The 271,109-nt window shown below is 40.8% G+C and overlaps 1 protein-coding gene across 3 annotated transcripts; it reads left to right on the top strand.

Annotated features, from left to right (window-relative positions):
- The first annotated feature begins 135,590 nt into the window (after nt 1-135,590).
- On the top strand, nt 135,591-266,778 carry frmd6 (FERM domain containing 6). Of its 3 annotated transcripts, XM_060829182.1 has the most exons (15): nt 167,196-167,256; nt 169,918-170,000; nt 193,910-194,173; nt 196,836-196,926; nt 217,718-217,797; nt 218,880-218,956; nt 221,155-221,341; nt 224,624-224,779; nt 235,368-235,433; nt 239,325-239,393; nt 243,917-244,091; nt 246,360-246,695; nt 251,854-251,985; nt 258,632-258,723; nt 262,527-266,778. In XM_060829182.1, exons 3-15 carry the CDS (start codon nt 194,075-194,077, stop codon nt 262,812-262,814), a joined length of 1,848 nt encoding a protein of 615 aa, XP_060685165.1. In that variant the 5' UTR covers nt 167,196-167,256; nt 169,918-170,000; nt 193,910-194,074; the 3' UTR covers nt 262,815-266,778. The 3 variants fall into 3 exon arrangements, with proteins under 3 accessions (XP_060685163.1, XP_060685164.1, XP_060685165.1); XM_060829180.1 differs by lacking the exons at nt 167,196-167,256; nt 169,918-170,000 and adding an exon at nt 135,591-136,122; XM_060829181.1 differs by lacking the exons at nt 167,196-167,256; nt 169,918-170,000 and adding an exon at nt 135,591-136,184.
- Nucleotides 266,779-271,109: the final 4,331 nt, after the last annotated feature.

Below are 271,109 nucleotides of genomic sequence, written 5' to 3'. Positions count from 1 at the left end.
GAGACCTGGCTTCGAAAATGACATGACAGCAAATAAAGAAATCAGAGGACTGATGGCAGTGTAATTGAGAAGTGTAATACAGCACTGGAAAGAAGGGTGTTCCAGGGGGAACAATAAAAGGAATCTGTTTGATTAGAGCTAAGAAACAGTGGTAAAGCATTGCGCTCAGTAGACCTCTAACTAATGGGAATGATATACCAGAACAAACTTGCAAGGAAATTATAGAGTTGCAAAAACTATTGAGTAGAGGTAATTGAGAAGGAAATATTGCTGGATTTGATGTTATATTTATGAGGTTTATAAGATTTTTTGGATCTGTGCATGTAAATTTAAGGCAAATTAATAGGGTCAGGTAGCATATTTTGAAGTCTGTCTGACAAGAAGTCTAGGTGCTTGATTTTTGAAGATCCATTTCAGTCTTAATGGTGGGTCATCAACCTAAAGTATTAACTCTGTTTTTCTCCAGAGATGCTGCATGACCTGCTGAGTTCTTTTCCCAGCACCTTGTGTTCTTGTTTCAGATTTCCAGCAGCTGTAGTAATTTTGTTTTATACAGGAAAGGTATGAATTGTTTTATTGAGAAGAAGGTGCAAGATGTTTACACTTGGAGCCAATGATAGCAGACTCTGACTTTACAATGCAAGGACTGTGCCTCCAAAGTGCCAGAAAGATTCTGAGAACATCAAGTTGTAAACAGTTGTGCTTTGAACAGTCCAGTTACTCCTAAGATTAAAAGGAGTTTCTGGTGAAGAATTGCTAATTATTGTTTCCAACTAGATACAAGATGAATGTGCTTCATCTTGTCATAGGGATGAGAATGGAGGAACCCATTTTTGAAATCAGTATATAGGCTTCCTTACAAATAAATAAATATAGTGGATAGACAGCAGAGGTTCCATAATGCGCAGCTGGAGAAAAGGTTGCTTGATTTTGCGAGCTACCAGAGCTGGAAGCAGGAAGGAAATGGTCCCTAGGCCAAGAGATAATTTTATGATCCCAGCTGATATTAACATTGGACTAATCAGATTCCATATTGAAGCTCCGATTTACAGACACTAATTTTGCATTTGTTTTTACTGTGGAGTTAAATTACTGAACACAGTTGCCCAGATCTGTGCTTTTCCATGGTCCAACTGAATGCATAGCAAATGTAGGAAAATAGACCAAAGACTTCCTAGGTTCTGCAAGGCTAGGTGCTACCATTTTCTTTCTGCTACATCAGCCTCTAACTCTGCCATTGCACACAGTCCTGAGCAACATTCATGAACTACAAACTTCAGAGTTGCATGCAGCAACTCTACTCAGCACCTCTTCTTCGCCTCATCCTCTACAACTACTAAACCTTCCTGTCCTCTGGCTAAAACATTATGCCAGAACATTCCAGAACAGTTGGCAGATTCCAAATAAGTGCAAAGTGAGTGAGCTCTAAAAAAAGGACGCTTTTTAAAGTGCCATAAGATGCATCCATACGTGAGCTGGCTGTGAGTCCGTGTGCACAAAGTGACCTGGCAGGAGCAGGCATGTCTAATGTATCACTGAGTTCCAAAAGGAAGTTGAGAAGGGCTGAGGTCGATTCTGAGTTGCTCCAAAATCAGCCAAAGCAATGTGGAGAGGCAAATGGTTTTCCGATTTCGTAAATGAAAAGTGAGGAGGACACTCTCTAGGGAGCATTCCGGAACATGTTGGTGAAGGGCGATTATGATGAGTGATGTCTGCCAGGCATTTCTGGGAATGATCACATCTGGTTTCTGAGAAGATGAGGACAGAATTGCAAGCTGCATGTAAAATGAGGTGAGTCGGGGTATTAATGTGATGCCAACGCAGAGAAAAAAAATAGTTGCTGCTTATCAGTGACATTCTGATCTCACCATTGAGATTTTCGAGGGAAAATTGAAAATTCTTTTCTTGATGTGGAGAATCACATTTTTAAAATTCTCATTGAATTTTCACACCTTTCTCACTGTTGCCCACATCACATAAGACATAGGAAAATTCAGCCCCCATTTTCTAGCAGGACTCCTTACTAGACAGTTTAACACTTCAGCCTTCATTTTCTGGCATGCCCACATACAGGCTGACTACCTCCTTTTTAGATTTGTTTGACTCTCTGAGTCCCTGTTGCTAGGCAACAGCACAGAGCTTTTCTCTACCTGTTTTTCTGCATTAACCCCCATCTCTTGCATTCAAGGGTTTTTGAGCCTCATTGAAAATGTATAAAGAACTAAGAAAATTTACAGCCCAGGAACAGGCCGTTCGGCCCTCCAAGCCTGAGCCGATCCAAATCTACTGTCTAAACCTGTTGTACATTTCCTAAGCATCTTTAACCCTCTCCTCCCCACCTACTCATGCATCTGTCCTGATGCATCTCGAATCAATCTACCGTGCCTGCCTCTACTACCTCTGCTGGCAACATGTTCCAGGCACCTAGCACTTGCCGCGTGTATGCCCCTTAAACTTTTCACCTCTCACCTTGAAAGCATGACCCTGTATGAAAACATACAGTTCACCAAACATCTCAGCAACTGAAATGAAACTAAAGTCAACAACACACAAAATGCAAAACATAAGTTAAGTTATACATTGCTCCTAACAATATATCCTGCCACCTTCTACAGGTTTCAGGCAATCTGTTCTGGTATAGCCAGGGGAAATGTCAAAACCTTCACTGCGGATGATGGTGATTTTATGAAACTCTCCAAAAACTGAGCAAACTACCAGGAGACCATCATTTGAAGCTACTGTTCAGTAAAAATGGGACATGGGTTTCCATTGGTATCTGGGAACAACTGTGAACTGATTGCAAAAGGCACTGTACTTCCATGGAGAGTGTGATTGGTGATTATACAAGAAGACTGTTCCAATCTCAAAGCTTACAGGTGGGCATGGGTTCATAACATTGGTTATGGGTAATGAGGTAGGTCAAATGAAGCAAGTGTCAGTTCAGGGTTTAGATGACAGTGATCACAGTATCAAAGGCTTAATTTCGCTGTGGAAAAGAATGAGGAACAATCCAAAGCAAAGTAAAATGAATTGAAGGAACATCAATTTCGATGAGGTGAGAACAAAGAACATGGACTAGTAACAAGGATTGTCGAGCAAAGCTTAGTTGAACAAAGGGCTGCCTTCAAAAAGGAAATTGTTTGGTACAGTCAAGGTACATTCACACAGCAAGAATAATAGGATGAGCAAATTTGCAGCACTGTGGATGATGAAAGATCCAGAGGGTGAGATTAAAAGTAAAATGGGTGTATATGATGCAAATGTGAACAAACTCATAAGCAGGAAGGTCAAGGAGGAGGAAAAATGGAATGAGAAGCAAAAGCTGGTACTGGAGTAGACTGGCAACTGACATAGAAAAGTGTCCAAAAGACTTCTATAGACTTATGAATAGTGAAAAAAAACAGGTATAGGGAGGAATAAAACTGATTAGAGACCAAAAACGGTACTTATGCATAGTGTCAAAGAGTGAGATAGAGGTGGGAAGTCACAAGGTCAGGGAGTGGTGGAGAAATGGGGGGGTTGAATGATTTGAGCAGCTGAAGATGCAGTAAACTGGAGGGTTGGAATATAGGAGACATGGTGAGCTGTAGGGTTGGTTAGTGGGAGAGATGGTGAACATGGATGTTTTGGGAGTGGGAGAGATGGTGAACTGGATGTTTTGGGAGTGGGAGAGATGGTGAACTGGAAGTTTGGGGAGTTGGAGAGATGGTGAACTGGATATTTGGGGAGTGGAAGAGATGGTGAACTGGATGTTTGGGGAGTGGGACAGGCAGTGAGCTAATGCGTCAGGGAATTGGTAAGATGTGAGTTTATGAAGTGGGAGAGACAAGGAACTGAAAGTTTTGTGAATAGGAGGGGGAGGCAGTTGGAGAAACAGGGAGTCAGAAGGTTGACGAATAGATAAGATAGTGAGTCAGAGATTTGGACTAGAGGAGAGCTGAATGGTTGAGGAGTGAAAGAGGTGCTGAGCTGAAGAGCCGATTAGCTGGAGATAAGCCAGAAAGTCATTTTTTATATATACACAAATTATTGACGGTTGTGTTGTGGTTAATGAAAGTGGTTAAAAAAGAAGCATATAACATTCTCGGTCTTGAAAAGTGTACAGAAAAGATTTATGAGAATTATTCCAGGAATGAGGGACTTTTAGATAGGAGAGCTGGGGCTGTTTATTCCTTAGAAAAGAGGGTTAATACAGGTGTTTAAAATCAGGAGGGTACTCGCCAGTGTAACAAGTATGACGTGATTATGAAGAGATATGATATGAAAGTGACCAGGGTTTGAAACTGAATATCCAAGGTTATTCAACATTTAGGAAGTATAAATAAAAAGGAAAAGGAAGTGAAAAAAAGTGAAGTGAAGCATTGTTAATAAAGGATGAACTCAGTGCAATAGTGAGAAAGGCAATTGCCTCAAAGTCTAGATATAGGATCAGTCTGAATGAAGAAACAAAAGGCGGTGGAAAACATTAGTGAGTGCAACCTATAGACCTCCAAACAGTAGTGGTAATATAGGGATGGCATTAAATAGGAATTAGAGATTCATGCAGCCAGAATCCTTTTCTTCATTCACATAATGCAGGCATCAATAGCTAGATCAGCATTTATTGTGTATCCTTATTTTCCCAGAGGGCAGTTAAGAGTCAACCACACTGCTGTGTGTCTGGAGTCACATGTAGGCCATAAGAATGGCAAACCTATTGGACTATAACCTGGTGTTGTATGGTTTTCAACTTTGTCCACACCGGTCCAACACTAGCACCTCCACAACATGGCGATCATTTCAAGATCATCAGTAGACTCAACTCTTGATTGTTAATGAACTCAAACTCCGCCATCTACCAGGGTGGAATTTGAACCCAGGTCCCCAGAACATCATGTAGATCTCTGGATTAATACACTAGTGATAATAGGGTGAGGCCATCATCTCCCCTGTGAATTGGTGGGAATAAACTGACATGGATTCAGAACTGATTAGCAGATCAATTGGAATAAACTGATCTTTTACTGGGTGGAAGCTAATGATGAGGGGTGCATCAGAGGGATCAGAACTTTGGCCTTAACAAAATACATCAACAGTTTGGATGAGGGCATTAAAGCAATATTTCCAAGTTTGCATGCAACAGAACTAAGTGGAATTATGAACGTTGAGGAGAAATTAAAGAGGCTACAAGGTGATTTTGACAAGTTGAGTGAGTGGGAAAACGTCTAGCAGATGCAGTGTAATATGGATAAGTATGAAGCAATCCACTTAAGGAGGAAATGCAGAATGCTAGAACTATTATTTAAACTGGGATAGATTCAGAAATGTTAATGCACAAAATAACCTGCGTGTCCTTACACACCAGTTACTGAAAGCAAACATGTACATGCAGCAAGCAGTGAGGATGGGAAATGCTATGTTAGCCTTCTTTGCAAGGGGATTTGAGCACAGGCATGAAGCTGTCCTACTTAGTGAGACCACACCTGGAGTGTTAAATTCAGTCTCAGTTTCCATACCTAAGAAAACACTTACTTGCAGTTGAGGGATTGCAGCAAAGGTTCACTAGACTTATTGGCAGGTCTGTTGTATGTGGAGAGTTCAGGTCGACTAGGCCTGAAATTTAAAAATATTAAATTGGATTTCATTGAAATGCATAAAATTTTGACTGAATGCAGGGTTAATGTTTCCCTTGCTGGGGGTTTCCAGAACAAGAAAATCTGGTCTCCAGATGGAGGCTAGACCATTTAGAATTGAAATGAGAAGAAATTTCTTCTCTCAGAGAGTAGTGAACCTGTAAAATTCTCTTCCATAGAATGCTGTAGAGGCCACGTCTGACCAGCAGAGGACTGTGACAACATGGGTTGGCTTTTGGGGTGAAGATTTGCATTCGTGCCATCATCACTACCAGAGGGAGGACCTCAGCAAGACACCCTCCAAGCTTAGTTGAAGAGGAGCAACCAGCAGAGGACTGTGACAAAGTGAATTGGCTGTCAGAGTGAAGCTTTGTGTCAGTGCAGTCACCATTACCAGAAGAAGGACTTCAGCAAGATGTCTTCTGAGCACTGAAGAACAGCTTGTTGTCAAGGAGTGCTTAAGGTCATACACTGTAGTGGACTCTGACAAGGAGTAGGGAGATATGCAAAATTTGTTGGTAGCAGAGTAAGAAGTAAGGCTATGGCTTGAGAAGCTTTGCAGAACACCAGCTCAGCAAAAAGTAAGCTCAGGTAAAGTCATTTTAACTTCCCTTTTTAGTTTAGAGTAGTTGCATGTTCCTCCTGCAGGATGTGGGTGCTCAGGGAGACTTCTATCATCCCTGATGTGGGAGGTGCACTCAGCTGCAGCTCCTGGGAGATTGTGTTTGAGAGTTGGATGTACTCAGGATCATTTGAGTTGCTGAGCACTTCATAAACAGATTCTGGATCAGTGGTGCTGAAAGAGCACAGCAGTTCAGGCAGCATCCAACGAGCAGCGAAATCGATGTTTCGGGCAAAAGCCCTTCATCAGGAATGATGAAGGGCTTTTGCCCGAAACGTCGATTTCACTGCTCGTTGGATGCTGCCTGAACTGCTGTGCTCTTCCAGCACCACTGATCCAGAATCTGGTTTCCAGCATCTGCAGTCATTGTTTTTATCTACTTCATAAATAGAGTTTTAGTGTGGTGATCACACTTAAGGTGTAGGCAGAGAGTTATTGGGTGACCACCAGAAAAGGCATGAATCCCCTGTGGCCATTCCCCTCAAAAACAAGTATACCATTTTGGAAACTTTTGGAGGTGATGACTGTTCAGGGGAAAGTAGCAGTAGCCGGGTTGGTGGCACTACGACTGGCTCTGGGCCACAGTGGGAATGGGTAAAGGTAAACAGGACCTTAATGACAGGAGACTCAATAGTTAGGGGACAGATAGGAGATTCTATGGCCACAAATGGGAATCCAGGACGGTGTATTGCCTCCCAGGTGCCAGCGTCCAGGATATCTCCAGGTGGCTGCAGAATGTTCTTAAGGGGGAGAGGGAACAATGACATGCAGTCATTGTGCACATTGACACAAATTACATAGAGAGAAATAGGGATGAGGCCTGCCAGTGTGATTATAGAGAGCTAGGAAAAACATTAAAAACCAGGACCGTTGTCAATGATTAATCTCTGGATTGCTTCCAGTATCATGTGCTAGTGAGGGTAAGGACAGGAGCAAATGGCAGATCAATGTGTGGTTAAAGCATTGATTTAGGGGGCAAGAATTTATATTTCTAGATCATGGGGATCTTTTCTGGGGCAGAGCTGACCTGTTCAAGAGGGACGTGTTGCACCTGAACTAGAGAGGGACCAATAACTTGGTGGTCAGATTGGCTAGTTCTGCAAGGGAGAGTTTAAACTAGATTGGCATGGGGGAGGGGGTGCGGGGGGGGATTTGGGATTGTCACCAGCAGGGAGACATGTGCGAGGCTCAGGAGAGATCAGTAATCAAAAATAGTAAGTTGAAGAGACAGGTCAGGCTGGAACAGAACAGGGAGCAGGGAATGCCTGTTGGATTAAAATGCATTTATTTCAATGCAAGAGGGCTGACAGGTAAGGTTGATGAACTCAGGGTGTGGATAGGTAAGTGCGATTGGGATATTATAATCATTATAGAAACATGGCTAAGGGAGGAATAGGACTGGCAGTTTAATGTGCCGGGGTACAGGTGCTTTGGGTGGGACAGAGGTGGTGGAAGGAGGGGAGGGGCAAGTTGCATTTTTGATTTAAGGTGAGTATCACAGCAATAGTCAGAGACGAAGTAACTGAAGGATCATCCAGTGAGGCTTTGTTGGTGAAGCTAAGTAGTAAGAAGGGGATAGTGATGTTATTGGGGTTGTACTATAGGCCCCCAAATCATCAATGGAAATAGAGGAACAACTATGGGGAGACTTGCAGGAACAATAGGATTGTCATAGGGGATTTTAATTTTCCTAACATAGACTGGCATTGCCAGAGTGTTAGGGCTTAGATGGAGTGGAATTTAAGTACATTCAGGAATGTTTCCTCAAGCACATATAGAGGGCCCTACTTGACTTACTCTTGGGAATTGGGGCAGGAATTAGAGGTGACGTTGGGGGAGCACTTTGGGATCAGTGATCATAGTTTTATTAATTTTAAAATAGTTATGGAGAGGGACAAAACTGGTCAACAAGTTCAAGTTCTAAATTGGGGCAAGGTGAATTTTGATGGAATTAGACAGGAGCTTGCAGGGCTGGATTGGAATAGTTGGTTTGTAGGGAAAGGGACCTTTGGCAAGTGGGAGGCCTTTAACAGTGAGATAACTAGAGTTCAAGGTCTATACGTTCCTGTGATGGTGAAGGCCAAGATTGGCAGGAATAGGGAACCCTGGAAGACAAAAGATATTGAGGCTTTGACCAGAAAGAAGGCAAGGGCGAGGCTCAGGTACAGGCAGCTGGGATCATGGGAACCCCTGCAGATATACAGGGATACAGGAATTTACTGAAGAAAGAAATCAGGAGGACGTAAAGAGGGCACGAGAAATCCAAAGATTTAAAGGAAAAAGAATAACTAGTGAAAGAATAGGACCCCTCCAGGAACAAAATGGACATGTATATGTAGAACCGCAGGCGATGGGTGAGTGTTTACCATTAGAGAAAGACATGAAGAATTGGGAACTTAGGGAGTTAATGGTGATATCTTGGGGATAGTCAATGTCACAATAAAGGAAGTGTTGGATGTATTAGAATGTACGAAGGTTGATAAATCTCCTGGACCTGACCAGATGTATATACAAATACCACAAGAGGCTAGAGAGGAAATTACAGGGACCCTGGCTGATATTTTTCCATCATTATTAGCCACTGGTGAGGTACCGGAAGACTGGAAGGTAGCAAATGTTGTGCCCTTATTCAAGAAGGGCTGCAAAGAAAAACATGGGAACTATAGACCAGTAAGCCTAACATCTGTGGTGAGTAATTTATTTGAGGAGATTCTAAGGGATACGATACACATGCATTTGGAAAGACCGGGTTTGATTATGAGTAGTTAGCATAGCTTGGTGAGTTGGAGATCTTGCCTCACAAATTTGTTAAAGTTCTTTGATGAAGTGACCAGGAAGGTTGATGAGGGCAGGGCAGTAGACGTAGTCCATTTCGATTTCTTTGATAATGTTCCACATGGTAGGCTGCTCTGGAAGGTTAAATCACATGGAATCCAGGACAAACTGGCAAATTGGATACAATATTGGCTTGATGGTAGAATGTGGAGGGTAATCGTGGAAGGATGCTTGTTAGATCGAAGGCTGTGACTAGTGGAGTGCCTCAGGGGTTGGTGCTGGGCCCTTTACTGTTTGTTATCTATATCAATAATTTGGATGAGAATGTACAAGGCATGATTAGTAAGTTTGCAGATGACACTAAAATAGGTGTTATTGTGCACAGTCAGGTACGTTTTCAGAAATTGCAGCAGGACCTTTGATCAGCTGGGTAAGTGTCAAGAAATGGCTAATGGAGTTTCATATAGATAAATGTGATGTTTTGCAATTTGGAAAGTCAAGTCAAGGTAGGAGTTTCATGGTGAATGGTAGGGCCTTAAGGAGTGTTGTGGAACAGAGGGATCTTGGAGTATAGGTGCACAGGGTCTCTGAAAGTGGAGTTACAGGTAGACAGGACAGTAAAGAAGGTTTTTGGCACACTGGCCTTCATCAGTCAGGGCACTGAATATAAAAGTTGGGAAGTTATGTTATACAGGACATTGATGAGGCTGCATTTGAAGTATTGTGTTCAGTTTTGGTAACCTTGTTATAGAAAGTATGTTATTGTGATGTAGAGGTGCTGGTATTGGGCTGGGGTGGACAAAGTTAAAATCACACATGACCAGGTTATAGTCCAACAAGTTTTGTTTGGAAGTACCAGCTTTTGGAGCACTGCTTCATCAGGTAGCTGTGGAGTAGGATCATTAGACACAGAATTTATTGCAAAAAATCAGCGTCATGTAACTGATACAATATATTGAACACGCCTCACTGCTGTTAAGTCTTTCATCTCTTAGAATGGTTGTAGGTTTCGGTTCATTTAATATGTAAATCCCAGAATTACTTTCAAGTCACATTCTCAAGATGACCTAAGGTTTTATTTTAAAAAACTTGATGTCACCTGTATATGGAATGAGCTGCCAGTGGAAGTGGTTGAGGCAGGTATATTAACAACATTTAAAAGGCATTTGGACAAATACATGGAGATGAAGGATTGGAAGGATATAGGCCAAGTGCAGGGAAACGGGGTTAGTGTGGATTGACATTTTGGTTGGCATGGACAAGTCTGGGCCAAAAGACCTGTCTCAGTGTTGTAGGACTCTGACTCTAAATCCCTGAATATATTTAAGAAATAAAAAATAGATTTCTAGATGCTAAAAGGGCCAAGGCTTATAGGGAGGCATCAGGAGGGTAGTGTTCAACAAAGGATCAACCATGATCATATTGGATAACAGAGCAATAGGAGGACTAAATGGCCTACTCCTGTTCCTTTGTTTATGTTTTTATGTTTCTAAATGCGGGGAAGTAGTTCTTATTGATAGAAGTTTTGAGAACTAAAAGATGCTGATTTAAGGTGATCTGCAAAAAAGCTAGAGCCAACTTGAGGAACCATGTTACTACACAGCCAGTGGTTAGGATCTGGAATGTGCTGTCTGAGAATGTGGTCGTGCCAGGGTCAATTCTGGTTTTCAACGGGAAATGAATTGCAAAACTCCATGGAATAAAGAGAGTAGTGAGACTAGCTGAATTATTCCAACAGCTAGTAGAAATATTCAAAATCATGAGGGGTCTGGACAGAGTAGATAGGGATACATTGCCCAATTGATTGTAGGGCCAAGAAGCAGGGGATTCCATTTTAAGATCTTCAGCAAAAGAACCAAGAATGACATGAGAAAGAAATTTTTTACTTACATTGTACGAGATAACACCTGGAACACAGTGCAATGCTGACAGATTTGAAATTAAACTGGATAGTTACCTAAGAAGAGGAAAAAAAACAGAACAACAGTGAAAAGACAGAAAAGTAGGATTGTTCAGTACCTGATTCAGAGACCCAGCACAGGCAGGGCTGAGCAGCCATCTACTGTGCTGTGACCTTTCTGTAATTCTATGATGGAAAGAACACTAATTTTAAATGGATGTCCAGGGTTGCTAGGCAGCAATAAATATTCAGAAGATAGGACTCAGCAATGTTAAGCCTTTTTGGAATTGCTGAACTTTTCCCAATTGGTTTTCTCTGGCTGGTACTCAAGTTATGTGTATTTCTCTCCATTGATGAAAAGTTTATGTTTCAGCCTACTTTTTACCAATGAATTTTGGAATTGTTGCCTTTAACTGGTGATATACCTTTATTTACATACTTATAGGTCTGTACATTGCCTTCACAAATTGACAATGAATTTACTTGTCAAGCTGACACTCCACAGTGTAGAGCATCCATCCCAAAAACTGAATTGGTAAGCTTGTAACCATTTTACGCTTTAAATTTCTACTCCACGTCATTCAAATACATTATTTCCTGAAAGTGCATTTGCTGGTTCATAAAGCAGTTTAAAGGGTCAAGATAAAAGCAGGTTTGAAAAAGAAGCATTAATAAATTAAAAACCAAAAGAAAAGCAGAGCCTCCTTCAACATGACAACGAATAACATTATGCATGAAATACAAGATGATAAAGTTTCTAATCCATATGAATATTTGTTTAGTAGTACAGAACCTGAATATTGCCCCAAAAAGACACATTTTGTCAAAGCTTTTCATCTTACACTCATAAGGACAATTCTCAAGAATGCTAATGTAAAGGAAAAACAACATTTATATTGTGTGAGAGAAGACTGTGATTGGTTGGCAAATTGACTTTAATTGATAAAGGTGTTGCTGTGGAGAATGCACCAGTTAGATGTTAACTGATAATTAACTGTCAAGCTCTTCTTAAATTTTAAACCAGGCAGGCTGACTGATTAGTTGAGGCATTGCCTTGAGAAATGAAACAGAATATCTGCCATCTACTTTGTGCCTGTTCTCACTCAGCAATATGCATACATCGTCTTTCTGACTGCAAAGACTGCATTACTCTGTATTAATACATATAAAATCCAGTACATGCAAGGGTGCTACACAGTCTGTCCAAGTGAAAATCTTAAATTGGTTGTCAGCATAATTCTTCACACACTCTGAATTATTTAGCAAATGTAGTCCATTTGCATCTCCTATTGAATCTAACTTCTCATTTAAGTTGTTAGTCGGGTTGAACTGAATGTCTTTTTTTTACAATAATAATTTGATGAAGATCAAAATAGGAAATTATTCTGGATAAATCAACAGTCTTCTCTCTCACACTATAAATGTAACAGTTGCTATGGGTACCATAACAAATGGTATATTGCCTGACTGCTATTTTTGTATTTCAACATGAAGTACCACTAACAAATAAGCTAAAAATAAAAGACCATCTATTATACAGGCAGTAAATGAGTCACAATTTTGAATAAATTTCAGAGAACTGGCATTAGATTCGATAGCTTGGCATACAGATAGTAAATGAGCATCGATATCTGGCTTTGAAAACTCTAAAAATCTTGATTAATACTAATTTCTGAGATTTAAGATCAAGAGGATTAAGTCTGATAGCTTTGGAAGTGCAATGCAGGATTAATCCTGTCCATAGATTCCAGTGCAGGCTTCATGCTAACATTATCTGCCTGTTAATTCACTTTATTACAGCATGCAGAAAATGACATTGTTATAAGTCACTGCAGCCTCAGCAGTGGATCCCGAGTTGTGGGTTAAAGTCAGTCTGCACTACTTAAAGGGAGGAGCAATGTGACTGGAGGAGCTGGTAAAAGTCATTGAGGAGCTAATTTTAACACACAAAAAAAATGAAGTAGCAATACATGATGATAGAATGTAGTTTCAAGATTTATCACACCACACTGAAGTCCTTAGTCAAGGAGGTGAGATGTGTTCACCTGCAAGTGACCCGGAACAAATGTTTACCATCAATTTCTATCAATCAAAATTCATACTTAGCGCTTTACCTCAACCTCAAACTCTTTGCACTGCTGCAAATCTCATGCTCACATCTCACCTTGCAGTCACAGCCAGCTATCCAATTACATCATACTATCTAACACACTTTCTTCTCTTTTGTTGCAGGGCAATTGGAGGTAAGTGCTAACTGGAGAGGGATGGGCATGACTTATCCTGAGAGGAGACAATATTCCCTCGTACTGGATCAACCATAGCTCAGGCCTTGGCCATCTTTGAATTAGAATTAGGTTTGTTATCACATACACTCCTGTGAATACATTGAAAAATTCACAAAGTCACCACTGTATAGTGCCATCTTAGGTACAGGTACCTAGGTACAAAATCTTGGGAACAAATTTTTAAAAATTAAAAAAAAACAAAAGGTTCAGTATTACAGGGTTGAATAGGGCTGAAGTTGTAGTAAAATCAGGTAGACGCTCATGTGAGTGAACACTAAAAGACTTAATTAAACCTGACTATATAGAAGGGATAGTAAGAGAAGACGTCGTTTGAAACCTTACAGATTAAGCTCCAAATCCAGGTGATCTGCTGTCACTATGATGCAGCTTAGTCACTATTGTGTTATAATGAGAGCCATGCAGATTCTGATTCCGTAACTAATCAGATGAGTCTGACATCTGTACAATAAGTTCACCAGTCTAGAATGATCTTGTGAAGAGAAAGGTCTTACATACTAGAGAGCTGTATTTGAGAACCTAGTATGTGCAGAAATAAATAAAGAACTATTACAGCTCATAAGGAATTAAGGAGCATTACTTAGAGATAAGAATTAAGCAGCCTTTGAGCGAGTGTATTTGTACACACACACACACACACACACACACACACAGATAAAGTGTTGTCTCTATATGCAGAAATGTCATTAAACACAGATAAACCGTGGTGGTAGCTAAGGCACAAAAAAGCTCCAGAGCCAGGACCTGAAGTTAAAACAATCCGAAAGCAGGACAAGACCTCAGAAAACTTTGAACTTATGGCTCAGAGAAACATGGGAAGACTCCAATGGTAGGCAAAGATCATGGAAGGTTTTGATTACAGTGCTACAGAATAAGGATGACTTTAAAACCCAGGAAAAAGAACCACAGAAGGCTTTGATGACTAGCTATAAAACACCAATACTCTGGAGCAGAAAAACACAAGATTGGAACATTTTGACATCAAGCAGTAAAAACATAAATACTCACCCAGCTCAGTGAGTCTTGATAATTCTCAGGGATGGTCGCTTCTGTAGAGCCCTTGCCTTTATCTCAACAACTTGATAATACAGAAGGTCCAAAATGAGGCAGAAATGGGAGCTCTGGAAGCAGCAGTTTCATGACTATAGAATGGCTTCTGGCTTACATCCAAATCAGTTCTTATACACTATAGGTCCAATAGCCGATGATATTTTGGTAAGACAAAGTATGGATTAAAGTACTATGGAGTATAATGCATTGATTAAAGTATACATTGAATAGTGATAGAATGAGCAAGATTTATTCAGCAATCTTTGCATTTCAGAAAATCAATAATAACTTTATGAACAGATTTATATCAGTATATATGCAGGTACATGACTTTGCAAGTTGAATTAATTAAAGACTCTACAGTCATGGTAGTTAGGAAGTTACCAGACTTTCCTTAATCCAAGTAAGGCTTGACATTGAACAGGAAATACAATTCACAACATCGGCAGAAATAAGGCCCTAACTACAGTTAGCGTTTTGAGGAAACATCAGAATCCCATCTGACATGGGTCAAATGGATAGGCCCCCACATAATTCCCAAAAGCCCATCAAAATGCCAAAACAGTGGGAATCAATGTCATTGACCAAACTAAGCTGTGCAAGACATGGGTCCAAACAGAAATAATAGCACATTGAATATCCAGCTAAATGCTATAGTTGTGGTCAACTGAGACACTTCAGAAAATATTCTAAGTTATCAGCATCTGCATTTCTTCAGCAATAAAGGAAATGTTCCGTCAAAGGAAAACATGCAACAAGAAAATGTTCAAGGGTCGTGTTATACCAAATATTGTAAACTATAAAATATGTCAAGTATCTTGGAGGGTTTCTTTCCCTGAGGCCTAGTTCAGTTTTCTTGCACTGTCATCTCAAACTTGCCTTATTAATTGGCCACATCACTTATCTGATGCCAGCTTGTTTCTCCCACTTAAAACGTAGAGGGCTGAAGGGCCTGTACTGCAACGTAATGTTCTGTGTTGCACTGACCTGTTAAATTAATCTGATGCCCATCTAACCTACACCATTCCATTATTATCCATATGTATGTCCAAAGCCCATTTAAATGCCCTTAACATCTGAGAGTCTACTACTGTTGCAGGCAGGCCGTTTCATGCTGCTACTATTCTGAGTAAAGAAACTACCCCTGATATTTGTCCTAAATCTATCGCCCCTCAATTTAAAGCTATGTCTCCTCACATTAGCCTTCACCATCCGAGAGAAAAAGGCTTTCACTGTCCACACTATCTAACCCTCTGATTATCTTATAGCTCTCGATTAAGTCACCTCTCAACCTTCTTCTCTCCAATGAAAACAGCCTCAGTTCCCTCAGCTTTTCCTCTCAGACCTTCCTTCCATACCAGGCAACACACTAGTAAATCTCCTCTGAATCCTTTTCAAAACTTGCACATCCTTCCTATAATGTGGTGACCAAAACTGCATGCAATACTCCAGGTGCAGCCTTACCAGTGTCTTGTACTGCTGAAGCATGACCTCGTGGCTCCGAAACCCAATCCCCCTACCAATAAACGCCAATAATGCCATATGCCTTCTTAATAACCCTATCAACCTGGGTGGCAATTTTCAGGAGTTTATGCACCTGGACACCGAGATCTCTCCATTCATCTACACTGCCAAGAATGTTACCATTAGCCCAGTACTCTGCATTCCTGTTACTTCTTCTGAAGTGAACTACCTCACACTTTTCCGCATTAAGTTTCATTTGCCATTTCTCAGCCCAGCTCTGCATCTTATCTAAGACCCTCTGTAACCCACAGCATCCTTTGACACTATTCACAACTCTGCCTACCTTTAGTGCCATCCACAAATTTACTAGCCCATCCTTCTTTCCCTACATTCAGATCATTTATAAAAATGACAAGCAGCTGCAGCCCCAAACAGATCCTTGCAGCACACTGATGGTAACTGAGCTCCAGGATGAACATTTCCCATCAACTATCACTCTGTCTTCTTTCAGCTAGGCAATCTCTGAGCCAAACCGCTAAAACACCTTCAATCCCGAAACTCCGTATTCTGTGCAATAGCCTACCATGTGAAACCTTATCAAACACCTTACTGAAGTCCATACACACCACATCAGCCACATTACCCTCATCCACCTGTTTGGTCACCTTCCCAAAGAACTCAATAAAGTTTGTGAGGCATGACCTACCCTTCACAAAACCATGTTGACTATCCCTAATCAAATTATTCCTTTCCAGATGATTATAAATCCTCTTGTAACCGTAATCCATTAGCTGATAAGATTTAATTTCCTTTGCTTGTGCACTTTTGTTGAGCCATTTATTTCAAATAAATAAATAATTGAAAGTTTGTGAAATGATAAATAGATAAATAATTCATTAGTGGTTCATAAGAAATGGTAATCACTATCCCAGGAGTTGGTTATGAAGATTCATGACTTCCCATGGAAATGATCCAGAGTTACCTACTGCTTGCCTGAGGTCAAAGTTTTTGCTGCTGTTGGGATATCCTGGGATCCCAGGTGCCATCTTTGAACCCTAACCATTCACACAGTCAACCAGTGGCAGTTTGGAGTTGCCCCTCACCATCGTATGTAGAGGAGCAGCATCCACAAATGTTACCTGTCAGGGCACATACATGGCATGGCTGATAATTCCTTGCACATACAATTGTGCATATCTATTTCTATCACTGTTTATTTGCCAAGCCACACAGCAGCTGTCCTTAGCCTCAACACTACTTACAATCGTCTGTCACTGCTACTCTTTCATTAGAGATCATTGACTGATTGTACATATATGGCTATTCCACCATAGTGGGTGAAAGTTTGAAACTCTGTCTATATTGACATGCCAAAAAAAAAGACAAATAGTGGAATTGACCAACATCTGGACACAGATAAGACTCCTTAATGTGACAACTTACTTTTTCCTGTTTTCTCTTCTAAGTGTGCTTTGAAGCTGTACTGTCAGGACCATTTAATTGCCATTTCCTTTTACATCAGATCAGCTTTCTCTTGTACTTGTTTATTTTAAGAGTTAGGGAGGGGGAGAGTGCTCATTATGCTTCAGTACAGAACTGTAACCTTTACTATGGTTATATTTGTAACAACAGCTTTTTCATTTTTAAGTAAGACACCCTAGAAATTTGTCTTGGAAAATATTTGTATTCTAATGAAAGGAAATTACTTCTGTTTTCTCGGTGGTCAGTGCCCTATCTGCTGATCTGTATGGTTGTCTATACTCACTGAAACTGGTGCTGCTGAAGAGTGAAAGATGGCTCCTTTGTGTGCATTTGCTGCTGTGCAAAGCTGTTATCTGATTGGTCTCTAATTTGTTGTCACCAAGACGTTGGAGTTTTTATAAACAGCCACCACTGTTAACAAGAAGTGAATTTCTCTCCAAGCTTTTCTTGCCTTGGTGTGACCATGCCTATGATGACTCCTGTAACATAAGTTACAGTAACCATGGTATTGAAGAATCCAACAAATATTTATCACAGATCGCTATTATGTAAAATAATTAAATCTTTCAAATGCATAAGTGTCTGGGTTAACACTAAGCTAATAAGTTACAGCTGCCTTCAGTAGAGTGTCGTAATTCAAGTGATTCAAAATAAAATGGAACATGGGACCATTGTATCCTCAGACCACATGTTATGATGCAGTCATGATATTATGAGCATGTCTCTTAAAGGTATACTAACATATTGACTGTGGGTAATAACACAACAGCATACAGATACCACCATTAATCTCGACGTGCTTTCAGTTGAGTATTGTATGGCTTCACCATGAAAGTTCAGAAAATGGAAATACTATTCAATGTGTCAATGGTCAGCTCGATCATGAGGCAGTATGGCTTCAGTTGTCTTTGTGCTATCCTTGCATTGGTGGATTGTGCGCAGGACTTATCAGCCATGTCATTAACAAATGCTCTTGTTGTCCAGTAGCCATTCGCTTGTCATTCTAACTCAAATGTAGCTGGCACTGCAGAATGAGGTCAACACGATCACTGCCAAGACATTGGAAACTGACTGCATGATTTGCTGTGTATGATCATGCAACAGCTAAGGAAGTGAACTCTCTTTCAGTTTTAGATTAGATTTAGATTTCCTACAGTGTGGAAACAGGCCCTTTGGCCCAACATGTCCACACTGATCATCTGAAGATTAACCCACCCAGACCCTTTTCCCTCTGACTAATGCACTTAACACTATGGTAATTTAGTAAGGTCAATTCACCTAACCTGCACATCTTTGGACTGTGGGAGGAAACTGGAGTGCCCAGAGGAAACCCACGCTGACACAGGGAGAATGTGCAAACTCTACACAATCACTGTGTCTGAGCGATATGCACTCTCTACAAAGTCGTGTTGTGTGTATGCCCATGCACAATTAATGATACCCATTTCCCAGAGAAGTCTGAAATCTTCGGTAATCAGTGTGCTTGCTCTGTCTGTTGCCTTCTGGTAGAAAGAGTGCAATGTAATGAGCTGTAATTGTTGAAATGCCTCAGTGACCTCCCTAAAGCAACAGTGAATGGCACACTGGGTGATGCTACAGAAATCTTCAGCTCCAGCCTGGAAGGATACAGATTTCTCACAGCTTATTGCTTTAGTCCCCTTCCCTACTACTGGCAATGATATTCCTGCCCTGCTGTGCTGTGGTGATAGATGCAACAGCCAGCAAATTACAGTAACAAATCACTGTAGCGCAAACATCCCTTAGACTACTGCTCACTGAAGTTCCTCACTGAATGTCTCGGGTAGATGAGGACTCCTATTGAAAGTCCTTGTTCATCTTCTACCACTTCTTCAACAGCTGGCCCTGCTCTTTCCCAACCCTGCAGATTTTCCCAATCATGCATCCTTCCATGTGGAATGCACCTATGTTTGGGACCAATCTGGCTTGTTCAGAAAATAGTAGTCAGCTCCGAATCTTTCAGTACTGTTACACCACTCCCTGTAAGCATTAGTCATTTTTAAAGATTTTTGGAAAGCACCAAACACTTATACAATTATAAGAACAGTCAGCGAAATCAATCAGCAACTAACCTGAGAGTGCTTGATGATCCCTTTAAACAGAGCTGGCAGAGACAGTGTCTTTCCAGCTGCTGACAATTAACACATCAGAGGGAGAAATGAGATTGTTAGACAGAGTTCAGGTCCTTTAATATCAACATTGGTGCCAAATCAGTTTTAACACTGACTCCAAAATCTGCCGACGCTATCTATTTCTCACAGTTGATTCCAGTCCTTCCTGCAACTCCCTCGCCAATACAATCTTTGTACATTGCATTGTATGTTTGCTATTTCAGATCTGTAAGGCTACTAAGTGTCCAAAATAAAATCAATTCATCTGAATTTTGTCCCAAATTTATTTCATGTTGTCTTACTTCAGAATTTGAGGGTATTTGATTTATTATTTTGTGTTTTTGTCAGGATTTGTAATTTTAAGCTTGTATTTGTAACATAAGTCTATTGGGATTTATTGTAGTAGATGCAAACTACTCTGTTTAGAATGACAAATGTGACTTTACTTTGTAGTAGTGTGCACTTACTGAATTTTTAAAAATTGGATCAAATTCTAACTGTTTCAGTGGTTTCTAGTGCTATTTGATTATTGAAAACAGTAACTCATTATATCATTCAAAACAGAAGGTATTTCACTTTTTTTGCATTCATTAATTCATAGGGATATACAGCATGGCAACAGATCCTTCGGTCCAACTGGTTCTTACCAATCCTACATTAATCTAGTCACATTTGCCCGATATCCCTCTGAACCCTTCCTATTCATATGCCTATCCAGATGCCTTTTAAATGTTGTAAATGTACCCTGCTCCATCACTTCCTCTGGCATCTCATTCCATACATGCAGCACCCTTTGTGTGAAAATGTTGCCCCACACCAGGGAAAATACGTTGTTTATTTACCCTATCCATGACCTTCATGATTTGAATCCCATTTTCTTCATAATTTCACAAAAGGGAGCAATTTTTGGGAATTACAGTTGATATTTAATGCTCAGGAATGAAAATATTAAAGTTACTTGTATTATATACTTTTTGTAGTTCAGTAGCCTGTCCATAATAAAACAGCGAAGAATAACATTTTATCAACATGCTGGGGGTTACCATTGATGAGAATCTGAACTGGATTAACCACACAAATCAAAAACAGAACTTGCTGGTAAAACTCAGCAAGATTAGCAGCATCTGTGGAGAGGAAACAGAATTAATGTTTCAAATCCAGTAATTCTTCTTTGGGATCTTCTATTCTGAAGAATGGTCTCTGGACTCGAAACGTTAACTCTGTTTTCTCTCCACAGATGCTGCCAAGCCTGCTGAGTTTCTTCAGTAATTTCTGCTTTTGTTTCAGATTTCCAGCATCCACAGTTCTCTGCTCTGTTTTAGCCATAGAATAACTGTGGCTACAAGTGCAAGTCAGAGGCTAGAAATTCCGCTGCACGTAACTCACTTTTTGATTTCCCAAAGCATGTCCGTTATATACAAGGCAATATCAGGAGTGTGATGGAACACTCCCCAAATACCTGGCTCTAAAAACATTCAAGAAGCTTGACGTCATCCAGGACAAAGCAGCCTGTCTCATTTGCAGTATGTCAACATTTATTTATTCCCTGCACCACTAACGGTCAGTAGCGACAGTGTGCCCCATCTACATGAAGCAGCATGGAAGTTCACCAGTGCTCCCTAAATAGCACCTTCCAAATCAAAGCCCACCACCATCTCAGAATGACAAGAGCAACAGATACCTGGGAACACCATGACTTGCAAGATCCCTTCCGAGCCATTCATCATTCTGACTTGGAAATATATTGCTGTTCAGTATCCTGGGCCAATATCCTGGAACTCCTTCCCGAAAGATTTTGTGAACCACACTGAAATTGCAGTGGTTCAAGGAGGTAGCTTACCAACACTTTCTTAATAGCAGCTGGGGATGGGCAAAAAACGTTGGCAGTGACATTGCGTCCTATAAATTAACATCAAAAATATTACCATGAAGCATAACATCTGCTGCAAGGTGCGGCATATTTATTAACATAAATTTTATGTTGTTAATTTGGTTATGTGGATCTGCTTTAGTAGGAATTATGAATTTAAATTATGATCTCAGAGTAAGATCAACCTAGGCAAATGAACAAAAGAATGCCCCACCCAGTTGTCCCCATGTACTAGTGAAAACGATCTTGCAGGTACGTGTGCCAAAATTGGGACAACTGCCTCACAGACTACACAAGTCTTATTGTACCTCACAGTCGATATCCCAAATTCCTCCATCACCATTCCTGGTTCTGGACGACAGACCGATCAAAGATGGCAACACAGTGGATTACAATTGAGTGGCTGCAGGTCTCCTCAACATTGACTCTGGACTCCATGAGGTATCATAGTATCAGCAAGGACACTTCCTTCTATTACCACATATGACCCTCCCTCTGCTAATTCATCTATAGTAAAGACCAATCGAAAGAAATCTTCAGGATAACAAGAGCACAGAATGTACTATGGACGGGGATTTGAATGTTTATCATCATAAGTAACCCATTTGCCCTGCTATTGACTAAGGGGACTTGACTTAAAGAATTTTGTAGGCGAAAGTGAGGACTGCAGATGTTGGAGATCAGAGTCAAGATGAGGACATGGTCAAGCAGGATTTTCCCTCTTGATGGTGTTCTCACTGCCTGCTGCAGACTCAAACTAGTCAAGAAATCCTTCAGAGTCAAGATGAGAGTGGTGCTGGAATAGCACATCAGGTCAGGCAGCATCTGAGGAGCAGGAAAACCGATGTTTTGGACAGGAACCTGAAAAATTCCTGATGAAAGGCTCATGCCTGAAACGTCAATCTGTTTTCTCTCCACAAATGCTGCTGGACCTGCTGAGCTTCACCATCAATTTTTGTTTGTGCTACAAATATTCAATCCTCAGTGTTGGAGGACCCCAGCACACCAGTGTGAAAGGCAAGGCTGGAGTATTTGCATCCATTTTCGATAAGAAGTGCCAAGTGGATGATCCATTCCAGCCTCCTCCCAAGGTCCCTAGCATCACAGATACCAGTCTTCAGCAATTCAATTCACATAATGTCAAGAAACAGCTGAAGGCACTGGATATGGAAAGACAATTAGCCCTGACAGCCTCCGGTCTGCAGGTATTTTTAATTAACTTGTTCAAATATACTATAACAAACATCTGAAGCAGATGTAACTTAAACCCAAGCCTTCTAACTCAGATTTAGGGATATCACCACTGTACCACAAGAGTTCCAACCACTTGGACAACATTCTAGCTGTAATACTGAAGGCTTGTGCTTCACAGTTAGTTGCAGCCTGAATTGGGCTGTAGTGATAGAGCTACCACAGGATGGAATATTTCACAGATGTGTGCTGTCCACTGAAAAAAAACTATATTCCAGTCAACTACTGTCCCACCATCTCCTCCCAACTGTCAAGAAAGTGACACATGGTGTTATCAGCAGCACATTAAGTGGTACTTACTCGGGAATAATCTGCTCAATAATGCTCAGTTTTGTTTCTGTCAGTTACTTTCAGAAGAGCATTTGACTGAGTGTGGCAATAAAGGAACACTTTATTGGCAGCATTGTGGGCGGCACAGTGGTACAGTGGTTAGCACTGCTGCCTCACAGCGCCTGAGACCCGGGTTCAATTCCCGACTCAGGCGACTGACTGTGTAGAGTTTGCATGTTCTCCCCGTGTCTGCGTGGGTTTCCTCCGGGTGCTCCGGTTTCCTCCCACAGTCCAAAGATGTGTGGGTCAGGTGAATTGGCCATGCTAAATTCCCATAGTGTTAGGTGAAGGGGTAATGTAGGGGTATGGGTGGGTTGCGCTTCGGCGGGTTGGTGTGGACTTGTTGGGCCAAAGGGCCTGTATCCACACTGTAAGTAATCTAAACTAGCAAAGTTGAACTCAATGGAAAATTCATCATATCTGATACAAGATGGTTATAGTTAAAGAGTCAGGGAGTCATACAGCACAGAAGGAAACACTTTGATCCAATTCATCCCCGCTGACTGGACATCCTAATCTGATCTAGTCCCATTTGACCCATATCCCTCTAAGTATTCATATATCAATCTCGATGCCTTTTAAATTTTGTACCTGCATTCATCACTTTCTCTGGCAACTCGTTCCATACACACTCTACTCTCTGCGTGATAAAGTTACCCCTCAGGTCCTTTTAAAATATTTCCCTCTTGCCTTAAACCTATGCCCTCTAGTTTTGGACTCCCTAACCACTTCCCCCACCTCATTCCCCTCCCCAACCACCCACCTAATGAGAAAGACTATTCACCCTATCCATGCCCCTCATGATTTTAAGATTATACGATCACCCATCAGCCTCCAATAGTCCAGGGAAAAAAGCCACTCATTCAACCTGTCCGTATAACTCAAACCCTCCAGTCCAGTATTTTCTACACCCTCAAGTTTAATAACATGTTTCTGAAAGAACGGCAACTAGAATTGTTCACAATAAAGTGGCCTCACCAATGTCCTATACTGCTGCAACATGATCTCCCAACTCCTTTACTCAATGCTCTGACCAATGCAGGCAAGTGTGTCAAACATCTCTTTCACCATCCTGTCTATCTGTAATTCCACTTTTAAGGAACTAAACACCTGCACCCTTTTGTCCCTGGGAACACTCCCCATGGTCCAACATTCGCTGTCTATGTCCTGCTCTGATAATCTATTGTGGCCTGGAAATTTTCACCAAAGGTACAAGTATTTTCCAAGTTTGAGGTGCTGAATACACATCTTGTCCCATATGACCTTGTGTAGCACTAAGGGTGGCTACGCTCTGCAACTTCAATGTTGTAGTTGCTACTAGACAGACATGTGCTCACACAGTATATGATGAATAGTATATTTTCAAATGGGACAGTATATTTTATGATGAATTGTCTTCATGAGGACTTTTTTGGCCTTTTCCTCCCACTATGTTTAAGTGCAGTCATGGAGTCTGTACATGATGTGGAGGGAATCGGCCCTACATTGGAGCCTGCTGGCCTTGACCTTTCAGTCAGGTGGTCCAGTGTGCATTTGTGTCTATAGGGTCCTGCAGGTGCACCATCATCAGTTTGAACCCCCCCAGGGCTGAGGGTAGGCAGGGTGGACTGAGAAAGGCTGAGCCCCCTCTGGAATGTCAGGAAAGGAGACTTCTGGAACACATGTATGTGGTTTCTTCTCCATCTGGGTGCCTAATGGCATTGTGAAGCACCACTGACTCCAGGCATGGATTGCAGATCTCGTGCAGACCCTGAGACTGGGGAATCTGGTTCTCTATGACAGCCACTGACCTGTCCATGGTGGCAGCCAGATGGTTGCATGCCTGAGGCAACAGCATGGAGGCAGTCCTTAAACTTTGCGCCAATTTGTCCAGTAACTCCAACAAATCTGCCTGTTGGTCACATGTTAGCTTTTACAACTCCATGATGGTTTTAATTGCTAACACCACAGAACTCTCTCCTACCTGGGACTGAGCAGGGTCTCCAGCCTCCAGTAGTCCTTCAAGTCCACTGACCTGGGGCAACTTTCCTCAACCAGCTGTGGAGATGTGGCAGTGATGTGCTCATCAGCATGTGCTCTGGACTCTAACCTAACTCACATTCCCATTGAGGTGTCAGTATCGGAGATGGTATCGGGGGGGGGGCGGGGGCACGTGAGGCAGAGAACAGCCTTGCTGGCCCATCCTCCGGTGGGACTGTGGCCCTTTTCTCAGAAGGGGAGGAGAAGACTTGTCGGGTTGGCTTCTTGGCTGACAAGACTGTGCAGATGCTACTTATATCTACAGGATACAAAAGACAGAATGCAATACAAATAAGGCAGTGATGATGCTGTCACATTTTAAAGGTTATTTTGTCCTGGTTTATTTTTGAAGGAAAACTGTAAGACAGAGGTGCTGAAGTGGCTATGGTGAACGGCCTAAGTCAGCAATCAGTGGAGACCTTTAGGTTTTTTTTAAGCAAAATACAATTTGTTTGAACACTTCAGTTAAAATACAAACAAAAGAAATAGGAATATAGAATATCTTAACTATTGGAAAACTTAACTGCATAATAGATACAGTATTTTTACTAATTAACTGTTCCAATATAGTAACATCTTATACACATGCCTCTTGGCAAAAAGGTAAATTGAGACATAGATTCATACAAGCAATTCTCCAATCCAGGGGGAAACAACATTAAGAGAGATTTCAGAGAATGTAACAGCTAGGAATTATTTCAATGAAATTCCAACAATTCTGGAATCTAAACAGCTTCTGACTACTACAGCTAAAAAAATTAGAAAGCTTGATCTGTGAGAACTGGCCACTCCCCTTCCATTGCTATAACTATTTTGAAAAAAACCTGAAAGGTCTCCTCTGATTGTTGACTTAGGCTGACTCCAGTAGTCACTTCGGCACCTCTGCTATTACAAACTCTTTTAAAAAAATACCCAGAAGAAAATAACCTTTTTAAAGTGGCAGTATTATTCCAGGGCATAGAAGGTTGGGCATGCTAACAATACATTTATATTGGCAGTAATGGGAGAATACTGCAACAATAGACAATACTTCTTATTTCGTTGCTGGGACATGGATGTTTTAGCATTACCCTGTATCTCTACTGGTCAGGACCAGAATCCTTTTCACATTGGGATGAAGAGCCAAATGTCAGGCATCCCACCTCCATCCTGGCTCTCTCTGCCCTATTGCAGGTATTTTCTCCTGAAATGGGACAATGGGAGGAATTGTGTGAAAGTGAAAGTAATTGGCATGGCAAGTAATGGTGGTGCAGGTGGTAGAAATGTGGTGAGGTGTCCCAAGTGACTGAGTGGGCATTGCTGAGTGCCTGCAGGTCAATGACATGGTGTTTTCAGATGGGTAAGAGCTACAGAGGGAAGATGTTGCATGCATGTACACCATGAGCCTCAGGAATAGAGAGAAGATGATGGCATTTACTCTGTCAGAGTGAAGAAGGTCATTGAACTTCTTCCTGCAATGCTGAATCTTTCTCTGGGTTGTGGACACTTTACTGATCCCACTGGCAACATTGCACTAGACTGGCAGAGTCTGAGGATCTCCTCTACCAATCCTGGTTGGGAAGATGGTCCTCTCTTCACCAACCTCTCAACAAAGATCTCCAGGCCTCTGTCTGCAAAGCTGACTTTTTCTTATCAGACATGCTTGGAACAAGCAACATGAACTGTACAGGGCAGCTCTGAACTTCCAGCACTTAACTGAGTGAACAATGGCCTTTTAAATACAGTGCCAGTGCCAGGGATGCCAGGATATCCCGGCAGCGGTGGGCACTTCATCTGTGGTGAGTGGAAGAAAACACGATGGGTACCATAGGGCCACATTGCTTGGGTAATGAAGTGAGTTTGGAGAAAATACATGGGGAAAGCCACTTGGTCTAATGGAGAGAAACACTACATGAAACTGATCAAAATTGACAATCAGAGATTATCATTACACAGAATGCACCAGTTTGTTTCCAGTCAGTTCCGAAGTTCTAAGCAGCTCATGGAATTCATCATTGTCATCGCAATAGGCCTCGAGAGATTCAATACAGTGATAAAGGACAGTCTGAAAGCTATGTGAACACATTCTTTTTGACTACAAAGAACAGGTCTGTGTGTGTCTCTAAATAAATGTAGTTTTGAGCATGCGTCCATGAATCATACTGACATGTGATTGTAGCTTCTTTTTAACTGGAAGTACTCCAGAGCTTAATGAACCAGTATTTATACCCTTGAGAAACTATATTTTCTTAGTCATTCATGGAATACAGGTATTGGTGGGCCAGAATTAATTCCTAATTCTTAATTGCTCACGAGAAGGGATGGTGAGCTGCCTTCTTGAACCAGTACAGTCCTTTGGTATACATACACCCACAATGCAGTTGGGGAGGAAGTTCTAGGACTTTGATCCAGTGACACCAAAGGAACAATGTTTTAGTTTCGATTCAAGAAAGTGTGCAGCTTGGTGGGAAACTAGCAGGCAGTGCTGTTCCCATTGCATAAGCTGTCCCGTTGATTGAAAGGTCATGATGGGGGATCCTTGGTGAGTTGCTGCAGTGTATCTTGTAGATAGTACATGTTTCTGTGACTAGATGTTGGTGGCGAGGTGTGTGAATGTTGATGGTGGTGGTTGGGGGGTGACAATCAAGCTAGTTGCTTTACCATGGATGGTGTTGAGCCTCTTGAATATTGTTGGAGCCACAACATTCCAGGTAAATGGAGAGCACATCATCACACCCTTTATTTGTACATTGTAGATGGCAAACAGGCCATGGGGAGACAGAAGGCGAGACACTCTGCACAGAATTCCAAAGCTTCTGTAGCCATCATACTTATGACATCCAGTTCAGTTTCCAGTCAATGGTACTCCCCAGGATATTGATAGTGGGAGGATTCAGTAGTGGTAATGGGATTACTCCTGTATTTTTATTGTATTTAGATATTGTCAGAGATGGTCATTGTCTGACACTTGTATGGCACGAAGGTTACTCAATTGTAGTCAGTCCAAGCTGGATATTTTCCAGGTCTTGCTGCATAAAGATATGCACAGCTTCAGTGTCTGAGAACGGTCACAAATGATGTTGAAAATTGTGCAATTATCACTGAACCTCCCCTGCTCTGTCCTCAGGCTGAGTTCAGTCACTCAAATTGTGCTGCTTGCTGCTCCTGTAATCACACTAATTCTCTCCCACATTTGCTCATTATTGAACATATCAGAAGTAAATGGAGGAGGGAACCAGACTCTGATTAGAAGTACATTTCCTTTCAACATCTTCCAGTTCACTCACTTGTACTTTGAACAAAGGCTCAGGGGCCACACAGGGCAGCTTTGCAGTTAGCCTTTTGGACAAGCCTGACCTGAACCATCAATATGGATTGTCTATTTATTTTCAGTCATTGTGGATTAACTAAATTAGGAAAAAAGTTTTAGTCTGCACAGAGATCCATTAATCCCTTAGCAGCCAGTTCAAAGAAAAGAGACATTCTTGGTATACAACCCTAAACAATCAATTTGTTGGTATTTTGCATGTAATGATCATATTGGTCATGCAGAGTGCTTTCACTTTATTTTCCATAAAGAATGGAAAACATTAATGTAGCATAAGAGATCAGATTATCTGTGAACACAACATGGGTTCTATTTTTTGACCTCAAGATCAAACTATTATTCAACATGTTGTCGGGTAATAATTGTAGACTTTGGATTGTAATGGATTTACAATCTGATTGTGGGAGTGCCCAGTGACAGAGTGTGAGCTGTTAATGCATAATTGTGAAATTTGTAATTGAGCCCAAATCTGTGGAACATTATAAACAGAAGCAAGTATCCAGCTGTGTGGAGATGACCACGTTGGTAACTGCTTTCACCTTTATGCAGAAAATTATCACCACATTGAAGTTAATAGTAAGCTCGCTGAAAAATATAACAGAAACATAGCGGAAGTTGTAGAATGAAAATAGATAGCTTCTGAGGTGTAAGAAGTGAATTCACAAAAGAAAGCTGGCTGGTAATTAAATCTAATTATGTGAAGCCTTGCTGGCTGGTCTTTGTTTGATGAAGTTGTTTACATCTGCGATTTGCTTTTTTCACTAAAGGAAGTATTTCAGACAACTTTGATGGATAACTTTTATGTGCCATTGTATCAGCTTGTACTTCAACAAAAATGTGTAATCAGGCCAGTCTCCTTTGTCCTTCTGTTTTCCTACTTATTTTGCTGCTGTATGCATTGAGGGCTGGTCAGACTTTACTGGAAAGAATGTCTTCTTTTAGAAGTTTCTTTTATATACTGAAAAGAAACATAATGGTACAGTATATTTTAGTTTTTGAATGAAATTTAAGTGAGCATTAATATATTTATCTGCTGTCCAACTGTTTGAGATGGCTTGCTTTAATAAACAATTCAAAGTTAAGTTTGAAATATATATAGGAACAATATGGCAGTTACCTACCTAATCACGATAGTCGTTTGTACTATCTCCATCATATACACTACCGAAGTAAATTGTTTGTTTATGCCACAGGGCATTATATTTACATTTCTGGATTAGTGGTGCTGGAAGAGCACAGCAGTTCAGGCAGCTGCTGTGCTCTTCCAGCACCACTTATCCAGAATCTGGTTTCCAGTATCTGCAGTCATTGTTTTTACCATTATATTTACAGTCAAAATCAAGTACATGGGAGAATACATTTGACTGAAAGTTGATGAATTTATCCTGCTGAATTAATTCATTGACTATGTAAGGCATTGGTGTTTTATGGATGATAACGTGAGTGTTATGTATTTGAATGAAACCTTTCTCACAGGTGCATTTGCCTGCACCCCTTCCCCCTTAAGCAATACACCTAGTTCCTCTGCATTCAGTGACATCTCACTTTTGATGTTCCCAATCTCTATCCCAGGGCTCTTTACCATTACTCCTCGCTGCTCACTGTCCTCCATTTTGTTTCTTGAATGTTCGAATGAATTCTTCCTAAGTCTTCAACTTTCAACTCCATTAACTCTTTCTTCAGTTTTGATCCTATCTTGTTTTTTTTTGGAGAAATGTTTATTTATTGTAAATTCCCAACCCGCTTTCTCATCTGAAAAATCCTGACTGCCTTCCCAAATAGAAAATAGCATGACTTCTAAAGTTTTGTTAAGCATCCTGTGTGGCGAATCATTATTGCAACCCTACTTATATATGTGAAATCTATTTCGATGAACTACACAATGAATGGTTAATTTCCTTCTTGGGTTATTTAGTCACAAAATTCATTAGTTAGAATTGCTGAAGACTGTAGGATAGCTGCTGCTAATAAATCTGACTGACTTAATTTAAATGTTAATGCACATCATTACAAACCATTGAACCCAACTTATGTATCTGGTGTCTCATTACTGCATAAGTCTTGTTTCATGTCTAATTACCTAGGAACTATGGAAACATTTTAATTTAGAAAACTTTGTTACAATAGCTTTCAAGTTTCTTTTTGTGTCTGCCAGGCAGACTCATTTGGTACTCCCCTCCGAGTTAGATGATTACGGGTTTGAGGTCCATTCCAGGACTTGAGCACAAAATCTAAGCTGGCAAATTAACACAATACTGAGGAAGTACTGCACTGTTGTAACTATCATCATTCATTTGAGACCGCACAGCCAAATAATGGGGAGCATTTTTTCCTGCTTTTGTAAATATAAGGTGAACATGTTAAGTGCTGACTAACACACTATTTCCACTAGTGAGATAATCCACAGGATGATTCTCCTATTCCCACTGGTGAGATAACCCATTGGAGAATAATCCTATCAGCTCATTGAGGGCTCAGTGGAGAGTGAAGGTGTACATCTCAATAATCAGAAGCTGATAATTCCGAAAGTTCCGTTGTCAAGGTCTACTCCTTGTGGTATGCAAGTAATCATTTTCCTTCTTCTTCTAGTGGGGTAGGGATCTTGAAGACCGGGGCATCAACGGGGCAACAGGCAGGGACAGGGAGTGGTTTTCAGAGACCACTCCATTGCCCACATCCATGCCTCCAATTTCCCCAATACTGTGTCAATTGCAGATAAACTCCAACTCCCTAACTTGGAAGGCAGACTGTGTGTTTTGCCAATCAAACTAGCCCCCTTTCTCATAATCAGGGAGGTGGCTGATTAAAGGCATTTTATGGCCATTCATTGAGCACTTAATTGCTGGCGAGTCAATATAGTCACTCATGTCCCAAGCACTTAGTTGCAGAAATGTTGAAAAGGGATGAATTTCTCTCCGGGCAAATTCACCCAATTATTTCCCTTCCTTACTGGCTCTCTCACAAGGGAGAGGAAAATTCCACCAACAGGCCTGATGCTCCTTGAACATTTTTCTATTCAGATATGGTTCTCTCCTCAATATCTTCTGGAAAAATAGTACGTGCTTACTCACTCCCAAGTCCTCCAGCCACATGTGCTCTGTAATTAGTATGTTGTGCTGCTATTGGCATTGGGAAACAGGGGAGGCAGGCCATACCTAATGATGTGGGAGTGGAATGTTAGCTTCACAATAGCAAGATGAAAGGAGGGAGTTACAATTATAATTGAATGCAGATCAAGCAAATAGTGGAAGCCTATTTCTAACGCATTAGTCTACCAGTTTCACTCACTAAAACACCATTTAGTCAGATTGTGGTAACTTAACAATTATATCCATAATGAATGAGAAACCTGCATCTTCAGATTCACGTTTGGTTAAATGTGCTGTGCAGCAAGTAAGTTTGTTTTCCTGGTGGATTTGTACATAGTAGCTGCTTTTCTTTCATGAGAAATTTTGTTGGAACTTAAAAAAGGAGGCACTTATACATTGTGACTGGATGGTAGAAATACTAGGAGACAATACAAGGATATAACTGCTTGTGAGAAAGATGTTTGGTTGTTCCAGATGAAAGAATAAAAAACAAGTTGAGGATCGCTGTCTGGATCTCTTTTCTGGAGCTCTGCAGTATGCTGCACAGAGGCAGCACGGTGGCTCAGTGGTTAGCACTACCGCCTCATAGCACCAGGGACCTGGGTTCGATTCACACCTCGGGTGACTGTCTATGTGGAGTTTTCACATTCTCTCCATGTCTGCGTGGGTTTCCTCCAGGTGCTCTGGTTTCCTCCCACAGCCCAAAGCTGTGCAGGTTAGAAGAATTGACCATGCTAAATTGCCCAGAGTGTGCAACGATGTGTGGATTAGATGCATTAGTCAAGGGTAAATGTAGAGTAATGGGGAATGGGTTTGGGTGGGATACTCTTCAGAGGGTGGATGTGGACTGATTGGGCCGAGGTGCCTGTTTCCACATTGTAGGAATTCTATAAATGAATAATCTCTGGATCATTGTTATCTGCTACAGCCTACACTCATGCACAACAAAGGAATGAGGGACTGTCCGATGTGGAAATGGAGGAGTCTGCCCTCCTCAGCCAAGGAAATACCTAATGATTTTGAGTGAGTGGATGATCAACTTAAAGGTGCAGGTGCCAGGGTGATGGAGTGGTGTGCCAAACAGGCCTGTGACACTCTTATAGAAAAGACATTCCTCTACAAGCGAGCTCCCTGTGAGATCTCTTGGTCTTCTCAATAAGTAAAATAATGGAAGTATCAGCAGAATAAGAAGACCAACCTACATTCCTGTAACTCCTGGCACTTACAAGGTGGAGTGTGATTTGGAAGGAAATCGCATCAACCTCATTCTGCAAATTCTGGTAGTGCCTTGCTATGAATTTTATTGTGTTCATCTGCAGAATATGGGATGCTATTTGCACAGACCCAATTTAGACATCAGTTTCTGATGAAAATAGAAGGGGGTAAGCACCATATCTTGTTTTGTCAGTGACAAACTCCCTAGCTTACAGAAAAACCTCCTTATCAAAAGACTTGGAGATTCCACTATTTCCAAAGCCTCACAATAAATAATGTCTCCACTAGCTCACATTGGCAAATAAAACAATTAGCCTGAAACTTGGAAACTTTGGAATAGCTCCCCTCATTGATATATTAATGACAGTTTATCAGAGGACTTAGTCAGATTGTATTAGTTGTTAGTTCTGTAGTCTATGGCTTTGTGTGTGGGAAATCATGTCTCACAAACTTGATCAAGTTTTTTTGAAGAAGTAACAAAGAGGATTGATGAGGACAGAGTGATAGATGTGATGTATATGGACTTCAGTAAGGCGTTCGACAAGGTTCCCCAGGGGAGACTGATTAGCAAGGTTAGATCTCAAGGAATACAGGGAGAACTAGCCATTTGGATACAGAACTGGCTCAAAGGTATAAGACAGAGGGTGGTGGTGGAAGGTTGTTTTTCAGACTGGAGGCCTGTGACTAGTGGAATGCCACAAGGATCGGTGCTGGCTCCTCTACTTTTTGTCATTGACATAAATGATTTGGATACGAGCATAAGAGGTACAGTTAGTAAGTTTGCAGATGACACCAAAATTGGAGGTGTAGTGGACAGCAAAGAGGATTACCTCAGATTACAACAGGATCTGGACCAGATGGGCCAATTGGCTGAGAAATGGCAGATGGAGTTTAATTCAGATAAATGTGAAGTGCTGCATTTTGGGAAAGCAAATCTTAGCAGGACTTGTACACTTAATGGTAGGGTTCTAGGGAGTATTGCTGAACAAAGACCTTGGAGTGCAGGTTCATAGCTCCTTGAAAGTGGAGTCGCAGGTAGATAGGATAGTGAAGAAGGCGTTTGGTATGTTTTCCTTTATTGGTCAGAGTATTGAGTACAGGAGTTGGGAGGTCATGTTATGGCTGTACAGGACATTGGTTAGCCCACTGTTGAAATATTGCATGCAATTCTGGTCTCCTTCCTATAGGAAAGATGTTGTGAAACTTGAAAGGGTTCAGAAAAGATTCACAAGGATGTTGCCAGGGTTGGAGGATTTGAGCTATTGGGAGAGGCTGAACAAGTTGGGGCTGTTTTCCCTGGAGCGTCTGAGGCTGAGGGGTGACCTTATAGAGGTTTACAAAATTATGAAGGGCATAGATAGGGTAGATATGCAAAGTCTTTTCCCTGGGGTTGGGGAGTCCAGAACTAGATGGCGTAGGTTTAAGGTGAGAGGGGAAAGATATAAAAGAGACTTGAGGGGCAACTTTTTCACACAGAAGGTGGTACAAGTATGGAAGGAGCTGCCAGAGGAAGTAGTGGAGGCTGGTACAATTGCAACATTTAAGAGGCATTTGGAGGGTATATGAATAGGAAGGATTTGGAGGGATATGGGCCTGGTGCTGGCAGGTGGGACTAGATTGGGTTGGGATATCTAGTCGGCATGGATGGGTTGGACTGAAGGGTCTGTTTCCATGCTGTACATTTCTATGACTCTACAGACATCTAGTATAGACCTAGGCACTACCTGTTAGGAGATATTAGTGTCTTTACCCTGGTGTTAATTTAGGTAAGTGGTCTTAAGTTAATGTAACTTTTTATCTTATTATTCTGTAATACACTTGCATAAGAAGAAGTAGTTTATCTTCTATTAAAGGCTTATGGTGGTTAAACCTTCACCAACTGAGCCAGAAGGTCCTGATTCAAGTCCCACCTGCTCTGGAGCTGTGTCATAGCATGTCTGAACATGTTGATTCCAAGAACAATTGGTGGTATTAAACCTACCCAAAGAAGCTCCCAGCATGAGGGCTCTTGCCTGAAATGTTGATTTTCCTGCTCCTTGGATGCTGCCTGACCTGGTGTGCTTTTCCAGCACTGCTCTAATTTAAACTCTGGTTTCCAGCATCTGCAATCCTCACTTTTGCCTATACTGGCATCTCAGTAAACACATATCCCCCATGACTGATAGCCAACACAATAACCATTAACACTCATGAATGAAGTGATCTAACCATGTATTTACATGTGACATATAATAGTGATGGCTGAATGACTTGCTTCTGCTTCTGTGCATGCTCAAGACTGCATCAGGATTTGAACACACAATCTTTTGACTTTGAGGCAATTGGCGCAGATTAATCCTTCTTTACTTTGTTGTGCAGCTGTTGAAGGTTGAGCTCCCCATATATGTACACAAACAAGGATTTCTTCTGCTCTCTTAATGCATGTGCATCACTTTCCACAGTTATTATTAAAAAAAGTTAATTACTCAACATACTTAAAATTTTCGCCAATATTGACATTTGAAGAAAACATTCAGATTGAAACTCCAAGAGGTTGGCCCTCCTGATCCATGGAACAAACACAGTTTGTTGTCCTCGACACTTTGTTTACATATAATGGTGCCTTGCAATTGATAATCCCTGGATTTTTCCCTTTGTTGACAGCTGCTGTCAGTGTCTTTGGGAAATGGGTGAGTTACCCATACTACCAGTAACCCAGTAGTACCCAGCAGTTAACAATATGTTTGTTCCCTGTAACATTTTGCTATAACATCACCAAAGCATAAAGAAACCTATTATTTGCAACTCAAAACAATACAAACATTAGTAATATGAGTGAAATCATCTAAGTCATAAAATCATTTTTATAAAGAGACTGTAGATTCATTCATTGCATCATCTACCACAGAATGTTTGGACAGATGTTCAGAGATCACAATGAAACTGGTAAAACTGCCTTTTTAGTAAGTATAATTAAGGCTTAACAAATAATTAAGGTAGATCAGAGTCATCTAATTTGGATCTTAGGCTTGGTATTATGATGGGTTTTTTTCTTGTTTTTTCACCTGTGGTCTTATTAAAAGCTTGAGATTTTTATATGTTTAGAAAATATATAGGTTTCTACCAGACCACAAACATTTTTTTGACCTGGTTCAGTAGTAGTGTCAAAAATATTAGTTAATAAAAAATATGAAAAAGGAGGCACAACGAGTGAGCTTTCCAAATTAAATTTATGTTTGGATGGGATTGATAGGTTTGGAGAATTCAAAATCATCAGTGCCATTGTCTTGCAACATTAAGACATATATAAAATATTATTTCAGAGACAAATTTTCCTGCTGTCCACCACTCCATATCTCCAGCCCACTGTACCCTTACTCTGTCAAATGCTGCTATGATATCAATGACGGTCACTATCAGTTCTTTTCTGTTCATGTTTGGAGCAAAGCAGTTACAAGGTTTGGGGTTGGAAACCCTTGGCAGAACACAGTGATAAACATTGATAAATGGGCTGTTCCTGAGTAAGTGCCGTTTGGTAGCACTGTCCATCTTCCATTATTTTGCTGATTACTGACAATGGACTGTTGGGCCACTAATTGACAAGATTGAATTTGCTTTTTGTGGATAGGACATATCTGGGTAATTATCTGCATTGTTCAGCAGATACTGGAGCAGCTTGGCCAGGGCATGGCGAATTCTGGAGAATAACTGCTTAGTCTACAGCTGGTGCCTTTTGCCTTTGCTGCAGCCAGTGCTTTGAACTATTCCTTGATATCACATTGAGTGAACTGAACTGTTTAAAGATCTTCCACTTGGCATATAAGCTTGAAGATGGATATGAATGCATCAGCCTTGCACTGATGTACTGGGTTCCCCTATCATTGAGAATGGGGATGGTTTTGGAACCTTCAGCTCAATGAGTTTCACTGTTCACTAACTGCATGATTGGGTAAGGCAAGATTGCAAAACGTTGATCTGCTTCATTGGTTGCAGGATTGCTGAACTCTGTCAATAGCATGCTACTTCTACTATCCAGCATGCATGTTTTGATTTGATTTGATTTATTGTAGTCACGTGTACTCAAGTACAGTTAAAAGCTTAGTTTTGTGAACAGTACAGACAGATCATAGCAAACATGGATATAAAGATCATATGGAGTTCAGAAAGAGCTGGGAGTATAAGGTTATAGCTTCATAGGAGGTGCACAAAGCAAGATCACCATTAGCAAGATTAGCACTATTTGAAGTTAAAGCAGTCCATTCATCAGTCTAATAATGGCAGGGAAGAAACTGCTCTTGAACTTGTTGGTACTTGTGTTCAACCTTCTGTATCTTCTGCCTGATGGAAGAGGTTGGTAGAGAGCATTACCAGGGTGGGAGGGCTCTTTGATTTTGGCAGCCTTTCTGCAGCAACGTGAAGTGTAAATGGAGTCCATGGATGGAAAGTCGGCTTCCACGATGGACTGGGCGGTGCACACCACTTTCTGTAGTTTCTTATGATCCTGGGTAGAACGATTTCCATATGGTATTTTAGTTTCACCAGGCATGTCTGATGCTGATCCTGGCATGTTAGTACTTTGTAATGAGCCAGACTTTATAAAAGATTTTAAAGTAAGGGAACACTTAGGAGGCAGTGATCATAATGTGGTAGTGTCCAGTCTGCAGTTTGAAAGAGAGAAGGCAAAATTGGATGTAATGGTGTCACAGCTAAATAAAGGTAATTACGGGGGCATGAGAAAGGAACTGATGAAAATCGCCTGGAAGTGGAGCCTAGTGGGGAAGACAGTAAAGCAACAATGGCAGGAGTTTCTGGGTGTGATTGAAGACGCAGTACAGAGGTTCAATCCAAAGAAAAGACAGATTATCCGGGGCCGGGGGGGGGGAAGGTGAGATTAAATAGCATGGCTGACAAAGGAAATCAGGAAATGTATCAAAGAAAAAGAGACAGCCTTTAAAGTGGCCAAGAGCACTGGGAAATCAGAAGATTGGGAAGACTACAAAAACAAACAGAGGATAACAAAGAGAGAAATAAGGAAGGAGAGGATCAAATATGAAGGTAAGCTAGCCAATAATATTAGAAATGATAGTAAAAGTTTCTTTCAATACATAAGAAACAAATGAGAGGCAAAAGTAGAAATTTGGCTGCTCCAAATTGATGCAGGAAGGCTAGTGATAGGAGATACGGAAATAGCTGAAGAACTTAATAAGTACTTTGTGTCAATGTTCACAGTAGAAGACATGAGTAATATCCCAACAATCAAGGAGAGTCGGGGGCAGAATTGAGTATGGTAGCCATTACAAGAGAGAAAACGCTAGAAAAGCTAAAAATTCTAAAAATTGATAAATCTCCTTGCCCCGATGGGCTAAATCCTTGAGTTCTGAGGGAGGTGGCTGAGGAAATAGCAGAGGCATTGATTGTGATTTTGAGTCAGGGAAAGTCCCAGATGATTGGAAAATCACTGATGTAACCTCCTTGTTCAAGAAAGGATCAAGACAAAAGATGGAAAATTATAGGCCAATTTGCCTAACCTCGGTTGTAGGTAAAATTCCAGAATCCATCATTAAGGATGAGATTTCTAAATTCTTGAAAGTGCAGGGTCAGATTAGTTCAAGTCAGCATGGAGTTAGTAAGGGGAGGTTGTGCTTGACAAACCTGTTAGAATTCTTTGAAGAGGTAACAAGGAGGTTAGACCAGGGAAACCCAGTGGATGTTAGGTACCTTGACTTCCAAAAGGCCTTTTATAAGGAGCCTCACGGGAGGCTGCTGAGTAAGGTCAGGGATCATGGTGTTCAAAGTGGCATGGATTGAGGATTGGCTGTCTGACAGAAGGCAGAGAGTTGGGGTAAAAATTTCCTTTTTGGAATGGCAGCTGGTGACAAGTGGTATCCCGCAGGGGCCGCAGCTGTTCACTTTAGAACAAGAAGAACAAAGAAAAAGAAAATTTACTGCTCAGGAACAAGCCCTCCGGTCCTCCAAGCCTGAGCTGATCCAAATGTACTGTCTAAACCTGTCTGTCAATTCCTAAGCATCTGTATCTCTCTGCTCCCCACCAACTCATGCATCTGTTCGGACTCATCTTAAGTGAATCTACCATGCCTGCCTCTAAAGCCTCTGCTGGCAACGCGTTCCGAACGCCCACCAACCTCTGTGTGAATGTATCCCCCTTAAACTTTCCACCTCTCACCTTCAATAACCTCTGGTTATTGAATCCCTCACCCTGGGAAAAAGCTTGTCTCTATCCACCCTGTCTATGCCCTGCATGATTTTGTAAACCTTAATCAGGTCCCCCCTCAACCTCCTTTTTTCTAGTGAGAATAAACCTAACCTACTCAACCTCTCTTCATAGCTATCACCTTCCATACCAGGCAACATCCTCGTAAACTTTCTCTGCACCCTCTCCAAAGTGTCCACATCCTTTTGGGAATGTGGTGACCACAATTGTACACAGTATTCCAAATGCAGCTGAACCAACGTCCTGTACAATTTTAACATGACTTGCCAGCTCTTGTACTCAACACCCCGTCCAATGAAAGCAAGCATACTATATGCCTTCTTGACCACTCTATCCACCTGTGCAGCAACCTTCAAGGTACAATGGACCTGCACTCCCAGATCTCTCTGCCCATCAACTTTTCCCAAGGCTCTTCCGTTCATTGTATAATTCGCTCTTGAATTAATCTTGCCTAAACGCATCACCTCACATTTGTCTGGATTGAAAGCCATCTGCCACTTTTCCACCCAACTCTCCAGTCTATCTTTATCCTACTGTATTCTCTGACAGTCCCTTATGCCTTTTGCTACTCCACCCATCTTCATGTCATCTGCAAACTTGCTGATCATTCCAACAGTACCCTCTTCCATATTATTTATGCATATTACAAACAACAGTGGCCCCAATACTGACCCCTGTGGAACACCACTAGTCACCTTTCTCCATTTCGAGAAACTCCCTTCAACTACTACTCTCTGTCTCCTGTTGCTCAACCAGTCCTTTATCCACCTAGCTCGAACACCCTGCACACCATGTGACTTTACTTTCTCCATTAGTCTACCATGGGGAACCTCATCAAACGCCTTACTAAAGTCCATGTATATGATATCAACAGCCCTTCCTTCATCTATCAACTTGGTCACTTCCTCGAAGAACTCTATTAAGTTGGTAAGGCACAATCTCCCCCGCACAAAACCATATTGCCTATCACTGATAAGTCCATTCTTTTCTAAATACAAATACATCCTATTCCTCAGTACCCTCTCCAGCAACTTTCCCACCAACAACATCAGGCTCACTGGTCTGTAGTTACCCGAAATATCCCCACTACCTTTCTTATACAGGAGGACAACATGAGCAACCTTCCAGTCCTCCGGCACCTCACCTGCATTTAAGGATGCCACAAAGATATTTGTCAGGGCCCAGCTATGTCCTCTCTCACCTCCCTTAGCAACCTGGGATAGATCCCAACCATTCCTGGGGATTTGTCCACCTTAATAACCTTTAGCCTACCCAACACATCTTCTCTACTTATGCCAACGTAATCCAGACTAATCAAAATTCTATCTCTAATCTCAAAATTCATGTTCCTCTCCTCAGTGAACACTGATGCAAAGTAATCATTCAGAATCTCACCGATTCTCTCAGGTTCAACACACAGCCTTCCTTCATTATCCTTTAGTAGACCAATCCTTTCTCTCGTTACCCGTTTGCTTCTTATATAAGAATAAAATGCTTTGGGATTTTCCTTAATTCTACTTGCTGAAGCTATTTCATGGCTCCTTTTAGCCCGCTTGATTCCTTGTTTAAGACTTGTCCTACTCTTCTGATATTCCTCCAGGACCTGTTCTGTTCTTCGCTGCCTAGACCTTATGGAGCTTCCCTTTTCCTCTTGGCTAGTCGTACAATTTCTCCTGTCATCCACGGTTCATGAATCTTGCTCTTCCTATCCTTTGCCTTCAACGGGACATGCCTATCCTGCACAACTGTTAACCTATCTTTGAAAGCCTCCCACATCTCAAATGTGGATTTTCCTTCAAATAGCTGTGTCCAATCCATATTTCAGAGCTCCTGCCTAATTTTGATATAATTGGCCTTGGCCCAGTTTAGTACTCTTCCCTTAGGACCACTCTCATCTTTATCCACTAGTATTCTAAAACTTACAGAATTGTGGTCACTGTTCCCAAAGAAATCCCCCACTGCAACTTTTACCACCTGTCCTGGCTCGTTCCCCAGTACCAGGTCCAATATGGCTCCTTCCCTCAATGGACTATTGACATACTGCTCTAGAAAACTCTCCTGGACGCTTCTTACAAGTTCTACCCCATCCAGACCTCTGATGCTAAGTGTATCCCAGTCAATGTTGGGAAAATTAAAATCTCCCATTACCATTACCCTATTGCCTCTACATCTTTCCATAATCTGTTTACCTATTTGTTCTTCTACCTCACGCTCACTTTTGGGAGGCCTGTAATACATCCCCAACAAAGTAACTGCACCCTTCTTATTTCTCAGCTCCACCCATAATGCCTGACTACCCTTGACCTCCAAGGTGTCCTCCTTTAGCACAGCCATGATATCATCCCTGACCAGCAATGCAACTACACCTCCCCCCCATTTTACTTCCCTCCCTGTCCTGTCTGAAGGCGTCTATATACTAGAACATTTAGTTGCCAATTATCATGCCCTTCCTTCAACCAAATCTCTGTGATTGCAATAATTTCATACTCCAAGGCACCAATCCAAGCCCTAAATTCACCTACCTTACACACTATACTCCTTGCATTTAGATGGATGCATTTCAGGCCACCAGTTCTTTTGTGCTTATCCGCTCTCTGCCTACTCTTCCCTTTATTAATGCTATCTTCAAGATTCTTACGGGCTCCAGTCTCCACCTTGCCGCCTACTTGTTTTCTCTTCTGGTTCCCAGTCCCCTGCCATATTAGTTTAAAACCTCCCCAACAGCACCGCCCCCCCCCCCCCCCCCCCACCGCAGTGGCAAAAACTCCCCCAAGGGCATTGGTTCCGGTCTGGTTCAGAATTAGACTGACTCCCACAGCTATCTGGACTACACCTCCTCCCACCCTGCCCCCTGTAAAAACTCCATCCCATATTCCCAATTCCTTCGTCTCCGCCGCATCTGCTCCCAGGAGGACCAGTTCCAACACCGCACAGCCCAGATGGCCTCCTTCTTCAAGGACCGCAGATTCCCCCCAAACGTGATCGACGATGCCCTCCACCGCAGCTCCTCCACTTCCCGCTCTTCCGCCCTTGAGCCCCACCCCTCCAACCGCCACCAAGACAGAACCCCACTGGTTCTCACCTACCACCCCACCAACCTCCGTATACAGCGTATCATCCGCCGTCATTTCCGCCACCTCCAAACGGACCCCACCACCAGGGATATATTTCCCTCCCCTCCCCTATCAGCGTTCCGCAAAGACCACTCCCTTTGTGACTCCCTTGTCAGGTCCACACCCCCCACCAACCTAACCTCCACTCCCGGCACCTTCCCCTGCAACCGCAGGAAATGTAAAACTTGCGCCCACACCTCCTCCCTCACATCCCTCCAAGGCCCCAAGGGATCCTTCCATATCCGCCACAAGTTCACCTGTACCTCCACACACATCATCTATTGCATCCGCTGCACCCGATGTGGCCTCCTCTACACTGGGGAGACGGGCGGCTTACTTGCGGAACGCTTCAGAGAACACCTCAGGGACGCCTGGACCAACCAACCCAACCACCCCGTAGCTCAACACTTTAATTCTCCCTCCCACTCCACCGAGGACATGCAGCTCCTTGGACTCCTCCACCGACAAAACATAACAACACGATGGTTGGAAGAAGAATGCCTCATCTTCCGCCTGGGAACCCTCCAACCACAAGGGATGAACTCAGATTTCTCCAGTTTCCTCATTTCCCCTCCCCCCACCTTGTCTCAGTCGGTTCCCTCAACTCAGCACCGCCCTCCTAACCTGCAATCTTCTTCCTAACCTCTCCGCCCCCACCCCACTCCGGCCTATCACCCTCACCTTGACCTCCTTCCACCTATCACATCTCCATCGCCCCTCCCCCAAGTCCCTCCTCCCTACCTTTTATCTTAGCCTGCCTGGCACCCTCTCCTCATTCCTGATGAAGGGCTTATGCCCGAAACGTCGAATTTCCTATTCCTTGGATGCTGCCTAACCTGCTGTGCTTTAACCAGCAACACATTTTCATCCATTTTGTAATAGTTCCACCTTCCCCAGAACCAGTCCCAATGTCCAACAAATCTGAACCCCTCCCTCCAACACCATCTCTCAAGTCATGTGTTCATCCTGCCTATTTTTTCATTTCAGTAATCCCGAGATCACTACTTTGAGGTCCTTCTCTTTAACTTCTCTCCTAGCTCCCTGAATTCTTCTTTCAGGACCTCATCTCATTTTCTACTTATATCGTTGGCGCCCATATGCAGCAAGACAACTGGCTGTTCACCCTCCCCTTTCAGAATGCTCTGCAGCCGATCGGTGACATCCCTGACCCGAGCATCTGGGAGGCAACATACTAACCGGGAGTCCCATTGTTGGCCACAGAACCACCTACTTACTCCCCCCACAATAGAGTCCCCTAGGACTATGGCCCTACAAGTCTTTTTCCCGCCCTTCTGAACAGCAGTGCCCGCCACGGTGCTATGATCTTGACAACCAAAATGGTATACCTGTTTGGAGGGAGATGACTGCAGGAGACACCTGCACTGCCTTCCTACTCTTTTTCAGTCTTTTGGTTACCCATTCACTGTCTCCATCAGCAATTCTAACCTGCAGTGTGACCAGTTCGTTAAACGTACTATCCACACCTCCTCAGCATTGCGGATGCTCCACAGTGAGTCCAACCGCAGCTCCAGAGACATCATGTGGTCAAACAAGAGCTGCAGCTGGGCACACTTCTTGCAAGTGTAAGAGTCAGGTACATCAGACTTTATATATTCATGATCTGGATGAAGGGACTGGGGGCATTCTGGTGAAGTTTGTTGATGATACAAAGTTAGGTGGACAGGCGGGTAGTTCTGAGGAGTTGGGGAGGCTGCAGAAAGATTTAAACAGTTTAGGAGAGTGGTCCAGGAAATGGCTGATGAAATTCAATGTAAGCAAATGCGAGGTCTTGCACTTTGGAAAAAACAATACAGGCATGGACTATTTCGTAATAGGTGAGAAAATTCATAAAGCCAAAGTACAAAGGGATCTGGAAGTGCTAATCTAGGATTCTGTAAAGGTTGCCTTGTAGGTTGAGTCTGTGATTTAGAAACCAAATGTAATGTTGTCATTTATCTCAAGAGGGTTGGAATATGAAAGCAGTTATGTGCTTCTGAGACTTTATAAAGCTCTAGTTGGGTCCATTTTAGAATATTGTGTCCATTTGTGGGGCTCACACCTCAGGAAGGATATATTGGCACTGGAGCGTGTCCAACAGAGATTCACACGGATGATTACTGGAATAGTAGGCCTAACATACAATGAACAGCTGAGGATCCTAGGATTGTATTCATTGGAGTTTAGAAGGTTGAGGGGAGAGCTAATAGAAACTTACAAGATAATGCATGCCTTAGAAAGGGTGGACACTGGGAAGTTGTTTCCGTTAGGCGGGGAGACTAGGACCCGTGGGCACAGCCTTAGAATTAGAGGGGGTCAATTTAGAACAGAAATGAGGAGACATGTCTTCAGCCAGAGGGTGATGGGCCTGTGAAATTCATTGCCACGGAATGCAGTGGAGGCCGGGACATTAAATGTCTTCAAGGCAGAGACTGATAAATTCTTGATCTCGCAAGGAATTAAGGGATACGGGGAGAGTGCAGGTAAGTAGAGTTAAAATGCCCATCAGCCATGCTTAAATGGCAGAGTGGACTCAATGGGCCCAATGGCCTTATTTCCAATCCTATGTCTTATGGTCTTATGTTCTTCTGCGCTCATTATGCCAGGGTGATTCTGCTCGCTTGACCATAGAGGTAGAGTAGAGGATAGGCTGGGCCATGAAGTTACAGATTTGGTTGAAAACAACTCTGCTTATACTAGTGATTCGCAGCACCTCATGGATGCCCACCTTTGAGTTGTTGTTTTAGTTTGAATATTCAGAAATTTTAGAGTCGGGAGGGTTCCGCATCAGTTCTGTAAATTGCATTTCTTCCAGCAGATCCTTTGCAGCAATGTCCATTCCACCTGTTCCATGAAACTAGCTTTTCGCCATTCCGTGGTGTAAAGAATAAACAATTTACTTTAACCTCCCAGTAACATCAGAAAAGTGTCATTGACTCTGATTTGCAGTTCGCAGCGGTTTTAGAGGGTTGGCGTTGCTCGGCATTTCTGTGCATTTTACACAAATGACTGAAAAAACAGTGCGTAACAGAAGTAAATTCTCCCGGATACTGTCAATACCACAGCTGATCCTGAATAGGCTAATCTTGAATATATTTCTAGATTACATACACAAGACACACACTTTACATATTATATTTCGGATTGACAAACATTTGCCAACCAGAATGCAATGAGTATATTACTGAAAGATAAAAAAAGAGAAGGGTTATGCAAATAATTTCAAATACCCTGTGATTTCAATTAATTTCAATTGATTTGTTGCTCTGTCCCAATCTGATGTATTCTGGAGGGCAGGCAACCTAATTAGGATTGGTCATTGTATGACCCCAAAGTCTTTTGATTGTTTTTCCAGCAGCATCTGGCAGCTTTGCTAATTGGGTACTTTACATATGATTAACTCCCCCTCTGAATGGCAATTCAAGGTTCATGTTCTCTTTCCCATTCCACAGATTTCATGTGTTTTCTATCAGAGCCTTACAGGTTCTGAACAAGTAGCTTACAAATGACCTTCTAGTTTCTTTTAATTAGTTTACTGTACATATTGTAGACTGTAAACAAGTCTGAAATGATTTGAAGGAGTGAAAGAAAGGTTTCTCACTTGTACAGTCATGTGACTCCTTTGGTCCTATTCACACTTGGACAAAATATTCATATATGAACTTGTTTGGACAACAGCCTCTAGCTCACTTTTCCTGTTTAGAGAATACTAGTTGCAACATGATTATATTTAATGTTTTTTTTGTAGTGTTAGGAAAGTAAACTAGCCAGTAAAATAACACCCATTCCACAAAACTGTGCTCTAGATAAGCAATAGAGATGTACAGCATGGAAACAGACCCTTTGGTCCAACATGTCCAGATATCCTAATCTAATCTAGTCCCATTTTCCAGCACTTGACCCATATCCCTCTAAACCCTTCCTATTCACATACCCATCCAGATGCGTTTTAAATGCTGCAATTGTACCAGCCTCCACCACTTCCCTCAGCAGCTAATTCCATACACGTACCACCCTCTTAGTGAAAAGGTTGCCCCTTAGGTCTCTTTTATATCTTTCCCCTCTCACCATAAATCTATGCCCTCTAGTTCTGGACTCCCCCACCCCAGGTAAGAGACTTCGTCTATTTATCTTATCCACGCTCCTCATGATTTTATAAACGTTTATAAGGTCACCCCTCAGGGAAATCAGTCACAACCGATTCGATCTCTCCCTATAGCGCAAATCCTCCAACATTGGCAACATCTTTGTAAATCTTTTCTGAACCCTTTCAGGGTTCATAACATCTTTCCGATGTGAAGGAGACCAGAAATGCAAGCAATATCCCAGCGTCCCACTGCAAGTATGTCTATCCCAAAGCACTGTTAATAGGAAAATGGGTTAAGTTCACCAACATATTCTGGCTCAAAAAGGGCAACAAATATATCCTTGTTTGTCCCCTTGCCTTACCAGTCGTGTCACCTGTGACCTGGCGAACTCTCTTAACTTTGAGTCAGGTAGTTCTGGGATCAGGTCCCACTCCAGGACATGAGCACAGACATCTCGCTGACATACCAGTACAGGAGTGAGAGAGTGCTGCACTGTTGTCATCTCAGACCAATGTTACACTAATGCCCTGCCAGCCCTCTCAGGTGAAAGTAAAGGAATCCAGAACATTAGCAAAGAAGAGCAGGGGAGTTATTATTAATGTCCTGGCCTGTACTTCTCATTCAGTCAACATCACCAAACAAAAGGATTATCTGACCATTATTACAAAGTTACTTGTGAGAGCTTGTAGAGTGCAAACTGGCTGATGCATTTCATCCCATGGTAATGGGGACTATACTTCAAATGGACTCATTAGGGATTGAGGTGCTAACTGGTGGTAAAAAGTGCTATGTAAGTGCAAATCATTCTTTCTTTTTCAGTCACTAATTTCACACAGCCTGTCTTTGTCTTGGTCACTCTCTGCAAATAATGGCAAAAGAGTGGAGCTTTGTACTTCCCTTTCTTCCTGAGTCTGTACCACTGATGGAGAGAAAGACTTCTGCTAAGGGAGGCAGTGCAGTGCTGCTTCCCAAACTGTGGATTGTAACCTCAATTGCGGTCAGAGGAACTGTGCTTGGAGTGGTTAGCTACCCCTCCTTTGACACTGTGCCCAATAACCTAGCCCAGATAAGGTCTGGCCCTACTGTTGCCTTGTTTAATTTTCGGTGTTAGAATGATTTTCTTCTGACATTTAGAAATGTCAGGAGCCACATTGGCTAAGGCTTCAGCTATCAGAGCTGCCACAGCTTCCTGCTAGTTACCATCAGTTGGCTGACCCATATGACTAGGGGAGGGGCTGAATTTATTGTATGTGAGTGTGTTGCAAGGACTGGGACTGATTACAGTGTGGGAGAATTAGGAAGTACAGGAACTCCAGTGAATCTTCAAACATTGTGGAATATGGACAGCTTGGCTGAAAGCTCATTTGCCAGTTGAGCTCTATGTGAAGTAGCACTTCACTTTCCCTGGATTAGGAGGAGCGTGGATCCACATAAGTTAGTTAACTTGTGAAATAAATCCATTTAATTTTAAAGCTGTGCAGCAGAATCCACAGTGAAGCTGCAACCTCTGGGACTATAAATATTATGTTATACCATGATATTCTCAGCAGAAAATTAAATATTTATTGGATCATCTTCACATTCGAGTCATTGAGGTTTAGACAGCCTTTAGGAAATCTTGGTTGTTACAGTTCAATAAGTATCAATTGTATCCATTGCTTCACTGTCAAGGTCATGAGCTGGAGAGGCTCAGATCAAGGAATGAACTGGTGAATATATGAAGTAATCGCATTTTTACAAAGTAATTTAAAAAACAAAGTTTAATATTTGTATATTGATCTAATAATCCATGGATTTTAATAATTGTGTCCTGAATGTTGTTATGATGCTTTATTGCTTTGTTGGTGTCTGGGGATACATTAATTTAGAAGTGTTAAAATGGAGTCACGATAGAAAGTTGTTTATGAAGCACGTCAGTAAGGGACTGTCATTGGGGGAATTCGATCCTCACAAAAGAATTAAAAGGACGACAATTTGGCCATCGTTTTGTCTCACATTAACTTCAAACTTTTGCCAATAGTAGCCTTCAGAGTGAAACTATTCAGTCAAACTAATGCATTACTTAACTGTGTAGCACATATTTAAAGTGGTTGCTCAATTCCATAGCTATAGCAAGTATACCAAATTTTCCCTCTACAGATTCTCTACACAATGCAGAGATACTGTATTGGCCTGCCCAGCAATTAAAATGACAATGTCCAGTAAAAAGGGTCAGTTATTTGATGAGGCCTGCCCATTGGCTGACTTCCACTGCTAATGTTGCTCTGGCACCAAATCCAGGCTTATCTGTATGTGTGTGAATGTCTAGATCTGTAGCATATTAAAAATCAGGAGCGAGTTTTCTTCACTATTTTGTAATTCAAGGTTAAGCTGATGGGTTGGGCTAAGATGAAGTAATCAAATATTTTGATACTTTAGTGTCTTTGCCATTACATGTTGCTGAACAAGAACTATAATCAACTGAACACGTTAGAACTAGAATTTTCAAACAGTTACTTAAAAGCCTGTTCATCGCCAGTACATAGAAGACTTTTGTGCAATTTAAATGTGAGTAATTAAGTACAGAAACAGAAATGATGAAGGTTTATACTTTTACACCAATTATAACGCATTCATACTAGCTGCAAACCAACAGCTGCCTCGGACGCCTGTAAAATGATTTAAATAACATAGCAAACAAGTTATTTTATAACTTGCGTATTTCAAAGGGTTACAGAGCTATTTCTGCTTTTAATGTGAACAAAGACTTATTAGATCAAGCAATGCTTTGTTGACATCAATTACAAAAGTAGAGCCACCACCTTCTTAGAAACCTGCAGGAATTCCCCGGATTTGTAACACGGACAACTGCAAGCATGTGCGAGAATATTTTCTTGAAGAGGTGCAGATTTATTCTGTTAATAACCACCTACCTATGTTTGCAATACATTTTTATTGGGTATGTGTGAAAGGCACATGGTTGAATAGAAGAGGGGGAGCATCAGAAATTGCACAACCCCAACACTGACATCAGATTGACATGTCCAATGAGCGTTGCACAGAATCAAAAATAATCAAAGAAGTTGAAATCAGATACGCGGCTAATAAGTAGTCATGTGAGAAAAATGGCTGTTTATATATGCCTTCATGTTTCAGAGGCTGTACTGCATTAGTGAGGCTAATTTGCAAAGTTTAGACAATTTAATCCCAAATAAATTAGGAATAGTATTAACTCAGGCAAACTGTACACTTGATGTGTCATTTAAAAGATAACTATTTTCTACATTAAAGTTCTCAGCATCAGCATTCAGGACCTATGTTCTGTTCACCCTCTGACTATGTTTCCTAATGAAATCAAACCATTATATACAATGGTTATACACACTTTACTCTTGAATAACCTAATATTCAATTTAATGTTTAAAAGAGGGAGAAAGTTGTGGAAATCTGAAACAATACAAGAAAATGGTGGGAAACTCCAGGTCAATCTTGCCTAGAAAAGATTAACACTTTGGATGGAAATTCATAATAATTTAAAAACATAGTTTTATTTGTAATGCTAATGAGTTAGAGAAATTTAGGTAAGCGACATAACAAAGAATCAAACTGTTCTTTAAAAAATTGAATAAAGTAGCTTTGGGTAATATAGAAACATGGACAAGCTCTCTAATACATTCTGCAAATGGAAAACTAATTACTTAAGAACATAAGAACAGAAGTAGGCCATTTGGCCCACTGAGTCTGTTCCTCTATTCAATGCAATCATGGTTGCTCTGATGTTCCTTAACTCCATTTTCCTGCCTTATCTCCATAGCCCTTGATTCCCTTACAGATTAAAAATCTATCTGTCTCAAGCCTGTATATTATTAATGACCCAGCCTTCACAGCTCTCTGCAGCAGAGCATTATATTGATTCACCACTCTCTGAGAGAAGAACTTAGGACATTACAGCGCAGTACAGGCCCTTTGGCCCTTGAGGTTGTGCCGACCTGTGGAACCAATCTGAAGCCAATCTATCCTAAACTATTCCCATTCTCATCTATATGTTTATCCAATGACCTTTTAAAGGCCCTTACAGTTGACGAGTCTACTACTGCTGAAGGCTGGGCATTCCATGCCGTTACTAATCTCTGAGCAATGAAACTACCTCTGACATCTGTCCTATATTTATCACCCCTCAATTTAAAGCTATGTTGTCTCATGCTAGCCATCACCATCTGAGGGAAAAAGGCTCCCACTGTCCACCCTATCTAAATGTCTGATTATCTTATATGCCTGAATTAAGTCACCTCTCAACTTTCTTCGCTATAAGACCTTCCCTCAATACCAGGCAACATCCGAGTAAATATCCTTTGAACTCTTTCCAAATCTTCCACATCCTTCCTATAATGTGGTGACCAGAACTGCATGCAAAACCCCAAGTGCGGCCGCACAAGAGTTTTCACAGCTGCAGCATGACCTCGTAATTCCGAAACTCAATCCCTCTACCAATAAAAGCTAACAAACCTTCTTGACAATCTTATCAACCTGGGTCGCAACTTTAAGGGATCTATCTACGTAGACACTGAGATCTCTCTGCTCATCTCCACTACCAAGAATCTTACCATTAGCCCAGAACTCTTTATTCCTGTTGTTCCTTCCAAAGTCAACCACCTCACACTTCTCTCTATTAAGCTCCATTTGTCACCTCTCAGCCAATCTCTGCAACTTATCTATGTCCCTTTGAAATCTGCAACATCCTTCAGCACTATCCACAACTCCACTGACCTTAAAGATTTACTAACCCATCTTCCTACACCTTCATCTGGGTGATTTATAAAAACATATACTCGTGGTACACCACTAGTAACTGAACTCCAGGATGAACTTTTCCCATCAATCACCACAGTCTGTATTCTTTTCAGCTAGCCAATTCCTGATCCAAATGCTAAATAACCCTCAATCCCATATCTCTGTACTTTGTACAATAGCCTACTGTGTGGAACCTTATCAAATACCTTACTAAAATTCATATATACCACATCAACTGCTTTACCCTCATCCACCTGTTTGGTCACCATCTCAAAGAATTCAATAAGGTTTGTGAGGCACGACCTACCCTTCACAAAACCGTGTTGACTATCTCTACTCAACCTATTCCTCTCTAGATGATTGTAAATCCTATCTCTTATAACTTTTTCCAACACTTTAACCCCAACTGAAGTAAGGCTCACTGGTCTATAATTACTCCTTTTCTTGAATAAGGGGACAACATTTGCTATCCTCCAATCTTATGGCACTATTCCTGTACACAATAACAACAGAAAGATTAAAGCCAAAGTCTCTACAATCTCCTGCCTGGCTTCCCAGAGAATCCTGGGATAAATCCCATCCACCCCAGTGGACTTATTTATTTTCACACTTTCCAGAATTGCTAACACCTTCTCCTTCTGAACCTCAATCCCTTCTAGTCTAGTAGCCTGTAGCTCAGTATTCTCAACAACATTGTCTTTTTCCACTGTGAATACTGAGGACAAATATCCATTTAGTGTTTCCCCTATCTCCTCGGCCTCCACGTACAACTTTCCACTACTGTCCTTGATTGGCCCTAATCTTTCGCTAGTCATTCTTTTATTCCTGGTATACCTATAGAAATCTTTGGTGTTTCCTTGATCCTATCTGTCAACAACTTCTCATGTCCCCTCCTGGCTGTTCTTATTTCGCTCCTTAGGTCTTTCCTGGCCAACTGGTAACTCTCAAGCGCCCTAACTGAGCCTTCATGTCTCATGCTAACATAGGTCTTCTTTTTCCTCTTAACAACTTCTGTAGTAAACCACTGCTCCCTTGCTTGACTATTTCCTCACTGCCTGACAGGTACATAATGATCATAGACACAGCTGGTCCTTGAATAAGCTCCACATTTCAATTGTGCCCATCACCTGCACTTTCCTTCCCCATCCTAAACATCCTAAATCTTGCCTAATCACAACATAATTTCCTTTCCCCCAGCAATAACTCTTGCCCTGCATTATATACTTATCCCTTTCCATCGCTAAAGTAAACATAACCGTATTGTGGTCACTATCACCAAAGTGCTCACCTACCTCCAAATCTAATACCTGGCCAGGTTCATTACCCAGTATCAAATTCAGTGTGGCCTCACTCCTTGTTGGCTTGTCTAAATACTGTGTCAAGAATCTATCCTGCACACATTGGACAAACACTGACTCATCTAAAGGACTCGAACTCTCATATTTCCAGTCAATATTTGGAATGTTAAAGCCCCCATAACAACTAACCTGTTACACTCGCTCCTATCCAAAATTATTTTTGCAATCCTTTCCTCTACATCTCTGGTACTATTTGGAGGGCTATAGAAAACTCCCAAAAGGGTGACCTCTCCTTTCCTGTTTTTAACCTCAGCCATATTAACTCTGTAGATGAGTCCTCAAACATCCTTTCTGCCACGAAATTCCTCCTCAACTCTGACTTAAATGAGTGAGTGCATAATCTGAGGTTATGATCTTTGGTTCGAGAGTCTCCCACGTGGGGAAACAATCTTTCAGCATTTACCCAGTCAAGCCCCCAAAGAATCTTATATTTTCAGTAGGATTGCCTCTCATTTTCAAAACTCAGTTGAGTATAGGCCCAAACTACTCAATATCTCCACATAAGAAAATTCCCCCATACCCACAATCAACCTGGTGAACATTCTCTGGGCTGCCTCCAATGTCAATACATCTTTTTTTCCTTAGATATGGGGACCAAACCTGTTTACAGTATTCTAGGTGTGGTTTTACTCATGCCTTGTATAATTTTACCAAGATTTCGCTGTTTTTATCCTCAATTTCCTTAAAAACAAATTTCACTTGTCTTCACTATTATTTGATGAACTTATATGTTAGCTTTTTGAGATTCATGCATGAGGACCCCAAGTTCTGCTGTGCTGCTGCTTACTTCAGTCTTTCTCTCTTTAAATAATATTCAGCTCCTCTGTTCTTCCTGCCAAAGTGCATAACCTGTATTATACTCGTCTGCCAAATTATTATCAACTTGCTTAACCCATCTATACCTCTTGTTGACTTTGTGTCATCCTCACCACTACCCGTCACACATATTTTTGTATCATTTTACAAACTTTCTATCATACATTCAATTTCTTCATGCAAGTCATTTACATTGTAAATAATTGTGGCCCTAGCAATTATTCCTGTGGTATGCCACTATTACAGGTTGCCAGCCTGAACATGCCCTCCCCACCCTCCCCATCCCAAATCTGTCTTGTGTGTGTCAACAAATCCTCTATCCATACTAATATAATACCTCTAACACCAAGGGCTCTTATCTTACTAAGCAACCTTATGTCCATTACCTTATCAAACACATTTTGAAAGTCCAATTATATTCCATCCACTGCTTCCATTTTATTTATCTTGCTTGTTACTTCCTCAAAGAGTTCTAGTAAATTTCAAGGACATGATTTCCCTTTATGAAGCCATACAGACTCTGCTTGATTATATTATGTATTTCTAAATCTTATGCTATTATATCCTTTATAATAGACTCTAACATTTTCCCAATGACACATTTAAAACTAACTGGCCTAAAGTTAGCTGTTTTTTTGGTCACCCTCCCTTTTTGAATAAGAATATTATACTGGCAGTTATCTAATTGTCTGGGGTATTTTCAGAATCTAAGGAATCTTATACATATATTCATCTTATGCACTGGTCCACATTCTCACCTTTAACCACTTCCTGTGAAAATTTTCTTGTCAATCTTTTTGTTGGAGTTAACACTAAGTACTTAATATGTTCCATAACTTCTTTGAAACTCAAAAGTGTTGACCAACAAATTCTTCCTCGTTATTGCATTATTATACATTGAAATAAAGATCGGTGCATCATCCACTACTCTGTGCTAATGCGTCTGTGCAGATGTTTGGATCTCTCTCAAATCTCCCTTATATATTTTGCAGCCAGCTGAAACCAAAGACCTGTGTCAGCCAATCAATCCATGTTAATGGTTGAAAGATTGATAACCAGAGGGGATAATGTTACAGTGATTGCCAGAAGAAACAGAGGGAACATGAGGAGAAAGCTTCCTGTGTGATCAATGATTGGGTTATGAAAGTTAATAAAGATTCAGTACAAGCCTACAAAAAGGAATTGGATAAAACATGAATGACAAAAGTGTTGCAGGGAGAAGAGAAATAATGAAGAGTCACATTAATTGGATTGCTGTTATAAAATGTGAGTGCAGATTCAAACTGCAGAACTGTTTCCTTCTGCAGTGGATATTTTATTATTCAATTATTCAACTTTTTTTTTAGCCATGATTCTTTTTCTCTGTATTATTGGCCTTGACACTCCCCATAGAATTTTCAGCATAAACAGCCAGGGGGCATGTTTTCCTCTGTTGACTGTTTTCAGTAACATGCAGATGATAATATAAAGCAGGAAACACAAGTTAGTAAACACATTTTAAAAATATTCCCAGATGCTCTGTTGCTCCTTTGACGAATGGAGCATGTTTAAATAAATATTTAACAAGCTCAAAATATATGTGGGAGGAAATTTTAAATCACAGATTCGATAGTTTAGGGCAAATGGCAAGGTAAAAACTTTAAATCCTCACCCAATTCCCCACCAACACACTTCCAGCCTCAGCTGGCCAGGTTGGTCAGCAAAACCGTTTTAAGATGTTTGACAGGATTTAATAGTTTATATCTGTGAAGGCCAAGTTTTCCAGGGCTCAGGAAACCAGCGCACTGTTGGGTCGTAAAGCTGCTAAGAAACGTAAAAGTTGTTCTGTATTTAATGTCAGCCCAATGTCCAGGAAATAATTTCTTCCGGGTTTCTTGTCCGGAAATCTTGCTCCACCCCACTCTCTTCAAGGCCGTGAATAAACATTAGGACCATTGTCTCTAGAGAGATGATTAATGCAATTGTTACCACAAGAACAAAAGCCAATGTGTCCATTTTAGGAGCATTACACTAACAGAGAATCCTTGAACTTGAGCTGTGTCAGGTTTAGTTTGCAGTGATTGCCTGTATTTAATGTTGTTTCAGGTGAATACTGATCGTGCCAAATATACAAAATTCAAGCTTGGAACTCAGACACCTTTTGCTGTGGATTTTGGAAATAAGTCCTGGATTATGCCAGAACTTTTTTAACATCTGGCCCAATGTCCAAAATATTCAACTTGTTTGCTATGATTTCATGTCAATTGCATTTCATTCCACTAAAATTACTGTTCCAGCCTAAGTAACGTCAATACCCAAGTTACAGTAGGGTGATGTTTATCATTCTTGTATAAAAATTATAGCTTGAAGTGCTCTTCTAAAAGAAGTTACAAAGTAAATACTTTTGAATTGAAAAGCAGAAAAATCACATCTTAAAAGAGCATTTGTTTTACTTATTTTGACAGTCTGATACCTTTTCGGGAATACATAAACAAATGGAAAAGCACTTCTTTAAGCTGAAAGTTTAAGTGAAAAACAAGTTAAGGCATCTACACATAAAAATAACATTTGATAGATTCAGAGCCATATAGCCCATCATGTCTGCACTGACATAACTATCACTAAAAGTGGCTAATCCTGATTTTCTGCACTTGTCCCAAATCCTTGATATTTTAAATATTCACTCAAATATTGTTTAAAGCTTGTGCATTCCAGATTCTCAGCACCCGCTTAAGGAAAACCTTTTTTTTCCCAAATTCCCTCTGAATCTCCTGTCCCTTACCCGAAAACTATGCCTTGCCATGATTGATCCTCAACGAAGGGGAACATCTGCTCTCAATTTCCCCTGCCTATATCCCTCAAAATCTTAAACACCTCAATCATGTTCCTCATGAGTCTTCTCTGATCTATAGAAAACAATCTAAGCCTATCTAGCCTCTTGGTATAGCTCAATTTCTCCATCCCAGACAACATCCTCTTGAATCTCTTGTGCATCCCCTCTAGTGCTAACACATCTTTTCTGTCGTGAGGTGACCAGAATTGTGCACAATATTCCAACTGTGGCCTGGCCAATGTTCTGTACAACTCCAACATTACCTCCTTGCTCTTATACTCTCGGCCATGACTGATGAAAGCAAGTGTCCCATATGCTTTCTTAACTCTCCTATTCATGTGCTCTGCAGGCATCTGTAGATAATTATCCTAAGATGCCTCTGTTCCTCAAAGCTACAGTGTTCTGCCATTCATTAAATACTCCCTCATCTTGTTTCTCCTTCCAAAGAGCACCGCCTTGCACCTTTCAGGGTTAAATACCATCTGCCACTGGTTTGCCCATCTGACCTACACATCTATATTTTCCTATAACCTACAACCATCTTCTTTGCTAGTAACCACTCTACCAATCTGCAAATTTTCTTAACATTCCCCCCGCCCACCCCAACTTTTCATCTATGTCATTTGCATATATAACAAACAATAAGGGTCCCAAAGATTTTGTTGTACACCGCTGGACACCAGCCTCCAGTAACTCAAACAACCTTCTACCACTACCCTTTGTGTCCTCTTACTAAGCCAGTTTCTGATCCATCTTGCCATGTTTCCCTCAATTCCATATGCTTTAACCTTCTCAATCAGTTTCCCATGTGGGACCTTGTCAAAAGCTTTGTTAAAATCTGTATAAACTACATCAACTCAACTTTCATCATCCACATATTTGATCACGTTTTCAAAAAATTCTACAAATTTGTTATACGTGACTTCCCTCTGACAAAGCTATGCTGACTATCTCTAATCAATCCATGCCTATTCATGTGGGTCTCTCCTTCAGAATTTTCTCCAACAGTTTTCCTACCATTGACATGAGACTCACTAGTCTATAATTTCTTGGTTCAGTTCCATAAACTTTCTTAAAAAGGTGGAATCAGTTTTGCTGGCTTCCAGTCCTCTAGCACTTACCCCATGGCCAGAGAGGAATTAAAAATTTGTTTTAGAGCCCATTCAAGTTCCTGCCCTGCCCCCCACAGCAGCCTGGGATGCAATTCATCCAGGCCGTGGGATTTGTCTGTTTCTGAGCCTGACATAGCCCCCAGTATATTACCATATCAAACTGTGCAAATTCTCCTCAGTTCCTTTTTCTGATTTCTATACCTATATTCTCCTTCTCATTTTGAAGTTGGAAGAGAAATATGCATTCAGCTTACTTTTGCACACAGGTTGTCCCTTAGGTCCCTAATTGTTCTGTCAGGGAACTGACAGAACAATGTTCATCAAAGGTGAAATCAACAAATTCAACTTCAAAATGATTTATTTTTCATGGATGTCATCTCCATCACATCCTGATGAAGGGCTTATGCTCGAAACGTCGAATTCTCTATTCCTGAGATGCTGCCTGGCCTGCTGTGCTTTGACTAGCAACACATTTTCAGCTGTGATCTCCAGCATCTGCAGACCTCATTTTTTACATCTCCATCACATAGCCTGCCTTGGCTCCAAGAGTGAACAGTGATTACAAAACCAGTCAGCAGAAGGTACTTGAGAGCTGTTTGCTCATCATAGATTTCTGTACTTTTCTAAGAGGAATAGCTCATCTTGACTTAGGACTGGTCCTTTGTGAAGTACAATGAATAGGCATAGCAGAATCCTATATTGTTGAGCAAATTCAACACCCACATTAAATGCTCTGTTGGTATAAGAATACTTCAAATGTATTGCAAGCTTCAGATTGATAGTGAAATTTGTTCTAGCAGTTAGACTGGCCCAAATTGTTTCCACAGCAAAGGTGAAATCATAAAAGTGAAATTCTAATCAATTTTTCCAATACAAAATAAGTGGGCGGCACGGTGGCACAGTGGTTAGCACTGCTGCCTCACAGCGCCTGTAGACCCGGGTTCAATTCCCGACTCAGGCGACTGACTGTGTGGAGTTTGCACGTTCTCCCCGTGTCTGCGTGGGTTTCCTCCAGGTGCTCCGGTTTCCTCCCACAGTCCAAAGATGTGCGGGTCAGGTGAATTGGCCATGCTAAATTGCCCGTAGTGTTAGGTAAGGGGTAAATGTAGGGGTATGGGTGGGTTGCGCTTCGGCGGGTCGGTGTGGACTTGTTGGGCCGAAGGGCCTGTTTCCACACTGTAAGTCTAATCTAATCTAATCTAAAAAAGTATGTTCCAACACTTGCAGAATTTACATTTCATAAAGGAAATTTGACATAATGGGCAGGTATTTCCACACAGGCTTCAGGACTCACTTCGCTGAGTGTCAGAAACCTGTGTCACAACCACCCCACCAGTGTGATTTTCTTTCACTTGACCAATTAAATGCCAGAGGACTGATATTCTCTTCAACTAAGGATGATGGACTGACATTTATTGCTGGATGGCCAAGTGAAGTGCACCAGCTCTGAATAAGTAAAATAATTGTATTTCATGTCAGTGGGGAAGAGAATGCTACAAGATAGAGGGCTCATCTCTTCAACTTTAACATGACACCTGGGCCACAACTGTGGAAGGGGAGTACTGCCAAAGTTTGATCTGTAACTGCTGGACTATTCTCCAATGCTTCCAAGGTACCAAAGACTGACTTAAAACTCCAGTCATCGTCTGATAACCTTCAGGCCTTAATAGGTTTTTAGCAAGATGTTTATTTAGCCATTCCCCCTTGGAAAAGGCTGAGAGTGATGGGCGGCTGAAAATTGGCACATGTTGGACGTAAGAGTTCTGAGATTTACAAGCATGCTCTGCTTGTGCCTCAGAACACATGCCCAACATTAGATTTGATTGGATGATACTAAGTAATTGGGACTGTGCCGGGAATTAATCCGGAACCTAATTTGAGACTGCCTTTTGGGCGTGCACTGAGATGCATCTGTGCTAAAAGTTACGTACATTCATATATAGTGCCCTGTTTTAAGCAGACAAAAGGAATTTGTACATATATTGCAGCCTTTTGATTCGGGAAGAATGGGCTAAGTACTGTCAATCACTGCTGCATTCCCATGGCAACACCCTGACCTATCAGAGTCCACATGCCTGGTTTGAAAACTAAAATTCACAATGAATTGTTCTTGCTGCATCCTATGTCAGTGACGGTTCAACCGATCTGCACACTTTTCTCATACACTGCTCACAATTGGTGTCCCTCATTCCAAATCTGTTTCTTGTGTTCTAGACCTGATGAGTGCAAGCTGAAAAACTTTGACTCATGTCTTTTTTCAGTAATAGCCAAGCTTTGTACCACCAAGCAGTTAATCATTATTTACTGATTCATCAAAGGCATTTGTTAATTCAAATTGATTAAAAAATGATTTTAACAATTATGTTTTAATGAAAAATATTATTATTATTATTATTCTAACTGTCAAACATTCATACTGAACTAATTTCAAAATTTGACAAATATACACTGAAATTATTTGTTGAATTACGCTCCATCTTTATAGATCAACTGCAAGGTTCTATAACTTAAACAAAACATGTTTTGGTGACGTTGGTGTTGGACTGGGGTGTACAAAGTTAAAAATCACGCAACACCAAGTTATAGTCCAACAGGTTTATTTGGGGAGCACCAGCTTTCAGAGTGCTGCTCCTTTATCAGGTGACTATAACCTGGTCTTTGTGATTTTTAACTTAAACCAAAACAGTGATTGCTGGAGTAACTCAGCGTGATTGGTAGCATCAGGGGAGAGAAAACAGAGGTAACATTTTGAGTCTGGTGGACTTGATAATGGACTTAAAACATCAATTCTATGTATCCGCCCCCCCCCCCCCCCACCCCCAGATGCTGCCAGACTTGCTAAGTTTCTCCAGTAAACTCTGTGTTTGTTTCAAATTTCCAGCATCCGTTGTATTTCACTTTCATTCTATAACTTAATGTTTTCTGCCTTCAACTATTAGTCCATTTTAATGCAATTTCTCATACAAAAACATTGAGTCTATAAACACATTGACTGCATCCTTATTTTGCTAGGCCACATTATTTTCTGGACAGTGATGATACTTATATGACATTGATTATAAATCATATCACAAAGCTGAACCCAGCGTTGAGTCACCAGTACAGCAGGAGTTTCTTCATGTTAGTGGAGTTATCTTCACTGAACTCTCATACCATAGCAGCATCATGCAGAATTCAAGGGATAACTTGTCAACCATGATTGTGCCCTGTGCTCTAAAGCAAATTGCACCACTGGGACCGATCCAACGATGCAAAGAAAATACATCCATTCAGGTCAACTGGGTGAATCCATAGCTACATAGAGAGTTGAGAGATGTTTTTATCGGCACTGCACTATAATGAGTCCTTGGCTATTATTGGACATAGGTGCTTTAGTAACTGAAACAAAAATCATGCTCCAGATTTTGTAACTGATTTTTGAAAATCAAACTACTTTCCAAAACAATGATACACAATACCAAAGATTAGATTAGATTACTTACAGTGTGGAAACAGGCCCTTCGGCCCAACAAGTCCACACCGACCCGCCATCCACATACCCCTTACCTAACACTATGGGCAATTTAGCATGGCCAATTCACCTGAATCGCACGATTTTGGAATGTGGGAGGAAACTGGAGCACCCGGAGGAAACCCACGCAGACACGGGGAGAACGTGCAAACTCCACACAGACAGTCGCCTGAGTCGGGAATTGAACCCGGGGTCTGTGGCACTGTGAGGCAGCAGTGCTAACCACTGTGCCACCGTGCCACCAAAGGAATCTATAAAACTGTATTGTAGCCCATGAACATAAATATTCGAGTAAAAAATGAGGTCGGCAGATGCTGGAGATCACAGCTGCAAATGTGTTGCTGGTCAAAGCACAGCAGGCCAGGCAGCATCTCAGGAATAGAGAATTCGACGTTTCGAGCATAAGCCCTTCATCAGGAATAAGAGAGAGAGAGCCAAGCAGGCTAAGATAAAAGGTAGGGAGGAGGGCGGCCTATCACCCTCATCTTGACCTCCTTCCACCTATCCCACCTCCATCGCCCCTCCCCCTAGTCCCTCCTCCCTACCTTTTATCTTAGCCTGCTTGGCTCTCTCTCTCTTATTCCTGATGAAGGGCTTATGCTCGAAACGTCGAATTCTCTATTCCTGAGATGCTGCCTGGCCTGCTGTGCTTTGACCAGCAACACATTTGCAGCTGTGTCTCCAGCATCTGCAGACCTCATTTTTTACTCGAAGATTTTAACCTACTGCGAATCCTCTTACAAGGATGCCTTCCTTGAAGAAGCTCTCTTCCTCCCTCTACAAGGATTTCAGTGAGTCAGCACCGCCCTCCTAACTTGCAATCCTCTTCCTGACCTCTCCGCCCCCACCCCACTCCGGCCTATCACCCTCACCTTGACCTCCTTCCACCTATCCCACCTCCATCGCCCCTCCCCCTAGTCCCTCCTCCCTACCTTTTATCTTAGCCTGCTTGGCTCTCTCTCTCTTATTCCTGATGAAGGGCTTATGCTCGAAACGTCGAATTCTCTATTCCTGAGATGCTGCCTGGCCTGCTGTGCTTTGACCAGCAACACATTTGCAGCCATGAACATAAATATGGCCATTTAAATACAAAAGGAATTAAATCCAGACTAGCTAACCAATATATCAAATAAAATTAAAGAAAATATTGAATAATTGCTGATACCAAAAGCATGAGGCATGTCATGCTTTAGCCAAGCTTTAATCTGTTTTAACAGAAGGAAATCTACTTCCTGATGCATGTACATCAAAAAAAATAAAAAAAACAAAATAAGACAGTAAATTCTGCCAATTCCTTTCATTAATTTCAATTTCCTTGCTTTTTGGATGGAGATCTCTGGAGTTGCACATACCCCTGATGATGCCATACAAATATTGAATATTTTAAAAGAAATGTAGGAAGAAATCTTTGTTTCTTCATCTTTATCTCTCCCAATGGCTATATCTCTTGTTAAATAAGTTGGCATTATAGTGATGCTCTGCATAAATATTCTTGACAGCTGGTGCTTGTGCACTTGTTTAAATAATGTACATTAACCACTCAAATGGCAAATTTAATCTGGCATTATGTCCTATTTATGACCATTCTATCATGAAAAATGACACAGCTTTGGTCTATAAGGTAACTTGGATTTTAAATGTTTATCTTTTAAATAAGATTAAAGGCAAAGGTGAATGGACCATTAAATGCCAGCTCTGAGGCAGGCTGAATTAGCAAATAAAAATAAATTCACTGATCTCAGAAGCTTTACTCGGACTCGAATGGATGGAGCTAATTGTTTGATATTTCATACACAGGTTTTCAGTCACCTGACAGTGGTCAAACTATAATATTTCTAAAGTCCTGAAATAAAGGTGTTCCATTTATGTTTGCTATTTAATAAGGTTGAAAATTATGCTCCATGAAAGAGATAGTATTATAATCACAGAGTCATAGGAGATGCACAGCATGGAAACAGACCCTTCTGTCCAACTCGTCCATGCTGATCAGATATCCCAACCCAATCTAGTCCCATTTTCCAGCACTTGGCCCTTATCCCTCTAAATCCTTCCTATTTATATACCCATCCAGATGCCTTTTAAATGCTGTAATTGTACCAGCATCCACCAGTTTCTCTGGTAGCTCATTCCATACAGGCACTATCCTCCCGTATGAAAAAGTTGCCCCTTAGGTCTCTTTTATATCTTTCTCCTCTCACCCTAAACGTATGCTCTCTAGTTCTGGACTCCCCACCCCAGGGAAAATATGTTATCTATTTATCCTATCCATCCCTCTTTATGATGTCACCCTTCAGCATTCAACACTCCAGGAAAAACAGCTCCAGCCTATTCAGCCTCTCCAACCTTCGATACACTTCGAGCTTGAACTCTCCTATGTCCTACGCCCCAACCCCACACACCGGGACTTGTTGTCACATAGTCTGCTATTACACAACCTATTGTTACCCACTAATAGGCTCCATTAACAGGTATTCATTCTTCTAGCCAGATTGTTATCTATTCCTTTGTCTGTCCAACTGTTCTTCTCTCTCTTTTGACTTTATCCTCACCTATTGTTTACTCTTTATCTCCTCTCCCATCCTATCTTCTGTATAAAAACCAACATTTTCCTAGTTACCATTAGTTCTGAAGAAGGGTCACTGGACCCAAAACATTTAATTCTAATGACCCTTCAGCAATGCTGCCAGACCTGCTGAGGTTTTCCAGCAATTTATGTTTTTGTTTCAGATTTACAGCATCTGCAGTTCTTTAATTTTTTTATTAAGATATTGTTATTGGGGGAATCAGCAATAGTAAAGCCGTTGGTCATCAAGGATCAGTGATTAGATTATACCATGTTAGATGTGATCATTGGCTCACCGCTGTGTGATGTAAACGTTACAAGTTGTTTACCGCTCCAAGCCCTAGTGTTGTCTGGGTCATGCTGTTTAGTTACATGGACTTCTTCTGTGGGTCACAAATGGTTTTGAATATTATGCATCATCAGCAAACATCCCCACTTCTGACACTCTCCATGTTCTCCTTAGCTAAGATTTAGCTATACCCAAAGGGAACAAAGAGCAAAGGATAATTGTTGAAGGATTGAAGAACCATTCTCCTGACTACAAACAGTGCTGCACAGACAGTAACCTTTTCCATGAAGCTACCTTCACCTGCCTGTTGTTGCCTTGCTTCCCCAAGAGCTGGGTTAGGCCTAAACTTGGAAGATGGGTTAAATATGAAGCACACGGTCTCAATATACATTCAGATAGTCACCTCACACTCACTGTGAGCATGTTGGTTCATCACCCCTTACCCTTCTCAGACTAAATCAGAGGCATGCAATCTGTTAATGGGTTCAAGAATTTTCACATCACAACTGACCTAAACCTACATATTTTGAATGATAAAATGCCCCATGCTATTCTGGAGATAGAAGAATTTATGTGTCAACAGGATGTGATGAACACAAACAGGTTTGTCGTGATTGAAGACAAGATCTTTGTTATGAACAAACAGAGATACCAGATATTAACCCAAGCATACTGATTAACACATTTTGTTTGGATGGATCTGGTGACTTGAAGGATTCATGACCAAAGTTATGAACATTTGATATTTGAAAAATCTTTCATGAAGAAACTATAATCTATACTCGAATTTAGATAAGGTTGTTTTAAATCAAGGTGTTTCAACACTAACATTCTACTATTGCATGTCGCAGTTTGAGACCCATAATAAGTAATATTTCCTTCCATGACTTTCAGTTATAGATTGTATACATTTACATTTAATTGCATCATCCAGGTGGCTAGGTGAGCTCTTCATTTATGAGTCAGTTATGTATCTCACTTGAGTTGCGTCAACAACATCTGTCAAAGTTTTCTCTGCATTTTTATTTTTGATAGATTATTGAGGGTATTCAAAGACTTATCTATTTTCCTTTTTCACCTCTTTATAAACATAGATCTAATACAGCTGTATTTTTTTCCCGTTTCCCTCTTCCTTTAAAGGCTACTCATCACATCTTCTCCTTTAGCTTGAGGGTGGGATTGCCTGGGCTACATAACTTTCCACGACTATTAATAATACTGCCTTATGATCAACCGGCAGGAAGAAAATCAAACAGATTGAGTCAGATTATGTTAGCTTGCCAAGTCTAAATAATTTGCCCCCACATGCCACTAGCTAAGAACAAATTAAACTCACCCAACTGTGTACTATGCTGTGCTGGCATTCAGTTGTAAAGTTAAGACACAGTTTCTGTCCCTCAATGCCTCTGACTATTTCATCTGTTGGAAATATATGTAATATCATTCAGTAAAGTGGATCCTTTTAGAAAACTCAGTACTTGATATTGTACCATGGTGAAGTGTTAGAATGCATCTAACCACTGTGGTGGCATCTGTTAGTCTTGCAAAACCATGGATCTGCACCTGGAGAGTCTTGCTTCAGTCTTTGTTGGTAGAGCAGCATCTGTTGTGGCTGTAGAGGCAGACCTGGGAGTGGTCGTCTCGGCTGCAGCGACTGCTCTTGAAGGCACTGTCCTCCGGTGTCATCTTGGTGCGTTTTTTTTCGGCAGGTGCACTTTTCTTCAGGAGCAAGCCTCAGCTTCTCTTTTTCTCTTTTTAGACCTCTGTATAATTGCAGCCTCCAGTGGGAGCGATCGCTTGCAGTGTCCTCCCATCTCTCTATGTTCATGATCAGTGACTTCATGTCTCTCTTGCAGACATCTTTGAAACAAACATGGGGCCACCCTTGAGCTCTCTTGCCAGAGGCTAGTTCTACATACAGCAGATGTGTCCGGAACCTCCTGACTGACATGCAGTGAATGTGGCTCAGCCAGTGGAGATGGTGTTGTTGGAGCAGAGGGAAGAGGTATCAGGGCGCGGGGCCAGGACCTTATTGTTGGTGACTCAGTCAGTCCACTTGATGTCCAGGATGCATCTCAGGCTGCGAATTTGGGACATTGTGAGGCCACTCTTGTCTGGAGTAGAGGTTTCAGGTCTCGCTGCCATAAAGCAGTGTGCTGAGGATGCAGGCCCTGTAGACTGCAACCTTGGTAAGAGTCGTCAGTTTTCTGTTCCCCGGACTCTCTTTGTTAGCCTGATGAACATTGATGTTGCACATCTGACCCATCTGTTGACCTTGGAGTCTAGGGAGAGACTGTCCATGATGGTGAAGCCAAGGTATGTAAACCTGTGGACCACCTCCAGCTCGTAGTTGTCCCTGTAATGGCAGGGGGGTGCTCAACACCTTGACCCAAAATGTTGGTCTTCTTCAGGCTGATAGTCAAACTGAAGTCCTGGCAGGCCCTTGAGAAGCTGTCTATGAGCCATTCCAGTTGGTCTTCTGAGTGTGTTGTCATCTGCAAACAACATGTCCCTGATGAGTACTTCACAAACCTCGGTTTTTGCCCTCAGCTGGGACAGACTGAACAACTTCCCACCCAGTCTGGTGTAGAGGCAGACACCATAAGTTTTGTTCCAAAGGCATGCTTCACAATGACTGCGATGAAGTCGCCAAACATGGTGAAGGGAAGCACACAACTCTGCTTCACATCGCAGTGAATGTTGACGGCCTCCGAACAAGAGCTAATTGCTTTACTAAGCTCTTTGGCACTCAGCAATGTATTGAGTATTCCATGACCAAAAGGCATTTCACTGCATCTGGCGCACTGTCCGAGATGCTGTTTTCTCTGGCGTAGAGTTTGGAGTAATGCTCCACTCACCTCTCCATCTGCTTGCCTTTGTCTTTGATGGTCTCGCCTGTTATGGTTTTCAGTGGGGCTGTCTTGCTTGGGGTTAGATCGATAGTTTTCTTGAACCCCTTGTACACTCCATGGTTGTTGCCTGTGTCAAATGATGACTGAATGCTTTTGCATAGATGTAGCCAGTTATCATTTGCACAGCGTCTGGCTGTTTTCTGGGCCTTGCCTCTTGTAGTCCTTAGTGCTTGCAGTGTTGCCTGGATGGGGTGGCCTTTGTGCTCTAGTAGTGCAACACCCTTTGCCTCAATGACAGTGGTGAGTTTACTTGAGCTCGCTTCAAACCAATCTTGAGTCTTGCCTTTTTTCTTCCCAAAGGCCTTGAGTGAGGTGCTGTGGATAGTGTCCCTGAGAGAGTCCCACCTTTGCTGAGCATCGCCTTCTGGTGCGTCTGCAAGGAGCACATCTTTCAGTGACTCGATGAACTTCGTTGCTTTGTCTGGGTGTTGGGTCTCACTGCTATCGATGTGTTGCTTGGTGTAGTGCATCTTCTTTGGCTGAAGTCTGACCTTACAGCAAACTAGAGAGTGTCGCAGTCGACACTCTGAAAGGAGCGAGTCATGAGCATGTTTCTCAGGTGGCAGCGCCTGGTATTTACCAGGTCTATCTGGCGCCAGTGTTTGAAGTGAGGATGCCACCAAGATACTTTGTGCTGAGCTTTGGTCTGGAAGTAGGTGTTGGTGTTGGTAACACACAATTCATGGAGCATGCAAAGCTCGAGCAGTTGTTGCCCATTGTCATTCAATCTGCCAATCCCATACCACCCTAGGCAGCTTGGCCAGGAGTTGTGGTCAGCACCCACTTTGGCACTGAAGTTGCCAAGGAGCAGCAACTGTTCCTAACTTGGGATCCCTTGTGTTATCATTGAGGGCTTGTCATCGAACTCATCCTTTGCATCTTGTGTAGAGTAGAGATTTTGGGGCAGAGATGCTGACGAGGTTGACAGGTCCGTCAGATGTGTGGAGTCGGTGAGAAAATCTGCTCCGTCCCTTTCTCGTTTGGCTCTACTATCTTTAACAGTGAGTTCTTCACAGCAAAGCCAACACCATGCTCTCTGGTCTCTGGTCTTGTCTGAGCCCTTCCCCTGTCAGAAGAAGGTATAGTCTCTCTCATGTAGGGTTCGCGATTCTGCGAGATGTGTCTGTTGGAGCATTGTGATGTCCACTTGGAGTCTCAGCTGTTCATTGTTAATCACTGCTGTCTTGAGTGTGTCACTGATCTCCTGCAGGTCATCTGATATATCAGTGGTCATGGTCCACATATTCCAGCATCCTAGTTTGAGCGCTGGCTTCTTGCTTTTTCTTCTTGTTGTGCTTGGTGCAGTTTGGGCCACTTGTATCCCTAAGCTCCACACACACAGTGGAGCGTGTGGACTGTGGCGGGACAGCACCTAATTGGCTGGGAGCTCTCCAGCTTGTGGTGGGCAGCAGCTGTGCAGTGAGGCATGATGGCCTCTCTTCCCCCCCATCGAAAGCAACCCCTGGCACCTTGCTGTTGAGCTCAGGCTTATAACCGGTAGACTGTTGCTTTCCGTGTTGTGGCATTGTGGTGAGGCAATGTTGGAGTGTCCTCTCCAGGGTGCTGGCCTGGGCAAGGTTGTATGGAAGACCTGCAGTTGCCCATGTAGCAGGTCTCCCCTCTCCAAGGGATGTTGTCCAAGGGAAAGGCAAGGACCAATGCAGCTTGGCACCAGTGTCGTCGCAGGAGCTGCCAGAATGAGGTGGAAGACAACGTCGGACTGCCTTAGGGACTCCAGCTGCGGATTTGTCCTCAGGGTTTACACCCAAATCCTTTCCCATGAGTGGGCATGGCTACAAGGCAGCAGAGGTATGAAAACAGAGTTTTCCCTCTCTAGGGCCGATGTATAAGGGTGAGGGTTTATGTGGAATGGGGGTAGATAAAGAATGGGGAAGAATGAGGACATATGTGCACCTAACCACAAACGTAAGATCCAACCCATGTGTCCAATAATTCGAAAGCATTACAATTGAACAAAATAAAAGAACCAATAAAATGAGATCAAACCTTTTGAAACAATATTTAGTGCAGTTTTAATGTTCCTCCCCTCAATGTGATTAGAAATCGGAATTATTTGAAAGGTGTTTAAATACTCCAAGAGCTTTCAGTAAATAACGCCATTAACATAATAAAATAATCCTGGAGATTAAAAAAGAGTGCATCAAATCCTGAGCCACATAGGAAATATTGGGACAGATCGCTAAAACAGAATATTAGGACAGATCTTTGTGATACAGGTAGATTGTAAAGAACATCTCACAAGGAGGGGAGAGATGGAGAAATACAAGCATTTAGCGGAAAAAAATGAGCCAAGAGCTCAGGCAGTTGGAGGCACAAATACCAATTAAGATGTTCAAAAGAAAAGGATTCCAGGAGTACAGATATCTCAGAGGGTTATAGGGCTGGAGCCAGTTACAAAGATAAAGTGAGATATGAGGAGCAGGAGAATCGATGATTTGGGCAAAAGCCCTTCATCGGGAAGGCTTGCAAGCCGAGGGAATGGAGAGGGGGTTGGGGCTGGGGGAAGGTAGCTGAGAGTGCAATGGGTAAATGAAGGTGGGCCAATGGTGGTAGGTTGGAGAGGAGGGTTGAGCAGATAGGTGGGAAGGAAGGTGGACAGGTCATGAGGGCAGTGCCGAGTTGGAAGTTTGGATCTAGGGTAAGATGGGGGGGAGGAGAAATGAGGAAACTGGTGAAATCCACATTAATCCTATGTGGGTGGAGGGTCCTAATGTGGAAGATGAGGTGTTCTTCCTCCAGGTGTCGGGTGATTAGGGTTTGGCGATGGAGGAGGCCCAGGTCCTGCATGTCCTTGGCAGAGTGGGGGAGAGGTTAAAGTGTTCGGTGGGGGTGGGGTTGGTTGGTGCAGTGTCCCTGAGATATTCTCTGAAGTGCTATGTAAGATGAGGCTATGAAGTGATTTGAAAACAATAGCAACTTTTAAATCAGCAGATTTCTGGACTGGAAGTCTGTGTAGGTCAGAAAACACTTGGCGTGTTAGGTGGTGCACAGTAGAATTTAAAATAAGCAAAACCGTTTTGAGGCTGGGAGATGAAAGGCTAAGCCAGTCAACCTTGTTCTATAGATAACAATGATCATGGACAAGGTTTTGCGCAGCAGCTAAGTTGAGGCAGAGACAAAAATGTTATAGAATACAAGTAGGCATTCTTGGTGACGGAGTGATAGTCCGTCATCTCATGATCAAATAGGTTGCCAAGTTTGTGAACAATCTGGATTGACCTCAGGGGAAAAATGTCTTACAAGTGTACCTTCTTCATGTTATGCATTTTCAAATACCATATTGAAATCCTAAACATTTGAAGTGGAAACTTACAAAATAAAATGTGAATCCTGACAGAACCGTCAACCCATTTTACCCAACAGGTACAATTTCTTGTGTCAAATTCTACACCTTATTTTTTATAGGACATAACTATAAGTTCTGTGTAAAAGCAATTTATTGCTTTGAAATGTAATGAGAATATAAAAAACACCAAGCACTTTCTTTCTTAAAGTGCCTGACTATGTCTGTAAAGTGAAGTTTCAGGTTAAAATCCAAAGAAATCCTAACACTGTATTGAGCACATATATGGGATCCTCCAGATTCCATTGATCCACAGTGAAGTGAGAGTCAGGATTTTTGTAAAAAGAACACACTAAAAAATGATAGTTTTGTCAAAATAATGGAAGTTACAAAATGTAATAGTTAACAATTAATTTGCTCCCATGAATGGATTCCAATTATTTATGATTAGAATAAAACCTCTGCCCTATGTGGGTCTATAATTACAATTACAATAGCTTTATTATTACATGCACTCCAATGAGCTCAGTGAAAAGTTTGCAATGTTGCTGCTTATGGTGCCATCTTACATATAAGATACATTGATAGAGATACTTAAGTATTTGGAACAAAATTGAAAGAACAGTAAATGGAAGTCCAGCATAAGAATAAAAAGGAAAACAAGTACACAATTTACAATCCTTTCACCCAGTCCATGCCAGCACCTAGCCTTCAGACCACACTGGCCCAAGTTTCCAGACCATGCCAGGCTTCAGTCCACAAGGGATTCACCTTCCTATGATGGCCTCCAATCCAGGATTCGATTCTGAGTTTCTCCTCCCTGTGCTGTCCTCCAGTCTGGGACTCACCTCTGAGTGTCTCCTCCCTGCGCTGTCCTACAGTCTAGGACTCACCTCTGGGCCTCTCCTCCCTGCGCTGTCCTCCAGTCTGGGACTCACCTCTGGGCCTCTCCTCCCTGCGCTGTCCTCCAGTTCTGGGACTCACCTCTGGGCCTCTCCTCCCTGCGCCGGCATCCAGTCTGGGATTTACTCCGGGCCTCGCCTCCCTGCAGTGTCCTCCAGTCAGGGACTCGCCTCTGAGCCTTTCCTCCCTGTGCTGGCCTTCAATCTGGGACTCATCTCTGAACCTTACTTTCCCATGCTGGCCTCCAATCTGGGACTCACCTCTGAGCCTTATTTTCCCAACCTGGCCTCCAATCTGGGACTCAACTCTGGGCCTCTCCTCCCTACGCCGACTTCCAGTCTGGGACTCACCTCTGGGCCTTGTCTCCAGCACTGGACTCGGTTCTGGAACACACCTCCCTGTGACTGCCTCCATTTCCCACTGAGTAAGTTTGTAAAGTTAAAAGTTTCAAAAAAAGCACTCAAGAATAGAGAAAAGAAAAAGAGAATAATAACAGGCAGAACAGAGGAATTCTGGCTGGCGTGTCCTATAACTGACTAGCCATGAGCAGAAATTACAAATGAAATCAAGTGACTTTTTTTTTACAAAATATCAGACTACATAATAGGTTTATGTATTGAATATTACCTGCCTGTCCATTTGTCTTTCTGTTCCTGTGTGTTCAAGAAATCTATTTTTTCATATTTTGTAAACTTTTATCTGGGCTTTCATAGATATTTTCTAATCAATTTTAATACACGCCTCTGGAACAGGTGGGACTAGAACCTAGATTTCCTAGCTCAGAGATAAGGACACTAACACTGTGCCACAAAAGCTCCCTTTATTTTCCTTTTATCCTTGCAGCCAGTCTCCAACATTAAACAGTCTCAATTCATGTACAACACCTGGCTTAATGACTTGCACTATTCAAAGCTTAGACTCACGTTCTAATGCAGTAGAATGGTTTTCCATTGCTCATAACAGCTGTTTTATCTGATCTTTTCACAGACTCTCACAATTTACAGTTGAATTTTGAGTTTTGTTTCGCGCTACAGAATTGTGAGCAGTTCTGTGCTAGAGAACTGATGCAATTTTAGAAAAAATAATTAACATCCCTTCAAGCAAGATAACATGCAATCTCAGTGCTGGTTCTGAAAATACGGCGTTGCAGCCCAGTGGGACACTCCATTCCCCTCCCTTCAGATGTTTCCTGTCTGGCAATGTTTTCGGGATGATCTGATTGCTGGTTTATGACTGTGTAAATGACACAGAGAGAAGAATCCTATTTTTTAAAAAAATTCCTCTTTGAAACAACGTAATGCTAATGCATGAATCTGTGAAAATAACTAAATCATTCCAAACAAACATCTGCTCAGCCAGAGACATTTTGTCAATCTTATTATATGTAATTATGTGAATAAAAGCTAACCTTCCTTAGAAACTTAAGCAATGGTTGATTGCTCTAGTTTTAGAGGTTTATTAAAATACAGTTTTGTTACGACAATGCATTTTTTAGCATTGTTTTGTTTTTAGAATATGTCCTTAATTTAAGATAAAATGAAGATGGTCATGTGATTTGCTCTGAATCCTACCTTGTAATAACCCTGTGTGGTATGACTGCTAGAGATTAAAGGGACTCAGATTGTTGTACTGGGATGATGGTGCAAGTGCATTGGGGAGACAATGTCTCCAGCCTGTGTGCCAATAATAGATAAACCATGAGACTCTAAAGTCCCAGCAAAATGTTGAGAATGCCAGCTGTGCTTTAAATTGGAAATTGACCTCCAACATAAATGAGAACTGGGATCAAAGTTATTAATTAGCATTTTAATTTGAATACAAGATTCATGAAATTCAATTTGTTATGTTGATGCACTTTGAGAGGGGAGCGGTCTATGATAACCATAAAAACTTTGACAGCACGGTGGCTCAGCGGTTAGTACTGCTACCTCACAGCACTAGGGTCCCAGGTTTGATTCCAGCCTTGGTCAACTGTCTGTGTGGAGTTTGCACATTCTCCCCGTGTCTGCATGGGTTTCCTCCAGTGTGGTTTCTTCCCACAATTCAAAGATATGCAGGTTAGGTGAATTGGCCAGGCTAATTTGCCCCATAGTGTTAGGTGCATTATTCAGAGGGAAATGGGTCTGGGTTGGGTTACTCTTCGGAGGGTCAGTGTGGATTTGTTGGGCTGAAGGGCCTGTTTCCGCATTGAGACCTTTAGTTATGATGATAGACTGGGGTTGTTTTCCTGGGAGGAGAGGAGACTGAGAGGGAACACGATTGAGATAATATTAAATAACATTATAAGGGGCATAGACAGAAAGAAACCTTTTCCCTTGGCAGAGGGATTGATGCTCAGGATCCATAGATCCGAACATGTTAAAGAAGCCATTCTCTACGAACAATCCCAGTGTATATGCAGGATCTGCTCAGATGAGGAGGAACACAAAGGACACCTAAAGATGCTGAAAGATGCCCTCATAAGAATGGGATATGACGCTCAACTCATCGATCACCAGTTCTGACATGTTGCAGTGAAAAACTGCAATGACCTCCTCAGAAGACAGACACAGGACACGACCGATAGAGTACCTTTCATCGTTCAGTACTTCTCTGGAGTGGAGAAACTATGCTATATTCTCCGTAGCCTTCAGAATATCATTGATGACGATGAACATCTTGCCAAGATCATCCCTACGCCTCCACTTCTCGCCTTCAAACAACTGCCAAATCTTAAACGTTCACAGCAAACTACTCAGCCTTCAAGACAACATCAACTACAACACCGCAAGTGGGAACACCATCCACCAAGTATGCCAGAGATACTCATGCGAATGTAAGTTTGCTCACTGAGCTGGAAGGTTCATTTTCAGATGTTTCATCACCATACTAGGTGACATCATCAGTGAGCCTCTGGTGAAGCACTGGTGGTATGGCCTGCTTTTTATTTATGTGTTTAGGTTTCCTTGGGTTGGTGATGTCATTTCCTGTGGTGGTGTCATTTCCTGTTCTTTTTCTCAGAGGGTGGTAAATGGGATCCAAGTCAACCTGAGCTACAAATCTTCTCAAAACTCACTAATACTCATGTGACTTGGCCAATGTTGTCTACCTCATACACTGCAAGCAAGGATGCCCTGAGGCGTGGTATATTGGTGAAACTATGCAGACGCTATGACAATGGATGAATGAACACCATGTAACAATTGTCAGACAGGAATGCTCCTTCCCAGTTGGGAACACCTCAGCAATCAGGGACATTCAGCCTCCGATCTTCAGGTGACCGACCTTCAAAAAAGCCTTTGAGATACACAGCAACGCAGAATCGCTGAGCAGGAACTGACAGTCAAGTTCCATAACCATGAAGTTGGCCTCAACCGTTACCTTGGGTTCATATCGTGCTATATGTAACCCCAACATACTGTTCTGTAAAATCTTCCTTACTGTCCTGTTTTGACACCATCACCTTGATAATCTGTTATGATCTTTCTACCTTAGCTGGTTTGTACAGTTTTGGATTACTTGTTACTTTGGTTAGACTCTCGGCATGTGACTCTTACACCTATCATGTTATTCCAGCCATTTGGTGTATCTCTAGCACCATCTTTATAGTTAAACCTTTGTAATTATCTCTCTGTGTCAATTAATCAGATTATAAATCATCCCTTCACTTGCTACTCCGCTGTTGACACTTTACTCAGACCCTCTGACACTTTTGATTAATTGCGGAGACTTATTACTCAACCTGTCAACACTCCACTCGCACCATCCGTATGATCATTTGATCTCTCTGCTATAAATTCTCTGCCAATGTGCCTCTCTGCACTTTATCTGACAAAGGGGCAGTGCTATGAAAGCTTGTGATTTCAAATAAACCTGTTAGACTATAACCTGCTGTTGTGTGACTTCTGAACTTGTCCAGCTCCGTCCAACACCGGCACCTCCCTATCAATGTTTATAGATTTAAGGTAAAGGGCAAAAGGTTTAGAGGGGATGTGACGAAAACAAGTTTCACCCAGAGGGTGTTGGAATCTGGAACTCACTGCTGTAAGGTTGGTAACGGTAGAAACCCTAACATTTCAGTAGTATTTAGATTTACACTTGTGATGCCATGACATAAAGGCTACGGAGCAAGTGCTGAAAAATGTGATTTGAATAGTTTTTGACTGGCACAGAATTGATGGGCCAAAGGGCCATTTTCAGTGCTGTAGGCCTCTGAGATCCTATTTCTATGACTAAAGCTTTGGCTACTGAAAATATTTGGGCCTGGATTTGGCGAGGAATATGGTCGGGGGAGGCATAGGGGAACCTGAATTTGAGAGAGAATCTGTGTACATTCGTTTTTAAATAAGGATATTCTCATGGTAGGTGGCAGGGTGGCTCAGTGGTTAGCACTGCTGCCTCACAGCATTGGGGAACTGAGTTCGATTTCAGCCTTGGGCAACTGTCTTTACGGTGTGTGTACGCTTTCCCCGTGTCTGTATGGATTTCCTTCCACAATGCAAAGATGTGCCCTTTACGTGACTGGCAATGCTAAATTGCCAATGGTGTCCAGTGATGTGCAGGCGCAGTGGATTTAGGGGAGGGGAGGGGTGGGCCTGGGTGGGATACTCTTTGGAGGGGTGGTGTGGAATCTGAGCCAAGTGGCCTGCTTCCACACTGGAGGAGTTCTATGAGGTGGGTGAATGCTTCTTCTATTCGGCTTCCTCTGTATCTGTGTTGACAGCAGACGAGACTGGGATGATACCATCAAAAAGAAATCCTGTCAGTTGCATTTTTTTTGACCGAAACAAGAAACCATAGTTGCATGATGCATGTTTGGAAATCATTGGCACAATTGCAACATTTAAGCGGCATTTGGATGGGTATATGAATAGGAAGGGTTTGGAGGGATATGGGCCGGGTGCTGGCAGGTGGGACTAGATTGAGTTTGGATATCTGGTCGGCATGGACGGGTTGGACTGAAGCGTCTGTTTCCATGCTGTACATCTCTATGACTCTATGACTCTATGTGCGGCACAGAATGTTAATTTCTTGACTATAATGTATTGGACCATGATCAATTTGAGCAGCAAGATTTTTTTTTGAAATCTCTATATCCCATTTGCCCCACTTTGCCCTGCCCCTCCACCACGCACAATCTTGGGGGGTGTCATAAATAGAGTAGGTAGTTCTTACCTTAATGCGGTTGACCTTTCTCCAGTGGCATGTGGTCAGAGCCGGAAGAAAGTGTCAGCCGAAAGTCACACTCTGTCTCACCAACTGGAGGTCAAGAAATTTCAGTCCACTTGTGTGTTTTGTACCATTCACTGGTGGTTTGTGGTTAGGATAATGGCTATGGTAGGGGATTGCTGCCTTTCCCCCTTTCTGCTCTTTGAAAGTCAAAGTGAACCAAACAAAACATTAGAATTGACAGCCCCTAGTGGGTAGAGTAATAAAGGCACAAATCACAAGGCAAACTTAAAAGTTTAAATTAAATTGTATTTCAAATCATCTTGGTGTCCACTGGTCATGGCAGGCCTGAGCACACTCACTCATCAAGGATACCCTGTGTGGACATAGGTTCAAAAGTAGGACTAGGTAGAAATAATAACTGCAGATGCTGGAAACCAGAGTCTAGTTTAGAGTGGTGCTGGAAAAGCACAGCAGTTCAGGCAGCATCCGAGGAGCAGTAAAATCGACGTTTCGGGCAAAAGCCCTTCATCAGGAATACAGGCAGAGACCCTGAAGGGTGGAGAGATAAGTGAGAGGAGGGTGGGGGAGAAAGTAGCATAGAGTACAATAGGTGAGTGGGGGAGGGGATGAAGATGATAGGTTAGGGGGGAGGGGGGAGTGGATAGGTGGAAAAGAAAATAGGCAGGTAGGACAAGTCATGGGGACAGTGCTGAGCTGGAAGTTTGGAACTGGGGTGAGGTGGGGGAAGGGGAAATGAGGAAACTGTTGAAGTCCACATTGATGCCCTGGGGTTGAAGTGTTCCGAGGCGGAAGATGAGGCGTTCTTCCTCCAGGTGTCTGGTGGTGAGGGAGCAGCGATGAAGGGGGCCCAGGACCTCCATGTCCTCGGCAGAGTGGGAGGGGGAGTTGAAATGTTGGGCCACAGGGCGGTGTGGTTGATTGGTGTGGGTGTCCCGGTGATGTTCCCTAAAGTGCTCTGCTAGGAGGCGTCCAGTCTCCCCAATATAGAGGAGACTGCATCGGGAGCAACGGATACAATAAATGATATTGGTGGACGTGCAGGTAAAACTTTGATGGATGTGGAAGACTCCTTTAGGGCCTTGAATGGAGGTGAGGGAGGAGGTGTGGGAGCAGGTTTTGCAATTCCTGTGGTGGCAGGGGAAGGTGCCAGGATAGGAGGGTGGGTTGTAGAGGGGCGTGGACCTGACCAGGTAGTCACAGAGGGAACGGTCTTTGTGGAAGGTGGAAAGGGGTGGGGAAGGAAATATCTCTGGTGGTGGGGTCCGTTTGGAGGTGGCAGAAATGTCACTGGATGATTTGGTTTATGCGAACGTTGGTAGGGTGGAAGGTGAGCACTAGGGGCGTTTTGTCCTTGTTACGGTTGGAGGGGTGGGGTCTCAGGGCGGAGGTGCGGGATGCGTTGGAGGGCATCTTTAACCACGTGGGAAGGAAAATTGCGGTCTCTAAAGAAGGAGGCCATCTAGTGTGTTCTGTGGTGGAACTCGTCCTCCTGGGAGCAGATACGCCGGAGGTGGAGGAATTGGGAATACGGGATGGCATTTTGCAGGAGGTTGGGTGGGAAGAGGTGTAATCCAGGTAGCTGTGGGAGTCGGTGGGTTTGTAAAAACTGTCAGTGTCAAGTCGGTTGTCGTTAATGGAGATGGAGAGATCCAGGAAGGGGAGGGAGGTGTCCGAGATGGTCCAGGTAAATTTAAGGTCAGGGTGGAATGTGTTGGTGAAGTTGGTGAATTGCTCAACCTCCTCGTGGGAACACGAGGTGATGCCAATGCAGTCATCAATGTAGCGGAGGAAGAGGTGGGGAGTGGTGCCAGTGTAATTACGGAAGATGGACAGTTTTACGTAGCCAACAAAGAGACAGGCATAGCTGGGGCCCATTTGGGTGCCCATGGCTACCCCTTTGGTCTGGGAGGATTTGAAGGAGAAATTGTTAAGGGTGAGGACCAGTTTGGCCAGCGAATGAGAGTGTTGGTGGAAGGATAAAGTTGGGGACGTCGGGAGAGGAAGAAACGGAGGGCTTGGAGGCCCTGGTCATGGCGGATGGAGGTGTAGAGGGATTGGATATCCATAGTGAAGATGAAGCGTTGGGGGCCGGGGAAACGGAAATCTTGGAGGAGGTGGAGGGCATGGGTGGTGTCTCGAATGTATGTGGGGAGTTCCTGGACTGGAGACATAGGACAGTGTCAAGGTAGGTAAAAATGAGTTCAGTGGGGCAGGAGCATGCTGAGACAATGGGTCGGCCAGGGTGGTCAGGCTTGTGGATCTTGGGAAGGAGGTACAACCGGGCGGTGTGGGGTTCCCAGACTATGAGGTTGGAAGTTGTGGTTGGGAGATCTCCTGAGGTGATAAGGTTCCGTATGGTGTGGGAGGTGATGGCTTGGTGATGGGGTTTGGGGTCATAGTTGAGGCGGCGGGAGGAAGAGGTGTCCTCGAGTTGGCGTTTGGCTTCAGCGGTGTAGAGGTCAGTGCACCAGACTACCACTGCGCCCCCTTTATCTGCTGGCTTGAAGGTGAGGTCGGGATTGGAGGGCTGCGCGTTGTGAGGGTGAGAGGTTGGAGTGGGGGAGGAGGGTAGACAGGTTGAGGCGGTTAATGTCCCGGCGGTAGTTGGAAATGAAGAGTTCAAGGGCGGGTAATAGGCCAGCATGGGGTGTCCAGGTGGATGCAGTGTGCTGGAGGCGGGCAAAGGAGTCCTCGGAAGGTGGGTGGGAGTCCTGATTGTGAAAGTAAGCACGGAGGCGGAGGCGGAGGAAGAAGTGTTCAACGTCACGGCGTGCATTAAATTCATTGATACGTGGGTGGAGGGGGATGAAGGTGAGTTCTTTGCTGAGGACTGATCGTTCGTCCTCACTTCCAGTCATACACATTGGGCAGACACAGTAGGGTCTGCCTGCTGAAAGGCAGGTCATGTTTAACTAGTTTACTGGAATTCTTTGAGGATATTTTGAGCGCAGTGGACAATGGGGAACCAGTAGATGTGGTGTATTTGGATTTCCAGAAGGCAGTTGACAAAGTGCTACAGAAAAGGTTGCTGCATAAGATAAGGTGCACAGCATTCAGAGCAATGTATTAGTATGGATAGAAGATTGGTTACTCACAGAAAACAAAGAGTAGGGATAAAGGGTGTTATTCTTTCTGATTGGTGATCAACGGTTTGCCTCAGGGATCAGTGTTGGGACCACAACTGTTTAGGGGCGGCACAGTGGCTCAGTGGTTAGCACTGCTGCCTCATAGCACCAGAGACCTGGGTTCAATTCCCGCCTCAGGCAACTGCCTGTGTGGAGTTTGCATATTCTCCCCTTGTCTGCGTGGGTTTCCTCCCACGGTCTAAAGGTGTGCAGGTTTAGGTGAATTGGCCATGCTAAATTGCCTGCAGTGTTATGTGCATTAGTCAGGGGTAAATGTAGGGGAATGGGTCTGAGTGGGTTGCTCTTCGGATGGTCGATGTGGACTTGTTAGGCCGAAGGACCTGTTTCCACACTGTAGGGAATCGAATGTAATCTACAAATATTGCAGCATGCTGCTCTGCAAAGGGACCTGGGTGTCCTTGTGCATCAATCACAAGAAGTTGGTTTGTAGGTGCAGCAGGTAATTAAGAAGGGAAATGAAATATTGTCCTGAATAGCTCGAGGAATTGAGTTTAAAAACAGGTAGGTTATGCTGCAGCTGTATAGGGTGCTGGAGAGGCCATACCTGGAGCACTATGCACAGTTTTGGTATCCTTACTTGAGAAAGGGTGTCCTGGCACTGAAGAGGGTGCAGAAGAGGTTCATGAGGTTGATTCCAAAATTGAGAGGGTTGGCTTATGAGGAAAGATTGAGTTGACTGGCACTATGCTCACTGGAATTTAGAAGAATAAGCTGAGGATCTTACTGAAAAAAAACATAGAATTATGAATGGAATAGATTAGATAGAAGCAGGGAGGATATATTCACTGGCAGGTGAAACTAGAATTAGTGAGCATAGTCACAAGATAAGGGGGAGCAGATTCAGGACTGAATTGAGGAGGAATTTCTTTTCCCAAAAGGTTGTGAATCTATGGAATTCCCTGTCCAATGAAGCAGTTGAGGCTACCTCGTTAAAGATCGATAAGACAAAGGTCGATGGAATGTTGAACTATAAATGAATTAAAGGTTATGGTGAGTGGACAGGTAAGTGGGGCTGAGTCCATGAAAAGATCAGCCATGATCTTATTGAATGGTGGAGCAGGCTTGAAGGGCCAGATGACCTACTCCTGCTCCTAGTTCTTTTGTTCTTATGATTCTATTCATAGCCTTCTGCCTGGACCTATTACTGACCACTTGGGCCAGGCTAAGAAACAGAGCAACGGGAGGTTGTCTCATCTTCCTGTCTGTCCCCACACCAGGTATCGAAAGATCAAGAGCACCTGGCTGAAGTGCAACCAAATGTTAACGAAAGATCTATTAGAATATAAAACAAGGAGTTGTACCAGCTGCAGTTTAAATATACATGGGGGTTAATCTGCTTAATTCATGATTGCACTGGACGACAGCAAGTAATGTCTTGGTTCCCGGGTCTCCGTTGGTAATGAATGAGACTCCTACATTGACAGCTTTCCACAGTGGGCCTCTGCCAGTGCTGGATGATAAAATGGAAGGCCAGCTTGTATCCAGCTGGTGGACAAAGGAAAGGAAGGGAGGCGTGTGCAGCAGGAAACGCCTCTGCACCAAGCAAAAGGACATGGAAGGAATTTCCTCAAGAAATTCTGAACTGTGGCTCCTTGAAGGAGGTTTCAGGGCATGGGGTCAATGTGAAATTCCATCTAAACTGCAATCAGCTCACTTGACTTCCAGCTTTATCTTCTGTCCTGGGAAACTGTCCTGAGAGTTGTGACTCCCTAATAATAGTCATTACCCTAAACAGTGAGAGGGTTAGTCTTCTAAGTAATGTGACCATACCCTCACAACTCCTGTACAGACTTAGGAAGATTGGATTGATCTACAAACAAGAGCTACATGTTATAATCTCCACAGCACACCATTAGACGGGGACTCAATGTAAAAGGTATCACTGCAGAGCCTGAAGACAATAAGCCACCCAACCTGGTGTGAAGGCACTCCAATGCCTGACTTCCCTCCTTAAGTGGAAGACTCAGAAGCTGAGCAGTGATCCTTTGTCCGAGGAAACCTCTGTGAGTATCTGCTGTGTCCAATTCCAGGAAGGCATCAAAGTGACCAACTGATAGCACACCATTTCATTGACTTGTTGATTTATGACCAACACTCAGCTGTGACTGGATAGTTCAGTCCAGTACCCGTGGTGAGTGGGGATATTGACCTCCAGCTCTTTCCAGATCACTGTTCAGCTCTTGTCAGTAGGGCTAAGATAGTCTCCCAAGCAGAAGAAATGGGGCAAAAGGCCTGAGCACCTCTGGCAGAGTCCACCTGCCACTGACCAACCAGCAATCTGGAACATTTTCCCCAGTTGATCTTTGTAGAGGAAGCTGTAGTGTTTATTTCTCGACATTTGGGTTTCTTCTGCAGTTCAGCTGGCTCTGTGAACATGGGAAACGTGTGCTCAATGTAAGTGAAAGGGTAACCTCTGTGCCCAGCCATGTGCAGAGCCAAGCCCCTAAACATCCTCCAAAAGAGGCTCAGGCCAGACAAGTGGCAGTCTTGACATAGTTGTCTCCCAAAGACCTGGCAACATTGATTAGACACTTTCTGCAGTGGTGTATAGAAATGAGCTCCAGACCACAAACTGAATTCCGAGCCCCAAATAAATATTTGTGATTCATCCTGTCAAACATTTTCTCCTGCTCATAGGAAGGCAGGTAGCTGACAGACCTGACCTCTGGAATAGATGTGTCATGACCTGGACCTAATGGATGTTATCATAAATGGTTCAGCCTGGCAACATGTAGGAATAGTCAGAGTGGACTATGTGGTCAATACTGTGCCAAGGCAGGAATATATGGTCCTGGCAAAGACTTTATAATCAATGAGAGGATGGCAACCGAACACTAGTCTTTAAAAAAGGTAGAAATGCCCCTCTTTGGCTGCAGAGAGAAGGGACAATTCCTCGTTGGCCAAATATTTCTCCAGGACCTACATGTAATCATTCCCTGGGATGTCTAAAAGCACAATGTGGAACCTGAAAGTCAGTCCATCCAGCCTTGTGGGATATGGCCCTGGAGTGCTGATCATGGGTGCCAGTCAGTTTAATTAATCGCAATGTCTAGCTTTCTGGTGCCCCTGGGCCAACCTAAGGAAAGTCCCCCCAGATCTGGAGAGTACAAAGCGATGTAATAGGGTCACGTTTGAGTCATGATAATTTTGGAATCTGAGTTAAGAGAACTGTCATCAGTCAGCAGCATTTGCAGCTGCTGACAGGCTATTGCCTCTTTTTTCCAGCAAATAGAAGAAAAGGGAGCCACGGTTCAGAAACCAGATTCACAGTTTCATGTACATATGTCAGGTTCTGGCAAATTGCATCATGGCCTCCTTCTCTTTGTACACTTGCTGCAGACCCAGGATCAAGACTCCAGGTCAAGCACCTCCTTGTCTTTCTTCAATTTATTGAGCTTGGGTTTCCCCTTCACATACTGGTATGGAAAATGAGGCTATGTGCCATGCTCACATCCCACAACAATCTCTAGGAGGGGAAGCCTTCTTGCTTCCTTCTCTGGTCAGCTCAGAGCCCTGGAACTATTCATTCACCCACTATATGTTAAAATGCCAGCACACGGCCCACATTTGAGCATTGGACAGAGTGAGAAGATAGCCAGCCTACCAGACTTTGAGGTACACCACTCCACCATCCATGAGGATTTAACTCCTGGACTGGTGCTTGTTTCTTGTCAGAAGTGAGCATAAGAGGTATAGTTAGTAAGTTTGCAGATGACACCAAAATTGGAGGTAGAGTGGACAGTAGTGGTTACCTGAGATTACAACGGGATCTTGATCAGATGGGCCAATGGGCTGAGGAGTGGCAGATGGAATTTAATTTCGATAAATGTGAGGTACTGCATTTTGGGAAAGCAAATCTTAGCAGGACTTATACACTTAATGTTAAGGTCCTAGGGAGTGTTGCTGAACAAAGAGACCTTGGAGTGCAGGTTCATAGCTCCTTGAAAGTGGAGTTGCAGGTAGATAGGATAGTGAAGAAGGTGTTTGGTATGCTTTCCTTTATTGGTCAGAGTATTGAGTACAGGAGTTGGAAGGTCATGTTGCGGCTGTACAGGACATTGGTTAGGCCACTTTGGAATATTGCATGCAGTTCTGGTCTCCACTGGGAAGATGTTGTGAAACTTGAAAGGGTTCAGAAAAGATTTACAAGGATGTTGTCAGGGTTGGAGCTTTTGAGCTATAGGAAGAGGTTGAATAGGCTTGGGCTGTCTTCCCTGAGTGTGGGAGGCTGAGGGGTGACCTTATAAGAGGTTTATAAAATCATGAGGCATTTAAAAAGGCATCTGGATGGGTATCTGAATAGGAAGGGTTTGAAGGGATATGGGCCAGGTGCTGGCAGGTGGGACTATATTGGGTTGGGATATCTGTCCGTATGGACGAGTTGGACCGAAGGGTCTGTTTCCATGCTGTACATCTCTATGACTCTCTGACTCTAAGTACACCACAAACTTGACAGATCCTTTACTCAACAGGGTATAAGCAAGATGGCAGCCGATTAGGGCTCCTGACCAAAGCTTGTCTGCTCTGACTGCTCTTTTTTCTTTCTTCTCTCACATTTTCCTTTCCTTCCTTTAGTTCTTTAGGTTTTTTTGTCCTTTCTCTACTTACCTTCTGGAGGGAGCTCAGTCATGGGGACAGGGGCGGTGACTGTAGCTGCTGGGAGACTTTCACTGTCAACCAAGAGGCGGCTGGTGTGCCGAGGCGGAACTCTGCCACTTGGCAGCATCATGGCTTCATGATGTCCAGAGCGGTACCAAAGTGGACTCTGCAGCAAGGCGGCTAACGCAGCAGTAGAGTGTGGCAGCAGCTGGAACCCAGCATGTGCCCAGGTGGCGGAGGAGGTGAGGCAGTGGCTGGTAGTGAAGGATGTCCGTGGCAGTTAGAGCCAAAGTCTTGCAAGTGGTGGTAAAGCCCTGTGAACCCAATGATGTCAGCAGCAGCAGTCCTTGATGAAGGTGGCTGGCGAGCACGGTTTTAGACCAGTGCAGGGAGCACGAGGGAGAGCGAGCTCTCTTGGGGAAAGCCCAGCTTAGAGCATCTGCTGGCTGTGGCTTAAGAAAGGTCTGTAATATTTGACTTCTATAATTTTTTTTCTTTATTTTTCTACTTCTGTAAGTAAGATTTTGTACCTCTGTACTTTGTACCTATATTGGCGTCTTGTGTGGCAACATTGTATACTTTCCACTGCCCTCTTGTATCCTGTACTTGACAATAAAACCTAAATCTAAGTCTCCATCTACTTCTCTCCCTATAAGAAGTGAGATGTTCCTAAACTTACATTGTGCTCCTCTGCTGCTGATGATGTTGAGGCTTAACACTTGAGAGTTCCATTCAAAAGCAGGGAAGAAGCTGTTCCTAAACCTGATTGTACGTGGTTCCCAAACATTTGTATCTTCTGCTTGACTGAAGAGGGTGGAAGAGAGTAAAACCAGGGTGTTGCCTACTTTTCTGAGGCAGTGGGAAGTGTGGATGGAGTCAGTGGAAGGAAGACTTGATTGCCTGATGGATGGGCTGTGTTCACGACATTCTGCAGTTTCTTGTAGTCTAGGGAAGAGCAGTTGCCATGCCAAGCTGTGATGTTTCCAGATGGGATGCTTTCTACGATACATCTATAAAAATTGGTCAGAGGTTTTGTGGACATGCTGAATTTCCTTAGCCTCCTGAGGAAGTAGAAACATTGTTGTGCTTTCTTGACTGTCATGTGGGTGGACCAGGACAGATTGTTGATGATTGTCACTCCCAGCAACTTGACGCTCTTGACCATCTCCACCTCAGCACCATTGATGCAGAGAGGGGTATGCCCTCCACTCTGCTTCCTGAAGTCAATGACCATCTTCTTCATCTTGCTAACATTGATGAAGAGGTTGTTGTTTTTACACTGTGCTGCTCAGCATTCAATCTCTTTCCTGTATTCTGTCTTGTTGTTTGAGATCCAATCTATCTTGGTGGTGTTATCAACAAACTTGTCAATGGAGTTGAGATGGAATTGGCTACAGTCATGTGTTTACAATGAATACAGTCGGGGACTGAATAAGCAGCCTTCCGGTGGTAGGGATTATTGTGGAAGAGGTGTTGTCGCCTATTCTTACTGACTGCGGTCAGCAAGTTAAGAATCTAATTACAGAGGAAGGAGCACACACCTAGGTCTTGGAGTTTTGAGGTGAGTTGGTTTGGAATTATGGTGTTGAAAACAGAGCTCTAGTCAATAAGTAGGAGCCTGATGTAGGTAGCCTTGTTGTCCAGGTGTTCCAGGGATGAGTGTAGGGTCAGGGACATGGCATCTGCCAAGGACCTGTTGTGCCATTAAGTGAATTGCAAAAGATCAAGGCAGCCTGGGAGCCTGGAGTTGATGTGAGCCATGACTAACCTCTTGAAGCAGTTCATAACTATGGAGATTAGAGTCATCAGGGAAGAGAGATTGAGGTATGCTGCATGATTTTCCTTTGGCACCAGATGATGGTGGTCTTTTTGAAGTGGGTGGGACCTGATTGAGGAGCAAGGGCCTTTGGTGATTTCAGTCCTGGCTGTAATCATTAGTCCCCTGGTAGCGCTATTGAACAATGCACAAGTGCTGACCTCGGGTTTGCTGGCAGCTGGTAGTGGTATGATTTCCGCCCCTGGGCTGTGGCATCTGACTGGCAGTTTATTTGGTGATCCTTCCCAAAGGTGGGTGATGCCAGGCTCTTGCTGGCGGGTGAGAACCTTATCTACTTTTGACAGAAAAGCATTTAAAATATGAACAAGATGAACCACTGATTTTATACAATGCCAAAGATATCTCAAAAATGAACAGATTGTATAAAGCTAATGTTGTCACACTTCAAATTACTTTTGGCTACTGTATAGATGTTGTTAAAATCTGGAGGGAGGCTTGAGAAGTGATAATTTAGTTAAGTCTAAGTTAAAACAGACAAACTTTATTTATTAACCTATTATTTATGCATTGGTTATACCAATGTTGTTAGTCTGATGTCTGGCTGGTTAAACTGTTTCTATACCTGGCGCAAATGGACAGCCCATACTCAGAATGGCACTAAGATCCCAGGCACAAAGCTGAATCTGATGGCTGTTCTCACTGTCTGTCTGAGGATCTTTCACACCCAGACTTTCACTGTTTTCATTCCACTACCACTTTGTTAGCACAAAATTAAAATAAGCCTGGCTACTCCTGATGTGGAAAGCATATGCCTGAACCGTCAGAGCTCAGAACCACGGAATATCAACTTATCTTGAGTTATTTTACAATTGATGTATTATTTACCTTCTCCCGACATGCAAGGTAAAAATTTTTAGGCAGAACACGTATGACTGGCAAAATAATTTCATTGGATCTCCAACTCTCCCCACCCCCTCCATAATTACCTTCACACCAGGGCATCTGCTTTCCTACTCAACAGGCAGCTAACTTGTCAATCAGACTGTCTGTCAATCAAAATGCCTATCAATCAAACGGTCTGTTGAGCAGGGATGGTTCTTAAAAAAACATATAAAGACATCCTGTAGTTAAATTCATTCAGAAGTCTGGGAAATTCATCCTTCCGGTTTTCCCGTCTCAACCATCCCCTTCCTATTCCCTGCAGGGATATCAGTAAATATTGGCAGGTCAGTGTGTACACAAAGATAGGCCAAAACCATAGGAAAATTTGAGTCATTTACTTAAATCTAGTTGCTTATTTTCCAAGGTAATACCACATCCATATTTATAATAAAACACCAAATGCTCCATGACAATAAACTGTCGTTTTAAGATGTGAAAGTTCTTTAAATTATATGGCAGTGGCACATGATGGGTTACACTGTATTTACATAAATACCAGAGGATTATCCAAACTAATGTACCAAGCTTGAAAGTCTAGCCATTACAACTTGCGCAAGAACACAAGCTGCAAACATAAGATCCCATATCAGAGGGAGACGGGAATAGGGATAGCACGGTTTTGTGGTCAGGTACAATCCAAGGAATGCTGTTCCTGATAACCTTTCCTAGATTCTGTTTCCTGACTGGAGCAAGGAAGTGGATTGAACAGAGGGAGGCTTGATGGGGTGCTTGAATGACATCACTGTGAAGGGATGGCGATATTACAATTCAGAAGCCTGGGGGCAACATTTTTACTTCTGCCCAGATTCAAACCCACTGGTTTTCATGAGTTTAAGTTCCTCCTCCACTGTCCTTATCAACTATCAATCAAACTGCTTGTCAAAGGAAGTCAATATTTACACACATTCAGCCACTCTAATCTCAATTCCTGTTAAATATTACTTCCAAGACAAATGTTTCCATAAAGAGAAAGTACTGATGTGATCCCAAGAATTTAGTAATGATCAAATTAGTGATAAATCCTAACTTTTGCTAAAATTTGTATTGTACATAAAAATGGTTAGCCGTTACAAATACATCCCGATTTGTGTGTTACATATCCTAATACCTGTTCTTTACAATTTAAATCACCTGTATTTTTTTTCTTCAGTGCCTATAGTTGATTCTGTGACTTGTTATGTCCACCAGTACTCCCAAGCAAAGTAATTTCCCTTACTGATGGAATTTGACACCGGAGAGACACGTTTCTCATTGATATTTGGAATGTGCCTGTCCAGTAGGCAAGATAAGAAAAGTCACAAAATCTTAATCCTAATACCCCAGCAATCAATATTTTAAAACAAGCAGAGATTTGCTTAGCTGAAAGATTCCAACCATGTTCAAAATTGTTGTTCAGGAATCACAAGATGCCCAGTTAAAATAGACCCCTTCACTTTGTAGAGATGTAACCTGGGGCCCAAGCAGTGAGATCGTAGTGACATTCCCTCCATGCAGGCAGCAAGTCTAAAATATTCCTCGCCATATGGAAGATGTTGGCCTCCCTTTCCCTGCATCCCAGTTTCAAAACATCTCCTTCTAGTTTTCTGGAATCCAGTGGGTGGCCCATAGCTGCTCTTATTTAAGCTGCCAGCAGATGCCCTGTAATCACTTCAAGGCCAGACCTCAGGCAACCAGGCAGATAAAAGCAAATGTAAAGAGATCATTTCATTACTGATGCTGCCTGTCAACCAGGAACTTTTTTTTGTTGTTAAAGATTCTGGAAAATTCCTTCAGTTTGGAGAAGCTAAGAACATTCAACGTGTCAGAATTTGGTAAAAAAAAGTCTCGATTCCCCTACTGGAAATAAACTGAGGAATACTGAAAGATTGCATTTTGGATGGAGTTCCTATACTCAGTTTTTCCAAGTTTTCCTCCCAATCCCTTGAGTTTTTCCTAATGTTAGGAGCAGGTCAGGGTAACTTTTGACTCTTTGTTGATCTTATAGCTTTGTTACTGATTTAAAAGAATATAGAAGTTATTTTCAAGCAAATCGATCATTTGCACACAAAATTGTTGCTGAAAATCGTGTAATCAGAATAACAATTGTGACAATAGACCTCTGGACATTTAATTTTATGATAGGTCTTATAAAATTGCTTGTAGTCAAGTTTTCATGACAATTACTTAACACGTGGATCAAACCCTTGAAATTTGAGCTTGGTGTGAATTGTAGATGAACAGATTTTTGTTTAGCAATATTACATTCTCAATTAAATAAAACCCATCTGAATATTTTTATTGCCTTGGTCATAATAGTTGAGTAACAATCCTTCTATTCTTTGGCCAATTTTTTTTTCAACTATGGCCATTGAAAACATATGAGTAAGGTACTTGATGTTGTTCTCATTTTCTAATTCTCCTCTGGGTATTCCAGGCTGCAGAATTCAACATTTAATGAGAATTTTTTATATATATATGAAGAAGTGAGTTTCTACCACAAGAATTTCAATTTGTAACTGCATATTTACAGTAGCAAAGATTAAAACTAGGCTTGTTTACAGTGTGTTGAAATACCAGCCATATTTGAAAGACTTAGCTTCTAATGAGTGCAGAGACTTCAATCAATGTTATCTCCGTGTGGTTTCGGCATGCTCTTGTTCAGTTTATATTAGTTGGCTTTTGTTGACAAAGTCCTTTGCAATTCCACGACATGAGAGAAGCAACTAACAGTCAACCTGGCAGTATATAGTATGCAAGTATTCACACTGCTACTGTAAATAAAATCAAGCATTTCAGTAAAATGATTATTTTAACCTCCTTTGTTTCTGCTTGGTTTTGACAGATTGCATTCATCATCGTTGCTGGAGCTCCTGTTGAAATGCTGTGGCCAGTTTTGCTATATTTTTCCTCTGTGAGTGTTTCCAGAGAACAGCATGTACACTAGTCGGGGTCTCAGCTTTGAAAACAGTGTTTTCATTAACAACAGGCATCATGCAGCAGCTCATCAGCCTCAGTTAAACTAATACAGGTGTTGATGATTTGCAATCCTGTTCAATCAAGTGATCCATCAGTTACTTCAAGCACTAACTACCCCACTTGAGTTTAGCTACTTTATTGTTTCTCTATTGATGTCAGTGATAATATGCTGATCAGGAAAAGAGCTATTGTGCAAGAGGTGAGTGGAATGATATACATACTTTTGTATTTAATTGTCCTCATTTGAATGATTTCTCACCAGTATATGTTCTCTCTTCACATAGGTGTAGTGACTCATCACACTTTAAAATAAACTGTGAATAGGCACCTAAATTCTCAATTTCACAACTGGTACTTTTTCTGTCATAGCTGGTAAGATACTGGAGAAGCTTTCTCATAACAACATAGCTCATCCTATAGGTATCCCTATTTTTTAATATGAAATCACAATTATAACTTAGCCAACTACAGCACATTGTAACTGCAAGGTCCCCAGAACAGCAAATCCCATCACTGAGAAGCTAACCTTGTGCTTGAAAGCATTGTTGGATGAAGAAATATAGAAATACAACAGAATTCTCTGCTATTGTTAAGTAATGTTATGGGACTTTGTTTTTACATCCACCTAACCTGTCAGATCGTTTGTCATCTGATCTAAGGCATCTCCAACACAGCACCATTTCCTCAGTACTACACCATGGGGTGTCTGTCTGGATCACTCACTGAGACCCAACCCCCACCAACTGTCATCAGAAGGCAACCGCCTGGAAATGTAGCATGAACCAGGTGCAAGGGCACTCCCTTCATTTGGATGGGAAGGTTCAGTGTTCAGCGGGGATTTGAACTCTGGCCTTATTTAAATCAGATGTTGACCAGGGATGTGGCCTGGGTAACTCTGGGAAATTGTTGGGAAAAGAAGTTTGGAATTTCTGTCTGCTGAATCTTTGGCAACAAGGCAAAAAGGAGGGGAAGTCTTGAACAGGGATCTCTTTATAAACAGATACCCACTTCCTCAAAGTGCATAAAACCCCGTTACCATTCTCTTGAAAAGATGGATAAATCTTGCATAAGGCATTATTGTTCCAGCTTAAGTAGCTTTCCTTAAAGGGATCCCTAGGGACAGCCTGGCTGCCATTTTGGTGGAAATTCCACGTGGTTTGGGGAGGCTGACATATTCTGTTTCCAAGCTACAGAGACCCATCTATGGCCTGTTCTTACTTCTTCCCAACATGCCTGACCTGTTGGCTGGTTCTTGTCAAACCATATGAGCTCCAAAGCAGCATCCAAATGTTAGCTTGCCTGTGGAATTTCAATGACTCCTGTAGCTGATATAGTTGAATCTCCAAAAGGTGACTTTAAGAAGGGCACTACTAACTTTTGGCCTGTTTGGTATTAGTGACACACTTATATTGATAGTCAAATTAATTTCATTTCCATTAAGAGATCTGAACTAAAATCTGAGAGTTGTCAGGGTTAGCAGACATTAGTCATTTTTAAAATTCATATTATAGAATGTTTGAAAATTAATCTCAAACAAGAAATAGAATGGATAACTTTTTGGAAAAGGGAATGACATTTTTATATTATTAGAACTTTTGGAATTTAACTAACATGAAGTCAACTTGTGTTTAATCTATAGATCAACAGTACAAACAGTTAATACAAAATGGGGATTTAACACTTACTTGTGCATTCTTGCCATTAAAAGATCTTTTTAAAATTTAATTTTTTTTTGCCACTCTTAGAATCTGGATTGCCGACTGAAGGACTCACATAGAGGATGCCTGTTGTAGTGTTCCTAAATTCACCAAGTTACACTGCAACAGGAGAACTGATCATGACTGACAGCTTCGTGAGCAGGTCAAGGTAAATGCCACTGCACTTATCTATTGAATGACTTCCCTTGGGTAGACAGAATTGTGCTTTACTTAGAGTTACTGGATTGCACTGTGCCTTGTCTTGGTTTGAACTCTTTACTGATTCATATATCTCCTAATCCTTCGGTGACAGTGTTGTTCAATCAACCGAGGCAGTTAGTGCCAGCAGGAGAAAGAAACACACAGATTGACTGGGACTGTTTCAGCAGTAGCAGATTGGTGACCTCCAAGGTAATATTATTCTTCGACTACACACTTAAATGCAGTCATTTACTGAAATGAATGAAGAATTATATTATTGATATGTAACACATGGCGAAACATTGCCTGCATTTTATCATTTCAGTGTTATTTAGCAAACAATAACTCAGAATTACAGAAGTGTAGAACCAAGATTAAGACAGTATTTTTCTGTCTTTTGCTATGATGGTGTTAAGTATAATACCTAGTTTAAAAAGTGAAAGCTAAAAATGGAAATGCTTGACTCTGAAAATGTATATTTTGTAGAAGTCAGTTTTCAATGGATGGATGATCCAGCTCAAGGGAAATGAGAATATTTTTTTCTGGGAATTTTTTTTAACTCTGTCACCTCTTCACACTATGTTAGCCTGGTTATAAGATCACAACTGCTTCTCTGCTCAGTCACAAGATCCCCAATGGTCTCCTCATGTTCATAGAAGGACTCCACTTATTTCTGGTGGATGTCCTTGCTAGTTGAAAACAGCAAGTTTAAGTAGAAACCTGTTGGTGCAGAGCAGGATATCAGCATGTCAGGCAAGTCCCATTGGTGATTTTAATCGAATATTCCAGTAGTATTGAAGTGATGTGGATAGGGCCTCAGTCCCATATTGCATGTGGGAGTTAGGATGGAGGGCCTTAGACTTCTGGCTGGTGGGATCTATCAGGGGTCCAGACTAAAAGCAGCTGAGAGAGAGTCTGAGGAAAACAGAGTCCAGAATGGGCAGTTTCAAAGGCCTGCCTCCATTCCCAAAAAGCTTTGGCATCATGCATTAAACCGAATATCTCGCATCTATTGACTCTCTCAACAAAATACCTGTACTCTCTCAACCTCTTGAATTATCAGCTTGTGGACTAGAAACCTTCCCTTGACGGAGGTATCAATGACCAGGGGTCATAGATTTAAGGTAACAGGCAGAGGGTCTAGAGGATATATAAAGAAAGCCTTTTTCACCCAGAGGCTGGTAGGAATCTGAAACTCACTGCCTGTAAGGGCATAGAGCAGAAACCTTCATAACATATTAATATGTATGTAGAAGTGCACTTGTGATGCTAAGGCAGACAAGGTAATGGATCAAGAGTTGGAAAATGGGATTAGAATAGTTAGTTTTTAGTGAGCACAGACATGATGGTCTAATGGGCCTTTTTCATAGAATCCCTGCAGTGAAGAAATAGGCCCTTCAGCCCAAGAAGCCCACACTGATCTTCCAAAGAGTAACCCACCAGACCAATTCCTCTTACCCTATTATCCCACACTAATGCACCTAACCTACACATTATTAAACACTACGGGCAACGTAGCATGGCCAATTCGCCGAACTTGCACATCTTTGGATTGTGGGAGGAGACGGCAGCACCGGAGGAGACCCACACAGATACGGGGAGAATGTGCAAACTCCACACAGACAGTCACCCAGGCCCCTGGCGCTGTGAGGCAGCAGTGCTAACCACTGAGTCACTGTGCCACCCTTTTTCTGTACTGTAGCCCTATAAGACTTTACAATAAGATGGTATCTCCAGCAGAACTACTATAATATTTCATTTGTCTGATATCATTTTCTACCTGAAATTCAGCTTAGCCCATAGAAATTATTGTTCAGATTTTGCAACATAACTGGGAAAATAGTCAACATTTCTCATGCCATGTGCATAGTAAAATTAGTTGTTTTCTTTAATTCATTCATGGGATGTGGGTATTTCTGGCATGGCCAGCATTTATTGCCCATAGTTGTCCTTAACAAGATGGTAGTGAGCTACTTTCTACAATCAATGTAGTCCATTTGGTGTAGGTAAATCCACAATATTGTTTAGGGAAGCGATCCAAGATTTTGACCCAGTGACAGTGAAAGAACAGTGATCTATTTCCAAGTCAGAATGGTGACTGGCTTGGAAGGGAAGGTGCAGGTGGTGATGTTCCTATGTTCTGTTGTCCTCGCCCTTCTAGATGACAGTGGTTGTGGGTTTGGAAGGTGTTGTCCAAAAAACTTTGTTGAATTTCTGCAGTACATCTTGTCTCTAGTACATGCTGCTGCTACTGAGCATCAGTGGTAGACTGTTTGAATGCTTGTGGATGTGGTGACTTAGATGGTGTAAAGCTTCTTGAATGTTGTTGGAACTGCACTCATGTAGCCAAATGGTGAATATTGTATCACACTCCTGACTTCTGCTTTTAGAAGGTGGGCATTGTTTATGGAGGCAGGAGGTGAAATTACTCACTGCAAGATTCCTACCTCTGACCTCCCCTTGTAGCGGCAGTATTTATATGTTTACTTTATCTCTTTAGTAATTGGTTCTCATCTATTAGAGTGAAGCGTTCAGCTTTTCCTAAAGAGAAAATGTTATCAGTCATTTATTTCTGAAATGAAGTCAAAACTTCCCACATAGGCTCCTCTTCATTCCTTTCTGTGATGCCTGTGCTGTGGAATTCCTGTGTTCACAAGATTGTTCTGCTTTAAATCCAGGGTTGGCAGTATCACTGTACTTGGAGAAAGTGAGCTCTGCCATTGCATCATAAAGTGGCCATACAGGAGAACATCCCAGAACCCACTCAGGCTGTCAGGATTTACCTGTGGTCTCTCCTATCATGGCAGCATATCCCACCATTGCAAGGTGGGATAGTGGGAAGTGGCATTTTATTGGGCACTGAACTGGACTGAGTGGAGACCTAGTATTTGGCATTGGGATTCACACCAATGGTAATATACCAACTAGTTGGTGGGTCCCCCTCCTGATCCCTTTCCTGCCATATTTACAGCTGTCTCACCACCCAAATCATTGGCAAAAGACTGGGAAGTGGCATATTATTGGCAAGGTGGGAAGTGGCATTTTATTGGGCACTGAACTGGACCGAGTGGAGACCTAGTATTTGGCCCAGCATTGGGATTCACACCAATGGTAATATACCAACTAGTTGGTGGGTCCCCCTCCTGATCCCTTTCCTGCCATATTTACAGCTGTCTCACCCCCCAAATCATTGGCAAAAGACTGGGAAAATTCAGACCTCTCTGAAATTGTACACTGGTGTACAAGGAGAATCTTAGTGACAAATGACATGACATTCTTTGTGACTGTGACCATGGTACATTCCCCCTCTTTAAGTTTACTGATACCTTTAATGCCATTGATCAGATTTCGCTTCCATTAGCCAGTTCTGTAGAACTGCCCTGACCTAAGACCTCACTTAGCTCTTATAGTGACAGTATTTCTAGCAAAGCTTCTTTTCATATCTAAGCCGTCCTTTCTGGAGTCCCACACAAGGATCTACCTATCTATGTACTTATCCTTTGCTTTCTTCTTTTTTGTATTTACATATTACCTCTTGGTAGCATCTTGCATGGACTTGGGGATCAGTACTTATGCCAGTTCCGTTTGGGCAAGTTGTTAAAAAAGTGGGGAGGAAGGTTGTAAAAAGGAGCATAATTTATGTGAATTGAATGACCAACTCAGTACAATCAAGTTAATGATTATTCACACAGTAATTTGTTTACGGTTCAAGATTGCTCATTCACTGCTGGGTGGCCAGCATGTGGCTAATGGATGCAAAAATGACAAATGTTGCATTAGAGTACAACATCAAGGGTTGCGAACTGTTGTACTGAAAGCTGCTGTTCAACTTACATAAACAACTCTATTTTCATTGATGACTGTGTTTACGTAAGAGACACTGACAGAATTCCAAGGCAGATCCCAGCTGCTGGGTAATTCTAAAATGGCCAGTTATATTTTGAGCAGAAATGCTAATGTTCTATCCTTCTATTCATGTATGAGAAATAAACCTTGAATTTGGATTTAAGATCACAAACACAGGTGATGAACAAATGCTATGTTATAGCTGCTGTTTTCCAGTATCGCACATCAATATTGTCTGAGAATTCATTGTTACTGTGGTTACCAAGCAGATAAGAAGCCTTTCTCCCACAGGCCCAACACAATAGATTCTGTTGTTTTAGGAGTCTAGTTTTCCCATTTTGATGAAATAGTTGGTATCCTTAGCTAGGCTTTATTAAATACCTAAAAATAGAACCACACAACATCGCCTTCAGTGTGGTCTGCTGAGTCAGCTTTTTAATTTCTTCATGCAAAACCTACCAGTTAGATGAAAACTTATCTTTCCCTTTGAAAGAAATCATTTTTTTCATTCATCTGTGTGACGAACTTACAAACCTAACACATGAAAATATGGAAATGTGATCTGCTAGAAATATTCAGTTGGTACTTCGTCTCAAATGGAAGTTAGATGCAGATGTGAAATGCTACTCAACCTAATATGATTTATTCAACCAGATAAAATTGTGTCTTCCCTTTACAGTAGATAGCTGTTTCTTGAACTAAACAGTTTAGGAAAAGTGCCAACAGCATAGTCACACTTGCCACTAATGCCTATAGAATTCCCTTCCAGACTCTATTGTTTTCTGGGATTTTGACCACTTCACACAGCCTGTCAAATGGTGAAATATTTTTGGTCTAGCATACATTGGCTCATGGAAAATCCTTGGACTTAAGTACTGTGTCCTAGTATAAACTCCTCAAGTCTTCCTGAGTTTAACAAGTACCAGACTTCAATTCATAACATATCTCTCTGAGTTACACAAAGTTTTTGAGTTTGCATGAAGTTATAAAATACAGCAATTCCATGACTGAGTGGTAACAGTCTGTTTTAGAAAATTAATCAGTTCTGTGCACATGATGTTTTGTTTCGCTGCTTCATGCTGTTTTTGTTTATATGCAATTGCTGAATGATTAAGTAGGATGAAGAATAATGATTCCATTGTTATAGAAGGAACAATGCAGCATGGACTTAATTTAAATCATTGTACTTCATTTTATAGTCTGTGAAAATAATTTAAAATCTGTATCCCTTGTATATGATTCTCAAGAAACTACATCCTTGCACAGCTGTTATTATTTTTAGAGTTTTCTATATATTGTTTATGAAGTCATTATATTGTATATATTCATGTACAGGTTAAATTATATGAAGAAATTTTTAAGCTGAAATTACAGGGTTGACTAATACACAAAGTATTGTTTTCAAGGGGATGAAATTCATGCTTGATATGAGTCAAAAAATGGACAAACAAGAGCCAGATCTCAGTATAAAATAATAAACAGCAGAAGGAAAAAGAATTTATGGCCATTATTGAATATTTATTTACAAAATAACTGCCTCTATTCTGCCTGCTACGGTAGAATGGTACACGAGTCATAGAGATGTACAGCGTGGAAACAGACCCTTCAGTCCAATCCGTTCATGCCAACCAGATATCCCAACCCAATCTAGTCCCACCTGCCAGCACCCAGCCCATATCTCTCCAAACCCTTCCTATTCATATACCCATCCAAATACCTCTTAAATGTTGCAATTGTACCAGCCTCCACCACCTCCTCTGGCAGCTCATTCCATCCATGTAGCACCCTCTGCGTGAATAAGTTGCCCCTTAGGTCTCTTTTATATCTTTCCCCTCTCACCCTAATCCTATGCCCTCTAGTTCTGGACTCCCCGGCCCCAGGGATAAGACTTTGCCTATTTATCCTATCCATGCCCCTCATAATTTTGTAAACCTCAATAAGGTCTCCCCTCAGCCTCCGACGCTCCAGGGAAAACAGCCCCAGCCTGTTCAGCCTCTCTCTGTAGCTCAGATCCTCCAACCCTGGCAACATCCTTGTGAATCTTTTCTGAACCCTTTCAAGTTACACAACATCTTTCTGATAGGAAGGAGACCAGAATTGCACGCAATATTCCAACAGTGGCCTAACTAATGTCCTGTACAGCTGCGTAATGATCTCCATACTACTATACTCAATGCTTTGACCAATAAAGGAAAGCAAACACCTTCTTCACTATCCGATCTATCTGTGACTCCACTTTCAAGGACTATGAACCTGCACTCCAAGGTCTCTTTGTTCAGCAACACTCCCCAGGACCTTACCATTAAGTGTAAGGATTGCATGTTTTCATTACATATTGCTCATGGGGGACTAATTCATAGGTCTGTTATTGAAAATCTTTGAGGAATGAACACACTTTATTAACATTTTCAGGTTTAACCACAATGGGGCACTACATATTTGTACAATGTTTTCTCTCCGAAGTAAAGCGCAGATTAGTGGAACATTTACTCAATAAGCTCTAGAAATGAAGAGAGATTATTGATGAACAAACCAATCTTGAGTTGAGTGATTTAAACCATTGGCAGTGAGATCATTCCCCAGTAATACAAAAATTACAATTAATGCATTAGAAATGCATTCAGGAAGAGACTTATTTATCTTTGTGTTGTTATAATTGTCAACTATCTCTCTACATAGACATATATACAAATTGATATCTGTTGATTAGATTAGCTTCCCCACAGAGTGGAAACAGGCCCTTTGGTCCAACTAGTCCACACCGACCCTCCGAAGGGCAATCCACCCAGACCCACTCCCCTTGACTAATGCATCTAACTCTATGGGCAATTTAGCATGACCAATTCACCTAACCTGCACATCTTTGGACTGTGGGAGGAAACCGGAACACTTGGAGGAAACCCACACAGACACAGAGAATGTGCAAACGCCATACAGAGAGTTGCCCGAGGCTGTGTTATGAAACAATTATCAAATTTATTTATTGAATCTCTGTGGACAATGTAATTTCTTACTTAACACTGCATAATTCTGAAATCACTAGTAAATGCGAATCGTGTAATTATTGCACTGAGTATGACAGATCTATAGATCATTGGTTTGGGACATATCTCAGTTGCTGGGATTAATGGTAAATCAAATGCCTTCAGTATCTTAAGATTTATTCACTATATTAGAAATCTATTTATCTTTGAGTGATACTCTGTGCCATGACATAGAGAAGCTATTGCTTTAACTCCTCCTCTTGACAATAAAGAATGGAAATTGACCAGAAGTACATTATGGTTTCCAATCAATACATAACATTGTGACAATACAAGGATAGCAAGTCAAACCAGAACAGCCGCACGATCATTGGCTAGATTCACAACACAATGAAATGAAAACAATCAATAACCCTCAAAATTGTTCAATTGTTCCTCACACTTCTTTATGAATAACAGATCTTGAACACTAAATTTATAACTTAAACAAAATTAACATTTTATTAATAATGTAACTTGAGTGGAACAAAGATAAACAACATGGCAGTCAAATTACTATCTACAGTTTATAGTCCAACCTTCTCTGATCACAGTCCCAGTACTCATAGACAGACAGATGCAGTTAAGGGATAAATTAAAATGAAAATAAATGAATTGGAAATTATAAGTTCAAAGCATAGTTTCAAATGATGGCCTTCAGAAATCCTTAGGCAACAAGTCATTCATAAGCCAGTAGAACTGTAAAATTCTGAAATCACCAGTTAATGCAAATAGTTCCAGAAGAATTCTAGAAATATTTACTTATTCTTACAGACTGGGATTCTTTTCTCAGAATATTTAACAATTCAATGTCTGGAGACAAACTGGACAGCGAGCAAAACAAAACAGCCCAGTTTTCGGACCTTTTTTAAAAAAAAATCACATCTCTGTCCGCCAAATCCTGTTGAAACAGTTTTCTTTTTTGTGTTTGCTTTTCAATCAGCATTTTCTGTGTTTGCCAAAAGTAGAAATTGCTGGAAAAGCTCAGCAGGTGTGGCGGCATATATGGAGAGAAGTCAGAGTTAACAATCTGAAACATTAACTCTGACTTTTCTCCACAGATGCTGGCAGACCTGTTGAACTTTTCCAACAATTTCTATTTTTATCTCTGATGTACAGCATCCACAGTTCTTTTGGATTTTATTCTCTGTGGTTGGCTGGTTAGTACCGGTCCTCCCTTGATTAACCAGTTCAATATCCAGCCAGCTGCCAGCCCTGACCATGGGAACATCTTAGTACCAATCCGTGCACAATGTTCTTAGATCAGTACTTAGGTTGCATTAATTTCCAGGCCAGTTCCCAAATAGAAAACGTCTTAGTTCTCTTCCCTTTTAAAACAAGCTGCTGTTCAAAATTTAATTCTTAACTTGAACTCACAGTTCCAAACCAGAAGAAAGTGAGAAAAATAAAAGAAAATAAATAGGAGAAAAATAAAGATGGTTTCAACAACACAAGCAATGAATTCAAACTCCTAGATCAACATTGACTGTGTCAACTATCAGCATCTGATGGGAGCTTTGTTTACAATCATATGAATGATGACTCCCTTGCCTCACACTTCAGCTTGAAAATTGGCAACTCTCATCTGATGATGGCGAATGTGATGAATGCCAGTACAGTTTGGTATCTATGTTGAGTCTTTTCTGTACTGGCATTCTTATATTTTACTGCCGAGCTGCCAGACCAGAGTTCAAGCTCTTGACTCACTCACGACTAAGTTTATAAAGTTGTGGGTAAGTAGTGCAGTGGAAAAGGGTGTGCCACTGGAAACACCCACAGAAAGACTCATGCTTTTCAGCAGAAAGGCCAGAAAAGGTGCAACTCAAGAAACACCGAAGTTCATGTCTCAACAGGTGCTGTAGTTTTTAATATTGCTCAGGAGATTGAGTAACAGCATGGAACTTGGATCATGAGCTCAGCAGTTATTAGTCACCAAATGACTAACTGCAGTGGAAATATTTACAACAGAGTTGGGATTGAGAATACAATTGAATTGGTCCTTTAAAACTATTGAAATGTATCGAGCCTTTGCTGATGTAGGAAGTATGAGGTTTGGGGTGGAGTGTGGTAAAGGTGTAAATAATCACAATATCCCCTGACTGGGGGAGGGAGTAAATCTTTTTCTGTTAGAAGTATATACATTGGATGAAGGAATGATTGATTTCCATTCTCCACCCCACCTCCCTCACACATTTCAGTAGTTCACTGATTCATATTATCTGCTTTTATATTTGAAGAACTGTCATTTGAGAATCTTACTGAATTGTTTCCAGCATCCATTGGATTGTAATCAAAGAGGGTTGACGGGGAGATTAAATTAGATGAATATTCCTCCTTCCCCAGACATTAGAGGAAGCATCCGCTAGGAGTGGGATCCCAACCTGGATATTACTTTTTCTCCAGTCTAAGATGGTATAGTAGAAAAGGTGTAATAGCAGACATATATCAAATATCTGAAACTTTTATGGAGTTTTTTCAGCTCTCCACTGAATGAAGCTGATGTCCACACTTCGAAGGTCACACAACTAACAACACTCCCACCCACTTTGTGTCTCCTCCCCACAGCTTCCAAACAATCACAAACTGAAGTAGATGCCATCCATTAGATTTTGTTGTTTTTCTCAGAGGTAAAAACCTAAATCTGCCACAAGTGTCTAAGATGCCCATCCAATGAATTCAAGCAAGCTGACCTCTCTGCCCCTGGATCTGATATAGGGTCAAAACCTGAGATCACCAGCAGTCACCCGACATCTGTACTGGGATGTTGCGTCTTGGCTTAAGATGCAAAGTTCGAAAATTCCAAGGATATTTGGATCCAATGTGGAGTGTATTGTCCACTCAGCGCTGCTTCTAGTAGATTTATTTTAATTTGCCAGCAGCCAGGTAGCTCTGTGGGTTGCTAACCCATGTGGTGTTATTTATAGATTTCCAGGACAGATGTTATGCAGATCACTGAGTTAATAATCCCAGGTTCTGGCTGCCCAGGAGAATGAAGTAAGTTTGAATGCTGCATTGTGCAAATATGTTTCATTCCCAAAAATTTTTTAAAAGTTTTTATGAACTCTATTGTCTCCAATTTAATAGGTTAATGGACAAAAGCTCCAGCTACTGAAGCACAAGATCACACTGACCCCAGGTTCAAAGCTTGATCTATGCTAAATTCATTGATACAGTTGAGGGAGTAATTAAAGTACGAGAGTTAATCACGGTGACCTTGGTTGTGTGGGTGATGAAAGATCAGCCAGATTTTCTTCTTAGTATTCAGTATCTGACTCTTGCTGTAAAATGGGCATGTATGGATGTAACATGAAGGCAAAATTATGCTGGACTTCAAGGTTCACAATGGTTAAACACCCCACTGATGTTAGATAAATAATTAAAACCAACCATTTGGATGAAATCTTTACAAGTTCTTGTGGAACTGCACCTGGGCAAACAGCATAAAGAAAGGAAAATAAAAGCTGAGTAACATTTGAGGGAAAAAAGACTAGAAACACAAAATAAATTCTTTCTGTTCTACAAATGCTGCTCCCTATTTATTGGAAGTGACTGGAACGAGGTAGGGCAAAAACAGAGAGAAATGAGATCCTTACATCTCCACTTAACCCTTTGATATTACTGAATGACTGCAGTCAAGTGACTTCAATCTTTATTTCTATTTGTACTCTTCATTATTTTTGGATTACAATTAAGACTTCCAACTGTTTGGTGTTGTATGAAGAACTAACACACAATTTAATTAGAATTTTATCAAGAAATGAAAAGAGGACATTCAGAGATAATTTTATGTTAACTGGAACTTTGTGTATTGACACTATTAGTTTGAACAGTAGCAACTGTACAGGATCCACCCTGACAGTGTACTGTACATTTAAATGTCTACCACTGCTGCTTCCCTTTCAAAATGTAGTTCATTGTAAGTTCACAAACCTGAATCAGCATTTTTCCCAAAAGGTTGGGCTTCCTTTTATTTATGAACTATAATATTAAATAGTGTGAACTAAATGTATAATAGGCAGATTCTAGCTGCGTTTCAAACCAATGGAATCAAACGTTGTGGAAACATACATTAAATGAAATGTAAATGTATGTTTGTGATTGAAACTTGTAATAATGGTAATAACTCCATTATTTTTTTAAAAGTTCGACCTTATCCTGAAGACGTTGTATCTTTGCTGATATACATTTTCATGAAGCCAATTGTCCTCTGGGGCATTCAAGTAGTCTTGGGTTTTGACAGATATTCAACTATCAGGGTCATTATAGTTAGGGCTGATCCAGCTTTAAGCCTATTCCACATGGTTACAGCAGAGGGAATTGGAATTATGACCAATTTTCCCATGATTAACTAAAAACTCACTGAGATAAACTGTAACATTGTTATTGCCACATTGGCCATAATCATCTATGTGAAAGGATCAGATTTAGCCTTTTCTGACTTATAAAGTTTGTTTTGTGTTCACTCGGGGGATTTGGGTGTCGCTAGCCAGACCAGCATTTATTGCTCATTCCTAGTTGCACTTGAGAAGGTGGTGGTGAGCTGCCTTCTTGAATTGCTGCAGTCCATTTGCTGTAAGCAGACCCACAATGCCATTAGGGAGGGAGTTACAGGATTTTGATGCTGTGACACTGTCGAAACGGTGATATATTTTCAAGTCATGATGGTGAATGGCTTGCAAAAAAACTTGGTGGTGTTTCCATGTATCTGCTGCCCTTATCCTTCGAGATGGTAGTGGTCATGGATTTGGAAGGTGTGTCTTATCAGCCTTGGTGAATTTTTGCACTGCATCTTGTAGATGGTACATTCTTCTACACCTGAGCATTGGTGGTGAGAGAACTGATGTTTATGGATGTGGTGCCAATCATGTGGTTTGGATACTCTATGGACAAACTCATATACACAATTGGGAGAACAAAAATAAGAATTAAATGAAACATAATACGCGTGAGAAGACTAGTTGTCATTTTTCAAAAGTGTAATTTACAAAGAGATATTTTAACCTCTCTTCATGAGACAGCAGCCAACTATAAGCTTGTGAAACTGAATTTTTCTATTCAAATGAAATTTTGATTTCTTGGCAAATATTGATTTTCCTAAGTAGCTTTTTCACCAGTGTTGGCTTCTGAGACTGAGAGGTAGAGAAAAGAGCTTTCAGTCTCCTCAATATTTTCAATCCAAATTGTGTCTCTCTTCTGTTGCTGAAAGCAAGCAATTGTAGTGTTGTTTGTTTTAATATTTTGAATCTACCTCCATTGTCTTTTACAAACTGAACACTAAGCAGATAACTCTTTAATTCCAATATATCAAGTTATCTTGCAAGTGTGAGTAAAACAAGAAATGGGAGGTGCTTGATGCCTCAGAGAGTTACAGAGCATCTTGATTAAGCAGAATTCTGACGCAGCCGATTTCACATATTCCTTGTGAGTTGTCAGGTGAACTGATGGTTAGTGATTAACTATGCAAACATGAATCCCTCAGCCCTTAAGTCTAAGTTAACTATGATTACCTCACCAGAGCTGCTTGTAATCTCCCTTCTCAGCTCGAGCTGTCTTAGTTGAAATTACTTTTCTCTTTCATTCCTCTTTCTTGGAATTCCCTTTATTTTCTCCATTACCATCTCTCTTTCAATTTCACTTTCCTGTCACTCTTTTTCTTTTTCCTAGAATTCTCTTTCCACTTTTTATTTTGCTGAAAGTCCAGTTCTAACCTTAGATGTTCCAGTTTTCTAATTTCTGTTTTCCTTGTTTTTGGACAAAACTCAACCTCTGAATGCTTATCTATTCCTGATAATTCCTTAAAGGATAAGACTTTTAGTTTTTTGTGAATCAGTTTATAGCTTTGAATATACAAAATAGAAGAGAGAGGCCAAGTGAACACAAACCCCTTAGAGAATTATGTCGGGCAAATAATAATGATGCACCAGGAAATGGCAGAGCAGTTGAATTAGTACTTTGCATCAATCTTCACGGCAGATGACACTGAAAACACTCCTGAAATATTAAATAATCACGGGGATAAAGGTGGGGAATAAGGGAGTAAATAGCTATCATCAGAGAAAAAGTACGAGGGCAACTAATGGGACTTGAGGCTGATTTCTCCCATGGACCAGAATGTTTGCATCCTAGGATATTAAAGGGAGTAGCTGCAGAGATAAAGGATACACTGGGAATAATCTTCTTTGGAGTATTGACTAATGGACTAATGATTCTGGAAAAGACCAAGACGAAAAACCGCCAATTTAATACCCTCGTGGAAAAAGGGAGAGAGCCAAAAAAAACCAGACAACTATAGACTAGCTAGCTTAACACATCCATCTTTGGGAAAATATTATAGTCTTTTATAAAGGATGTAATATTAGAGCTTTCAGAAACACTTAATTTGATCAAGCAGAGTCAGCATGACTTCATGAAAAGGAAATCATGCCTGACAAATGTATTAGTTTTTTGAGGAAGCAACAAACAGGGTAAATAAAGGGGAAACAGTGGATGTAACATATTATATCCAAAAGATATTTGTGAAAATACCACACTTGAGACTACATAATAAGTGCCCATGGTGTTGGAGGTAGTACATTAGCATTTAGAGGATTAGCTAATTAAGAGAAGATAGAAAATTGGAATAAAGGGTGCATGCAACAGAGTATAGTGCTAGGACTACCGTTGTTTGCAATATACATTAATGATTTGGATGAGGCGAGTTGCATACACTATCACCAGGCTTATGGAAGACACAAAAAAAGTGGGAAGGCAAGAAGTATGGATAACACACAAGGAGTCTACAGAGTGTTATAGACCGATTTAATGATTGGGGAAACTTATCCCCTAGTATATAATACAGGAAATTCTAAGATTGCGCACTTTAGCAGGATGATTAGAAGAGTGGACTATTATTAATCAAATGGGAAAAGATTGAAGAAAGCTACAGCTCAGAGAGATTTTGGGGGTCCTCATGTATGAATCACAAAAAGCTATCAGCTATGCTCAGAGGGTAAAAGGAAAGGTACATGGAATGTTGGCTCAAAGGTAGAAGACAGGGTGGTGGTGGAGGGTTCTTTTTCAGACTGGAGTCCTGTGACCAGTGGAGTGCCACAAGGATCGGTGCTAGGCCCTCTACTTTTTGTCATTTACATAAATGATTTGGATGCGAGCATAAGAAGTACAGCTAGTAAGTTTGCAGATGACACCAAAATTGGAGGTGTAGTGGACAGTGAAGAGGGTTACCTCAGATTACAACATGATCTGGACCAGATGGGCCAATTGGCTGAGAAGTGGCAGTTGGAGTTTAATTCAGATAAATGCGAGGTGCTGCATTTTGGGAAAGCAAATCTTAGCAGGACTTATACACTTAATGGTAAGCTCCTAGGGAGTGTTGCAGAACAAAGAGACCTTGGAGTGCAGGTTCATAGCTCCTTGAAAGTGGAGTCGCAGGTAGATAGGATAGTGAAGGCGGCGTTTGGTATGCTTTCCTTTATTGGTCAGAGTATTGAGTACAGGAGCTGGGAGGTCATGTTGCGGCTGTACAGGACATTGGTTAGGCCACTGTTAGAATATTGCGTGCAATTCTGGTCTCCTTCCTATTGGAAAGGGTCCAGAAAAGATTTACAATGATGTTGACAGGATCTGAGCTGCAGGGAGAGGCTGAACAGGCTGGGGCTGTTTTCCCTGGAGCGTTGAAGACTGAGGGGAGATCTTCTCGAGGTTTACAAAATTATGAGGGGCATGGATAGGACAAATCGACAAAGTCTTTTCCCTGGGGTCAGGGAGTCCAGAACTAGAGGGCATAGGTTTAGGGTGAGAGGGAAAATATATAAAAGAGACCTAAGGGGCAACTTTTTCACGCAGACGGTAGTACGTGTATGGAATGAGCTGCCAGGGGATGTGGTGGAGGCTGGTACAATTGCAACATTTAAGAGGCTTTTGGATGGGTGTATGAATAGTAAGGATTTGGAGGGATTTGGGATGGGTGTTGAGAGGTGGGACTAGATTGAGTTGGGATATCTGATCGGCATGGATGGGTTGGACTGAAGGGTCTGTTTCTATGCTGTACATATTTACGACTCTATGACTAAATACAGAGAATGCTGGAGAAACTCAACAAGTCAGCAGCATCTATGAAACTCCAAAGTAACAAAATTAATGTTTTGAATCTGGTATGGTTCTTCTTCAGAAATGGTATGTTGGCCTTTATTCCAAAGGAAACAGTAGAAATATAGGGAAGTTTTACTAAAACTAGATAAGGCACTACTTAGACCACAGCTAAACACTATGAACAGGTTTGTCTCTTTATTTAGGTAAATGTTTTAAATTAGATTACTTACAGTGTGGAAGCAGGCCCTTCGGCCCAACAAGTCCATGCTGACCCACCGAAGCGCAACCCACCCAGACCCATTCCCCTACATTTACCCCTACCACTAACACTACGGGCAATTTAGCATGGCCAATTCACCTAGCCTGCACATTTTGGACTGTGGGAGGAAACCGGAGCACCTGGAGGAAATCCACACAGTTGCCTGAGACGCGAGTTGAACCAGTGTCTCTGGTGCTGTGAGGCAGCAGTGCTAACCACTGTGCCACCGTGTTTCTCGTATTCTGGCATTGAAGGTAGTTCAAAGAAGATGCACTCAGATAATTCCAGAGATAGAGGGATTTTCTTACGAGGAGAGGTAGAGTAGGTTGAAGTTTAGGAAAATGAGAAGTGACCTTATTAAAACGTAAGATTATTAGGGGACTTGACAGGGTAGATATGAATAAGTTGTTTACTTTACTGGTTGAGTCTAAGAGAAAGGGAATCATGTCAGAGTAATGTGTTGGTCATTTAAGACTGAGTTGAGAAGGATCTTTTCTCTCATAATGTAGTGAATCCATGAAATTCTTTACCACAGAAAGCTGTCAAAGTTGTGTTGTTAAGTATATTCAAGGCTGAAATAGATTTTTAATCAGTAATGGGATCAAGGGTTATGTGAATAGGGCATGCAGATTATCAGACTAGACTTATTTAAGATATCTGGTTGGCCGCGATGAATTGGAGCGAAGGGTCTGTTTCCGTGCTGTCCATCTCTATGACTCCATCTGCCATGATCTCGTTGAATGGTAGAGCAGACTCAATAGACTTAATGGCCTATTTCTGCTTCTACTTCTGGCTTCATAGTCCTGATCAATGAAAGCATTAATATTGAATGTGGAGATTTTAGCACTTCTAAACGTTGAAGACTCAAGAAAAGCTTTTCACAGGATTTTCAACAGAATGCAATTCTGTCTGTGAGAATGTTCCTCAAATTTGTTATGACCAGGTGAAGTAGGTTAATCAACTCTCTTTTTAACTCCTCTAAGACATTTACAACAAATATTTTTATTTATTGGTTTTATCCCATTATCGCATTTTAATTAAACGTAGCTTAGAACATAAAAAGTGAAGAAAAGCTAATTCCAAGGCTTTCCTGAGTGAAAGGAAGTGGAATTTCATTAACTATTAAGTCTACAAAAAAGTAAGACATTTAACATCAAATACAAAGACAAACATAACTTCAAAAGGTGGGAGAGGTGTGTTGAGAACGGCCAGGAAGGTAAAGGCAGTTGCAGTTAAAGCTTTTAGGGCCCTTGAATTGCAAGAGTGAAACCTCAGTGAAGTTCCAGTTATTAGCCTTTTTCCTGCTTCCTCAGGAGTATTCAAACTTGCAGGACATCCGATTTCTCAGTGAATCTGTTTTTTTAAAAAAATGTTTCACTTTCTGAGTTCACTGAAAGAGTGAGGGACAGAAGAGCATTTGGTATCCTTGCAGCGATCAGTCCATGTTGCTGCCTCCCTCCTGTCGCTCAAGGCAAGCTACTGAAATATGGTTTGTTTGTTTATTCCACGTTTAGCTCAAATGTTCTTTTCAAGCTGAATGCAGCACAGGTAGCCCTTCATTTCTAATGTGAAATTATCATGCAAGTGTCAGTAAAATGAGGCGTACAAACTTCTTGATACCTCACTGAGATCCAGTGCCATTGATTAAAATGGTAATCCTCATGCAGCTAGTTTTGTATATTCCATATGGGTTGCCTGTCTTAGGTCAGCATTGTCACTTTAAAGCTATTTTTAGTTCATGGAAGTCTGAGATATTAAAGTCAAATGATGAAACTTGAAAACTGATCATCTATTTTCACAATGATCATAACAAACTAAAAACTACCTGTTCGTCCATACAATGGCAGAATTAGACACATAAAAGTGTCTATTACGATTTTAGTAAAGGAAGGCATCAGGCATCTCTGGTGATTACTTTAAATGAAAGGTAGCCTCTCCAAAACGAATGTATCTCCTCCTGCATTGGAAGTAAGACTTCATTACAAAATTATTGTCTGTGAGTCTTTTATTTGTGCAATCTTGTACCTACTAATAAAAACATGCTCCCAAAATTCATGAAGCTATCTGAAGCAATGATATTTATAGGGGGAAACCCCCAAAGAACTGCAGATGCAGGAAATCTAAAACAAAACCAGACATTGTTGGAGAAACTCAGCTAATCTGGCAGAATCTATTCTTTGTCTCTAGCAATTTACTTTTATAGAAACCTTGCCATTATTAAAGTATGTCACAAAATATCATGATTTGGAGATGCTGGTGTTGGACTGGGGTGCATAAAGTTACTAATCACACAACACCAGGGTAAAGTCCAACAGGTTTGATTGGACGCACTAGCTTTCGGAGCGCTGCTCCTTCGGGTGGTTGTGGAGGACACAATTGTAAGACACAGAATTTATAGCAAAAGTTTACAGTGTTATGTAATTGAAATTATACATTGGAAAATACCTTGATTGTTTGTTAAGTCTCTTATTTGTTAGAACGGTCATGATAGTTTAATTTCTTTCATATGTAACCCACAAAACATTTTTTAAAAGTTACATTCTCAGGTTAAACTGTAACAGCGCAGATAAGATGTTGAAGATGTTAGCCCCCTGCTCAACTCATCCACCGCCAGTTCCGACGTGCCACAGCAAGGAACCATAATGACCTCCTCAGGAGACAGACACGTGCTCCAACCGACAGGGCACCTTTCATTGTCCAGTACTTCCCAGGAATTGAAAAACTACGCCATGTTCTTCACAACCTGCAACACATTATCAATGAGGATGAGCACCTCGCCAAGACTTTCCCCACACCTCCACTGCTCACCTTTAAACAACCATCAAACCTCAAACAGATCATTGTTCATACAATCTGCTCGGCTTTCAGGACAACTCCATACAACCTTGTCATGGTAGGCGCTACAAGATGTGTCAGAGTGTGGACATAGATACCACCATTGCGCGTGGGGACACCTCCCATCTTGTACATGGCAGGTACTCATGCGACTCAGCCAACGTTGTCTATCTTATACATTGCAGGCAAGGATGTCCGGAGACATGGTACATTGGGGTACATTGAGGCTATGACAACGGATGAATGGGCACCGCACAGCAATCAACAGATAGGAGTGTTCCCTCTCAGTTGGGGAACACTTCAGTGGTCCAGAACATTCGACCTTGGACCTTCGGATGACCATCCTCCAAGGTGGACTTCAGGACAGGCAGCAGCGAAAAGTAGCCGAGCAGAGGCTGACAGCTAAGTTCGGTATCCATAGGGAGGGCCTCAACCGGGACCTTGGGTTCATGTCACATTACAGGTGACCACCATTGCACTATACATATACATAGACACTCCTACGTGTGATTTACATATGAAAGAAGTTAAACTATCATAGTCATTCTAACAGATGAGAGACTTAACAAACAATCAAGGTATTTTTCAATGTATAATTTGAGTTACATCACACTGTAAACTTTTGCTATTAATTCTGTGTCCTACAATTGTGCACTCCACAACCACCTGAAGGAGCGGCGCTCTGAAAGCTAGTGTTTCCAATTAAACCTGTTGGACTATAACCTGGTGTTATGTGATTTGTAACAGAAAATAATGTATGGCTCCTGAAGATGTTTCAAGCTATTCTGTGGTACTTTATCAATGGTCCAGAGTATAGAAGGGTTGGACTGCTGGTTTGTAGCTAGAGTTCCACTTTTTGACTTCATTAACTTCAAGAATAACAGAAAATATAGAAATATCTCATTCCTTGAATCTTCTGCATATGTGTAACAACAGACATATTGTGCAAATCTATGTCCTTATCTTGGCTGGAGTTAAGACTCAACTGAAAAATATGTTGCTGGAAAAGCGCAGCAGGTCAGGCAGCATCCAAGGAGCAGGAGAATCGACGTTTCGGGCATAAGCCCTTCTTCAGGGCTTATGCCGAAACGTCAATTCTCCTGCTCCTTAGATGCTGCCTGACCTGCTGCACCTTTCCAGCAACACATTTTTCAGCTCTGATCTCCAGCATCTGCAGTCCTCACTTTCTCCCTGTAGTTAAGACTCATACATATAGTGCCAGTTCTCAATTTATCCTGTCTCTGACTGATACCAGCAGATCTTAGGTATGTCTATGGAGTTGGGGATATTCCCTCTACAACAGGTTCAGGAATCATGTACAGTTGTGGAGCACTGATATAATAAGCATCACACAAGAAAATGAAGAAAACCATAAAAATCTTCAGGCCAAGGTTCTAGTGCTTGGACTAATCTGATGGAATTCTACAGTTTAGCACCAAGTGACTCCTCAGATCTACATGATGATTTGCTATGTGCTGCACAAATATAGCCTTTATATTGGTCAAAGCAATTCACAGTCACTACATAAGGAAGAAACAATGATGAAAAAGATGATGGGGAAAGTTTAGGTTGTGCAGTGGCCAGCTGCCAAAATTATAAAGCAAACAGTAACTGAGAGACTCTTCTTTGGAGAGCCTTCCTCTGCCCATCATTTGACGTAATTCTTCACTAAACATCTGTATGTTTTTGACTATTAGTTCCTCATTTGTCTTTGTCCTATATATCTTTGATTATGATGAGCAACTGCAAAACCAAGCTAAAAAACGTGTTTTATTGTGCACATTGTAAAACTTCTCCATCTTTGTCATGGCAAAATGAAAATATTTTACTGCAATTCCTTTGTAGAGGACCACTGCAGTACATTCATGCCTCTGTACTAATGAACACATATAATGCGCTGACAGTTGCAGGAGCCTTAGAGATGGGAAGTTACTGATCATCCACAGAGAGCACTAGAGCTGACTACAGATGACAACAGAGGGTGATTTTTAGCTAGAGAAGCCTTGCTAAGTTTTAACATTGGTCTTTGGCCTAATTCCATTTCAATTATTTTATCACTGTGTTCTCACGGCTGTGCAAACTTTACTTGCATCTCCATCATTGCCATTTATTATACTTCTCCAGAGTCTTCCTGGTTTCTAACTCTCCAAATTTATTTTGAATGCTTATGTACTCGTATGCTTGCCACCCAAATCTGTTTCCAATTGTTTGGAGTGGTGAGCTTTATTTCCATAGTTTACTCAATAATTTTTCAGAAATTTATGGTTGTTTCTCCAATAGTGCTTTAATTTCAGCCAAATTATTTGTTTCCATTCCAACAGTTTCATTAATGTGTTCTCTAGATTCAAACCTGAAATTTCACTACTTGCCAACATGGATGTAATTAAACCCTTCTCCACTGCTTAATTTAAGCTCTGCATAAGGGAACAGATGCTATTTTGGATTAGATGAAGCCTATCTGCTTGCAATATCATTTCCTTGGTCCAGGACACCACTCGACTATTAATAATATAAACCATTTCCTCTGGACTAACTCTGCAACCAATCATCCAGAAAATTGCTGAAGAAGAAGATGCCTATACATTTCCACTCTGGAGGTCTCCTTTGCAAGTCCTTCTCCTCCTCTATGTTCCCTGCACTACAGCTCATTCTCTTGTCTGGAAAATACCCTGCTTCTAGCCTGTGCCGTGGCTGAACCACTTCTATTTACTCATTGTGATATAAGAAAACAATTATGATCCACTTAGAGCTTCCCACAAACTATAATGAGCAAAAGTGGACCCTCACTGAGAGGGGAAATACATTCAACTGTTCATAATTTACCAGTTCATGTGTACTACTTTGATACAAATATGCACCATATCATTGTTGGAGTCAAATTATAGATTCTTGGGGCTGTGGGCATCAAGATGATTCAGATTCCCTTGGCACACCCTGTGTGCTCCACACAATCTTTTGAGATACATTTAAGTTTACCACAATAGTGAAAGCTGAGATAATGCTCTCTGAAGTCAGGATTAATTAGATTTGATTGCTCCAATTGGATCAGTGAAGCATACTCTGAACTTCTTGGGATGTAACAGATAAACATCATGTTGTAGAGGCATCAGTTCCCTAATTGGGGATATTTCACAGGGGCCCCTGGGTATAGATCCCCTGACTATTACTATCATGGTTGACTCAACGCAGTTGACATTATGACTGAAGAGAACATCTGTCTTCAATTATAATTGGTTTTAAATTGCAAAGACAAAGAATACGTATCAAACATCTGCCTTCTCCAACTACATTATGTTTAGCTGAAAGTCTACCTGGAACCAGGTGTACCCAACTCTTTGATAAAATCTACTGATATTCTAGTTCATCCTTCTTTCAGATTTCCTGGCTTCAGAATGTTGTTGAATCTGAACAAAACATCAGTAAAATTAGCTGACAATCACAACGGGCAGCACAGTGGTTAGCACTGCTGTCTCACAGTGCCAGAGACCCTGGTTCAATTCCCGCCTCAGGCAACTGTCTGTGTGGAGTTTGCACATTCTTCCCGTGTCTGCGTGGGTTTCCTCCGGGTGCTCCGGTTTCCTCGCACAGTCCAAAAATGTGCAGGTCAGGTGAATTGGCCATGCTAAATTGCCCATAGTGTTAAGTAAATGTAGAGGAATGGGTCTGGGTGGGTTGCTCTTCAGAGGATCAGTGTGGACTTGTTGGGCTGAAGGGCCTGTTTCCACACTGTAAGTAATCTAATCTAATCATAATCTGGTCTGAGTTTGAGTTTGACAATGTCATGAGTACCCAGCACTCTGAATATTTTAAAAACCAGATGTTCTGTGGACAAATGAAAGATGTAAATCTGTTTCTCAACAGGAAACCTCTGTGTGATACACGTTTTCTGTAAAGCATTTGAACAGGACTAGACTTATGAAAATGTTTCCTGTGCTCAGAATGCAGAATCATGTTATGTGGTGTTTGAACAGATTGATAAGAATTTATCTTCATTGCAAAAGCTTTAATTAGTCAGCGTGTAGACTGATTTATGTTATTAGCCTGAAGTGTTCATATGTTTTTCAATATTCTGATGCTCCTCTTCCCTGACTGTCAAATCTTTTTACATTCATTGAGATGGTATGGGATGAAATATTTAGGTTGTGCACTTTCTGTTGCCCTTGCAGATATGAAGCAAAATGCACTTAGGGCAAGTTGGTTTTACATTCACCAACAGGCTGCATTTCAGACTTGAGAAAATATAATTTTAGACATATTACTGATAAAAACAACATTTCATTTCAGATCTGAGAGAGTCTGGTGAGTCATCTAACTCAACTTAAGTGATCTTGAAGGGGAAACAGGCAAACAGTGTGAAACAGTGCTACAATGCTGACAGGCAGTCACATGAAATGATGCCTATTTCCTTTTCCCTAGTGAGATTTCAATTTAACGTAAGCGGATGGTTCAGCATATCTTAAATTCCTTTTGGAGCCTAATGGCTGACTGCCATCCTTCCAGCAGCCATAGTTGACGCAGAGAACTATCATCACCAGCTAAGGCTTTGAATGTGTCCCAAGCAAATAATTTCTGTCAGCAAACTTTCAAGTCAACAAAGGCTTTTTGCCTAACACAAACTAAATTGCCTTTCAGTGGCTTAAATCTTGTAAGTTTTAACCTTAGGAAAAAAACTTTTAAAATAATACATTTGGATTAACCTAATCTTTGACTTTAAAATTTTGAAATCGAATTTTCAAATTCAAAGTCCACTGGATTACTATCTGACATTAGTGAAGTCCAGCAGAATCCTCGATTCATCCCCTCTGAATTTGAAGACATACATGAGCGAAAGATCACTTGGAAACTTCAAGCTAACTTCTTAATTAACCAACAGGAAACGACCAGGAATTTTAAAACGGACTCTTTGGTAGATAAAAAAACTCACGTTGCCATGGTAAACGTGGAAAAGACTCTTGGCCAAATTAAAAGCCAAGTGCTTTGCATTTTTTAATCGGATGGTCCTCTGTTTAACAGTGGCAGAGCTGGGCTGAGAGGTGGCAAATGGAGTTTAATGCGGACAAGTGTGAGGTGATTCACTTTGGTCGGAGTAACTGGAATGCAAAGTACTGAGCTAATGGTAAGATTCTTTGGTAGTGTAGATGAGCAGAGAGATCTTGGTGTCCATGTACACAGAACCTTGAAAGTTGCCACCCAGGTTGACAGGGTTGTTAAGAAGACATCCAAGTTTTAGCTTTTATTAATAGAGGGATCGAGTTCCGGAACCAGGAGGTTGTGCTGCAGCTGTATAAAACTCTGGTGCGGCCACACTTGGAGAATTGTGTACGGTTCTGGTCACTGTATTATAAGAAGGATGTGGAAGCTTTGGAAAGGGTGCAGAGGAGATTTACTAGCATATTGCCTGGTATGGAGGGAAGGTCTTATGAGGAAAGGCTGAGGGACTTGAGGCTGTTTTCGTTCCAGAGAAGAAGGTTGAGAGGTGACTTAATAGAGACATATATGGTAATCAGAGGGTTAGATAGGGTGGACAGGTATGGTGACGGTGAGCATGAGGGGGCATAGCTTTAAATTGAGGGGTGATAGATATAGGACAGACGTCAGAGGTAGTTTCTTTATTCAGAGTAGTAAGGGCATGGAATGCTTTGCCTGCATCGGTAGTAGATTCACCAACTTTAAGTGCATTTAAGTCGTCATTGGACAAGCATATGGACGTACATGGAATAGTGTAGGTTAGATGGGTTTCAGATTGGTATGACAGGTCAGCGCAACATCGAGGGCCGAAGGGCCTGTACTGCGCTGTAATGTTCTATGTTCTCCTGCCCAATACTTACAACAAAACCATGACACAGTTCTCAGGAGGGCTTTATTTGCTTATTATTAGTGAAAACATAAATATCAAAATGAACAAGTATTGACTGGGCCCTCTCCACAGCTTCTATCAATAGCTTTCATCTTTTCTGTAGAGAAGCTCACTCCCCTAATCAATACAAATACAATCCTCCCAATTCTTCAGTGTACACACCCATACTCGTTTTCCATGTCTTTGAGTAAAGCCACACAAGTGAATAAAATTAATTTCTAACAGTGATTCATCAAAAACAACTGTGGGCATGTCGATGTTTACTTTTTATTATCGTGGTGCTTCCCTAACTTTTTAATTCTGTTGCTGATTTTCTGGTATAAATATCTATTGTAGTTCCTTAATTATCATTGAGAAGCAGTAAGCTATGCTGCATAACGTGATACAGCAAATTAAAGAGCCCTTTATCTCCTTGTGTGTGGATTTCGGATGGTCTTGCTGCAATTGTAAAACCCAAACTGATGTGAGGATTGCCTGTTCCAACCTGCTGTCTGGGTCTTGGCCAGTTATGAGTTGGTTCTGGAGAAACAGTGTCGAAGTGCTGTGATCCCAACTGAGAATCTTACCTTCAACAGCTACATCTCTCTTGACCCTACTTCACTCCATGTCATGTTGGCCTCTGAACTGCAGGTTCGCACACTTGATGAATTTAGTAACAAGCTCATTCACAGCTAATCCTTCATTTGGGTAAGGTTAGCAATATATAGCCTAAGTCTTGGATGACATCTACTTGAGCTGCGCTGATGCATAATGTGCTGCATATAACATTGGAATTACTACTCCATCCCAGGACATCAGTCAGGTCTGTACTGCATTCTTAGAATGTCATTCATGCGACTACTGAAGCTCCACATGTTATTTGATGGAAGCTTCCCAGTAATTCCACTATATATCCTGCCAAATAAATGTGGTCAGAATGCATCCCCCCCCTAAAAAGATTAAGTTAAAAATCAGATAACACCTGGTTATAGTTCAACAGGTTTATTTGGGAGCACTAGCTTTCGAGGCACTGCTCCTTCATCAGGTGGTTGTGGAGCAGGACCATGAGAGAGAGAATTTATAGCAAAAGGTTGGCAGTGTCACTCCAAATCAAGAGATTAAATAACAGAGATCTATCTGTCTGATTTTAATGTCTGGGGGTAGAACTAACCTCAATCTCCTACAAGGTTTTACCCTTCTTGTACCTCTTCCTATTCGTGTCCACTTTGTGAGTTATCTTTGCCAGTATCCTCCTGTCACTCTAAACTTTATGGAGTAGATTTTTGAGCTGCTGGAAAAATATAACAGCATAAAAAACAAGAGCAGGTGGAGACCATTCAGCCATTCAAACTCACTCTGCCATTTAATTAGATCACGGCTGATTGTCCACTTCAACGACATTTCTACAACTATTCCTGTATCCCTCGATGTTTTTAATATGTAGAAATCTAATAATCTCAGTCATAAACAAAGTAAACAACTTCAGGCCAAAAAAGAGTAAGGTAAGTGCAGTGACACCGTATAAACTACATTGTTCTTCTACCAGAGACCATGAATTGGCTGGTTCTGAAAGCCTGATGGGAGCTTGAAAATAGAAAGAAAATCACACAGGGCTGAATTTTACAAGCTATTGGCTAAGTGTCAATTTTGATGAGTTTTATTGAGGGTTTCTTTCCGTGAGGTCTAGTGACTTCTCTTGTGGTTTCTTTCCAGGTTCCCCACTTGCTGTTAGCAAAGGTACTTGAAACTGGTGGGATATCTTGCAACCTATTGAGCCGATGCCATATTTGAAGCCTAGCTGTGTACCCAGTCAAGTGCTGGCAGTGTGGAGTTGTCCTCCACTGTGCACACTGTAACCACAAAACAGCACCTTTCAGAGCAAACATACTTACATTTGGTACTACTTAAGAAACAAGCCACCCATCTTATGCATTCTCAACCTCATCCCATCTCACAATCATCTCACAACTTTTTTTCCCAATGCCCAGTGTAGCCCAGCACCTTCTAAGTGTTTGATGTGGGACCATTACATATGGGGAAGCCTTTGAATGGTTCAAAGGTTTCATTTTTATTCAGCAACAGCTGAAATGAACAAAAAGCAAATAAAACACATTTATCTCTGGGAACAGAAACAGATTGCTTGCCTTTTGAGTGCCAACTAATTTACAGTCAGTGAGTGATTACTGCATCCAGCTCTCATCTACTGTCAAAGAAGCCTTGACTCTTTTTACTTGATGCTGCCATGGTCTGTCATGCAGAAGATATATTACATAAGAGCAGAAGTAGGCATTCAGTCTATCAAGTCTTTTCTGCCATTCAATCAGACCATGGCTAATCAGATGACTCCACTTTCCTTCCTCTTCCCTATAATCCTTGGTTCCCTAACTGATTTTAAATATTGTTTCTAAGATCTGGAGGAGGGGAAAAGCACAAAAAGACAAGGATGGAATCAACATCAAATTAGGCACAAAATAAGTAAGTGCTAAGAGAGTAAAGGGGTGGCCTTGAGATGCAGCTGCTTGAATCAGTGAGTTGGGTGCCTATCTTCATCCACAATCAGTCCTGATAGCAGAGTTCCAATGATAGGTGTTACAAAGTGCAGCAGTGATGTGCAGAAGTGTGCTGTAAGTGGATTGGGGGTGTGCCATGAAGGTGCGATGAAGCTGGTATGTGACAGATTCCAAGGTCCATGGATAGGGTTAGGAGGTTCATGCAGTTTCTGCCCATGCAGCGTGTTTGCCATGTTGCCACCCTGCGTCCAAAGTGGTGGGCTATAGTAGCAAGCGATGAGCTGAAGCTCCTAGGTAATGGATCTGACTTTCATGTCAGGAACTGTTGCCATTTAGTTTCTATCCAACAGTTGAGAGAACGGGAAATTAATGAGGTATGACTAGGTCACAATGCAATATTAATTCGTGCAAATAGACCACTTGCTGCTCACTAGTGAAAATCTCATCTCACCATTCAAAACTTATTGGAAAATGGGACCTCTTTGTCTTAACATCAAGAAGTTTCTAGCTGTTTATCTTATGGTATTTTCACAATCTTCTCATCAATGCCCACATTGTTCAATGTCTGGGAAATCTCCATCCCCAGCAACTACAGTCAGTTCTGCTATAACACGGCAGTTCTCGTGCAATTCCATGTTATAAGAAAACCATGTAATAGCACATAATTTCCTGATGAAGGGTTTATGCCTGAAACATTGATTCTCCTGTTCCTTGGATGCTGCCTGACCTGCTGTGCTTTTCCAGCACCACACACTCGACTTGTAATAGCACAGCACCATTTAAACTAAAGGGGCTGGAATCACATTATAACCAACACGTGTTAAAAATTCGAGCTTTAGAAAGTGTCCCCAATTTGTCAATTGTGTTATAGCGGATTTGTGTTAATGAAATACGTGTTATAGCAGAATGACCTGTACCAAGAACTCAGAATGACAATATCAACATGGCAATGGAAAAGCAACTGCCCAGAAAAATCAATTACCTAGTTTCAAGTTGCCTTATTTTATCTAATCAAAGTGCCATGATTATCTGGTGCATTTGGTATCTATTTGGATGCAGTCAGTAAACATTTTGATAGAACATATTTTGTAGGGGTTATAACAGTGCCTGAAACGTTGCATACAGAGAGCTTTATAGCCGGAATATAATTAATACTGTGATGTGTTGTTTTTATATTTTTGTGACAACTAACCATAAGCAGATATTTCTCATAAATTCTGATGCCACAACTGACCAAATGATGGGTGTGTAGTGCTCTGTTAGTTATTTTCTTCAGAAAAATGATGTAAAGGCACCTCCCTTAAAAATATGGTTAAAAACGATGCTAAAATAAATTAAAAGTGCAGTAGTAAAAATGTTGTTAAAGAACCACTTGTTTAAAAAAATCCAGCAAGAAAATCAATAAAACTGAACAAACTTTTATGAATAGTTAACATTGTCACTTGGGAATAATAGGATCATCACAGTGTGGTGAAACCTGCAAATAAATCCGTGAGCTGAAAAATGTGTTGCTGGAAAAGCGCAGCAGGTCAGGCAGCATCTAAGGAGAAGGAGAATCTATGTTTCGGGCATAAGCCCTTCTTCAGGAATGAGGAAAGTGTGCCAAGCAGGCTAAAATAAAAGGTGGGGAGGGGCGTTAGGAATGCAATAGGTGGAAGGAGGTTAAGGTGAGGGTGATTGGCTGGAGAGGGGGTGGGGGCAGAGAGGTCAGGAAGAAGATTGAAGGCCAAAATCCTTTTCTTTAAATAAATCCTTGATCCTGTTTTCAATAGTACAACATATGATGGCTTCTGCAAACACATATTAATATGGGACAGCACATGTTCCACAGAATGTTAACTGAATTCTTTAAACTGTAACTTTGTTTTCATAATAAACATCCTTTTACTTTTGCTACAAGTCACTTTCAAATATTAGCTGTCCTTTCTCTTAAGCTTTTTCAAGTGAATTGTTTAATTTTTTCAAGTATTTATGTGACATTTTTTCAGGTTCTCTAAGAATCTGTGAATAAACCAACATTGCAATTTTGTGTAGAGTGTTTATTAAATGTTAGAATTACATAAAAAGAAAATTGTTGTTGTAGTTATTACATTGAAAGTTCATCTTTAAAGCTATAAGTATCTTTCAATGATAGGAAGATGACTGCTCTTAACTGAATTATAAGGTCCAATTGTGTTCAAAACAAATGCTGTCCATAAATAAGAATATTTATACTCATTGGCATTTCTAAACCCTAATTTTTTTACCCCAGTCTTTATGTTCTAAAACTTCTGGTCAGAAGCCGTTTGGCATCCATTTTGTGTACAATTCTCCTTCAATGATATCATGCACATAAGGATGGCTGGAGCAGCTCCACACATTCCTATTATAACCGTGATATTTACTAATAAATTGAAATTCCTTAAAAGAATCCTATTGAAGTAAGTGTGATTTAAAGAAAATAACTTAGTCTGAAATTAAACCTGGAATCCATATTTTTTCAAATATTAATGATGAAGCTTTATTGTGATTTACTGTTATTGGCTTTGCTGTGATTTGTTAATATTGCAGGTTTAATGTCACTCTGGACAGCCAATTATGTCTGGGTTCTGGGGTAAAGACTAAAGTTTATACTGAAGTAGAAGTGATATATAGCAGGCAGTTTTCTTGACTTTTCTTTGTGGACATGACCAGACAAAAGTACAGCAAACCTCATGGAATCCACCCCAGGAAGGAAATAAATACTATTTCAACTGGGTTGGCTCATTCAGTTGGCTGAATGGCTGGCTTGCCATGCAGAGTGACTCCAAAAGCATATCCAAATTCCTGTCCCAAATAAGGAAACTTTGAAGACCCCACCTTCTGAATCTCACCTGTTGCCTAAAGCCTGGTCACCCTTTGGTTAAACTCATCTCCAGTCATCTCCCTGTCCAATAAAAGAGCAGCCTCTGGGACTATAGTAACTTTCACTTTCTAAAATTGTTCTGAAAACATTGAAAGGGCAATTTCAGTTGAGGACAATGATTTGGTTAATGACATGACAATGGTTAGGAACAGCATCATAGGGAACAAAATAATGGCAATAAAGTAGAATACTGAAATGTCATTGTTCTCCCCAATGTCTTGTTGATATTGTTTCTACTTTCCTCCAAACAGAACCTTTGATTATTCTTTGGGAGTCACTGGTAAGGGCCAGAATTTCTTACCTATTCACAATTGCTTTTGAGACTGTGGTGGTTTGCTACCTTCTTACTCTCTGCAGTCCATGCAGTGTTAGTAAAGAAGTTCTTCTATAATGCGATGGTTTTTTCTTGTGCAGCCCTGCATTATAGAAAATTCTGGCTGTAGAAACAGTGCTGCAATCATGTTTTAAAAGTTTGTGCTTTAGAAACAATGTCCCCAGTTCATCAATCGTGTTACAGCAAATTTGTGTCAATGAAATGCGCACTATAGCAGAATGATCTGTACACTCAGAGTGCTGTTAGGGAGGGAGCAGCAGCAAAAAGATGGCAATCTTGGAATCTTGGCTGACAGAATGAGGAATCTTGTCCACCAGCTGGACAGCTGGTAAGAGACCCACACTCTCCTCACATTGAAGTCCTAATGATTCTAACATTTAGCCCTCCCTGTGCACGAATGTTCCCATGCATCTGTTGCTCTTGTCCTTAGGTAATTAAAGTCATGAGTTTCAAAGATGCTATCAATGAAGCATTGGTGAATTGCTGCAGTACATCTTATAAATGGTATACACTGCTTTCACAGTATGGTGGTGGTGGAGGAAGTGAAAATTGAGGTGCTAGATTGAGTACTAATGAAAAGGGCTGTTTTGTTCTGGATGCTGATAAGTTTCTTAAATGTTGTTGGACCTGTACTCATGCAGGCTGCTGAACAGCATTCCATTACACTCCTGACTTGTGCCTGTAGATGCTGGACAGACATTGGCGATGGGAGGTGAGTTATCCACTGCAGAATTCCCAGTCTTGGGCTTGCTCTTAAAATTATAGTGTTTATATGGCAGATCCAGTTCAGTCAATGATAATCCCCAGGTGTATGATAGTGGCAATTTCAGTCATGGTAAATGTCATTGAATGTGTTGAGGAGATGCACACATTCTCTCATTGGAGATGATAATTGCCTGGCACTTGTTTGGTATGCATATCACTTGCCACATATCAGTACAGTCCTAAATTTTGTTCAGAACTTGCTGCATATGGATTCAGACTGCTTCAGTATCTCAGGAGTTGGGAATAGTGCTGAGCATTGTACAATCATCAATTAGCACACTTTTGATGATAGAGGGAAGGTATTTGATGAAGATGGTTGTGTCTAGGACATTACCCTGAGGAAATCCTGCAGAGGTCTCCCAAGGATGAGATAACTGACCTCTAACAACCACAACCATCTTCCTTTGTGCTAGGTATGACACCAACCCGCAAAGAGTTACCAGTTTTGTCTCCTTTCTCAAATTCAGCTGTTTCTTCCATGTTTGGCCAAGGTTGTAAAGGGATCAAAAGCTGATTGAAGCTGACAGAACCCAAAAAGAGCCACAGTGAGCAGTTTCTATGAGTAGATGTCATAAAATAGCACTGTTGATGACACTTTTGATCACTGTTCTTTTGATCAAGGGGAGACTGACATGGCAATAATTAGCTGAATGGATCTCTCCCACATTTTGTGGACATGCCACACTTGGGGGAGATGCAAATGCCGTAGCTGTACTGAAAGAGCTTGGTGAAGGATACAGTTATTTTTGGGGCACATTTTCAATGCTATTGGTAAGCTTTTTGTATGACAGCTTTAGCAGAGTCTGGTGCTTCATTGACATTACATGAAGTGAATTGAATTGGCTGAAGACGGATATCTGTGCTTCTGCAGACCTCAGAAGAAGGTGAATCCATCATTTCCTTTAAAGATGATTGCAATGCTTCATCCTTGTCTTTTGTTGGGCTTCCTCGTGATTAAGGGTGGAAATATTTTTGAAGATTTCTCATGCTAATTGTTTAATTGTCAAACTGAAAACCACATAGTTATGCATTTTCTTGATTCTAGATTCATATTCATGAAGCACAACTTATTTGGAATAAGAAGCGAAAGATCTGCGGATGCTGTAAATCAGAAACAAAAACAGAAGTTGCTAGAAAAGTTCAGCAAGTCTGGCAGCATCTGTGAAGAGAAATCAGTGTTAACCAAAAGGGTTAAATCAAAGGGTCCAGTGACCCTTCCTCAGTTCTTGTTTTGGTTCCTTGGAATGAGGAGGCACCACTTTGTATGAAGTGCTGATATACTTCACCATGAGCTTTGGTTTTAGATTTTGTTTTATATGCCCTTACCTGTTTTACTGGAAATTTCACTTTAAATTATAGTTATTCTTTCTCTTTATTAAAATTGTCTGTTGCTGTGATGCCTCTTGGCCACAAGTAATGCTATTTACTTCAGTCCTTTACTCTTTACAATATTCATTCCTACAAATCTCAGAAAAAGAAGTTAAGGATCTCATTGGTGACCCCCAATCCAACTCCATCTTCACTGTCTTTCTATCTTTACTGAAAATCAAAGGGGCTCCAGGGTAAAGTGCTTAAGCCAGATGTACTTTCTTCATTTACCCTATCACCTGGCTTCAACTCTGCTGAAAATTCTGTGAATTGTTTTGGAGCAGTCTACCACTGAGCAATGTGACAAGACAATCAATGTAAATGGATTACAATGACAATTTCTCTTTGCTATCTAAAATGAGGTAGTAAACAGATGAATCATTTTTAAATGAGTCTACTTTTGCCTGAGCTATACCTCCTTGACTTTTGAACAGCCCTTGGATTGGTCTGATTCCAAATCAGGTGGGAGTCTTGTTAAAATGTTTAAATTGGAGGCTTTGCATAGGACATTGCACAATGGTCTTTAAGGGATTTAAATACAGAATTGCCAGAAACATTGCACTAAGTTTTCTGACTCAACAAAAATTTCTCCACATTCTGCCAACTGCCATTCCCTCCACGCACACTTCTCGGAGGAAGAAACCAACCAATATGAGTTGCCCAGCCACTCCATCATGGCATTTTCTCTGTGGTACACATCAGATTCATAGAATGCCTGCAGCACTGAATAGTATAATTAAAACTTGTGCTCACTCCAGATCTCTGCAAGAGCTACCCAGCTAGTTCTATTCCACTGCTTTTGTCTGTAGCCTTTCATTTTCTTTCTCCTTAGATAATTATCCAATTTTCCTTTGAACTCCATGATTGAATTTGCCTTCACAACATTCTTAGTGTCCATATTTGAACCAGTCCCTGTGTATAAAGATTTTTCTTTGTATTACTCCAGCTCTTTAGTGAGTCAATTTAATTTTTTTTTGTTTCTAGACCCTTCCCTCTTTAGGATCAGTAGCACCCCCACCCATCCTAACTACTTTGTCAGATTCCTCAGGATTTTGAAAACCTCAAAAGCTGTTTGAAAAACGCTTTTCAATCTGCTCAATCACTCCAGCTTTGCCAATCTACCCACATAGCTGAAGTTTCTCAAGTCTGGAAACATTCTCATAAAACTTTTCTTCACCATCTTGAATGCCTTCACATTCTTCCTAAAGTGCGTTGCTCAGAATTAGACACAGCTCCATTTGAACCTGAACCAGTATCTCATAAAATTCAAAATAATTTCCTTTCTTTCACATATTATGCCTCTGTCTAGGTGTTTAATTCACTGTTTTCTCAATGTGTCCTACCATTGTCAATAACTTGTTCATAAACTTCTCCCCACTTCTACTCCAAACACCCCACATTTTCTTGAGAACAATACCCTTTATTTTTTATGGCATTCTCTTGTCTTTTTAACCAAAATGAATCACTTGACACTTTTTGCTCTAAATGTTATCTGCTGAGTGTCTGCATTAGCCTATATTATCTTGGATTCTACGATTTGTCTCGCAGTTCACTGTGTCATAAGCAACTTTTGAAATTGTGCCCTGCTTACTCAAGTTATTGTTATTAATGAAGAAAAATCGGGATCCTAATAATGACCCATGGGAAACCCCACTATATAGCTTCCTTCAATCAAAATACAACTATTCATCATTGTTTTCTGTTTCCAGTCATTCACTGAACTTCATGTTGCCACAGTCCCCTTTATGCTGTTATGGGAAATATCACCAGCCTTCGAGTCAGAATGGGGGTTCATCAACAGAGCTTATTGTACAAGGAAATACCGGAGCTCCAGGGAGGGAAAGATACTAACAGCAGTGGTCAGCTGTGAGTCTTCTCTCAAGATATGTCAAGATACTTTTGTACATTTTGTAATATAATAGGTCAATGATGAGGTTACAGTCTTTGTAACATTGTTTTTTTTGTTGTAAACATTGCAGAATCATTGATAGTTTTGATGCAGTTATTGTCAGTTCCAGTGCAGCCTTTGTTAATTTCAGCACAATTGTTGTCAGTTTCAGTGCAGACATTGTCAGTTTCAATGTCTGCATGGAAGTCCATTGCTGTAGTAGTGGGTGCTAATTGCTCTTCCTAAGAAGAACAACTACTGCAGCCCTGGCTACTAGCACTTTGTATTGAGTCCATATCAAATTGTTGGCTGGACCCAGATACTTTGGCAGGCAGTATACGCTATTCATGTGTATTCTCTCCCCCACCCGCCTTAAGATAATCAACTAGGTTGTGAGTGCATTGTACTGGCGTTCTGATGGCCTGAGGCAATATCTGTGTTTGCTCTGCTGTCTCTCTCTATATTGTGGTCTGGTGGCCATTTTTTGTGTCAAGTGGCAACTTAGGCTCAGCAGCCATCTTGTGTGTCTTTATGCCTAGTGTCACCCTACCCTGTGCGATGTCCCACTTCAATGCCATGGTTATTGGATTTGCTGACAAGGCTGTTAATTAAATGCCTTTGGAATTCCAAGGACACAAGATCAAGTGCATTATTCTCATAACTCTCTCTGTTACTTCATTAAAAGCCTCAGTCAATTAAATAAACACTATCTATCCTCAATAAGTAATACCAGCTTTCTTTATTTAAACTGCATTTAAGTGGCTGTCAATTTTGTCCTGGATTTGCAAATTTATCTACTTTAGGTAGAGTCAGATTTTTTTAATACCTGGCCTTTATCAATTTTAGCACATTAAATGTTTCACCTCCTGTTTCATTGCAAAGTTATCAGTAAAATTTTGTTCATTAAAGACAGTTGCAAAATATTCATTTAGTACCTCTCTAATGCAGTCTGTATTCATGCATATATACCCTTTTGATTTCAAATTCTTTTGACCTTCTGTTACCACACTTTTACTCTTTCTATGTCCATAGAAGACTTTTGAATTCCTTTTTAATGATGGCTGCTACTCTCAAACATTCTTCTTATTGTTCTTATTTCTTTGTTTTACTTTCCTGCTTTAACGTCTACTTGATGTCTGTCATGGACACTTTTTCTGCTTCATCTTACCCTCCACCTCTTTGATCTTCAGCACAGAGATTACCACTCAAGAGAATTTAGATGGTCAGATTTTCTGTACTGTACGACAGTGGCACAGTGGTTAGCACTGCTGCCTCACAGCACCAGAGACCCAGGTTCAATTCCTGCCTCAGGTGACTGTCTGTGTGGAGTTTGCACATTCTCCCTGTGTCTGCGTGGGTTTCCTCCGGGTGCTCCGGTTTCCTCCCACAGTCCAAAAATGTGCAGGTTACGTGAATTGGCCAAGTTAAATTGCCCGTAGTGTTAGTTGAAGGGGTAAATGTAGGGGAATGGGTCTGGGTGGGTTGTGCTTCAACGGGTCGGTGTGGACTTGTTGGGCTGAAGGGCCTGTTTCCACACTAAGTAATCTAATCTAATCAAAGAAAGAGATGGCCACTCTGTCTGGAGATGTTAGAGAAAAAAACTATCTTTGTCTGAAGCACTTAGGAGTTAAGACCTCAAGTGCCAAAACCACAATTACACCTCAGAGACAATAACAGCTTAAGAGATACCCATAGCATAAAGAAGGACTTTAATGGACAGCGGTGGCTTTTAAGAACAGTTATGGTGCATTGAACAGACCATTTTCACTGCCTTTTCAAGAACAGATGAGAATTATTCATCTGTGATGAGAATACTCGCAACTACTCTGAGTATGTCCAAAATACTGGCCTGTAATCAGGAACAGGCAGAAATTGTCTCTTTGAAGAGAGTCTGCAACATTAAGACCCCTTTTGATGCCATCACAGGCAGAAACAGATGAGGTAGCTATCTGTCAGGTTTCCATGGAAAACACTTAGATTTGTGTTGGAAACCATTTTCTCTGTCTCCTGGACAGTGATCTGGATGTTCTAGCAGCTACTTTCACTACACTGAGTGATGGGATGCCTTACTAGTCCCATACACTTTCTACTGCAGAGTGAGGGAGGTTAATAAATGCTGCATTAGTCTGAGAAACAGTAGTGACATTATTGACCCAATCATCTCCTGTTGTTGAGGGTTCCCTCAGTTTGTTCACCAATCTGCACAGGAGCAACACCCATGCACCATGCAGTGTTCGAGACAGTGATGTCCTGAAGAATTGTGTCTTTGCATCTGTTCCTTCAACAATTTGAAATCAATTAAGATAATCTTCCGCAGATCAAATCCCAAGGTCCTATAATGGGAAATTCAGCTTTCATGTCAGATGCTCCAAATGTGCACTGGTAGTGACAGCCTTGCAGTTGCTATGTGCCACATGTTGAACAATTGTCTCTTTTAGTAATTATGCATGACGAAGCTTCTCCTTTGAAAAGAAGAGCAGCAGAGTTCTCTCGGTGTCCTTGCCAACACTTGTCCCTAGAAAAGATAATCTGTCCAGGTATTTCATTACTATTTATGGGTGTTTGTCGGATATAAATTAACTGTAATATTTTCTATATGTGGGCAGCACAGTGGCTTAGCGGTTAGCACTGCTGCCTTGCACCACCAGGGACCTCAGTTTGATTCTAGCCTCTGGCGACTGTCTGTGTGGAGTTTGCATGTTCTCCCTGTGTCTGCGGGGGTTTCCTCTGGGTGCTCTGGATCCCTCCCACTATCCAAAGATGTAGGTTAGGTGAACTGGCCATACTCAATTGCTCAGGGATGTGCAGGCTAAGTGGATTGGTCATGGGAAATGCAGGGTTACAGGAATAGGGTCTGGGTGGGATGCTCTTCAGGAGGTCAGTGTGGACTGGATGGACCAAATGCCTGCTTCCACACTGTAGGGTTTCTATGATTCTATAAATGTGTTTAGACTTCAAAAGTACTTAATTGGCTGTCAGGTACTTTGGGTCATCTGTGTGCACGGGTATTATCCTTTCAATAATACCAAGGATGGTAGTTAATCTGAACTACAGGAAGGCCTCCAGTTTATTGTGGCTCACTCTTTTTTTTTATCTTTTCAGGTTCATTTACATTAATTAAAGAACCTACTCCAAGAAAAGAAAATATCTTGTGTTTTTTCTCAGTGACATCCAGATATGCTCTCGCCACCGTTTAAAATTCTGTTTTTTAGTCTTTCTCCTTCTCCACATTTAAGATTCTGCTCAGAATCCATCTTTTGTTGCCCACTCCTACTCACATCTCTTCATTTGATTTTCTTCTGATTGCATTTCTGTAAGATGCTTTAGGCAGTTCATTCTCCATGAAATGCAAGTTGCTGTTGGTTTGCCTTCATGCCTAGCAATTGAGACCATGTTGAAATGCTGGGAGTTTGAAGAAGATGTAAATGTTTCACAGCCAAAGAGCCACCCTGCATCCCGGCTTGTCCCTGGGTAAACTGACAGTTATGTCAGCTTGCATTAGGGGAATAATTTTTCTGAATGGGCATGATGGGTAGAATCTTCCAAGCCAAACCAGAGCTTTTATAAGGGTAGCTGGGTGAACCTAATTAGCTGGGAGATAAAATTTCAATTTCCCAATGATGGGTTAAAGTTTTGGTATTAGTTTCTCGTCAACTTTCAGACAGATTGGCTTTCCAGACCTCAATGGTTGGGAACGTTTTTTGCATTCCTGAGCATGGCTATGAATATTCATTGACATCCAGCCCAATGAAATTATACCCATAGGTACAACCTTGTCAGCCAAACATGAGAAACAAAAGTGTTTCACAAACCCAATGCTATATAAAGCATTCACCTGGCATGAATACATATGAAAATATGAACATAAAAGCAGGAGTAGGCCAGTCGAGGCTTCACTGCCATTCAATACAATCAGGGCTGATCACCCGCTTCATTGTCTTTCTCCCACACTATCTCCATATCCCTTTTTTTCCATTGGTATTTAGAAATTTGTCAATCTTTTCTTTAAACATATCCAATGTACAAACTTCCACATTTGTCCAATTTCTAAGCTTCTCAACATTCTAAGTAAATAAATTCTCCTCATCTCAGTCTTGAATGGCTTCCCCCTTATTCTAAAGTTGTGCCCCCAGTTCTACATCGCCTAACCAGGTGAAACATCTTATCATTCACATATCAAGCACTGATATATACTGTATCGTGAACAGCTGGGGTCCAAATACTGATTCTTGCAGTCCCTGCCAAAGTAAGAATAACCCATTTTTTAGATTAGATTAGATTAGATTACATTAGATTAGACCCATTTATTCCTACTCATAATTTTCTATCTGTTAGCTTAACCATTACCTAATCAAAACTTATTTCAACAATGCTACCGATCCTGTACAGACTTCTTTCTCTAAGTCTGGTTTCTAGGCTCCTTCATAACCAAGCCATTTTTTTGTTGTGTAGTTTAAGGGGAAAATCCATTCCATGTTAACAGCTCACAATTTATTTTGTTCATTTGGGGGACTTCTGTGCGTCGCTGGCTGGCCAGTATTGATAGCCCATCCTTATTTGCCCTTGATAAGGTAGTGGTGAGCTGCCTTCTTGAATCGCTGCAATCCACCTGTTGTGGTTTGACCCACAATGCCGGTGGGGAGGGAATTCCAAGATTTTGACCCAATGACTGTGAAGGAACAGCGGTATATTTCCAAGTCAGGGTGGTGAATGGCTTAGAGGGGAACTTGCAGGTCTTTTATATCAAGTCTTGCTTGTTACAGTCAAGCACTTGCAGTGAAGGCTGACTGGGCCCATTAGCTTGCCCAAATGAACCAGCCATATGGTTTGACACCAGCAAATCTGACTGGGCCAAACAAGAAACTGAAAAGGAGTCTGAAATGAAAAGGGGCAATGTTGAAAGCATTCACAGAAAGATGAGCTCAGCGAAAAGGAATGGAAGGAAATGGAACTTAAAAGGTATGGATCCTGAGGAATGCATGGAACAACCTGGAATGTAGAGGGAATAATCACAATGATGGGTCAATTGGGAGAAAAAAGAGTGGGAGCTGCATATTCAGGCTGGAGAACCTGTGTGATATTTGTGTGCTGGGGAGTGAATAATGAGTAGGTGAACTGAACAAAGGGATAGTGTAAGTTTAAAGGTTATCAGAGGGACCTGGTTGTGAGTGGGATTGGGGAACAGCAAGAATTTGAAGGGAAACAGGAAAAGAATGGATATCCACAGGGGAGACTGAAGAAGGACAGAGGAGATGTCAGTGGGAAGAAGATAGTCCATAATTATGAAGTGATGGTATATTTCAGCAGAAGAGGGTAATGGTGAATGATTCAAAGGAAAAATTTACAACCAGTATCTTTCTCTAAATTGGTTTTCAAAATAAGGCCTCTCAAGGAATGCAGAGTGAATATGTGAAGGTCCCAAATCTGTTTGCACACATTCATGCTGAAGAACTAGAAAAAGAACCTGAAAAATACCAATGCATGGTCACTTAGTTAAGGGTTTTGCACTGCAAGGGAGCACTCACAGCAAAATAAGCGTATATAATCTCTTAATACTCCATATTCCAATATCGTAGCCATGTCTTATAGTTCATTAACCGTTGAGAAAGGCACGAAAGGATGGCCAGCAATGCTAATAGTGCTAGCTGGAGTTTGTTATCTATGCAGCCATGCAGGAGCATTCACAGGCATGTTTATCTAAAAAGTAAGGACATGGAGATAAAATGTTATGTAGGTTATAGATTTCAAGGTTGAAGGGCTGTATTGCATCAAGAGTTAGATTGGGCTAACTGCCACTTGCATAAAATGTAACTTAAAGATCAAGGCTACAAATATACACATGACTGAACCAGGAAGGGAAAGCTCATCAATGATCTTGGAAGATGCACTTCAGCACGTTCAGATAGCTGTAGGGTAAGCTTTCGTCCAAGTCATGGGCAGCCTGATATGGGTCTCAAGGGTAGATTGACTGTGTCAGGATCTCAAATGGAAAATAAACATCTCCTTCCTGATATTATTCACAGATCAGTACTTCCATGTTTCACCACCATAAGCCAGCAGCTATATTAGCCTTACTATGGTTAAAAAGAATAAGGATGAAGAGAGAGGGATGAAGGATAAACACAGAACCAGGGATAAGAGACTCAAGAGATTGCAGCTGTAACCAGATCTTCAGTGTCGAAAAGCAGAGTACTGATAGAGGGTGTGCCTAAGGTATTGCAGATGATCAAACAGTAGTGTCAGACATATTTTCACGTGACTAGAGAAGCTTTCACCTATATCCTGTCAATGGATATGTAGTTGCAAAGCTTGGGAGGCAGCACCTTGCCTGTGGTGCTGAAGATTACAGAACATTGACCTTACTACCCACTGACTCCTTTCAAACCACGACTGAAGACATGTGTAGCATCTCTTAATCAGCAGCCCAAAGTGTATTCTTGAGTTCACAAATTCTCTTTACAAGTCAGCAATGTAGTTTGGCCAGATCATCATAGGTTAAGGCATCCTTGGTGCCTGAACCATCAGATTTACAGTCAGCGTTGGGTTCCTTCAGGTTCAAAGGGCCATTGACTGCAAAATGTAGTGCTCAGAATTTTTCAGCAGCATCCAGTTAGAATCATAAACAGGAAGGGATTTCAGTCCCTTAATGTCCAGATCATTTGTAACCAAGAGCAGCAATTCCTGCAGATGTGCACCTGCAGTCCAGGGAGCTGTCATGAATCTTACATTCTGCGCAACTCCCAGGTTTCTCAAATGTTTGCTCCCCATATCATCTCCCCAGCTGGTCTGTGAGTGATAAGGGATGCTCTCGAAGACATGGTTAATTATCCTACTGTACAACCTTCAGACTAACGCCAAACTGTGCTACAATGCTGCCCATGCATCCACTAGGCTATCATTAGACAGACAATTGATATTCTGAAGATTGCCTGGACTGTTCAGGCAGAGAACTACAGTACTCTCTGGACAGGGTTACTGATTGTACAGAGTGCAGAAAATATTTCAGCTCAATGATAATCTGAGAACTTAGAAGAGAAAGAGAGATGGATCAGTCACCTGTCCGCTCAGACATGGAGGTCTGACGGAGATGCTGAGGGAGTGAAAACTGATGATGACGATGCTGAGAATGGCAATGGAGTAGATGGACTGTGCCTGGATTTGAGGGTGAATAGCTTTGCACTTTCATATACGGACCCTGAGAACAATGAGTAAAAAATGAGGTCTGCAGATGCTGGAGATCACAGCTGAAAATGTGTTGCTGGTCAAAGCACAGCAGGCCAGGCAGCATCTCAGGAATAGAGAATTCGACGTTTCGAGCATAAGCCCTTCATCAGGAATGAGAGAGAGTAGCCAAGCAGGCTAAGATAAAAGGTAGGGAGGAGGGACTTGGGGGAGGGGCGATGGAGGTGGGATAGATGAAAGGAGGTCAAGGTGAGGGTGATAGGCCGGAGTGGGGTGGGGGCGGAGAGGTCAGGAAGAAGATTGCAGGTTAGGAGGGCGGTGCTGAGTTGAGGGAACTGACTGAGACAAGGTGGGGGGAGGGGAAATGAGGAAACTGGAGAAATCTGAATTCATACCTTGTGGTTGGAGGGTTCCCAGGCGGAAGATGAGGCGCTCCTCCTCCAGCCGTCGTGTTGTTATGTTCTGCCGGTGGAGGAGTCCAAGGACCTGCATGTCCTCGGTGGAGTGGGAGGGAGAGTTAAAGTGTTGAGCCACGGGGTGGTTGGGTTGGTTGGTCCGGGCGTCCCTCAGGTGTTCTCTGAAGCGTTCCGCAAGTAAGCGGCCTGTCTCACCAATATAGAGGAGGCCACATCGGGTGCAGCGGATGCAGTAGATGATGTGTGTGGAGGTACAGGTGAACTTGTGGCGGATATGGAAGGATCCCTTGGGGCCTTGGAGGGAAGTGAGTGTGGAGGTGTGGGCGCAAGTTTTACATTTCCTGCGGTTGCAGGGGAAGCTGCTGGGGATGGAGGTTGGGTTGGTGGGGTGTGTGGATCTGACGAGGGAGTCACGAAGGGAGTGGTCCTTGCGGAACGCTGATAGGGGAGGGGAGGGAAATATATCCTTGGTGGTGGGGTCCGTTTGGAGGTGGCGGAAAGAACAATGAGCCAATTATAGTGGAGAGGTGGTCCTGCCCTCAAGGGAATGTATGGTTTATAACTTTAAGACTTTAACTTACTTTGTTTAGCATGAATTGAAAAATAATTTCTTCCCTTTACACCAATAACTCCTGTTCAGTTTTGTGGCCAGAGGGTCGGTACAGCATTATGCAGGATTGCAAGGAAACTAATCATCTCTGTCTGAGATTTTCACTTGTAAGGGGTATTCATCAATGCTGAGAAATGAAGTGCTAAACTATGCTGACTGATTCTCGAAACCCTGCCGTCTAGCTTAAAGTCTCACTACCTGAGGCTATGTTTCTCCAAGAGGATAACAGTGAATGAAAGCCTCAGTGCTCATCACACTGCTGCACATGATGTGCATGTGAGTATATGGTGATCAGCACCCTCAAAATGGTTTACAAGGAAAATATAACCGTCCGATGCCTTAACAGGAGTTTTGTACAAGGTGCTGTATTTACTTCAAATGAAATGTTGTCCAGAAGGTTGATATCCAAAGTGTCTTTAATGTTCTTTATTCTTTTTTCTCCCACCTTTGTGTCTTGGTGTCACCTTGGCAGCGGCATCTGAGCTTGAAGAAGCCTGCTGACTGCTTTACTACCTTATTTCAGAGAGCTTTAACAGGCATCCTCTGGTAATCCGGGATCTACAGGGATCCAGCTTGCTGGTGACCTCCTGCACAGGTACAGGCGCAACCTCTCCAGCCAAACCAGTTGGAGTGTTCCCATCCTCTGTTTGAGTAGATGCAAATCAACAAAGCATCACGTGATGTGTGTGCCTGTTCATCCTGAAGGCATGTTTTATTGTATCCTTTTCCCATGTACACTGGTGAAAAGCTATCAGATGTGCCCAGTCTCCCAGTTGTGATGTAAGCTGGTGATGTGTGAGCTGCTGAATGTTGTAGCTCCTTTTATGTTTTATGTGTGATTCCTGGCAGAATCAGTATTACTGTGTTGCAAGAGGTGCTACATTGGTAGCTGCAATGAATTTACAGACACTGGTTACACAGAGAATGTGATGGAGATGCCTGGCATCCAATATTATCTATGACATTCCTATGTTGATACCATTACAATCTAACTCATACGATATGAAGCATTGACTATACAATGGTACCTACCCTGGCAGGGTGCAGCAGGTCATTGATCCATTTATTGCCCTGGAGCTAAGTTCTCTTGAGTTCCACACAGGCACTGACATCTGCAACTCTGTCCATTTGTCTTCATGAGTCAGGATGGGCTTCTGTTGTCATTCACAGAATAAAGTTTTTCCCTTTCTTTTCTGGTCAGCGTTGCAGTACCCCAAGGTACATGGTGAAAGCCTAGTGGTGGTTTTTGCTGAGTTCTCTAGGGCTTGGTGAAGTGATGAGCTGAGGCTGATTACTCATCCTGTGTTGCAGTGAACGAATTGCTGTCTAGATGTCATGTCAATGTGGCACCTGCCTGCTGTAGTCCAGAAGGTCCTAGCACTGGTGGATAGGGGGCTACAGAAATTCCTGCCTGTAAAATTTGGCACCTTATCCAAGAATGCATAAGAATGCATTGAACTGACAAGTATGCAATTGTCTGAGTAAACCTGCCTCCCTCCTGAGCATGGTACCTCCCATTTTTAGATCCACTTCCACACAAGGTTCTGTCTTAAATGAGAGCTTCAGATTAAAGTTGCAGAGTTAAATTAGGCTCTGGAGCAGTATGAGTGTGCATGAAACCTGGGGCTGTTTGGTGAGGAATCAGTTAGAAGCCTCCATTATGATGTGCTGAAAATGTGTTGCTGGAAAAGCGCAGCAGGTCAGGCAGCATCCAAGGTCCCTACCTTTTATCTTAGCCTGCTTGGCACACTCTCCTCATTCCTGAAGAAGAGCTCATGTCCGAAACATCGATTCTCCTGCTCCTTGGATGCTGCCTGACCTGCTGCGCTTTTCCAGCAACACATTTTCAGCTCTGATCTCCAGCATCTGCAGTCCTCACTTTCCCCATCATGCTGTGAAATGGTAACAAGGAAGCATTTTGTGGCCTGCACACTTTGCCTGTCTATTTGATTTAGGGTAACGCTGGCTCTCTTTAACTTTGCGGATCTTCTAATCCCATTGTCACCCACTTCTTGCCAATAGTCTGGCCAACTCGTTTGTGCCTGAAATAATAAAGACACACCTTTTGTTGTTTTAGCTTCCACTAGTACCTCCACAACTCTATTTGCAAACTGAAGTTGCATCATCCTTTTCACGGCTCCTTTAAACAGGACCTTCCACTTTTAAACGATGCTGTCAACTTCCAGACGTGCAATATGTGTGATCCCCTCCTCAGGGTCTTATTGCTTTTTAAACCGCTTATTGAAAATGTCCCTGAAGCGTGTATGAAACTCAAGAAAGGAGGATGGGAGGGGTGGGGGTGTGGTTTTGAATTGAACTACAGATTCAGAACCTTCACTGACTGACGATTGAAGATTATTTAGATATCTGCAGGGGAATATTTCATTATCTAGAAACGACGAGGGCCAAGCAGGCAAATGCAAAGAAATAGGTGTTGCAAAAACAACTTTTGGGGAGGAAAGTCCAAGTTAAAGGTCACGGAATTGTTGTAAAACACACTGGATTCCGCTCTCCATTCATTACACTGCTAAGGCAAGCTATTTTAAGTTCTTTGTACGTGTTTATATGAACACCGAAGTTACTGCTCTGCCAGTGAAACTGTGCAGTAAATCGACAAAAAAAATCTAAAAGCAAACCAAGGCTGCTTAATGAAATATACCTGGGCGGGAGACAGAGCGGGTCATAATTTATTGCCACATTAGAAAAGTAGTAAAGTAGGTTTCCCCACTTTTGTTGCCAAGTTGTAACCTTGGCGTTCGCCACAAAAATAGGAAAATGATTTATCCCCCCCACCCCATAAATAGTGCTCAGTGGCAGCTCCAACACGCCTTTCAGATCGTCTGATCATCCTTTTGAGGAGTGTTCATATTACAGCCTGAGGGTGTAACATATACAAGTCTGTCTTTGTAACATGTTAGCAGATGGAGCTATTAAAGTTCAGCATAATGATTCGACGGAAATAGCCTTCATCTGATTTCTAAAGCTCGGGTGGAAACAAAACTTATTTAAGCCAAATCATTTTTCTAAAAAAAAGGAATGTTTCTAATTCGGTACAACCAAGAACAAAAGGCAATAAATCAGGAACCCTGCCCCCACCCGAGTTGGTTGTGAAAAATATTCCGAGCTAGTCTGTGAGAGTATGTTAGTGTGAGATTGGTTTCAGAAGGCTGACAGTAAAGGTGCAGAGATGGCCGGCCCGAAATGAAATCATTTCTCATGTACTGTACACATGAAAGCTCTGGCACACGAAGCCAGACAGGAGATGGCATGTTAGGGAGTGGAACATACCAACAGTACAACCAACAGAGGGGAACACATCAGCAGGAGCTTGGAAAATGCACCAATGAGTTCACCCGGCACAAATGTATGCGGGACTCCGAGCAGGGGAAAGGAGGAGAAACCACACGATATGACTAGTCTTAGTGTCTTTCCTAAAAGTGTTTAAAAACACACGTGAGCAGCAGCTTCCCCCCGGTTCTGTCCAACATATGTCTAATCACACCCGTAGACCGCATGTGTTCTGTTCCTACTGGACTATTAAAGATGTGGCTGTGAAGTTTGCAGCAGCTCCTGTAACTGTTCCTTGACTGAATACCGAAAGTGCTTGAGGAGGTGAGCCCCAATAAGCAGTTCTTTTCCTGGCATCCGGCGGCGAGTACTTTTACTGAAGGGGAGTGAGTGCTTGTTTTACTTTGACTCTTCGCTTTCTGTTTTACTGTGGGCTTCATGGAGCTAGTTTAATGTTACAGGGTGGTTAAAAAAAATCTTTGGGATATTGCTTGTACAATTGTAAACAGGCGGGACGGGGGTGGGAAGGAGAGAAAGTTATTTAGTGGAGATGCTGCTCTTTTAAAAGTATTAGTGTTGCCTGCGAAACTTTGCTGTTAGTGCATTCATTATCGGAATATTTATTGAATATATGTTACTCTTGATTGAGGAGGAGTTCTATATATTATTTCACAAACCGTACAACCTTAAAGAATCTGAGGGGCAAATGTTCCCTTTAGCTCTTAAACCTTGTCCTTCTTGTGGGTTCTGCTCTACCTCATCAATTCCAACCAGCCCCTAGAGGGTACAGTTGTATCATCCGACAGTATTTTTAGATTCACAGTCACCAAATGCATTTACTATGATCTTTATTTTCTATAACATTACTTTGCACTTTGATCCCGATCTATCTTCAAACGACATTTAAGAGTCTGTTAGGCTAGCTTCCTTCAATGCCGCAGGATACAATTTATGCGATTAGTCACTTCTGCTAAGGGACTACATGTGGCTTAATTTTTAAAGAATGCTAGTCATTTCCTTTCTGAGATTTCTGGGAATTAATTTTTTTTCCTTTTCTACAGATGAAAACAGCAATTGCTGCTTGGGACATTTTCAGGGCTGCAAGCTGTCTGTAAACCTTTGTATTTTAAATATCGTGTGTTCATCGCAGGGCTTTTAAATAACAACTGTTTGAAGTATTCATCTGTTCGTTTCAGCTAGTTATTGGAACGAGGAACCAGGTTTTTTTTCCCTCTGGGATTTGGGAAGGGGAGAAAATGCAACGAAGCTGAGTGTCAGACTACAATCATCCAACCTACCTTTAATTGTATTGAAATTCAGTGTTTAAATTGCTATGTTTGATTCTATTGGAGCCCGTGAGAAGTAAAATCCTATAAGATTCATTGTCAAATCTTCAAGTATCCAATAGAACCATACACAGTTTTGAATAGACAGTCCCACTGAACCTTTGATAAGGCTGGTGCATGTGTAGATATGTTGTAATTACTAATTAATTTAATGTGACTTTTTAATGACTTGATTCCTGCAACAAGAGAAAAGCTTGAAAAGAGAAAACAAGAGCGGCCTTTGCTTGCTGCAGAGCTTTTGACTTGCCTATTTAGACACTACAGGATGCCAACCTTTTTTTCCTAGTGTTCATGGATGTGTACAGAAGGGCACAGGAAATCTCTTTTCTCTCTATCTGCTGCATTGTAACAGTCAATTAAGCTGACTTTAATTCTACCTAGTAGTGCCTCTAGGGTGGTACTGCTGTTTTTAGAAAATAGTATGATAGTGCCACATATAGACTAAAGAGGAAGGTTAAGCTTTCCCTGAGAGTGACATTCTTTTTCAATCGAAATGCCTTGTAATGGGAGTTTATTTTGATCATGTGTCACAGATCTGAAGAAGTTGTACTGACTATCTTTTGAGATACGTTATTTTAAAGAATGGAGACTGTCAGTTACTGATGGACACAGTGTAACAAAGTCTTATTGCTGGTATTTCTTATAGTATATGATAAAGATAAAGTTCAATGAATTAAAAACACATTGATCAAGAATGTGAGTGGATTGAAAGTAGGGGCCTCAACTGATGGCTGCTTCACATGTGGTACTGCCTTGCTATGGTCATATGCATCAGGATTGTGTTGATAACTTAGTTTGATTTTGTTCATGTTTTTAAACACTATTAGGATGTTCTTTCTTTCATGATCATGTATCTAGAAGCCACAACTCTGATATTGTGTGCGGCTATTATTTTAGTGCGAGTGATTCTCATGTGAAATATTTAAATATAGATATAGTTGAACACTTTTAGCTTGCTTGGCTTGTTGTAACATGACTTCTGTAGAACAAACCATGAATGCCTGGAGCACTGCAGTTGCTTTTAGTTCTATCATGTTTAATTGTTTTCAAACCTTTTTAAATATTTTCTAAAAATCTCTAAATGAAAGCAGTATTTATGTCTGTAGTATTTCTCTTCACAGTGAAGTGACACATCACTGGGGGAGTTGGGGAATTGTAAGAAATTTAGAAGCAGTGTGTTGAATGTTTCAAAATAAACAGTTACTAGGGACCTTGATTTTTTTTATTATTGATTTTAGAAATGTTAAAAGCCATTGTGTTCTGAGTCGACTGCACCAGTTTTCCTGCTTATATGCTGCTGATTCCTTTACCAAATAATAATCACTTGGCAGTTCTTTAGAATTATTTTAATGTATTTCTAGATTTATGTGTGAATATTTCCTGTATAATCAGATTATGAACCAGATAAATTGTTTTAATGTTGGCTGAAGCTCTTAACATTGGAATCCACTTAATTTTTAATCAATCAACAGTAGATGTTGTTTGGACCAAATGGATGCATTACTTTCTCATACAGGTAGTACAACATAATTATATACATTATTTACTGGAAAATTACGTAAATGTGTCAGGAAGCTGTTTATAAAGTTTTGGAAAATTCCTGTTTGATTGTTTAGAGGGCACAGGTCATCTTTATTAGTTCAAATCTTATGCCCTGCTCCTTACACAACTTGTAATTATAGCCGTGACTTGGACAGGTGATGAAGGAACGGCGCTCCGAAAGCTAGTGTGCTTCCAATTAAACCTGTTGGACTATAACCTGGTGTTGTGTGATTTTTAACTTTGTAATTATAGAGCACCTCTTTTGAAGTAAATTATTGTAAGATGCTTGATGGGAGTGCATTTGAATTAAAATTTAACATTAATATCCCATGATTTCAAGATAGATGACCAAAAGCTTCAGTAATGAGATATGTTTTAAGGAGAGTTGTAAAGTGTGGTGCTTGAAAAGCACAGCAGGTCAGGCAGCAACTGAGGAACAGGAGAGTCGACATTTCAGGAATAAGCCCTTTATCATTCTTGATGCTGCCTGACCTGCTGTGCTTTTCCAGCACCACACTTTTTGACTCTGATGTCCAGCATCTGCAGTCCTCACCTCCCCCTATGTTCTAGAGAGAATCTGCCAGGAAGAAAGATCAACTAAAAAGTGCCAAGAGGGAATTCCACAGATTAAGATCTAGACAACTGAGGACTCTCAATGACGAATTGAATAAAATTAGGAATGTGCAAGAGGATAGAAATTGGAGGAGTGTGGATTTCTTGGTGAGTTGTGTTTCTGGAAGTAATTATAGAGATTGGGAAGAGTTATGGATAGGTCTGACATCTAGGACCAAATAAATTTAAGATTGATTTATTTCTGAAGAAGGAACCACTGTATGACAGTGATCAAAGGGGTGATAATTCAAAACAAATATTACTTGGGCAAATTTGTTTATGTAGAGGTGTTGTTGTGGTCCTAGCATTACATATACATTTTTCAAATGTGTGTCTTACAAGGTGAAGTTGTCAGTAGTCAATTCTAGGAAAGAGGGATTATAGTTAAGAAGTTGGGGTTATTCTCCTTGGAATAAAGGTGATCCTGTAGTGTTAAATCAAGACTATGACAAGCTAGATAAGGTAGACAAAGAAAAACTATCTTAGCCCCTAATGGTACAAGGATGAAGGGACTTGGGTTTCAGGTTTTGGCAGTGAGCTCACATGAACTCGATAGGATGAATGACATACCTCAGTGCAGTCATGACTCTATGAAAGACTACTTCTGGCTTTTCTATTGTTCATTTTTTTTAAACTATGGGAACACAAAATCCCATAAGAATTGGCTTTTTGAAACTTTAGCAAAAGAAAAATGCAGATGCTGGAATCCAGAGTAGGTCAGCAGGAGGCTAGAAGAGCACAGCAAGCCAGGCATAATTGAAAGGTGGAAAAGTCCAACATTTTGGGTGTAACCTTTCTCCAGGAATGGGGGTGCAGGTAAGGGGAGTTGCAGATAAAGGTGGGGTGTGTGATAGGCAAAGTAAGCCCCTGAGAAGGTGAGGATGTTATAGGCAGGGGCCCATCCTGTTTAAAAGGTTGACATTGCTAGTGGGTGCAAAAGATTTGCTTAAAATTTATGGATTTTAGAGGTAGTAGTTCTGTTTGCATATTAGGATAATCTTTTATGGTTTTGATAGTTTTTGCATAGCCAGTTGTTAGCAGACGGAGTCTCTGTAGCATTCCTCAAGTACTGCAGTCACACAGTATATGCTTTCTATACAGGTAGTACACGGACTTGGATTTCTCTGCTAATCCTTCTGCCTTCACTATTTTATGTTTGGTTATTTTTAATGCTTTGGGATGTTTTATTCAATTAGTGGTGCTATGCAAGCCATTTGTATTGATTATTAATGAGTGTTTAGAACACAACAAAAAATAGAAACTGAGTAGATTAGTAGATGAAAGTGTGTATGCACATATAGAAAGCAAATAAAAGAGACCAGAATAGACATATTCATGAAAGAAGGAATTGAGTGAATAAAGACAATGACAAATCTTCAATGGTGATACAGTCAACACGTATGGAGAGTGTGACGAAGTGGTGCAAGTGAAAAGACCAGCAAACAGATTAACTAAAACCTGGAGAATCAGAGAAGCAGCTATAAGAAGGGTAGGAAGAACAGTATTTATTTTTCTTGAGTTCTTTCATACTAACTCACATGCATAAAGTGTATAATTTATTAACTTAGTGCAGCAGTATGTTAGAAATGAATGAGAACAAGCATATCCTAATGAGAGTAATCTCTTGCTAAAATCTATGGTTCTTTGTTGAGACTGAACTAATCTCATCAGCATCTTGCTGTGCTGGTAAATCTGCTACTTAATGGATCTTTTTGTTAACATTGATTTTAATAGCCAAATCACAAAATGAAAGCATATAATCAAGTCAATTCACAACTTTCTCGAAGACTATCAACATTTGGTTGAGGAAGATAAAGACAAAGTTTTGACAATCATAGTAAATATAGTGCTTGTTCCTTTTTATGTATGAGAAAACTAACTTGACAACATCCAACAGTAGCTTAATGTTGAAGTGATAAATTATTTCAGATTCAAAATGTCCAGTCAACTGCTTGTTTAGACTTATATACTCAAACACTCAATCTATCAGGTACTATTTAAATTGTTAAAATCAGTAGGTGTTAGGCCATTTGAAAAGTAGTAAAAAGTGAATATTATGAATGTGAAATTTAAATCACCAAGTCTAGAATAACTAAGGCAGACAGGTTTATTACCTAGAAAGCACTAAGGGAACCAATATATTTTGTCTGTCTGACAGCTTTTGTATCATATTTATTCAAAATGGCTTTTAATTTTTGGGCTAAACTCCTTTTAAAATTCATTTTTAATACATTTTGTGCATTTCAAACTAGTATGATATGATTTGAATCCATGTACTTTGGATTTTTCATTGAGATCTATAAATTGATTTGATGATATCTCCAATACAGTCTACTGAAGTCCTCAAAGATTGTGATGGATTGCTTAATATTACACAACTTGACCTTACAAAACCAGAAATCATTTTTTTCAATTACCACAAAAGACAGTGAAACAGCAAGTAGATTACTAGAAAGGTACTTGTCTTGGGTAAGAGCGAGACTGTTTCATTGCACTTTTGTTGTTCTACCTGAATTGAGCTTCTGACCCCAAGTGCTTTACATCACAAAGATTGTCATCTTGTGCCTCTAAGATTGTCCTATCTGCTCATTTTGGTACCTGTGCTTCAATGCATCTGCTACTCATACACTCACTACTGCCTTCGCCATCTCTGGATTACTTCAATGTTTTCCAAGCCAGTTTGTCCTTCCACATCCTCCATAAACTTCACATTCATCAAAATGATGCTTCTTGTATCCCACTTTGCACCGTGTCCTACCTGGTCTTGCTGATTTTTTTTTCCCAACTCTGACTTGTACTTTAAGGTTGGCAACCTGCAGTTTGTGGCGTGCCACAAAGACCAGTGCTGTTTTCACCATTATTTATAATGTATGTCAATGATTTGGATGAAGGAATTGACTGCATTATCAGGAGGTTTACAGATGACAGGAAAATAGGTGGGAAGAAAGTGAGGACTGCAGATGCTGGAGATCAGAGCTGAAAATGTGTTGCTGGAAAAGCGCAGCAGGTCAGACAGCATCCAAGGGGCAGGAGAATCGACGTTTCGGGCATAAGCCCTTCTTCAGGAATGAGGAGGGTGTGCCAAGCAGGCTAAGATAAAAGGTAGGGAGGAGGGACTTGGGGGAGGGGCATTGGAAATGCACTAGGAGGAAGGAGGTTAAGGTGAGGGTGATAGGCCGGAGTGGGGGTGGGGGCGGAGAGGTCAGGAAGAAGATTGCAGGTTAGGAAGGTGGTGCTGAGTTCAAGGGTTGGGACTGAGACAAGGTGGGGGGAGGGGAAATGAGGAAACTGGAGAAATCTGAGTTCATCCCTTGTGGTTGGAGGATTCCTAGGCAGAAGATGAGTCGCTCTTCCTCCAGCCGTCATGTTGCTATGGTCTGGCGATGGAGGAGTCCAAGGACCTGCATATCCTTGGTGGAGTGGGAGGGAGAGTTAAAGTGTTGAGCCACGGGGTGGTTGGGTTGGTTGGTCCGGGAGTCCCAGAGGTGTTCTCTGAAACGTTCCGCAAGTAGGCGGCCTGTCTCCCCAATATAGAGGAGGCCGCATGGGGTGCAGTGGATGCAGTGAATGATGTGTGTGGAGGTGCAGGTGAAGTTGTGGTGGATATGGAAGGATCCCTTGGGGCCTTGGAGGGAAGGTGTGGGCGCAAGTTTTGCATTTCTTGCGGTTGCAGGGGAAGGTGCCGGGAGTGAAGGTTGGGTTGGTGGGGGGTGTGGACCTGACGAGGGATTCACGGAAGGAGTGGTCTTTTCGGAACGCTGATAGGGGAGGGGAAGGAAATATATCCCTGGTGGTGGGGTCCGTTTGGAGATGGCGGAAATGTCGACAGATGATATGATGTATATGGAGGTTGGGGGAGTGGTAGGTGAGGACCAGTGGGGTTCTGTCCTGGTGGCAATTGGAGGGTCGGGGCTCAAGGGTGGAGGAGCAGCAAGTGGAGGAGATGTGGTGGAGAGCATCGTCGATCACGTCTGGGGGGAAGTTGCGGTCTTTGAAAAAGGAGGCCATCTGTCTTGTTTGGTGTTGGAACTGGTCCTTCTGGGAGCAGATGCGGTGGAGACGAAGGAATTGGGAATATGGGATGGCGTTTTTAGAGAGGGCAGGGTGGGAGGAGATGTAGTCTAGGTAGCTGTGGGAGTCGGTCGGTTTATAGTAAATGTCCGTGTTGATTTGGTCGCCCGAGCTAGAAATGGAGAGGTAGGAAAGGGAGGGAGGAGTCTGAGACGGTTCAGGTAAATTTGAGGTCGGGGTGGAAGGTGTTGGTAAAGTGGATGAACTGTTCAACCTCCTCGTGGGAGCACAAGGCAGTGCCGATACAGTCATCGATGTAGCGGAGGAAAAGGTGGGGGGTGGTGCCAGTGTAGCTGCGGAAGATGGACTGTTCCACATATCCTACGAAGAGGCAGGCATAGCTGGTGCCCGTGCGGGTGCCCATGGCTACTCCTTTGGTTTGCAGGAAGTGGGAGGATTGGAAAGAGAAGTTGTCAGGTCCCTTGTCAGGGCCACACCCCCCCACCAACCCAACCTCCACTCCCAGCACCTTCCCCTGCAACCGCAAGAAATGCAAAACTTGCGCCCACACCTCCCCCCTTACTTCCCTCCAAGGCCCCAAGGGATCCTTCCATATCCACCACAAATTCGCCTGCACCTCCACACATATCATTTACTGCATCCACTGCACCCGATGTAGCCTCCTCTATATTGGGAGATAGGCCGCCTACTTGCGGAACGTTTCAGAGAACACCTCTGGGATACCCGGACCAACCAACCTAACCACCCAGTGGCTCAACGCTTCAATTCCCCCTCCCACTCCACCAAGGACATGCAGGTCCTTGGACTCCTCCATCGCCAGACCATAGCAACATGATGGCTGGAGGAAGAGCGACTCATCTTCCGCCTAGGAACCCTCCAACCACAAGGGATGAACTCAAATTTTTCCAGTTTCCTCATTTCCCCTCCCCCCACCTTGTCTCAGTCCCAACCCTCAAACTCAGCACCGCCTTCCTAACCTGCAATCTTCTTCCTGACCTCTCTGCCCCAACCCCACTCCGGCCTATCACCCTCACCTTAACCTCCTTCCACCGATCGCATTTCCAATGTGCTCCCCCAAGTCCCTCCTCCCTACCTTTTATCTTACCCTGCATGGCACACTCTCCTCATTCCTGAAGAAGGGCTCATGCCCGAAACGTCGATTCTCCTGCTCCTTGGATGCTGCCTGACCTGTTGCGCTTTTCCAACAACACCTTTTCAAATAGGTGGGAAGGCAAGTCATGAGGATGCTACAAAGTGTCTGTAGAGGGATTTAGTTAGGTTACGGAGTGTGCACAAACTTTGCAGATAGAATATGATGCGGCAAAATGTGACACTGTGCACTTCGGTAGGATGAACAGAAGAACTGAATATTAATCAAATGGGAAAAGACTGCAGAAAGCAGTAACGCCGTGGGATTTGTATGTCCTTGCAGCATCTAAGTTCACCAGGGAAGGCAAGTGGATGTTGACCTTTATATCAAAGGGAATGGAATATAATAATCATGAGGTCTTGTTTAAAACTATACAAGGCACCAGCCAGGTCATGCCTGGAATATGGTGAACAGTTTTGGCTCATTTACCTGAACAAAGATATTGGAGACAGTTCAGAGAAGTTTCACTAGGCTGGTTTGGAGGGTCTGACTTGAGGAGAAGTTGAGTAGGTTGGCTTGTGCTCATTGGAGTTTTGAAAAATGAATGGAGATCTTATTGAACCAAGAAGGTGGAGTTGAGGATTATCAGATTAGCTATGATCTCATTAAATGGCAGAACAAACTCGATGGGCTCAATGACCTACTTCTACTCCAAAATCTTATGGTATCTAAGGAGTGAAATTCTTCTATTTTTGCATTGGCCTCTGGGTAAAGCTTTAGCGGCTCCTCCTTTCAGGCCTGAATTAAAATGAAGTGGGACTCCATGACCTACCCATGGAAGGAGGAATGCTGCTGGCTTTGGAGCAGCTGTCCTCAGTTCTTACTAAAGGCTGACCACTCGGTGTCTGGGATATATCAGGACAGATAACTAACTCTTGTGCATTTCCATCACTTAATCTGAATTTTGAAAATGTATTTGAAAAGGTGCCACATCAAGGATTTCTACTCAAAATAAGAGCTATTGATGTCGGAAGTAACCTATTTACATGAATAGAGGATTGGTGGCCAACAAGCAAAAGAATGCGGATAAATGGATCATGTTCAGGTTGGCCAACCAACCAATGAAGTGCCACTGGGATCAGTGCTGGAGCTGCAACTATTTACCAGTCATATCAATGACTTGCATGAAGGGACGAATCATATGGTAGTTAAATTTCATGATGACACCAGCGTAGGCAGGAAAGTAGGTTGTCAAGAGCAGATAAAGGTCTGTAAAGTGTTTGAGAGCTGTTAAGTGAGTGGACAAAAATCTAGCAGATCCACTTTGGAAGGAAGAATAAAAAATAAGCTATTTAACTGGAGATTGATCACAACTTTACAGTACAGTGGGATCTGGGTCTCCTTGTACATGAATCACACAAGGTTAGTATGCAGGCAAAGCAAGTGATTTGGAAGAGGAATGGATTGTTGAATTTATAGAAATGGGAATCGAGTACAAAAGTAGGAAAACATTGCTTTGGTGTGGAAGGCTTTAGTGAGCCTGCATCAGGAAAACTGTACAGTTTTTTCTCCTTATTTCAAAGTTAGACTTGAACTAAAAGCATTTCAGGAAAGATTCCTGAAACAGATTACTGGATTGCTGTGTGAGGAAAGGTTGGGCCCATATCCATTGGCATTTAGAAGAATGAGAGGTGATCTTTTTGAAGCATGTAAGATCTTGTGAGGACTTGATGGGTGGATGCTGAGAAGATATTTCCCCCTTGTCTGGAACTGGAGGCAGATTCATGATCAAGGATGTCTACGGTTGTGGGGGTAGTCAGGAAAGTGATGTTGAAGCCACAATTCAATCAACCATGCTGTTATCAAAAAGTAGAACAGGTTCAAAGGCCAAATGGCATATTCCTGAAATTTTTGTATTCATAAAATTAATGCCAGGTTAGTCAGATTGAAATGACTTGAGTGACTGGTGTATTTCAAATTTTATTAAAGTGAGCCTTTTTGGAAGCATTATGTACTGTTCTTACTCTCTCTGCCATTGGTGATATGATCAAAATCTACATCAATTAGTGTTATGATGCAAGTGGTGGGCATCTTAATATTGACTGGCTTGATGCTCTCTTGCCACAACTGCTGACCCTTTCGGTGTGTGTCAACCCTCGCAAACTACTGTTCCCTACTTCTTCTTTACTTGTAAATGTTGGTTTCATGAGCGCATTATAGGATAGCCTGCTATCTTGCAGAGTTCACAGATTTAATTCAGGTCTTCAACATATTAACAGGAAAAAACAGGGTAGATAGAGAGAAGTTACTTCCACTGGTTGAAGATTGTAGAACCAAGGGACATGGTCGAAAAATTAGGGCCAGGCCATTCAGGAGAGATGTCAGAAAGCAAAGCGTAGTAGACGTCTGAAACTCTTCCTCAAACAGTGATAGTTTTAAATTCAGTTGTTAAATTTAAATCTGAAATAGACAAATGTTTTATTAATCAAGGGATGTGGACCCAAGGTGTATGGAGTTAGGCCACAGATCAGCCATGATATTATAGAATGGTAAAGCAGGCTTGAGGGACTGAATGGCCTACTCTTGTTCCTATTTTACTCTGATGTTCTCACACCGCGAAGATATTTAGCAGCTACCAAAACAACTTGAGGCTTCTCCTTTCGAAGTTGCTGCAGGCCTGTAAAACTTGCAGCAACCTAACAATTCATAAACTGAATGGCAAACTCCCAGTAATTGATGTTCCTAACCTTGTGGACACACTGGGAATGTTGGAATTAATCTGAGCCCTGGAAATTAAACCAGGGTTGGTTCATATCTTGTTGGGCAGGATTGACTTGTACCCTGCCATAATTCCACTCTGGTTTTGACCCAAGTGGCAAATTCAGATTGTGGATTGATTAATGTCAGTACAATAATAAGAATACAGTTTTTAGTTGAGTTCTAAATTCAATGATAACCCAAAATTTAAAGCTTAAAAGATTCTATGGATGAGTCCTGGGTTAAACTGCAATCCTGTGGTAATTCTGAGATATGTATTACTTTGGCATGTTTCAATAAAACACCATTTTTTTTCCCCCGGTTTTCAATGCTGCTGACAGAATTTCCGGTCCATTTTTTAGGTCAGTAGGCTGCAGATGGAAAGTTCTTGCCCTAGGCCTGCTGCACGGTGGCTCAGTGGTTAGCAGTGCTACCTTCCAGTGCCAGGGACCGGTTTGATTCCATCCTTGGTTAACTGTCTGTGTGGAGTTTGTGCACACCTCCTCCTGGTGCTCCAGTTTCCTGCCATAGTCCAAAGATGTGCAGGTTAGGTGGATTGGCCATGCCAAATTGGCTGTAGTATCCAGGAGTGAGAGTCGAGTGTGCGGTGCTGGTAAAGCACAGCAGGTCAGGAAACATCCAAGGAGCAAGAGAATCAACGTTTCGGGCAAGAACCTTTCATCAGGAAATGATGGATTAAAATCCACCTTTTTCCTGATGAAGGGCTTTGAATGAAACGTTGATTCTCCTGCTTCTTGGATGCTGCCTGACCTGCTGTGCTTTTCCAGCAGCACGCTCTTGACTCTGATCTCCAGCATCTACAGTGCTCACTTTCTCCCAGTATCCAGAAGTGTGCAGACTGAGTAGATTAGCTTGAGGCTCTTTTGGAAATTGGCAGATACGATATTGTGGGGATAACTGAGATGTGGCTTCAAGTGGACAGGGTCTGGGAAATGAATACTCAAGGCTGCACGTGCTATCGTAAGGACAGACTGACGGGCAGAGGAAGTGGGGTGGCCATGTTGGTAAGGGATGATATTCAGTCCCTTGCACGGGGGGACCTAGAATCAGGGGATGTAGAGTCAGTGTGGGTAGAGCTGAGAATTACTAAGGGTAAAAAGACCCTCTTAGGAGTTATCTACAGGCCCCCAAACAGTAGTCTGGATGTCGGATAGAAGTTAAATAAGGAGCTGAAATTTGCCTGTCGCAAAGATGTTACTACAGTTGTTATGGGGGATTTTAACATGCAGGTAGACTGGGAGAATCAGGATAGTATTGGACCTCAAGAAAGAGACTTTGTAGAGTGCCTCAGAGATGGATTCTTAGAACAGCTGGTGCTGGAGCCAACCAGGGAGAAGGTAATTCTGGATCTGGTGTTGTGCAATGAAACAGAATTGGTCAGGGACCTCGAAGTGAAGGAGCCATTGGGAAGTAGTGACCATCATACAATAAGCTTCAATCTGCAATTTGAGAGTGAGAGGGTACAATCGGAAGTGACAATATTTCTGTTGAATAAAGGGAACTATGGAGCTATGAGGGAGGACCTGGCCAAAGTTCAGTGGTGCAGTACCTTAGCAGGGATGACAGTGGAGGAACAATGGTGGATATTTCTGTGTATAATACAGAAGTTGCAGGATCAGTTCATTCCAAAAAGGAAGAAAGATCCTAGGAGGAGGCATGGGCGGCCGTGGCTGATGAGGGAAGTTAAGAAACATATAAAGTTAAAAGAGAAAAAGTATAACATAGCAAAGATAAGTGGGAAAACGGAGGACTGGGAAGTTTTAAAGAACAACAGAGGATTACTAAGAAGGAAATACGCAGAGAAAAAGTGAGGTACGAAGGTAAACTGGCCAATAATATAAAGGAGGATAGTAAAAGTTTTTTTAGGTATGTGAAAGGCAAAAAAATGGTTAAGACTAAAATTGAGCCCTTGAAGAGACAAACAGGGGAGTATATTACGGGGAACAAAGAAATGGCAGAAGAATTGAATTGGTACTTCAGACCTGTGTTCACTGGGGAAGACACAAGCAATCTCCCTGAGGTAACAGTGGCTGAAGGACCTGAACTTAAGGGAATTTATATTTGCCAGGAATTGGTGTTGGAGAGACTGTTAGGTCTGAAGGTTGATAAGTCACTGGGGCCTGATGGTTTACATCCCAAGGTACTGAAGGAGGTGGCTCGAGAAATCGTGGATGCGTTGGTGATTATTTTCCAGAGTTCTATAGATTCGGGATCAGTTCCTGTGGATTGGAGGGTGGCTAATATTGTACTACTTCTTAAGAAAGGTGGGAGTGAGAAAACAGGAGATTATAGACCAGTTAGTCTGACCTCAGTGGTGGGAAAGATGCTGGAGTCTATTACAAAGGATGAAATTACGACACATCTGGATAATAGTAACAGGATAGGACAGAGTCAGCATGGATTTATGAAGGCGAAATCATGCTTGACTAATCTTCCGGAATTTTTTGAGGATGTAACTCTGAAGATGGACAAGGGAGATCCAGTAGATGTAGTGTACCTGGACTTTCAGAAAGCTTTTGATAAAGTCCCACATAGGAGGTTAGTGAGCAAACTTAGGGTGCATGGTATTGGGGGCAAAGTACTAACTTGGACTGAAAGTTGATTGGCTGACAGGAAACAAAGAGTAGTGATAAACGGCTCCATTTTAGAATGGCAGGCAGTGACCAGTGGGGTACCGCAGGGATCAATACTAGGATCGCAGCTTTTTACAATATATATTAATGATATAGAAGATGACATTAGCAAATTTGCTGATGATACTAAGCTGGGTGGCAGGGTGAAATGTGATGAGGATGTTAGGAGATTACAAGATGACCTGGACAAGTTAGGTGAGTGGGCAGTTGCATGGCAGATGTAGTTTAATGTGGATAAATGTATGGTTATCCACTTTGGTGGCAAGAACAGGATAGCAGATTACTATCTAAATGGAATCAATTTAGGTAAAGGGGCAGTACAAAGAGATCTGGGTGTTCTTGTACACTAGTCAATGAAGGTAAAAATGCAGGTACAGCAGGTAGTGAAGAAGGCTAATAGCATGCTGGCCTTCATAACAAGAGGGATTGAGTATAGAAGCAAAGAGGTTCTTCTGCAGGTGTACAGGGCCCTGGTGAGACCACACCTGGAGTACTGTGTGCAGTTCTGGTCTCCAAATTTGAGGAAAGACATTCTGGCTATTGAGGGAGTGCAGCATAGGTTCACGAGGTCAATTCCTGGAATGGCTGGATTACCTTACACTGAAAGACTGGAGCGACTGGGCTTGTATACCTTTGGGTTTAGAAGACTGAAAGGGGATCTGATTGAGACATATAAGGTTATGAAAGGATTGGACACTCTGGCAGCAGGAAACATGTTTCCGCTGATGGGTGAGTGCCAAACCAGAGGACGCAGCTTAAAAATACGGGGTAGACCATTTAGGACAGAGATGAGGAGAAACTTCTTCACCCAGAGAGTGGTGGCTGTGTGGAATGTTCTGTCACAAAGGGCAGTGGAGGCCCAGTCTCTGGATTCATTTAAGAAAGAGTTGGATAGAGCTCTCAAGGACAGTGGAATCAAGGGTTATGGAGATAAGGCATGAACAGGATACTGATTAAGGATGATCAGCTTTGATCATATTGAATGGTGGTGCAGGCTTGAAGGGCAGAATGGCCTACTCCTGCACCTATTGTCCATGTCTATAATCTGTAATTAACAGGGTTACAGGGGTCAGCCGAGATGGGTTGAATAGCCTGGAGAGATTCTATGAACATCATGTGATCCAGCCAGAATCTGGACTGGGTGGACCCAGAGTGTGGCAGCAGAACAGATCAGTTTTGTGGAATCCAATGAACTACTCGTGCCTCACTTGAGCCCACTCTCCCTAAAATAACACAGTATTTAACTATTTAACTGCACTTTGATAGGATTATTATACAGTAGAGCCAAAAAATGTGGTGCTGGAAAAGCACAGCCAGGCAGGCAACATCCAAGGAGCAGGAGAGTCGACGTTTGGAGCATAAGTCCTTCATCAGGAATGAGGTGGTGGTCCAAAGGAGCTGAGAGATAAGTGGGAGGGGGGTGGAGAGTGGGTGGCGGTGGCGGGACTGGGGGCAAGGTTGCTGGTGATACGATATGTAGATGGAGGTGGAGGTTGATGGTGATAAGTGGGAAAGCAGGTGGACAGGGTGGACAGTTCAAGAGGGCAGTGTTGAGTTGGCTCTGGGATAGGTAGGGAGAGGGGAAATGAAGAAACTGGTGAAATCTACAAGATGAGGTGTACTTCCTCCAGGTGTTGGGTGGCTAGAGTTCGGCGGTGGAGGAGGCCTGGACTTGCATGACCTTGGCAAGGTGGGAGGGGGAGTTAGTGTTTGGCAACAGGGCAGTGGAGGAAGACTGCCTCATTTTCTGCCTTGGGACCCTTCAATCACATGGGATCAATGGTAGACTTCACGGTTTCTTCATTTCTCCTGCCCCCATCTTATCCCAGAGCCAACCTCCCAACTTAGCACCAGCCTCTTGTACTGTCCTACTTTCCACCTTCCTTCCCACCTATTCCCCTCCACCCACTTTTCCGACCTATCTCCATCACCCTATTACCTCCATCTAACTATTGCATCCCCAGCTCTATCTTCCCCTCAGTCCCACCCCCTTCCCATTTATCTCTCAGCCCCCTTGGGCCACCCCTTCATTCCTGATGGAGAGTTTATGCTTGAAACTTCGACTCTCCTGCTCCTCTCATGCTCGCTGATCAGCTGTGCTTTTCCAGCACCATATTTTTCGCTTCTGATCTAATCCAAGATGGAGGACAGGAAACATTTCTGGCTGTAACAGGCTGTTCGTTTTTTGAGATATTTTAGGTATTGGAGGTGATCTCCTTGAATTCTAGGAGTAGCAATTACTGTTTTGGAAGTTTGGAGAAACAAGTAGTGAAAACAACAGCACTTCTAAAGGGAGAGGAATAGACAAAGGCAGCACATGGTAGGTCAGTGCAGGAGAAAGAGGGAAAGGAACCCCCACTGATAACCGAAACAACAATGAACCTGCACAGTTACTGTCTTTGCTGTTTGAATTCATGTATCGCTGGACATCTGAGTGCATTTGGGAAAATTAACAAACAGTGAAATTCACAACTAATCTTGGAGGAACCTGTTTGGGAGAGGTCACAGCACAGAAACAGATGAATATTTTTAGGTGGGGCCTTACAGAAAGTCTGCATTAATGAGTAGAGTGGGTTCTTTCTTGATTGTGTTTTATTGAGATATGTCTCTTGATTAAACTTAAAAATATAAACCATTAGTATTAAGTTAGCCTGGAGCAGTGTTTTATTGAGGAATAAGACTGTGCTATTTTCTGGATCTGCAGACTGGAAGAAGCAAAATGTAGAGTGATATGCTTTTCTTGTCAGATGTGGGAGGTTAGGGAGAGTTTACGGGTTACTGAGGATTATATCTGTAATAAATGCTGTTGGTTGCGAATCCTATAGGATTGAATGGATCTGTTGGAGAGACCGTTAGAGGCAATGAGAAATTTACAAGACCAAGGGGATGTGATGGATGGCGGTTATCGGAAGGGAGAAAAGTTTCAGATACAGTCACATAAATGGGTTAACTCCAGGAAAAGTAAGAGAGGTAGACAGGTAGTGCAGGAATCTTCTGTGGCGATCCACATTTCAAACAAGTAGCTGTTTTGGGAAATATAGGGGGTGATGAATTCTCAGGGGAACATGGCAAGAACAGCCAAGGGTCTGGTATGGAGATTGGCTCTAATGCAATGAGGGTTATGTTGAGTTCCAAGCGATCTATTGTGTTAGGGGACTCTCTCAGCCAAGGCACAGACAGACGTTTCTGTGGCCAGCAGCAAAGAATCAGAATGGTGTGTTGTTTCCCTGGTGCCAGGATCAAGGATGTCTCCGAGAAGGTGCAGAATGTTCTCACAGGGGAGAGGGCCCAGCCGGTGGTCATTGTACACATTGGAACCAATGACAAAGGAAAGGAAAAGGATGCGATTCTGAAAGGAAAATATGGAGTTCAGCATAAATTTTAAAAAGGAGATCCTCGAGAGTAGTAATATCTGGATTGCTCCCGGTGCTCTGAGCTAGTGAGGGTAGGAATAGGAGGATGGAACAGATGAACGCATGGCTGAGGAGCTGGTGTATGGGAAAAGGATTCACATTTTTGGATCATTGGAATCTCTTCTAGAGTAAAAGTGACCTGTACAAGAAGGATGGATTGCACCTGAATTGGAAGGGGACTAATATACTGGCAGGGAGATTTATGAGAGCTGCTTGGGAGGATTTAAACTATTAAGGTGAGGGGGGTGGGACCCAGGGAGATAGTGGGGAAAGAGATCAATCTGAGACTGGTACAGTTGAGAAAAGAAGCAAATCAAACAGGCAGGGACAAAGCAGAGAACAAGGTAGGGCTGATAAATTAAACTGCATTTCCTTCAATGCAAGAGACCTAACAGGGAAGGCAGATGAGCTCAGTGCATGGTTAGGAACATGGGACTGGGATATCATAGCAATTTACAGAAACATGGCTCAGGGATGGACAAGACTGGTAGCTTAATGTTCCAGGATACAAATGCGACAGGAAGGACAGAAAGGGAGGCAAAAGAGGAGGGGGAGTGGCGTTTTTGATGAGGGATAGCATGACAGCTCTGCTGAGGGAGGATATTCCTGGAAATACATCCAGGGAAGTTATTTGGGTGGAACTGAGAAATAAGAAAGGGACGATCACCTTACTGAGATTGTATTATAGATCCCCTAATAGTCAGAGGGAAATTGAGAAACAGATTTGTAAGAAGATCTCAGTTATCTGTAAGAATAATAGGATGATTATGGTATGGGGTATTAACTTTCCAAACCTAGACTGGGACTGCCATAGTGTTAAGGGTTTCGATAGAGAAGAATTTAAGTGTGTACAAAAAAAAATTCTGATTTAAATATGTGGTTGTACCTATGAGAGAAGGTGCAGGACTTAACCTACTCTTGGGAAATAAGGCAGGGCAAGTGATTGAGGTGTCAGTGGGTGAGCACTTTGGGGCCAGCGATCATAATTCTATTAGTTTTAAAATAGTGATGGAAAAGGATAGACCAGATCTAAAAGTTGAAGTTCTAAATTGGAGGAAGGCTAATTGTAATGGTATTAGGCAAGAACTTTCAAAAGCTGAATGGGGGCAGATGTTCGCAGGTAAAGGGATGGCTGGAAAATGGGACGGCTTCAGAAATGAGACAGCAAGAGTCTAGAGACAGTATATTCCTGTCAGGGTGAAAGGAAAGGCTGGTAGGTATAGGGAGTGCTGGAAAGAAATTGAGAGTTTGGTTAAGAAAAAGAAGGAAGCATATGTAATGTATAGACAGGATAGATCAAGTGAATCCTTAGATGAGTATAAAGGCAGTAGGAGTATACTTAAGAGGGAAATCAGGAGGGCAAAAAGGGGACATGAGATAACTTTGGCAAATAGAATTAAGGAGAATCCAAAGTGTTTTTACAATTACATTAAGGACAAAAGGGTAACAAGGGAGAGAATAGGGCCCCCTCAGATCAGCAAGGCAGCCTTTATGTGGAACCACAGGAAATGGGGGAGATACTAAATGAGTATTTTGCATCAGTGTTTACTGTGGAAAAGGACATGGAAGATATAGACTGTGGGGAAATAGATGGTAACATCTTGAAAAATGTCGATATTACAGAGGAGGAAGTGCTGGATGTCTTGAAACGCATAAAAGTGGATAAATCCCCAGGACCTGATCAGGTGTACCCTAGAGCTCTGTGGGAAGCTAGGGAAGTGATTGCTGGGCTTCTTGCTGAGATATTTGTATCATCGATAATCACAGGTGAGGTGCCGGAAGACTGGAGGTTGGCTAAATGGTGTCACTGTTTAGGAAGGGTGATAAGGACAAGTCCAGTGAGCCTGACGTCAGTGGTGGACAAGTTATTGGAGGGAATCCTGAGGGACAGGATGTATATGTATTTGGAAAGGCAAGGACTGATCAGGGATAGTCAGCTTGGCTTTGTGCATGCAAAATCATGTCTCACAAATTTGATTGAGTTTTTTGAGGAAGTAACAAAGAGGATTGATGAGGGCAGAGCAGTAGATGTGATTTATATGGACTTCAGTCAGGTGTTCTACAAGGTTCCTCATGGGAGACTGATTAGCAAGATTAGATCTCATGGAATACAGGGAGAACTACTGAACTGGCTCAAAGGTAGAAGACAGAGGATGGTGGTGGAGAGATGTTATTCAGATTGGAGGCCTGTGACCAGTGGAGTGCCACTAAGAACCACTATTTTTCATAATTTATATAAATGATTTGGATGTAAGCATAAGAGGTGTAGTTAGTAAGTTTGCAGATGACACCAAAATTGGAGATGTAGTGGACAGCGAAGAAGGTTACCTCCGATTACAATGGGATCTTGTTTTGATAGGCCAATAGGCTGAGAAGTGGCAGATGGAGTTTAATTTACATAAATGCAAGTTGCTGCATTTTGGGAAAGTAAATCTTAACAGGGCTAATACAATTATTGGTAAAGTCCTGGGGAGTGTTGTTGAACAGAGACCTTGGAGTGCAGGTTCATAGTTCCTTGAAAGTGGAGTCGCAGGTAGATAGGATAGTGAAGAAGGCATTTGGTATGCTTTCCTTTCTTAGTCAGTCAGAGTATTGAATACAAGAGTTGGGAGGTCATGTTGCGGCTGTATATGACATTGGTTTGGCCATTTTTAGAATATTGCATGCAGTTCTGGTCTCCTTCCTATCGGAAGGATGTTGTGAAACTTGAAAGGGTTCAGAAAAGATTTACAAGGATGTTGCCAGGGTTGGAGGATCTGAGCTGTAGGGAGAGGTTGAATAGCTTGGGGCTGTTTTCCCTGGACCCTCTGAGGCTGAAGGGTGATCTTTATAGAGGTTTATAAAATCATGAGGGGCATGGATAGGATGAATAGACAAAGTCTTTTCCCTGGGGTGGTGGAGTCCAGAACTAGAGGTTTAGGGTGGGAGGAGCAAGATATAAAAGAGACCTAAGGGACAACTTTATCATGCAGAGGGTGGTATGTGTATGGAATGAGCTGCCAGAGGATGTGGTGGAGGCTGGTACAATTGCAACATTTAAAATGCATCTGGATGGGTTCCTGAATAGGAAGAGTTTGGAGGGATATGGGCCGGGTGCTGGCAGGTGCGACTAGATTGGGTTGGGATATCTGGCCGGCATGGATGGACTGAAGGGTCTGTTTCTGTGCAGTACATCTGACTCTCTGACTGTATTTGCAGTCCTCATTTTCTCCTTATTATACAGTAGAGGCTATTACTTGATTTACTGGACAGGTATAATGGAAAAAAAAGGCATTTCTAAAACAAATGACAGGAAAATGAAGATAAAAATAAAATACTATTGCTGTGGAAATCTGAAGGGAACAAAGACTAAGAAGTACATAACTGGTCTGGCAGCATCTGTGGTGGTGTTACATATCACATCAGCAATGCAGTATATCTTTAAGGGACATACTGATGATATCACCATATCATGACATGTGACCTAATTAATATAAAGCTCTGTTTCCATCTTGAAATGTGCTGCAGTACATCCAAGTTGCTTATTTTGAGCCCCGATCTGCCAGTACCTGTGTGCATGTGGTGTACCTGTGTAGATACCAGGCTCTGTAATAAATATTCATTGAACTTTTCAGTACTCAAGATCCGTATCTGGGAGGTAACACAAGTGTCATAGCATGATTGTGGCGAATCATCAGTAATCCATGACACGTCACATCATGTAGAGTGAGAAACAGTTAATGGTTCAATTCCAATATGATTCTTCTTCTTAACCCAGATTCTGTAGAAGTTCAATTTGTTTTGACATGTGGACTCTTCTCTGTTCAGGTATTCTGGCATTTAATGACCTAAGGACCTAAAACCCTAAAATAATGTGGCATTACTTTTAGTTATCACTGATGACATATATCACCTAGTACATATCAGATATATTTTTTAAAGGCCTCAACATGTAGGCCTGCTTTTTATGCTGGCAATGATTGTGTAAAATTCACCGTCATTAATTCATTGAAACTAACAGCAACTTCAGGAGTTGACTCGGAATAGTGCAGAATAGGAAGATAATCCAGTTGTTACTGTCAATGCTTCACCAATGGGTGTGCTGTTGAGGCACCCACCAAATGCAAACAAAGAATTGATGAAAACCTCTACAATGTGGCCGTCAGTCTCTGTAAAAGCCCTCGCGACCTCGTAACGTATTGACTGAAGTGTGTGTGAGTTTTTGAACAGCATGCCAATTTCATATTTACTCCTAAGCAGATTCAATGGACTTGCAATGCAAATTTTATGTTTGTGGCAAGTCAAATTTCTCCAATGTAATAAACTTCATGTTTACATTTTGTTTGATATTTTAGTTTCTTTATTGTCCAAATGATCGCTTATTTTGCTGTCTGAAAAATATTGTTAAATACATGGTATGTTGTCAGAGTATTTCACTGTGGCTGCCAGCTGTGTGCAGATGCCGTTGACTTGGCACCAGGGTTGACCTGCCATTGAGAAACTTGAAAGGCTCATCAGTGAGATTGCAAGATTGGCAGCATATCCTGTTACTTCATCACTGAGAGCAATATTTAGCCTTTTCAATAGTTCATAGAGGCCTACCTCATTCCCTTGTTCCAGACTTGATGTTGATTGGTACCCTTCAAACTATATAACCAATTAAGCAACCCTCTCTGGTAGAAAGAGTCCTATGAGTCTTTTGTACACTATAGCTAATTACCTGAATTACCACCAGGCACACTGTTATACAAAACATTAGCAGGGTTTACTGCTTACTAGGGAATGCAATTATTAGATGAGAAATGTTTAAAAAGTAAATCAAAAGAATATGACTCAAATACTGTCCAGCAAAGAGAATGAAGAATAAATTGAAAGTCAGGGGGGAGAATGGGGTCCAAGGATACATGGGAAGGTGAGATCAAATGTGATTTTTGTTTTAATAAAATCTTTTTTAAAGTAGAAGATAATTAGGAAAAGGAGGAAATAATTTAGGAAAGCAAAGCAAATAATATGAAAAGAAAAAATAGTTTTCTGTTTTATAGGAGGATATTCAGAGAGATGAGATACTTAAGTAAAGAATTAGAAGAGAAACTGAGACTACATTGGTCCATTTTCATTGAGGTGTGTTAATGAAATTGTAGAAACATCAAAAGAATTAAAAGATAAGATCACAGGTAATGTAATTGTTTGTATGCAAGCATCCTGAGGAAATGAAGAAAGCTATAATGGAGTTTTTGACTATAATTCTGGCAGTTTTTTTCAGAAAGTTTGGAGAGTAACAAATATAATTGGTCGCTTCAAAAACCAAAGTCACTAAATAAACTGGAAAATTGGAGATATAGTGGACAGCAAAGAAGGTTACCTCAGATTACAACAGGATCTTGATCAGATGGGCCAATGGGCTGAGGTGCTGCATTTTGGGAAAGCAAATCTTAGCAGGACTTATACACTTAATGGTAAGGTCCTAGGGACTGTTGCTGGACAAAGAGACCTTGGAGTGCAGGTTCATAGCTCCTTGAAAGTGGAATCGCAGGTAGATAGGATAGTGATGAAGGCGTTTGGTATGCTTTCCTTTATTGGTCAAAGTATTGAGAACAGGAGTTGTGAGGTCATGTTGCGGCTGTACAGGACATTGGTTAGGCCGCTGTTGGAATATTGCGTGCAATTCTGGTCTCCTTCCTATTGGAAAGATGTTTGGAACTTGAAAGGGTTCAGAAAAGATTCACAGGGATATTGCCAGGGTTGGAGTATCTGAGCTATAGGGTGAGGCTGAACAGGCTGAGGCTGTTTTCCCTGGAGCGTCAGAGGCTGAGGGGTGACCTTATAGAAGTTTACAAAATTATGAGAGGCATGGATAGGATAAATAGACAAAGTCTTTTTCCTGGGTTTGGGGAGCCCAGAACTAGAGGGCGTGGGTTTAGGGTGAGAGGGACCCTAAGGGGCAACTTTTTCATGCAGAGGGTGGTATGGAATGAGCTGCCAGAGGCTGTGGTGGAGGCTGGTAGAATTGCAGCATTTAAGAGGCATTTGGATGGGTATATGAATAGGAGGGGTTTGGAGGGATGTGGGCTGGGTGCTGACAGGTGGGACTAGATTGGGTTGGGATGGCTGGTCGGCGTGGACAGGTTGGACCGAAGGGTCTGTTTCCATGCTGTACATCTCTACGACTCTATACACACATACATATACAGTCACAAATGCAGTTCATTCCTATACAGAAGCTTGTGATTTAGGAGCAGGAGTGGACCGTATGGTTCCTGATATGTGCGCTACAATCCATTAAGATCATGGCAAGTCTGATTGCTCCACATTTCTGATGTTGTTATTGAATGGGTTCCAGACTACACAGGTGAAATATCTTTAAGACACCACAGCCTGTGACGTCCCTGTATAAACGTACCTGCCTTACCTTCAGCTATGCTCTCTGTACAATGGAGTCATTCAATCTTATGCATAAAATGTACAGTAACATCAGAAAGCACAGCCCTCTGTTTGTAAAATCTTTGATTATCATCATGTAAATTGTATTAGCAAGCTTCGAGACAACTGTCTTTGTGGTATATATTATGTATATATATACTCGCATCTTTTACTGGCAGTAGTGTTTGACCCAAGCAACTACATAATTTGTGTACCTCCAACAACCACGCACTCTCTTACTATTCAAGGGTATATCTACCTCTGCCTTAGATATTTTAAAGCCTCTGCTACCAGTGCCTTTTGATGAAGAAAGTTCCAAAGACTGACCACGGAAAATTCTCTTTTCAGGGAATGCTTCCTCACCTAAAAATAAGAGTCTTTATGTTTTCAAAATCAGTAAGGACAGAAGATGGCAACTGAAATAAATGGATTGGAATCATGGTCATTGGGATGGATATAAGACAAAAATCAAAGCGCAGTGGTCAAAGGAAGTTTTCTACAATTGCAAAATATTGTTTGTGGTCTAACAGAGAAGTCATGTTGTGAATGATGCTCTTTTACTAATTAAAATATTTTAAATCCTGCTTCTGTAAGTGCTTTATGTCTGGATTATTTGACTTTCTATTGTTTATTTTTGTTTCAGTTTTACCTTTTTTTTCCTCTTATATGTGACTAAATTCACAATTGATAAGAACGTCAATTTGTTGCCTTGCTCAACTTGGGAGACTGATCTGTGAGAGGGCCTGTTAGATTGGTAGTACAATTCTTCTAATTTGTTCCATGCTCCACAGCAGCATTGTAGCATCAGAATCCTTGACCCCCAAATTTCAGCTCATGGCCCAATTTGGAGTCTCAACTACCTGCCGCACCTTTTCCCACCCCATCCCCGCTCAACTTTGGGCAGCCCTGGTTTGATGAATATGTAGATGGGCCTCTGAGGTAAACTCTGATGTTCCTTTGGCCTCACTAGTCATGTTGTATATTTGGTTAAAGATTGGAATAGAGCATACTGTTTGTTCTCAGCCCTTTAATAAATATTGTTTAAAAGTAACGTGGGAATCTAGTCAGAGCTTTTGTAAAGAGCCCATGCTAAAACAGCGAAAGTCTCTATCTCTGAGTTGTGTTCTAACCACATGCCCTCTTTCTGCTGGGTATCAACACAGTACCAGTTACTGCTATATTGAAAGAAAATTTTAATGAAATGAAAGAACAGAATAGTTTTGATAAATAAATACACAAGTCACTAGTGATGGTACTGAAAATAGATTTAACTGTCTAAAGGAAAATTTGATTTTGGCTCTCTATCTTGAACACATGCACTGGAATTATAAGAATGAATATTGGACTTGTACAGGACCTTTTTGAGTTATACGAAGGTCAAAAATACTGTGTATGACATGGTTAGTTCATTACAAGATGATAATGGAAAAAGAAAATGGAAGGAATAGAAAGTACATTTGTTTTGATGACACCAATTATGTTCTGAGGCTTGGGAAATTATGGCTTTTTTTCCATGGGACCTGAGAAAGCTTAAGGGGTGACCCAATAAGACATTTTTAAGATAATGAAAATCTATGATAAAGTGAATGATGAGAACACTTCCTCTGTTTACAAGACAATAATGAGAAGGCATAACTTTGAAATAATTATACGAATTAACTGAATGCTCTGCCACAAACTATCGTTTCAATAATTTATTTCAAAAGGGAATTGGGTATTTGCTTAAAGAAGAATCAAATGAGCCTGGAAACTCCAAATGAAAAACCATATGGTGCAGGATATAATAATGAAGCAAACCCTATTTGCTGGTTTGTGTTTGAGGTATTGACCTTAAGATGACATTAGTCTGATGTATCTCATTATCAATGTCATTTACTGGGGACACTTCTGAGGCCAATAGTAGTGAAACTATTACTTATTTTCCTGATTTTTTAAAAGTAAAATTGTAATTTGATAAGGGAAGATTTTTATATGTGCCTGTATAAGGGGAAGCAGAATTCAGCTCACAAGTAAAAGAAATGAGGAATGGAAAAATAAATTGTAATTCGTCTCTGATTGGGCAATACTGCTCTGATTAGTCTAGGAATCTTAAACTGGCAGAGAAATTTGTGTTTATAACTTGATGCAACTTACCATTCTTGAGAATCTCTAAGCTACAATTAATATTTGCCATGTTATACTTGAGAACTGTTTGTGATGCTACCAACTGAATGCAAAGAGAATAAATGATGGTATTTCTCAACTCCATTATACATTGCATGAATGTGCACACCATTCAGCCGCAAAGGGGAAAGAAAATCTCCCATTCAAGGTCAAAGTTCATATCATTGTTGTTGAGCCATATCTGTAGGAAGATCTACAGTCTCTTTGCTGAGTTGAAATTCTTTATTTTAAATCACTAGTAATAGAAATGTCATTTCTGCCTAACATGGGCATATTAGTGAGATTATTGCAGTAGTACACAGATTGCTTTTGCAAATTTACAATCAATGGGATTAGTACAACCAAAGTCATACTTCATGATTGACCATTTCCAGCTTTCTGGCAGCTATATCATATCTCTGCTATAGCATGGACAAAGCTAAGTTCTCAGGCAGGTAATAAAAAGAGACCCTAAATTATTTCAGATGCAGCACAGGTCAAACTCAAATGATTCTGTGCCTTGGCACCTGCCAGCAATTTAATGTGCAATGCTGTTTTCAGCTTTAACTGAGCAAGGCCACTTTAACAATCTCTGTTAAAGTTTTCAGCTCATTTATTATCATTCTCTGAGGTTAAAACATGCTGAAAAAAATTATGTACTGAGCTGTTATAAATGTAGCAATCAGCTCGACATCACTAGGTTTCATTTAATTTGTACACAGCTGTTCAAAAATGCTTTCTTGTCTACTTTTCCTTTCTTTCATGCAGTAATAATAGCTTCCACATGACCGAACGTCTCATCTGCAAAGTCCAAATATGTCAGTTTGAAGCTTAGGGTGGGAAGAATTTGGTGCTTAGTTTGGTAACAGTCTATTTAAACAGTGTAGTAGTGGGAGGGGAGGTGGGGCAGGCTTATTTGAGATTAGTTTGAAGGACAGATTGAGATGAAAGGGTGGTTCCCATGTGACTTGCTTTTTTTTGTCATCGCTGTTCTTGTCACCAGGCACATGCTGTTAATTGATCAAAGAGTCCTTTGTGAATTCTGTTCTGAGATCTTTGACATGATCAGTGTGTATGAAATAACATGAACAGTTAGATTGTAAATGGGGTCCTCTGCTTTTGAGGAGTTGCTCTGTATTACCCAGCTAACTCGCATGGCTGGTATGTTTGAGTGCTGCCAATACTTGAATCTCCGACTGTAAACACATTTCCTCTGGCCACAAAGCAGTGAATTTCATGGAACAACACAAAATGTGGCATTGTTTTCTCCTAATAGCAGGTTCTGTGAAGGTTAAACTACTATGTGGATGCACCTTTTCAAGATTTACAGCAAAGGTGTCTGAAATTGTTTTTACTTTAAATTGTTTCTTCAAGTACTATATGCCTCGAATGATCTTTACTAGGGAAAATTATTGAGATGTTAATTATTAATTGTCTCACACTGAAAAGGATTCACTTCACACTTTGACAATAGCATCGAGTTCCATTTATTTTCTATTTTTAAGCTGTGGCTTTGTTCCTCCAAATCTATTTTTTTTTGCAGTAATTTCATTAAGTCATTGGGTTTACCAATGTCCGTTTGCATTAGCTCAGTCTTAATTAGGTGTTTTCTTTAGTTACTTCTTACAGGAATGCTTACCATAATTAAATGTTCTGATTAGATAAACACTCTACTCAAAATAATTTTTCCATAATTAGACTTTTTTTTAGCTGCAAGACTTACCTTTATTAAGTAATTACTTTTATAGGAATCAATGGGTAGATTTTGATTTTATATTGTGAGATCATGTAAAATGGGTAAGAGCAAATTGTCAGCTTTCCCCTTACGATTTTTATTTCCTTTTGACTCCAAAAGTCTACTCCAAAATGCCTTTCTGAAGTGAAATAAAATATTGCGAATATCAATAAGAATGCATTGACATCAATAATCCATATTTGCCGTGTTGAGGTAGGAACTTGTGGGATTATTGAAGGTCTGTAATTCGAGACCAGATCTATTTCTGTTCTTTTAAATCAAAGTAGGAAATACTGAAAGTATTTAGTGGTTCAGACAGGATCCATGGAGAGAAGCAGTGTTAATGTTTCAAGTCATTGACCTTTCATCAAGAATGTTCTTGTCACTCATCATCTATGCGTGTCTAAATATGCCATCTTTCTTGTAACTGCAACCAGGCCAATGCAAAAGTTTCTTTTGGACACAAGCAGCAAGATTGAAGTGGGAATTCTGATGTTTGTGTGGCTAAAGATTTCCATAAATTTCACCCAGGCTTGGGACCTGGAGAGACACTTAATTTTGCTGCACTGGTAATAAAACACAGGAGATACCAGTTATAAGCGATTAAACCCAATTCGGTTGGTGTACAGAATGGGTACAATACGCAGTCTTCATTAGTGACAGGGACCATTATGTCCCACTGGCCAGTCACCTCAATCTCCTCATAAGGTGCTGACCTACCACTGTCCATCTGTTTCAATGGCTGCTTTACTGAAGAGTCTCTTCTCAACAAATGGATGGAATCCATTGCACTGGGCAATAAACAGAAAAGAAAAGGCTGCTGACACTTTGGGGAGCTGGGATGCCATGATCATGTGCAGGGTATTGACAGATGGCATGCTGGTTGATAACATGAAAATGACAGCCATGACTGACCTGGAACTTGATAAAGTGAAGATTGACATAGCTTCTATGCAAGAAATCAGACGCACCGAGGGCACGTCATTAGAGAATACTGTTACATGTTTATCTGACAGGAGGAGTTCTGAAATAATTTTAAGCAAGGTATAAGGAACTTCTGTTCTCGATGTTTGAATGACTGAGAATAGAATGTGATCTCTCCATCCAACTCTCAACTCCAGTTGAGTTAACCTCATGAGTAATTATGCTCCAATGCTGTGCTCTGCTACAAACCCAAAAGACCAATTCTGTGAGGAATTTAATACTGCCATCAGCCAAATCCCTGATTCGGTACATCTTTACTGATTAGGGGTTGTAATAAAGGTGTCCCTCCTGTTCTGGGTATCAAGGCCTGGAAAAGTAAATGAGAATGATCGGAGATAATTTGAGCTTTGGTGCTGACAGAATTTTGGGTAGCTAACATTTTCTGTCAGAACAAACAGTCCAATCGGTATGTTTATTTTTCCCCAGTCTCTATTAGGATGCTGATTGTATCAGGGATCAGGAGATTATCAGCCTGTTCAGACACACTACAACAGGAGGGATTTGAAGTGTCCTGGAGATATATAAGATCAAGGCATTGATACAAGGTGAATCTGATCATGGTCTCACAGTGCTCTCTGAACAAGGTTTGCACCATTGATATCACTCCCTAGTGTACACTGGGGTTAGGATGCAATCCTTGAAATGTTATCACTCAAAACACAAATGCCGTCTATGTTTCAACAATTCAAGAATTTAGATTGATAAATTCTTGATGTCACAAGGAATTAAGGGCTACGGGGAGAATGCTGGTAAGTCGAGTTGAAATGACCCTCAGCCATGATTGAATGGTGGAGTGGACTCGATGGGCCGCATGGCCTTACTTCCACTCCTATGTCTTATGGTCTTAACATCAACCCATTGCCTCCCCAGGTAAAAACCAATAGTTCCTCATTTTGATTGAATAGGTGCACTCCAGCATTCCCACAAAGAGTACTGAAGCTACATAGAAGATACAGGAGTGTACTCTCAAATATGGGAAACACGAGTGGAACAATGATTGATTTGTGGCTAATATCACTATGAGGGAAACTGTCATTTGAGGCCAAGTGATTTGCTCTCCTTAATCAAAATAGAATGGAACTGAATGCTTGAAGTGAAGTCCAGTGAGAGTTCATGCAAAATCTACTGTTTACAATGGTACCAAACTATCTGGATGTTGTTTGATGTGGAGAATGCATGAAAAGATCACAATTAAATTTGGTCCATCAACAGTTCTATAAAGAATAAAGATAGTGAAAGTCGTCATTGATTACAACAATCTATTGGAGAGATGGCTGGAATGTTACCTTGAGTTGTACTCGAGGGAAACCAGAAGATAAAGCTGTGGACAGCATAGAAAGTCTGCTTGTCATGCCAAGCCGGCTGTTAAACTGCAGTGGGGCAGTTTAACAAAATTATTGAATCACTTGCCATGGGCAAAGCTCCAGCAGGTGATGATGTACCATCTAAACTCCAGGCATAAGAAACTTGCACTCCAGTAGCATTTGCACTAATGCCCATCTCCATGGGAGGGAAGGGATCAGTGAGCCAGGATGCGGGTAATGCAAAGATTGTGAACCCATCCAAGAACTAGGACAACTGCAGTGATTGCAGTAACTATCTTCCTGCTGAGCACTGTGGGAACGATAGTGCTCTGTGTCAGTGTTTGTCAAATTGCAGATCTGTTGGGAATCCATGTGGCTTGAGAACTGGAAGATCCACAATATTCATGATCTTCTCTGGCCATCAACTGTAAGAGAAAGACTATGAACAAAGGAGATAACTGTTGCCTTCATTGATCTCACCAAGGCATTGAAAAGTGTGAACAGAGATGGTCTATTTGAACTGCTTGAGAAAATTGAGCAGCCTCAGCAGGCAGTCAATGTCATCCCCCCCCCCCCCCCCCCCCCCCTTTCCATGATATCATGAGCATAAGATCAGCTGTGAAAGAGCAAATTGGAACCCTTTGAGAACTGCAGTGAGGTCAGGGTTGTGTCCTGGCACTTAGACTCTTTGCTGCTGCCAAAAGCCTCCAGGCCATCTGCAGGGGTGTCCACTTTCTTGCCAAAACTGTTCAGGCTTGCTGCCCAGAGTGCTGCTGCACACTGACAATGCCCCACTAACATTCTGTACTGAGGGAACACTTTTTCAGTAGGAAATGGACACACTCTCTCAGATAAAGAGTCCAGAACTAGAGGGTGTAGGTTTAGGGTGAGAGGGAAAAGATATAAAAGAGACGCAAGGGGCATCTTTTCCACGCAGAGGGTGGTACGTGTATGGAATGAGCTGCCAGAGAAAGTAGTGGAGGCTAGTACAGTTGCAAAATTTAAAAGGCATCTGGGTGGATATATGAATAAGAAGGGTTTGGAGGGATATGGGCAAGGTGCTGGCAGGTCGGCTAGATTGGGTCGGGATATCTGGTAGGCATGGATGGGTTGGACCTAAGGGTCTGTTTCCGTGATGTACATCTCTATGACTCTAATTGTGGGGAGTTTGATTATTAACAATTGTCAGGAGACAAATGTCATAGTCCAATGTCATATCACCATCTATATGTATTGACAATATGATCCTGAAGGTGGTTATTATTTTCTTCTATCTAGGTTCCGTACTCAACAGTAATCTGTCACTTTGATTCTGAATTTAACAAATGCACTGCAAAAAGTGATGGCGTGCCTAAGCTGTATGGGAGAATGTTGAACAAGGGCAACTTGACTGAGAACACTAAGCTGCAAGTCCATGAAGTGTGCTGATGGTGCAAGCTTCTAGAGGGGTGAGATTGAGACGGTATTTCACAAAATCCCCACAGTGCAGAAAGAGGCCATTCAGCCCATCAATCTGCACAAATCCTTTGAAAAGAATCCCACCCAGACCCAGCCATCCCTGTAACCTGGCATTTCCCATTATTAATCCACTGAGCCTGTATATACCTCAGCACTATGGACAATTTAGCATGTCCAATTCACCTAACCTGCATGTCTTTAGTCTGTAGGAAGAGACCAGAGTGCACGGAGGAAACCCACACAGACATGGGGAGAATGTGCAAAATTCACCTAAATTTGGAATCCGACCCGGGTTCCTGGTGCTGTGAGGCAGTATTGCTGACCACTGAGCCACCGTGTCACCCTTGCCTGTTAGGAAGGAGTGAAGACTGAATAGTTTACACTTTATCTGTTTCAGAAATAGACTTGGAATCACTTGGCAGAAAAAAAATACGAGTTGCAAGGATATGGGGGTGCTAATTCCATCAGCATACTCATTGATAAGTTAACAATAGGGCCTGAAGCCACTCCAGAATATTCATTGGATGGTTGACAGCAATATAGTCAAAGATGGTTAACTGACACTGGGTGATATATTTCCAAATCCAAATGATCTGTGGCTTGGAGAACAACTTACAGGTGCTGGCATTTCCATGTATCTGCTCGCCTTCTAGCTGGAAGTGGACATGGATTTGGAAGGAGCCTTGGTGAATTTCTGTAGTGCGTCTTGTAGATGGTACAGACTGCTGCTACTGAGTGTTGGTGGAGGGAGTGGATGTGATACCAAAGAAGCAGGCTGCTTTGTCCTGGATGGTGTCAAGCTTTGAGTGTTGTTGGAGCTGGACTAATCCAGGCAAGTGGGTACTATTCCATCACACCTGACTTGTGGAAAGGCTTTGGGGTGTCAGGAAGTGTGTTTCCTAACCATAGGATTCGTAGCCTCAAACATATGAAGCATAGTATTTATGCGGCTAGTCCAGTTGATTTTCTAGTCAATGGTAACACCCCAGGTGTTGTTTTAATGGGGAGTTTAGCGATGGTAATGCCATTGAATGTCAAGGGGCAATGGTTCTATTCTCTCTTGTTGGAGATGGTCATAGTCTGACACTTTCATGGCATGAAAGTAACTTGCTGCTTGTCACCGCAAATCTGGATATTGTCCAGATGTAGTTACATAACATTATAATGCAAAGCATCCTCTTGCAAGGTAGAAGACAGCTCCCTTCTTCCACTGACTCCAAGTTGTGGATCCAGTTGCAAAGTGTCATTTGCTATACACACGAATTGACCAAAGAACCTGTGCAAATGAGTTGAAAAGCTTAAGGAATCGCTTCAGATTTGCATAAACTCAAAAGTAATAGCCATTTAGGTAAATTGTTTGCAGACAAACTAGGTTTTTTTACCATGGAAATAATTGAAATTCTGGTAGTGAAAGATTTAATGTGAATACTTCTTTTGTTTTATCTTTACATATACTTACATGCATTAAGCATGTTTCTTGCATGTTCAGAACTGTATGTCATTCCATCAGAATGGGAGCCTATGTTACTGGAAGGGGAGGAAGGGTGCTCCGGTTTCCTCCCACAGTCCAAAGATATGCAGGTCAGGTGAATTGGCCCATAGTATTAGGTGTATTATTCAGAGGGAAATGGATCTGGGTGGGTTACTCTTTGGAGGGCTGGTGTGGACTTGTTGGGCCGAAGGACCTATTTCCACACTGTAGGGAACCTAATCTTAAAAAAATGATGCTGCACCAATAGAGTTTGAGACCAAGCTGTTGGTCCTTTGCCCAGTGAATGGAAAGCAGGTTGAATGAAGAACTGAGTGAGGAGCTCTGTCACTAATAACTTTGTTTCACTATGAAGGCTCTGGCTGAGCCACTTCTCCTGCTGCATGATAATTTGTTGTCTTTTTCTTTTTGCTTGCCCATCTTTTTTGAGGTTTGAATGAAGAATGTTTAAATTAAAAGTGCACTTCAACAGGGAAAAGTAATTGTTTGAAAAGAAACCTACACTGTAGGCTTGTTAGTTAAAACAGATATTGGAAACCTGTTAAGATCCCACTCAAAATATATATAAAAGAGCTTGTGATCTGTACTGAATTTCTAAATATTTATGAGACGGCCTACACAAATGTTTAAGTGACTACTTCTGTTAATTGTTCACTTGAAGAGAATAGAATTATTTTATGTACACTCCACTTTGCTATTCAATTAAAGAATGACTATAAGGAATTATTCCTATATTCATTTGTATAGTTTATATGCAAAATCACATAACTTCATGTGTGGTGTTAGAACGTGTACAGCTGCTGACTTGCATGTTGATTTGGTTTTGATGCACATGTGCTACTCAAACGGCTATAACCATATCAATTGATTTAATAATATAAATCAGAATATGGTGAATAAAGTTTCTGAGAGTCATATCACTATTATACAGCTACAGTTAACTTTGTTGTATGAGTTCTTCAGATGTGATGCAAAGAGTTCAAACATTTTAAAATTACTTTGCAATTGCTTTACTCCTGGACCAAAATAAACAGTAGAAGAGTTTGGGCACATTGTTCAGTGACTTTGTATACGATTTAATAATTGATTTATAACTCCAAAACTGAAGGAGTTTTAAAATTTCTCAAAGACAAATATTAATGTTTATATTATTGCATAACAGGAATCACATCCCATACAGTTGGGTATCTCTCAACAATGGAGTGTAAAATAGGTGCCTGACCAAACCAGCCTTCTTTTCATCAGGTGGGTTACTTGACTTTAAAATGACTGCTTTGTAATCAAGAATGTCATTAAACCAATCCAGAATACCTTATTGCTTCCACTTATGCCATTCCAGTAAATTGGACATTGTACCATCATCCAGTTCATTCAGGGGTCAGGAGACATGATCAATGGGAAATCTCACAGATGACACTAACCTGTTGGTTCTGTCTGCTTTTAAAGAGACAGACTGTTTGGTCACATTCTCCCAATACTAATAAAAGTGACCAGCATAATTAAGTACTGCTGAAATGATAAAGTATCTGCTTGTACTGTTCCAGTATTCCTAATACAATAAAGAATTAGCGGCTCCACCTTGTATATGTGTGTAATATAATTGCAACTGGAGGGCTGAAGGGCCAGTTTCTGTGCTGTATTGTTCTATGTTCTTTTGTTTAATAATATTTGTGCTCTTCGTTTAAGATCGAAGTACCTTTCGAGTACTCTGTAAATTCTATCTTTTTGTTATTTACCATTATACAACTGTAATATTCTTTACCTTGAGGTAAATATTGCCAGCAGATTGTGTGTGTGTGTGTGTGTGTGTGTGTGTGTGGAATTAAGTCGTAGATTATGTTTAGTTCAGGAACCTTCGATAACTTACCATACCGTAGTGGGGTTGATACAGTTAGCATGGCTCATGTACACTCATGAATTGTTCCATATCCAAATTCATCCTTGGCCAGTACACAGATACTTGTGCTAACTGTCTTGTATATTCAATACCTATGTGTCCCTTCTGTAACATGGACATGATGTATTGGTATAATGCTTTTGGACTTCCTCTTCCCTTGAAAATGACTTGTTGCTATAGATAAAATTTGGTTCTTCATTGTCAAAATGAATTAATTCTCTCAAGTGGTATTTGAATACTGTTAGGCCACCCCTGGATAATGACCTTTTGCAACTCCTTATGGTTGTTCATCTTTCTCTGTTGCTACATGCAACAGTTTTCACTGGCTTTGGCCAAAGTGTAACAACCCAACCTTGAGAATGTCTTTAACTTTATAGCTTAGAGCATTGACATGTAGATCAAGAGGAGTGCTATGGTCATTGTATGGGCTGAGTAATCTGCTCAACATGTCAGATGTAATTGTCCTGGAACCTGGCTGTACCTCACTTCTCCACAGTCATATCCTTACAATTATTCACTTACTTGATTGTGTCATGTGTAACCTGTTCTGCCACAGTGGTTATGGTTTAATTTCATGAAATGTGATGGTATACCAAAATCTTTGCATACTGGTAATCCTGCCACAACAAGAATTATAAGATTGAGTCTTTCAGGATGCCACAATGAGTATTGCACTCTGATTCTGCCAATGCATGCAATTAGTGATCTATGATACGTGTGGTCAGTCTTTCATAGATTGTAGCGTGGAGCATCACTTATAGAGTCTTGCAGACTGTGTGCAGAGGTAATATATTTTAGTATGTTGTTCTACTTTTTATAGCCAATGATATAGGTCACAATCACCTTATAACATCAACATGGTGTGTCAGGTTAATAACTGTGGTCACCTTCTGAAATTCACCTTTTACCTTGTTGACTCTGAACCTCAATGGATATGCTTACACCTTTTTGTTAAGTTCCCTTGCAGCCAGTGTTAAAGTGATGTATTATCTTATTAGTCGCATGTTATAGTCTGTTTATTTGCTTTGGAACTGGACTTCCTGCACGTGGGTACCCAACATTCTTGGTGCCACAGGCTTTATTGATATCAAAAGGTTGAACTGCTTTTCAACCATTTATTTGTTCCCATGTCTTTTCTTAAAACATGTGTGAATACATTTTGCTTTAACTGTTAGGATTTGGAAAAATGTCTTTTTGTGTGGGAAAGGGTCAGAAGAATCCCAAAACATGTCATGGGTTGGAGTTTCTACTCTTGAGCCTGTTACCTCCTACTGAGTGTCTGCATGTGTCCATATCAGGCAAAAATGCTTCTGTGATGCTGTTCATGGTAGAATAAACAGATTCTGAGTGAGTGCACTTGTGAAAGCAGTGATTTGCATCAGCTGTCAGAGGGCTCTAATATCTGGAGAATACAAAATCAATGTCTCCAGTATGGAATAAGAAGAAAATAAACCATGGGGTTGCACGGTGGCGTAGTGGTTAGCACTGCTGCCTCACAGCACCAGAGTCCCAGGTTCGATTCCAGCCTCAGGCGACTGTCTGACTGTGTGGAGTTTGCACATCCTCCCCGTGTCTGCATGGGTTTCCTCCGGGTGTCCGGTTTCCTCCCACAGTCCAAAGATGTGCATGTCAGGTGAATTGGCCATGTTAAATTGCCCATAGTGTTACGTGCATTAGTCAGAGGGAAATAGGTTTGGGTGGGTTACTCTTCAGAGGGTTGGTGTGACTGGTTGAGCTGAAGGGCCTGTTTCCACACTGTCGGGAATCTAATCTAATTTTGATGATGAAAATGGGTATAATAAAAATTTGTTATCCATGTGTTTTGAGAAGCGTGGGATTTTTAAATGTAGTGTCCCTTTAAGAGTAAGTTGGGCTGGAGAGCATTTTGAAAGGAAACCAATTGCATTCCTGACTGTGGCATAATTTGGTTCCAAAACGTCCCCATGTCCATTTGTGTTACCAATGGGATGAACAGCTAAAAAACAAAGGATAAATACAAAATGAATTGTAGTGGTGAGAGGTTACAACATATAGAATTTGTATACAGAGGAAACAAGAAAATTTCTCTCTAAATGACACCCAGGTTTCTCTTTGCTAGTTTTTGACCAGAACCTAGTGTTGTGGCAGGGCTCTGAAAATAGGGGAGACTGTGTTATTGTGTGCTTTGTACTTGGAGCAGACAGAATACTGAGGCAGAAAGGGTGTGAGATTATGGATTGGATAAGACTTGTTACAGCTGCCAGAGTCTACCAAAGTTTTCAAAGGGGTTAGAGAAGGATGTCTGGTAGTGATTCTGTGTCATCTGGGCTGTCACAACCCGAGAAGAGGAAGATTTGTAGATGTTTGCTTTTGCCAGTGCTCACTGTGTTTGGGACCCTTGAATGAAATATGGGTGCTGGGCAATGTGGTTTACGTGTTGAAACATTTGGTTACGTGGTGGGAGAGCCTACAAAATTGAGGTAAAAATATTGTATTTGTGTATTTGTAAATAACAGAATAGCGCTTTTCATTGTGAATGATGTTTCATAAAGTGAATGACTGATTAACAATGTGAAATTACAAACATGGTTGGAAAGTTGTGTCAACAGCTTCCTGAAGTACATTAGTTGAAAAGAAAGATCACTTGCCCAACACTTATTTATCAGCAGTGTTTTCTGTTTTTGTATTTGTAAAATCTATCACTGTAATGATATGTTTTTAAAAAAAAACTTCTCTGTTAACAATTGGCATTTATTAGAAATGTCAAATCTTCATTCAAACCTTTTTTTTTACAAAGCAAATTTTCAATGTAGTGGCTGGATATCTTGGTGTGCCTTAATAAAGTTGAGTTAAATACAGGCTTAATCTCTGTTCCATAAAATGTGAGACTTTAAAAAATGCATTGTGGAATTTTACTGTAGTTATATGCATGCACACAGAAATATGTTTATGGATATGGAAGTGCTGCAATGACCACCATTCAATAGTAAAATTTCAAATAACAGCCTATCAATATCCGGGTAGGCCTTGAAATTGATGGCAGGATGGTCTAAGAGGATTCAGCATCCTATATGCTGGCATAACATTGTTTATGGCACTGGAAACTGTATTCACAGCATGACTCGTCAAACTTATTTGGACTGTAATCCCTTCTATTATTTAACATCACTCCTCCAAAGTTTATTTCAATAAACCTACATTAGTTTAAGGCAGTGCATCTCCTGGTAATGAGGTTTAATTTAATGAATGAAGTGATGGCCCATTTTGCTATAATGAAGAAAATCTCAAACAGATACCTCCCATGCCCACTGCTCCTGAAATTTCAGGAAAAACTGTTTGAAATGGTTTAAAAGCCCTGTGTTTTTAGAAGAACGTTTTGATGCATAAAAGAAAGCAACCATAGAAGTTAACTATCAGTTTGCAAATCAGCAAGTTAATGATTTTGAATTTCAACAAGAACACTAGTGTACTTTTCTGTAATAGTTACATAAGCAGGGCTTATCCATTATTACTCTATTAATATACAGAATTAACTTGTAATGTTGATAAGGATTTTTGAATTCCGTTTCTAAGTAGTAATTTAAAAGATTATTACTAAAAGAACAGTGAAACTTTAAAAAAAACGTACATAGTTCTAAACAAGACTAGCTGCAGACTGCTAGATTGGTTGCATGAAACCAAGCTATTTGGTTGTTAAATTGTAAAATGGGAAGCTTATGTATCCACTCCTTTTTTTTTCTCCTGTTGAAAAACGGTTTTATAATTGCATGAAAAACCACAACTAAATATATGTTCAAATATAAACATTGCTGCCATGTTTATCTTCAGTGACGTCCATTCTCATCAGTTTTGTTTTGTGAAGTTTAGTAAACATGACAAATAAGCGACTAGAAGTTGGAGTTTTTCATCTTTTACTCCATCAGAATGAGGACTCAAATGCTAAACAAAAATGTTAAATTTCCAGTCATCTTTCAATAACGTTGTGAAACGTACATGATCTCAAATGTGCAAAATTGTTTTTGTTTTGGGTGTGCCTTTTGCTGTCTAATCTCCAAGCTCTAGAATTCCTTTCCTTTATTCTCATGACTTTTCACCCCTATTCCTTTTCAGCTTCAATCACTGAAAAATTGAAGACCTAATTTTGACCTTTTTTTAGTCACCCATCTGAATACTCCCTTCTTTGGCTGTATCAGTTTTTTTTTGTCTGAGTACCCTCCTGTGAAACACCCTTCAGGTTGCCTGTATTAAGTGTAAACTTTTCTATCCTTATAAGTAGTAACCATGGGCAGATTCTTGTGCATATTGATTGAAGTATGGTCTTAGATGTTAAAGCCAGCAGAATGCCCCTATCCTGTCACCACCCAAATGAAAAGCCTGCAGAACCTTGTACCTATCATGCACTAAAGTGGTCACTCAGTGGGCTTTCTGCTGGAAATGCTTCCCAATGCTGCCATCTCTTGCCTAACCTGAAGCTGTTGGCATGGTAAGCTGAAATTTCAGGAGCAGTGGGCATGGGAGGTATCTGTTTGAGAGAGATCACGTTGGGGAAGGGGGTCAGAAACCCCTGAACACCATCCCTGCCCCAGTCAACCCAGATTGGGGTTCCTATTCCCTTATCCTGGTGGGTGAGTCCATCATGCCAGTTGGTCATATTGCCCCTTGGGAACAGGTTTAATCATAGTTATCTGAAGAGGCCCTTGACTCATCACTGATCACACAAACGTTTCAATTGGTGCCAGGGTGGGATAGCCTTTCTTGTGCCAACACCACATTAAAGAACTCCCTAATGCCCGTCTCCCTGACTGTCGTCCTCCCACTGCCATGTTCCCCACCTTTGTTTGGGAGGGAAATATTCTACCCTCTTGTTATAGATTGGAAAAATTTGGTTGGCCTCCCTAAACATGCTGGAAGAGCATGACTGTTAATTTTTAAAAGGTGCTGCATCAGGTACTGGAGATCTGCAGTTCTCCAATAACTGGTAAAAGGCTTAATTTTGTTTTAAAAAGGGTGTTGCTTTCTTTCCATATATACAGCTAATAAAACTGTCATAAAATGTCCAAAGTTCTTCACAAGATCATTTTGAAACAAACCAAGACCACTGAGCCGCATTAGAACTGATGGTCGGGTAACCAAAATCTCGGTCAGGACAGGAGGTTGAAAGGAATATCTTAAAGTCAGGCACTTGAAATTTAAAAGAGCACAAAGAGCTTCTTAAAAAGAGGCATCCAGAAATGCAAATGTCAGTATTTCGACCATAATATCAGTACTGAGAAGCTGTAGATCTCTTTTCTAGAGGGCAAAATGGAGGGCAGCAGTAAGAGGGGTGGAAATAGATCTGATTGGTTGACAGATGTTACAGCGAGCTTGCATGTGAGTTACAGTGGATGTTTGAGAATGGTGGAAATGCATTAAGTACACAAACCGTGACAGCAGATAAGCTTCTGCAGAGCTAGAAAATAGTTGGTGAGATGTGGGGTGGGAGCTTTATGGCTAAGTAACTGAAGGCCTGGTCACTGCTGGTGCAGCTATTAAAATGGGGAAGTTCAAGACCTAATTTAAATCAATAACAAATTTCTCAAAAGGTTGTAGACCCGGAGGAGATTATAGAACTGGGGTGCAGTTGAATAGTGGAGACATTTTCAGGGGGGGGGGGGGGGGGGGCGGGGGGAGCAGGTGATGTTGGAGGGGAAGGGAAGAGAATTTTAAAACCAACATTTTGCTCGACAAGAGTTAATTTAGGTCAGTGAGCACAGCGGTGCTAGGCGAGTGGAACTTGGTGCGACTGGAGACGTTAGCAGCAGAGTTTTTGGATGATCTCCGGTTTACTGAGGGAGACAAGCTACCGAATATTGGTACAGAGGTAACAAAGTTAGGAATAATAGTTTCACCAGCAAATCAACTGAGATGGGGCAATGTTGGATGATTATTACAAAGGTGGATGGGAATAGATGTTTCAGTGATTGTGCAAGTATGAGTCAGAAGCTCAAGCTTTGTATCTGCCTATTAACAGGGAGAGGGATGGAGTTAGTAGCTAGGGAACAGAATGTAGAGTAGGGACAAAAACAATGGCTTTGATCCTTTCAATTATTTAATGGAAGGTAATTTTTGATTCTTCAGAACTCGATGTTGCATAGGCCATCTGATAATTTAACAATAGTGCAGGAATTAGAAGAGAGGCGTTGGTTCAGATTTCCAGCATCTGCAATTTTGTTTATTTTTCTGATGGCGGAGAGACTTTGTTGATCAATTGTCAAAGGGTGTGGGCATGTTACAATGGATGGACCACCGTCACATTAGATGTGATTTGCGACTTTGGGAGTTATTCTGTTACTATGGGTGAGGTGGAAATCTGATTGAAGAGATTCAGTTGGGGTAGTGTTTCAGGAAGGGTGTGAAGTCCAAATAATTTCGAGAATGTTGGAAATGAGAATAGATTTACTATTGTACAATTTTATGGCTGTAAAATTGAACAAGGAGGATGTTCCTACACTGTTGTTGGTATTTTCTAATCAACCTGTTCAGAGGTGTTATTGCACACTTCACGAACAGGTAAGAGCTGAATCGGGATCTCCTAGCCCTGAGTAGAGACACTAGCATGCCATCACAACAGTCCTCTCCCTGTATTGGTATAACCTGAACTGGTGTGCTGGAAAATTGTTTCACAGATCTGAATAACTGAGTTTCCAACCATTTCTAGTTCCTCTAACGAATTTCCAGAACCACTTCACTGGAAGTTGGGGATAAATTAAGTATGCAAATACTGTTGGAGCATCATATGTCATATGTGCTGACTCTAAAGAATACTTTTATACAACAAAGCCCTAGGTTGCTGGGATTACTTGAGGCCACTGAATAGAAAGCTGCAAGTCTGACATCAAAGCAGAAGTAAATTTTAAAACAATGCTGATATAAATTGCAAAGGTTTGAAATTAAAGACAAAACAAAAACTTGGAAATCTACAACAGGCATGTCAGCATTTGAAAAGGGGTAAGGTAGCAAAATCATTCAGAAATGCTTTGTTGAAGAACATTTTGAATATGTACTAATGCTGATTAGCATATTGTTTTCTCATTTTTATTAGAAGCCACTTCTTTTGTAATGGCTTCTGGATGATTGTAGAGAACTCAACAGCAGGTTCTTTTAATGTGACAGTCTTTAAGAATTACTGCGTGGTTATGAGCAAATGATTCTCCTTTATTGCAATGTGATGACCAAAGATAAATAGGCTTGGAGTTGCCAAAAAGCTCTGGACCATTTCACAACTAATACAATTATTAAAAGGTATCCTATTTCCTTCACTTGGGGTTGTGATTGTGATTAATGGATATATATGGCTCCTGAAAGTAAATCCACATTTGGAAATGGATTGGCATTATAACGTCATATAGATAATGGCAGCTGCCTGTGTTTACCAAACGACAATAGTGGAAGGCGGCTCCTTGCCCAAAGTGTTGAGTTCCTCTGGGAGTGCAAAGGAAGCTGGGAAGCTGTCAATAGGCTGTGGATGAGCATCATAAGGCCCTTGACATTGTTACAGATGAGGCAGCTGTCCCATGATAGGACTGCTGCACCTGTTTAGAAAGGGCACTGAAGGGGAGACTGCTTCTTTACAATAAAAAAAATTGAGCCGCTTCTTGGCATTCTTGCTGGCTGTTTCTCGTTCCATGTTGAACAGTCATCTGATATTTTGGCCCTGGCATTCTCAGTGTGTCATTTCTGAATTATCTGGAGCACCAGGAATTGTTGCAACTGATTTCACCCCCATTCCTAATCTGGATTATTTGCTGCATGCACACAGCACGCTATAAGCCTTGTAAATTCTCATTAGTGCTGCCATTGGATTGATATGACGACTGCATGATATGCTCAGAGGGACTGCATTTAGTGTTAAATGTTATTTTTTCTTATGGACACACCCAAGGAATTTCCAGGACTACTCAAAACCTGATGGCTTTCAGCACAACTAAAGATTTCCAATATCTTCAAGATTAGTAATCAGTACCTTTTTAGTCTTGTTTGATATGAAATCCTTTGGTACTTCTGGATATACCGACTTGCTGATATTGATGCAATACTTACAAGCCCCCCAGGTTTTTGAGAGTTGTTGCTGTCTGTAATATTTAAAATAACTTGCCATCACCAAAGCACTGCTGGAACTGTCATTGCTGGAATGTAGGGAGCATAGCAACCTCGCACAAACAGCAATGTGATAATAACCAGATAATGTGTTTTTTTGGGATGTTGATTGAGATCTAAATCTTAGGCAGGATATAATTCCCCTGGTCATCTTTGAAATATTGTCAGGGGATTATTTATATCCACTCAGGCAGAAGAACATATGGGGCCGAGTGGCTTATATCTTAAGTCTGCTCACCGTTCCATAAGATCATGGTGATCGGCCTCAAACCGCAAACTCCTCTTGTTCCAGTTCAGTAAAGCTCACAACTCCCCAATATTTCAGAAATCTATGTTCTGGAAGTGCCTGATTTATGAACATCTGACTTAGAAAAGCTTGTGCTTACCAACTGATCCCATACAGGAGTGTAATTTTAAAAAACCCAGCATATGAACATTTCCTGTGCTTATCACTAGTTGATTTATTTTGACTGCATTGTGTTCTGGCTCACATATAAACCAACTTGCTAACAGACTCTAGAACTGAATTGGTATGCAAGCTGGGAACTACCTGCACCTCTACTTTCACAGACTTGTAGTGGTCCGTGCACCACAACTTTGAGTTAGAGGATTCCACAAGAAGAAAATCCTTCATATTTCTACTCTGGATGTCCCCTAGGTCATAGTTCCCCAATGAGTGGAAACATCTTCTCAAAATCTACTTTCCCAAGTCCCTTCTGATATTTGTATGTTTCAATAAGACCACACCGTATTCTTCTATGTTCCAATGAATAAAGCACTAACCTGTTTAGCTGTTCATGATAATCAGCTCCTTTTATCCCAGTCAGTCCAATGAATCTCATTTGAAATGCCTCCAATGCCAGTATATCTGTCTTAAGTATGAGGGCCAAACCTGTACTCCATACTTTAAGTGTGACTTCACCAACACTTTTTGTACAGCTACAAAAAGACTTCCAAACTTTTAATGTCAATGCTCTAGCAATAGGCTAAAATTCCAGTTGCTGCCTTAGTTACTCACTGCATCCACCTGCTAACTTTTTGAGATTCATGATCACGAACACCCAGATCCCTTTGCACTGAACTTTAATGGGATCTCTCTCCATTTACAGGGCAACCTCGATTATCCAAGCGAGACAGGCAGGGAGTAATTTAGTCGGATAACTGATCATTCAGAAAACTGATCTGATCGTAAACAAATAGTAATTGATGAGTACCTGCTTTCAAACATGCCTCAAGGTTATCTGGCAATACATGCCATAATGCCGTTTAATTGATAACTGGATGCTGAGTTGCCTAATGCTGTTTTTACAGGACCTTGAGATCTTGTTCAGATAATCCAAAATTCAGATAATTAATGTTCGGATAACCGAGGTTGTATAGTAAATAATAATCTCTCTTTTGATTCTTCCCATCAAAGTGCATGACCTCACACTTCCCGATATTTAATTCCATCGACCAAGTTTTGTCCACTCATTGAACCTACCTGTATCCCAATGCAGATTCCTTATGTCCACCGCACTGTACCTTCCCACCCATCTTTGTACCATCTTTGTCAGTAAACTAGTCTTCCCTCTCCTCCAAATTATTACTGTGGGCATTAAATAATTGAGGCCCTGTACCTGAAACTTGTGGCACTCCATTAGTTGGTGTCTTTTCTGTGTTAACCAATCCTCAATCCATGTAATATGTGCCCCCCAGTACCGTGACCTCCCATCTTGTGCAATAACCTCTTCATGTGTTAGCCTATCAAATGCCTCCTGAAAAACTTTTACCTCTATCAGTTCCCCTTTATCATCTATGCTTGTTATGTTCACAAAGAACTCTAGCAAATTTGTCAAATGTTGATTCTTTAATTGACTGATTCACTTTTAGCTTTTCTAAATGACCTGCTATTTCTTCGTTAATAAACAGCTCTAGAATTTTCTCAGACAAATGTTAGCTAAACCCACCAATTAATTTCCTGATTTCTGTCTTCCTCCCTTCTTGAATAGAGGTGTCACATTAGCAGTTTTCCATTCCTCTGGAACCTTCCCAGAATCCAGTCAGTTTTGAAACATTTTGACCAATGTCTCCACTACCTCTGCAGCCACTTCCCTTAAAACCCTTTAGATGCAGATTACCAGTTCCCAGTGACTTCTACCTTCAGTCTCTGTAATTTATCACATACTTATCCCTCATGATAGACACATTATCTTGTGATAGACACAAGATCTTCCCCCCCCCCCCCACCCCATTAACACCTTGCATACCTGTTACATTTGAGATGTTTATAATGCTCTCCATTGTGAAGATCGATACAAAATGTTATATGTATTATTTTGCCATTTTCCTGTTGCCCATTATTAATTCCCCACATGCATCCTCTGAGGGTTCCACATTTACTTAGCTATTCTCTTCTTGAACACATTTTCTTAATTGTTCATCCCTCACATGGATCCTTCTTTTTGACCAGATTGTTGGAAATTTGATTTAGCATCACGTCTGAGAAACAGCACCTCCTGCAGTGCTTCCTTAGTACTACATTAGACCATCAGCCAGGACTCGACCCTGGCTCAGAGACAGGGCCACAAACCTTGCATCACACCTCCCCCCATCAAAACACAACGCACTTGCCCAATGTGGAGATCGAAGCGATGCCCCTGAGATTATGATCACTGTGTTCCACTCACTGCACCAGCCAGGCTCAAACTGAGTATTTGAAAGTAAAGTTAGACTGTTCAGGCATTTTTTTAAACAGAAGAGCACAATCATGGGGAACAAGAGTTTCTTGGCACCTTGGTTGAGGCATTGCTATGGAGAATTAAAGTTGCCTTGCCAACCACTCAGCACCCTTTTATTGTGCAGTATACCATTTAGCATTCTTGCATCTGTCCTGATTAATGCTGGATGCAAGCCTTCAGCAGTATGTCTCTTGTTTGTAACAATTTATTTCATACTTCATTGCATGTCGTTAAATAACATTAAATGACTTCCTTTTAATTCAGTTAATGACTTTGTGAAAGAATGAATGATTTGTTGTCACTTGCACTTTACGATGAATAATACAGTAAATACAGGGAAAAGCTTCAACACAATCTGGTACCATTTTGAATAGGTTAGGAATAAAAAGGATAAATGATAAAACTGAAAGAGAGTCATGAGCCAGCTGACCAATGACACCTGCGCTGCCATGCTGCCTCTTCTACCTCACTGCCACCTGTGCCAGACCCACCAATGTAGGAGTCGCCACTCTTCAGGTGCCATCTCTTTGCTGCTGAGCCCACCTCACCACCGCTGATGCTGATGCCAGGTCCCATGCTGAATCGACACTCACTGGCAACCAGAAGTTCCCCGGCATTGTGACGCCAGGAGTCCCAGTTCCGGGTATACCACGCTGCTGCTTAGGAGAAATCAGAACGTGCTCTTAACGTTGAGAGGTTAGCAGCAAGGGGAAGATATTCATGCACACATGTCGCTTAAAGACATTGCACAGGTATGAAAAGAAAAGCACTTAATGAAATTGTGGCCATTACCTCAATGTGTTTCCAAATACAAAACTAAAGAAATGATGCTCCAGTTGCACAAGGCCATCTAAAATATGCTGTTATGTTTTGGACCCTGCAGCTGAGGATAAATATATTGGCCGTGGAGTCAGCTACTAGGGTTTAAAGGGTTAAATCTGGCTTCAATAATGTAACTGAAAAGCTTTTTTCATCCTGCTTGCAAGCATTTCTGAATGACCAAGATAAATCTATGCAAAGTGTATTATCTTCACTAGTTTCAATATCATTGTAGAGTTTATGTGGATGTGTTGTTTATTTTAAATAGCATACTTTATACTGGCCTAGTAAGTTGCCGGAGCTAATTGAAACTACAAGACAGTTTTGTATTCATCAAAGACTTCCTTTTAGTTTCTCATGGCACAGAACAGTGTCTCTTTTGAGTCCCTTCCATATTGAAGCAAGCTAAGACCTAAAGTGGGTCACTATTCTTTATATGTTTCTCGTTTCGTTTATTCTGTATTTTTGCATGGAGATATGCCTTTCGTCAAAGTAAATAAAATGTTAAAACTATTTTGGGCAGATTGTGAAATGTCTTGTTGTCTATGGCTGAACTCAGTTCAACACTGAACAATGAAATAGTCTTTTCCTCTGAATTCAGAGAGCCATTAGTGGTATATTTGGTATCAAGAAGGTCAACCATTTGTTGGTTAGACAATTCAGAAATTTTGGTTAGAATTTAAAGCTACCTTTTGGCTATTTAGATGGAAATGTATAATATTGAGAAGCAAAGAAGGACACTATTTCAGCCATACCTTGTTAGAATCTGAAAGGTAAAATTGAAAGATTTCACCACGTTAGAATGTTGCTGCATCTGACATAGGGAGCATTGTATAAACTGTGTTACACTTGGTTTAGAAGTCTTTCATGACATTGAGTTCCGTAAAATAATTATCTTGCCATGTTTCTCCCGTTAAGTATAAGTCGTATAAGAATAACTTTCTTTTGTTTTCATGAGCTATTTTTCCTCCCTTAGCAGCAGACCTCAATAGCAAGCCACAGCAGCGTCAGTGTAATATTAAAATGCCAAATAACAATAGCTGTTTCAGATTACCAGTATGGCTTTGCTTCTCAGTCTGTTTAAGCTGTGCCGTTCCCAGTGTAAAATTGAGTAGGTTCACTTCAATGGTTGAACTTTCAAGTCTTGATTTTATTGCTGAATTTATGTTCACAGAAATGTAAATATCATCAAAACATTGAAAGACAGGTTTCGCTCTCTAATCCAGAGATATATGTCACTCCAACAACTTTTGAGAAGCTTGACAAAGCAACCCAATGATTGGTGCCACATCTAAAACACTCACCTGCTCCACTGCCAACACTCAGCAGCATGTATACGAATAACAAGATGCACTGCAGAAATTCACCAAGGCTTCTTAGACAGCACCTCTCCAAACCCACGACCACTTCCATCTAGAAGAATAAAGGCAACAAAAATAATTGGGATTACCACTACCTGCAGATTTCCATTCAAGCCGCTCCACATCCTTACTTGGAAATATATTGCTGTTCCTTCAATTTTGCTGGATCTGGTGGCACAGTGGTTAGCACTGCTGCCTCAGAGTGCCAGAGACCCGGGTTCAATTCCTGCCTCAGGCAACTGTCTGTGTGGAGTTTGCATATTCTCCCCGTGTCTGCGTGGGTTTCCTCCGGGTGCTCTGGTTTCCTCCCACAGTCCAAAAATGTGCAAGTTAAGTAAATTGGCCATGCTAAATTGCCCGTAGTGTTAGGTGAAGGGTTACATGTAGGGGAATAGGTCTGGGTGGGTTGCTCTTTGGAGGGTCGGTGTGGACTTGTTAGGCTGAAGGGCCTGTTTCCAAACTGTAAGTAATCTAATCTAATCTTTTTAAAAAAAACCTGGAATTTCCTCCCTAATGACATTGAAGGTATACATAGTGGCTGCAATGGTTCGAGAAGGCAGCTTGCCATCACCCTCTCAAGGGCATTCAAGGATGGACAATGTTTGCTGGCCCAGCCAACAATGTCTGCATCCTGTCACCGAATCAGAAACATAATTTGACGCTGTATCTTCCAATCTCTGTGATCTGGCATGTTCTTCAGGCTAAGCCCCGCTGTGCTTCCAGTTTTCTGGAATTGTACTGACTTATTCCCTAAAAGAACTGCTTTCCATCTCCTGTGTATGTTGCACAATGTTTTTTAAACATGTTTAGAAACTCTTGCGCTAACCCTCCCCCAAGATCTGATAAAATCAATGGTCTGGAAGGGACCTGCTCCTGAGGTTGCTGGATGATGGAGGTACAACCTGTAAAAGGGATGTGTCCTGTAACCCATTAAACCAGCTTCACAAGTTGTACCAGGCAGATATAATGACCTCTTTTTATCGAAGCAAGTAAATTCACTTATAAATAAAACCAAAAATGGTGGAAACATTCAGCAAGTCAGGCAGCATCTTTGAGAGTAAAACTGAATAAGCAGCCTGAAACCTCTGCTTCTAATTGTGGTGAATGTGGAGGAGTACTGAAGTAAGGATATGTGTTGCTGGAAAAGCGCAGCAGGTCAGGCAGCATCCAAGGAACAGGAGATTCGACGTTTCAGGCATAAGCCCTTCCTGAAGAAGGGCTTATGCCCGAAACGTCGAATCTCCTGTTCCTTGGATGCTGCCTGACCTGCTGTGCTTTTCCAGCAACACATTTTCAGCTCTGATCTCCAGCATCTGCAGACCTCACTTTCTCCTTGAAGTAAGGATATGTAAACCTCCCTGCCCTCCCAGCTCCCCTATGAAGCACCTTTTCTCTCCAGCATGGTATTGTTTTTTGATGATGTTATCCCTTTTAACATATAGAATTAGGATATGGGTAACCTGCTATTGAAAGATCTGACAGATAATCATTGATGTATACTGGGGTTACATAAGCAGGCACATCTATGCCTTGGCTAACTATCAGTTACAAAGAGTAGATGCTTCTACCAGTATGTCATCCTTCAAGTGAACTAAATTAAGATGGAATCTGAGACCTTTATGCCCTTGGTTGCATGCTGTGATACAGTGATGATATCCATCTGTTAAAAATATACTGACAAAGTTTCTATGTTACATCTCAGTTACTATGATATGGCTTATGGAGAGTTTTAGAGGTTGTTGCAAAGTTCCACATGAAAACCTCTAAATTGAATTGAATCTATGCAAATTTGAGACTGATCGAGTTGCTGGTGAAAATAAGAAAGTAGCAGAAACAAGTGATGTAAGAACCGATTTTTCAAATAATTTAGATGGATTATGCAATTAGGCAAATAACAATTGAAAAGCTAACTGAAAATATTACACATAACTCAAGAAAATAGGTATCACTGTGTGGTAATTCAAGCTGAACATGGAGATTAGGAATATTATTCCCAGGGCTGTCAGAGAAATGGCAAAGTCATTTAAAAAGCTAATGAAACGATGAGAACAGTGAATTAAAAGTTCATGGCCTTATAGATGAAGTTTTGCAATGGATTTGTTAGATAGTTCGAGGATTGTGTTTCGTTTTGGTAAGACTATCACCAATAAAAAAAGACATACGCGTTTGAAACTGTGTGCTATAAGGGTAGGAGAAGCCCTTCTGTATCTCTTCCCTTGAAGCTAATCAGCTGATTATACAACTGTATCTCTGGTAATTATAGGAGCATCTGTAAAGACCACATTTTTTTTTATTTCTGGACTATGGATTAGAAAGTAAACTACTACTTTAAATAAAGGATACTGTGGAAAGAGGTAGCTGCAGTTTTTAAAATCCTATTTACTGGAGTGCATGGTGAGTTATAGAGTCACAGAGTTGTACAGTATGAAAACAGACTCTTGTCCAACTCGTCCATGCCAACCAGATATCTTAATTTAATCTAGGGCCACTTCCCAGCACTTGGCTCATATCCCTCTAAACTCTTCCTATTAATGTGCCCATCCAGGTGTCTTATAATTGTTGTAATGTACCACCCTCCATCAGTTCCTCTGGTAGCTCGTTCCATACATGTACTATCCTCTGCATGAAACAGTTGCCCCTTAGATCCCTTATAAATCTTTCCCTTCAAACCTATGGCCTTTTTACACGCCCCTACACAGGGAAAAGAAAACCTTGGCTATGTCCTTATCTATATCCCTCATGATTTTATAAACCTCTATAAAGTCACTCCACTGCCTCCAATGCTGCAGGGAAAATAGCCCAAGCTTATTCACCCTCTCCCTATAGCTCAAATCTTCCAACCCTGGCAACATCCTTGTAAATATTTTCTGAACTCTTTCAAGTTTAACAGTGTCTTTCATATATGAGGGAGACCAGAATTGAACATCGTATTCCAAAAGTGGCCCAACCAACGTCCTGTCCAGCTGCAAGATGACATCCCAACTCCTATACCCAGTACACTGACCAATAAAGGCAAGTCTATTAAATACTTTCTTCACTACCCTGTCTATCTGTTGTATGCAATCATGTCTTTTCCTGGAATAGTGAGAGAGAAAGCAGACAGAATGGAGTTGATAGGTTCTGACCTAAGGGACAACTATCTGACAACTTTGACTCTTGATCGTGTGTATGGCATGTGTGGAGACAGTGCAGCAGAAACCTCTATCTTTTTGTCTCTCTATGTATATAAAATATATTGTATATAATATATGTGTTATATGTATCTAAGCTTTCTTTCTAAATTGCTCTTTCTGCAAATCGTCTGCTGAAGGAGGAATAAAATGCCTTAGAGACTTTGAAAGGATACCTTCTCAGCCAAAAATGAAAGACTGAAGATTAGTGTGAGACAACCCTGTGACGATGTTAAACAATTGAAATGAAGTGAAAGAAAACCACTCATTGAATTCGGTGGCCCAGACTGGTGCTATTGAACTGTTACCTTGATTTTGTTTTCTCTCTTTAAACCCTTTATCCATGTCTTGTTGTCTTTGTATATTTGCCTGCTTGAGAGCGGGGGGATTTAAGAAGAGGTAGGTTAAGTGATAGTTATAAGTTAATAATATCTTTTCCCTTAGGATAAAGACAATTCATTTACAATGAACAGTTATTAAGTGCACAAATCTGGTGTGCATATTATTTAACGCAATTTAGACTAGGGTTGGACAATTTAGTGCATTATTCAAATTTTCACCTTTGTAGTGACTCGAACAGTAGGGCTTGATTTTACAGTACATTCTTCAGTGAGTCATGAATACTAAGTCATGTCTTAAAATGAAAGCTGAAGTTCACAGCCAAAGTTCATTGCATGTGGCCAAATGGGATATCAATGTAAGTGAATGCTTGCAGAGGATATTCATAGTCACTGCACAGCATAATATAATGAACATATTTTTAACATCACTGTGTTTCAGTCTTTCAATTAGCCACCACTCATTTAAGTACTAGATCTTCATCCTACTTTTTAAATTTTCTACCTTTATTCACTCTCCTTTCCAAAATCGTCTTCAAAATCAACTTCTTGCTGTGTTTCTGGCTACCTGTCCAGCAGTAATTGTTGAATATATTGAAGGTGAGAGGCACTTCATTAAGATGTTGTGGGAAACAAAAAGCGTGTAGGATGTGAGGAGTTCCTGTGTACAGCTTAATACAATTATAAATGTGTCCTTTATGAACAAGTTATTGATTTGTGGATGTTGGTTAGCTCAGCTGTTGAAAGGCTGATTTGTGATGCAGATTGTTGCCAGTAGCCCATGTTTAATTCCCGCACTGGCTGACGTCACGAAGAAGGCCCCACCTTCTCAACTTGCCCTTTGCCCATGACGCTGTGACCCTTTGCTTAAACTCAGCACCACCATCTCTCTCTCTAATGAGAGAGCGGTCCTATTGTCGTTTGGGACTATGGCAACTTTACTTACTTTATTGATGTTGTTCCTCGTGGTACATAAGGGAAAATTGCCCAAGCCTTTCCAATTAAAGTACAGGTAATGAAATCTTCTGCCCATGCAAGTGAATAGGCGGACATTGTGGACAGTTGAGCAAATAAATTGAAAAGCATAGCTTTTGTAGAGGCTTTACACCAACACCATGCTTTCCAAATAATGTGACTATGCTTGTGAATTGCCTTCTGTGTTGAGCTGCTGACACTAACTGATCTCAGTATTCAGATTTAGGATATTCATCAATGATATGACAACACAAAAACAGAAATAGCTGGAGGAACTCAGCAGGTCTGACAGCATTTTTGGAAAGAAAGCAGAGTCAACAGTTTGGGTCCAGTGACCCTTCTAGATACTAAAAATACTTGCTCCGAACCTCAGAAAAGACCGAACAACAGTTTAAATCTATAAGCATCAACTGTGCTGAGAATTTTGATTTGTGCTTAAATGTTGTAACTGTGGAATGGTTTGTACCAGCCTGAGACCTGGGCTATAAATAATAAATGTTATGATAGAGCTCCAAGCAATTATGGCTGCTTGCTTGAGCTTGTTGATTGGTGAGTGTGGAAGATTGTCCAAGCTTTGGGGAGCTAGGTGTCAGATCTGGGAGTGGGAAGGCAATTCAGAGGGTCTTTGAACATTTTGGACTTTTTTTGTGGACTCAGAAGGAGGCTGTGTACTTTTCTGGACACTTTAAAATTCCTATTTTTGTTACTTTCATGTTCTCTCATAAGATAACTGAATGGGCAGCACAACCAGGTGTGTTAACTCTCAACATGTTCCAGGAGACCAGACAGACGTGATGCTAGGGAAATCTGGCTTTGTGACATAAGTGGGTGAATCTAGAGAAAAATGGTATAGGAAACATGTGGAAAGGTTAAGCTTGAGTTAAGGTAGAGGGGGAACATATCTAGCACAGGCTGGGGTTGAGTTGAAAGATTGATTGAACCTGAATTTATGGAATTCCACAACTGTGTCTAAATAATTCCTTCTCCTGTCAGTTGTTCTTGAGGCGTGGAAATCCACAATGCACCATATTCCAACTGGTTAAATCCTAGAGTAATTATAGCATTTAATAACACTAATTAATCATTTTGCCAGCAACCAACCAGCCTCAACTGAGCCTAGATTTGACTCATTATCAGCACTCTTTCCTCCAGCTCCGCAGCCTGACTAAACATTGCCTCAACTGGTGGAGCACTGAATAAAAACCGTAGGAACTGTAAATGCTGTACATCAGAAACAAAAACAGAAATTGCTGGAAAATCTCAGCAGGTCTGGCAGCATCTGTGGAGAGAGATGTTTCCGGTTGAGTGACCCTTTCTCAGTGCCTGAATTCCTTAATACTGGCAGTCCTGCTGAGCTTTTTCAATACATTTTATTTTTATTTGTGGTAGAGCGCTGATCCTGTCATCTGTTGGCTATTTTTGATATTTCCATAAAGTCATATCGACTGACTCCAACTTGGGCTTTTCCATTGGCAGCGGAGCAGTTCCTGACATAGGGAAGGTCAGATGATACCTGAACGCAAGCAGGAATTGGTTGACTGGCAGGTCAGGTGGTACCTGGTAGCTAGTAATAGCTGCCATTGCTGGGAGCTGAGCCTGCTCCTGGAATGTATTGCTTGGCTTCTGTGAGATCAAGGCCAATCTGGAAGATTCTCAGCCATTCTGGGAGGCACAGAATATGCTGTAGTTTGCAAGCCAAAACCTCATTGTCATAGGGTAGGCAACTGCTAGTGCTGCTCTGAGCATATTTACACATGTTGGACTCAGCTGAAAATGTTGCTGAAATGGTCAAAATCATGAAACTAAGTGAAAGATTAAATAGATGTGAGGTTTAACTGAAATATTACGGCAGTGAAATCTCTGAATAAAGCAATGATTTCCCAATTTGCAGTTTCCACCTGAACTAGTTGGAAGTGGTTGAGCCAGTCCTATTATCAGTTGTTGTCTTTCCTAACATAGATTATGAAATGAGATTGCAGTGTATGGAATAATGCTGCACTGTGAGTCAGCTACATTGTGAGTCAGTCGAGATTTTGCATGCTAAAATAAATACACAGATGGTCACCTTTTGAAAATGATAATTAGAAATGAAAGAACAGTTTGACCAGCATATGTTATTGCAAATTGCGAGCATCATGAATTTTGTGAAAAATCACTATTTCCTTCAGCCTACAAAAGAATTTGCAAATTCAGTAATGTCAATTGCTTTAACATGATAAATTAATGTACTTAATGTTTCCTCTTGTGCTATCAGTGGATAGCTTCCCAACAGTTTCCCACAACATCATCATAAGACATTTTAAAAGGAGTATGAAGACTATAACAAACTGTTGCTTAGTTATCTCTAACTTATGATTCATAACCATTATTGATATATTTTGAGAAGTTGTTAATTACATAATTGTCAGTCTTATGATCAGATTAGCAGGATAGAAGAATCTTATTTCAAAATTTTTAAAACCTTGCTGAATCCCACTGAAGTAAAGTGCTACCAATTGTTTGGTTTGTTGTTTTGGTAGAAGCTGTGATGGAGTTTTGCTTTCTGATGTTTGGGTAACTATATCTCAACTTTTGTAAAACCGACAAAAACAGATCGTAAAATCATCCCGTACAGAAGAGGCCCTTTGGCCAATTGAGTCTGATCTGGCCAAAACCTATTGTAAATCAGTAGGGCTTACCTTCCAGCACTTGGTGTACTGCCTTGAGCATTCTGACATTTCAAGTATTCACCCAAGTACTTATTAAAGGTTATGAGGTTTCCCACCTTAGCTATCCTCCCAGTCTGTGCATTCCAGATTCACACCACCCTCTGGGTGAAAATCTTTCCTCCAATTCCCTCTTAAACCTTCTACCCTTCACCTTTAAAATTGTGTTCCTTATTGACTCTTCAAAAAGATAAAGAGCTACTTTCTATTCATCCTGTCAATGCCCCTCATAATTTTGTGTACCACCATTAGTTCCTCGCTCAGTCTTTGTTCAAAACTACCTTAGCTTATCCAATCACATCCTTCCTATAATGTGCTGGTCAGAATTGCACACAATGCTCCAGCTGTAATCTAAATAAAGTGCTCAACAGCTCCAACGTAATCTCCCTACTTTTATAATCTATGCCATGACTGACCAGGGCAACTGCCCAGTATGCTTTCTGAGCTACTCTATATACCTGACCTGCTGCCTTCAATGATACGTGGGCAAGCATCCCAACTTGTCCCTGTTCCTCTGAGATTCTTAATACCATGCCATTCATTGAGTGCTCTTTTATCTTGTTATTTCTTCCAAAGTGCACCACTGTACATTTATCAGGGTTAAATTTCATCTGCCACTGATCTGTTCATCTGACCAATCTGTTTATATATTCTTGTAGCCTAACACCTTTTTCCACACTCTTAACCATCCAGCCAATTTTTGTATCATCCACAAACATACTTATCATCACCAACACCCAATGGCCACCACCACATTTTCTTCTGTATCATTAATGGATATCGCAAACAGTAAGAGACCCAGGACTGATCCCTGTGGTACGCTAGTGGGCACTGCCTCACACACACAAAACCAACTACCACCGCCCTTTGTCTCCTACCACTAAGTTAAAAATCACACAACACCAGGTTACAACAGGTTTATTTGAAAGAATAAGCTTTCAGAGCACTGCTCCTTCATCACCAACCTGACATAACCTGGTGTTGTGTGGTTTTTAACTTTGTCCACCCCAGTCCAAAACTGGCACCTCCACAGCATCCGATTGCAAAGTCAATTTTGGATCCAACTTGTCAAGTTATCTGGATCCCATGTGCTTTTACTACTTCATCAGTCTCCCATGTGGGACCTTGCCAAAGGCTTTGCTGAAATTCATATGAACTACATCAATTGCCCTACTCTCATCTACAGACCTGGTCACCATCTTTAAATATTCAAATAAATTTATTAGGCATGATCTGTCTCTGACAAAGCCTTGCTGACTGCCCCTGATCAAATCTTGCTTTTCAAAGTGGAGATTAATTTTCTTCTTTCGAATTTTCTCGAATGATTTCCCTACCATTGATCCACTGATCTCTATTTAACTGTCCCACTGTTCTTGAAAAGTGGAACCACTCTAGCTGTCCTCCAGCCTCTACTGCCCCTGTGGCCAGTGAAGACTTAAAATTTTGTGTCAAAGACACTGTAACTTCCTCTACGGCAGCCTGGGATACAATCCATCCAGACCAGGGAGTTTGTCCATTTTTAAGCCCATCATAGTCTTCGAAACTTCCTCATTCCCTGTGTCAAACTCACTCTCAGTCACTCTTACTGAAACTCGTACCTACATCCTCCTTCTCCAGAGAGAAGACCGATATGAAAAACAGACCCTTTATCTGAAATGCTTGCTACCAGCTGTTTTTCAGAATTTGGAATTTTTCAGCTTTCAGAATAGTGACAGTTTAATAGTGAAATTTTTAAAAATCTTACTGAAGGAGCAAAGTTCTAAAGTAAGAGTGTGCTTGTCCACACCCCCTACGTCGCATCTGAGTGACACGCATCGAGTGGGTGTTGACTTGGGAGCGTTCACAGAGGAACCCCAGGCCTGTCGGTGCTTGGCCTTGCACCATCCCCACCCACGTCGCATCTGAGTGACACGCATCGAATGGGTGTGGACTTAGGTTAACTGTTTGCTCTCCAATCTTGTTAATGAGAAAAACATTTCACAAAAAACTTTTGGATTTCAGAGCTTTTCAGTTTTTAGATATTCGGATAAAGGATCTTCTTCCTGTACTTGTTTATTAATGTCCTCTAGCTTCCATGCACAGATTGGACCCTACTCTATCCTGCCCTTCCTTTTGATGTACTTATTTAGTATATTGGGGTTTTATCAAATCTTACCTGCCAGTATTTTTCATACCCACTCTATGCTCTCCCGATCATTTTTTTAAGATCCCCCCCAACACATTCTATATTCACGCTTCTATTGGTTTGCTCACGTTGTACCTATTAAAAGCCTTTCTTTTCATTCTTCTCCAGCCCTGAATGTTCCGCGAAGCCCAGAGTTCTCTGGGCTGGTTGCTCCTACATTTCACCCAAAAGAGAACATGTTGCACTCGCACTCTTGCCAATCCCATTTTGAACATCCTCCCAATGCCCTGCTGTAGATTCACCCAGAAATATCTGTTTCTGGCCTACATTTAGTCAGAACCTGTCTTATTTTAATAAAACCTGCCTCTGCCCAATCCTAAATCCCTTTCAAACACTAGTGGCCAGATCTTCAGGTCTGTGCCTTTTAAATGCTGAACATGGTAACTGACAAATTCTTTTAAAAGGATGTTTACTCTTTGAATGCAGCTGTCTAAAGACATCTGTGATGTTTTGTGAAGACACTTCCCCTCAAGGGAAGTCAATTCATTTGATTCAAGTCACTACCTTTTACGTAAGAATCATTCGGCATAGAAAGCTAATGTATGCAGAAGCATTCTCAAAGATATTCCCGCCCCCCCGGAACAGTAAGCTTTAGAAACCTGAGACATGTTTTACTAAATCAACAGAAATTCATCTTTGAATATTGAGTGAAATTGATGTTTCTACATGCTGTAGATTTTTTTGACTAGGCTTACAAGGATAAATGTGTGTCTTCAAAACCTCAACAGTCAATAACAATTAGCTAACTCACCTTTTGCATTTAAGTCACCAGTTGTGTCTGAGCTTGCCCAAGAAATATTCTAATTACAGTGTAGAGTTTGACTAGCTGCTTCTTATAACTATAACGTCTTACTTTTCTTCCTGTCCAGCTGCAGTAAATGTTATGACACATCCAGAGCTGTCCTATCTCTTGCAAGTGCGTGATGAAGAGGATTTGCATGTTGCTGTAGCACACGACAGCCTAATGCTCTGACTTGTAATTTGAAAGAACCCTGGGGTACCTGGGAGAAACCTCTTACAGCCTACTTGGCGTGATGAGCAAGTTCACCTTTCAGAACAACAAAGTGATGCAGGACCGCCGGAGTGTTTGTGTCTTCCTTCCAAATGATGAAGCTCTCAACATTATTGTGAATGTAAGATTTTTCCCATTTATCTTTCTATTCCTTTTAATTCCTTTAAATGCACTTAAAATGGTTTCTTCAACACTAAAAATGAATAATATTATATCCATGTGGTGTAACTCTCATTTGGGCATCCTAGTCTTGCCTTTTCTAATTTAGCCTGTCATCAAAATAAAAAAGTAATAAAATAAAAAGTATGACCTGACGCATGATTACATTTTATTATTAAAATGAAATAGCAGAAAATCACTACTTGCATATCTGCTATTTTAATATCCTTAATGTGACAGCGCTAAGGGTGGTTAACATAGTGAATTCTAAACCCCAAACATTTGTTTTATAATGAAGAAGCAGTAAGGTGTGACTGTCTTTTAACTTGTTGTTTTGAAGAGAAAGTATATTATAAAACGCACTTTAATGGTGCAGATGAAGGCCCTTCACTCCATTGTGTCTGTTCCAGCTCACCAAATGAGCATCATGACTTAGTGCCATTCTTTGGTTTTTCCCCTCTTGCACATTGGATGAGTTTTTAAAAATAGAAACAATGTCATTTAAAATGCCTGAACTAAACCTGCCTCTATTGAGACAGTGCATTTCAAATCCAAATCACTTGCAAGAAAATGTTTTTTTCCCTTCTCATCTCACTTTTGCAAATTACTTTCAATTCTTATTCCTTGGTTTTTTTGACCCTTTTTTATGAGCAGCAACAGTTTCTTCTGATGTGTTTTATCCCGCTTCCTCTCAATTTTGAAAGCTTCCGTCAGATCTTCTTGGCTACATTCTCTCCATGGAGTACAGTTCTAACCTCTGCGTTTTATCCTCGTAACTAAAATCTCTCATTTCTGGAACTGTTTTCATAAACCTCTCCTGAACTACCTAATGAGTTTGTGTCCCTATCCTAGAGTGGTGCTCAGAGTTGTACTCAATGCTCCAACTCTCAGAAGCAGTAGCCTTCTATTTGTTGTATCCATCACTGAAGTCAAAAGCTTACTGTGTGAAGACTTCAAGGTGCAAGTCTTAATGCACTGTAGTAAAACACATTGGATGACTTGTTGAGATAGAGAGCCAAAAAGTAATTTCAATCTTAATTAAATATGTGACACCATCAGGTGCTGATGTAAGCCTTCTGTGAACTGTTGCAAACACATTTTATGCTTGATTGTTGTGTCTGAGCTATCCAAACAATTTGCTGTTGTTGTTCAAAGCTTTTCAGCAGCTTTGTTCATTGTTCACTGTCAAACTACCCAATAATGAGTTATTGTTTTAGTTTCAGCAGTTTAGAATGTATGTTTGAAGCAGATGAAGTTACAGGATTATGGCAAGAGACCAGAAGAGTGGGATCAGTTATAGATTGCTCTAACAAAAAATCAGAAATAACACAATAGGTTGATTGGCCTCCTGTGCAGTAAACAACTATAGTACTAACGGCATAGCAAGAATGCTGAAAGGATCTTTGCAAAGAAAGACTTTTATTCCTGAAATAAGTAATCTTGCACAAATTGGAATGTTACTGCCGCCTCATTACAACATTCAACTGAACGACTGTTCTCATTATTCCTCCTCCTGTTCAGTTCCCAGAATCCTTACTGAAAGAAACTTGACTGAAAATGCGTGTGAAATGTTTCGGATCCCAGACAAGCACAGAATTAGAGTTTTACTCATTATCAGTTTCCTTACTCGTATGTTATGGGGCTAAGAAGCTAATCAGAGGGTTCACCGGAAAGGGAGTATCTCTGAAGTGGAGACGGACAGGCACTTTAGGTTCCTTAGCTTTTGTATTTCTTTTGCTTTCTGTGATGGTTGAGAGGAATCAGGAGGTGGCCTTATCTTTGCACAGCACTGTGTAAGTGCACAGTTTTCTTTGTTTTACAAATGAGATACAATTCACTTGAGGACACAAGTCCATTTAGCTGTGAAATTTCCCTTTATTTTTAAAGTAATGATCCAAAACTCTCAGTATGGCATGTTTCATTCCATATGCTGCATCTGTCTATTACTTCAGTGTACAGGGAGGAAACTGCTAGATCATCTTGTTTGAATGAGACTTCCTTACCATTTCAATTATTTGTCTTTGACCTAAACATGAAAGGGAGGACAATTCATACCAAGAGCAAGGATGCAAAAATAGTTCCAATTGTGACTACGAATGCATTTTATTTGCATACAACCCCCCCCCCCCACCCAAATAGGTGCATCCTTGTGCTTATCTCAAGCAGACATTTTTGTTGAAGAATAAAGACATGCCAAAGTAGTCTTAACATTTTGGCAAATACTGCAGGCAGCTAACAGTTCTACTTTTTTTCTTACGCCAAATATCTTGTTCATAAACGTGCTTTAATCTTAAGTGTGCCAATGTTTAGAATAGAGTTAATGCATATTTTCTAGTCTAAATTGTTTAAGATATATAATTTAGCTCAATCTGTGAACTAAATAACTATGAAACCTGGCATCATTTCCGCATGTATTCTCCTTGGAGCAGAGAATATTATTGCAGCTGTGAAAATGGGCACACGATTGCAGCATGTAATCAATCCATTGAAATGGTTTCATTTTAATAGTTTTAGTCTTTAAAAAAAATGGGTAAGATATTGTTTGCTATGTCTCAGAGTTTCAATTTCTCAATGTCTGCTTTTACTAAATATTGTCAAAATATCATAATGTTTCCATTTTGTAGGTTAAAGCCTTGTGCCAAGAATTATTCGTTCAAGTCTGTGACCTTCTACGGCTGAAAGACTGTCATCTTTTTGGGCTAAGTGTCATACAAAGTAAGTGAGACTGAAAACAGATTATTATTCCACAATAATGAGGTAAACTGCATTATCTGCGATATATTCAGTTCTTTGGAATTTTGTAGAATGCTGAGAGTTTCATTCACAATCAGAATTTTTGATCTTTTCATTTGAATTTAATTATTCATGAAATGTTATTGTCCATCCCCCATGTTCTGCTATAATATTATGTAATTAAGGTGTCAAAGTTTATTTTTTGAATTGCCTGAATGTAAGGGAAGTAAATCAACTAGAAAAGTAAGCCCTCAAAACAAAAAGGATTTTAAAAAATTAGTAATTTCCCTTTCTCAAGGTGGGTCTTTGATTTACTGGAGTTTCGTTTCAGGTATTGTGAATCAATGGGTGTGTATTTGTATCTTCAAGGTCTTTATCAATTCTTTAGTTTCTTTCCTTTTTTATCAAATCACAATAACTTATTGCTTTGTCTAAAACATTTCAAGTTAGGATTGAAGGTATTGGGTGTTTTTAACTTCCTGATTTCAGAATACTTCAATGTGATTGGTTATTGACATTGCTTGCTGACAGCGCTGTTGTTGTACACCTGGAGATCACCATTGCCTGGAGATAGACTCAATCTGTCACTAGGAAAGAAAGCCACGCTACAAAGGTCACCAGGGCAGTTTCCTTTGGGAGCATTAGCAAGCGCTATTACTTTAGCTGACCACAAAATCCTGCCAAAACCGACAGACTGTACCACGTATATGCTATATTGAATTCAGTACCACATACATGCACACACAGTTTATTACAGTTAATAGATAAAGTTTCTGTAATCAATTTGATTCTTATAAAACCCTGTGGGTAGATTGTAGTCATTGTCACTTGAGCATGAAGCTTGGACTGTAAAAAGAGAAAACCTAGGGGTAGACAATGGCATAGTGGTATTATTGCTGCATTGTTAATCCAGGGGTTCACTAATGTCCTTTAGGGAAGGAAAATGCCATCCTTACCTGATCTGGCCTACATGTGACTCCAGATCCACAGTAATGTGGTTCACTCATCACCTTTTGGATAATAAATGCTGGCCGAGCCAGTGACACCCACATCCTGTGAATGAAATTTTAAAAATCAGACAAAGTCACTCGTTTTTACATACACCGATGATTTTTTAAAATCAGTTACTAAATAGAAGATGATCAGTCAGACACATAGTCGGAGATCTGGGTTATCCACCTCATTTACCTCTTTATACTCCACCCATGGCAGTTAAATATTCTTGAAGTAATGTTTCAAATATACAGCAGACAGAGATGACAGATACAAAAGATAAATGAAACATATTCAGTAAATCAAACTTTGATATAGTTCATGTGATCTGATCAGTGGGAAAGTCAGATTTGTGAATATCCAAACAACTTTGGTTAAGAAAGAAAAGGAAGCATATGTCAGGCATAGACAGGATAGATCGAGTGAGTATAAAGATGAGTATAAAGGAAGTAGGAGTATACTTAAGAGGAAATCAGGAGCCCAAAAAGGCACATGAGATAGCTTTGGCAAATTGGGTTAAGGAGAATCCAAAGGGTTTTTACAAATATGTTAAGGACAAAAGGGTAACTAGAGAAAGAATAGGGCCCCTCAAAGATCGTGAGGTGGCCTTTGTGTGGAACTACAGGAGATGGGGGGGAGATACTAAATGAGTATTTTGCATCAGTGTTTACTGTGGAAAAGGACATGGAAGTTATAGAATGTAGGGAATTAGATGGTGACCTCTTGAAAAATGTCCATATTACACAAGAGGATGTGCTGCATGTCTTGAAATATATAAAAGTAGATAAATCCCCAGGACCTAATCAGTGTACCCTAGAACTCTGTGGGAAGCTAGAGAAGTGATTGTTGGGCCTCTTGCGGAGATATTTGTATCATCGATAGTCAGGTGGTTGGCTAACATGGTGTCACTGATTAAGAAAGATGGTAAGGACAAGCGAGGGAACTATAGACCAGTGAGCCTGACAATGGTGGTGGACAAATTGTTGGAGAGAATCCTGAGGAACAAGGATGTACATGTATTTGGAAAGGAAGGACTGATTAGGGATAGTCAGCATGGCTTTGTGCGTGGGAAATCATGTCTCACAAACATGATTGAGTTTGTTGAAGAAGTAACAGAACATTGATGGGGGCAGAGCAATTGACGTGATCTATATGGACGTCAGTAAAGCGTTTAATAAAGTTCCCCATGGGAGACTGATTAGTATGGTTGGATCTCATGGAATACAGGGAGAACCCACCATTTGGATACAGAACTGGTTCAAAGATAGAAGACAGAAGGTGGTGGTGGAGGGATGTTTTTTCAGACTGGAGGCCGATCACCAATGGAGTGCCACAAGGATCTGTGCTAGGTCCACTACTTTTCATCATTTATATAGATGATTTGGATGTGAGCATAATTAGTAAGTTTGCAGATGACACCAAAATTGGAGGTATAGTGGACAGCGAAGAAGGTTACCTCAGATTACAACAGGATCTTGATCAGATGGGCCAATGGGCTGAGGAGTCACAGATGGAGTTTAATTTAGACAAATGGAGGTGCTGCATTTTGGGAAAGCAAATCTTAGCAGGACTTATACACTTAATGGTAAGGTCCTAGGGAGTGTTGCTGAACAAAGAGACGTTGGAGTGCAGGTTCATAGCTCCTTGAAATTGGAGTCGCAGGTAGATAGGATAGTGAAGAAGGCGTTTGGTATGCTTTCCTTTATTGGTCAGAGTACAGGAGTTGGGAGATCATGTTGCGGCTGTTTTTGGAATATTGCTTGCAATTCTGGTCTCCTTCCTATCAGACCGATGTTGTGAAACTTGAAAAGGTTCAGAAAAGATTTATAAGGATGTTGCCAAGGTTGGAGGATTTGAGCTATAGGGAGAGGTTGAATAGGCTGGGGCTGTTTTTCCTGGAGGGTTGGAGGTTTAGGGGTGACCTTATAGAGGTTTATAAAATCATGAGGGGAATGGATAGGATAAATAGACAAGGTTTTTTTACCTGGGATGGACAGTCCAGAACTGGAGGGCATAGGTTCAGGGTGAGAGGGGAAGGATATAAAAGACACCTAAGGGGCAACCTTTTCATGCAGGGGGTGGTACATGTGTGGAATGGTCTACCAGAGGAAGTGATGGAGGCTAGTACAATTGCAACATTTAAAAGACATCTGAATGGGTATATGAATAGGAAGGGTTTGGAGAGATATGGGCTGGGTGCTGGCAGGTGGGACTAGATTGTGTCGGGATATCTGGTTGGCATGGACAAGTTGGACCTAAGGGTCTGTTTCCATGTTGTACATTCCTGACTCTATGACTCTATGACCCTAAACAATATCCCATCATGAACATTCATTTATTGAAATTAACCATTTTGAATTCAGGATTAAAAGTACCATCTGTTTGTTTGATTGTAGAGGAAGCTAAGCAATTTAAAATTCATGAAAGCTGTGAATTTAGGAATCTTTAATCTTGCCAAGTTCATGAACTACTGTTTTTTTTGTCATTGTTGATCCAGGGTAGAATGAGAGGAGGAATGATTTGCATTTATATAGCACTGCAACCCAATATTGCAACATTTTGCCATACAATGCATTAGGTATCCTGAAAAACAATAGTAACTGTTGACTAAGCAAATATAATTTGATTAAGCAAAGAATAAACTAGGTACAAGTAAAACCAATAATGACATTTGGGAAAAACAATAAAGAAAATGATCTGCTACAAATTGTATTACCATTTACAAAAAAATTTACACAGAGCCTTTAATATAATCAACTATTCGTAATAATTCACATATGTATGATAAAACAAAATTTGACACGGAACCACAGAAGAGTAAAGAAATGGATTTTAAAGAACACCTAAATGGGGGAGTGGGGAGTGGAGAAAGCCAGAGATATTTGTGGATGGAATTTCACAACTCAGGCTCTTGAATGTGCAGAGTTACTAGAGTGCAGTTGTCATGGAGGGGTGTAGGAATGGAGGAGCAAAAGTGATTTGAACACGGGGATAAATATTTTGAATCAATTTGTTAAGCTAACTCAGAGCCAATTTAGGTAGGACGTATGTGTGAATGGGACTTAGTACAGGTTAAGTCAAGAGAACAAATGTTTAGTTGGTCTTAACTTTATAAAGCTTAAAGCATGGGAGAATGGCCAGGACTATACTGGAATAGTTGAATCAAGGACATTGATTATAATTTCTGCAGAAGGTGAGCTGAGTTGGGCAATGTTACGGAGATTTAAATTGATTGTTTTGGCGATGATGCAGATATGTGATCAAATGCTCAGCTTTAGACCAAACATAATATCAAGGTTATGAACTATCTTGCTGAGTCTCTTACAGTTGATAAAGAAAGTGATAATGAAGTATGGAAAGACAAAATTTATTTATGAAACTGAAACTCTCATTTTTTTCAAGTTTATTGAGATATAATGAAGCCATGGGCAGCTGAGCTGGATATGAAAATGTTTAGATCACTTTTCAAATACCTTTTTATGCAGTATGAAAGATGTCTTGATGTACTCCACCCATCAAAAGAAGGAAAAATTGGAGGGTAGACAGAAAAATATGGTTTTAAGCCAAGTACAGTCACCAAAATCTAGGGCACCTTTCTCAATGCTCTCAACCTACCAGCCCATACATTAATTCCTTTAACAATTGCTATTTGTCTCCTATCCATTAGCTAGTTTTATTTTGTCTATTATAAGGGTTTACCTAAAATACTCATACCTTGTGAAGTTAATTATTATCTCTTTGCTTGGGCCCTTATCAAGAGATATTTAGATGTCAAAGTTTCCAAGTACCAAAATGTCTACACTCTAGTTGGATTGCCACTTTCTCAAAGAAATGGGATAGATTCCTGAATTTGAATTTATTTCTTTCTGAATCTATGTTGACTGCAGATGAATAACTTATAATTGTACAGAAGATCTTCATATTTAATCTTGAGGATCAATTCCATTACATGCAATAGGAAGTAAGTCTAAAGGATACAAAGTAATCTGCGTTGGTTTTGATTTGGAGATGCCGGTGTTGGACTGGGGTGTACAAAGTTAAAAATCACACAACACCAGGTTGTAGTCCAAAGGTTTAATTGGAAGCACACTAGCTTTCGGAGCAACGCTCCTTCATCAGGTGATTGTCACATCACTTGATGAAGGAGCGTCACTCCGAAAGCTAGTGTGCTTCCAATTAAACTTGTTGGAGTATAACCTGGTGTGTGATTTTTAACTGCGTTGGTTTTGTCATTCTGTTAGCTGATGGTCACTAAGTAAGTCTATTAGTGCCTCCCCACTATCTATTGATCCCCTCTCCCTGATTATTAGTGTTTTACAAATCGCTTTTCTAATCTCTATCAGCAGACTAGGATAGATATTGTTTTTTCCTGGGAATGATTTATTTTTGTTAATTTAGTTAGTCTAGAGCTTTTTTCAGTGGCAATGTCCCTCATATCTTCCCATGTGAATACACGCAGAAAGAGTTATTCAAAATATTTACTACTTTCCCTCCTTCCACCTATCACATCTCCAATGCCCCTCCCCCAAGTCCCTCCTCCCTACCTTTTATCTTAGCCTGCTGGACACACTTTCCTCATTCCTGAAGAAGGGCTTATGCCCGAAACATCGAATCTCCTGTTCCCTGGATGCTGTCTGACCTGTTGCGCTTTTTCAGCAACACATTTTCAGCTACTTTTTCCTTATTTATATTCAAGCCTATTTGGTATTTTGTTTGCCATCTCTCCTCTGACTGCCCTCTTGCTGTTGTGCCTTTGAAAACTAGTTTTATCATACTTAAGCTGAGCTGCTATGCCTTTTACTTCTTGCCTCTTTATTCCTCTGTTATTTTAATTAGTTTTGAAACCCTTTGCTTCCTTCCTTCAGGACTTTGACAAACCCATCTTTCTCTGTCTTACACCTCTAATTTATTTTTTTCAAACATCTGCTTTCAAGTTTGTTGGATTTGAGAATGTACTTGTATTTGTATCTTTTCTACATGTTCATCTTGTGTCTTTTTAAAAGTGTCTCCCTTTGTCTTTCTTTTGAATTGTTGTGAATAACCTTCCCGATCTGATTTGTGAAAGATTTCCATCCTTTTGCTAAAATAGCCATTTTAAGTTCATTTACCACGTTCCTAGTCTTGGGTATTTTTGACTCTTGGGTTGTGTTAAAGTTATTTTTTGTTGGTCGCTGTTTCCCTAGGGTGCCAAAGCCTCTGTTTCTTGTATATTTGCTGATTGTTTTTTTTAAAAAATCAAAATGATCATTTTTGTTTGTTATCTCTTCAATGCTCCAGGTCAAGAAGCAGTCATTAACTGAATCTGATAACTCTGGTTTTAGAGATGTGGATTATCCTGTTTATATGACATTGATTAGTGTTCCATTGAATTAACATTCCCATTGTTACATAAACATGTAAATAGTGGGAATTGGGATGGGGTAACTTTACCTGCTCTGCTGTTTTTAAAAAAAAGGCTCCCGGATTACTTACAAGCTGGAAAGAATCCAGAATTCAAATGTATTTGGATAATGAATGATTGCTCACATAGACCAAGCAATGTTTAACTGAATTCTCAAATCCTGACTGGGCTTTAAACTTGGGTCTGAATAAGGAAGTTTTTTTTAGCGTGGGAAAGATCAGAAAGCTGAAGCTAAATTAATTTATTTTCCTTCTTGGAGCTAGGTGGTGTAGGAGTCCTCCACAAGGCAACTTTAGAGCAGGAGAGGCCTACATTCCCTGCACCACCACCTATCGCAAGAGTGCCCCCTATAAAACCTTATCCCCTTCCATTTCATGGCGTGTTGGCTGGCAACCCTCTGACAAATGCTTAAAGCCCCACTTTCTTCAGGGAGGGCAGTCAGAAAATTACCTGGAACTTCCCATTTCCTGTCAGAAAATTCTTACCCTTGTTAATAAACTTGGTAAACATTTGAAACCATTGGTTTCGGTCCCGGCTGCAAACCTTTTGATCTGCCTGACCTCCTTGCAACTGCCTGAGGTGAAGCCAGCTGTTCCCAACCTTTGGGCTGGATTTTCCGGGAGACAAGTCATCTCCAGAGACCTTTTAAAGGCAGGCAGGGCCTGGATGTAGACATTCTTGTCCCAACTTTCAACAGATCCCACTTTTGCAGGCAATGGGAAAGTGGCAGGGTCTGAATCTCACAGGCAGGAAACCTGGACTCAACGGGGTCATTTGAGATTGACAATTTACATGAAAGACACCGTTACAAATGATGGGATGGGAGGAATATGTTTGTAATCAAGCCCCACTACTCCTCCAGTCACTCCATTAAAGTAAATGTTTTGATCACCAAAATGACCAATTGGTTCCCTTTGGTACTGCTGTCCACATTAAAAAAAAACTTTCAACAGGACTCAAGGCGGCACGGTGGCACAGTGGTTAGCACTGCTGCCTCACAGCGCCAGAAACCCGGGTTCAATTCCCACCTCAGGTGACTGACTGTGAGGAGTTTGCACATTCTCCCTGTGTCTGCGTGGGTTTCCTCCGGGTGCTCCGGTTTCCTCCCACAGTCCAAAGATGTGCAGGCCAGGTAAATTGGCCATGCTAAATTGCCCATAGTGTTAGGTAAGGGTCAAATGTAGGGGTATGGGTGGGTTTCGCTTCGGCGGGTCGGTGTGGACTTGTTGGGCCGAAGGGCCTGTTTCCACACTGTAAATAATCTAATCTAAAAAAGGACTCCTTAATGGACTCAAAATAATCTGTTTATTGTAAAACACAATTCAACCAATAGTAAGAAGCAAAACTGGTTAACATCTAAATTGTAATCCCGAATTGGAACTTTCCCTTTGAATCCATTACAAAGACTTTGCATAGAGGATATTTTAGAAAGAACAAAAGAAAAACATCCTTATTGGCTAATGGTCAGGAAAACAACGGATAGTTTGATGAATTCTCATAGTCCATTGGGTTTCACGTTGTTGAAATCAAATTGCTGACATTTGTAGAATGATGGAAGATCTTCCAAACAAGGTCTTCACTTTAGATCTAAACAGATTTTTGATCAGTAAAGGAATTGAGGGTTGTGGGAAAAAGCAAGACAGTAAAGTTAAGCATTTTCAAATCAGCCATGATCTCATTGAAGGGTGGAGCAGATTCGATGGGCTGAATAGTCTGCTCCAGCTTCTACATGTTATGGTTTTATGAATGGGAAGCTGTATCCAAGTCTTTGGATGATGGTCACAGTTCAGCTTTTCACAAGTTACAAGGTAATCAAAACACCGATGTGTAGAAGGTTCCAAAGTAATTCAAAGAAACATAAAGAGAATCTTGCAGCCATGCCGCTGCTTAACATTTTTTTTAACCTTGTCTTACGTCTGCCTCGATTGGTGAAACCAAAAAAAAACAAGTCCAGAAGGGGTTGCTAGGTAACCACCAGTGCAGCAACCCCCATAGTCCAAACTGTCTAAATTAAGGACAATAAACCCTATGTCATCTTTCCTTAAACATTTTGCTTGGATATTTTTCCAAAATCCTTTGATTTTCTGTAATCAGCTGATGGATCACAGCCCACATTAAACTATTGACTCATTTCCAGGAAACCACACTGATTCCGTTCAAACCTTTGGGAAAAAAACCCCTTTTTAATTCAGAAAGTGTCCACGCAGTTCAACATCTTTTAGTTCTCACGCAGTCTGTAAACATAAACATGTATTCCCAACTATGTTAACAATATTCTGTTATCACAGATAAAGGGAAAATAGGCTGACTTTAAATTTTGATTGCTTTTTCTCCTATTAAGACTGTGACAAAGAGTTCCTTTCTCTTTTTATTGTCATCCTTTCCTGAAGTAGATCGAAGCATGCTCTCCAAACCCTGATTTTTGGATTCCAATGTTTGAAATAAACTTGCAGCAAACATCTTTTTAAGATGAAATCAAAGATAGGATTTATTTTTAAAAATTAAAGAAACTGGGAAATTGCTTTGCTACTCCATCCATACATCCAAGTACTCAGGAAATTAATGAATACAGGACAGATGATCAGTTAATAGTTGTGAGTTTGGGTAATCCAAGTATTAAAGTATTCAAACCAGTTGATGTGGTTACAACTTCCAGGCGGTTAGTGTCTAAAACAGTTTGCTGTTTAGGTTTTTTTTCCCAGCCAGCAACTTGGAGACAGAGGTGGAGGGTCTAAGATTGGCAACTCAGCCTGGAGTGCTCCACTCTCTCTAGGTCAAAATTTAACATTAGGAAAAGCAGGAGGACACCATTTGACCCCTCAAGTCTTTCCTGGCTGATCTGCTCCAGGCCTCAACTCCTATTTTGCAATAGTTCCTCATAGCCATTAAACATCGCATTATTTTAAAAATTTATCAACCTCCTCTTTAAATACTTGTAGTGATTGATCTCTGGGTAAGAGAATTCCAGGCATTTACTACCATCTGGGGGAAGAAATTTCTTATAAATGATAGTTTCAGAACAAGAGAACAATGTCCCTTAGATTGAAGTTGCCACTCAAGTGCTTATATCTTTGCAAAATCTACCCTGTCTACCCCTTTCAATAACATCATCCCTTATTCACTGAAGTGTAGAAGAATAAAAGCCTATTCAGCTGTTCTGATTATTCAATCCCTTCATCCCAGGAATCAGCCTGACAACTCTCTTTTGAACTGCCTGCAATGCCAATATATCCTTTCTTAAATACAGGGACCAAAACGGTGCACAGTACTCCAGGTGTAGCTTCTCAAACGACCTGTAGTTGTAACAAGATTGCCAGGGGATTGGAGTTTAAAAATGGAGCAATGAAGGCCAAAATTCTGTTTGCCTTTTCAATTAGTATCACAACATACCTGACAGCAAATTTACTGCAAAACTATATAAGCAGTTTACATCATTTTGTCAAATTTTTTAACATAGTTTTATTAGTAAATTACTACCTTTCCCATTGTTACTGATGTTGGACCATATCCTTTTAAGAAAGGGAAGGATATTCATGGAATGAAGAACAGGTTGGTGCTGGCTATTCATGTTGACGCTGGCTATTCATGTTGGCAAATTGTTGGTTACATTGGTACTGTGGGGTCTTAACACTTTTCTAATTTCTTAATTACACAGTGGTAGAGCAAGAGTTAAAGTGTGGAGAACACAATTTTAAAAATGGAAAAATAATCAATTAAAATGATGTATTGAAAAACTTCAATAATTTTTAACATTAGAAGTCCGTGAACCCTTTTAGAATGTAAAGCACTGTAATAGATGGTAGGACATCATCAGGTTTGTTTATCACCACTTACTATACAGTTCTCCAAAAATCTAAAATACTTTCAAAATAAAGATAGGCCCAAACCTGACTGAAAAACTAATAATCGGTTCACAGTACACACTGTTATTAATACATAAAAGCTAATGTAAGGCAAGGAGAAGATACACTGAGAGTTGTGAATTCATAAAAAATGTTGGACATTGCATGGCTCCCCTGATATTCTCTCAAAACCTAGTGCTCAGTATCAACTTCCCCACGAATGTCAAAACATTATTGAATTTTCTTGGTAAAAGAAAGACCTTTTGTTGCAGAAAGTTATTGCAGCTATTTCCCAGCATAAGGACCCTGTTAATTGAGTAATTTATGTTTCAAATAGCCTCAAGTCTGGAAACCAGCTCGCAAGTGTGCATGCCAGATAATGCTACAGCCGGGATGCTAATTGAACTGGGGAACACGTGAAAGGAACTAAATCTTTTACAAAGGAAAATAAACACGTTCAGAAATGCAATTAATTGATAGACTTCGGAGGCTTTAAACAAACTGTGCAAGAGTTTGGGAACTAAGAGATACTATTAGAGAATAATAACAATGAGGAAAATACTCAGAGACAAATAACTTGTTATTCGCTATTCTAATGTTAATAGATAGTGTCAGAGTAAGGGAGAAATCTTAAGAAGTTCCAAATCAGGACTGCATGAATATGAATGAACAGAGCATAATAAATGAAATTGGGAGTAGAGGTGCAGGTTGCCATGTTAAATTATGAAGTGGCATTAAGAGATCTGGCTGAAGGAAGGGCAAGATTGTGCATTAAATATTCTTGATTACAGGATTCGGGGCAGACGGGAAAGGAAGAAATACAGGTGATGTGGTGGTTTGGGTTAGGGAGAGCGTTAAAGAATGAGGATGTCACAGAAAGGTCAAGGGAAGAAATGATTTGACTAGACGTAAGGAGCAAGGGTGCAGTTACAATTCTTGGTATGGAGGCTATTTGAAACATAAATTACTCAATTCACAGGGTCCTTATGCTGGGAAATAGCTGCAATAACTTTCTGCAACAAAAGGTCTTTCTTTTAACAAGAAAATTCAATAATGTTTTGAAATGGGAGATTTAAAGATCTGATTATTGACTGGGATATTGGTAGTGTTAAGAGTAGAGAGTAGCAACATAGAGATATTTGGGTAGTGAAGGGCTGGGAAGGATTGTCCTGAGGTATTAAATTTATATTTTGGATCTACTTTTATCAAGGAAGCACAGGCTACCCAGGCCAGAGGAGGAACCTTGGTCACAAGATTGGTTGAGAATTGATAAGGGGGAAATACTGGGTGAGCTGTTAGTATTTTGAGTTGATATGGCACAAGGACCAGATGAGATGTGTCCAAAAATATTAAAGGATATGAAGGTAGAAATTGCAAAGGCAGTGGCCATAATTTTTCAATTGTTACTGGACTTGGAATAGTGCCATAGGAACGAGAAATTGCAACATTGCATTGTTCAAAAAAGGTTGAGCCCAGTAATTACAGAGCAGTCATTTTAACTTTGGTAGTGGGGAAACTTTTAGAAATTTCGAGAAATCATATAACTAATAGTCTCATGGACAAGTGTGGGATAATTAAAGAGAACCAGCATAGGTTACTTAAGGGAAAATAATGACTAACTATCTAGATTTAGTTAAAATTCACACAATACCGGGTTATAGTCCAACAGGTTTAATTGGAAGCACGCTAGCTTTCGGAGTGACACTCCTTCATCAGGTGATTGTGGAGGGCTCGATGGTAACACAGAATTTATAGCAAAAATTTGCAGTGTGATGTAACTGAAATTATACATTGAAAATTTGATTGTCTGTTAAGCCTTTCATCTGTTAGAATACAGTGATAGTTTCACTTCTTTCATGTGTAAATCACAAAACCCTTCTTTTTAAAGTTGCATTCTCGCGTTAGTTGCTAACAATGGTGATAGCTAGATAATATGTTGAAGGTGTTAGCCCCCTGTGTTCTCTATCTATGACCTGATGTTTAGATTGATTTTAATCTCAAAAGTGAGATAACAGTGTTTTACATAAATTCCTGCAGTTTTTGAGCTCAGAGTTCTGCATGAATATATGCAGTTCTTGAGCAAAGTGCAATGTAACTCTGTAATATAAATTCACCACACAAAATATATGTGTGCATGTGGGTCTTTGTCTGTCTGTGTGTGTTTGTCTGTCTGGGGTGGGGGTTGTGAGTATGAGAAAGTGTGTGTGTATGTATGTAGTGGGTGCAGAGTGTCTTAAGTCTGCGAGGGGGTGCATGTGTGAGCGTGGGAGTGTGTGTGTCTATAAGGGTGTGTGTGTGTGTGTATGTGTAGTGCAATGGTGATCACCTGTAATGTGACATGAACCCAAGGTCCCAGTTGAGGCCCTCCCTATGGGTACCGAACTTAGCTATCAGCCCCTGCTAGGCCACTTTCCTCTGCTGCCTGTCCCAAAGTCCACCTTGGACGATGGTCACCCGAAGGTTGGAAGCTGAATGTCCTGGACCACTGAAGTGTTCCCCAACTGGGAGGGAACCCTCCTGTCTGTTGATTGTTGTGCGGTGCCCATTCATCCGTTGCTGTAGCCTTTGCTCGGTTTCCCCAATGTACCATGTCTCTGGGCATTCTTGCCTGCAACGTATAAGATAGACAACATTGGCTGAGTCACATGAGTACCTGCCATGTACAAGGTGGGAGGTGTTCCCACGCGTAATAGTGATATCTATGTCCACAATCTGACACGTCTTGCATTGTTAGCAGCTAACCCGAGAATGCAACTTGAAAAAGAAGGGTTTTGTGATTTACACATGAAAGAAGTGAAACTATCACTGTATTCTAACAGATGAAAGGCTTAACAGACAATCAATTTTTCAATGTATAATTTCAGTTACATCACACTGCAAATTTTTGCTATAAATTCTGTGTTACGATCGAGCCCTCCACAATCGCCTGATGAAGGAGCATTGCTCTGAAAGCTAGTGTGCTTCCAATTAAACCTGTTGGACTATAAACTGGTGTTATGTGATTTTTAACTGTGTACACCCCAGTCCATCACCGGCATCTCCAAATCATATCTAGATTATAATTGAAGAGATAACAGCAAGGATTGTATGTGATGTACTGGGATTTGCAACAAAATTGATACAGTGTCATACACCAAACTTGTGAGGAAATTTATAGGATGTGGAATAAAAGGGACAGTAACAGCGTGGATGCAAGGATGGCTGAGGGAAGGATGGTAGTTTTTAGTGGAGCTCCTTTTGGTCGGAATTGGGACCCTTGCTTTTTTGGAACTGTGTGAATGATCTAGATTTTGGACAGTAGAGGTCAGTTTCAAAGCTCGTAGACAATACAAAACTTGGAGAATAGTACAGTACTTGAAGAGGGTGGGCAGGTAGGTGGCAGAGGAATTTCCTCCCTAAGTGATTGTTGGTCATCCTTACAGAATGTGGCCTACATTGGTTCAAGAGGGCAGCTCACCAGCATCTTCCCCAGGACAACTAGGAAAGAGCAGTGTGGGACTGTTTTCCTTAGTGACGTGAAGGCTGTCAGGAGATTTTCAAAATCAGAAAAGTTCTGGACAGAGTAGACTGAGAGAAACTGCTTCATCTTGTAAAAGAATCAAGAATAAGGGACACAGTTCAAAGTGACTGGCAAAAGAAGCAAATGCAGTGTGAGAAGATTAGATTACTTTACAGTGTGGAAACAGGCCCTTCAGCCCAACAAGTCCACACCAACCCGCCGAAGCGCAACCCACCCATACCCCTACATTACCCCTTACCTAACACTACGGGCAATTTAGCATGGCCAATTCACCTGACCTGCACATCTTTGGACTGTGGGAGGAAACCGGAGCACCCGGAGGAAACCCACGCAGACACGGGGAGAACGTGCAAACTCCACACAGTCGCCTGAGTCAGGAATTGAACCTGGGTCTCAGGCGCTGTGAGGCAGCAGTGCTAACCACTGTGCCACCATGCCACCCACAAAGAAAGAAAACATTTTCACACAATGAATGGAATGCACTGCCTGGAAGTGAAGTGGAATTAGGTTTAATTGAGACATTCATGAGGGTACGCAATGATTACTTAAATAATGTGTAGGGTTCTGATGGAAGAGCGGGAGAATAACACTAAGTCATAATGTTCATTTGGTGAGCTGGTGCAGACATGATAGACCTGCACTGTAACAATGCTGTGACATACATAAAGAACATAGATGAGAATGTGGGAGAGATGATAAATAAGTTTACAGATGATTCAAAGGTTGGCTGGGTGGCTAATAGTGAGGAAGAAAGTCTTAGGTTACAGACAATTTTGGTTACATGAGCAGCTCATTGGCAAAAAGAATTTAATCCTGATAATTGTGAGGTGATGCACTTTGGAAAAAGTAACAAGACAAGGAGTACTCAATAAATGGTAGCTCATTGGAAGAGGGATCTTGCAGTGCTTGCCAACAGTCCGTGAAGACATCAGGGCAGGTTTATAGAGTAGTTAAGAAGGCATACATGACACTTACCTATATAAATTAAAGAGAATTCTTTTATCGAAAGGTACTTGATCTTTGGAACCTTCTTCCTCAAAAGTAAAGGAAGCAGTCTTTGAATATGTTTAAAGCAGAAGTTGATTTGATTCTTGGTAAGCAAGAGATTGAAAGCTTGTTGGGGTAAAAAGATAGGTGGAGCAGCTAGGTCAGTCACTATCTAATATATGTTCTTATGATCAGGTAATGATCTCAAATCCACCTTTCCCATTACCACTAATACCTTTTGACTTCCTTGTCAGACAAGAAATTAATTGCCTCTGCCTTGAAAAATTTTAAGTAACTCTGCCATCTCTGCCCTCTGCAGAAGAGGTTGCCAAAAACTCTCAGTTCTCCGAGTGTGAGTATTTGTCCTCATCTCCACCTTTAGTGGCAGACTCCTTTTTTAAACTGTTTTCTAGATTATCTCACAAGGGGCAACATCCTTTCAGCACCCACCCTGTCCAGTTCTCTTGTGTTTCTTACTCCAGTAAACTCCAATTGATACAGATCCAACCTTTCTACATACGAAATTGTCACCACCCCCAATTGTCCAAAACAATATCCCAGTCCAGTTTTCAGCTGAGTGAATCTTCTCTGAATTGCTTCTAAAATGTTTATGCTTTAGTTTAAAATAAAGAGACCAAAACTTTAGATGAGGTCTCACTAATGCTGTATGCAACTCTAGTAAAATAGCATTATTTTCATATTCCATTCCATATGCCTTCCTAATCCCTTGCTGTGCCTGTGTACCAACTCTTTGTGATTCATGTACCAGGATAATTAGATCCCTTTGTATTTAGAGTTCTGCAAACCTCCTCTGTTTTCATAATATTTTGCTTTTCCCACATTCTACTCCATCTAAACATTTTTACACCAGTCACTTCACCAATCTGCATCCGATTTCAAATTCCCTATGTCCTCTAACTTTCCTGCCTATCTTTGTTAAACCTGCTGATGATTCATTGTGCATTTGGCCCCTTCGGTTAAATCATTGATATAAATTCAAAATGATTTGTGGGTTTTCGCACTGATGCTGTGGCATCCCACTGATTATGTCTTGCCAATCCATTTTATGCCTATTCTTTTTCCTGTCAGTGAGCTAATCCTCCATTAATACTAATGTGCTATCCACAATGACATCAACCCTTAGTTTGTGTAGTAACCTTTTGACATGAAACCTTTTTATCAAATGCCTTCTAGAAATCAAACTAATGAAATCCAAGTGCAACTGCATTGATAAATACTTCAAGGAACTCCAGTGAATTATTACACAGCATAGAATTATTATGGTGTAGGAAGAGGCTATCATGCATGCATTAGCTCTTCAAACTCATTACCTATTGCCAACCTCCTGCCTTTTTCCTTACCCCTTCACACTATTTCTTTCCAAATAATCAACCAGTGCCTCAATTGAACCTGCCTGCACCACATTTCCAGGTGGTGCATTTCATACCCTAATTACTAAGGATTTTTTCTCACATCATTTTAAATCTACATTGCCTCGCTCTTGTTCCTTTTACAAATGGAACAGCTTTTATCTATCATCCAGACCACTGATGATTTTGAATACCTCTCTCAAATCTCCTCCTAAGCACCTTCTCTCCACAGAGAATAGTCCCGACGACTTCAGTCTAACTTCGTTCCTGGGAGTATTCTTGTAAATAGCTTCTTCGCTCTTTCTAATGCGTTCATATCTTTCCTATACTGTGGCACCCACAACAAACACAATACAGCTGAGGTCGAACAAGTAGCTCGTACATTTCTACTTTTCCTTCTCACAGTTTCCAATTCTCCCAATTTTGGTGTCGCAGTTAAACACGAGTTTCCTTTCATAAAACCAAAAAGCCTGGTTTGATCGAGATTTTCTGAGTTCCTTGCTGTAACCTCCTTAATAATATCTTCCTGCATTTTTCCCTATAACAGAAGTTAAACCAACTTGTCTGTAGTTTCCTGCTTTCTGTTTCCTTCCTTTGTTGAATAGTCATGTTTACCATTTTCCAATCTGATGGGATCTTTCCACAATCTAGGGAATTTTGAAAAATTAAAACCAATGGATCTGCTATCTCAGCAGCCAGCTTCTTTTTAAGATCACAGGATGAAGTCCATTAAAACCTGGGGGAACGTCAGCTTTTACTTCTAATATTATTTCGTTTTATATCACTAATTGTTTTTCCCTGGTAACGGAAACTGTTTCAGGTTCCTTCTTTCCTTTCAGCCATTGATACAAAATTATTTCTAGGATGTTATTTATATTCTCTACAGTGTAGACAAATCCTAAATATCTGTTCAGTTTGTCTGTCACCTCACTTTTTTATTATTAATTTCCATGATTGTCCATCTTGCAAGGACCAGGCTCCCTTCACTACGTCTTTTCCTTTTTAAATATCTGTTAAAACTTCTACTGTCTATCTTTATATTTCTAGCTACATTTCTCTTGTTCTCTAATTTCTCCTTCCCAGTTAACCCGTCAGCGATTATTTGCCCTTTCTCATATCCTGCCACTCCCCTCTGCTGAAATATGTGCTTTTCTTTCAATTTGATACTATTTTTAACTTACTTAATTAGACACAAATGGAGCACACTTCTGTTCAGGACTTTCTTTCTCACTTGAAAGTACCTTTTGTTTAGCATTTTGAAATATCATCTTAAATGTCAGTCACTGCAGTTCCGCTGATTTATCACTTAACCTAATTTACCAGTTTACTTTAGCCAGCTCTCATAATTGCCCTCAAAATTTCCTTTATTTAAGTTTTTATTATAAGGTCTTTAGAATCTTCTTTTCTCAAACTGAATGTGAAATTTGATCTTACTATGATCACCCAACACTTTCCTCGCAGCTTTCGCACAAACTCCCATTATTTCACCTAACCCTACAGCATGCTTACTGCCAGGAGACATTTAAACTACTCACACAAGTGACTTCTTGACTTTACCCAAACTGATTCTATATCTTGATCATCAGAACCATGATATAGAATCATAGAGCTGTATAGCAGGGAAACAGATCCTTTGGTCCAACTTGTCTGGGCCAACCAGGTATCCTAAATTAATTTATTCCAATTTGCCACCATTTGGCTCCTATCCCTGTAAACCCTTGCTATTCATGTACCCATCCAGTTGTTCTATTCAAACCGGCCTCAACCAATTTCTCTGACAGTTCATTCCAAACACACACCACCCTCTGCGTGAAAAAGTTGCCCCTTTAGTCCTTTTTTAAATCTTTCCCCTCTCACCTTAAACCTTATGTCATCTAGTTTTGGACTCACCCCACCCAGAGAAAGTGGCTATTCACCTTATCCATGTCCCTCATGATTTTATAAACCTGAGCCTCCGATGCTCCCGGGAAAATAGCCCCAAGCTTGGAAATCTTTTCAGAACCTTTTCAAGTTTCACAATGCCCTTCTTTAAAAGAGAGACCAGAACTGCACATGTTTTCCTAAATAACAGCCTTGTCACATATGTCATGAATCCTTGAATATTCAAGCCCCAGCTTATGTATCTTGTAGCCATGTCTCTGTAATTCCTGTCAGATCAGATTATTTACTTATAATGTCAATTTGCGTGTTTTATGAATGTTATGTGCACTCAGATTCACAGCCTCAGTTATGTATTTTTACCAATTTAGTAACCGGTAGTCTTGCCCTTTTGATGTTCTCTTACATTTTTACACTGTATTTTTTTCCTGCCACACTCTGATTATCTTTTCCTGTATTGCTACCTTACTCTGTTGTATTTTGTTGCTACATGACATTTTAACAGGCATCTGTTGAGGACACCTAAAAAAAAAACTGGCCCATATAAATTTCATGGGACCAAAGTAAAAATATGTGTAAGTGTAGTATTCTCAACTCTGACCCATGATGATGGGAAGACAATGGTATTCCACCCTCTGCCTTCCCTCATCATCTTATGCGGTTCTCTCCAACCCATCTGAGACAGTCAGTGAAATCTGTTGGGGTGGTTGCTGTGATCTTCTGCAGTACATCACTGGTAATAATTCAAAGTTAAGCATTTTAACTCTTTCGGAAGTTGCCTACTCTTTACCATTTCAAGATTGAAAATTAAGTGGCGAGTTTGAAAAGCTTTGGGTGAGCATTTAATGTTCTTCTGGATCTTAGAACACTTACTTGTGAAATGATTTATTTGCAGCTGTTGTGGGTGGGAGGACATCAGTGAATTCTTTGTTGTGTTCAAAATTATAGTTAGCTGACTTTTAATTTATGAGAAGATATTTCTTACGATTGAAGTGTCGAATATTTTTCGAAAGAAGCCACGTTTTACTCAGACTAATGAGAATCATTCTTTATTTTGTGGCCAAATACTGCCTACTCCAAAGGATTGAGCTCCAGTGGTGAGCTGAGGGCATTAAACATATGCAGAGCTCCTTTGGAAAGCACAGATGTGAGACTGCTTATGGCTCTGGAATTTTTCTTAAAGACCACCTGTTTAAAGTTTCCATCCAGTGACATATGAAACCACTTAGATTGAAGCAAGACCAACTGAACTTCATGCTTAAATTAATTGGCTGACAAGTCTTGCTGTGTAACAAGGAATATTTTAGGCCATTACCAGATCAGTGTGCCAGATTATTATGTATACATTTTGGAATCTTTTGCATTTCTGAACACAATACTTTGTTTAGTTTTAAGATTGCACAATGATAAAAATTTTGTGTTCAATGTCTTTAAAAAGAATGCAATTTGCAATCTATACATGAGAGTATCACCATGCTTGCACAAAGAAGACGACAATTACATGTGCTGTGGGAGAAAATGATTCCGCAATGACTTGTGTATTAAAGTGTAATAATGTAACTGTGTGCTATGATTGATATGATGAATAGTGTCTGAATATCTCAATTGTATTCTGCACAAAATTATTTATTTTGTCAACATCATAAATTGTGACAATTATGAATCCAAGAAAGATCAAAATGTGTTTAGAAAAACTGCCAGTAAACATAAAGGATTCAGGGTTGACACAGCCTTTGAGAGCATTCATAGGGTAGTGCTGTCCTCTTAAAATTACAAACAAAAAATTGTAATACATCCATGGTAACCCTGAAAGTTTTATTTATTGTTGAGATGCCTACAGAGATCAACAAACTGAGAGGCAAATTTGCAAAACAAATCTTTAAAAAATGATAAGTTATTGCATTTTCTATCACTTTAACGATCAAATGAAAACCAATATAAATTAGCTGGCAAACCAGTGTATATATAGTATATGGATTACCATTAAATGAAAGATACAACAGAAATAAATCTTCCCCTTATCAGGCAGCCCTCACTGGAGATATGGCACTGATTTCAACTGCGTACCCCTAATCATCTTCAGAATTCCAGTTCATTTTTCTTCAATGATTTAGCCATTTCAGGATCTCCTGATATCTAGCCCTTGAATCGAGCATGCAGGCCATGCTTAGTGCCTCGGTCCGTACCAAATGCATGCTTGAGTGATGATAAACAGTAAGCAATATGAATATTACATGTGGCGCGATATCACAAAATGGGTGAAGGTGTTCTATTTCAGTGTCTTTATACAATGAGGTATCTCATTGCTGATCTTTTTACTGGTGAATTCCTTTCCTGGTACAGAATGGATAAGTTTCATTTTTTCCAAGCCACACCTGAATTTTGGTAAAATCATTAAGAGCTGAAAAATGTGTTGCTGGAAAAGCACAGCAGGTCAGGCAGCATCCAAAGAGCAGGAGAATCGACGTTTTGGGCATGAGCCCTTCAGTAATCATTAAGATCTGATTGTTACATCTCTCCTTGGAATTGAGGCTGAATAGAGGCAACTGGACTATACAGCATTGATGTGTTGATCTTTGCTTGTGTATGCCATTTAATAAATGGAGGAAAATCCCATCCGTGGGGTTTCTGAATTGGAACTAAAATTGAAAGAAACATTAATCACAGGTTAACTGAAAACAAATGTTAAAATTGACATTACTGATAATGTTTTTATTAATTGGCAACTGCCATGTAACCTGCTCTTTATGTAATATTTCTTTATTTTCCTTTTTCAATGCAGACAATGAACATGTTTATATGGAACAGATGCAGAAGCTCTGCAAGTATTGTCCAAAGGAATGGAAGAAGGAAGTAAGCAAAGTAAGTTGCCCAGCAGCAAAATTTAATTCCTGCTGTTTCACTACAAAGACCCACTTTTGACACAGCGCTTTTCTATTTTTATAATTACATCCCAATCAAGAGTAACTTTGATAAATCGATAACAATGTCTTACTCTGGAATAATAGCTGGGTTAGCTAGCACTACAGGGGCAACAGTTAAAGGTTGTTTAAACATGAAAGGGAAGTTGGAATGGTGTGTGATTGCCATCTGACATCTGAGTTATCACAGCTATGCTTACTTGTTTAGGTATAGCTATTTCTACAGTTGATAGAATTGCATTCTTTTTACACTCACAAGCAGTAAGAAGGCAGTGAAGTTAATTATATTGGAGAACGCCTCCCCCTCCATTGTGACATATTAATGTGCATACTGGGTCAAGGTATAGAGACCACAAAAGGGCAAACAATACTAAGCCACAATGATGAGGCATAATGTGGTTGGAAAGGACAAAATTGATGCAAAATACATTACTTTCCACCAAATGAAATTGTGTCAATTGCACACAATCCAAGTCACTATTTGAGTGAATGTTACTAGCATTTAAAAAAAACTTTTGTGTTTTTCCTATCCATTCATCAGCATAATATTTCATAAAATCACTGAAAATGGCTGCACTGTCCATGGCTATACCCTTGATGTCAGCTTGGCTGTCAAATTCAGTTTTTAAATTATATCATCTCAGTAAATAAAACATTTATTTTTAGTGGCATCCAGTATTAATGTTTTGGTGAAGGGTATTCTGGATTTTCTAACATTTATGGAGCTGAAGTAAGCCACTAACAGTAATGAAAAATGGGCTGGGAATTGATTGACCATTGGTTTACAGCGTGTGCAGTTTTTCTTTTGCAGCATCTTCATTTAACCAATTGGATTCCTCTACCTGTTGATGTGAATTGTTGCTTCATTGATACTTATTTGTGTTCTGTTTTGTAACTGACCCAAAGAATTCTTTGTTGGTTTTAGTTATAAGAATATGAATGGGCATGCAGTGTGAAAAATTTTGAAGCTCCTTGATGATCGCCTATAATGGCGTATTATTTATTTTTCTGTTATTTCTGCAGGGCATTGACCAGTTTGGTCCACCTATGATTATTCATTTCAGGGTACAGTACTACGTGGAGAATGGGCGATTAATTGGGTAAGATTAATCATCTGTTCAACAATGGGAGATATTGGGGGACACAATCCATCCAATGACCTACCCACCCAACCTGATCTCTCTGCCATTTTACAGAGGACACAAGATGCGATTGGTGGCTTGCCCACCTTTGGGCCTATTGAAGCCCTTAAATGACCAATTAAGGGTCTCAATCCTCTATTAATGGCATTTAACCAATGGTGGGAGAGCCCTGCACAATGTGTGAGCTTGGCAGCTTTAGTTGCTTGGATGGTATGAAGCAAATTGTCAGGGGTGTCTCACTCACATGTCCCCACACCCTTTGCTGAGCCTTTAGATTGTGAACTTAACCTGCGCCCATCTGCATGGTTAGGGCTGTCTGGAATCCAAGCGGTAGCCACTCCACTCTGTTTGTTTTACTGAACCGACAGAGTTGTTGGCCATCTGGATGGCCAGCACCTCTCTAAGGATTCAGGAACCATACTTCTCTGTAAATCCCAGCACGTGGACATGTTGGGAGGCAATTCACGTCAGTAAGGGAAATGTGAGGAATGTGCGGTATAGGCAGCAGACTTTTATATGAGCTGATAGTTATGGAAAGTGGAGGATTGAATCCTCACTATTAGAGTAATCAAATTTGAAGGTGTCAAAGACATGATTGAGCTTTTCTGTAAAAGCTGGGCTGTGGAAGGTGATGGGGGGTGGGGGGTAGGGGGTGGGTGATGCATCAGGCTTAATGGTAAAGATGGAAAAAGGCAGCTACTGTAATAGGTCAGCAATTCAGCCCAGGGTTGTACTCCAGCACACAGTTTGGTTAAGCTGAAAGTCTGGCCAGGCTTGGGGATGGAGTAAGAGGCAAATTTGCGAAGATGTTACCTTCAGGCTTCCTACTGTTTGACTGGAGGAGTTTGCAGAAGATCGAATATTTGGGGCTATGGAATCATGCTGCAGTCTTCAGGACGACATCGATGCACTGCTCAGTTAGTTCAAAATGTAATGGGATTGGAAGCAAATAGAATTCAATGCAATGAAGTATGACATTATGTATTTAGGGAGGACAAGTAAAACAAGTAAATAAACAATTAATGGTAGGATTTTGAGATGTATAGGAGAATAGACATCTTTCAGTGTATGACTATCGATCTCTGTTCCTAGCTGGACAGCTAACTATGCTGGCTAAGAAGGCACCCAGGGACTACCATTTTTTAAAAGCAGTGGTATGGAATGTATGAGCAGGGAGCTTATGTTAAAGTGTCTGTTATGTCATTGCTCGAGTGCTACATGTGCTTATTTATAGGCAGGGATGATCCCACTCTAGAAGTTAGAGGACATTTTGTAAGCATGTTGCCAGGAATGGGGAATTTTATCTGAAGTGGAAAGATAGAGTAGGTTGAATTATAAAACTGAAGACTCGACATAGACCCTTTCTATATATTCAAATTCCTTTAGCAGAGAGGTCAGTGAGCAGATGCATAGATTTAAAATATTTGCCAGAAGATTAAAGGGAAGTTGAGAATAGTTTATTTTCATCAGAAGATGGTGGGACTTGGGACTGTTAACCTGAAAAAGTGACGAGACAGAAAGCCTTACCAAATTTCATAAAATGCTTGGAGATACACATGAAGTGCCATATTCTTGAGGGGTGGAAAATGGGATTAGGCTGGATTGCTGGGTTTCTGGCTAGAACTGACATGATGAGCCAGATAGTCCCCTTTGACCTATATTTTAAATGTTTTGTGATACTACAGACCCAATTTTGTCAGGCTGTGAAATGGCTGACACATAAAATTTTTTCCGAGGCAATTTGATCATCTTTCTCATTCGTCTTCTTGCACCATTTTCCACTAGCCTTTTCTCAGGTTGGGAATTTGCTTAATGTGCATTTTGCAGATCCATCCCCCACTGAGGCCACAATTTCCCATTTCATTGGAGGATGAAAATGAGATTTCATTCTTTGCACCATTTTCGTCCTATGCTGCCATGTTGTGGAAGCCGATTAGGTTATCAAGTTGGAGAGTTTGTGAAGAAAATGTAAAACCTGCTGAGGAACATTCCGATGAGAGCAAAGCGTTTTCATATCTTTGTGTATAACTGTTCGGTGCTTTATTGTAATATAGTTCAGTTTCTAATGCAGTGATTCCAATGCTGCTTATCAGCAAGCATGTAACTTTACTTCATTTTTTTTGTCAGAGATTCTAATGTAACATTTTTCTTTGCAGTGATAGAGCAGCTAGATACTATTACTACTGGCACTTGCGGAAACAGGTTCTCCAGTCCCAGTGCATGCTACATGAGGAAGCCTATTTTCTACTTGCTGCCTATGCTTTACAAGCAGACCTTGGCAACTACAAAAGGCACAAACACTACGGGAAATACTTTGAGCCAGAAGCCTACTTTCCTCCTTGGGTATGACCTTTTGCAAATCTTTAATTTTTTTAAAATCTTTATATAGATACAGAAATAAAAGAGGCAAAACTCAGTTTGTTAAGCTGCAAACACGGATATCTAACTGAGCTTGGAGACTGGGATTTGTGACTCAGTGACTGTATGCATCATCTTTAAATTCCAACTTAATTTAAAACAAATTCATTGTAACCAAGTGCAACCATGCGCATGATGGAATTGGCTCAGGATGATGCATCAATCCTGAGCTCTAACATTTATATCTTGGAGGAAGTGCCCACAAACGAGGCTGAGAATTTTTCTAGCATTCTACTGAGATTGCAACTTGAAAATAACTTCACTGTCTGTTGGGAGGGTGAGATTTTCTCCTTTCGTCCAATGTCTTAAACCATTGTTTCTTATGTCCTTCAGCCAGCACAATGGAGATCGACATAGTAAACTCTGAACTTTACCCATCAACTACATCAGGTTAATGACCGTCCATTATGGTGGGAATGGGAAGAGGGAAATAAAGTAGTATGGGAGTAAAGCAGCAAACTGCTCTACTCAATTCTGTCTCTCGTTTTCCATTGCTGTCTTCTCTGATTTCAGCAAGAATGATACTGAGTAATCCAGTCTGATTTCTACCTAACATCCTTTTGCATTTCTTTGAATTTTACATTCATGAATGCAGAATTTATAATAAACCAAATGATCTGGATCACCTTGTAAATGTCCACCTCCTGTTTGGAGCTAAAGGAAAAGTTTGGAATAGGAGTGTATAGATGCTTTCAACAAGAATGCAACTTTTAGTCAATGGATTTGTAAGCGTAGTGAGATGAATCTTATCAGGCTAAAGCTTTTTCATTAGCATGCAGCTCTCAATTTATGCAAAACTTTCCCTTCTGTCTCCACCTGTACAAATTTGCATGTTTTTGAATGCATGAATGTCAAGCAACAATGTAAAATCTAAACCTCTCTCATTTGATATTACCTTTGCTGAAAATCCTACCGTCAATATCCTGAGGATTACCATTGACCAGAAACTTAACTGGTTTGGCCACATCAATGCTGCAATTTCGAGACCAACTCAGAGATGGAACATTCTGCTGTGTGAATCTCCCCTCTTGACTGCCCAAAGTCTGCCCAATATCTCAAAAATGCAAGTGAGGAATGTATTAGAATATTTCATTTTCTCAGATGAGTGCAGATCCAACAAACCTGCAGAAGCTTGACTATCTGAGACAGAGCAGCCCACTTGATCAGCACTATAACGTTCACACTCTCTACCACTGTGGCAGCAATGTGTATCATCGACAAGGTGCGCCACATTGACAGCACATTCTAAAACCTGTAAATCTACCACCTAGAAGAATGAGGGCAGTGGATGCATGGAACAGCATCACCTGCAAGTCAAATGCCATCCTAACATGGAATGACATCTTTGCACCTTCACCTTGAACATCCCTCCATCACATCATTGGTGCAATGACACCACTCAGTAAAAGTTTGAGAAGTCCTTTCTCATAACTTTCTCAGGGACAATGATAGTTGGGCAGTAAATGTTGACTTTCCATATCCCATGAACTAAGTTTTAAAGAAAAATGATCTTTTGGTCATTTTTCTTTCACAGCATTGTAAGATGTCCAGTAGGTGCAGCTCTTTAATCAGCTATGACAACTTTAAATATTTTTTGCATTAATGCTTTTGCTAATTTTACACATTTAGTTAATTTTACACATTTAGCTAATTTAGTTGCAACAAGAATATACTGACTGTTAGCAAGGAGAATTTTTATAACAAATTGTTTAGACAGGACAGGGACCTATGAGAATGATATTACGTAATATCCCTTAATGCTGCCTTCTCATAAGTAGCAAATTGCTGACTTAATTATGTGTGTGCTGAATATCCATAATGACCTCAGTGCAGAGACTGAAAAAATCACAACACAGAAACCACAAAATAACAGGGGACTTGTGTTACTATATACTTAAGATAAATCTTAGAGAGTTTAAAGGCAATGTTTTGAGTCTGAATACACAATCTCATGATCTTTGAAAACCTTGAAGAAATAAAACTGTGGCTATCTTTGCAAAAAAGCTGAGTGCATTTCTGTGTGTATTTGTTTGTTTGTTTGTGTGTGTATCTGTGTATATAGTTTGTGCATTGTACGATAATGAAATACAGAATTTTAAACTGACCTAAGTACATTTGTCATTTTGAATAGTCATTTCTTTATATTGGCAAACCCTTAAAGTTGATCCAAATGTTAAGCTGGCAACTTTTCATCCAGATTAATTTAATAGTAGGCTTCAGCTGTGTGTTCCAAACTGGGAACAACATGAAATAGAAATTAAGGGAGTAAACGTCATCTGTTGCAACATCTGTATATTTCAGGCTCACAGTTACTAACATTGTGTTTTGATAGATGTCCAATAATTATTATTTTGATTTGAATTTCTTATTTTCTGATCCTCTAGTTTCTGTTACAGCAAAGAAATAAATATGAGCAAACTATGACTCCTCTAAGTCTTTGATTTTGGTTCTTCTTGGCAGTAGTACATTGTGCATATGTATTTGAAGCACAGTTGGTGTTGAGTAGGGAGTCTGATCTGTTTTAGTTTGAGATTGGGTGGGAAGTGATAAAATCCAAGGATGATTAGACATAATATTAGCAACAGATTGCTGTCAAACAGTCACCACTTACCACTCATTTGTCATTTTTAGTGCTGTAATTCAAAATGTACTGAAAAGAATTAGAGGCAAAAAAAAACAATTAATATATACTGGGAAGAACATCTGAAAACTTCAAAAATATATTTTATAAAAGAACTGAAAATATCACTTTGACACCAAATTTAAGTTGGAGAATACTCTGCCCTTTGGTAATTTAATATTAGGTTTTAATGACTGACTGACACTAATAGCCAAGTTGCCTGAAATACTTACTTGCCATTGGGAAATTGAAATATAATCCATATAGAATAGAAAGTGTATTGGTTCAACCCCCTGAAAGCGACTGACAGCATTGAACATTTCGCGGGTTCAAAGTCAGGCAATGCCATGCCACCTCCCCAGATCCCTGATCATTGTAGTAGGTCTAATAATATGTTGAAAGGGCTTGTTTGCCTCTGTGTAGGATTGGCGACATTGCTATAGACATATATGATACATAAGGATACGTGCAAGTACTGTATTGTTTTGGAGCTGCAGTGATTTTATTCTGTGCAGATTGTATTATTGTCACACAGTATAACATGGTACAAAAATATTTGATTTAAAAAAACGATTTTCATCTTACAGGTGGTTACCAAACGAGGAAAGGAATACATTTTGAAACACATTCCAAATATGCACAAGGACCAGTATGCACTTACAGCCTCAGAAGCACATCTCAAATACATCAAGGAGGCTGTCCAGTTAGATGATGTGGCCGTTCATTATTATAGGCTATATAAGGTAAGGAACAGAATAGATATGTTGTGGCTTCAGTTCAGACAGAGCACTCAGAATGTTTACAGAAAGCACTGACTGAAAGAATTCTTCATTTACTGAGATTTATTTTTATCTGGTTCCTTTCACAACCTGGGAAGGTTACCAGTAATCAGTTTAGTGAAATGGTTGCCTTAAGATGGGGTTTGTCAACCAGAGTTTTAGGAGATCACTATCCAGAACAAAAATTAAGGTAGTGAGTGACATCTTAGAGATGAAAATTACAACAACTCTGCATAAAAAGTGGTTTGTGACCTTGTAACAACTGATCTCGGTTAGCTGGTGCAGTGTAAGTCTGGCATTTCACAGGAGGAAAAGACTCAGGGAAAGAGCAATATTTGCATCTAGCAATAACAGTTCACCTTTAGCTTTTGTTACCTATTTTTATGTCTTCTGTCTTTGTGTAGGAACAGTTGAGACCAAAGGGAAGTAAGAGTTTATTATACCAAGTAACAGTCTGTCCTGATTTAAGTGGAGGGAGGGAGTGGCATGGTGATAATATCAGATTGTAACCTAGAACCACAGGCTAATGTCCTGGAGCCAGGGGTTCAAATCCTACAATGGCACATAATGATAGTTAAATCCAGTAAATATCTAAAAATAAAAGCTAGGCTCATAATGAGCAAGTAGCTCTGGCTGATAGTTTTTTGAACAATCAGGTTTACTAATGTCCTTTTGGAATTGAAAACGTAGACTTTACCTAATCTAGCATACATGTAACTCCAGGTTCGAGAGTGTGGTGTTGGAAAAGCACAGCAGGTTAGGCAGCACCAGAGGAGCAGTGGACCAGGAGATTCTCCTGTCCCTGCCTGACCTGCCATGCTTTTCCAACACCACACTTTCGACTCTGATCTCCAGCATCTGCAGTCCTCGCTTTCTACTAATTCATGTAACTCCAGGTCCACAACAACATGTTTGACTTTTAACTGTCCTCTGAACAAACCACTGTTGTATCAAACTGCTACAAAGTCTAAACAAAGGAGTGAAGCCAGGCAGACCACCCAACATTGACCTGTACATATGAAGAAGTGAGGCAGAGAGAGTCCTGTTGATCTTATAAAGTATTCTGGGGCATTGTGCCAAATTTCTGAGCTGACCAACAGCTCAGTCAAATTACAGCCTGACATAATCATACCCGTAGAATTATAACTTACAGACAATGTCTCAGACAACACTGTCACCATCCCTTGGTGTTCTGTCCCACAGCTGCTAAGCACAGATACATTTGGCAAGATATTGCCCCAGGACACCTCAATGTTGACTGTGAACCCCAATGTACTCAGTCTGAAGGATTTCAATTTTCCATCACTAGGAGTGACTCTGTAGCAGTATCACTACTGCCTGAAAGGACATAGCTACTGGACTTGGTCTGTGATATGCAGTGAAAGAATCAGCAAGGGGAAAATCTGTTTGACCTCATACTCAACAATCTGCCTGGTCACAAATGTCTCTGTCCATGACACTATCCATAACAATGACCACCATGTAGTCTTTGTGGTGGTGAAGGCCTATCTTCATATTGATGATACCCTCCAACATCTTGTGCAGCATGAGCACTGTACTATTCGGACGGACTTAGAATGGATCTAGCAACTCAAGGCTGGGCATCCACGAGGTGCTGGGAGTTGTCATCAGCAGTGGACTTGTAGTCAGTCACAGTATCAGGACATGCCCTCATGGCCTGACATAATGGCATTCTACCATTACCATCAGCTTAGGAGATGAATCCTGGTTTAATGAAGAGAGCAGGAGGGCACAACAGGAGCAGTGCCAAGCAAAGCTTAACCTAGTGAAACTATAACAGGACAACTTGTGTGCCAGACAGCAGAAGCAGCTGCAAAGGAAGGAATAAGGGATCCCACAGCAAATGGGTCAGAGTTAAGCTCTGCAATCCTGCCACATCCAGTCATGATTGGCCATGAACAGTTAAACTGTTGACATGAGTTGGACACTCCATGATGTCCCCAACCTCAACAATGGGGGTGCCCAGCATATCAGGGCAAAAGACTCGGCTGAAATATTTGCTTCCAACTTCACCCCGAAATACCAAAACAATGATTCATTATAGCCTTCTGCTGACATCCCCAGCATCATATATGCCGGTCTTCACCTTGATTTAGCTTCTTGTGATATGAAGAAATGGCTGAAGACCCTGGATGCTACAGGGGCTCTGGGCTGTGAAATGATTTTGATGACAGTGCTGAAGACCAGTCCTTTAGGAACCAGCTGCACCCCAGGGTAAGGTGTTTCAGTACAGTTGCAACAGTGGTATCTGCCAACAACATGTTAAATTGCCAGGCATGTCCTGTAAACAACAAATATGACCTGGCAAATTCCCACCCCAGCAGACTACTTCTGATTATTAGCAGTGTGATGGAAGAGGTTGTCAACAGTCTTATCAAGTGATGCATGTGAAGGAGTGATCTCCCTACACTGAGTTTGGGTTCCACAAGGGCCACTCAACTCCTGACCTCCTTCGAACCTTGGTCCAAACATGGACAAAAGAGCTGAACTTCAGTGCGAAGTGAGAGTGATTGTTCTTGACAAAAAGGCAACATCCAACTGAGTATGAAATCTAGGATCCCAGTAAAATAACTCCACAAAGGCCGGTATCCCATTTCCACGTCACCCTTTTATTTACAGGTGCATGGTAAATGACACTGATCAAACTGAGCTGGCTCCTAGAGTGAGTAGAAACCCTGAGATTCCTGTTTATTTCTGTCAGCAATAGCTCCCTGATTGGGCCAGGTTAACAGCCCCAATCAGGGAACCCATATTGTATGAGAACCATTGTATAACCATATTGATACCTACCTGGCTAACCTCTTTCCAATCACTACAACAGTCAAGACTCAAGTTGAGGGGAATTGGCGGAGTAAATGCTCTGCTGGTTAGAGTCATGTTGAGCATTAAGGAAGATGCTTGTGTTTGTTGGAGGTCAGTTATCTCAGCGCCAGGACATCTCTGCAGGAGTTCCTCAGGGTACTGTCCTTAGTACAGCCATCTTCAGTTGCTTCATCAATGACCTTCCTTCTATCACAAGGGCAGACATAGTTCACTGATGATTGCCTTGATGATTCAGCACCATTTGCAACTCCTCAGAAACTGAAGCAACCCAATCCCATATGCTTAAAGAGCTGGGCAATGTTCAGTCTTGGGCTGATGAGTGGCAAATAGCATTCAGCCAGATATACTGTGGATACAAGAGAGTGCAAGAGGCTAGGAATTCTGTAATAAGTGACTCATCTCATTGTCTCCCAATATTTGTCCACCATCTACAAGGTGAAAATCAGGAGCATGATGGAGTATTCTCTATTTGCAAGTAAGAATTTAAGCTCAATATTATTCAGGACCAAGCAATCTGCTTGACTGGCACCCTTTCCACCACTTACAACATTCATTCCCTTCACTCCCAATATAAGTAGCAGCAATGTCTACCATGTACAACATGCAGTGCAGCAACTCACGAAAGCTCCTTTGACAACATGGTCCAAACCCTGTGATCTCTAGCACCTAGAACACAAAAGCAGCAGGTGCAGGGGATCTTCTGCAAGATCCCTTCCAAGTCACATACCATCCTTGGAACTACATTGCTGTTCCTTCACCGTTCCTATGTCAAACTCACGGAACTATCTTCCAAACAATAGTGGGTGTCCCTGTACCCCAAAAATTGTAACAGTTCAAGAATGCAGCTTACCAACACTTTTTCCGAGAAAAAAGAAGTGGGTGATATAACTGATCTAACCAGTGATGCTCAGATTCTATTGAACAAATAATTTAAAAAATGTGAAATTCCAGCAGGAATATTGCAAGATGTAAGCATATCTTCAGCTTTTTTTTTGGTTCTCACTATATCATGACATCATACTTCACATCCACTATCCTGCTTAACACAGAAGCACATACTTAATCTCAAATATTGGCCATTGACTTAGCCATTGTATTTATGCATAAACTCCTACTTTTTTGTACATGTGCATGAAACAATGAACACACAGCACACTTTCTGTTCAGGCTTGTTCTCTCCGTGGACTAAGTGTTTTGCTAAGCAAAATGAACTGCCACAGGTGTCGTTTACTCACTGTGTTGTGAACCTTTATTTTTGCTTTCATTCTGTTGATATTGGAAGAGGTGTGTGAGGAGAGCTGCTTTATGCATTATCCTAATAAACAGCAAAGTAATAAGGGTATTTGTAATTTAGCACTCATTGAATAAGACAACATTGCGTCACAGGAGTATATGCGACCACTATATGTGATTGTGATTGTAATCCTGCCAAATAGAAATTATATTGTAAACAGGAAAGATCAGGCCAACTGCATTCTCTATTGATGTATAGCCAACACCCAAATTAAAAATTATGTAATATAACTAAATTTGAGATATTCACTAATCATTATTCTGTATCTGCCAACTGTTCTGCGTTATTATTTTAACTAACTCTAAGGTTTGGATGAAGAGAGTTTTATGTTAATCGTTAATTTTACTACACTCTAATGACATTGCATGATCTTGTGTTGATTTATTTACATTATTGAATGTTCTTGCATGTTCATCAAGATGTTTCACAAACTTAATGGTACAGCAACCCACTGTTTTACCCAATCGTGGAATCTAGTATTACAGGGGGTCCCATATTTACGAATGCAGTCCCATACGGCGGTGTGATTTTAAAGAAATGGCATGTAAAGATTTCCTATACTGATGGCCAGCTGCACTATATTATCCTGCACTGTGTTGCGACTTATGTACAAATCAACTTGTGAATGAGTTCAGAACAGAACTCATTTGAACCCGGGGTCTTTCTGTATTCCTCTAAGTATTAGTCTGCAAACTAAAAATGATTTTATGGGTTCTCTGACCAGTTATTTTGTGGGGATTGGAGATTGGATCAGCTAGATAATCAAGTGTGGAGAGTGAGATATGGGCAGCATGGTGACTCAGTGGTTAGCACTGCTGCCTCACAGCACCAGTTTGATTCCAGCCTCAGGCAACTTACAGTGCGAAGTTTGCACATTCTTCCCGTGTCTGCATGGGTTTTCTCCAGGTGCTCTGGTTTCCTTCCACAGTCCAAAGATGTGCAGCCCACATGAATTGGCCATGCTAAGTTGCCCATAGTATTAGGTGTATTAGTCGAAAGGAATTGGGTCTGGTTGGGTTACACTTCGGAGGGTCGGTGTGGACTTGTTGGGCTGAATGGCCTGTTTCCATACTATAGGGAATCTAATCTAATGTGAAATTGACCATCATCTATTTGTAGCAATATAGGCCGTATGTGCATTACTGTCGCTAAGAATCTTGCTGGATGGTTGCACATCTCGGTAAGGAAGGTTTGTGGGAGGCTGGTTTCTCTTAAAGCTAGGAGGAGAAAGTGAGGACTGCAGATGCTGGAGATCAGAGCTGAAAATGTGTTGCTGGAAAAACGCAGCAGGTCAGGCAGCATCCAAAGAGCAGGAGAATCGACGTTTCGGGCATGAGCTAAAGGAGAGGAGCATATTGGCTGCTGGAACTTGTTTCTGGTTGCAGTGACACTGTAGGCAAATGTTTTCAAGTTTTTCTGATGAAATGTTGGTGCATCAAGATTGTTTCTTTGACAATAGGGAACCAAAATACTGTCCCTACAGGCTCTGAGAAAGCAGTGGGAGCAGATAGCCATTGCTGGCAATGCGATCTGTCTGGCTCTGAGGATTTGGATGCAATGCTGTTTATTGACCCAGTGACCTCTCACAAATGATCAAGGTGCACATGCATACCCTTACAAATGACCCACTGGTCTCACACAATGCTTTACTCACATTTCTGTCGAAGGTCCAAACTAAGCCTGACTCATGTCCAACATTCAGAGCCTTATTTTGTGCTTAGCACTGCTATGAGTCTGGCACTCAACTCAGATTTCTCAACTTACACGCAATGTCAGCTATTCACCCAAACACACTGCAGTACATGCTTTGGACAGTGTTATATGTTCATGCACCATGGCAGGTTTGGGGACTGGGAGGTTGGTTATTTGGATGAGATGGTGGTTGATGGGATCTTGCTGCCTTCTCACCTCATCTCCTGTTGGCTGAGTTGGAAGGGGCCCATAGATGGTCTTCCAGGTCCATCCCCAAATGCAGACTTCAAAGTAAGGGCTTTCCATTGCCTCCACTAATGTTAGCAATGCTCAGTCTCCATTGATGGGGAGAGGTGGAGCACAAAGTACAAACTGGAGCCGGTTGCTTGTGGTCTCCTGTTAGTGTCCCTCCTTCAGAAGTACTCACAACCTGATAATGGGACCCAAGATCAGGAAGGAGAGGTAACCGAGAACTAAACCCTGCCCTTGCTGCTGTTCCCCCCCAATTCCTCCCTCCACTGCAACCTCATGCAACCCCTCCTGCCACCACTTATCTCTAGGTCACTCCATGATCCTGGGGCCCCTGTGAGTGTATTTTCTACAGCACCACTGCCTCCTGTTGGGCTACTGAGCAAAAGAACTGCTGGCCTGTCAGTTGATGGGACTTACTGCTAGCTGGGTCCTGATCCAGTGAAAGGGATACTGGTGACCTGCCAACTGCCCAATTGGTTTGTAACATGGCGTGTATTTTCAAAGGGTGCTGTGTGGCTCTCTTGCTAATTCTCCGAGGGCCATAATAGAACATAGAACAGTACAGTACAGAACAGGCCCTTCAGACCACTATGTTGTGCCGACCATTGATCCTCATGTAAGGTAAACCTAATGTATGAACCCTCAAATTTCTGCGACCATATGCATGTCCAGCAGTCTCTTAAATATCCCCAATGACCTTGCTTCCACAATTGCTGCTGGCAATGCATTCCATGTTTTCACAACTCTCTGCGTAAAGAATCCGCCTCTGACATCCCCCTTTATACTTTCCGCCAAACAGCTTAAAACTATGATCCCTTGTGTTAACAGTTTCTGCCCTGGGAAAAAGTTTCTGGCTATCAACTCTATCATTGCCTCTCATTATCTTCTACACCTCAATTAGGTCCCTTCTCTTCCTTCTTTTTTCCAATGAAAAGAGTCCGAGCTCAGTCAACCACTCTTTATAAGGTAAGCCCTCCATTCCATGCAGCATCCTGGTAAACCTCCTCTGAACCCCCTCCAAAGCATCCACATCTTTCCTATAATAGCGTGACCAGAACTGGACGCAGTATTCCAAGTGCGGTCCAACCAAAGTTGTATAGAGCTGCAACAAGATCTCACAGCTCTTAAACTCAATCCCCCTGTTAACAAAAGCCAAAACACCATATGCTCTCTTAACAACCCTATCCACCTAGGTGGCAATTTTAAGGGATCTATGTACCTGCACACCAAGATCCCGCTGTTCCTCCACTCTGCCAAGAATATGCCCACATAAAAATCCCTGACACACACCTCTCTGTTGTAGGACAAGCAACCCATAGTTGGAGGAAGTAACACCTAACCTGGGGGCAGGGGCTGGGGTGAGGGACACTATGATCTGACCGCACAGATGAGAACATGCTGTTGGTCATTAGAATGGCCAAGGCTAGTAGCAGGGCTGAGGCTATAGCCTCTCACTCCACTTCTGTCTCATCTCAGTCTATAGCTTACAAGCTGTAGGATGGTGTAAGCATGCACCTCCTGTTCCCTGATTGGTAATGGGCAGTAAATAATGTTTAAGATGAGAGCTGCTTTTCATTAGACAGCCAAGTGGTCCTTCTCTACCACACGTGACCAAACATGCCCTGCAGAGCTCTCCCAGGATAGAGGATAGCATCAGCAAACTTACTAGCTGGATTTTACACCATGATGACTTGTGAAAGGATTAATCTTACAACAAGACTGATGTCACATGGCATAGATACCAGTGGCTTAAAGGGTCTTGCAGTATCCAGAACTCTGTGCTACACCAGATTATCAGAATGGCAGAGATGTTACTATTGGTGACCTCTATGAAACAGGAGCCTTGGATGACAGCAGTTTTGTGTTGCCATCACTGCCACTCCAGTTGTTGTTGACTATAAGCCAATCCAAAATGTGCCATATGTTCAAAGAGTACAGTCTATAGCATGACCTTTCAAGCTCAGAACTAATTACGGACAATCTTTGACAACCTCCCACGGTAAATGTCAGCAATGTTCCACCAGCCATGCTGAAGTCACTGGAGTAGCACTGTACAGAAGCCCAAGAACCTGGGCGGCACGGTGGCACAGTGGTTAGCACTGCTGCCTCACAGTACCAGGGTCTCAGGTTCGATTCCAGCTTTGGGGGACTGTCTGTGTGGGGTTTGCACATTCTCCCGTGTCTGCATGGGTTTTCTCAGTCCACTCACTCCCACAATCCAAAAATGTGCAGGTATGATGAATTGGCCATGCTAAATTGTTCATAGTGTTAGGTGCATTAGTCAGAGAGAAATGGGTCTGGGTAGGTTACTCTTTGGAGGGTTGGTGTGGACTGGTTGGGCCAAAGGGCCTGTTTCCATACTGTAGGGAATCTAATCTAAAAAACAAAGCCACCAACAGCACAGACACAAGTGGGGTGGTTAAGGGTGGCTATTTAACTTTCATATGGAATATTGGATGTTTCATTGGATAAAGTTCATTTGAACTTGTTGATGGTTATGACTTTTACTGTAGCATTGTAACCAGGAGGACACGTTAGTTACTTATTGTCATGTGGAGGCAGTGGTATGATAGAGTTTGGGCTAGTGTTCATGCAAAATGAGGGAGACAAAGTCACTGGAGGAGCAGAAGTAGGTCATTTGGCCCATCAACCTCCACTTCCCCAATCATTTAGACCATGGTTGATGTGATAACTCATTTCTTGCCTTTTCCCTATAACTCTTGATTCCCTTAGTGATTAAAAATTTGTCTGTTTCAACCTTGAATGTACTTAATAACCCAGCCTCGCTAGCCCTCTGCGGTAAAGAATTCTGGAGATTTACTATCATTTAAGAGGAGAAAGATTCCTCCTCATCTCTGTCTTAAGTGAATGGCCCTTATTCTGAGATTATGTCCTCAAGTCCCTGAAGGAGAAACATTCTCTCCACATCTACCCTGTCAGGTTCCCTTACAATCTTATATGTTTCAATAAGTTCCCTTTTTGTTCTGCTAAACTGTAATAAATCCAGGCTCAGCCTGCTTAACCTCTCCTCATGAAATAATCCCTCCATACCTGGGATCAATCTTGTGAACTTTCTCTGCATTGCCTCTAATGTCAGTATATCTTTCCTTGGATCGGTGAAGCGAAGCTTTTTTCTGCAACATTTCCGCTATGGTCTGACAAGTGCCTTTTATTGCTTTAGCAAAACCTCTCTATTTGTTTGGTCCATTCCCTTTGAAATAAAGACCAAATTTTCATTTGCTTTCCTGATTACCTGCTGAACGTGGATCCTAGCTTTTTGTGATTTACACACTAGGGCCCTCCAATCCATCTATGCTGCAGCTTTCTGCAGTCTTTTCTCATTTAAATAAAGTTCATCTCCTCTATTCTTCCTGCCAAAGTGCATAATCTCACATTTTCCCATATTATATTCCATCTGCCACTTGCTTAACCTCTCTATAGCCATCTGTAGATACTTTATATCATCCTCAAACTTGGTTATAGTACATTCACTTTCCTCATCAAGGTCATTAATATATATTGGAAATAATTGAGGCCTCAGTACTGATTACTGTGGTACTCCACTAGTTACAAGTTGCCATCCTGAAAGAGTCTCCCTTATCCCAACTTTGTCATCTGTTAGTTTGTGAATCTCCTTTATCTTAAGCAGCCTAATATGGGGTCCTTCATTCCACCCTCCCTCCTTCCTTCTCCTTTTTCTTGACTGATTCACCACACTCCAGTGCAGTGTCCTATATGCAGAAAATACTGCTGACTGCTCCTCTGTACTGGTGAATTATTGGGAGAACAGGACTATTGCAAGTGGTGATGTTCAGTAGAGCTGCATGCCTCTGGCCAACAGCTCTCAGTGGGTGGGACTTTTGTCAAGCCTCATCACAACCTGTCCACTAAGCCTGAGTGTAACAAGATGCTGTGGACTTTTCTGAAATAAAAGACAACACTGGGCTCTCGCTGGTTTTCCAGCCAGTGGATCAAACCACTCACTGCATCCACTAATTTACCTATCCCTGTCTCACCACCCCGCCATACCCCCCTCCCTGACCGCTTTATCTGCAGCTTCCCCTACACCCACCCCCATTCCAGAAGAAGGGTTACACCCAAAATGTTGACTTCTCCACCCCCTGATGCTGTCTGGCTTGCTGTGTTCTCCCAGTTTCCTGCTTGTCTACCTTGGATTCCAGCATCTGCAGTTGTTTTGTTGCCACTAATTACTGCACTCTGGCATAAATATCTTTAATTTAGGACTGTTGTGCTTCATTAATGCAGATATCAAAAACTTCTTATTCAGATGTATAAGTAAAAGTCCATAAGTTGATTGTAATTATATAATGCTGTCAGAAATTATTGCAGACCTGTTACTTTACTGATGCTAGCATATAGCTGAGGAAACCATGGTACAGCCTTTAACTGCTGGGAAAACTCCTCATTTGTTGAATGTTATTGATCTCTATCTTTTTTGGTTCCATTTAGGATAAAAGGGAAATTGATGCTTCACTGATGTTGGGCTTGACTCTTCAAGGACTTCAGATATTTCAGGTAAGATAAGAAACTGTTTTGTATAAATTCAGCTCCTGTCCTTTCTCTTGCCTTTCACGGTTGCTAACCTGATTGAGAGCTATCCATCTGGAAAGTTGATTGTGCAAGTGTCAAATCCATTCAGTTTCTTTGAAATTTTGCCACACCGTACATGGCTGAAAATTCAATTCCTTAGCAACAGTCCTTGCCATAGGCAAAAATCACATGTTGTTAGTCATTGTATGCTACAGTATGCTCTGTAATGATAAGGGCAAAAGGCACACTCAAGTCTTAACAAAACATCATGTTCATCAAGACTGTTCTAACACATTACCAGCTTCCAATCTCACTCTGTCTCCAACTCGCTACTATACTTAATCCTACTCTGTCCCATGTACTGTACCCAGTTCCATCTCCCTTCCCAATAACCAGACGTGGCCCACATCTCCCTCCATTTCCAAAGTGCTACAAATATAGTAATAGATCTCCCAAACTGGTGTTGTATAAGTTACTGCTGCAGTGCAGTTAAATTTTGCATGTTGTCCATTGTTTGCTTTTTCAAAAGAAGTTAAAATTTAAATATCCAACCTTCATAAATTGATTTTGAATTTTATATTAGACTCCCACTTCTAAAAGAATGGATTGGGAAGATAGTTCAGTCTCCTCCAGCGCAGTTGTATTTTTCCATTATTCATTCATTGGTTATAACTATTGCTGGTTAGGTCAGCATTTGCTGTCCATTCTTAATGGTCTTTATGTAGTTGGTAGTGTCACTCCAGTGGCCCTGGACTTGGTCTCCTACACCATTCTGCTCCCTGACTCTCAGACTTGGCTGGCCCCAGCCCTAAAGCCTTGATTTTCATTGGTTCTTACTTCCTTGAACTGCTTCAAATTCAGAGCTTGCCCTCCAACCACCAAATAGATCTGAGCTCCTCCTTTAGAGTACTAACAGGTCATGGCTTTCAATAAGTCTCTCTTGGAGTCTATATTGTACTTAGTTCCTCCTCTTGCTAAATTATTAAAACTCAAAAAATTATTATAATTCAATTCATTTTCATAGCGATTTTTTGCAAAATGGTTACTACATAGCAGAAGAAAATTCGAACATTTTTAATTTTTATTTAACCTGTTTAATTTAGCAGCATTAATGTGTATTAACTGCTTCACAATTCTACTTCACTGTGGTAACAGGCTTCTCTCTCTAGTTAAATGGCTGCCGGGACCGAAATCACTGTGGCATGCTCATATTGTCTGTTGCTTCATATTATGCACAGTGTTAAATTTCAGAGATGTTTTCTGATGCAATGCCAAGGCCTTGAAACGTCAAAAGTTATGTTAGATCCTGCAACTCCTAGCTCGCTGACCAGTTGGAATGATCCCAAGTGACTATATATTTCACTATGTCAGGGTGAGACGTCTTCGTCCATTTCATGAAGGCCAGAAGCATAATTTGAGCTAAAGAGAAGACAGAATTTAAATTCAAGGATAAGTCAAGAGTGAAGAATAAACAATAAGAAGGCTTCAGAAACATAAAAACTGCTAAATTTTATGAATTTGTAAATACTTTATTTCAGATAATTTCTGCCTAATGTGTGATGCAGCCAAGTGACTAGAATATTTGCGTAAAATATCTATTCATTTGATAATGTTGATTAGCTTAGGGTAATGGACACAATGGGCCTACTTTTCTATTCTAATTTTAGTCTGCACACAAAATCTGTGCGTAGTTCAATCTATTATACCATATTACAGTACAAACCAGTGGTATGTATTAGTTATAACTAGTTTTGTTGAATTCAATTGCCAGAGCTTCATCTTACTATAAGAAGGTGGCTGAGCCAGTGGTGATAAATGCATATGAATTTTTTTTTTAATTACCCATTGATTTCAAAACAAAGTAATTTGGACATTTTGGTGCCTTGTGATCCAGATTTTAAAAAATTTAAATATGGACAATCGCACTCTAGAATGAACAAAGAACAAAGAAAATTTACAGCCCAGGAACAAGTCCTTTGGCCCTCCAAGCCTGAGCGGATCCAGATTCACTGTCTAAATCTGTCGCCCACTTCCTAAGCATCTGAATCCCTTTGCTCACCACCTACACATGCATCTGTTCAGATGCATCTCAAATGAATCTACTGTGCCTGCCTCCACCACCTCTCAATTTGTTCCAGACGCCCACTACCCTTTGTATGAAGTACTTAGCGCATGTATCCCCCTTAAACTTTCTACCTCTCACCTTGAAAGCGTGACCTCTCGTTATTGAATCCTTCACCCTGGGAAAAAGCTTGTCTCTATCCACCCTGTCTATACCCTTCATGATTTTGTAAACCTCAATCAGGTCCCCCCTCAATCTCCTTTTTTCTAATGAAAACAAACTTAACCTATTCAACCTCTAGCATCTTCCATACCAGGCAACCTCCTCGTAAACCTTCTCTGCACTCTCTCCAAAGTGTCCACATCCTTTCGGTAGTGTGGTGACCAGAACTGTACACAGTATTCTAAATGTGGCTGAACCAATGTCTTGTATAATTTTAACGTGACTTGCCAGCTCTTATACTCAATACCCGGGTTCAATTCCCGACTCAGGTGACTGACTGTGTGCGTTTGCACATTCTCCTCGTGTCTGCGTGGGTTTCCTCCGCGTGCTCCGGTTTCTTCCCATAGTCCAAAAATGTGCAGGTCAGGTGAATTGGCCATGCTAAATTGCCTGAAGTGGTAGGTAAAGGGGCAAATGTAGGGGAATGGGTGGGTTGCGCTTCGGCGGGTTGGTGTGGACTTGTTGGGCCGAAGGGCCTGTTTCCACACCGTAAGTAATCTAATCTAATCTAATCTAGTCATACCGCTTCCAATGAAGGCAAACATACTACATGCTTTCTTGACCACTTTATCCACCTGTGCAGCAACCTTCAGCATACAATGGACCTGCACTCCCAAATCTCTTTGCCTATGAACATTTCCCAATGGTCTTCCATTCATTGTATAATTTGCTCTAGAATTAGACTTGCCTAAATGCATCACCTCACATTTGTCTAGATTGAAATCCATCTGCCACTTTTTTACCCAACTGTCCAGTCTATCTATATCCTCCTGTATTCTTTGATTGTCCCTTATGCTTTCTGCTACTCCACCAACCTTGGCGTCATCTGTAAACTTGCTGAACATACCAACAGTGCCCTCTTCCAGATCGTTTATGTATATCACAAACAACAGTGGCCCCAACACTGATCCCTGTGGAACACCACTGGTCACCTTACTCCATCTCGAGAAACTCCCTTCAACTACTACCACTCTGTCTCCTGTTGCTCAACCACCTAGCTAGAACACCCTGCACACCATGTGACTTCACTTTCTCCATTAGTCTACCATGGGGAACCTTATCAAATGCCTGACTAAAGTCCATGTATATGATTTATCCTTTGAGGAATCCTTAGCATTACTGGCATATATTGTCCAGAATCCTACAGGGAAAGTTTACCTCAGCATTCCTACAACATTTTCCTTATTTTAATGAATCTTTCAATTTATGTATTTATGTATCTACAAGATCTGAACTTGCTAAAATAGCTCTTTGGTAGTTATATAAAAATGTCAAATTTAACTCTCCATAAGATTCCACAGAAGGCAAGACCAAGCTGATATGGAGCTACAATTACACTGTAATTACACAACATTTCATTTCCTTATGCAGAATAGAACATGATTACAATGCTGCTTCTTACAAACACTTTCTAGGTTTAGTTTATTCTCACGAGTAGTACAGTCATGGGAGCTAGGAAAATGAATTCTGATTTTCACTAACTAAAGTTTAAATACATTTCTTCCTCTCTCTTATGTCCCATGACAAAGGATAATTAATTGAGGGGATTTTGACAACTGAATATATTTATTTCATGACTTAATCTTTTCCAGGTTGTGGGAGAATCTAAACAATTGTTGTATGATTTTCCTTGGACCAATGTTGGCAAGCTTGTATTTGTGGTAAGTTATCAAATCCGTAACAGGACTACTTTCCCCTTTAAATTATGAGGGAGAGAATCTGTTACTTCCCAGATATTGCTTTAGCTGAAAAGGAGACAGTTGCTGTTTCATTTTAATAGAACAGAATTGTTTTCCGCGCCTTTCTTTGGGATCTTTCGAAGCTCCACAGAACAGGTTCGGAATTTGTGTTACCAGCAAACAAACAAGAACACTTCTTTCAGTTTTATTGGAAACAATTGCACAAATGACATCCTTTTTAAAAAGAAAGTGCAATGTACATTGTAAAATATCACTTTGGTTGTGCTGGAGTGAAAATATACATATGTACTTTGGAGGTGTTTTATCGAAATACTTGCACCATTTTGTGCTCATTACCATTGCTTTTGGTCAAACCTGAAGAAGTAAAATAAAATTGTATAATTAAATTATCACCCTTATTATAAAAACAGAAAATGTGTAAGGTATTTAGTAGGTATGGCAGCATCTGTGAAGAGAGAGACACACTTAATGTGTACTAGATTGAGAAATTTTCAAAGGTTCTCTTGAAAAGATTATCTCTCTTTACAAAGTACTTCCAGCATTTCGGATTTATTTTTCAAATTTCCAATGTCTGCAGAGCTCTGCTTTTGTTCACTTTTTTTAACCCTTTTCTCAGCTGACGATGAGGGTCTGCATGTTACTTACTTAAAAAGGAGTAACTCTGCTTCAGAAATGGGGAATGCATTTTGGTATTTATTCTTTGTCAGATTCATAGAGAAATGAACAACTAATATGAATAATTTGTTAACATGTTGTTGCATTCTTGCTGGTCTTTTTACTTCACTAAAATGCATAGATTATCATTGGATAAAGGCAGATAACAGAAACTATTTAGCTAATTCAGCCCATCGTTCCATACAAAAATGAAATCCATTGCCACACCATTTTATTGCCTTGTGAATGTCCCTGAGTTTTTACCTGCACTGGTAAGACCACTAATGTAACATAACATACTTTGTGCTTTATGATGTTATTCATAAACTACCTTTTACCATATGGCCCCTTCTCCTGCAGTTTATAATCTCATCGTTCCCCATGAATGTACAAACACAAAGTTGAAATGAGCTTATATTTTTGATTTAATTATACAGAAAATACTTGCAAGCAAGTTTGGCGTGTGTTTGGTTACAAAGGTTGCATATATGCTAGATTTGAAGTACATGTAATTCTAAATGTCACAGCTCAACAGGGTCAATTCAATAGCAGGCTCAAACCATGAATGTCATAAGATTAATGCGTCATTTCATGTTTTCAATGTTGAGGCTGAAATATTTGCTTGAATGAGTCTGAATTCAGAATTATTGATAATTATAACCTGTTACCTCTGCTCTAATGATCAAACCGAAGTAAATAATCGCCTCACATATAAAGGAATGCAGAATTTATAGCTTGTAGCTTAAAATTAGTGGTGACATTCTGTGGATTTAAATTCCAAGCTGCAAACTATTTGACTAATTTGACCAGCTGGCAGTTTCTGGTGCAGAAAAATCATCATCACAAAGCTGCCAGTAAAAGCACAACTGTGAAGGTTTCAAAACCTGCGTGACACTGTGATTTGAGAAAATCGCTGTTCATCTCCACACATCTGCTTCGAGTGCTGCCAAGTTTTTATTCCCACAGTCTAAAAAATAATCTCATTTTCCATATGCAATGTGAAAGATGCATGTTCGCCAGCAAGCTGAACGCATTAGACTCTTAGGAATAGCTTAACTTGAAGTTTTTTTTCTTGATGGCAGCTAATATAGATAGAAGAAACTTTTGACGTGTGCAAACCTGGGGCCAAGTTTTTAGCTCTGAAAACAAGTAAGTTTTGATGGGCTAAAGTTTGGCCCCTAGTATCAGAATGTACTGACTTTAGGATACTTCCATGAACTGACCTTGACAGATTATTTCAACTCTATTCTCTTGGACTGGAATTTTAGACAGCAGCAGCACTAATCAACATATGTTCTTTTTGCAGTGAATAGGGAGGGAATGTTGACCTCAGTCCATAGGGTGAATCATTTTACTTGTCAAATGCCTTTCATTATAGATGCTTTCGCTTAAGACTTTTTGTGCTCAGCGAGAGCAGAAATTGGGCTTTTTCTGTTGGTTATTGTATTCTGGGTTTATAAGATTTTCGCCATCTGATGTCAGCAAATGCCGTATTATTTTCATCCTGCTCACGTATATTCCAGTTGAAGCCAAACATCTGCAATGTCAACTGAAGAGTCAGAGAACAGACTAGGGTCCAGATACACCCAGTCGCTGCCTGGCCGCACTGAAGCCTGGGTACACCCAGTCACTGCCTATCCGCACTGAGGCCCGGATACACCCAGTCGCTGCCTGTCCACACTGAGGCCTGGGTACACCCAATTGCAGCTTGTCCGCACTGAGACCCGGGTACACCCAGTTGCAGCTTGTCCGCACTGAGGCCCAGTACACCCAGTTGCAGCCTGTCCGCACTGAGACCCGGGTACACCCAGTTGCAGCCTGTCCGCACTGTTAGTATCCACAGGACCTTGCGAAAGAAGAACCTCTGCCTGCCCATTACCAGATAATCCAAAAGCAAAACACGCATGCTGGGAACTGAAAAGAAAAATGACAAGTGCTGGAATATTCAGTATCATTTGAAGAGGGTAACACTGTTATTGCTTCAGATTGATGATCTTTCATGAGATTTAGAGTAAGTTGGTCCATATTTAAAAATCACACAACACCAGGTTATAGTCCAACAGGTTTATTTGGAAGCACTGGCTTTTGGAGCGCTGACAACCACCTGATAAAGGAGCAGAGCTCTGAAAGCTAGTGCTTCCAAATAAATCTGTTGGACTATAATCTGGAGTTGTGATTTTTATCTTTGTACACCCCAGTGCAACATTGATATCTCCAAATCATGGTCCATATTAGATTGCTGAAAGCAGGGAAGACCAACCAGAGGTTTTTTTTATAGAGATCTAACATCTTTGAGGCATTATGCTAAAGTACCAGCTGGTACACTCTCGCATGCTTTTTGGTCTGACTCACTGAAATTTATTGTCAGTCTACTTTTATAACCATTTTTGATCATGTCATAGGAAGCTGCCTCAAGCTATAAGTTAAGTATTTCCAAACTTTTGCAATCAGTTGATGAATTGGGTTTAAAAGAAGTCTCCCTTCAATTGATGTTCACTGATGTTCATCAAGACTTTGACAGAGGCCAATGACTATCTATTCATGAGTGTTTCAGGCCATTAAAAGTAAACATTTAACTACAAGCATGTGAGTTAACATTGAGCCCAAACTAACCTCTTCAGGATTCAAAATAATTCAAACAATCTGCTCCTTAGTTTCTTTCTTTTTCTTTTTCAAACTAATGTTTAGCTCAGTTAGAAACCTTGCACCTTTGCTCTTAATTCTTTCCCATTGGTGAGGCACCTAGCACCTTCCTTCAGAGAATGGTGGAGGTCAGAAGCTGTATGTATGAGAAATAAATGCACTGAATTTGTAAGAGTGGGTGTTAATACTCAACTGCTGAAAATGTGTTGCTGGAAAAGCGCAGCAGGTCAGGCAGCATCCAAGGAGCAGGAGAATCGACGTTTCGGGCATGAGCCCTTCTTCAGGACTGTTCATCAAGAACCGTTCATCCTGCTCCTTGGATGCTGCCTGACCTGCTGCGCTTTTCCAGCAACACATTTTCAGCTCTGATCTCCAGCATCTGCAGTCCTCACCTTCTCCGTTAATACTCAACTGTCATGCAGCAGTTCTCAAAGTATTATTATAACACGTTCAATGTAAATGGAAAGTCTTATTTTAAATTCACATGAAGTTGGCTAATGAATTGTCCACTGAAGATGTTGAACCTAAAATAGGTCAAAGCATTTGTGTGCAACAGATATTATGGCAACGATTTACTGTTAGATCCATGAGGCATAAAAAAATCTTGGCTGAAAATGTGTTGCTGGTTAAAGCACAGCAGGTCAGGCAGCATCCAAGGAATAGGAAATTCGACGTTTCGGGCAGAAGCCCTTCAGCCATTCCTGATGAAGGGCTTCTGCCCGAAACGTCGAATTTCCTATTCCTTGGATGCTGCCTGACCTGCTGTGCTTTAACCAGCAACACATTTTCAGCTGTGATCTCCAGCATCTGCAGACCTCATTTTTTACCCTTATAATAAAATCTTGCCAAACAAAGCTTTCTTGCTGCAAATTGATAGATTCCTGAAAGAGAAGTATGCCAAAATAAAGGCCAGAGTAATCACTCCCTCTCTCAGTATTTCCATTTTATATCTCAGGATAGTGTAAAATTTGATGTCTTCAGTTTTTCAACTTCCATAGGAATGATTGAATCAGATGTTCACTGCAAAGAACATTTTTTTTGGTCACCAGACACATTCAGAGCTAAATTGCCACAAATTTCCCCACAAATTATAGAGAATCTTTGGGTTCAGGTTTAAAACCATGTAGCAGGATTTGTTCTACAGTATGTTTCTCGTTTATGGTGCAGCTTTTGCCCTTTCTTTACAGGGAAAGAAGTTTGAGATTCTGCCAGATGGCTTGCCTTCAGCTAGAAAACTTATTTACTACACGGGCTGTCCTTTGCGCTCAAGGCACTTACTCCAACTACTCAGTAACAGCCATCGTCTCTATATGAACCTGCAGCCAGTCCTGCGACAAGTCAGGAAGCTGGAAGAGAACGAAGGTATTTTTGAAACCTCGAGGACTCTGCATTTGCACTGAAATCCAAATGCTTTGTTTTTGCCAAAGCTGCTGGGCTTCTCTCATTGTTTCCTCAGTTCACCCAAGGAAGTTGTGATTTATAGCATCTCCCTCCTTTTTTTCTCAAAGCCTTGGTGCTCTCTTTAGTGGCCTAAAGAAAGCTTTTCAGTAACTTGGACTCTGCATTATCAGAAATATTTTCCTGCCAACCTCTCTAAATAGCACAGCAAAGCCTGTGATATTATAGTTGGAAACTTTGATTGAAAATTAGAGGAAAAAGGAGTAATATAATTGACAGAAATAATTGTATGTATCTGTGTACAAAGATGTATTAAAATCTTACATCTGCATACCTGCATAGAATTTTTAATTCTAATTTCCACAGTTATGATGAAATGGTTCAGGTAAGCTCATTCCACTGACTGCACAAGGTGACCACTAGGTTCTGACAATTCTTTCAAAGCATTCTCCAAAGATTAGTCCTTTTCAAAAGTCCCTTCTCCGTAATTGATATTTCTAATATCAAAAACAAATTAATTCCATATTTTACAAGGAGAGGGTTACATTTGTCCATTGAACTATCGTTTGAAATTTTTAATGAAAAATCTGAATGTTTTATTTGAAGATCTTTACCCTTCTGAAAGGCTTGAAATGAATGGTAGGTATTTTGGCCTCCCCAACTCAACAGAGATGAGGGGTACAGGTGAACCTGGATCGGGGGTCCCCACACACGACAGATCCATAACGTGTGTGATACTACTGGCAGGTTTCCCATCCAGAAGCCAGCCTAACCGACCCAGTCCGGAGGTGGTATATGCAGGGGAGAAGTGGACATTAACCCTGGGGTCAGGAGGTTTGATCCACTGGTACCTGACCCAAGAAAGGGACTGTTTGCAGGGTGTTAGAGGGGGTGTCAGAGGTCAAAGATCTCAACACACCTGTAGATCAGAAGGTTACAGGGTCTGAGGTGAGAGCCTCAGATACGTGATAGAGATCAGAAGCATCAGTTAAACAGGGTATTGGAGCACTTGGGGCTGTAGTGGAGAGAGTGATTGGAAAGCTTGTGGGTTTTGTGTAGGAAATTGATCAAGCTAAATGCCAGAAGTTGATCCCAAGGCTAGCCATTAAATTTCAAATAGTGAATGAATTATTGCCTCATTTACATATGTAATAGACCACCTCATGTTGTTTTCCTGCCCTCTGTCCCAGCTCCATTAAAGTCAAAAGTGGCTACATTGCAAGTGGGTCAGAGTAGGGATTTAGAGTTTTAACACTCCCCTATCCAATAACCACCCATTTTTGGAGTTTAAAATCATCTCCTCACCTACAATTCCCCTTCATATGATGTTTTTGCTCTGAGCTCAATGAACCATAATTTTTGTAATCTACGTATACCTACATATTCAATTTTGCAGGCTCTATCATCGCTGTCTGTCAGCTAAAAAAAGAATTGTTTTTCATTAGCTTTTAGCAAAGTTTCCCAAAGAGATTTTTTTTGTAAAGTATTAGGACTAAATTGTTATAAGCCCACTGACCACCTTGATTGGATGATAAGTACACTCTTGAGTTTATCATTGTCTATACTTTAGATTTAGATTACTTTAGATTACTTACAGTGTGGAAACAGGCCCTTCGGCCCAACAAGTCCACACCGACCCCCGAAGCGCAACCCACCCATACCCCTACATTTACCCCTTACTTAACTCTACGGGCAATTTAGCATAGCCAATTCACCTGACCCTCACATCTTTGGACTGTGGGAGGAAACCGGAGCACCCGGAGGAAACCCACACAAACACGGGGAGAACGTGCAAACTCCACACAGTCAGTCGCCTAAGTCGGGAATTGAACCCGGGTCTCAGGCGCTGTGAGGCAGCAGTGCTAACCACTGTGCCACCGTGCCGCCCACTGCGTGGGTTTCCTCCGGGTGCTCCGGTTTCCTCCCACAGTCCAAAGATGTGCGGGTCAGGTGAATTGGCCATGCTAAATTGCCCGTAGTGTTAGGTATGGGGTAAATGTAGGGGTATGGGTGGGTTGCGTTTCGGCAGGTCGGTGTGGGCTTGTTGGGCCGAAGGGCCTGTTTCCACACTGTAAGTAATCTAATCTAATCTAATCTATACAATCTAGTGCTAAGGTCAGTTGCTTGGATGTTGACAGAATAAATGTCAGTGCATTCAATTTTCTTTTTGCATATATTTTCCAGTATAATACACCAGTTTTAAAAAAAAATCTCTCTCTATTTTTCCTGAAGAAAAAAAGCAGTATAGAGAATCTTATATCAGCGACACAATGGAATTGGATATTGAGCAATTGGAGAAGCGATCGCGAGCCAGTGGCAGCAGCGCAGGCAGCATGAAGCATAAACGTCTTTCCAGGCATTCCACAGCCAGCCACAGCAGCTCCCACACTTCAGGCATTGAGGCAGACACCAAACAAAGGGACCTTGGACCAGAGGACAGTTTCAGTGGAAACATCCTTCATAGGAAACTCAAATCCTGCAACTCAATGACCAGCCACGGGAGCTCTCACACCTCAGGCATTGAAAGCGGTGGGAAAGACAGAATAGAGGATGACTCACAGGATGATGGTAATCCAACTGGATAGTGCTGCAAGCTACCATTGCATCCGCTTCATTTACTTGTTATTACTGTCATAAAGCCTAACAAAGTCATCACAAAAAAACATTGATTAACAAGTAGAATAAGACAACAGACATAAAGGCTTCTTTGCATGCTAAGCATTTTGGTCTGAGAATGGAAGCAATAAGAATTTCCAATGGTTTGCGTTTTGTAAAATTCTTACATAACATGAGTGTTGTGACTTTTTCAGTTCTGGTAACAGAGCACATCTGAAAGTGAGTGTAATCCAGGAAAGAACACCTTTTTGCTTGATTGCTCCTTGAACAAACTATGGAACTAGTGACTTTACTGATCAAGGCTGAGCTGCAGATATTTTCCCTGAAATGTTTTCATTTCTTAAAGGAATAGGGGGAAGGAGCTGAAAGATGGACTCAGCCTTCAATGCATTCCTCCCATTGGATATAATGGGGTGGTGGAGGGTCAGAGGGGCATTATTAGAGTGGACATTTGATGACTGTTTCCCATCAAAAGCCATTTCTGATTTTAGTATTCTTTGCAACAATTTTTTTTCAAAAGAATAAATTTGTAAATATTTTGTAACACTCTTGTGTGGTATAAAGAATTGCTGTCAAAACACAGTATGATAGACCTCCCACTGCAGATACTTACAGGCTGATAAAAACTGAAACAAAGCTGACCAGAAGTGTAGGTTGCTGATTGAATGTATTTTTTTTTTAAAATGGTAGATTCATTGTATCGTTATTTATAGCTCATTATTTATAGTAGGGAGACTGCTCAATGATGGAGCTTGAAGTGAAGTGGAAAAAAAATGTGGCCACCTAAGTAACTGAATGAAGGGACAAAAGTTCTTTAATGCTTTGAAAAGGCTACAAGATCAGTTCATGTTAACATTTGCCAAGGCTTGAGCAGGACAGTCCCAGAAAAAAAAGTGAAATGAAATCCAACGCTCAAGCACTATTCAGAGACATGTAGCAGAGTTTCTGACTCAGTTTGACACAGTGGTCCTTGAGATGGTGCAAAGTGGGTGGTGTATTTTGAATGATGGGCTATCAGTCTGATAGTTCAACACTTCAGCATGCCAAAAAGGTGAATGCAGGTGTGAGGACTTCGCTAACTGGTGACTGTATGGTTGTGCCATCCTTGCCATCCATACTGGCTGTAAGTGTCCTTGCAGCAAATGATTATCTGTTTACCTTGAGAATATGAAGACACTTACCCATTGTCATAGCTAGGTAAGAGTTCCAGCATGTGTGATCACACATCATGCATGGCTAATTATGCTTGAGCTGGCTATTGCCCTCCTTAAAATAAATTGCTATTCAAAAGCTAAAATACTAGATATTGCTGAAATAACTCCACAGAGACCAGTATCCTATCACCAAGACACTCTGCTCCTATCTGTGAGCTAGGGCTCTCTGATTGGACCAGATTAACAGCCCTAATCAAGGATCTCATATTCTATGACATCCACCTGGCTAACCTCATTACAATCACTATAATTGCCATTAGAAGCACTCTATATACTATATTTGTGTTAGATATACTGTTGTGTTCTACCCTGAGAATTGGGGTCCCTGCATACATAGGTTATCTGCTACAGTGAGGCCTGTGTAGTTGTGTGGAAGTCAGAATATTCACATGTACAAGGAACACATTGGAATACAGCCTGACTGTCCGTTGATCGTCATATTTTCAAAAATGTCCCACATGAAAGAGGATTCTCTTCAGGAAACCCATTATGTCATTAATGTGTCAGCATTAGTCAGTCATAGTACTCACCTCGGAGTCCAAGCAGTGACTTTAGAGACTTGAACATTAACATCAAAGAAGATGTCTCTGTGTCCTGACCTCCCATTTATCTATCACCTATCCTTACATAATTGTCTTGCCATTTATCTCAGTGCTGTGTGTTAATTGTTTGGAAATTCACTAGCCATCAATACTAGAAGTGCAATTCCAGTGGTGTTAGTTGACTGTAATTTATCTTTTGGATGCTATGAGGTTATAAAACATCCTATATGAATGCAAGTTCCTTCTTTTTTAACTCTTAATGGGGTTATAGCAATAAAAGGACAAATAAACAATTCTTGAAAAACCGGGGAGTCAATAAGAAAAGAGAGGGCAGCTAGGTTTAAAACTGTGATCTGAATTTTCCTTTGTGTTTTTAACAGATTTTATTTCTAACTTGCATTTATTTAATGCTTTCAATGTGAAGAATATTCCAATATGCTTCAGAAATAGTTGCAGAGAAAATGGGTGTCAAGTTTGGAACGAAAAGGAAGATTTACTTCACTATTCGATTGTACTCCAGGCTGAATTTACATTTGTCACTCTTCCTAAACCTCAACTGATTCATAGTTCTTCAATATATATCCTAATCTACACCTCAGTCCTGACCTTCCTTTGCTTCAGTTACATTGATGCCTGCTCCCTCAAAATTGAAGTTCTCATTTTGAGTTTCATGGCTTTGCCCATAACTTTCTGTAGAATTCCTTCAGCATTGCAACTCTGAGTATTTTATATTCTTCCAACTTAGTCTCTGATGCAGTCCTCAATTTTCTTCATTCCACAAATGACTGGTTTTTCTTTGCCCATCTAGGTTCAAAGCTGCAAAATTCACTCCCATACATCTCCCTGCATGTATGTGTCTCACTCTTTCTGTTTCTCTGTGTCTTTCTCACTCTTTCCCATGTTGTATGACCCTCCTTGAAGCTTCACTGTTTTGATCATGCATTTACACGTCCTGCCTAATATCTCTTTTCTGTGGCTTTGCATGATTTGTTTTTCTGATTGTGCTGTCTTGAAGCCTGTTGGAATTGCTGTTTGAGGTGTTATATAAATGCAATCTGTTGATGCTGAGAGAACGGTTTTGGAGTATTCACGCCATAATGCATGCTTCACGATCCATGGCAACTCGATCACCGTTGGAACACAGGACAGGGCTCTAGCCAGTGGCATCATAGAGATTTCCCAGGCAAGCGATGCGATCTCACAAACTCTATTTTGAGATTCTAACCACCTTGGCAATTCGAATTAGGCGCTGTATAATTTCTCTCTTTCTTTCTCTCTCTCTCTCTTTATCTCTATCTCTCTTTATCTCTGTCGCTATCTCCCTCTCTATCTCTATCTACCTCTCTATCTCTATCTCCCTCTCTGTCTCTCTATCTATCTATCTATCTATCTATCTATCCCTCTCTCTCTCTCTCTCCTTAAAACATATTTTCCTTATTAGTATCCTTTGGTTTTCCTCCCTTTACTCTCTCAATCTGGGCTGTATCCAGCATTTGGGACCTTGGACTTTCCACCTACATTATTCAATAACATAATCTTTATCATGTCTCACTTTCAGGCTGATCTTTCAGACAAAACTTTGAAAGACTACATTAGATTACTTTAAGAAAATTTAAAACAAATATTAATTAGTCAAGGGTTCCAGTTTCTAAGAATAATGAATGTCTAACCCCTATAAAATCCAAACCTCTTGGATTGGGGATTGTGTAAAAATTTCAATCCTGAGCTCAACTTGCCTTCAAGTCACCTGCTTCCTGATTTAATGGAGGCAGAACAAGAGCTCAACAGGAGACAGATTGGCCATTTGAATATAATGAGAGTGGCAGCTCTGAATAAACTTGTTTTTCACGTTTAATACTAGCTGGGTTTCCTAGGTCTCAAACACCTGGAGGCTACAGCAATGGAGGCACAGAAATGCTTTCCTTTAGTGTCACAAGTCTGTTCTTGTCTTGGAAGTATTATCCCCCTCACCCTCTCCTCTCACCTCCCCACCACTGGCTAATATCAGGGATTGGAACCTGTCAGTGGAGTCCCTGCCAAGGGCTGTGGCCTGTTCCGGTGTGCTCCTCCAATGACTCATGGAAGCCAAGCCTGTCAATCAGGTAGAAATCTTGGCACATATAGACACCATGAAGTTTTATCAGAACAGATCAAACCTGTCTCTATTTGCACTGGAAATAGTGTATTAGTTTTGTAATGAATGTACTGCAAACTTGTGGTGAACCTATTGAAGGGTTTGGTAGTGTTGAGTAAAACTATAAAATATCTAAAAGAATAAGAAACCTTAGGTAAACAGCCCACACCATTTCACAACACTGGGTCACACAACTGGGAAAATAAAGATTAAGGATACAAATCTAAAGCAAGTCAATGTGATTTGGACTACTTTACCAAATCAAATGAAGAAATCCCTCAACCAATTTGATTTTATATTTCCAGAACATCAAGCCTATTGTGTTTTCTTATTATTTAGCTAATTTGACTTCAATTATCTTTCATCAGACGATGAACTGCTAAAATGAATTACTATTTGCAAAGAAATACTTCATTTGCTCATAACTTGCTCTGTATAGCTATCTTGTTCTGTTAGCTTGATATATTTGAAAATATAGCTGTCGATAAAGTTCATCGCATTTAAGTATATAATCTATCTCTTTATGGGATAATCTGAGACATGTCTTTTCAAGTCTGAAGATGTCAACTGAGTCAAGGTTTAGTTCCAAATTATAATCTGCAAATAACTCAAAAACTGCAAAGATTCTTTTGTCATACTTCTATCAGCTGCTGTTTTCTATAATATTTGAAGAAATTGTCAAATGCTTTAGAAGATGTACAATACTATAGTGCACACCATTGCAACAGAATACAACTCTTTACAAAGTAAATCAGTAGAATAAAGTTATAACCTATTAATCTGATCAATAGCCAAGAGTTGTAGGACCCAGACAGCAACGGTTCTGTACATGGTTTCTTAGTCAGGTAGACTCCGTGATGTGACAAATGGATGTTAAAAGGACAAAGAGAAGTTTTAAAATTGTTATTAACAAGAATTATTAATTAACCATTCTCCCAATCTATTACAAAAATGAACCATCCCTAATAATAAGAGGCACAAGCAATGTTACTTCAAGTAAACATAGATCATTTATTTCGGTTAAGCTTGGAATTTTCATTTTCAGTTTGAGTCGGGAGCTTAGGAGGGATGGCTTGTCATTGATGGCACAGGACTGGATCACCATAACTGGCCTTTGTTGAGAAAAATGCTTCTTATTTTCTCAATTATACAGAAATTATAAGGTTACAAAATATGAGATGCAAAATCTATTTGAGCTAAGTGTATTGTTTTTATCCTAGAAATAGAAATGCTGGTTGATGATCCCAAGGACTTGGAGCAAGTGCATGATCTGGCCCCAGAAGTCAATCCCGACATGTGTATTCACATCACTGAGGAGATGCTGATGTCAAGGCAGCTGAATGGACATGCAGGTGAGCAGATCTGAGAGTGTCTTCCAAGATGTTTTGAAACAATATAGGTGATCTTGTTCTGTATAGATTCTCGCAAATGAGAAATGTCATTTGTTTGAAAATGTACTAAGAACAGGCACAAGTTAAAATGAGAGTCTACAATCTATAATATTAATTGGAATGCAAAAAACAATTAGGCTTGAAGTTCCTTGGTATATTCCAGCAGAGTTGGGTTCTACAAGACAGCGGCTCCTTTTTGACACAATGTAAATTCCACCAGGAATTCCCCTGCACCCTTATAAGAGAAAGGGTGACCTAAAAATTGTTCCCAGACCAACATATACTGTGGTACAGGAGGTGTCTGTGGGACTTTCAATAACCATTCTTAACATAGAAATAATCCCCATGCAATTAATTCTTCCTCAAACTGAAGAATAATTGGAAACATAATTACTCTTTAAGCAGAGTGTGCCACCTACAACCACTTGCCCTTCTTCTCTGCTTAGACAATGACAAAGAACTAGTGTGGAGTGGGCACCAATGTGGTGCCATGTGTGGCACAGGTTCTTGATTCCTATGTGTTAAGGACTTTGGTTGAGATCAGTCCCTGGACAGACTGGCAGGTGGATGGCAAAGCCCCCATGCTTTGAAGAATTGCTAGGCTAATGCACTTCAGTGTTCTCTCAAATGCTTAGATTTTCCTAAGATTGTGGTTTTGGAGTAGACTATCCCAGTTATATGTGATGAGGAAAGACATTGGCTAATAGGGAAATTTAAATCAGTTTTTTGTTTACGGGAAGCCTGCCTGGATATTTTGGCTTATCATGCCGGAGAACTGATTGGGATTAATGCTAAGCCTAGCTGCCCCTGTTTTCTTCACAGTTTGGTGCTCACAATGTGCTCTCCTCTACATTGGAGAAACGAAGCACAGACTGGGTGACAGTTTGCAGAACACCTACGTTCTGTCTGGGGCTAAAAAGGATCCTGAGCTTCCAGTTGCCTGCCACTTTAACTAAGATGTTTCTCATAAGATTTTTATTTTCCTAGTTCTGCTTTTCCAGATGGTGATAGAACAGCTAGGTAAAAAATGTTAATATTTCAGATAAAGTCTTGATCAGAATGGTTCTTGATGTGTGATGTTAATTTTTTTTATTGCCAAAGATGCTCACGACTTGCTGAGTTTTTCAGTATTTTAATCCATAGTAATTACTTTAGTATTGAAGATTTTAAAACAATGTGTACATTTAAAAATACATCAACTGCACGAGAAGTGTTTTAAACTTTTGATGGCACCATTTTTCAAAATGACTATGACACTGTGCTGTTGACTTAAGATTAATCCGAGCCAATACCATCCTTTGGTCTAAAGTGTTACCTTCTATGTCTCACTTGGGAAGTAAATTTCCTGGCACCATTTAAAGACAAACTGTTCTCCTGGTTTGTTAGCGAGCAATATTACTCATAACAAATGGCATCAAAAAAACAAGACCATTTGCTCATTTGACTCACTGCTGTTTCTAACATCACCGCTGGATATGACTGACTGGACTTGTTGCACTTCAGACTACTTAATTACAGAAGTGACTTGGGAAATTACAAAGTGATCAGATTTGATAGAAACAGAAGTGTTTAAAAAAATTTTATGGTGATCTTGGATGTCAAAAATGTACAAATATTTACTTTGTTTCCTGCAAGTAAATTAGTGCAGGAGAAAAGCTTGGTGAGGAGGAGGAGGAGAGACAGATTCGATAACATCTATGTTCAGACATGGGAACTGTGATGTGCTTCCACTCTTTTTGAAGCAGGCAGCACATAAGCTTTTAGAAGCCTGAGCATCCAGATAACTGTAGAGTGCAGCTCAGTGCAGAATGGACTGCTGACTGGCTACAGAGGTTAAATAGTGTGCACAGTTAACATAATGCTTGGATACCTGAAAGCACAGCTCTGCACCTACCATAGGAGATACTGCAACAATGTCTGGAAGACTTAGATTCATAGAAGTTTACAGCATGGAAACAGGCCCTTCAGCCCAACTTGTCAACGCCACACAGTTTTCACAATTAATCTAGTTTCATTTCATCCGTATCCCTCCATACCTATTACAACTATGTATCTGTCGAAATGTTTTTTTAATGACAAAACTGGACTTGCTTCCACAATCCAATCCAGTCACTCTATTGAAAACATTACCTCTTTTGTATCTATCCCCTCATCTTAAAGGAGGAGAAAGCGAGGACTGCAGATGCTGGAGAGCAGAGTCGAATAGTGTGGGCTGAAAAGCACAGCAAGTCAGGCAGCATCCGAGGAGCAGGAGAGTTGATGTTTCAAGCATAAGCCCTCCATCAGGAAGAAGCCCTCCACCTTAAACTTGTACCATCTAGTTTTAGACTCCCTTACAGTGGGGAAAAAGCTGTTGGCTATCTGCCTTATCTATGCCTCTTATGATTTCATAGGTCCTTATATGGTCACTCCTCCTTTGTTCAAGTGAAAAATGTCCCAGCCTATTCAGCCTCTACTTATAACTCAACAGGATAAGTACAGAAATTTAAATGGAGTGACAGGCAAGGGTGGAGGCTCTTCGATGTGATGTGGGAGATGAGTGCTTTGGATAAAAGAAAGATGTCACATGTTCACTGTGGGGTCAGAAAGTCCTCAAGACCAGCCCTGAGAAGCAACTGGGTGCGGGTGGCTAGGGACATCATCTCCATCGACTGGCTGTAATACCACAACACGTTCAATGACCTGGCATGGGCAGTAAAAGGCAATAACTTCAGATCTTTACACACATCTCCTACCCATCATTTCCATGCTGAATGCGTCATATCTGTATCACTCACTTAAAAACGTTCAGGACTTTTGCCTAACATTCAGATCTTTCACCTCATCCTCACCTATATGCCTCTGCCACTCTGAATCGCAAATCTTGCAGTTTCCATGTATCTCCTGTATTCAGCTGTAGGTGAGCCAAACACATTGTAACACATTCCTGATGAAGAGCTTATGCTCAACGTCAACTCTCCTAGCTCCTCAGATGCTGCCTGACCAGCTGTGCTTTTCCAGCGCCACACGTTTTGACACACTGACAAAGGTCACTCTCTTTTGCAGGCCAGGACAGCCCATAACCCCAGGTAGCAGTTGGGAATCCACATGGGATAGTTGTGTCTTTATCTGAAACAAAATCCGAAAACGCTGGAAAAACTCAGCATGTGCAGACAGAAAGCAGTTTTAATGTTTCTGGTCCAGTGACCCTTCTTCAGAACTGACCCGCTGAAATTTTCCAGCAAGTTCTGTTTTTGTTTCTGATTTCCAGCATCTGCAGCTCTTTGGGTTTTTTTTTGCTTATCGTCCTGAGGACTGTTGTTGAAGACACTATAGTCCTGTATCATGGAGCTAACTGTTACTGAGGCCAATTTATCCTGAGTACGTTCAGGATGAAGGTGTGCTCCTGCCATGAGTCCAATCTCAAATCCTCAGCATAGACTCATCATGAAAAGTAAGAGCTGCACCAGGACAAGGACTGTCACATGATAAGTACCTCCTCAAATAGTGTCATAGTGTGAATTTTATAAGGATGTATAGAGTTGGGATCGGCATGTTGTGAAACACTATGTGAGTGGACTATGGACGGGGCAGGTGGGAAGGGTGGTCTGTGTGCCCACTCACTGGAGGAAAGGTTGCAGACAGGTTCTGGAGAGTATTCTGGTGGGGACTCCACTGGGGTATTACAGATATGGCTATCAATGATGCTTGCTGCGTTGACATGACTTTTACACAATCTCATTTCATCAATAAAAAGCATGGACATTGTATAGATATCAGAGCCCATCATTTCCAGTATGGAAGTTGTGGTCAGCCCCGTGGCAACATGAGTGGGCAAAGCCATGGTGTAGTACCTGATGGCTGCTGACTTGGCTTCCATTGCAGTGGTCTCTATGGGAAGTGAGTGGAGGCTCAGACTGAGCTCATAGAGTCATAGAGATGTACAACATAGAAACAGACTAATCGGTCCAACCCGTCCATGCCGACTAGATATCCCAACCCAATCTAATTCCACCTGCCAGCACCTGGCCCATATCCCTCCAAACCCTTCCTATTCATATACCCTTCCAAATGCCTCTTAAATGTTGCAATTGTACCAGCCTCAAAATCAACATTTATTGCAGTGGGAGGTTCCCAGAGGGACTTGTCCCTTTTAGATGATAACTAGGTTGCTATCTTGGGGCAGTGTCAGTGATTCAGAAACCTTTATATCCTCTGTCTCAGGCTGACAACCTTCATACTTGCCCTATTACTGCTCTGCTTCTGCCTTTGCTGTTGCCTCTCTGGAATCCCAGGACACTGCCACACCCACACCAAGACAATGCATCTGAGCCTGGGCCCATAGTACCCAGAGATGCTCGAAGAGGTTATTAAGATTGAGCTGCCTTTCCCCCTGAATGAAGGCCAGCAGCATCCATCAACCATGCTGCAGTAATTAAGATAGTCTGTAGAAGTGAAAGAAAGGAAACTGAATGGCATGCACTAAGAGCATGCACAAGGGTTGAACACTTAAGCTTAGTATATGTGATTGAAAGTGTTGGGAAATTGCTGTGGAATGTGGGAGCTGGTGTGGCTGAGAATGAGTGGGGGAAGATATTGTATTCAGTAGTGAAAGAGGGGAGAGTATGAGCCTCGGTGGGAGGTAGGTGCAGGAGCTGAGGTAGGGTGAGTTTGAGGTAGCAGAGAGAAGATGGTGGTACATTCCCATTGGCCGCCTTCCTGCATTGTTGAGTGCTCATCCAGACTGTAGATGCTGCACCACCTGAGTAGCAACCTCAAGCCAGGTTGGTAGGGCTTGGTATCATGGTCATCTCTGCTGGTCCTCTAGAAGACTATGTCCCTCCTCTGTGCCACACTGTCCACTGGGACGGCCACGTCCCTGCCCACAAAACAAAGCACCAATTTGTCTTATCTGCCATGCCTCAGCAAAGGTCTACAACTGTGCTGGACTGCTGTGGATGAACACATGACCAGATTTAACAATGACAATTTAAATGTGGCACCGGTGCTAGGTTTGCCATACATTCTGGCTGTAACATGTACCTTGGGCTGCGATGAGTGGGAGGATTGTGCTAACGAGAGGGGCACCACAGCAGTGCAGCACCTTGTTAATGAGGCCTGTTTGCGCCTTTCATGTGAGCAAACGCAGTGGCTCCCGCAGAGAAAAATCTCTATGAAATTCCATGAAAATGAGACGTAGCCCAAATATGGGAACATCCAGCCCACCAAAGTCCTCCTCTGGAATTTGGATGCTTTAAACAATGGCATAAGGGTACTGTGGACTCCATTGTGAAGCTGGGACAGATGATATGGGATTAGTACATGGACTTGAGCAGTCCAAAATGGCAGATTGTGCACCAGGTTGAAGTCAGAGGCTGTCTGATCCCTCAATCTGCAAGCATCTGGCACATGTGCAGCAAATCTGCGTGTGTGCACTATCAGTCAAAGTACAGCATAGTGGCATATAACACCCAATGGCTAGTTCCTGAGTTTGGGGTTTCAATAGCACAGCCAATAACAGCACTATAGATCCTAAGTTTATTAGTATAGGTTTTGTACCACAGAGTAATAAAGTGATTCCAAAATTGCTGAATAATGCCCCCCTCAGCAATCAGCTGAGCTTATTTCCTTGCTCTTCAGGTAACACTGTAGTCATGATGCAAATTTATGGTAATTTAGATCCATAATGTTGCCATGGTGCCAATGTTCTATCTAGACATCAGGAATATTGTGCCCAAAAGTCATACCATGAACAAAGGATAGAGAAATAACCCAGAGCGAGTGGCAGAGAGTAAAATACAGTGAATGAGTATAGAAAGAATTCAGGGAATTAAGAGTAGAAGAAAAAGAAGTTATAAAGAGAATGCATGAAGAAAAATTAAAAGGACAAGCAGAAACTGATCAGTTGTAATGTGTGTTGGGAATTGCTGCATCGATTCTCGAGAAATTGAGTTGAAAGACCGGGCAATTACGTGAGATGGTCAAACATTATTACTCATACTGTATTTTGAAATAATTTTTTGAAAGGAATCTGTCCAATTTGCAATTGAGTGTCATAACCAAGTTTCACCTGAAAATGATCAACTTCTGACACTCGTGCCCAAGACAATTCCACGTACACAGATTGGAATTGAGTTTTAAAAAGGTCTTGGGATGATTCAAACACTGCTGGACTGGGACTCCTTGGCTTCATTTGTTTCCTTGCTAGCTCTCCAAGGTTGTATTTCATGTCAGGATCATAAATTACATTAACAGTGTCCTTACAACAGGAATTACATGCTCCAACTGGAAACAGGAGAAATCCAGCAAGTTCAGGACACACAATCCAGAGGCTCACTACTGGGTTGCAGTTTTTTTCACTTTATTGAGGCTAGAAGTAGAGTGGCACAAATTAGTCCCAATTTGTAGAGAATTGGAACATCGTGCTATTTCTTCTTCACTACAGATTGCCAGATTTTATTTCTAAAATGGGCTAATATTGGCAAGTGCTGCTAATTCTCAACAGATTTTAATGCTAAGCTCACTTTATTCAATAGATAATGAAGCAGTGACTTCCTGGACACCACCTCAACCTATGTTTATAAAGGGTTCTGCAACCAAATTATGGTATCTCTCTTATTTGCTGCAGGGTTGATTGTACGGGAGCTGAGTTCTTCCACTTCCAGTTCTTCTGAAACAGTAGTGAGACTTTACGGCCAAAGTGTGGATTCGTTACCACAGGTGAGTTCACCCAAGAATAAAATGATGCTGTGTGTTCTGAATGCCCTTGATTAGATTTAATTAAACAAGTACCTATTTACTTTAATTTTAAAAATACTGCTGTACAACCGGTTTTGTTAGAACAGGACAGACAAACTAACCAACATACCATGTGATTATTTTCTGTTCTACACATGTTGAACTCCCTGCTTCTCTACCCTGTGGTAGCCCCATGGAAATGGAGCAAGTGAGGGAGGGCTAAGATGGCAGGAGGCATTGCCAAAATGGTTTGCCAGCTGGCATTAACCTTATTGCCTTTTTCTCCAGGTATGAGTTACATCCAGCAGATAAATGAGGTTCAAGAGTTAATATCTCTGTTTATGAATGGGCACCTGTACATTTACAGCCTAAGGAGGGAAAGTGGCTTCTACACTGCCTCCTGCTTCTTTTTAGATTCATTCACAGGATGTGGTCCTTGCTTATTAGACCGTCATTTATTCCTCCTGCCTAGCTGCTCCTGACAAGCTGTGGTGAGCTGCCTTCTTGAACCACTGCCTTGGTATAAGTGCTAGAAAGTGAATTTCTGGACTCTGGAACAGTGAAAGAATGGTTTTAAAAAAAAGTTTTCAAGTCATAATGATATCTGGCTTGAAGAAGGACTTTTGGACATCGAAGAGAGCAAGTGGGGTGCCAGTCATGTGGGCTGCTTTGTTCAAGATGGTTTTGATCTTGTTGAATGTAGGTGAAGCTGTGACCACCCAAGCAAGCGGAAAGTATTCCACTACACTCCTGCCTTGGGTCTTGTAAATGGCAGACATGCTGTGGAGAGTCTGCAGTTGAGTTACTCATAGAATTTCAAATGCTTTATCTGTTTTTTTTGCTGCAATGTTAATATAGCTGATCTAGCTCTGTTTCTGATCAGTGGTAAGCCTCAGGACATTGCTGATGCGGACAATCAGCAATTCTAATGGTGTTGAGTATCAAGGGAAAATAGTTACGTATTCTCTTTGTGGCACAAATGTTATTGGCATTTATCAACTCAAATGTGGATATTGTTGAGGTCTTGTTGCTTATGGATACTGAGTATCTGAAGAGTCGTGAATAGTCCTGAATATTGCACAGCCATTAGCAAAGATCCCTACTTCTGACCTTTTATGATTTTGCAATTCAAGATGGTTGGGCCTAGACTCCTAGTCTGTGGAACACCTGCAGAGATGTCCTGAGGCTAGGACAACTGACATCTAACAGCCGTCTTCCTAACCGTCTTCCTTTCTGCTAGCTGTAATTCCTGCCAGCAAAGAATTGCTTCATCCCTGATTCCCACAGATTCAGTTACGTTCAGACTCCTTTTCGCTGCACTTCAGTTAAATGGTTCCTTGATGTCAAGAGGAATCACTCCCTATCCAAGTTCAGCTCCTTTTAATTTATATTTGGATCAAGATTGTAGTGAGGTCAGGAACAACGTATTTCCTTATTGAACTGAAGCGAGCTTCAGTGAGCATGATCTTGCTGAGGAGGTTCTGGAGCACACCTTCAGTGTTATTGTGGCAATGATAGGGTTCACAGATTCTGTGCACTGCAAGAATGCTGAAGCCCTTGCTGATATCTGTTTGGCCTTTAGTGCCCTGCACCAAGAAATCTGTGGAACTTAATTCCAGTATACACTTCCTCAGAGTGCTGTTTTTGCAGATCCCATAATTTCACTCTGTTTTTCCACTGAAGTAGATTCCTGGAGATGATTTTTCTTCCATTGCAACAGGCACCCCAACAAGGTGACACTGTATTGATTGAGGCCTGGTGAGGGGAAGCAGTTTTCTCCTTTGGGCAAATCTTGTCAGATGTGGACTCCTTTACCCATAACGAAGGTTTCATGATATAATTCACCCAAAGGCAGAAGCGTATTTCTGACAAGGAAATAAAATATCACTCGTGCGCACGTTTACTATTCACTTTTTGAAAATGGCACAATGAAGAAGACAAGAATTTCCATTGCTTTCAAAAGAACACTTTATTTTTTTTGTCTGGTCAACAAATCAGTTGAACAAACCGGTACAGATGAAAATATAACAATGCTGTCCATAGTACAATGAACTCAACAATGGAGTGACCACATTTGAAGCTGGATTAGTTTTAAAAATGAAATACCTGCACAGAGCTCTGCAAAGTAGGCAGAAACTATTATGAGCAAGCTGTCCGTGGTGTTCTCTTTTGATGCTATAATAGTTTTAAAAGATCAGCAATACATATTAATTTAAATCAATTCCCCAGATTTCTGCAATACAATGGGGTGAACCTGCCTCTGTTATCTTTCTGGAACCTTTTAAAGGGAATTCAAAACGAATATTTACATTTTTACTTCTATTGGAATCCAAAGCAACTGTCCACTAGTTAGTACGTCAATACCATACTTAAGTACCTCCTATAGTTCCTGCTACCTTTTTATGCCGCCATCACGTTCCAAGAGCCAATAGCATATGTCACAGGAGTTGGACACTTTGGGAAACTAACATTTTCTTTTCTATCCAAGTTAGAAATGGAAAGCTTTTGACTTATTTCTGTATTGAATAATTTTGTTAGATGTTGCATGTTTCTGTAATGTGCATTTTTAGATTTCTTTAACCCATCGGTGTTACAAACCTTTCCTGCTGTATGCAGATATTCCCTATGACTAAATTCTGCCATAGATGAGGAATATTTCACATAGGATAGTTCTGTACCTAACTGTAGTGCCACAATGGCCAATAAAAAATTCACTGCTCGTATCTATAATTCATTTGGACCAGTAACCTTTTTGCAAAATGAGCTACTGTGACTTATACAGAGCTGCATGATGATGTAGAACTACCACTGACATGTACCCCAACCTGTTCTTTCTGCAATAATCCATGCCTTTTAGTGTACAACAATAGAAGAGTAGGTCAACAGAAATGCTTGCTTTCATTGCAACCCAACCCACCCGGTGAAAATGGGTTAAGTGGGATGTTTACAATAGCAACAATCAATGTATTCGCCTGGTCCTCTGAAATCACTCTGCCATCTTAATTTCAGATTCAATTAAATCCAGTATGCACCTGCTTGACATAGGTAGATATCTCAAATATGAGTCAGTCAGACTGTGTAATTTGGATATCAGTGCCAAAGTGACTGGAAAGGTCGCAAATTCCATTCAGCACCAAATTGAGGCAACCTTAAATCATGCCTAACCATATAGCTTTTGCAGTGCTGTGAACATAGTGATAAGTGAATATAGTGCTTAGTGGTGCACAGCTATCTGCTAATAGGCAAGTCTACAAAAATATATATTCCCAAAGAACAGCACTCAGCATGTTGGACCCTCAAGTCTGTCCAAACTGCATCCACTCAGTAGATCCAGATAAAATCGCAACATTTAATGGTGAACTTAAAACTGAAGCATGCATTACAGTTGAAGTACTGGCACGAGACAGTCGATACCCAAAAATATCAGTTAACATCCAAACTGATGATTTTATTTATCCATTTGGCTCATTATCCTTTCAATCAACTTAACTGGATAAATCATGTTTGTTTATATTCAAAAACTTTTAGTACTTGTGCACCTTGGGGTTTAGCTGAAACGGTGTTTCCAAAGAGCAGATTTACCTATTTTTATTTCTGGAATTAGAAGTTCAGCCATTCGGTTGAATTTGACAGCATCTAATATGAGCGACGTGAAGACTTGCCTTTTAAAATTTATTTGCAAATGATTTTGCAGCGATTCGGTTAGCAGTGACTTCTGATCAGTTAAAGTTTTGAAGTTATTTGAGTGAAATGGTTGCCTAATGTATTGGTATTGTTACATACAGCCTGTGTGCAGAAAACCAAAGACCTCCACAGACCGGCATAGCCAAAGCTTGGATGATATTCGACTTTATCAGAAGGACTTTACGGAGGTAGCCAACCTTTGCCAAGACGTTGCTCAGAGCTACACGTTTGGCTGTGCTCATGATCTGAGTGAGGAAAGTAATTGCTGTAACCGGTGCTTGGCAGAGCAGTACAGTGCAACAAAGGAAACCTTTATTGTCAAACGAACAAGTAAATATTCATCTTTGGACCTTACAGCTGATGACTCTGTTCCTGAATTTGTGGTTTGAATGTTGAACTTTTACTATGCATTAGTGATGTGTACTGTAAGTCTGGCTGCCTACTGCATTCCAATGACCTTCCAAATCGACTGCCTACACTTCTCTGTTGAGTTGAAAGACTTTTTGTTTCAATCATCCAACGAACAGTTAGTTTATATTCTGCAGTTCTTCCATGTTTCTGAACAAAAACAACTTAGAAAGCAATGGATGCCAAGAAGCCAAAGAAATATGTTAACAGGAGTCTAAAACAATGATAAGAAGATGTATATTTTTGAGAGTCAACGAAAGTTCAGTTACAGCAAGACAGTCAGAATTCTTTGCACATTGACTCTTCTGTGGAAAATTAGATCCACAGTGTTTGGAGTATTACAATTCAGTATTACACAAACAAAGATCTTTCTAAAAAAAAACTTGTCTTTTTTATCAAGCAAATGTTACGGAGTAAAACGTTAGGGTTTTTAACACGTGTTAGTGGCATCATTACTATGTTGTTGAGCAACTTCTTGAAAATATTTCAGTTAAAGGTATAGACTTGACCTTGGTACTGTGAACCTTGCAATGTTGTGCTAGTTCTGTTTTATTCTTGTACCTTTTTAGGTGCCTTTATTTTACTTGTTGTCAGATGTATATGAGTGCAGTGACAATCAGAATCTTTTCTCTAGCTGCAAACTTTCATCTCCACCCATAATATAAGAGACAAAAAAGAAAATTACTATGTTGTGGGAAATGATTTGTCTTCTATTTAGACACACAGTCATATTGGGGATTGAATCTAAATTTGTTTTATGTGAGGTGTGGGATTGTTGGCCAATTTGAATATTTTTGCAGTTAGCTGGTAAATTCCACTGATTTTTGAAGATGGGTGAAATCTTCCGCTATGTACCAGGAGATGACTGCAAATGTGTGAGTTGAGAAATCGAGCCAGTTATATTTTGCTGGTGAGTCAATGAAAGTACAAATGAGTGGGTAGCCCAATTGGACTTTGAGTTCCAGTGTACCAAGGGACAAATTCAAGTTGAGTACTTTTGAATTCCAGTAAATTTGTATTCAAAGACATGCTATTTGTTTATATGCAGTTACTCAATGCGTATAATTCTAAATTCACATTTCTGTTTAATTTGCTGTCAGATTGGTTTGATAACTATAGTTTGCATTGATTTTCATTCTAAATTTCAGTGTTGTACTAGTGTAAATATGACACAAACCAGCACAAGTCAAGCAATTTTTTTCAGTAATCATAGTCAAGAATGATAATGTCCCATATACATGAAAAGGTTCTCCGCTGCAGGACAAAGGTTATAATAGCAGATCATTAAACAGCCATTGGGATCCATCAAGCTTTACTCGTAGTATGAGTATAATAGATAACAAGGAAATTAATAGACCACATTAAAGGAATTTCATTTTTAATTTCATTAAGACCGTAACATTTACATTGTGGCTGATATACAAATTAGCTTTAAGATGAACTAGCTTTGTTGCTAAATGGCTAAATTTTCAAGCTAATACATAGTATTTTACAATACATTATTGATGGCAATATTTTAACATTTAGCAGCATTTTTGCAACTGGAAGTTTCTTAAATATTTTTTGATATGAAACATGTTTCTATGGTATTTTTATATAACTGATATTTTTACATGAAATTATATTAATCAAGTAGTTGTCAAGTGCAGTGCAATTTTTAGCAGTATTATGGCAGTTAGCAGTACTGGAGGCAGTATTATAAACTGATAATTTCAATAGATTGATATTTGTAAATAAATATTTTGTTTGGATAAGTAAGTTGGTTGGCCTTGTGAAAACATTGGATTACTCTATCCCTTCCCCACATGACGGTTACTTCATAAAGGATCAAGGTACTTTTTTTTGTCAATAAAGATGAATCAACTTACTATTTCCAGTCACAGAAGGCACTAATCACAGTGTATTGGGTTCAATAACAAGGTAGGCATAGTTTGGGGTTTAATCGGACTATGTAGATGTTTTTAATTCTGTGCAACCTTAAAACCTCCTTCTAATGAGATTACTAAGCTTACGATTGAATAATAGCAAACATTGTTTCATTGCATTCATGAAATATGGGGCATCATCGGCTAGGCCAGTGTTTTTTTGACCCTATCCCTAATTACCCTGGAGAAGGCAGAAATTATCAGTAAACATTATTTGTAAATATATCACATTCTTTTGAGTGCTCCAGTTTAGATTGAAGCTGTAGTTGCCGTCTAAAAATGCATCAAGAATTTTAAAACTTGTTGAATTCTCAATACTTATTACTGAAGAATGTATTGGCAATTTAGCCAAATTGATAAAAAAAATCCTTTGTTAACTGACCATATCATTTTAAATGGAGGCTTAATCATATACCTACATCAGATTTTTGAAATAGCAGAATTCCATGTTACAGTTAGATGAGGGATACAAAAGAGGCTGGTTATCCTCAGGTTAAGCTTGTAATTAAAGTCAACATGGCACAGACTTTGTCCCATATTATTACTTGTAAGACCAGCAGGTGTATGGCATTGAAATTCCATCTGCTCCACGATGATGAGGCAAAGAAGAGCAGAACTGGATGGTTGGTGATGCCCTTATTTCCATAAATATGTATATCAATAAAATCTGTGTTTCCAAAGATCAAGATCTATCAGTTAGTCTTTCATATGCATGTTTGTGACAGTGGTTCATGTATCCACAGAATCCCATAAATGCTTAATTTTCCTATCAACAATGTATCAGAATCAAATAACAGTTTCATGACAAGGATGTGAAAGGAATTGACATTAGCTAACACTTGTAGCAAATCCTCAGTAGGAACTAGTTATTACACTACTTAATGTGTACATTTTTAAAGGCATGAACAATTTATATGCATCATTCCATTTAGCAGAGTTATGAGAATTAGAAATGCACAGAGGAAGTGGATTATAAGTTAATTCACTTTGTGTTTGACGCCACTTGTGCAGCTGATCATTTGTGCAGAGGTAAAACAAACATCACTTTTGATGGTTTATCAAAACTCAATATTAATTGGCAATATGTCAGTTGATCAAAACTTCTGACATCCTAACATTCTTTACATTCAGCAATGTTAGGTGTTTTTAAGAATATTCTTTTAGAATCCATGTCTCTGGGATTTTCGGGGCTGTCGCGATGGCACATTGTTTTGAAAGTTGATAATGATATACTAGTTTACGTTGTTTGCTCTAATTGCCCTTATGCATGTGATTGTTGGACTTCTGCAGAATACCAGTAATCTGCCCAACAGAAACAAAGAATCTCTCTGTTAATTTGTTATTGGAAAATCAATCTACCATCTTATTAAATTGTTAAACATTTTGATTCCCTATTAACCGGTCAGAAAAAGAAAATAACAATCAACACGTTTGGTTTCGAATGAGGATTCATGTGATAAAAATGAGGCCCACCTTTGACTGGAATAATGATCTTCCATAGCTAATTAATTTTGGAATACATTGCTGCATCAAGATAAACATTCAAAAAATACTGTGGTACAAGGGTCCCAGGGTACGTCATCTTTAAATTTCTTAATGCTGTTTGAAACTAAACACAGAGATGGACATTTTTGGCTAAGCACTGCTTTAATCTTGCAAAGATATAATTTCTTTTATGTATCCAATCTTGATCTTTTGCTCATACTTTTTATTGGCTTCATAGAACCTGGGCTTAACGCCATCTTAATGTCCAGCAACATCTGGATCTATACTGAAACATTGCATTGGTTATTTATTCTAAAATAGGTTTTATGCATTAAATTTAAAAGGCCGTTTTTTTTCAACAGCTTGGTAAAAATTGTTATCTTCCATATTCTTTAATGTAATAATTGCACAAACGCATAAAATCCTTTCTGTGAAAGGTGCTCCTGTCAAAATATGTAAAGAAAGATAACATTGTGCAACTTGTAATTGAATTACTTTGGTAGAATGAAGTCCTATGTGTACCTTCAAGGTACAAATGCCAAAATATAATAAAAAGTAACTTTGTTTAAACATATTACTGTTCTGTGTATTAATTTTAAGTTGTCAAGTTTGTAACTGAAATTCTGTTATGGGTTATTGGATTCTGGTCTTTGTATCCCAGGGGATTGTCACTACAGTCTCCCCACATCAGTTGATCATTACTTGCAGAAGCTTAATTACAATGTGTGGAAGCAAGATGATATGACATTTTCCTTATCTCAATTCTAGGACTAGGATATGACTAGAATGATTGATTGGCACACAAGTTTATAGCGCAGATGGTAGTGTTTGCCTATGTCTTATTAATTGAAAGGCGCAGAAAAAAAAACATGTATCAAACCAACTTGCTTTAATTTTAAACCTTTGGACTCTTTCAAAAACTTCAGCTTTAAAAATCTGTATTGGAATTTTCAAATATTATCCATATCCATATACCATTTCACGTATTGGTTAAATTTCCAGTGGTTCTGCATAAGAGAATTTTTACTGCACCTTTCTTAATTTTAAAAGAAGTATGAGATGAACCCAGTGATCATATACTGTATTGTACATAGGGAGGTGATAGCCTAATGGTATTATGGCTTAACATTAATCCAGAAATTCAGGTAATGTTCTGGTGACCTGGACTTGAATCCTGCCATGGCAAATGGTGGAATTTGATTTTAGGTTTTAAAAATCTGCAATTAAGAATCTACTGATAACTCTGAAAAAATTGCCAATTGTTGGGCAAAAGTTCATCTGGTGTCACTTGTACCCTTCAGGATGGAAACCTATCATCTTCACCTGGTCTGGCCTACATATGACACCAGACCCACAGCAAAAGTATTTTCTTATTATTGCCCCTGAAATGGCCTAATAAGCCACTTAGTTCAAGAGTAGCCAGGGATGGGGAATAAATGCTGGCCAGCCAGTGATATCCACACCCTATGAGTGAATTTAAAAAAGAATTAATCAGTCCATGTTTACTGACCAGTCAAGGAACTTAAAAATACAGAGATCTGTATATATTCTCAGTGAATTTTCTCATTTAGAATGTGAAATCAGTGATCCCATCAATAAGAATCAGCTAGTGGATCACCATTAAGATAGCCGTTTTTTAAAATTCTCAGTGCAGCCAATGGCAACTGCACAGTTAATGTGTTTTAAAGAGCTTTTTCATTGTAGCATTTTCTGAACATTCAACCTCTTTCTAAAACACATTGAACAGGCAAAGGTTGCAGATTTAGCAGCTAAAGGCTTTGCTAATATTAAACATGATAGAAACAGTCCCAAAATTCCAGGGTTTTAGTAATGGCTGTGGAGAGAAACTGCTTCTTCTGAAAAATGGATCTGAAACCAGTAGTCATTAATTTAAAATAATTGGCAACAAAACAGGGTAATGAAAAGAAATGGCAGAGGCACTTTCAAAAGTCAATCAAGTAAGTGTCATAAGAGGAGAAAGTGAGGACTGCAGATGCTGGAGATCGGAGCTGAAAAATGTGTTGCTGGAAAAGCGCAGCAGATCAGGCAGCATCCATGGAGCAGGAGAATCGACGTTTTGGGCATAAGCCTGAAGAAATTCAGGCTTATGCTCGAAACGTCGATTCTCCTGCTCCTTGGATGCTGCCTGACCTGCTGTGCTTTTCCAGCAACACATTTTTCAGCATGTACCATAAGAGGACTAACTTGGAAAGTTTCTGGGAGAATGTTGGGGTGTGGCACTAACCTAGAGAACATTTTCAGAGTGCTGAAGGTTGCAGCAACCTTTTACTAGAAGAAGAACAAAGCATATTAGTTCAAGTTATGTCTGAAACTAAATAAAAGCAGCCTAAATGGAAAATATTAACAAAACGTATTTCTTGGAATTCCAAAGCTCAAAGTTAAAACTATGTTCTTGTAAAATCTACCATAATCAAGCAAGCTGTGTAGTTGCTAGGAAATAATTGCTATATCCACATATTATGAATTAACACGTCAGTTATTTTATGCCTAGATGATTTGAAAAGCTCCCTGTGTTTCTCAAAAATGAACATTGATGTTAACCTTAAAGAACAGCCCTTCCTGGACCATTGCATGAATATCGGAGTCTCTTGAAATTGACAAAAAATAGCTAGTATAGTACTATAGGTTTAATTTGTCTGTGGACCCACAGTACATGACAAATGGAATAACATTTAGGATGTAGGATCTTTACAAAATAGTATTCTAAATCATAATCCATTCAATTAACTTCACCTGATTTGTTTGTTTTGTTATTTTAGAATTGATGGATGCCACACTAAAAGAAACAGAAATTTAAAATGTTGCATTTGTCCTGCAGCAATCCACTGTGTCAGTTACATTTAAGTATCGTATATAATAAAGCAGAAGGTACTTTCTGTACAGGAGGAACTGTGATGCCCTGTCTCAGGATAAGAGTCCCTAGATACTGCATGTAATCAACACAGGGTGTGATAAAGCACATCGTATGGCTGCTGGAACACAGCTTTCACTGCTTGAACCACTCTGGAGGTATAATGCAGCTGTCACAGAGCACATCAGGACTTATGCAGCAACAGACCATCTTAACCTCCACCATGATGACAGCATTGCCGTCACCATATGGTGGGGAGGAAGAGAAGGCAAGTAGGTGATAATCGCTAAGATAGTGGCTGTGGTTGACTTATCCAATAAGTGAAACCAATAAATGCAGCCTCAAGATGTCATTCATTAACTGGTCCACATCTTCCCCCTCAGCCCCCAACCATCACAATCTGCTTGAGCACAATACTAAAATAAAAGCCATTGCAAAATAAATTTTCCAAACGAAATGTATAAATAAAACCATATCATCCATTATGTACCATATCATAACTGCACAGCAATCCAGTCAATCTCGTTCCCCTGCTCTATCCCTGTAAAATTTATTTACCCTTTCAGTTTCATTCATTGTCTCTGCTTCCATCCTTCTACTCAGCAGGCAGTTTCAGGTCCATTTCACTCACTGCAAAAAAAAACTTCCTTAGCTCTCCCCTGCATCTATTGCGTAAAATGTACTGTTAACTAATGGGAAATCATTGTGTTAAGTTGTGATGAAGTAGGGTGGGTAGAAGGTTGTGTGGAACATGGACAGCACAGACCAGTTGGCCTCACTGCACTCTCCCTATCAAAACAAATGGCTGCACAGATTTGGGCTTTCACTCCAAGACAATGGGAACTCTAACTCCTAGAACACCCACCATGCGTTTGTGTGTGAACATGTTGAGCTGTATGTGAGGCAGTCTCTTTAAAGAGGGACAGTGCTATCTGAGTTCAGGGTTCCACCAAGGCATAGGCCTCAGTCACTTGCATCCTCCTCTCCCAGGCCCTGTGAAGAAGCCTTCCTGAGTTGCTGTAGTGCATCTTGTAGATGATATCAACAACTACTCCTGCGTGCCAAGCAAGGGACTGAATGTTGAAGTTGTTGGATGTGATGTCAATCAAGCAAGCTGCTTTGTCATGGATGTTGTTGAGCTGTTTAAGAACTGCACATATTCCAGCCAAATGAAGATTATTCGTTCTCACTCCTGACTTGTATGTCGTGAGTGGTGGATGGGCTTCTGAGAGTCAGCTTCCTGATGAAGGGCTTTTGCCCGAAACGTCGATTTCGCTGCTCCTTGGATGCTGCCTGAACTGCTGTGCTCATCCAGCACCACTAATCCAGAATCTGGTTTCCAGCATCTGCAGTCATTGTTTTTACCTACAGTATTAGTAGAGTTGGTTCAGTTTATTATCTGGTCAAAGGTAATCCCCAGAATGTTGACAATGGATTTCAGGAATGGTGATGCCATAAAAGTGTTAAAAGGAAATGTTTAGAAGCCCTCTTGTCTGACTCTTGTGTGCTGTGACTGTTCCTTACCATTCATCAGGTCAAGAATAATTGTTGTCCAAGTCTTACTGTATTTGGACATGGACTGCTTCAGGATCTTAGGAATTGCAAACAGCGATAAACATTGTGCAATTATCATGGTACATCCGCACTTCTGATCTTGTGGTGAAGGGAAGGCTATTGATAAAGCAGCTGAAGATGGTTGGGCCTCAAACCTGCAGAGATGTCCTGGGACTGACATGATTAACCTTAAACAACCACAATCACCTTTCTTTTTGCTCGGTATGAGTCCAACCACTGAAGGTATTTTTCTCCTTATCCTCTTTGACTCCAGTTTTGCTGGGGCATCTCAATGTCGTGTTTGTTCAAATGTGGCTTGATAACAAGGCCAGTCGTTCTCACCGCAAGATTTTAGAGGCAGTAGACATACATTTCTATTTACCAGTGTTAGTATCCGAGTGCCATACCAGCTCATGACTTTAAAACTAATAGCCAAGAAG

This window comes from Hemiscyllium ocellatum, chromosome 8 (assembly GCF_020745735.1).
Source record: "Hemiscyllium ocellatum isolate sHemOce1 chromosome 8, sHemOce1.pat.X.cur, whole genome shotgun sequence".
NCBI classification, from domain to species: domain Eukaryota; kingdom Metazoa; phylum Chordata; class Chondrichthyes; order Orectolobiformes; family Hemiscylliidae; genus Hemiscyllium; species Hemiscyllium ocellatum.
The sequence above is the reverse complement of the archived record's forward strand: the minus strand, read 5'-3'. Positions and strand labels throughout refer to the sequence as shown.

Bases quoted from the DNA above. Each gene is read 5' to 3' on its own strand.
- frmd6 (XM_060829180.1), top strand. From the start codon at position 194,075: ATGAGCAAGTTCACCTTTCAGAACAACAAAGTGATGCAGGACCGCCGG. The intron at 246,696-251,853 runs GTAATCCAACTG...TTTTTATCCTAG, and splicing joins GGATGACTCACAGGATGATG to AAATAGAAATGCTGGTTGAT. The intron at 251,986-258,631 runs GTGAGCAGATCT...TATTTGCTGCAG, and splicing joins GCAGCTGAATGGACATGCAG to GGTTGATTGTACGGGAGCTG.